Source organism: Ammospiza nelsoni, chromosome 4 (genome assembly GCF_027579445.1).
Source record: "Ammospiza nelsoni isolate bAmmNel1 chromosome 4, bAmmNel1.pri, whole genome shotgun sequence".
NCBI classification, from domain to species: domain Eukaryota; kingdom Metazoa; phylum Chordata; class Aves; order Passeriformes; family Passerellidae; genus Ammospiza; species Ammospiza nelsoni.
In genome coordinates, this window is record NC_080636.1 from 45,171,186 (window position 1) to 45,459,543 (window position 288,358).

A 288,358-nucleotide genomic window follows, 5' to 3' on the forward strand; every position below is an offset into this window, starting at 1 on the left:
CCTTTTAAATCCACCATTAGCTTTGTCTATTGAAATTATTAATCGGCATTCCTGTTTGATTCCAAATGTGACAAATAATTATGGTTTTTCCATGCCTGCTAACTGAATTCTGAATCCAGCTCTGGTAAGTCTCCTCAGCTTTTTGGTTACTATTAACAAACACAAGTATTCATATTAGAATTTTTATCTAAGGAATGGCATAATTGAAACAAGACATATAACTTAAGTGTGAACTAAAAAAAAAACCCTTTAATTTATTTGAACTATGTAGAAACTGACAAAACAGAATTTGTTTATAAATGCAGTGTAAGAATGAACAAATAAATGAGAGAAAATTAAACTAAAATATAGTACTATACTTTCAAAAACTTTCATAATAATGCTTATCATCCTTTAAAATCTCAAGCTCTAAATTTCTGCTCTTCAATACCATTTTTTATTTCATTATTTTGGTTGAAGAGCTGCTCAAAGCACTGGATCTCAATTCATAAACCTCATGCTATGAAGAAATTAATGACCAATTATTTTCTTAATCTCCCCTTTGAAGAACTGCCAGCCAGCAGTAGTTAGATTAAGCATTTATCTATTGAGTTATTGGAGCTTTAGGTTTGAATCTGTACTATTGATGATACCTAATGTATCTTTTTGGTATTTTCCTAAAGAGAAAGCCTCTTCTTCTTCACAACACATGTGGAATAGCAAAACACCTGTTCTGCATGAAAGAAGACCTGCTTTTTTCTGCCTCATAATGGCAAATCAATTAAACCTTGATTAATGTTTGGCTCAGTGTCACACAAATTTGTCTAAGAGCTGATGCTACACAAGTTAGGATGGCTGGATGCCAACTCTCTTAAAACACTGCACTCAGTGCATCCCTTTTGAAACACAGGTTTGCTTCCTCTAGCTGACAAAAATTGCTAACTTGAAGAATGAAGTCCTAGAAATACCCAACCTGTGTCTTTTATTTGCTATCAAACATAGCTAAAAATCCAACCAGAAATGTGATCACAGCACAAATTGCAAGCTTCAATAATATACTTTAGAGTCTACATTCTATTTGCTATTCCTTTTGTTTGTGTGATAGCACAAAGAACACTAAACAAACTGGAAGATTGATAAAGCTGTCAGATTATTTCAAAATAAGAATTCTTGGTACATCTCAAATACTTTGATTAAAAATTCCATAAGTTTGAGTCATTCAGATCGATTGTCTGACTTAAGTCATCTCCACAAGCAATCTGTCTTCATACTCAGGCAAACAATGGCTAATGCTGTGCTGAGCTTCCTTTCAAGAAAGGAATAAACTGACTTTTGATTATTTGGCAATGCCAACCAGAAAGGGTGTAATCATATAAAAATGTGGTTCTAAATAATTTGCATGAGTCCCAGACACACAGGGGCAGACAGTGTGCAAGAAATGCAGAAAAAAGACAATAAAGTACAGTACACAACAAATTACATGCCAAGAATTCAAATGTCCTCTTGATAATACTGTGATAAATAATCCTTCTTAACATGGACTAAGTATGTACAATATCTTTAAATGTACACCTTCCATATTCTGATCACAAGAAATGTGGAGAAGCATCTCATATTCAACTGACCATGGCTCCAGCAATATGTCCAAAAGTTCACTGATGTAGAAAAAGCATTTCTATAATTATGAAGTCATTAAAAAGCAGTTAAAAATAGCAAGAAATTAATACACAGGCAATTTGTGATGAAAAAAGCAACCCAAACTAATTGACAAGGAGTCATTAGTATCACTTTTGATGTGTTAAATCAATCTTGATTGTACAGTTTAACAATACCCATTGTGGCCAATAGCTCCACCCTGTGCTCTATGGAAACATGAAGCTCAGTATTTAAAGCATTTAATTTTGTGTATTATTCAGTATTTATGGTAAAGCCATCTGTGTCACCTCTATCATTTAGCACTGGGCAAGATCAACCTGCAGACAAATGCAGACTGTAATTAAAATGACAAGTCAAGCTTACACTTGCACAATGGCAGGTATCTGCAAAGTGACCAGATTTCTCAATTATTTCAGATTACTTTTGTCAAAATGTCCAAGAATTTTCATCAGTGTCCACATTTCGATTCTAATTAGATATGCAGCAGGCAATTAGACATTTATTTCAAATGCTGTTAGAATTGTTTGCTGGCTCTCTCTTCTCAAGAAGCCAAAGTAGCTGACAATGGCTAATGACTACATATTTCATGTGAAAAAGGATATGCAGACATAATTACTGCTGCAATCTCATCAGAGCAGCCAAGTCTAATTAAGTGTCAAACCAGAGTCACAGAAGGGTTGTGAAACTCCCTCAAAAATGACAACTCAGCTGTGGTGGCACATAGACAAGAAAACAACCTCAAGAGCAAGAGAAACGTGAATTTTATGTAGGTTTGTGAGTAATGTTATGGAAAAGACCCTGTTCTTTCACATTATTCATAATATATTATTGACATTACAACAAAATTGCAATATTCAACCTGTAGCCAAGAAAGAAAATGCATTGTAATACTTCCCTTTCATCAAGTCCTTAAAGAGGTTAATAAATTTTTAAATTGTTCCTCTCTCCAAATCAAACATTTGGAAGCTCTCATAATCTTATCTCTCTTCCACTTCTAATTATTTACATTTTTAATTACTAGTATATCCTAATAATGAGCATGCTAATTATTATTAAACTGATCCTTAAAACACGAATATTCTGCATTCTGTTTGTAGGCACCACCAAACCATGTAAAAGACAGTAGTGTGTCAGATGTTCAGAAACAAAGATTGGAAAGAAATAATATTATTGACCTATCAACCTGCAAGTTTTCAAACAGCTTTCCTCATTCTATGTTGCTCTCAGACAGAGCTCTAAATTTCACACTGAAATCTCAACAGAGTTAAAAGACTTGTTTTTACCTAGCCTTAGTGTGTACTATGTAAAGTCTGGTTCTCAAGAAGAGAAGATGTAAAGATGACATATTTTACATTCTGTTTATCATCCTGCACATATACAGAGACATTCCTCATAATTTCTTCTTTAATGCAGCAAAGACTTTACCTCATTTGAAAAACGTCCCCTAGAAATAAAAGAAAATCACTGTGGTTCCATCACATCCCGTTATTTCTGGAAGTGGCTGCCCATCTCAAGTTGATGGATTAGATGGATTCTTCTTTTACTTCTTCCACAGAGCTGTCCTTTTCACGATATTTGTATTGAATAATACTGATCCTTTTTAAATTTAAAAATTTAATTGTGTTTCAAGTCAATTCCTGCTATACTACTTATCATGTAGAGCAACCCAGCTATGCTAATTCTTGCTATGGTAACAATACGGAATTTGCTCAGATTTTACTATTAGGAGACACTAAACTCTTCGTGTGTGGCATGCTAATCTTGTTCTAATTCTTCATCCATCTCTTTTGAACCTTCCTCCCTTCCTCACCCTCAATAAGCTGACAATCTCATACCATTGAATATCATTACAGATCCCAGCACTGTTCAGTGTGTATTTTATCTTGCTCAAGGAATCCTCCTAATAATATGAATATGTACATGGAATATCTTAAACTGATTGGCAGCCAGTCACCTTTTTCTCAGTCAAGACAGCTATTTAGTATTTTAATATCCTCTCTTAAAAATGCAAGAAAGAACACAGAATTTTAATGCTGCCTCTAGCCCAATCACGGCTCTGACTTTCCTTCCTATTCACAAGCAATGGTGTCTATGCTGTGCTCTAATAAAACACCATTCAGCCAAGGGGATGAAATATCAGGTATTATTTATTATTTTATAGAATAATACATATTTTATTATTTATTTATAAATCTTTAAGTAAGCCTGACATTTGATCCCCTAAGCTGAAATGGTGTCGATTTTACTAGTGGTGCCATTCATTTAATTTTGGGATATCACTCACATGAGTAGACTAAATTCCAGGAGCTCTGAAGAAAATGAGAACATATACTCACATATGAGAACAGAACTTGTCTGTAAAAATTGCAGAACTGCAGCAAAGAAATTACTGTCTAAATGTTTATTTTTTTATTTTGAGACTTTTTTCTCAATGGACCTTTGTCCATTCAAGCAAGCCTAAAATGCTGGCCACAGTAATACTGTTAAATACCACTGTGAAATAAAAATAAATTGGAAAGAAAATAAGCTGTTGAAGTGACATTCATATTTCAAAGGCATTGTCTTTGAGGATGAGAAATAAATTTTGAGAATTTTCCAGTAGTTTTAAAAACTCTGGTGATCTAAAAAAATAAAATATCCCAAGTAGCTATATGTCTCTATTATCATAAAATAAACCTATAAATTTTCTATAATGTTTATGTAATATCATTTTCAGAGTCACACAGGTAAGGGATGAAATTCACTTGCAGAAGGGGCTTCTAAAAGGACCTTAAAAAAACCAGAGGATTAATGTTCCTCATTGACTCTGTATATGACAAATTGCTTAAAATATATTGCAGTAAAAGTCTTGCTAGAGTGAAATTTCAATACTGTCAAATATTTATAACTGTTCCTTATATTTGGTGCAACATTCAGCACTCTTAAATATCAGGGATATTTAGGAAGAATAAAATCCAAAACCATTAAGACCTTTGTCCCCATTATAGAGGGTACCATTAGAGGTGAATCTCCAGTTATAAATTCATATTTTGGAGGTTTTAAGTAAAAAAAAAAAAAAAAAAAACACAACAAAACTCAGATATAGCTGCTATTGCAAATACCAAAAGTCATCTCTATAAGGATCCTATTTTGAGCAATGCACATTGGAATTAAGTTAAATATTAACACACTGCTAATCTCCCAGAGTCAAAATTATTGTCTACAATACTTTCTAAGCAATGCAGAATTGTTAAGCATAAGACTTAACTAAACTGCAGCCAGAAGATGGCCCTTTCAAATAATGTTAAAGTATGAAAGTCTATAAGAAAAAATAGGAAAGATATACTGAATGTAAACACTTTGTCCCACATGGTCAGCAAAAATTCATTACATCTGTAAAAAACAATAAAGTTTAATATGAGAAGCAGACAGCCTCAAAGAGACTGCCTTCCTCTTATGTTTCCATCACTGGTTTTCTATCCACATTTTTTAACATCTAGGAACCCCTTATTTAAAAAATCCATTCACTCTTTTTAAAAACAATGTACTTTTTAAAAACAAATTTAGGTTCTTATTATGGCTGTCAAATACTGTCAGACAAATTTCCCTCACAAAGCACCAGAGAGGCCTGGGCTGTACAAATTCTAATCACAAATTTAAAATCCACCTTGTCCTTATTATCTACTTACAGCAGACAAATATCCCAATACAAAAGAGAATAAGAAATCTGGGGGCTTGTGAGGGCATCAATAATACAATGTGCATTTTAGAAAATTCAACAACTATTCAGGGCCTTTGCAAATGTATTAAAAGTTTTGTCCCACTAATATGCTACATTAAATGATAAAAGTTTTCATCTTACTTCATACACAGTCTTTCACCTGTAGAGAAACTTCTCCAAGTCCATAATCAATAAACAAAAATTTACTTTAATAAATTTATTCTTAAGGGTTCTGAGATAGAATTCCATTTGGAGTCTCTTTCACAGAGAGGAGTGCTTCATTTTTATCCCACCTGAATACAGAGCAAGGCAACTATTCATGAAGGAAGGAATACCAGTGTCACTGATTTTATTACAAAAAGAATTAAAATAGATCAAAGCCTATCCTACTAATAAAAACCAGGTTTGCTGGATGTATTTTATCATCTTGAAAAGGCTGGGGTTTGCCAATTTCATCAAGTTATGGCCAGGTGCAAGAAACTATATAAATCCAAAATATCTTGATTTTAAAAAAATAGAAAACAGCAAAAAAAAAAAAATCTGAAGTATCTGCTTGTCTGGTGGCATACTAACTGAAATGTATACACCTGAGAGGTCTGGGATGAGAAGAATGAAGGGGCTTTAAAGGGAATTATTAAAATTTGCAACATTTATATTACTGTGAGGAAACATAGCTCAAAACTTTGAAAGCATTTCAGGATTTGGTGAAAACCAAAGCCTGAAATAGAGCAATACATTCTCTTCTGTCACTCGGTGCCTCTCCAATTACCAAGCTTCAATCCACTCCTCAGAGGAGTAAGAGACATGAAAGACAGCTTTGTGAATGACTGATTAACATGGAAAAGATCATTTCTCCAACATTATATTGTATTCCTAACAAGACCAAAAGTGTGCACTAAATTATTATTATGATAATTAACTTTGGCAGACTTTGTCTTATTGTTAAAAAGCAGTAATAAGGGACCTTAAGAGGCAGAATAATTACACTTAACTGCTGTAATTAGTAAGTTAATTCTCAGGTAAAAATGATTCATAACATAGGAATTATGCAACTGCTGCCATTTAAATTCTTACTGCAATGCCTTCATATAATGTAAATCAAGCACTGTTTGTATTTCTGAATTTTTTCTCTTACTTCAATAAGGTAAGAGAAAAAAATTGGTTCAGGAAGGAGAAAATTTGATTTCTACATCAATGGACTGGAATGTTGAAACTGAATATCCAAATATGCATATATAATCTAAATGAGGAAAAAGAAGGGAGAAGAGAGCAGAGTTTAATATTTGTACACACAACATTTGTGATATTAGTTTGTTCTTTTTCCACTAGGTACAATTCCAAAATCTTTCTTTACTTGCATTAGTTTTTGGATTTCACAGCAGGATAAAAAAAAAAAAAAACAAAATTTCACAGAGATTTAATCTTCTGTTCTGTTCGTAGAGAACTTGTGCCAAAATTTGTGATTTCATATAATTTAAAGTGAATTTCTTTAATTGCCTTTCAGATCTATTTTTCTGGTGACCTACGCTGCTGTTTCTGGGTCATCATCAGAAAACAACAAAAAAAATTAGTGATTTCAGTCCTGTTTTATAATAAATGGTTCATCACAATAATAAAAATATATTTAGTGTAAAACAATTCCCAGACTACTTGCATTTTACTACCAATACTCCTAAATGACTCCTAAATGAAAGGACATAGAGCTCAGAGCCCCATCCAACCTGGCCTTGAACACTTCCAGTGATACTCTGATTTAGTTTAGGTACAGAATTTAATTCATGGAGAAAAAAAAAAACAAAAAATAAAAGATGGTGCATTACTTTCCTGGAACATTTTGTGTGTGTGTAAACCATAAGACAATATTCATCTGTATTCACTCAGGCATTCTTAGCTTACTGTTCTCATTATAACACCAGCACTTAATTAAAACATGTTTCATCTCAGACTACATATGCACAGGTTTGCTAAAAACTTGCATTACTGGGCACCAGCCATACAGAGAAGAAAAAGACAATATTGTGCAGATATAGGACAAAAAAAGCTTGATTATCAAAGAAGGATTTGAGTTGTGTCTTCTGCTCCTCTGCCTCATCTGAAAGGCCAATTTTGTCAATGGCCGGATGTTTCCTTTTTCTATTATTTGTAGTCGATTTTTTCAATGGCCTGATGTTCCCTTTTCTAATATTTATCATCGGTCTCTGGTATTCTACAATCCATTTGTGTTATCTTTATAACTGAACTCCCCAGTTAAGCCTCTGACTTAAGAAGAACAAAATCTCAACATATACACCAGGAGATGAATACTTCATTCACTTTTTATTTACAGACCAGACAAGGAGATCCCATATTAATGTCTCACGACTCCCTTTGTCTTTAAAAGGAACTGCTAAATTCTGTGTTCAACCCTACAAAAAGCCAGCTTCCAGATCTTGGTGGTCCTACCTGAACCTATCACTGATAAGCAGCATTACTGATATGATAATTCCTTTTATTTAAACTGATTTTTTTACCTCATTAAACATCCTTAAGAATCAATAAATACTTTGAGAGATAAAATAACCCAACTGCTGCATGATAAATGAAGCAGGTTCTTATAAAGGTGATAAAAGTTTAAAAGCCATAAAGGGTTCTCTACAGGTGCTAATTTTACTACTTGAATGAAATTAATAAGACTCTCCATAAAACAGCAGGAGATCCTTAGATTACATGAGTAATCAGCAAGAAAATTTATTGTGGATTCATGAAGCACTAAGTGTTTGTGTAATGTATGCAAAAGTGGTACTCTATTCTCTGCAGTGAACAATTCTGAGTCCTTATAATAGAAAAATATTTAATAGCTTGAAAACTCTTGAGGCATAGTTTTAAAAAGTTGTTCAACTGTGATTAATTCAACTCATGACAAACTAGTAATGAAAGGTCTGCCTTATTTTATTATTCAGTAGGAGCCACTATTAAAAGAACTACTTAAGGTTAAACAATGGATACAGAGACAGCTGAAAATCCAGCCTGATATCTAGGAATGAAAGAGTTGGGAGAGTGAGACTCACAAAGTGGGGAGTGCATTAATCTGAACAGCTAAACTAACTCTTCACCTTGCCTGCTGTATGGATAATGTATTTGTTTGCATGACTACTTGTTCCTGCAAACTTCATGTTCTGTGAACAATTTCAGATGAAGTTCCAGAAGTAGCCCCACAGAGGAAATTCTGTCACATTTGTGCTATCAAATTGTCAGCAAATTATGCCCTCCAAGGAAGCATATAGCCAAGCTTTAATAATTTTTTCCAAAAATCTTTTATTACAATGTACCACGGAATCATGAGTTAATGTTCAATACTTTACATTTAATATTTATTGATTGCTGCAATTAATTGCTTTTGGTTTGCAGCTTGGGGCTTAATTAAGTGAACCAAAAGTGTCAATACACTGAGGCTGCTCAACTGACTGACAAATGAAACTAAATAATGCTTCACCATGACCAGTTATTAATGTTCTACCAATGGAACAAGCAAGGGGAATACATGGGTCAGGGAAGTAGTAATAATAATAAAATCCAGAGCCTTTAATGTTTAGATTAGCTGCTCAGCACAGATTAACAGCAGCTCAAATGACTGCATTTGAGGACCTCAAATTAATTCTTGTTGCATTATGTATTATGTGAAATGAGATTACTGATAACAAGTACATCTTAAAGACACCCCATGGCCTGAACAGAGGTGAGCAACCTCTGCCCAGCTTTAGAGCTGGTTGAAAGGCACATGGCTGGGTCAGTACACTGATAAAACAAAATAAACACAATGGTATAGACAATGCTGGAGTGTTTAATAAATAATCTGTGCCATATTCCAGAGGTTTATAGTTTAGGCAATGGAAACATAGGGTGTGGATACATCCATTGACTGCCCAGGAGAGGGGTTTTGTATCAGGTAATTTGGGGACTGATCTACACTGTGACCTTTGTAACTACTCACCCCTTTACAGAACTTAACACAATAACCTAAACAGGTTTCTCTCTGCACTTAACAAGTAGAAAACATAAAAAAATAGGAAAAATATGCATTTTTAGAGCTGTTTCCTCAGGAATATTATGTTAAAGCTTATGCAAAGAAAGATGCTGTGTTTGTTGAGGTCAATTAGTACATCTTCTTTGATAACAACATAGCTTTGGGGAAGTGAGAAAACCTAGTCCAGAATAAGAATTAAAATCCAGTTTCCCTGCTTAAAATACAAGTTGCACATTAACAGATGTTATCAATTCTGATTCAGTAACATCTTATATCTGTTCTATGCAGGTTTTTCTGGCCATCATTTAAAAGTCTGGACACATATTGTTTCTAAGATCTAATTGATTAACTTATTCTAAACCACAGATGTTCACAAATTGTTCATCATCAACTAAAATCCTTAAAGTGAAACTTAATTTATCAGTATTGCAGGGAACTCAGAACTTTCCAAATCCAAGGACTACTGGTTTTGGTGACTCTTCTTTCCAAATCCATGCTCCTCTCCAAATTCCATGCTAAATATCTGCTTTTAAAATTGCTTTGGGCTTTTCTGCCCTCCCTCTACGCACCCACACACATGCATGTATATGTGTGTTTATACATGTAATAATATGTATACTTGTGTATTATGTATATTATGTGTATAAATTACAATATATTATATTAGTATAATATATAATTATATTATATATTATTATATATTATGTATTTATAAATATGTGTATATTACAAATATGTATTTACAAATATGTGTATATTTATAGATTTATATGTGTGTTTACACATGTATAGGTTTTTATGGGTCTTATCTGATGCAGATCTCCTGCAATGCCTTCAGCTATTTTCTCCCTGTGGGGGCAAATCAGCCTCACTAACACTTCAGTTTACTGTTTAAGGACAAATAATAATCTTGTGTTCATGGCAAATAAGAGCAGACCATCTTCAATAATAAAGCACCAGGCTTGCATTGTATAACATTGATAACAAAATGGGTTACAGAGAAAGATAAGGTTTAATAATTTGTGAAGCACTTGTATTTTGGAGGAATATTTATGGTTTTCATATTCTCTGCAAATACAAATACAAGACATGAATCATGCCCTTTAACATATTTCTCTGAGTTTTCTGGAACTAGATCAGGTGGAACATTTCATCAGAATCCTTGAAATCATGCAAACAAACATGAGCATCTGCATTTTAAATGTTAACTGCAAAAGCACCATGAAAACCTCAGTGCTGGCATATTTGCTCTGGCTCCTCTGGCAAAGCATGGGCTCATACTCTTTACCTTAAAGGCATTCTGCACAAGAGATGAATGTGAAATTTAGCTTCCATAGCTGACACACATATAGCAAAAAGCCTTTAAATTAAATCATTAAATTCAATCCTGATAAAGAATGCAGTAATTCCTATGCCACATTATTTATATAGGATCTAAAGAGACTATTCAGTAGATCCAAATTCAAATAATTGATATCTACCCTTCATCTTTGAATCCTAATAATGTTATTTCAGCATCTCTGGAAGTGACTTTACCTAAAAACACGTGCAGGAAATTTTCATACTGATAGACTGGTTCCATCCTTTAGTGACCTGTCTTTATAATTTAGCTTATTTGGGGATGGATGGAAGGAAGGAAGGAAGTGGCGGGAGGGAGGAAGGAAGTGTGGGAAGGGAGGGAGGGAGGGAGGGAGGGAGGGAAGGAAGGAAGGAAGGAAGGAAGGAAGGAAGGAAGGAAGGAAGGAAGGAAGGAAGGAAGGAAGGAAGGAAAGAAGGAAGGAAGGAAGGAAGGAAGGAAGGAAGGAAGGAAGGAAGGAAGGAAGGAAGGAAGGAAGGAAGGAAGGAAGGAAGGAAGGAAGGAAGGAAGGAAGGAAGGAAGGAAGGAAGGAAGTGGCGGAAGGAAGTGGCGGAAGGAAGTGGCGGAAGGAAGTGGCGGAAGGAAGTGGCGGAAGGAAGTGGCGGAAGGAAGTGGCGGAAGGAAGTGGCGGAAGGAAGTGGCGGAAGGAAGTGGCGGAAGGAAGGAAGGAAGGAAGGAAGGAAGGAAGGAAGGAAGGAAGGAAGGAAGGAAGGAAGGAAGGAAGGAAGGAAGGAAGGAAGGAAGGAAGGAAGGAAGGAAGGAAGTGGCGGAAGGAAGTGGCGGAAGGAAGTGGCGGAAGGAAGTGGCGGAAGGAAGTGGCGGAAGGAAGTGGCGGAAGGAAGTGGCGGAAGGAAGTGGCGGAAGGAAGTGGCGGAAGGAAGTGGCGGAAGGAAGTGGCGGAAGGAAGTGGCGGAAGGAAGTGGCGGAAGGAAGTGGCGGAAGGAAGTGGCGGAAGGAAGTGGCGGAAGGAAGTGGCGGAAGGAAGTGGCGGAAGGAAGTGGCGGAAGGAAGTGGCGGAAGGAAGTGGCGGAAGGAAGTGGCGGAAGGAAGTGGCGGAAGGAAGTGGCGGAAGGAAGTGGCGGAAGGAAGTGGCGGAAGGAAGTGGCGGAAGGAAGTGGCGGAAGGAAGTGGCGGAAGGAAGTGGCGGAAGGAAGGAAGGAAGGAAGGAAGGAAGGAAGGAAGGAAGGAAGGAAGGAAGGAAGGAAGGAAGGAAGGAAGGACGGACCGACCACAGGCCTTTCCATAATAAATTATCCCATTTAATGCCAAATTCTAAAATATTTATGTTAAAAGGAAGGCATGGCCACCTGTCTGCATTTTTCAGCTTTGTTGGCTACTCTCCAGTTTTCAGCAATTCCTACACTGGGCAATGTGGAACCAGTGCAAGGATCCCAGTGCTTGAGTTCAGTCAGACTGGTAAATCTGGAAATGATATGCATACAGTGGTCTATCCAAAGCACTCACTCTGAAAAAATGCCTGGGATGATGACAGAAAGAGACTGCCAAATAGTATGCACAGTGCCTCTGAGGAAGATAAAGACTTTAAAAGAAACAATAACCCCAAAAGTATGCAGACAAAATCTGGATGGTCACATAAAGTAAGATCTGGAACAGAATTTATAGCTTGGCAGAGTTGCAACTTTAGTTTCCTCCTTTCTGCAGATAACAATGTATTCCTTCTATATCTCATTCCCTGCACTTTTCTAAGTGATGTGGTCAAATTAAAAACAGCACAAGCCCTGAAGAAAAGAAAACAGGCCTAAGGACTGAGGATTTTATAAGCAGCCCAAGATTCCAGCCTCCAAAATCCCCAAGGCGGCTTAGAAAATCTCACCCTAAATGTTTAGCTGAGTTCCTATCTGCTTTCCTTTCAAACTGCAAATCCCAGTTGTTCTCACCATTTCCTCGTGCTTATCCATGAAACATAAACTGGGGTTAGGATGAAACCTTTGCCCTGCATTTTCTCCATGGATATAAACTGGCTGTCAATACACCTCAGCACTGCTCCCCTTACCCTCACATTGCATTTACCAGCATGTCCACTTCAGGATTTAGGAGGCTTCAGAAATCATTTTTCTTAAGGATTTCCAGCGATGTAAAAAAGCGTTGTTGGTCGATTGGAAGTTTTTAATATGATGCGAAAGGATGTGAGGCGGTTGCAAACACCAAGAGCTGTGGGAAGGGAAGTAGGCTTTCTAGATAAAAGTACTTAAGATTAATTTAACATGCAGAGGATTTCCCAATTAAAACTTTCACATTAGCATTGCATTTTAAACAGTTAATCTCCTAACAAGACATCCCCAACAATAAGAAGTGAATTGCAGGACCGAGTAAGGCCCTGAGGCCTGCATCTGGAAAAGGCTGTGCTTTGTAAATGTTGGATTTATGCTGCTGCCACAAATTCTGCAACCAAAGAGCTCCACTGCCACCTACTGCCAAGATGCCCTCTCCCACCAGAAATCACCACTAAAAGTGAGAAATCCTCTCTGCTTCTGCACAACGTGCTAACCAAAGAAAATCAGGCAACTCAATTATTCACGCGCACAAATTTTACACTTTTTGTAAAGCTCAAATTTTACACTTTTTGTAAAGCTCCAGGAAAGGCAGATTGTTTATTTTTCTGTGCCTTTTCTTCATAATATGGTAAAAGCTGAACAATGTGGGAGAATCTATGCCAAAGACTGGTTTTCCCTCTCTTTTTTCCCAGATGTCAGCTTTGAATCCTGGCTGACCTGCAGGTCACCCCTCATTTTCTACCAGATGCTTTATTTTGCACATTCAGATTTTTGATAAGAATCCTCAAAGAAAAAGAAGAATAAAAAATATATGCATACAACTTTCATTATCAGCTTAAAAATGCAATTCTGCATCTTAAAGGTTTTACAACCGGGCTTCTTTGGTTTTTATTCTCAGTGATGGTTAGGAAAGAAACAAACACATTCAAGAGCTGGAAAATATTCCTGGTATGTAATCTATAGACAATTATAGACAATCTATAGACAATCTGTAATGATAGCCCCACTGACTCATCCAGAAGAGTTACACTGAGGTTGGCTTCTTCCCTTCCCTGAGGGGCCCAAGACAAAACCTCTGTGATGTGCCTGGATGTGAAGGAGCTCTGCACAGCATCTCACAGCACCAGTGTGGAGACACTGCCTTAATTGAGAATGAAGTTTTACTGTGCTTGCCTTTTGGGGTCTTTTTTGACAGCTAAAATGCAAATCAATTAACATTTCTAGAAGAGCTACTCTCATGCATTGCAGACAAAGTCACTAACGATTGCTCGTGAAATAAATTTTTTTGAAGTAGCAGAAAACAAAGGGAATTATTATTTCACAGCACAGTGAAAGATGCTTAACAAATAGTGAAGCAGGGAAGAGAGAACATCAGGATCAATGAATGTCAGTTGCATTCTCTGTAAATTCAAGCCAAATTGAACAGCCAAGGATCTAGGATTTGAGATACAGTACTCTATAACCAGGTGTTTTTTCTGCTCTTTGCCTTACTAGTATATGCAAATAACATTATAGGTGCATAGGTGAGAGAATCCCTATCCTTGTGTTTATAGTTGTTTGGAAACATCGAAGCACAGCTTGACTGGAGCTGCTGCTAGGAAAATCACAGCATTACATATCATCTGCAAGCACCCTGGGGGGAAAAATATATTCAATTCACTGTGCCATTGGTGTCTCAGACTGAAGCTGTATGCACACACTCAAGAAATATCTGCTCTTCCTACATTACCATCAAAATAAGTACTAAACAAGCTAGATAGCTTAATTACAATTTTTAAGACAAGACATTTTTTTATTCTTTTTTTCTATAGACAGGAGCTCCTGCAAGTACAGATGGGGTGAGATTCACTTGTTTAATATCTAGGGAATAAAACCCCAGACATCCTGACACTATCTCCTCCTCTGCCTTCAGGCTTAGCAGTTTCACTCCACATGTCAAGTACAAACTCAACTAAAAAATTTGTCTATCTCCATTCTGTATCTTTTTAGATACATAATATCTCACAGCACCAAAGGATTTCTATGTTTGCGTCCTAGAAGAGAGCTGTTTTTTGTTTGAAAAGCATGAATGCAGCACAATAATCCTTGAGAAAGCATAAATTTTCACACATTTGCACTTGACAAGTGTCCTTTCACTTCTCATTTATCAAGAGAGTAGTTCTGAAGAAAGAATTCTGTTAGAAATTATATTTTATCTGTTGTCCTGAAATTAAAATCTCGTATTTATCTGTTCATAGTCTTAGTGCTTTAGGATTTTTATTGCAAATACATTCAGAAGTTTTGTCTCCTTTACAGAACAGTGGCAAGAGGTAACAAAAAGCAAACAGATTTTGTTCTGCCTTTATGGAAATTCTGCCTTTTCTTCCCACTGGAAATCCTTAAAACATCTTCCTTCCAGCAATAAGCCCACATGACAAGTTTTGTAGGGCATACTATGTAATGCTAACAAAAGAAAGTTTTACTTTATCTATTCCTTCTATCCATTGTGTTTAGTTGCATCTAATGGAGTAGTTTCCATCAGGAATAACAGACTTTGCAGTCATCTCTACAAAAGCCCTGGAGCCAGCAAAGTCAGTCTAAATAATTATATGTTTTCATCCTGTGTTTTTACACTAAATCATAAGACAAGAGGAATACATGACAAGAGAAGTCCAGAAACAACTTTGGGAAGATTAATCTGCCCCTCCACCCTTTCAGTATCTGCTGTCTTGGGCTCATCCCTAGCTGGCCAGGCCATCACATACTTGGCCCAAGTCATTTGTCATTTTTACCTATTTTAGCAAGATGAGTCCATGAAACACTTCTGAGCAAAAGTGTAAAAGGCTTATATCCTATAACGCAACAGCCAGTCCTTAATCCAAAAGCATTTTGCAAATGCAAAGCAAAAAACTATTGAATTCCTCATTGTATTTAGTTTCATAGAACTAGGTGTTTTTACTCAGCTCTTTTCTACTTCCTCTGCCCCAAACTGACTCTCTTGGTAAACTTTGTCTTTACACAAAGAAACATCCAACAGTATTTGACCTGAACTTTCTACAATGTTCAGCTGTGTTCACAGTAGGAAAAATAGGCTATTCATTTTCAAAAGAAAATAGAGTAAATACGAGAATCGATGGAGAACTGAAAATAGAAATCTATAGGAAAATTATGAAGATGGTTTTGGCACGCAATCAATTTCTAACAAACTATACATATTCTTTTTCATTATTATTGTTTGTGAAGAACCAATCCTGCAATGCATTTCCTTTTCTAGGTAACCTTTTTCAGTACTGGAAAGGCAAGGACAAAAGGCCAGACCCTCAGGCCCTGTAAATTATGTGGCTTGATGGGCCATAATAACACTGTTCTAAAAGGAAGCACAAAAAAAAAATCAAAACCCTGATGTGCTACAATGTAAACCCAGGATTTCTACTGTTTGCAGTGAACTTGAGAATTCACTTAATGAGAAGCTTCATTAACGCTCAGCAGATATTTTATTATACAGGTTAAGAGAACAAAAACCCCAGGTCTCACACAGAGAACGAACCTTTGAGGGCCCCAGCAGCACTTTGTGACCAGAGGCTGAGTGCCCGGCTCCCTGCTGCCGAGTGACAGGATGTACCAAATGACACCGCTGCAACCTCGCTGGGCAAAACAAAGGCACAACTCTCCACATGACAGAGGTTAACCACGTACAGAGACGTGTCCAGGCTGACAAGAATGCCAGGTTACAAACGCTTTAGCCGTGATTTCTCCTCAGTTTTGGTTCACTGTTAATAACATGACCCCTGCCACAATAGTCATCACCATTGTCAGCTGTCACAGCTCAATGTTCTGGCTGGCCAGCACAGCTCTGTCACATCTTTCCGTGCTCACAAAATTATACTTTCAGGCAAAAGTTAATTAATAATCTGCAAGATCTGCATACACAGTGACATCTCTTCTAACAAAGAATCCAAAGTTCTCTTTTATAAATCTCAGTGGCAAGCCCAGGTCATTTTAGGGCATATCTTCCTGGAAAAAGTAGCATATCCTGCAAAAGTATAGAAAGAAAGAATTCTTTCTATAACAGAATGAATTACACAGCATCTCTGTTTACTTGGAGATTCAGGTTTGTTCAGGCTCCTACAGATCCACCAGTTCTGCCCACCTCAAAGGCAATTATCCCACCTCATGCTGGGTCCTTGAGTATTGCAGCAGGATTTCTTACTCAGGAGCTGATACTTCTTGAGATATTTAATTTTAATATTCCTTGTTTTTTATGCTTCAGCTGATTAAGTAAATTAAATAGCCAAAATTGTTACTAACCAGTTTAGTACAGAGTACCAGTTTAGTACAGAGTACCATCCCTCACTTTCTACTAGATGCTCTGTTTTGCCCATTCAGATTTTTCACAAGGATCCTCAAGGAATAAGAAGAATAAAAAAATATACATTCAACTTTCATTATCAGCTTAAAAATTCAGTTCTGCCTCTTAAAGGCTTTACAACCAGGCTTCTTTGGTTTGTATTCTCTGTGATGGCTAGGAAAGAAATAAACACATTCAAGAGCTGGAAATTATTCCTGGTATACAATCTATTTACAAAAGGAAGAACACAGCTCAATAGTTTTGCAAAAGTAGTGTCTTTAAGTAAAAGTGGTTAAGCTTAAACCACCACAGTTTAAGGAAAAGCACTTTTCTTTGGGTTTTTTTTCCCAGTGTATTATGCACAGGGAGTTGCAATTAATTGCTCTCGACATTAAAGAGAAGATGATCAGTAAAATATTGTGCACATCTTCCAGATGCTGGCAATATAACAGCACAAAGCAATAAATACACTCTACTCACTGACGTGGTCTTTGTGAATACCTGTCAAGAGTGGAACATACCCGAGATGAAGTCTCAGCTCCACAGTTCTTCTAACCATTAAAAAACAAAACAAAACAAAACAAAAAAAAACAAAACAAAACAAAACAAAACAAAAAAAAAAAACCAAAAAAAAAGCAGAGGTTGAGATAAAGAAGCAGAAATTCAAATGGTAATTCTGCAGCTCAGAGAGATAGGATGCTGCTGAGCTGAGTGATTCCTGGGAGCTGAGACAAAGTAAAACTCAAAAAAAAAGTCAAACTCAAAATGAAGTTTAACTCAATAAACTCAAAAATAAGTTTAACTCAAAGTTAAACTTAAGTATTACTTAGCCACTGCAATGATTTTTATACACTGATTGTGCCTTCAAAGGTGGTTCTTACACTGCCATCTATGGAGCACCACTGCTGAATGTGACACTCAGAGATCCATCTAATCCTCAACTACATGAAAGAACAAGTCAGATTTTACTTTAATCCTCATTATTGTACATTATCAGCTGCCTGAATTTATTTTAAGATTTGCAACTATATTAATATATAATAAAGTTTATGTGCCTCTCGCTTGGGCTACCAAATTCATCGTAGCAGGAGCATTTTAAGATAAGTCAGGTATACTTAGGTGCTAAGAAATACTTAAGAGAAAATCCATCCCAAAAGTGCAGCTTCAATGAAGTTCATTAAGAATATGGACATCTGAATACAATGGTAAACGTTGTGTTATATTTCTTAATTAATAATATTCTGTATGGATTTGTTATTAATGTGGTAATCCTGTATCATAGACCAGAAAGGGCACCACAGCCCCTGAATTCCATCTGAGGCCTCCTCTGCACCAGAAGGGTCAGGGGGAAGGAGCTGACCAGCTGAAACTGATATCTTGTCCCACTGTATCATCCACAGCGCAAATTGTCCTCATATTCTGATCTTTTGGAAGGGGCAAAATCTCCTCTCACAACCCTGTATGCACACAGCAATGTGAGGAAAGAAAACCATGCTGCTCTGCATCAAACATAATTAATGCACATTTAATATGGAAGTTACTATGTAGCAACAATCAATTACTAAAAACACACATTAATTTCTGTCCCTTTCCACGCGTTAATTAAATAACATCCTTTCAGAATTTGTGTTTCTATTAATGCTTCCCAGTTTGTAAAATCTTGGGAGCACGGTGACCTCTGTAATGGTTTTCAGGTGGTGGGAGGTTCCTGACAGGTGCTGCTGCTGCTCAGAGCTTCTCTATTGTCTCTGAACTTACTCACCTGCATGAATTTTTGTGTCCTGAATCATCAAGCAGTGGCATTACAATTATGGAGAACTAAAATTCCACTCTACTTAGGCTGCCATTAATTAGTTCCCTTGTTTATATGATTTCCTTGTTAACTTTGCAGAAGGCTCTGGAATACCACTGCTAGGCAATACTAAAAATGTGCACAGAAGCCACCTCTTAATATCACATCACAAATTAAATCAGCAGCACCACTAAGCAGTTGCAAATATGCATTCAGTTATGGAGGCATCATGATGCATTTCTGGCTTATTTCAGTCACTTTCCATAAACATTCCAATGAACACATTTATTTTGACACAAATAGGCACTGCAAAATACCAAAAGTGATGTGAGTAATGATGTGGCCATGCAGCTGCATAAGTGCTTATGTTAGATGTCTTTGTGTGTATACTGAAAGCTTTTTGTGGAATTATGGCTCATCAGAGCATAGTACAGAAAAAAAAAAATTTATTCAATATACTATTGCAATTCAGACATATTCAATATATTATTGAAATTCAGAATTCCAGAAATAATTATTTGTATTAAAGGCAAAAAACCCACAAAAGCATAGATTGAAAGTGGCATTAGAGAGGTCCTTTATGACTCTAACTCCATTTTAGTGGAAACTTTAGATAGGTAAACTATAATTTGCTAAGTGAATTTGCACTGTGATCAGGATACTAGGGCATGGCAGCTAGTAATAATTCCAAACAATTCTATCAATAATGCCTGGTTTTATTTAATATACAAGCTTGTCTTTTTATGTCATACTATCTTCACCTTTCCGATATGACCATTCTGTTTAAAACAGTTTAATAAATATATTTATAGAAATGACAGACAAGTGTTAGCTGTTACCATTCCTTTAAAATGTGCAAACTTATTTTTAGGCTGATAAATTTAAATTTGAAAAGACATGCATTTCCCATCAAAACATTTTACAACAATTTTATGAGATGTTTAGATTAATTAATCCTGTAAATCTTTCTTTGATAGTTTAGTAAATGTGCGCTGCATAGTAGGTGCATTTAATTTAACTCCATTTTGTCCTGTTTCCTCAAACTAATCCAGTATCCCCTAACATGAAACTGATAATATTTTTGTCCAGTTATTACTATCAAATAAGATGCAAACTCAGATCTTTGTGCAGCAAAATATGCCAACATTCATTTGAATTTGAGCACAGAGTGTTTTTTTCCTGTTAAAATCATTATGGATGTCCACATGATTAAATCTAAGCAGGCCACCAAGTGGTAAACTGGATCAGGGCCCAAACATTTAAAGGAAAAATCAATCCTTTGAAAGCCACCAAGAAATCCAAGTAGAGAAAGCCAGAGTTCTCACTAACCATGATTTAGGAGAAGAGTCAAAAATGACTAACTGGAATCAATTTGCACATATTGTATGCACTGTATTTAGATCACACAAATTACTTCATATTAGCAAATCAATACTTCCATTCATTGCAAGCTCTAAGACTGATTATCCCTTGCAACTCTGAAAAGACCATAGAGCATTTCCATCCATTAATAATTCACACAAGGATAAAGGCATTCTCTAGGCATATAGATTAAAACAGATACTTATAAATAAATACTTATAAACTTGTACCTTTGATTAATATAAAAGCTAAACTAAAGAGCATTCAGGAACTTGTTTTGGAAACAACCAAAGAAAAATTGCAGTGGTGTATTTGTAGATTCCTATTCTGTTGCTGAACTATTCAGAATCTTCCCTCATAGCAATCCCATCCCTTTGTAAGCAGTGACTATTATAAATACATTAGGTGAGTAAAATTTGCTTATTTGGAAATAACCACATGAGCTACATAAAAAAAAAAAGATAATTAAATAAACAGAAATGCCTGGGTTTTAGGCAAATAATCCAGATGGAATAAGATAGCAACAATTCCTGACACAAAAAACCATCCAAATGGGGCTTGTAGAAGAACGATGTGTTGGCTGGGATGAAAACAGGAAAACACAGGTTTTAAGCAGAATGACCTCAGTGAGAATATGGCCCTCAGTACCAATACAGGTGGGGGCAAGCTCATTCTGTTTGCTGGCAGAATGGCTCTCAGCTGAAAGCTGTGAGATTGCATTACCTGGGAGCCGAGCTAACAAGCCCACCGAGAGCTGAAGCCAATGCCTGTACGTCCAGGGCGCTGCCTGCGTGGCTGTTCAGCTTCCAGACCAGACCCCTCTCATCTCTCACCTCCTGAGCAAATTGCTTCTCATTCTAGGCCAAGTCTCTTCATCATTTTGCTTACCCTCCCACTTGCACATCTTTCCCACTCGGTGTAAAAGCTCTGCAGAGCAACGCAGGCACGATTTCAGCTGGGACTTCTGGATGCTTCTGTAATGTGAGCAGCAGCAATAAATCGGGGGAGGATAATAGAAGTGTCAAGCGAGTCCTAAGTGCAGCAGCAGAGCTGTAATGTACTGTAAGACACCCTACATCTCACACCATCCTTCAAGGACTTTGCACACTGTGGTTTATTCCACTGCAATAATAAATGTAGCCATGATGCATCTCCAAGTATTAGCCAGCGTTGAAAATGAATCACAGTAATGTTACCTTCGCTTCTCTCCAGCAAGAAGATAATACTTTTGTGGATGTGATACCACTCTGTATAGTTTTTGACAAACTGGAAATATTTTAGTGAAATAAGGCTGCACGGGGAGCACAGGATTCATTCTGAGGCAGCAGCATATAAGAAGACAGTGCTGAAATCACTGTGGCAATTCAATTCATATCTGTTTAGTTATGCTCGCTTATTTTTCTATTCCTAGCAGTTCTAGATTCCCACAGAAAGTTCCTTTGCAGCCCCTCCCATTCCCCATGATCAGTACTTCCTGGGAGGTGCTGCAAGCTACGTAGGAAATACCAGCAGGTGTGTGTATCACTGGCTCATAGGAAGATTGGAGAGTAATCAATGTATAATTTTTAATTCTCCATTAAGTCAATGGTGCCATTTCAAAATCTGAGGTATTCTCTTATTTCTCTCACAAATCAGCAAACCTGGTTGCTGGTAATCCCATGAATGTTACTGTGAAGAGAATAAGGGAATCAGTACCATTTTCTATTCATGCTTTTGCTTTTTTTCTGGATGTTTGCTCAGGCCACATTACTCTTCATTCTATTTCAGCAGCTTGGGCTGATATAATGTTTCATGATTTTGTAAATCCATCTAAGTATCAATTGTTCTCCTAAAACCTCAGTAAATTCTGCCGTGTGGCTGTTTCAATGTTATCTACTAGTTTAGCAATGTTCAAAAACCACACATTTATCAGTCGCAGCGTCCTCTTTATAAATCAGTGCCAACAGACATTGCAGTGAACAGCATGTTTTGAGTCTGAATACCCTGTAGTTTAACCAGTATTATCTATATCATCCCAAGAAAATTTAGTGTGTTCCCTGAGTTCCTACTCTACAAAAACACCTTTCTCTTTCATACTACTGATCACATCTATTAATCCTCTTGGCAGAAGACTTTCTTTTTTTGTATTGCTAATAATTTTGGAAGGCTAATTTGTGATTTTTCTGAGTGTTATTATTCGTCAGCTTTTGATCATTCTAATTGCCTTATTATTATCTGCTCTCCTACCGTGATAGAGGCTTTTAAAGTTTCATGTGCTAGGAAAGAAAGGCAAAAAAACGTGAGCAAGAATCTCTTTTTGTTCCTGAAATATTACCACCTCCACAGTTCATAACTATTAGGGGGAAGAATTCATTTTGGCCCTCTGTTGTGTCAAAGTTTCATCCTTTCAGTGGCCTCACTGTCTCTTTGTGATTTTGTTCACTTCAGCAGCAAAATGGATTGATCATTGCAGCTCCTTTTGCCACCTATTTCACATGCTACTTTAATATCCCAGAATAATGATTTGGACTCACTTCTTTAATTTCTCTATGAACTGTACATGCCTTTTTTCAATATAGTTTCTTGTATAATGACAAAAGCGTATCATCATGTTTGCCCAGGACCTGAATTTTATAATCTCAGTTTTAACATCCTTTACTTCATTACAAGGACACGATTAAAAAGTGGAGAGTTAAAAACATGACTGAACTTGTGTAGATTTATCCACCATTTTGAGTTCTGTCCTTTGAGAAGTTAGAAATGGCTCCAAATAATACAGTCTCTACCACCCTCCACGTTATTCTGCCTTTCAATTTCAGACTTCAGAAGCGTACACCAGAACCTTACAAGAAGTGCCACCAAATTCCTCATTAAAATCTTTCCAGATTATTCTTCTAATCATTTTATAGTCCATTTAATTCAAAAGCATATAAACTTAAACTTGGGATTTTTTCATCTTTTTTTCCTTTGTCAGTCAACCAAAACTGCTCATGGAAACATGCTGGCTTCAATAAATATTTTCTCCAGAAGGAATCCTCAGGTTCATAGTGGATTTAGTACTCAAAACAAAAGATAAAGTAAAAAAAGAAAAAAGAGGAAAAAAAACAAAAAAAAAAACAGTTCTGCCCAGATATAGTCCCAACCCATTAATTCCTAGGAGATTATCCTAATTTAAATTACAGAAATAGTCTGCCAATGGTCTGTGAATATTTTTTTTAACAGCTAACTCCAACAGTAGGAGGAAGAACAAGATAACAGCACTGGCTTTACAGTGCTGCAGCACAAGTGTTCAGTGCTTGGCAGGAAACCTAGGCCCCAGTTATCCTTTTTGTTTGCAGCCTAGAGCCTCTTTTAGAAGGTATTTGGGACAGCTCTTCCCCACTGACAGTTACTGAAGTTTTGCAAGTCTGAAGAAGGGACATTACTCCAGATCTTTCGAATCCCAGGATATGGAAGATATCTTCTAGATATTAGCCTTCCTCTGTCACCGCTTTTTAAAGCTCCTATTTTGGCAAATTGTTCTTCTGTATGCAAGTAAATGTTTTGTTTGGACAAGAGACACAAATGCTACATGGTCTGGTGGCTGCAACATCTGCCCAGGAGACTGGTATTCAATTATCAGTCTCAGAAAAAAGAGCAAGAAGAAATTATTTAAACCCTTTCTTCAACATTTCCTGTGGAGCAATTGCCTTAGAGAATTAGCAAGCTACTGAGCACAGTGTCATAACAAGGCTGTGCTCTACTGGGGAAAAGGAAGGTCCACTAACAAGGTCTACTTCCAAAAATGGTTACCTCACATCTTTTCTTGTAGGACAAAACCAGTGAACAAACTTAGAAGGTTTCTATTTTTTAATTTGTGTAACTTTTTCAGTCACATAACTATGCTCAAACTAAAAATTCCAGTGCATTTTGAAATTTTGTTGTCATAGTAGTCCTATTTTAATTCTTCCTGTTTCATCATGTGAAAGAAACAGCTTTTTTTACATTTGATTGTATAACAATGAATTACTGTTGTTATTATTATTATGAGCCAAAGGAAAGTAAATGCACATTGAACTTGGCATTCCAAACACAAAAATCACATTGTTCTCACTACAATTATTTTTCAGGTCTACTTAATTAAACAGCACAGACCTGTATGAACACTTTTAAACTCATCTGCAACAAGTTTCTTGTGATGTAGCTTAAGTAGAAATCTACTTAAGGTAAATCAATATAAGCCTTTTGTAAAACCATTTAGGTTTATATCAGGGCTTCAGGACTGTTACTAAATTGATTAATTTAAATGAGAGTTCAGTTAAACAGATTCTGCTTTTGTGTGGAGAGAAGGCCTAAAGGTGTGACAAAGCGTCTTATCTGCACTGACTCCATACCTATTCTTAATGTTTACTAGATTTTTAATCTTGTTAATGTTGTGGCCTTCTGAAAGGGCAAAACACCAACCTTGTTTATATACTCTGTGATCTATCCCTTGCTGAAGAACAACTGCCTGTTGCTAATCCCTTAACTATCTGTGATCAAATCCCAAAATAAACTTTACTGATTAAGGTGGCATCCTGCTTATTCACCTTACCCCTTAGGATAATGAGCAGCTCATTGCTCAAATAATGGTTTCCTTCCAGGCTACAACTGGAAAACAAATACCCTATTAATGGTAGGCCTAGTGACAGCTGTAAGTACCACTGGTCTCTGTCACCATGATATTTTCTGGAAAATTCCCCTTGCCCAGGATTCTTCTCCTGGGAAGCTGGGAAGACTCAGAGAAAAAGGAAAACAATATTTATCTCATTTGCTTCTCCTGTGTTTTGCTGCTTTGAAATGTGGTTTGGACATTGTTTACCAACTGGTCATTGTTTCATTGGTTTCATATGAATTGTTTACCTAATGACCAATCATCATCCAGCTGTGTCAGACTCTGGAGAGAGAGTCACAAGTTTTCATTATTATCTTTTAGCCTTCTGTCTGTATCCTTTCTCTATTCTTTAGCATAGTTTAGTATAGTATTCTTTAAAATAATATAGTATCAAAATAATAAATTAGTCTTCTGAGAACACGGAGTCAGATTCATCATTCTTCCCTACGACAGGGGCCTCAAAAATACCACAGCTCTCAATTAGGGGTTCTCTGAGGTATCCCAGCAAAGCTGGGAAAAGATTGCAAACCATAAGTTGTTCATGCTTAGAGAAAATCCTCACCTGTTGGATTCTGCAGGACACAGCATGAAAATGACCAGTTAAATGAGATACTCTTAAAATATTCTGGTATAATCAGAATGGTGATGCATGTCAGGTAGTCCAGGCAGCCCACAGACTGTTTAATAAATTATTTCACTTTTAGTGTTCAGTGCCCCCAAAACAGAGAAGAGTGTGTTATGACCACCCTACTAATTAATATAAGAGTGGGGTTCTTCTGGTGCCAAAGACTCTGGATTCTGGCCCAGACATACAGTTATTTATCATTATTTTTACTGGGTTGTTCCCTAGCTTGACATTTTACCCAACACAGAGGAGAATCTCTCTTTCGTAATTTTACAAAATGAGAGGTATGACTTTAAAAGCTTAAAAAATAAAAACCTCAGCAAAGACTAGCTACTACTGCATTTCTGGGAAGTTTCCTTCCCCAACTTCTCATGAGTATGTGGAGGGGTTTAGGATTTTCAATGAAAGTAACACAGCATCAGAATTACTTGGAAACAGTTCTGTTTTGATTTTTCCCTTTAGAAAAGCCAGTGATCATGAAACCATGACCTTCAAAACCCTGGGACCTCAAATCTGTGGAACAAACTTCAACCACAATGAACTGACTGCCTCCAGGCACATTTCCCTGAAATTAAATTACTTTGTGGTGACACATAAGCAGATTTATTGAAAGGCTGCTGTGATATTTTCAGGTACGTCGTCATTATCATCACATTTTTCTGTGCAACAGCATGGAATAATGCACGGGAGTAAACATTCTTCTAACACTAAGTTGAATTCAGAGAATAAATATAAGGATATATTTCTACAATGGCAGCTGTGGTTCTGTGAGAAAACTAAAATGTTTCCCTCTTACATCTTTAATAATAGATAGCCATGGAGCCAGCTACACAGAGAGGGGGGGAAAAAGAAGAAAAAAATAGGAAAAAAAATAAAAAGGACAATAATAATTGATCCATGGCTATGCCATATATGGTGCATTAACAAATACCTTCATATTTTAAGGCATGTATTCTAAGTAATAGCCATTTATACACAACTTTAAATGTATGCAATGCATTACAAAAGCCTAAAGACATGTTCTTTTGTCTGGATTGCTTACCAGCTACCAGTTATAAATATTCTAATGAGGCTCTTATTCCTCTAATGTCAGTGTGGTACCAGAGTGCCTCTCTATTAGTGCATTAAGCTACATGACTAGCATTTTTCTGTCTTTCTGTCCCCCAGGTGGAAAATTACATGTATTTAAAAATAATTAATATTTTATTTTTTATCTATGATGTGCATGCACTCTCACAATTTACTGTATGGAACTTAAAGTACTAGACAAGCCTGCTGTACTAAAATAAGTATACTTATACTTATATGCTGAACATTTATATTACTTCCCACTAAGGTTACACCAGAACCTCTGTGAGCTGCCCAAAGAAATTCTGTGGCTGTGTTTTATTGTGCTATTTTGTGTACTACACTCACGATACATGATGATACTTTCCTATTAAAATCTCTTACTCCCCCTTTTATTTCCAAGGAATGACTATCCAATGATTTCAAATCTCAAATACATATTTTAGTCAGGTGTAATAGGAAAATGTTGATAACTCCAAAATGCTTTTTCTGCTGGGGACATGACATAAACAGGATTTTACTAAAGATGCTTTTAACTTAAATTTGGATTCGATCTGTACAACTTTTTTTGACATTGCAAGGAAATCAAGGAAATAGACATTTGAAAGATCAGTGCAGTTTGGAAAATCTGTGCAGATATCAAAACCATGAGTCCTTCCAGTGGGCTTCTAGCATTTGCTTGGGACCTGGAGTCCCAACAGGCTGAACAACTCAGAGGCCACGGAAATATTACACTGTTACATATGAAACTTCTCTATTACTCATCTAACCTACCCTAGATTCCTATAAATGGGAAATACAACATTTCTTCCTGCTTAATTTTTTATGCAGATATCTCCCTTTTTCTCTTAAAAAAAAAAAAAACAGAAAAAAAGTGCTTTTTATAGCAAAGTATCACAAACCCAGCAGCAAGAAGATGTGAAGAGCTCTATTAACAAGAAGGAGTTTTGAAAAGAGTGGTCTGGATCATGCAGCAGCCTGATATTCAGAGTGCACTGCACTACTGCAGCACACATTCTCACAGCCCCAGACCCAAAACTCAGCATCCATCTCAAACTGATCTCTCTAGAACCTAACTTCACTAATTCATCTTTCTATGGTCTAGAATGGCATAAGTTCTGACCTGCATTTCCACTTCACACACCATGTCTTGTTCACTGAACTATATTTTGCATTTTTAATATCAAGAAGTTTGTTTTTATCATTGGAATAGCTTTGTGGTTACAATACTACCATGATTAGCCCTTTCAGAGAATTTCTGAGCTCAGAAAGACTGATGAGGCAGGTTTCTTATGGATGTTTATCTTCACCTCCCCTTATATCTGTACTGCCATAAAATCACCTACTCTCTCATGGCTTGCTTTTTAGCCCCTGTGCTCCACACCACCTTCGCATCCCTGTGGTTTTTCCACCAACCAACAGACAGCACAAGCAGTCACCAGACAATTATTTTCATGCTGACTGACCTGCTGTCTGCAACCACCCAGAGTGTAAAACAGCTGAGTTGTTCCTGGATTTTCCTTAGAGCACGGAGAGGACATGTGGCTTTTTGCTATTTTGTTAGCACTCCGGGCTTTCATGAAAATTGTGGTTTCAGAATTCCTACCCTTGTTCCAAACTGGCTGAACAGCTGGTTCAAAAGCTACTGGGGAGAGATTAGCAGATGAGCAATCAGACAGCTTTCACCTCTGCCCTCAAACAGAGAAGAAATATCAGGATCGTTCAGTGGCTCAGCAGCAAGGAAAGGCAGCAATCACACAGCACCTTTCTAGCAGGGGAAACCAGAAGAATCTCACAGTTACTCATAATGAGGTCAGAATTTTGTCAGACTGACGTGAATATGTCCAGAATTATCTCTGTTTCAAAGATCAGAGATCACCAGCCCGGTCATTTTCCCAGTGCCTAACAGTGCAGATATGTAATAGCAGAGAACCAGGATGGCAAAGCCCTCAGTGTTAAACTCTTATCTTTTTGAGTCAGCTATACTTGTGAGATTTAAATTCTGTTAGGACATTTATTCTTGATTAGCAGGTAATCAAGAAGGGATAGCCAAACACAGTCTTATGTTTTATTTCTCATCTCAGAAATGGATCTAAGTCCAAACATGTATTATTTATTTACTGAACTGCTCCAGCTAGCCTATGAAATTAATCACATATTTGATATCAAAGTTAGGTCCAGCACAAAAGTGGGAACGGCACAATGGTTAAAGGGGGCTGACTTAGGATGCAGGATCAGCCAGGTTCATCTGCTAGATTTGATTAATTTCTCTTATGTGCCCAAAAGTAAATCACTGTGGAGCAGGCACACCAAGACATTTCCATCTCTAAACTCTGTCCACTCAAGAAAGATGGAGAGACTGACAAAGAGAATAAAGGTACACTCCAAGTGTCATTGTTCACCCAGCTTTTGAAATGTTTATGCCTCCCTAAAATGTGGAACGTGTTGTTTGCCTGACATATAGAGGTTTTGAGAAGAAAAATAGACTCAGATAGTCTAGGTATGTAAAGTGCAATGCAGAATCATCAACAAGTAAGAACAAAAGTAAACTCCTCAAGACTGTGTTTTAGGCTGCTTGTAGGGTACAAAGACCTTCCAACAGTGTGAACATCACTCGACCTGATCCAAATCCTGATGAAGAAAAAGGACATTTTTAACTGAAATTAAATGAATTTGTACATGGTCAAACCTCAGTTAACAATGTATATCGGTGCCCATCACTCTCTTTTAACAGGGGTGTACAGATCACCTCTGTTCTGCAAGACCACATCAAAAAGAACACACCCTAATGATGTTTAATCACTTCACAGCCAACTTAAATATTAATTTCTCTCATATATTGACGATCCTTAATTAAAAGACAAATCTCTGCAAATACTTCAACCATGCAACATCAGCGAATTTAACTGACAATCGGTTAAAGATATGTTTGAATTCCAAAGTTTTTTAAATCTGGTGGGAAATAAGGATGATATTCTAGAAATGTCATAAAAATGAATGAAGGCAATAGATTTGATTCTACGTCAGGGAAAATACTTAATCTTCGTTCTTAGGTTTGTTACTTACATTCACTAAGCCAAAAATTCCAAGACAATAAAAGTAGTAAGGAGGGGAAAAACCAAGATTGCTTGTATGGCTATAATGCAATCCTTTGGTGATCAGTTTGGTGACCAAATAGCTAAAACCAATTTTATTCTTTTGCCAATATGATAAAAAACAAATGCAAAGATACATAAATTTTAAAATCCATATTTTTTATCAATAAGAAATCTCAAAACCTCTTATTCAATTAAAAATTCCTATTACAATTTTTAAACACAACAGATTACTTAAACCCTTAAACAATCTTTGGACCAGAATGCTTCTACTTTCAAAATAAAGCAGATGGTTCAACCTTGGTTTCATTCCTTTGTCTATTTTTTTTTAACTTTAGTGCAATTTTTTTGAATCAGACTCCAAAAGCTACAATAATTAAAACCATATGTAGAGCAGGAAGGTACCATTTTTCATGTTATATTATTTCTTCAACATTAAGTTCAGCCTGCCTAATGTGAATCTAATTCTTTACTCAATCTTGGGCTACATCCCACAATCCCATTGTGATTATTAAAAAAAAAAAATAGGAGAGAAAGAAGATGCTAAAGGCCCCCGGCTAATGAGTAGAAGAGAAAGAAATGTGCCAATCTACAGTTTAGTGTGTCTAAATTGAGCTACCAAGCTATAAACCACAATTCTTCATCACAGAGAAATTTTTTGATGTTTATACATAATAGGTAAAGAATGAACAAAAATACTGATAGGAGAAAATGAAAAAATAATAATAATATAAAATAATAATAATATACAATTTGGAATTTATAATGTTTGACTACTTCTCCTCAAGCCTTTAACTGAAAAAAAATGTAATTTAGACCTATGGTGCACTCACTAAATATATGAAAAGACAGATTAATAATGAAGGTCCAGTAAGATATTGATAATCTTACTGGATTATCAGTAAGATAATAAGTAGCTATTAATTTTATACCTACTTATCTTAGCTGATGAAAATAACAACATAATTTAGCTTCAGTAAGAAGGAAGGCTGTTATGCTGTAGAGTAGGAGCCAAAAATAAATATTGAACTGATAAAAAAAATAGCTAGTGTGCAGACAAAATATTTAGAAAATACAGTTTTCAAAAGTTGTTTGGGGTACTTGGTGTTTTTAAACTCCAGGAACTCTCATTTACACCACCTGTACTCCCAGAACCTTAATTCCATGCAAGTTAGAAAAAGCACAATGATGATGAAGGAAAATGTCTTTGAAGACTGTCTACAATCCAAATTTTCTAAAGACTGATGCTACAGAACCAGGTAAAATATTTCTGCTTGCAATGTTAATGAACAGACACCATCTTATCAGCAGATCTCAACACATTCTACCAAGGAGGAGAAATTTTAGATGGAGGAAGTCATGGAGGAAAAGAAAAATTGAATGCCATTAATAAACTAGTATATTCATATGGCAGAGGTAATGGTGGTAAAAAATCCACAGTTTTGGAAATTTTTCTTTTTCTAAATTGCCAAGAATAAATTTGTGCTACTTGACAGAATTACCACAAGGACTGTTGGGACTTTAGACATACTTGTATTTATTAGATGGCTGCAAAACCTGCCTAAAGTACTTGAGAACCTGGGGAAAGAAAATAAGAGCATTTTACCTTGCTTCACACAAATACAGGCAGACTCACTGGTGATTCAAGGGAGGTCTCTCTGTCTTTGGATCATCTTCACATTGGTGATATTTATTCCAGACCTGGAATGCTGTCTGGCCACCCCTGACTGAGGGCATGAGACCTGTGGCTGCTTGGTGATCACTCATCACTCGTTTAGCCACTCTTCACCCACACAGTGTGTACTGAGACAAGTTTGTACTCGTCCAGCTGCTTAATCAAAATTCTTTGCCCTCCCAAGCCCCCTCTTGCCATCAAAAAAGGCTCCCTTGCTTCAACTGCTCTCTCAGACCTATCAACCCAAACTGCAATCTCATCAAAAAGGTGTCACATCAGCTTTAGAGTATCTGTCTTCCACAGGTCTCACAGTTATTATTGCCCTTATTTCACTCCTCATAATTGAGCCCTACATCAGCCATGCCATTATTTTGCCTAAGATGCATGTCAGTCTGACAGGCCTGTAATTACCATTGTACCCTCTTTCACCCTTTCAAAATATTGGCTCAACAATAGATTTCCTCTCATCTTCTGGATTTTCCCAGTGCCAGTTTCATTGAAAAGCAAAGGCAGCGATCCTCTGGGACACTTTTTCTGTAACATTTGGACATATTATAAAGAAATGCTGATTTTAAGAGATCCATTTTCATCCTCATTAATTGAGACAAGGTATTTCAGCATCATCATATGGCTATCACCCTGTTCCTTTTCCACAGAGAGCCAAGAGGAACATTTGGGATCAGCACTAACTTTGAACTTTACTCATTAAGCTGCAGCAAGCTCCACTTGGGAAAGGTTGGACAATAAGGGAGCAATGGATGAGATGCCTGCCTGGGGAGTAAAAAGGGTTGCAAGAAGAGAATGTCAGTCTTCTTGAACACAGAAAAAGCAAAGTTGTTTTCTTCCCAGAGTGAAGACTGCTAAGGAACCCAAGGGATGTGAAGAGACACACAGTTTGGCAGATTAAGGAGAAAAGGATCAAGGTACAAATGAAAACCTGTTCCAAAATGAAACCTTGAAAATCACAGATCTTTTCTTAGAGTAATTTTGCCTCCCTTCATTTCCAATTATTTACCACTCTACAACTCCCCTGCTACTGCTGACCTCTCCCTACTTCTGCTTAATCACCAATTTCTCTGGCAGCACTTTCCTGTGCCTCCTAAATCCACTCAAAGGAGATCACTGAACACACTTGAGCTGGGAAACTCGGTATCTTAGCAAAAAAACACTTGGAGAGGTTAACACAGAATTCAGAAAAGTAATTTGTTAGCCAAGTAACAAAAATATTTGTTGACTACCTCTGTTTTTTCCTGCATTATTACATACATCTCTGCCTTTTCCATATAGTAACAAGCCAGCAGCAGCATTATTGCTTTATTTTTCCACTTAAAAATCTAATCAAAGTCCTTAATTAAATGGCAATTTCTTCATGTATCCTTCTGCTTCCTTTACAAATGTCTTCAATTCCTAACTTCCCATTTATATTCATTTATTCTTTGTGATCTACCTTTTTTTTTTCCCATTTGTTTCCTTATATATTACAGCTGCTTTCTCTTCCCCTGTAAGCCAGGCTAGTTTTCAGCTGCTGAAAAATTTTCATTAAAAAATGCCAATGAACTGACCCTGAAACATTTCACTCCAGACATCCCTGGTTTGATAAAACTTTTGTCAAAACCAGCAGAGGATTGAGGAAATAAACTCAGATGGGATTCCTTGGGACTGCCACAGGGCCATGCACTCACTGTCTGTTCCTAGCTCTGGGGAAGATCCAACAGTAAAAAAAATCAAAACAATAAGCAAGACCAGAAACCCACACACACAACAAGCAAACAAAACTCAAACCATACCACATTTTAAATTCTCAGTGCTTAACAACAAAGGAATGCATTTCTCAAACACTTTCGAAATAGAGACAGCTGAATACTGCAAAAATACAAAATCACAAACCAGAGTCTAGGGCTCGGTGTATGCTCGTCTATATTACCAGAGCTTTATTAGTCACCCGCAGCTGCCTCAATTGCAACATCCAGTATTTTTTAATTTGTTCAGCTAACTCCTGGAAGGTCTCGGGAAGCGATGGCTGTCTCTTTGGCTGAGGGTGACTGACAGCTGCTGTGCAGGCACACGTGTAATGAGTGTCACAGATAACACAGCAGCCCGCTCGGAGAGTGCCACTGGGAGAGACAGCTTGTCTTCTGGCAGTTTGTAAACAGCAATCCGCTGGGAGTTACAGGGCTTGCAGGTACAAGTCACTTGGCTCCTGCCTGCTCTCTGGGGGAGTCGGGAGAATAAACAAGCGCTTTTCATCATGGCACTTCCCATCCGGGGGAAGACAGTGCCTGTTCAGAGCACAGCCTTTCAAGGGACAAGCTGTGTTTTGCTTTATCAACACCCCAATCTTGTAGTTGAGACTGCAGTTGTAGCGAAATAGTCACCACAGAGCTGGATTTCCACAAGATGGGTTTTTCTGCCACGTTACTCTGGTCTTTTAAACACACAACACACGCCATGCACAAACGGTGGGTGGGATTCTGAAGGTAAAAGTCCTTTAGAGACTTATTACCATGAGCATGACTTATTACTGCCCATTTTACCTAGTTATGCCTGGACACAAGAACAGGCAGCTTAACAAGAATTCCCTCACACATCAATGCAGGCAGCATGTTTACAAGACAAACTTTTCCTATTCACAATAATAAGTATTTCCCCATTTCCCCCTTGTCGCAGACATCTTCTCATTAAAAATCCTTTCTTAGGATTTTTCCTCCTGAGAAGCTGGGAGGCCTCAGGAACAAAATGCAAACATTGATTATCTGCTGCTGTGGAATGCAACAGCTGCATCTGTGACTGGCCCATGTTGGATGTTTGTAATTAATGGCCAATCACAGCCCAGTTAGCTTGGACTCTCTGTCTGACACACAGACTTTTATTATGCATTCCTTTCTATTCTTAGCTTAGCTAGCCTTCTGAGATGAAACTTTTTCTTCTGTTCTTTTTAATATAGCTTCAATGTAATTTGTACCATAAAATAATAAATCAAGCCTTCTGAACATGGAGTCAACATTCTCATCTCTTCCCTCACCTTAAAACCGCTGTGAACACCGTCACATCCCCTTTATTTTTTTCTCCTGTTTTGTTTCTCTTACTGCCCTTGTCATGAGAAGAGCAAAGCAAGCATGAGCAGCAATATCTGGAGTTTTTTTACCCAGCAAAACACAGACACTAGGACAGCTTTGGAATGCATACACAGTCGCTGTCCTTTGGCCTGGATGTCCCTAAGACAGCTGACAGGCAGGACAGAATTGTAGTCTATAAAGATGTACTCAGGAATTGTCACTGAACAGGCACTTTGAGAGAATCCCCTGCGTCCTGAGGTTGTGTGAGAGGCCAAAGCCAGCAGGTGGCACTCGGAAACACGTGCCAGAGCCTGGATGAGAGCAGGATTTTTGGCACTGCACAACTACTATTTCTCAGCAGTACCTTGTCTACATAACCAGACACACACAAACAAACATGGAAAATAAAATTGTTCTGCAGAGAGTCTTATTTTTAATCCAATATCATAGAAGCATCTATGAACTCTTAGTCCCAAGTGAATAACTGTGTCAATGGGATCTCTGAAGTCACACTCACAAAACCCAACCAGGAAAATTCATGTACTCTTGTTCCATTTCCTTCTTCTCTTTATGCCAGTGTGATTTGCCTGCACAAAGAGCATTCCCATGCTTGATTACATTTCCTCAGTCTCAAGAGAGGGAAGAAATTTTATCAGGCTTCTGTAACAGGTATGGGATTGGATTCCTTTTTTCCACTGCCTTCAGTGCTCAGCAGTGAAATATCTGAACACCTGCAGGCAATTGTACCTTTTCACTGAAGATTATGATTCGTTTTTTCCCAACATTTTTGCTGTGTGCCCCTGCAGCTTCTTTCAACACATAGCCATTTGCTCAAATTAGCAGGTGTCCAAGCCCAAAACTAAAGCTTGTTTAAAAGTTTGTCTGTGTTGGCAGGAATTTATCACTGTTTTATTAATGATTAAACCAAGATTGCTTTGGTTTTGTGATAAGGCATCACCAGTCTTGTCTGTCATTGAATAACAAGAAGTCAGTGCTGCCTGTCATTCCTAGAAAGACACTGAATCTAAGGCTGTCACTTTAAGCACAGCTCTCATTATTTATTCTCTTTATTCTACACAGCCTGTTATCAAAATAGACTTCCTTTCATATTTCAGTTTCCTTTTTTTCCAAATTTTAAAACTCGACACAGGTTGGGTTTTTTGCTCGCATGATTAAACTTTCTGCAGGGAAAAAAAAAGCAAACGTAAAAAAATTTGCAAGGTTGGATCATAGTGCAAAAATATTGTTCCTAAACTTTTATGATTTCTAAGGTTGTGTCCTGCAATTCATAGAGGATTTAATATGTGAGTCTTTAAGAACAAAGCCCATACTTTTTCTCAAAGTCTGGCTGTAAGACTGATTCGAGCAGACTCTCTAAAGTAGCAAGACAACCAAGCCAACCAGAAAAGTCATAACAGAAAAAAGTAAAAAAAATATTTACACCGCTTTTATCCTTTTGTTTTTCCTTTTTAAATGTGACCCTTTTTGTTCATCCAGTAGCAGGGCAGAATCAGCACAAAAAGCCAAAATTATCTTATTCCTTCCCACCACCGAGAAATCCAATAAAACAAATCTCTTCATTCAGATTTATACCGTAAATAGCTTGTGAGATAAAACTGTAAGTTCACTGTAAGGACTTCAAGACATAATAGTTTATGCAGTGCTTCATGACCTCTCATACTCCCAACCACAATGTTGTTGAATGCGTCACCTGATAAGAGGACAAAATGCTCCATGCTCAGATTTAATTTTTAAGGATGTACAAACCTGTATTTTCTTCCTTCTAAATGACCAGACAGGATATTTCAGAGATGTTTCTTCTTTTCCTGCCAACAAGAGGGATAAATAATGTGAATATTGTTAAATTTACTCTGTCTCTTGTTTTTTACTCAAACAATTAGAGTGTGCGTTTATCCAGAGAAGCCTAGGGGATTATTTTCTCCTTTTTATTTTTTTTTTAAATTTTTATTATTAATTCCAGTTCAGCACTCAAATGAATAAGCAAATAAATCTAATTCTAGTTAAGGAATTTGTTAGCTCGCCTTACAAAGTGCAGCCTATTTTTGGGTGAGCTAGACCCAAATTTTACAGCCCTGATTAAATTAGTCTCAAAAGTGAAGAGATCATTTTCTTCACCATTGAGTCAGAGATCTGGCACAACAGAGTTGGATTTCAAAGGCAATACTCAAAAATTGTCATCTTGCAAGGAATTGTCACATACTTCAGACTTCATGTTTTGCAAGTTTCATCTTAAAAAAAAATATTACTGCCTCAATTACTCCGCTGCTCTTGTCTCACATAAAATTTTAGTTTAAAGATGAAACAAAGAAGGTTTTGAAATATTTATTTTTATTGTAAAAGAGAACAAAACTACCTTTGTGTTTCCTCTAGCTCATATTTTTAAGGTGACATATTCTTTCATGCAGATATTATTCATGTTACCGTTAGATTACATACTTTGCTTATAGCTATGAATTAAATATTAAGTAAAAGTGAACTGCGTTTAAAACATTAATCAGAAATTACATACCTGCTGTACAGTGGATGGCAGGAAGGACTGCACATTGATCTATTTTAATTCATTCCAGCTGACTTAATTACACAACTTGATGGTCTTTTCCTTCTTTTTTTTGCAGTGGATGATAAACTTCAAAAATTCTGCCTGTCTCCTAAGACTGGAAAAAAACCACCACTATACATTAGGGAATGCAGAATGACACATTATTAGTGATTTACAGAGAACACATTGTAGCTAGTAAGGAATTTTTCCATTGGTGATCAGGCCATTTCTGTGCAAAAAAACCCCACCAACTCTCAGAATCAATTTTATTGTCCTCTTCTGTGTTCCTGCATTTAAAGCAAATTCAAATTTCAAAAATCTTGATATTTGACACCCTTTAAAACACAAACTCTACTAATATATCTATCTACATTAAACATACTTGCACATGAAAAAAACCTTTTTGCATGCATCTATTCTTGTTCTTAACAACTGATAGGAATCCATCCTGCTCCTAACTGTCCTGCAGAGTTAAGTGTCCAGAATCCATCCATGCATCCACAAAAATATATTGATTAAGGCACATGGATGACTTCAAACCTTGCTAAGCAGCAAGTTTTCAGTGATAGCAGCTGGAAGTCTGGCTTCATCATTTTTAAAATAACTGCCTTGAATAGAGAAGTAGAAAACCAACATAATCACAATATTAGCATAGTATCTTTAACTAGAAGGTTGGGATCCATAATGAGGGAGAATTTTTTTTTTCCTCCGTTGGAAATAGTTGCAAGTGCTTATAAAACCCTAAATGGAAAGCATTTTTTAGAGTTATAGAAGGTTTTAGTCAATTTGTCTTTCTTAAGTTGTATTTTTGGAGTTTCTTTAGCAGAAAGTTTTACAAGCCTTAGACAGAGTCAGTAAATGACATGGGTGTCAGAATATATCTGCACAGGCTCCAGCTGTACAGAACATGTCAACATTTGGAAAATTATTGTTTCTTTTAATCAGATTTTTATCAAAGGAGTGGAGTCCTTCATTCTGAGATGAGTGACTATAATTAGATGGTTCTCCAACCAAATCCTCCTACTCTCCCAGTTTTTGATACAACAGTAAGTTACCTACTCATAGAATAAGCCCTGCACCGAGCTAATGAGATGCACAATAAATGCATCATTAATTTATGCTAGATGCTATTCTGCTCCTTTCATATCTATTGTCATTATCCTCCCACAGCACTCAAGCTAATTCTAATTGATGGTTTCCATCAGCAAATTAAAAAACAATATACTCCAGACTGTAGTGACGAAAAATATAGAAAGTAGAACAATATGTTCTAAAAGAACACTACACTTTGTTATCTTTATGGTGCAGAATGAAAGACAAATTAGCTAAAGAATGCTGTGCAAGTCTTTTATTGCTTTTATGATAATGAGAAGATACTCTTTATTTGTTTTGATTGGATGGTACAAATTCGTTGTCCTGTTACAAATTATTGATATGGTTGAAAGTCAGCACTGCGTGATTTAATGTGTACAGGTGTTTCCTTCTGATAGTTTACATTTACAATTTAAATTGCATTTGGAAAGCTTAAATGACTAATCCTCAACTTGTAGGCACACTTCTCTATGGAAAATTAAAATCCAGTGTCAAACACCTTTTTTTTTTATTAAGTACACTATTGGTAAAGAATTTTTTACTTGTATTGTGGAGAGAGAATTACAAAGTTTTGGGGGAAGCTGAGGCAGAGCCAGCCCAAGGGCCGTGCTGGGGCTGTAACAGCATCTATATAAAAAGTATAGATGTAAAGTATAGACTCCTCTTCACAGAAAACTAAAGCTTCAGAGAAGATGTAGAAAATCTTTCACATGAGCCACTCCACCATCCCCATCCCTCTGAAACTGGACTACAGCAGCAACTCAAACTCATTTTAAACACAACTTTTCACAGCTTTTCAGATGCTTTCTTCAAACAACTGTCCTCCCTTTCTTTGACCTGGTCATGTCTCCTCCTAAACTCCATGCCAGGGAGCCTGGACCTCTGGCACTGCCCAGGTCTGAACTCAGCACATGCTGTGGTACATTTGACATCTCTAGCTCATCTCAAGCTGTAACCATGGCAGTAATATTTCTGTACAGAGCTTTCATGGCTAATGTTAAAAAACCAACATGGAGCCCAAGCAATCATCACTGTTTTCAACTGGTTGACAAAAAGATGAACTGTGCTGATGTTTGGGTTATGGCTTCACGTCTCTGTCATAATTTCTGGAAAAACCCCTTCACTGGGATTTTTTCTCCTGGGAAGCTGAGAAGCCTCAGAGAAAAATGACAACAATAATTATCTCGTTTGCTTCTCCTGTGTTTTGCTGCTTTGGAATGTGGTTGGAGATTGTTTATCCAACATTTGAATTGTTTTGACTTAATGATCAATCATCATCCAGCTGTGTCAAGACTCTGGAAGGAGTCACAAGTTTTTCATTAATATCTTGTTAAGCCGTCTGTCTGTATCCTTTCTCTATTCTTTAGTATACTTTCAGTATAGCATTCTTTAATATAATATAATACCATAAAATAATAAATGAGCCTTCTAAGAACATGGAGTCAGATTCATCATTTCCTTCCTGCTACAGGAAGTTAATTGCCTCCTACAGGACATACCCTTAAAAGACAATTTTAATGTTTTTTCTCCTTTCCTCTCATGCCATGTAATAACCCTCTTACTTAGGTTTCCATTCCTCATCTATATTTGTGAAAATTCCCCTTCCTTGGGCACACGTCAAAGATCAACAACGTAGTTTTATAATTTTTTCTAATGTATTCCATAAATAACCAATGTAAATATGGTTTCACAGTTGATATTTGACATATATTTAATATATATTTCTCTGATATTTTCATAAAATGCTGTTCATTTGCTACCATGATTAACACTGCCTCTGACCAACCAGAGAAGTTTTACTGACACATGAACTCATACAACTCCAGCAGATTTAACTACACAACACCAGCAGGATGCCACTCAGAGGAAAAATGCCGTGTCTCAAAAAATAGATCATAAACTGATGAGGAGCCCACAGCTCCCAACACACACTTGAAGCAGCCACAGGCCTTGGTTCTTCTGTCAAAATTTATCAGAGGAATGGAGCTGCAAAGGGGAAGAGCTCTCTGAAGGCTTGCAGAGGCAGCAGGTGGCCATTTCAGGTTAGTGCTGCTAAAAGGAAGCATTGCACATGTGCATTCACTTTTAGCACCCAATTAATATTTTACAGAGATTCTTGAGCACTTCTTATCATTTCATTATTTTTTCACTTTTATTATTTGAATGCCCTCTGAGAACCTTGAAAATCCAATGTCTTTTCCTATTTTTTCTATAGGAAAAAATATATATATTTTAAAAAATATATATTTTTTCTTTTCCTATAGTTTTGTCCTTTTCTATTTGACACGCTTGTTTACCTGAGTTTCTTAGAAAGCCTCAAATTAACATTTTTTTCTTTCCCCATCCCTTCCTTATCAGGAAAATCCATCTTGCTGGAAGATATAATATCTAACAGCACACAGCACAGAACATCACAAAACCCAAAAACCTTCATCCTGACTTCCCAGAGCAAGACAAGGGGTTGAAGAATCACATGAAAATATTGACAGCAGCAATGAAACAGCAGCCAGGCAGTAAAATGTAAAGGAATAAATACTGATTTCAGAGATCTTGGATTAAAATATACCTGGTTTAAATTACCAGATAGCTTGGTATTTTAAAACATCCCAGGTTGGATGCTTGTTGAGAGAAGGCAGGCACCTACTGTGGCAAATATGTCACGTGTCCCATTCTAGCATTAAAATTTAGATTGCTAACTTAAAACATCACAATCAGTAGAGGCAACCTTGGACTCTAACTACACAATTAAGGTAGATACCAAATTCAGAGCTACAGTCCTGAAATACCTAACTCAGCACCTGCTGGACTTGAGGGCCACTAAAGCCATAGTATGTGACATGTAGGATTTCCAAGCTATATTCTTTTACAAGTTACTCCTCTTTCCTAATTTGACAGAAGCTTTCCATGCCCTCAGAACTGCCTCACTTAAAAGGAATTGACACTTCTAAGGCAAACCAGCAGGCAAGCAGTCCCACCTTTGCCTACAAGGGGGCAAAATCCAATAGTCATTCACTGTGCAGGTAAAATATACCAGGTGAGAGGGTCTGCAGGTACCTGCTTGTCATGTGGCAAACTTCCACAACAGTCAGTGAAAAAAGCAATTCAAAGCAAAGAGGCTCTGAACTGTAATCAGGACAACACTGTCTCTGCTGTCTCTTCTGCTACAGAAGTTTAGCTGGGTGATTTTCCTGGCTAAATTAAATGTTTACAGCAAAGAGCTAATGTCAAATGCTGCAAACTGGTGTTCTTTGTCCTAAAATGTAAAGAGAGGGTGAAAATAGCATTCATCAGCCTTTCATTCAATTCAGGTCCTGTTCTCTGGCCTGATTGCTGAATGTAGATTGCACAAATGCTGATGCATGCAGAGAGTAGAAGCCAGCAGTCCTTCTGCAGGTGTGCCTGAGCATGGTGCAAGCCATCATGTCACTTGTGCTGTCTCTTTTCCTGTGACTATTGCAGCCTTTTCTACATGGTGGACCAGCTTCAAGGGCAAAGTTAGGATGGCTGCTGAGATTGCTGCCCCAGCCAGATTACTTCATGTTTCACATCACTCTCCTGGTGCTAAAGAAAATAGATATGGAGCAGAGCAAACAGCTCTATGACCATCAGTCCTGTCCAGCTCTGCTTCAGGAATAAACAGGACAAATGTTCACTGCTTAGAAAAGCCAGTTAGAAACACTTACCATGAGGAAATAGCTCTTTAGAGTGGAGGTGGTAGAAATGGAGATGCCCACTAAGAGGTCTGAGTAGCATGGTAAAGGGTAAGAGGTAAGATTTCAGACACAGGATTTATTTGCTATTTTTTACTTACTAGTTAAGGCAGTTTGCCATTCTCATTTCATCATTTCAAATGACTTTTAATCAATTAACTCTCCACACACACAATGTGCAGGAATTACCCACAGTGGAAGCACTCCCTGCAAGCAACCATGGTCTCAATAGCTCATGACTCTAAGAGAGGTGTAAGTGTGAGAAAGCAAGTTTGGCCAAAAAATGAAAGTGAGAAAGGGGGATGTTAAAAATTACTTTGTGCCTCAAAGCAGATATTTTCTTCTGAAGAGAGTGTGGATTTGTTAATCCCAGGTGGCCCAGAGAAATCAGATCCATTTTTTTGTTCACTTAATGCAGCAGCAGTATCAACCTTTGTCTTGTCCAGTAGGTGATGAAGTAACCAAGCATCAACAGAAAGACCCACAAAAGGATTAAATTTAGAATCATGGAATCATTAGGTTAAAAAAAGACCTCTGAAGTCATCAAGTCCAACCATTAACCCAGCACTGCCACCATGTTCAGCACGTGTCCCTAAGTGCCACCTCCACGTGATTTTTGAACACTTCCAAGGATAGTGATCCCACAAATTCCCTGCACACTGATTACAATGCCTAATTACTCAGTGAAGAAATTTTCCCTAATATCCAATCTAAACCTCCGCTGGTGCAGCCTGGGGCCATTTCCTCCCATCCTGTCACAGTTTTTACCTGGGAGAGGACACCAAGATTGTTTATGCTTATTAATGCTTCCCTTGGAATGTGAGGTCTAAATAAATTATAAAACTTCAAATCCCATGAACACTTAGAAAAGCATGTGCCTTCAGAAAAGGTCATCTTCCTCATAACCTTCTATCTCCTCTAGATGCTGAGATTCAAGAGAAATTGTCCTGGTGTCATATAAACAGACTTTTTCTAAGATTTTACTTACCTCAAGGAAGAGGCAGATTTATAGCTTATCTTCCAGTGAAGGGAAGAAAAGAATCCTTCACACCTTTAGTTTAACTTTCCTATTTTAATGGAAAAGAACCACTGTGCTTATCTTTGTTTAATATGCAACTAAGAGAATATCATCCACTCTTAGCATAGTAAAGCTGCTTCATTATATTTCAAAAGTCAAACTCACAAATAAAGTAATAGTTCCACTTTAGTCTACCTATTTAATAAATAAAGAAGGTGTCTATACAATTATCTAACAATCTTTTCCCTAATGCCTGCCTCAGAGAATGATTTGAAAAAATATCATCACTTTAGATGTAAACCAACAATTATGATTTTTAATATATTTCCTATAGTAGACTTTGGTAGTGAAAATCTCTTTAAAATAAAACTGCTACAGCCCTGCTATCACTTTCTTTCCCCTAAGATATTTCTGAGTAGTTAACAGTTTTCTAGCTCCCTTATCTATACCCCACTATTAAAAGCCATTATAAACTATAAAATGTTTTTTCAAATAATTTCTTTAATTTTCCATTAGTTTTCCTAATGCAAATGTGTTCTTCTTGTATGCAGAAAATGCACTAGCTGCTGGTTTTGGAAAATATCTGTATGCAGCATATTGTACAGAATTTTATTTTTACCCTTCTACTTATAAAAAAGAAATCAATGCTGCAGAAATGTGTTGGCCTTTAGGAATAACGCACCCTTCCAAAAAGTGAAGACTGGACTGACAATTTCATACAAAATTAAGATAGCAGAATTCAGATAGAAATGCGTGAGGAAAGAGGCCAGGAGTTGATGGCATTACTCAATAACAGAAACTGAATTTCAGCCCACGGCCCTCACTCTCCACTGCTCCCTTTCTTTGCTCATATTTTCCATCTGATTGTTATCCAATCCAAAATGGATTACTTCAAAAATTCTGCTTACAATGACAGTTTGTATTATGTGATAAATGCCCAGGTTAGTTTCTATCTTTCTTTTCATTTCCTGAATAGAACTGAAAAATCATTTTCCCGGTCTCATTAACACTCTGCCTGTCCTACAAGAGGGTTCAGAAACCCCTTGGAAATATCCCATATTAAAGGATCATGTGAGAAGCACAGTAGTAAAGGACAGGCATCAGCAGGGAGGATGTACCACACATCTGAGCACTGAATCTCGGGTGTCCAGTGTTTCCCTTGGCCTCTGGGGTCACATTAGCCAACATCCAAACCTCCCCCCCACCTTGAAATCACAACTGTCAGAGCGGTGATACCAGCAGGAATTTGTTTCTACCATGAAACATGCAATAAAACAAGATTTTTTGTGTCGAGAATAGTGATTTCACTTAAAAATGAAACAACAGCTTCATCAATGGAGGAGTTAATGAAGCCAAGTCTGATACAGCCCAGTGCTCAGCCTGCTCAGAACATCACAATAAATTTTGATTCTTACATTTATCACAAAAAACACCACAAAGGCTGTACAACATGACAGTCTTATCAGGCTTTCCTTCATTGGAGATAGTAATCCTTTTTGTTTTTCTTTTTGCATTCCATTTACCTTTTTTTTTCTGATCTGACTGAAATTGGCTAGTTAAGGTCAAAAGCTTTTGGACAAAGTGATGGACAGAAGCAGAGAGGTCTTAAATCATCCTTTCCTTAAGAAACAAACTGAAAAAAAACTTCTATAGATATGAAGAAAATAGTTTGAAATAGGACTACATGTACACTCAACTTAAAAGAGAGCAACAACTCAGGTCTTTTGAAGCTGTTAGATGCTTGAATTCTGTATTTAGGCAAGAGAAGGCTTATTAAATAGATTTTGGAAAGCACAATATGAAATAGAAAACAAGAACTCTGTGAAATCTGACTGACCATTTTGCCTCACAAGCAGCTTTACCATGCTCAGAGAAGGATTCCAAAGCAGCTGCTGCTCCCAGGGGTTAGGAAGTGAGAAGGTTTCTCATAAACCTAACTCAGGCCTTTTTGCCCAGAAAAGAGCTCATATTTCTACTGCAGGTAGCATTCTGCTATATATGATGCCTCTCAATAGAAAAAGAGCACAAAAACCAGGCTGTAAAGGCTGTAAGATCCACAAAACTTGCTTTCCTTCTTAACAAATACCCTGTTTACAAAGATCTAATTACTCCAGTCATCTTTTTTGCAGACATTAAGTCAACAAATAGCGGGGTGGATAAACTTTCTTGTGACTTGGGTAACCACTATGAATAACTCATCCTGAAAATTATACTCAGAGGAGCACTTGCAAAACTTCACAAGCCTAATGTGCTTGTAAGATTATTTGATGAACTACATAAAACACACACAGTCATATAAAAAAATCATCAGCAGGTCATGGATAATTCACAGATAGAAAAAGTTATTAAATCCCAAAGTGTTTATCTACAATGAATATCTATGACCCACTCTACTCAGTACATGTGTATTGCAAAAGCCAAGTATATTGGTTCTTTTCTGACATCACACAGATATTTACAATAACCATTCCAACTAGACTGGAGTAAGAAATTACAGATTACAGTAAGAATAAAATGTCAGGTTAACAAGCTGCTTCTGTAAAATCCAGCAATCACAGTGATCCATAAACCAAAACCTGGAAAATCCCACAGATGTACTTTAAATATTTTCTTGAGTAAGCTATGGAATACAAAACCTGTGTGTTCTGTATTTATATTGGGAAAATGCCTTCAGTGTTTCAGAATAGCAGTTTGCAGGAGCTCATTAAATTATTATAGGGTTGTTTGGAATTCTGTTCCATTAGTTACTCCATGTGCAAATGCCTATTGATAGCAGTGGAACTCCAATTGCACTATCTGCTGTGAAGTCTTATTTATTTCTCATTTAAAAACCCCACCACTGTGTTTGCTCATTTCATTTTATTATTGATTCAAATCATGGTGATATTAGAGCTAACATATCCAGGCCAAATCTGTGAAATGAGAGAACCTGCAAATCAGAATGCTAATGATAAAAATGCTCATTCACAAAGAGAAGACTTAACTAATTTTTTTTTTAAGACTGCTAGGTATAAAGAAATCTAATCAATAAATGACACTTATTCTTTCTTAGCTCTAACATACCATATATAATCTTATTTGTCTTCACTATTTTTACAGAAACCTCCTTGCAATGTAAGATTAATTCTATTCAATAATTAAAATTACTTAGAAGCAAAATTGACTGCTTACAGGTACAAGCACTGATTATGTTAATTTAAATTATAAATGCTTTTTCTTCAGTGCAATCATGTATTTTTAAGTCTTTTAGACATCATGCTTCAAGCACATTTTCTATATGAATGGATAACTTTTCTATAGCACTAAGTTTCTAATTTAATCTAAACCCTTTTATTCCTTTCTTTTTTTAACTGAAAGCACTGATCTTGTTTTCATTACCTAATCCTCTTTGCATACAATAGCTATAAAAATATCAGTAATTACCTGTTTTATCCTTTTGATTGTTTAACATTTCACACAGAACAATTTTTTTTTTTTTTAATTTTAGCACAGCTTTCCATATTTTGCTTGGTTCCTGTGTTGCTGACACATAAATCAGCAACCTCTGATGTAAATACATGCAGGGTGGATTCTGTAAAAATACTTAAAGCACCTGCAAGATGGCTGTGGCATAAAAGTACCTACTTGAGTGTCTAAATCTAGGCAAGGGCTTTTATATATATATATAAAAAAGACAGTTGATTATTGATTATTTGTGCTTTGTAGTTACTTGAAAATTAAATGTATATATGTATGACTACAGTGAGATGAGTTAAATCCAACTTGATATATTTTCCTATATATATAAAATATATATAAGATATATGTAAGATATATAACATATATATGATATATATATGACTGTCATATATATATATGATATATATATAACTGTCATATATATATATATATATACACACATATATATATAAAAAAGACAGTTGATTGTTGACTATTTGTGATTTGTAGTTACTTGAAAATTAAAAAGAGGGTTGTATTTGGGAACAGGACAGAGCAAATACACTGCTGACTTGCCTTAAAAGAGCCAGTGCATTAAAGATAAAAAAGAATGCTGATTTACAAGTCAAAAAACAACCAAAACACAAACAAACAAAAACCAACCAACAAACAAAACAAAAAATCAAGCAAACAGAACCAACAACCAAAACACCCCCCCCAAAAAATCCCAAATTCTTTTGGCCAAGTATTGCTGGAGAGAAAAACAGGTGAAAAGGCAAAAAATCCAAATAAATAAGCCCAAGAACTCTACTAGACTACAGAGATGTGCAGTGCTAATTCAGAAAGTTGCCCTTCCAGGGAAGTGTTCATTAGTCCACAAGTTTATGAGAGTTCTTGAATGTTTCCAAACTTCTAGTGCCAAGGGAAAAAGCATCATCTATAGTGCATATTAAGGACAGAAATAATATCATTAGTCCAGCTGTTGTAACCCTATCTAGTTCATCACCCAGAAGCAGTAACAGTTCTTCACAAAAGATTCCAAATAGCATCTTTAAACTTTTCACTGAAAAGCATAATTGTGCTGTGTACAAAGCAGGTTTTTTTTTTTCTGGAATGAGCTGGGGGTGCAAGCACACCAAATGTTTCCTAATTGTTTTCCAGGTGGATTTTAATTTGTCTGACAGTCACTTCTAAAGGAAAGTTTTTGCACTTTCCATTTGCAGGCAGAAATAGTTCACAAAGGTCACCCCCCCAAAATGGAAATGTCAGGCAAATTACCATCCAGGCTGCAAGCTCTGCCTCTAAAGGATGCTCAGTGGGATCTGCAGCTTCAGAGTTTTGGGTTTTTCATTGTTCATTCTCCTGAGAAAAACCACTGTGGAGCTCATTTGCTCCAGAGCCTGCAGAGGCAGAACTGCAGCGCAAGGAACTCGCAGAAGGCACGGCCACCAAACCTGGTGCTCTTTTGTTCACAGAACAGCATCTCCCAGAGGTTAAAGGAAAATAACTGATAGGCTGGTGCCAAGTCATTTCTTCGCTGCAGAAATGGCTGACTGAAGGTGGCAAAATCAAAGTTCTGTTTCAAACTGGGATCATCCAATACATCCTCCACAGCCAATTTCTCAGGAATGATAGAGAAAATGAAAAAAAAAAAAAAAAATCACAGCACCTGCAAACAGCTTAGGAAGCTGAAAAGAAGTCTGTGGCTGTGTGTTTAAAATAAGAATGCTTAGGTGAAGATTCAGTTAGTAGTTTACACATGTTTTGTTATAAAAAAAAAATTAAATAAATATATTGTATAATATATATCATAAATATATAAAAAGAATACATACTAAATATTTATATATTTTATATAAATATATAAAATATATAAAAATACATACATATATACACACATATACATATAAAATATAAAAAATAAATATAAAATTATGTTCATATATAAATATATACAAATATAGAAATATTTATAAATATTTATATATAAATATATAAAGATATAAATATATATAAATATATATAAATATATATAATTATATATAAATATATATAAAGATATAAAATATATAAATATATAAATATACACATGTGTGTGATTGTGTATAATATATATTTTAAATATAACAATATTTTTACCAACCCAATTTAATTAGCACATCTGTTGAAATTAAAATTATTACCAACATGGATATATTTTACTAAAGAGACCATTATGCATCTTCCATCACATACTAAAAATTTGTATAAAACTAGGGTAAAATCTACATTTTTATAGGAACTTAGGTGAAACTTTACCAGTTTTCCTATTTTTTATATCTCTTTAACCCTTAGAAATGAGACTTAGGTTAGGGACTTCTGCAAAGTTATCATTACATAACTTATGTACATGTGGATACAGAGACTTGAAAACCTGCTCTGCCTCATTTTGCATGTCATAAGGGGTTCAGCCACCAGCATCACCTGCATTAGGGGAGATGAGCAGATAAATACATAAACAGAGTGCAAACTTCAAAATACTCCTGGTGCAGGATTTTCTCTTCAAGTGAACAATAACAAAAATCTACTTTGAAATAAGGAGGAGGCATATTTGCTCAAAATTCTGGGTTGGAGGCTTTTATAAGAAGTGGACTCTAGACAGGTCATTAGCAACTAAAAATTATCACTATTTCTACCCTTTAGGAGCATGCCCACAGGCAGAACTGCAGGGCTCTGTAGCTGCACTTTCAGGAGCTCAGAGGCTGCCAGCAGTGCCTATTTCATGTTCCCAAATGCATTTATGGTTGGTATTTATGACTAAAGAATAAATAAAATAAAATACAACTACTCTTTTCTTTGCTGGCATTTAGAAATGTTATAGAAAAAACCTACAGTAGAAAATATTTCTTAGCTGAATCTGGCCTAATTCTGTCTGTTCCCCAGACAGATAAAAAAAGGCTATTTGTATATTTAAATGTGGTACTGATGCTACCAGGTAGTGTTCACCTAATTAGGCTGCACACAGCTGTACTGAGTGACAAAGAAAATTTGCTTATACACAGATTATTCTGATTTCCCCCTCTTGTACTTGAAGAGGATATTTTGGTAAAGATCTTTATTGCACAATTTCCAGGTGCACCACTACCTCCTTTAGATGGTGTGGCTCATGTTGTCTGGTGGGTTCTTTCTCAAATCACATGAATCTAATATCTGTCTCTGTAGGCAGATATTTGATATTCCACCACACTGTCCACATCTGTCAAACCTATGAGCAGTTCTTTAGATTTACAAAACTCCGGGAGGGAAACAAAATTTTTACATCAGAGATGGAGAGCAAGGGCAGAGGCAAACGGAGATGACCAACCCCATCCCACAAAGGATGTCTGTGCCCTGACTGAAAACTGACCCTGGATTTTTTTACCTTCAAGACAAGCACCTCAGCCTCCAGATGATCCTCCCAAGTGCAAAGATAATTGCAGATTAATTAACAACTATTACACATGCAAGACTTCCATATGCACTCATCACTGAGATTAGTAAGTTTAGAATGTTGTGCGTCACTCTTATCTTCCAAGAAAAGGGATTTAGATTTATTACCTCATCCCATCTACAGACAACTTTTCCATTATCATTTTAGTGACCTTTAACAAGTGGAGGATAGATGGGAGAAAGAGTGTGTTAACATTAAAAAAGGGTTTTTGAGGCTCTAGAAAAACATTGACCAAGTACTCATGTTCTGTTGAAAAGGTTTCTTCCCTTTCTTTTGTACTTTGGCACTTCAGCAGTTAATAAATTAGCACTTTTCAATTGCAATAAATTTATGCCACATGGTCTGAATAATTTAATTATTTCCAGTGTAAGTTAAATAGTCACATTTAAATGTAGCTCTTGCCAAAAGGAATGGATATTTTCAGTTCAATTCTACTCCAGCAAAATCAAGCGGAAGCCTCTTGAATCTGAATAAGAATCTGAAGCCACATAAACTATTAAAATACAAAAAAGTCCAAAATAAATCTTGCAAAGTAAATGCTAAGATAAATCTCAAAAATTCAGATCATGTCTATATTTCACTGATATAAAATGAACCATGCAGCCTCAGAGCACCACTGATTAAAAAGCACGTAAGATAGATGTTCTTAAAGATGAAAAAAATTTGAAAATGTCTCCTAAAACTTTGGTCTTGAATGTGTAGATTGTGTGAAAGATATTCAAGCATGACAATGGTCAAGTAGCAAACTAAAATTATAAATCAATAAGGACTCCAGTCAAAGATATTTCACCATGAAAAAAATGTTTCATAAGGTGTCTTAACACTTCCTTTGTAGTCTCTTGACCACCCAGTTCCCAGCATAGTAATTTAGAGGTGTCAATCAACAGATTAATCCCCAACCACAGTTTTAACATTTGGGGGAAGCAATTCAGATTATTAGAGATGTTCACTTGTAGTTTTTAAGTCCTGATGTTTTTCTTTAGGAGTTAGCACAGTCTACAAGCAATTACTGAATGTGTTTAAATACTGTCCATGTTTTACAAAAATATTTTCTACCTTAAAAAACAAGAACTGCAAGAAAATGTCAAATTACAGAAGGAATCCTACTTCACTGTTAGCTATGGAAAAAGTGGTTTTTGCTCTTGTTGCAGTCTGGTTTTAATGTGCCTGTAAGAAAGTATAATGTAATTGAATAGAAAACAAAAGTCATGGTGCAACCAAAAAGAACCTTACGTAGAATGACTTGAAATTTCCATCCAGTCTCATTAATGACTATCCTCAGCAAAACTTACGAACATTTCATTTAAAAATATTTATTGAATTATTTATTATTTATTGAAATTGTTTAAATGTTTATTTAATTATTTATTAATTTGAAAATAAATAATTTTTAAAGGTGGATTTTTAAAGATCTCTTCAGCTCTCCACATTCCTTCTCTAATGCTCATGCTTTAATTGGGTCCATCAATGTCATAACACTGTTTGGAGAATGGATGCAGGGCTGGGACTGTTAGCACTGCATATGGAAAGGACTTTGATTTAATTAACAATAATATCTCCATGGAGAAATTTTAAAGGCTATAATCATTCTATTCTAATAAATTGGATTTGGGTTTTTTCTTTGAACAGAGTGGCGAATGATGTTCAGGTTTAATTCTTAGAAGTGGCAGGACATGAAACAGAGGTAGGTTGAAGAATGTCAGTAAGTTCAAAACACTTAAAAAATAAATTATTACTTCATTTTAATGGAAATTAACCAGGAGCACTGGCCTGAAAACTAGTCCATGAAACTCTACTGCTTCCTATTCTTTGTTGTTTTTTCACCTCCTGGAATGAAAATTCAGTTTCAACAGCAATTCTAAAAACAACCAGGTCTGTACTTCCATCTTGAGTGCACAAGACATTCTTTGTTTATTTTGCCTTGGCAGTTAACTCAAAGAAAAGGCTGAGTTAAGGTAATTTACTCACATGAAGCAATGTTCAAAAGAGACCAAGACACACTGAATATGTGTTGACACTGGCAAGTGAATCTTATTCAGCTTCATTGGTTTCCATACATCTCAATTTGTTTTTCATTTTGAGCACTCCACTAAGCATCTTTAAAATAATAGCTAAATATATATTTGTTTTTAAAAAAATCATTCTGGCTAGTGCATGAAGCATGGAGTTGAGCTTGGACCGTGAAATAGAGAGAAGATAATGCTCACTTCAATCCTCCCTAAATGCAGTTAAATACCAGCTCTGGCAGAACTGCTTTCCAATATTTCATTAAGGTACAGAACGTAGCATTAAACAGGCCCATGATGGAATTTATCCCCTGCTTTTTATAGCACCTTCTACCTTGCTGTGTCAGAGGCAGTAACAACACGTGAGAGAAGCAGAGGTGACAGTGCTTGTTCTTATTTTAATCCAGAAATCTTGTATTTCAATGTCCAACCACCAGGAGTGGTTTTTTTCATACCAAAAAAAAAGTTGCAGAAAAATAAGTTTCTGAAGTAGAAATACACCAATCAGCGCCAAAAAGGGAGGGCTGATGATGCTAAACAGAACAGGGGACCTGAGAAAAAGGCAAGAACTACTCCTAAATTCTTTAGCAACAGCTGATAGGAGACTCCAAAGTATTGATTTTATCTTTTATTTATTTCCTAGGCTGTGTGAGCAAGTAAATAAACAGCAGGACCACATCAAAACCAAGACTATTCAAACAGAGAAGAGAAAGATCAAAGTAATCATGAATGTGTTTTATCTTTGTTTCCTGCTGGTAAATATTGTTAAGTGAAGACATAATAGGAATCCATGAAAGCAGAACAAGAGTTATGCAGTTTGTCCTAGAAGCCAATACATAAACAATAATTAGAACATCAACACACCAGCTTAAGTTTAAAGAAAAAAAACCCTGCTATTATTACACACAGAAAATGAGTACATAAATAAGCTACTCTAGAGTATTTTAGAACACTTCAGGTTGCACCTTCTGTGTGTGGCTTGTCTAGCTTTACTGTGGTTTATTTTCTTGCTGGTTGAAAGAAAAAGCTGTCACCACCAATAAGCAAGGATGATTAGATGTATTTTGTTAAAGATAACAACATTTCCTCTTGCATAAAAACATTCTTTGAATCGAGTAGTCCCATGAATAATTGCAAAATCGTGCTGAGGCAGTCCTTGATTCAATAAGACTTGGGGATATGTAACCTGTGATTCAGTGCAAGTAAATTTTGAACAATTCTCCCCATGGTGACCACTGTCCAGTTGTGTATAAGTGTGTATATGAACTACATATATACACACAGTGTAAAGGGCAGGGGTCCTGTGGAGGGGAGAAACTATGTCAAGTGCCAATTAAAACCTTTCCAGCTATAGATTCATTGAGGACTTGAATAAAATTTCCACAGACTTCCAATATTCTGACATTTGAAAACAGGATTTTTTATTTTTCTTAATATGTGTCTCTGGGGTGCAAAATTCATACATCTATATTTACACATCTATATTCACACAAAGCCTATTAAATGACAGAATTGCTTTTCAATGTTCTTTTATATGCAGGAACTGCTTTCCCTTTGGTTATGCTGTTCTTTAAAGATGTGCATGGAACATACACGCGCTTGAATTTTGTTACATTATTTTAAATAATCACAATAACGCAGCTTGATTTGTATCTTTTCAGTTCTTTTTTTCCCTGCATAGTGAAGTTGACTTTGTTAACAAGTCAGATGATATCTGCTTCCCACAAGAAAAAAAAGGACACACAAGTCACAAAATCTACAAATTATCTGCACAAAACCCCAAGTGATGTGCAAAGATCTGCCCTGGATTTTGGTACTGAGATGAATTTCACTCTGAGAGGAAACATTGCTGTGAGCAGTGACAATACGACAGATAACCATCAAAACAATTTCATATAAAGGATATTAAATCCTTATTTTATTTACAGTCCTTCTGAAATTTCTACATTTGGACTCGCTTGTATGTATACACTTCCCCTTAAATCATTGCAGAGTTTTTTCACAGGTTTTGCTTGACAAATTTACCTCCCCTGAAGCCTTGCTTCATCCCTCAGGAGTACAGCAGGAGCTCATAAAAGCATATTGCAAACTTTTAAAACTATTATTTAAATTCTTTGTAAGGAAAGCCTGGGTTATAGGACACCTGGTGATTAGGAAGCCTTTGGGGGCATTCTGATTCTAGACTGGGTCCTGTAAAGATTGTGTTTCACTCCCAGGGAATGCAATAAGCCAGAAACATCAGAGTATACAAGGAAGCAGCATCTTGCCAACCAGCATCAACACAAAAAACAAAATTAAAAGTAGCTTTCAATACACAAAGGAGATAAGAAGAGCTGTCTGGGTCTCACACTCTCATACTTCCAACATTCATAAATATTTGAATTTACTTTTACTTCCGTGCTGTGGTCAAGAAAAAACTCAGGTTGCTACAGAAATGTCACTAAGAAGCACATCTAAGGATACACGTTTGAAATCTATATACAAAGGTACAATTGATTCAGCTGACCTTTCCATGTTACTGTAAACACAGATAATCTAATGCTAATGCAGGAAGATACTGCATGTGTCACACCATACTTCCACTTGCTTCAGCCCTCCACTGTACTTTGTTTACAAGTACAGTAAACACCCAAATGTCAACACAAAAAAAAAAAAAAAAAAGAAAACACTCAGAAACTTTGATTATAAATGAAACCTATGAAATTTTTCATTTGCTTTCATCTGAAGAGCAAGATTAAACTGAAACTCTTCAGTAAGACATCTTTTGACATCTTTTTATGAAAATCATTTTCTTGGGATTTTTTTCCTCCTGAGAAGCTGGGCGGCCTCAGGGACAAAATGCAAACATTGATTATCTGCTGCTGTGGAATGCAACAGGTGCATCTGTGATTGGCCCATGTTGGATGTTTGTAATTAATGGCCAATCACAGCCCAGCTGGCTTGGACAGAGAGCCGAGCCACAAACCTTTGTTATCATTCCTTCTTATTCTATTCTTAGCTAGCCTTCTGATGAGAACTTTTTCTTCTATTCTTTTAGTATAGTTTTAATGTAATATATATGATAATAAATCAAGCCTTCTGAAATATGGAGTCAACATTCTCGCCTCTTCCCTCATTTGAAAACCCCTGTGAACACCGTCACAAATAAGAGTCACGGGCCTGTAATCTGCTTGTAATGGGCCAAGAAAGACCTTAGAAAATAACTAAATCTGCACTCCTAGCAGATGTCTACACCAAAGAATGCAGAAGAACTTACAGACAGCAGCTGCCCTGTTGGGAAATTCAGGTGACTAGAGAATGGAATTGTACAAAGCCGCGGCTAATTCCAAGTTCTGCACCTGCTGATAGCGTGTCCTTGGGCCTAGCTGTAGTATGATAACAAATAGTGAAAAAGACATGAGAAAAGAGAGATGTAACCCCTAAGGAATGAGGAAGAGTTTATGGTATAGTTTAACCAATAGATTGCTTGGCTTACAGAATATTCATAAGCTTATTATTTGCTGTATAAATGTTTGATGCTTTCTTCAATAAACTGGACCTGTGATGAAGCAGCTGGTGTCCTGGTCCCCTTCCTACGACACTGCCCCAACTCTAAAGGAGCTGGTGGTGCAGGGTTCCATGTCTCAGCAGCACAAAGCTCCCACAGATATATGAATCCTTAAGTGTAATTTACCTTGTCCCGGTGTACTCCTAATGAACAAATGGTGAACCCTGTTAAGGAAAATGGTGTTCAGTGTGCCAGGGGCACGTACTTTCCTTGTGTTTGTGAATTTCCGCAAATGTGTTTCCACCAAGACATCACCTGTCCATTAGCTGCCCTATTTGATGTCAAAATTCACCCCGACTACGGTGTGCAGAAAGCAAGACATTATTGAGACATTACTGAGAAATAAATTCCAGTCCCCTACTAGCCATAAAATGCCTTTTGTTTCACTTAGGAATCAGTGCTCAAGAGCACATACATTTCAGAGGCACTGACACTGAAACATTATTGATCCACCAACACACTTCTGTCTATGGCTGTGGGCATGTTCTGGGGGGCTTGTGGGGAAGCGTTTTCTGTGTAAATGAATTGCTGCTTCTTCAGCTGTCAAATGTATAAAGCACACAAAACAGCTAGAAACCATCCAATAATAGCATATCATCTCATAAACCTGACCTTTATTAGAAATTACTCAGGAAAGCATTACAGTGGGTGTAGAGCAATTTAAATTGTGACTTTTTTTGGATAGAAAAATAGAGATTTGCCACCTTTAGAACACGTAGATAATAAAAAAGCTTTCAGTCCTAAAATGTGCCTTAGATAATTCAAATGCATATAAATTTCACAATAACAAACTAAAGCTCAAACACTTGGGGAACAAGTTTTATAGTTTGTGTAGATGGAGAGGTGTTATGTGCAAGGTGGGAAAGAAGAGGTTGGCAGCTTTAACCCACCTTCAAATTCTCAGAGTTTTAAGGCTGCTCTTGATCCAATACAGGATCTGCTTTATGCTATCATGTGTTCCCTTTGTGTTATTGTGAAGAATATCTGGAAAGCAGCAGGCAAACCAATAAAAGGCAACAAGACAATGGTCAGATCAACCTTTCCCAAGAGAACTATCTGATGGAATATCCAGTTCTCAAAGAGATTTCTGTTTTCTTTCCTGCACTGAAGAAGCAGGGAAAATGCAGGTCAAGCGTGAAATCCAGCACCTGCTGCTGCACTCACACTTGGGAGATCAGAATAAGGCTCTTCAGTTTTGGCCACAGCTTTTCCAGTGGGTCATACAATTATTTCAGTAAAATAATGCAAGTTCTCATCCTCCTTTCAAATAACTCAGCAGCAATGTCATTGTTTTACCATATGGAGCAACCAATCAAAGTTTTAGGTATTATTTCTCTCCATTTATGCACCTCCAGGGCAATGTTCATCAAGGAAGGGCTCCCATGGGGTTCTTCATGAATACTTCAGTGACTCACATAAGATTTTTTCCATAATCTTAGTTTTGTAACTTCAAAATCCTTCAATGGTACTTTTTCTACCTGCATCCATCCCGAGTGCCCACACAATTGGGAGGCACATAAGAAATTTAGTGTTTGCCATGTACTGTTCACTCTGTGGTGTCAAGGACATCAACAGAGCACATTATCATCTATTTAGGGCTGGTTCGTAGTTACTGCTTCACTGGAAGATGCAAAATTCTGCTCATTGAAATAACTGCAGCAATCTCAGAGTGGAAAGTGAACAACCTGAGAAGGGAAGCACGTCAAAATGTGTTAGAGAGGCAAGGCAGAAGTGAAATTACAGACTCAAAATTACACCAGATTATTCTTCCCTGTGTATAAGGTATGGTCAGTTAGGTTTTAGACACTACAGCTTGAAACATAAGAAATTCATCTTTTTAGTAAAGAGCAAGAGTGAGAAATGTTCCAAGATCAAGGAAAACCAGACTGCTGCCTAAAAGTGTCTGCAGTTTCTGTGGACCTGCCCCAGCCCAGTGTCCAAGGGATCCTCATGGAGCTGCAGTTTATAAAATAAATTATTTTATACAGCACAAGGTTAAAACCATGCCAGAGCTCATGCTGTATAAGCCATGTTCTCTTTCAAGCATAGTTGGCACCAAATACCAGATCTTATTAACTGTTATATTGTCATTTGTAGAAAAGTTTTGTTAAGATTGTTTCAAAGGTTCTCTTGAAATTAGTGAATTAAAATTGTTTTCACCCTCTGAGACTAGAATGAATAGATTCATGTTACTAAGGAGATCCATCTACCAGCAATTTCCTAGATAGCAAAATAGCAACAACAACAACAATCTCTAAATCCATTGTTAATAAGGTTCTTTTCTCTAATAATATTTATGGGACATGCTAAAAACATGACTATATTGTTACTTAGATGATCTACATAACTCATTCATGTCCTTGCTGCTTATCAATCTTTGATATATCTATCTAAAAGAATTGCCAGGAAATATTTACACCACACCTTTTTATCCCATGTTCTGTTTTTTATGATTAATGCAAGTTGTACCTTAAAGCAGTTGGAATTTCAGTACATGAGCTTTTTAATACTGAATTAAACTTCTGCTGCTATCTTCTTGTAAAAGCAAACTGCAAGACCCTAAAACAGTGGCAGACCATAAAAAACCCTCAAACATTCCTTAGGCAAATGTATAAGTATGTAATGGAGATCAAAGCTGAATATATAAATCCAGGATGGGAATAGAACAAAATACTCTCAAAGTGTCTAAAACCACTGACAGACAATCCATCTGCCTAATGTTAAACTATCAACTAAAAGATAAGGAAAGCAGAGAAAGGGGAAAATAATCCTCTCATACTATAGGGGAGAAAAAAATTAAGCCAAAATTCCCCTGGACAAAACCCCTCATGTGCAACACCTAATGTGGCCAAGCTTATTTGAGCATCCCTCAATCAATGTATGTGTAAGTAGGAACCAAGAACAAACATAAAAAGATAAAATATCATAGAATCATAAAATATTGGAAGTTGGAAGGGACCCATCAGTTTCTGGGAATTCTTTCGAACAGACACATCTGCCTACAAGTCTGCCTTTTAAATTGTATCTTAAAAGTCAATAAAAGCAGTTGTTCTACAAATTAAAGACATAGAAAGTGAATCCATGTTTATCATGCAAAATATTTTTAGGTAATTTGATAAAGAGAAGCAGTGAAAAGCAATTCCATTTCAAATGAGAGTAAATAATAGAACAGAGAAGCTATGGAACAAGAAGGAATATAAATTTAAAAAAATTTACTGGATCTAATTTGAAATTATTGGTAATTAAAAATGTTTTTTAGAATATTAAGCAGATGTTTAACCATCAGTTGAAAAAATTAAATATCAGATCATAAAATTTCAGTTATTGGCAAAATATTGCAAATTCAAGGTAAAATAAAGGGGCTCAGTTGCCTGAATTTTGGTGGAAAATGTCTTGTACAAATTTTGTTATATAAAACCAGTTCAGGCATCGACCCTGCAAAAAGTCACTTGTAATTTTGTGAGCTTTGGGTGGTTGACTTTCACCTCTGGATCATTTTGGCTCCATCGAAAGACTCCATGCTGCCCAAAAGCTTGGCATTAAGAGTGCTATGTTTTCTGGCTAAGTCCTAAAATAATCAGCATTTAATTAACATTTAAATTTAATTAAAATTTGAACAGTTACAAAATAAAGCTATAGGGCACTTGGAGAATTAAAATGTTCCAAACTGGAACATATTAATTCTATTAATAGAATTAATATTACTATTTCCGTTATTACGTTATATTATATCATTATTACATTAGTACTATATTATATTATTAATAATATATATTAACAAATAATATAATAATATAATAAAATAATATTGTGCTACATTATATATAATTATATTATAATCAATATAATATAATACAATATAATATAATATTACATTTACATTACATTATATTACATTATAAATATTTAAATAATATCCACTGGATATTATTTTAATATTTGTAATATATGTAATATAATATATCATAACATAACATAATATATTAGATAAATATTATATATATCATATTTACATATAATAGATATATATTTTAATATATATATTAATAGAGAGAGCTTTGTGAAAACAGAGATTTCATGACATTTCAGAGACACTTGTTAGTGAAACATAAATTAAGAGGCAGCTGTTACCACTAGGTTTTGGACTGTTGCACCAAAGAGAGAAAGGGTGAAGAGACAAAAAGAAGAAAAGCTGCTCATTCCTTGGATAAAAAAATGGGGGAAGAAGTGAGCAGACAGCATAAAAGAGGAAGGAGGCATGCCAGGAAGATACAAACACATACATGTCTGCATTTTGAAGAGCGTGAATTGTACAAAATGTGGCTGGCAAGAAGGTATTTACAGGTTGGAACTTGAGTCCAGCCCAAGCTGAGCTGGGGGATGAGGAATAGAAAGCCATGAAGCAGAAAAATCTTTGGCAGAATTTAGCACTAGCAGAACTGAAGACAAAGAAAAAGCTCTCTGCTGAGATGCCTGGTACTATCATGAAGGACAATATATATATATATATTTCAGCTTGTCTTTCTTATTTGACAGTAAGCTACTCAAATCCAAGAGTAAAGACAGGCAAAGCAGGCTGTTCTGTGCTATATGCAAGACTGTATAACGTATCCATAAACCTGTAAGTAAACCTGATGCAGCAAACTGTTTGCAATACTCACTAGAATTAAATTCTATTCAGCCTCCCAAGATAGGATTAATAATGGCAAATTAATTTATGGTCCCTCTAAACCAGTAGGCAGAGACATGCACCCAGTATGGTCATGATAATGTCTGCCTCACTTGTCTCCAGAGCAATAAATTTAGATGAGGTATTCTCCATGCAAATTGAAAAGAAATATCTGATCCAAGAGAAAGTGATGCTGTGTGAAACAATTTGCAGGGCTGTGTCAGGCTATCCTGAGTAATGCTCCTATAAATTAGGGGGATATCAAATCCACCTGAGCCAAAAGCAACGTCTCTTTTTGATCTACACCATAAAATACAAGATTATGTAAGGGGCAGGATGGGTAATGAGTGCTGTAATTGTCCACACTTATTTTTTATTGAAAATACAGTGAGGGGTAAGATTAGAATAGTGCAGTCACTTCAGAATTTGTGGGTTTTTGGTTTCGTTTTTTTTTTTTTTTCATACAGGAATGAATCATTATAAATAAAGTAACAACAGATGAGTTCTAGAAAACTCAAAGGATGAGGATTGTAGATCATGCAAAGCCTCAGCTTCTTGTCTGAATTTGCTGGTTACTCCAACCAGAGTAAAAGCATTGCTGGCCAAAGCACTTCAGACAGTTCTACTTTCAATGCAACACAAAAAATCCTACAAGAGGGACACTCATCACCTTTCTGTCCATCTTTAATATGTTAGGCAAGCTTCCCAGATCTTCAAAACCAAAAAAAAACCTTAAATTTGCTGTTTCAGCCCTGCAGAGTTACTCTTGGCCCACTAATGACTGAGAGGAAAGTTACCAAAAGAAAGTCTCTGTACCATTCTGTACCCTGAAGTGATTTAGATGAGGCTGAAGGACACTAACAGGAACCAGCTGGCTACAGCCCCTAGAGGAGTATATCAAATAAGCACAGCCAAAATGCTCTGTCACACCCCTCTTACACTCCTGCCTGAGGGGTGAGGACAGAGAGCTGCTCACACCCTGAGAGGTCACCTTTGCTGCATTTTCTTAAATTCTAGGCATGATCCACACATTTATTAAAGTCCTGTTGTATTGTCTGAGTGTTTTTCTTTCCTAGATTAAATCTGAATTAACATGAAATGATAGAAAACCAGCATGTAGCCCAGTAAGTTTCAATACATGCAAATGCATAGAAATCAGCTGTGTCCACCTGAACAAGGAGCACAGTGGAGAACTTAACTTTACACATGCAAAACTCTCCCAACAATAAACAAACAACACAAAAATGTGAAGTTTACAATTGTAAACTTCATTGTATGTGAAATTCATTGGCTAATTTACATCATTTTCATAAAATACCTTTATACCTTCTGTGGATCTCCCAGGTTACCCCCACCTACCATTATGAGCACAGCCCCCTGATCCAAGGTGGAAGAATTAGGCTGTAATTTTCCAGAAATGCAAATTTGAGCAAGTGCACATGAAGCTTCCAGTCATAAAAGCCAGCTTTCAAAGAAGCACTGAGAAGCAGCCACGGATTCAGAGACTGAGAAGGCTCTCCAGAAGGAGTTGCACAGATAAAGCCACTTCAGAGCAAAACAGTGCATTTCCTCTTTAAGACCAAGCTTATCAGCATTACAAATGTGGGGAACAGGTATCAGTTATACTTGGGCAGCAAGACAAAATTATTTGAGTTATCCCAAAACATTATATTTGATTTGGAATCTCTTGGATTCCAACAAGAACTGAAAAAAAAAAAAAACCAAAAAACCAAAAAACACCCCAGATTTTTTAATGTCAAATATGCCAACTGTTGCCTGCAATAATAAAAACATGTAGTCCTTATATTTTTGAGTTGATTGTAAGCCCACTGGCATACTGTCTGCCTTGTTTTCTATGTTCTCAAGCTCAAGACTAAAGGCATTACACTTTAAATGTCACCAAAAGTAACTAAATAAATGTAATTCCAAACTATTTCATATGCTACTGCTTCACATGTCATTATGTAAGTGCATTTCAGTAAGGTCAGAATACAAAAATCCCATAACATTGAGAATATGAGCAACATTTCAAATGTACAAATGATTGTAGAGAGTCAGCCCAAAGCTCCTCAGACCCTTCACCAATGGCAGAGGCAAAAAGAACACAACAAAAATAAAGAAAATACATTTGCTGTTTCCTTCAGTGCTTGAACACCTCCAAACAGGTGAGGCAGATTCCTCAAATGAAATGTTTCAATGGATTTTGTAATGCTGAAAGGATTTACCTTCCTGAAAGGTTTTTCTCGTTGAATCAGCATAGTTTTAACACACACCCTTGTCTATGGCAACTTCTTGCACAGCCTATTGTTCTTTCACAACTTTACATTGTCTATCCATATTATTTTAGTACACTTTGGACAGATAGCTAGACTCAAAAGGGGTTCTAATCAATCACAAAAAGGTAAATCAGCAAGGCATTTCAGTTTAGAAGTAAGGAAACATTTCCAACTCAATCATGTGCCTGTTCTGTCAATTTTATGCTCAATAATTTTGCTAGAGTAAAACTGAAATTGTTGATTTATATGCATAGCACCAGAACAGTTTGTACCTCTGGACATACATCCTTCAAAATATACACTAAAAAAAAAAACATTAGTCTTAAAAAAAATCTCAAATCAAATGCAACACTGGACATTCAATTAGTAAATTATCATTATATCTTTATATTTTTTAGCCCAAAGTAAATAAGCATCTGCAGTTTTGCAGCTGGAATGCTGTAACATCCTAGAGCACTACAAGTCAGAAACTGAAGCAGTCATTAGCTTGCCTTAAATGAAAAGGTCTGCCTTTGCCCCAGCTGAAAGAGGAGCAAAAAAGGAAAAAAAATCTGATAGAGCACACAATGAATGGGGGTTTCATCAAATCCCTGTGTTTGACCCTTTTTTCATCTATAAAGGTCCCTTAGGATGTCATATAAAATATAAAAGGCTTTAATAAAAGAGTGCAGCCTTTAGCTATAAGCTGAATGACAGTAAAATGTACACGGGTTTTAATGCAAAGGTATTAATATACATTTTTATTCTTTTAAACTCACAGATTTTAAGATCCGGAACATGCAAAGTGCAAATAAGTTCATGGTCTATGCTATTACTATCATACATGTCTATTATTAAAGGGATCACAGTGTTCCTGTGTATAAAAAAATTAAATGCCATCAATGCAAGCTGCAGCAAATTAAAGCCATTTAGAAAAATAGAAATATGACATTTAACACGTGTTGGAAAGGGACCCCACTAATTTCATTGTACACAAGCAGGTCTTGTGAGCCAGTGGCTCAGAAAATCTAAAAAATATTCTTGTGGGATTGATCCTTTTTTATATTTTTTTTTTAACCTGGGAAAACACCAGAAGAAGAAATACAGCAGAGCTGGTATTCAAAAGTCACCAGCATTTTACATTTAATAACAGATGCCCAATTACAGCCAAATCAATTACTCTAGCTCAGCATTAGGCTTTAACATATTCAGGTCTAACTTACATTAGGCTGTCAAGCATATCTCTGAAGTGTTTTGCAGCTGCATGGCACTAATATTGTACCAAGATGTTTACAAGCACTGAGGAAATTCATATTCATAGCACTGGAATTCTGGATTTAGGTTGGTGTCATGTACAATTTAGCTGAAGGAAATGTGCACTGTTTGCCCGGATAGGATGTGGATGTGCAATCCTCTCTTTTTTTCCACCACTGGTGATATCATGTGCCTCTTTATGCTGACAAGGAGGTTACTCTGCTGCCTCTTTTCAGGACATTCCAAACCCTTACAGATTGTTTTGTTTGCATTTAGCATTTCCTGAAAGTAGGCACTTTCTAAAAAGAAAAATCCGCCTTGGTCTGCTTTGGAAATCAACAAAAATCCAATTACAGCATTAAAATAAAGAGCTGCAGGTATTAAATTTGCCCCAAGAAAATGTGAAAATGGTGGTTTTTGCTGGCACCTAATGCATTACCCCAGTCACACAAATGCAGCACCACTACAAGGGCTCCTATCAAGTAATTAGTTACCATTATCCACCTTCTTGTTAAAAAATACCTCATCTCTTTCAGAGCTTTGCACATCTGACTTTGTCATAGCGCTTGTCCCAAAATGATTGAAATTGAAATATATATACACACATATAGGAGAAATCAGAAATGTTACAGATACACTGCAAGCCTAGAACTGTCAGCTCAGAATTTGAATTTTTTCCTTATTTGAGGCAAGATGAAAGCAGTGTCTTTCATTCTGTCTCCACAACATCAGAAGCAACAGCATGTCCCTGAAGACAGTGACAGCACAGGGCATCATCCCTGAGAATTCAACAGATTGGTTGCAGTTCTTACACTGGGAACATTTAATATAAAAGTAAATTTATAAAAATAACCACATTTGTAATCTGAACAAAGATCTAGAGGGTTTTTATAATGTGTTTTTGTCTTTTTAATGTGTTTTTTGTGTTTTTAATAGTCTTGAGTCCTAGGAAAAACAAACTGGCATCATCCCATTGATGAAATTATCAACATAACTTATATTTTTACCTGAAGTTCAGAAGTTATTTTGTTCCAAGCTGACATTCCAGTATGTCCTATGAGACCTCTTCATGAACCTAAATTTCCAGAAAACAAAGAAAAGCATGTTACTGGCATAGCCAAATTACCCTGTAGGTATCCAGAAAAAAAAATATAAAAGGCTTTAGGGAAGTCTCAGCTATTCTTTAGTATTTTCTACATTAACTTTCACAATTAGTTGTTATTTTGTGCAGTATTTTCCCATCTCTCACTGTGTTTGAAAATGTTTTAGATAGCTCTGATCTCAAGCATATAACAGGATCCAAAAGTCAAAGCACAGTATCAAGAAGTATGAGTAACACCCTCATCCACATGTTCTCATTGGAAGGAAATTCCATTGCCAAAACTGGACTCTCTGATAAAATGTGGGCATGCCTTGTGTGATTAACTCCATAAATGGCAATTTTTGCTCCTTCCAGGGAACAAAAATCAGCAAAATAACGACAAAAATAGGATTTTCATTGACATAATTTGCACAAAACTTTGCCTGTACACCAAAAAGAGTCTCCCACTGTAAATTTTATATTGATGCTCCTTTGAGAGTTGCCAGGTATAACTCTACACTCAGGATGAACAAATCTAAGCATCTATTTTCCACCTTGCTGCCCTAATTAATTTTTCAGTCTCTATAAATACCATTCACATCTCATCTGTAACTCAAACCACAGACCCAGGTACTGCCTTCAATGCAAACCTTTCCCAAGCCCTCAAAACGCTAAGATATTCTTATCTCACTTCATTTTCCTACAAATATTTTCCAAAGGGAAGATTTTCTATTGTTTCTGAACAGATGAAATTAGCACGTGGTTGGTCTGGTTTCCAGCAGACTTCCATCTTCTCATCAGCCTTGACCTCCTCCACTCTACACCATGGAAATCCACTCAAAACTCTGCACAAAATTCAATTTTTTCCTAAATCCCACATACCCTGTCAAGTCTGTTTTCCTTCAGTGCCTCTCTTTTCTCTCTGAACTAAATGTGAAATTATCTTCCTGTATCACTGGTTTCCTAAAATTTCATCCTCTTATTTTCCCAATGTGTTCTCCATATGTTGAATTTTCAAAGATCTTCCTATAGTCTCCTTCTGAGGCCATCTTTAGTAGTTGGAAACACTTGCAAATTTCCAAAAAAATAGAGCAATATCTTAATCTTCTCCAAATTTTAATAGAATGGTGCTGGAACATGAACCTTCTAAAACTCCTCCAAGCAAGGAGCAGAGATGATGCAAATACAACTGACCATGGCAAATGATCCTTCTGCTTCATTATATGGACTCTATTTTTTGTTCTAGGTAACACCAATCCTAACACAAATTTTGCCTCAATTTTTTGTTCTAGGTAACACCAATCCTAACACAACTTCTGTCTCAATTTTTTGTTCTAGGTAACACCAATCCTAACAAAAATGTTGCCTTCTTGCTTTCTGAAGGACTTTTTTTGCACATGTAATATTATTCCTGACAGTGGACAAGTGGACAAGAAGACATATGTTAGAACAAAAATCATCAAGCTGTGATCTTCAGTTCCCTGTTCCACACTGTGGATTTGCTTTTTTTTCATAATTTGACCCTTCAACCATCATTTTAAAATCCTAAAGTCAAACCAGTCCATTTTTTCTCAACTCTTTTCCCCAACTTATTTTTTGTTTGAAACAAAAATAAATCCCAGCCATTTTCAGCTGAAAACATCTAGAAACAAGCATGAATTTTCAATTCTTAGGTGATTCAAAAAAGGCAACACATCACAAGCATTTCTGACAACTTTCAGTGAACCACTGACATTGGTTATCATCCAAACCTCTTTCAGAGAGATTTGTAGCTCATTTCCATGAGATCTTTGATGAGGTTACCTCAAAATGTTTAAATGACAAATATACTGAAACCCTGGGCTTTTCGTCTTCAGTAGTTGCTATTTATCTTTATTATTCACAGACAACTTTGCTACAGTTTTCATCCTGCACATCAAAAACCAGTTTAATTTTTTTCTACCATTGATTTCATAGTGACCAGCAGACTTAAAAGAGTTCTTGGGAAAATTCTCACCTCATTTGGAAAACCACCAAAAATCCCACTTCTTTCCTGCCTACAACAACTTCTTGTGACACTAAATCTTTTCAAAAATACAATATATTTACTTTCAATAGCTCTATGTTCTCCTCGTAGTTAATCTTAATTTTGCTTACTCTTTCTTTATTGCTGCAATGTCACCACTATTTACCATTATTCTCCTTTTGCAGCTCCTCAAGGACTGCTTCTTAGAAAACCATAAAATGTCAGAACATTGCAATTTCACACGCATGTTGGAGAAATTTGAATATGCAAATAAATTTATGGTATGCAGTGCTGAAATATCTGTATCAGAAAGCTGATTGCTTCATCACTAATGAGATGCAGCTTGACATTTAGCTGACCATAAGTCATTGCTCAAATTGTACTTTGCAGTGGGAAGTTCAAACTGAGAAACTATCCCAAGTAAAAATGTTGATGTACTGATAATTAACAATTTAGTAGGGTTTTTTGAAAATGCCCTATGACTCTTTTCTGCAGACTAGGAGCTATATATATCCTCACTTAAGGGAAAATATAATTAGGCAGGATTTAAGAGGTCCCACTGGCTACTTCAAGCTCTATCTTCACTTCAAAAGGAAACAGAAGCCCTTTACACTCTATTGTTTAGTTTTGTACCAAGATTTCCTAATATTTAAGGGAGGTGCTGGAAATCCAAAGCAGCTTTAAACAACAAGGGAACAATGTAAAGCCAGAAGAGAAAATATTTTGAAGAAAAGAGGATTTCAAATCCATTTTATACAGCTGCCTCTGCTGTGACAGTTTATGAAGCTTCAAGGCAAGGGATTTGGATATTTTTTCCTTTCTGAAATATTTACCATAAGCTAAATAGAATTGTCACAGTGTCTCAAGCCACTGCTGTTGGAAAACTGAGCATTGGCATTCTCACACGAGAACATAATTGGTTGATCCACAGAGCTAAAGGGTGAGCAAAATCAGATCCAAAAGGGATCCCAACCTGCAGCAGTCAGATCTGTGGAAGGAACTGAAAATGGGAGAAAAACTGGAGAGAGGAAGTAACTTCATGCATTCATGGACAGAAAGCAGCAGAGAATTTGCCATTTATTAAGAGTTTCCAACCTTTGATGATGTGCTAAGCAGAAAACACCAACATTTGAACATTTTCAGGAGAAACTGAATAAGTTCATGAGGGTTTTCTCTTTGAGAAAGTGACCCCCTTGTCTGAGGAAAGTAATGTGTAAAATAATGGCCTGAAGGGATTTTTTCAGCTCTGAAAATATTAATGTAAGGTATGATCATTTAAATTGCATCGTTCACAAGTGCTGTATTAATGGATTTGATAGAAAAGTAGAAACACAAATCCCTTCTCCTCCCAGCTGGCCTGTCACTGGAAATATCACTCCCAAAACCAAATACCAACCACCAAGCCTTGAAGAGACCTCATTTTTCTAAACTAAAGACTTCTGAGGTCAAACTTTGCAGTGTGTGATAACAAAATAAAGGTTTGGACCTCAGAACTGGTCATTTACTTGAGTGGGTCAATTCTGACAATAAAGTAACCATTACATTTTTATTTCCTACAAGTGACCAGGGCAGCTGTATGGAGCACAGGAGAGAAGAGAATGAGGGGAAAACCCCCATCAGCAAGAGGCAAATCCCACCAGCCTGATTCCTGCAAACTCCTGCAGAAGTTAACAAAGCAGCTTGGTGAATCAGACATCACCCCCCTCACATTTCCCCTTGGTGGAGTCATTGTGTGTGCCACACCGTCAGGCCCTGGAATAAAGATATTGACCTTGAAAAGCTTGTTCCTAATTAAAGTTACCCCTTTGGAAGCACACAAGTAGTTCTGGCACCTTTGGCCACTCCTGGCTATTAGCTGTTACCTGAAAAAGCACTGAAGAGTCTGCAATTAAATGTTCTGTAAAGTTCTGTTCCTTTTAAATGAGCAAGAAATTGTGCACAATATTTATTGCATTCTTTTGAGCCCTCTGGAAATATTTTCAACCCTTAATTAGGCTTAAGAGAGAATAAATCCCTATGATGCTGATAGAAAAATTTGACATTAATTACTGCATAGAAAGTCAAAGGTTTCATCATAGTATGTCACATCTCTAAGAAGCCATTACATGGGGTTTAAGAAACTGAAATATAACCTATGTCATGACTTACTGGTAGCACTAGTTTTCCTATTAAATATTCTATTTCCATAAATTAATTTGAGCTGGAACGTAATCAAGCATAAATTGCTGTGTTCTCTCCTTACAAAAACATGTGCATGTTCCTCTGATATTTTCATGGTCATCACAAAACCTTCAGTTTCTTACCAAAGGCTGAACAGAGCTCTAATCCTCTTTTTTTTATTTTAGTACAGCTTTTTCTTTTGGGGAGAGATTGTGAGGTTGAAGAATAGGGAGGATGAACAGGAGTTTTCCTTTCCAACCGGTTATGGCCTTGATGAAAATCATGGATTTAATATATTTTGTAAAATGTTGCATCAGCAGGAAAGGGGCATCATCATCATCATCATCATCTATTTGGTGTATCAGGCTCCAGAATTAAGAATATATTTAAAAATCAAAGCTAAATTAATAAAATAAAATAAGGACAATACCTTTGGAAAGGAAGAATGAAGGCATTGATTTAAGGCTGGGAAGAAACAAACAGTATCAGAAAATGAATTTTTAAATGGGAAAGTCTTTCCCTTCTGAAAACAAACCGCTGGGGGCAGGGAAGAACTTAGGGAGTGCCCTTAGGATACTACACCCATTCAATAAAACCTTCATTTTCATTTCCAGCACTTAAAATCTCTCATGTGACCCATTGCCACCAAAAACCTCATTGAGATTTGTTTTTCTGTTTGTTGGTTTGGTTTTTTTTATATTGGCTTAGTGATGATGAGGATATTCACTGGTCATAAGAGGGTGGAATAATTACCTAATTAAATCAGCACTGCAGGAAATTAGGCAAATACATGAAATATGCATGGGAAATGGGTCAGTTTGTTTTCCTGGATTCCACTCTGCTGTTTTTATCTGCAGCTCACATGCTAAAGGGGAGGAGAGAGGCAGGAGGAGAAAAAGGAGTGGGAAAGCAAGAGCAAGGAAGGCTGGTGTGCTTTGCAACCTAAAATAAAAGATGAAATAAGTAATGAAAACCAATTTCAGTTTCAACTGGTTCATGTTTCATGAGGGATATATTCATTGTGTACTTCAAATATTTAAAACTATTATTTTTTTAATATGTAAACAATTTTCTACTTATGTATGTTATAAAAGTGCAGATGATCAGATGCAGCTTTATAAAAAATAAAAATACTTCAAATTGAGGTACACCAGTGCCATATTTAACCCATTCACTGAGTTCTATACACTTAGGAATCCTGACTTCCTGACATTATTCCATACCTGTTTTTCAGATTTCTAAATAGAGGCCTCTTATGCATGGGAAATTCTTTTCCTTGTTTTCCTCTGTCTACATTTGTGACCCTACATTGGTAACTTTCTAATTACTCTAGATTATTCTCTACTTTTCATAATGCTCCCTGGAGTTCTAGCAAGCATGTAATTCACTTTTACTGAGCAGAAAATGAAGAAAAGGACAAACAAATGGCTGAATGCCTACTTTTAACCAGTTGGAGTTGTTTTTCATTAAAACTTCCCTTATTGAACTCCTTTGTTTAGTCAAGAAATGCAGGAGAAATGAAAATTTAAAAAATAGTTGCAAAACAAAGATTATGAGTACCCTATACTGAAAGGCAAAGTGGTGGGAAAGTCATGACAGAAACTTCTGAATAGGAAAGGGTGAGGAGTGAGGTGCCAAGAGTGATCTCTTTATATACAAAGATGTTTATTTTGCATGCAATACACTGCCCTGAACACAAATTGATGAGTTAACAAGAACAAGGAGCACTAACATCAGCATTCAAGAGAATGTCCCTGAGAAATTCTGCACTCCTTTTCACACCTCATACAGAAGTGATGTACACAGAGTCAATCTTCATATATTTACCCTCAGCAATACCATGGGACATCAGAAATTGAACTGACCTCAAAATAAACAGAATATTTACTTTGAATGAAGGAAAGGAAGTATCCTAACAACAGGTTTCTAAGCAGCTTTTCACCTCTATAGTACATCTTGGTTTCATTTTCTCTGTTTTTGTAAGTTATCAAATGAGCTAAACTTAAAACCATTCTATCAGTGAAAATATTGGGTCAACTCAAAGCATGATTAACTCAGATACTAATTTTATCAGAGTGGGTTCAGTAAATCAACAGTTGGCAGTGATCTTTTTGGTAGCCCTCACTCAGCCCACGCAGAGTGGGGATATTTACAAATATTTGTCTTGAATTTTCTGCACACTCATCCAGCCCAGAACAACTCCAGACAGTGAAGAACAGTGCTAACAAAGACCTTTTCCAGTGATGCATCCTTTCTTTGACAATATTGACACTACAAGGACCGCAGAGGTGCCTCACAACAGCAGGCTTCAGAGCGATCCTCCAGCATCTTCTCCTCATGCTCTGCTTCAAGACTTCAACCAACTTCAGTTCCCCTTTTGTGCCACAGTCCCTGAGCTGCAATTCAAGCAAAGGACACAACAATCATGGGCAAAGTCCCTGTGTTCCATGTGCTGCTCGATTCCACTCTGATGGGTTTGTTTTACAGGTGTACAGGCAATGAAGCTCTCATTAAACCTTTCCCTTTGCTGTCTGAGCTTATGCATGAAGCCACCATCAAAAAATAATTTCAGCCTTGGATTTTTTTCCCCCCCTCTCTCTGTTAATTATCAAGTGTCTGACTGATTGCTGATGATTGATGACTGCTGGGGAGAAGATTGAGCCGGTGTTAATGGGATGGGTGATGTGAGTGACACAGAGGAGAGAAGTGGCCCAGAATTGCATCAAAATATGATTGCTGATGTTGCCTGTGAAGGCTTTTCCTCATGGTGGAGTGTGCATGAACCTATTTTATCCATTGAAAGTGGAAATTTCTGTAATGCATTACTATAGAGATCAAAAAGAAGTTTTAAATATTTCCATAAAGATTCACTGGAACTACAATCAAAATATATATTTATGTATAAGTAGGTAAATACAAGTCTATGCACATTACGCCAAAATATTAAAGAATTTAGAAAATCAAGCTAGTTTTGTGCTAAAACGTGTATTCATTTCAAAATAGTATTTATAATTATTTACTTGTTAGCACATATCTGTACTTGTAAAACAAGATAAGTTTGATGCAACCATCTCCTATGAATTAGCAATTTCTGAATCTCTTGTCAACTTTTAATTCTTATAATTGTAACTGACATTTGTAAAATCCTATTTTGGAACATCTTGAAATTTCTACCAGTTATCTGTTCAAAGGTTGATACAATAAATGAATTCCAAACTCAAAGTTTGAATCATTTTAATCTAACTGTAGGAAAAAGAGAGTTTCCCAAATCAGGTATAACCCAAAATCTGTTGCATTTTCAAAGTTACAGTAATTGTTAACTGTTTGTAATGTAATTACTTTAAGGTTTTATAAATGGAAATTTCAGCTTGCAGAAGCATGAAACACCATATGCTGCTCACATCAAGAACTGCTTAGAAAAGAGTTTTATTAAAAGTAGCTCTTCTGTTTTAAGAGCAATTAGTAATAGTAGGTATAAAAGTCAAACTTCCTTTCAAGTTCCGATAGGATTTCCACTTCTAAATCCATTAAGAGCTTTTTTAAAACCCCATCCTCTCCTCCCTACCACTTTGGAAATTCTTTTGTGAAAACCTCTTTCTGCAATGGATTATTTTTGCACTGGAGTCAAAACAATGAACTCCTTAAGGACAAGGAGTTTGTACTAGGTTCTGAACTCTGCTGTGGGAACAAAATTATTTTAGTGTAATACAATTAGTGAAAGCTTTTACTTTAAATAGGAACAGCAAGGCATCTGTCCTTTACCAGACTTCAGTATGTTCAAGCTGAAAATCCATTTCAGTGACTTCAAGAAAACTGGTAGCCAAAAGAGAGATTTTTACAGGGAAAGGAAAAGGGAATGGGATTTGTCCTCATAGCTGCAAGAATAAGAAACTTGGGACAGATGAATAGGAGTTTTTGATCAAGTTAGAAGTTCCAAAAAATTAATTTCCTTCCTCTCTTACTCATCCAAACAAGTATACCAAAACAAATATTGTTACTGGTTTCAGTAGTGACTGGGTACAGCTTCAATATTTGCAACAAAACCTAACAATGAATGCTAAAGAAATAGGGAAACTAGTGAAAAACAAGGCATATCAATGATCCTGGCAATAAAGTTGCTGAGGTCAAGAATTAATAAACACAGGAATGCACAGTAGGAGCATGGCATTTTGTGCTGTATCCCAAACAGCCCAAAGCACACTATGCTGGATTACATTTCTCTCTAAAGAGGAATTTTACAACCTCTTGCTCAAGTGGCAGTCAGAAATCCCAATTTCCTGACAGTGATGTGTGACCAGCACAAACCAACCTTTCTGAAGGCAGCAGTTCCAGTTGCTAGGTACCCTATGAAGAATGGCAGATTTACAGAGGAAAACACTGGGAACTACCACACTTAAATATTGTGATACAGAGCACAGATTGCTATTGTTCAGGTCTGAACAGGTGGGTTTGGTTTTTTTTTTTGTAGGTACTGCAAAGAAAAAGGATCTGCAATGGACATGCATGGCTGAGAAATACAAACGCACACAAAGATCTGGCATGCATGCATTTGTTGTGTCCATCACACCAACAGAATTTTACTTCCCTAACTTAACAGTCTGAGTCACAACCATTTCCCTACTTCACTAATACAAAATTTAAAAAATATTGCTGCTAGTATTGTTGCACACTTGTAAGAGGCTGATTACAAAGATAGAACATCTCTATAACCTTTGACAAATAACCTTTGACAAATAACCTTTTGAGTAAGGATATTCCAAATACTACTTTCCATCCTTCTTTACTACTTTTTTCCTTTTTTTTTTTTTTGGCAAAATATCAGTTATATTCCAGTTTGGAGACTTAAATCTTTGGGGAATTTGTCTTCATGACAGCAGTTTCTAATAAACACTGTGGTCTCCTGGTTCTTACTAATGAAAGAAGACATTTTTATGGAATGAAAAAGTACAAATACAAAGGGGAAAACAAAGTTTCTATTTCTGAGCTCTAAGGCTAGAGCATTTAAAGCATTTAATGGTACTTATTGAAAAATGCTTATGTGTATTCTTTTGAAAAACAAATATTTTTTGTAAGGGAAAATTAAAATATTTTATTATTATTATTATTATTACTGCAGACAATCCATTTACTGAATGCTTCTGTCAACCACACACCCAATCCAACATCCAATGCACCATTTAGCAAGCCAGGAGTACATTGCCTTTTCAAGAATGTGTTAGAAACCACAATAAACAAGAGTCAAGAGGAGGAATGTTACTGCAGGAGGTAAATGAGTTATATTTGCACAGCCTGAAAGAACAAAGCAGAATTTTTGGTAGAAAGCTTTGGAGTACTGTCAGCTGAAAGAAGCAAAACCATTAAGTTTAATGGCAGAGATAGATGGAGAATAAATTATGAGTGAACTGGACTAAGATTCTTAAAACTGTCTGAACAGTTTAATTGACCAAATGACCCTGTGTTTCCAATGTTATTAGCATAGTCACAATATGCCTAGATCCATCAAAATCATGTTTATTTTCCGTAGTCATTCTTCAAAATCAGTTCTATTAAACTATGTGAGTCCAAAGTAATGTTTTCCAGTCTCCTATTCTTAAGGGTTTTGTTCTTGAAATCAAGTCTATAAATAACATTTATTGCTTTTCGATACCTTGAAGAACTGTTAGATCAACCAGAAAAGTGAAAAATTGATTAGCAATGCAGAGTTATCAACTTCAGGCCATCATCATTACCCCTTCTGATAACCTCCATGAGTCTGACATTAGATGTGATCATTAGACCATCTATCTGGTCTGCCTAGAATTTAGGATTTACATTAATCCAGGAGCAGGCTAGACTTCAAAATTCAGAATTTTCAAAACTCCAAAATAATCTCTAGGCGTCTTTCCTTTCCTTAGCCCTTACCATTACTTTTTGCTTCATTCCTCCAGATATGAGGAGCTTTAAGGCTAATTAATTTTATCCCATCTAATGTAACTAACTGCCTGTGCTCTCATTACCTGTGCAGGCACCTAATCCCACTAAGCTCTTTACTTTCCTGGTATTTCATGGCAATAATTTCCATAAGCTAATTACATGTAGGGTAGAAAAATGCCTGCTTTAAATCTCTGTCATGTCTCTCAGCACAAGCATCCCTTAATCTCCCACAGCTCCATTGCCAATTTCGTACCCCTCAGAAATCCCCTGCTTGGTGTTCAGACCCCCAGAAATTTCTCTGATAAGCCTCACAGTGTCTGGCCACTGCTTCTTCTCTCTCTTTTTCACCTGTCCTTGTCAGCACTCCAGACCAAAATGACTTTGTGGCTTCACCCTTATCCAATGTTTCTTCAACTCCTTCTCCAGAAACTCATCTCCCCTTACCAGGGTTGTTTATTTACCCCATAATCTCCTGTCCTTACTGTCTTTTGTTATCTTCATGTCATGATTTTTCAGACAAACTTTCACAAATGTTTCAATAAGATTTTATATTTGAATAGCAGGTTCTGACAGAACTATGAACCCCAAAGGAGGAAAGCAAAGGAAATGCCAAGCTTATACAATACAGAGCCTCTACTGCTCTAAGATAACCAAAATTTTGGAAAATAGAAGCTGGAAGAACTTTCTGAGTGCACAACAGGGTTTATATTAAGGCTTAACGGTGAATAAATCTGCTGTAATTCTCTAGCATTCATTTCTTCAATATATTTTGGGGAGAAACCAACCATCAAAGTCTTTATACATCATTCATACACATCTCATTTCTTCTCTACTTCATTAGGAAATAGTTGTAGATGTTATCTATGGCATGTGAGAATTCTTTTTTAAAAAATGTTTTGATTATACTTCTTAAAAATTGACATAGTCTCTGAAGGCAAGATGCTAATTTAGAAACAAGATCCACTGTTTCTTTTAGTATATCTAATTTGTCAGAATGACACATCGAATTAGCAATTTTTAAATGGCACTTGATTGAAATATAGGCAGATTTTAATTAAATATTTTATGTACAATTGGGGCCTGTAAAAGTAGACCAAAAGCTATGACTATATTCAAAACTAAGTTTTCTTGATCTAGACACATTTTGTGTTTGCATACACATGCCTGAAATGCTAATTTATATTTTTTTCCTTTTTTCCTCTAGTAGAGGAAGCACTTTTTGTCAACAAATCTGCTGTTAAAATGAAGAAAACACTGTAACATCATTCCTTTTTCAATTGCAAAAATTGTATTGCCTTTGGGACACATGAGCTAATAAGAACCATATTTAATAAATAAAGCATAGAGCATAATTTACTTTGAGTAATTAAACAGAATCCTGAAGGGCCATGATGTTCTGTATTACCAACAGGTAAATCTTCTGAGAGACACAGTAAAATATTTTGCATCAACAAAGCTGGACCCCACAATCAAATAATGGATTAAGTGGGTGTTTTGGTTTCATGTTAGCCACTGTGAAGAAAATTAATGCTACTCCAGACAAAGCAGCACAGTAAATAAAATAGATAAAAAATATATATTTCTATTTATTCATATAAATATATGTATTTATATAAATATATTTTTATATATTGTAGAGTAAATATATATGTTTATTTGTATATATATACAAATAAATATATATATATTTACTCTATAAAATAGAGTAAAACTCAGTGTGGAGAGTATCATTAGCTGTAGATGGCAATGATTGTTCCTCTGTACTTGGCACTGGTTCTGGCCACACATTTTCTTTCCTTCCTTGGATTCTGCACTATATTAAGGTCATTTCAGAGATATCTCATTAATTTAACTAATTAATTTAATTTTTCCAACCTGAAAGCCTAAAATCCTCTATCTCTCATGGCATCAGTTTTTCAGGTTTGCCACTTCTGCAGTTGCAAATGTATTTGCTGAGGAGAAAGGTCCAGCCCCTCTCCAGGGCATGGATTTCTCTTTGAGAGGATTAGCCTCTTATGACAGAGAAAATTCCTTGTGTCTGAAGAGAAAGCAAAACACAGCAGCTTACAAAATGAGATTTTAGCATAATTTCGTCCATCTAAGTAGCCAAAACCATTAACAAATCAGGTCATTAAGCTTTGATGAAAGAAGCTCTCTGCACTGTATTATTACCTCTGAAAGCGCAGTTTATTGCCCTAGTTTACAGAATCTAAAGAAAAATTCTTCAGCAAACAGAGATGGGAAATGTATTATGCAATCCAAACTCAAAAGCAGCCTGAAATTCATTAGTGCTCCCCAAAATTTACATAGATACTGTGTCTGGCCAGCCTGATGCTGAAAATCAATAGATCCAAATCTCTTCTGTCAATCATTTTTATTTATAACCTCTTTATGGGATCTGAAATAAAACTATCCAATGTTTGCATTGCAGAGGTTAGAATAAATAGATAGCAGCTACTAGGATTCTTGTTCTTCCATGTCACAAGTAAAAAACATCTCAAAAATAATTTGGGTATCTAGAAGACCACAAGAAACAAGAAATAAGAAATAGAGACTAGCAAGCATCTCCCCTCAAAGGCCAACACATTTCTGCACAATTACTTTAGTGTTGAATTTAGTTTAGTTTCATCCAAGAAAAGGTTAAAATACTTTGAAGTGGGACCATCTATTGAAGCCCAGAACACAAAATCTGCAGTTTTAGTTTTTCTGTGGAGGCCCATCCACCTCTAATGGCAATACCATAGAGAGCAGTACTACTAAATTAGGTGGTGGCCAAAGCAGGTTAGTTTTCATGAATCACTTCAAAAATGTTTGATGGACTGTGCTGATTTTATCTCAAATAATTGATAACCAAACGTTAGGTTATCGATTGAATACCTAATGTGTATTTTAAGGGGTTGTCAGTCATTTGATATAAACCTAAATGCTGCTACTGAAACAGGCCAACAAGAACTACAGTCGTGTCCCTAAAAAATCACCAGTTTTAAGCATGAGTTAAAACATGGCAGTCTGTAGTGTGGTTTATTTCAAAACAATAAACCATCTGCCCCATTAAATCATCAAGACCACTCATCCTTCACTTCCTCTTGGCTGAATCTGCTCTTCCCAAAACTGTTGAGCTGCAGCCAGGCCTAATTCTCAATCCTTTCAAGAGCTGCTCCTCCTCTGAATGAAAAACTGAGCCCCATCAGCTGCTCTCTCACTCAGTTACTGATGCCCGCCCTCGCAGCTGGAATGCAGAATTCCATTACTCCTTTCACACTCAGGAAGGTGAGTATCACAGGCAGAGACTAGCAGGGGAAAGTGGTGGCTATTCTAGTAGGCCCTGACAGAAAATATGTATTTTCACAAGAAATAAGAAATATTATAAGTGATTCTTTGTCCTAATATAAAGAATAGCAAGCATCTTTCCCCTCCAAAAAATCTTTCCAGCTAGTTCAATCAAAACACTGCTAATATTTCTTTATGAAAGCTCCATCAAACAAATATCTTATAGAAAGCACTCTGGATTTTTCTTAGCCAGAAACTGACCTGTTACATGATGATGATTTTTTGTTGCAGAATGGATGAGACAAATATTGATAGAAAAAGTAAAAAATACGTCAAAAGACGTTCAGAATTCAAAATACATTTCTTTTTCCCTGGAATAGAATGAGCTGATTAATCTCCAATGTGTGGCCTAAAGTGGGAGTCAAACAAGCGCAGAGTGGTAAATCTTATCCAGAATAACAACTAGCTCAGAGGTTTTATATCAACACTATCAAAATAACAGAAAACATCAGAATAATTACGAGTGACACGAGGATAAAAGCCCAACCATTATCAGAGGCAGCCAGAAATGTTTAGGACAGAGTTCTTCAGGGGGAAAACAATCTGCAGAGAGTCCTTGTATTTTGTGGAGGAAACCTAACTTCATAAAATTCCCAGAGAATTTTTGTTGCATATTTGTGACAAATATTTGACAAATATAAGCTTAAGAAACCGAAAAACTCAGTGACTCCTTTATCTCAGTGGACAACCTACAGCAGTGTATACTGTGCTTACCTGCAGAAAGTTTAGATTTGCATTTAGAAGTGTCCCTGCATGCTCAAAATGGGCAAAACATTTAATGGGACCACCTCCTCAGCACTGAGGGAAAACAGCAGCTTAATCAAAGTGGTTTTGTTTAGATATGTAAATATGATGTTTTCATGAAACTGAATGTTTTCAGTTCCTTCAATAACACTGGTGATGTAGGCTCAGTTTGTAATTCACTCTAAACTCTATATTCTGAGGAATTATTGCTGGGTTATTACCCTCTAAGCATAGCATTTGTCAGAGGATGTAATTCAAAAGGGGGAAAACTATAAGAAAAAAAAAAAAACAGCTAACAAGCAAGAACCTATTGAGTCAAATTTTTTGGTTTAACATACAAAATATAAAACAATACACAAAATTTCTTGTTCTCTCAGAGATAACTGGAGCCCTACAAGGTTTGACACCATAAATCAGCAGGGTAAAAGTGCTTTAAATGCTAACACTGGACTCTATTAATAAAGTATTGAGGGGAATTGGATCAGGAGAGATCCTGCCCTGAGCAATGAACAGCCCTAATCTGGCAATACACCACCCATCAAACAACTTTAAAAGTTTTATCTTGTTCAATGAGCAAAATTCTGATTATCTCCCCTTGTTCATATAATTAAGGGAGCTTTGAGGAATTTATCAAAATCAGTTCCTCCTTGATCCTTCATGCTGTGGAAAAAGTAAAGTCTTGCACTTCCACAAAGACCATGCCACTGCTATTGACTTGGAGTTCTGTGAATCCTTTTTATTTTAAATGTTTTATTCCAAATACTGCTGGTTTAATCAGAAAATTTACTGAGCTATTTTATTCCATAGGACTTCATCTACCTTTGGACACTCCCTTCCCTCCCTCCCTGTATTTACAATTGCCATGGTGCCATTTTGTTTCACAGCAGCTATTCACTCCTGAAAATTCCAGTTCCTTTTCTCATAGCAATGATAGATGCATCCAATAAACCGCAGGAAACTAAACTTGACAACATTTTCTTCTTCCAACTCAATTTCTGATCTGTTTCTACATTGACTCTTTTTCTCCAGCTAACAAAAAATGCTGTCTCTGAGCTCATATCAATTTTACTATTTACAACCTGCCAAAATGATTCACATTCCTTACTGAAGCCTTAGCTCATGTGTTTAATTGATCAGGCCCCAAATCCCTTTCTTTAATATGAGCATTAAATCAATCTCTTAGAGCTGGCAACATCCCTCACAGTAGGTAAAAAGACATTTTTACACTACAGATAAAAGAAAAATACCTAATTCCTATTTAGTTAAGCTTTGATCAATTATATCAACTTCACTTCTGAAGTTTCAAGAGACCTTATACGAACAATTAGCTGGAAGGAAGAGGCAATAAGTGTGACAAGAAGCTGTTTGTTGTTCAGCATCAGTGCTGCACAGAATTACACAGCCTCCCTATCCTCCTCCACCTCTGTGCTCCCAATTTGCTGACGGAACAGACAAAAAGGTGAGGGCAAGTCTAAATTTCACTCCATGAGAAAAACTTAAGTGGGGATGAATGGGGCTTCTCGTGTTCTGAAAGGTTATCCAAAAATCAAATAAAAATTGTTTGTGAAAACAGAAATTTTCAGACAATTTTTTTAGGTAAATAAATACCGCTTTCAGAAAGCCCAAGGACTTTAGCAGTGCATTGTCTCCTAACAGCTTTTTACTCCATTTCCAAGAGTGAAAGATCCAAGCTGAAGACAGAGGACTCAAGATTCTCCAGCCTTGAGTGATCCTGCAAGCCATGAGACATGTGCTCAATGTCCTGTTTACTGTTAACTGAATGTCAATGAAAAATACCAGAAAAATCTGGGATTTTCTGTTTTCATTAATCACCTTGCTCCTTCCTATCAGCCTTATCTATTTAACATAACCTCATAAACACATGGACTTAACTACAGGAGGAAAGCCAGCCAACAAATTCTTGCAATTCTTTGGGCAAGATATTCCAACTGAAGTGACCACAAAGATTTTATAGCACCTTGAGCAGCTATAAATATCCTCACACCTGATCCTTCAGACAGGATAGTTAGGCCAATTTCACATTTAATTTCTCACTTTTATAAGGCTTGACTCTTCCACCTCAGCATATTTTAAAACATTGGAGATGTTCCTTGCAATAATAAAATAACTACTTTCAAGGATATAAGAGATAATTTGATGATCATTCTTTAAAAGAGGAAGTTAAACCTTTTACTGTGGAGTTGATGACATAAATTTATATCAATATATAAATGCTCTACTGGCACCTTTACTATCATTTTGAAATACTTTCTTCTCACAGTTGGTCTGAAACTATGAGGGAAATCTTGAGGTCAAAATTTGATAGGAGCATCTGCCTTTTCTGCCAATCATTACCAAAAAGGAACATGTAGATTGATTTTAACACTAGCAATTTAAGGGTTAGGCTTAGTTTGAGATCAGACCCAGTAATTTTTGGCTGATTTTAGTAGAATGGACTTTTATGATGTTAAGAGTAGTTCCAGGCCTTGATGGACAAGGATTCATTTGAGTCTCATATTTAAAGGTAATGTTATATGTGCTTGCACTCATACATTTATTTCTTCTTCTATTTTGTTTGGTTTTTAGCGAAACACAAATATCTTCTTGTTTACTGAATAAAAACCAAGAGCAGGATAACATCTCTTTGCAAGCACATCTGGGTGAGCAGGCTTTGCTCCTCTGGGTAATTCTTTCAATAGAGCTACTCACTTGAAAAAGCAGCTCATGTGGGTGTGCAGTGAGTTACTGCACAGTGAGGATTGTTATCCAGTAACACAGATTTTTACCATTTCCCAGAAGTCTTACTAAAAGAAGATCATGAAATAATTGCTCTATAAACTCTTGCTGTCACTCTTTTTCCATTTCCCTCATCCCCTTCCTTCCGAACCCTGAGCTGTTCACTACTACAAAAGAAATAGTTACAAATTCCAGAATTCTATAAAAGTGGCTGAAAGTTGAAAACTTCTCTCCTTCCCTCTCTTTAATTGAAAAAAATGCCTGAGGTTTGTGTTTCTAAACCTAAAATCCAAACTGCTTCTTTGATGTGTCTTTTATGACATGCGTCACCCTAGAGCAAATGCTTACACGGCTAGGGGCAGGGAATTGTGGTGGAAACAGGAACAAAACTGTCTCAGCTGCAGCAGTTCTGGCTGCCATGAGCATAACTGGTTTAGGTCTGAGCTGGGAGCTCACATCCTCAATCTCTCTATGAACTTAAAGGCAGTGTCATGTTCACAAAGGTGGTGAGAAGGTAAATTCAAGCTGCAGTGCAGAATAACAGGCAACGATGTGGGTGTGCTCTGAAAATGACAGGAGAGAAGACCATCAACACCTGAGGTGAAAAAGCACCTGTGGTAATTGCAATGAAGCAGCTTTTCTAGAGCCAGCTTACTAAAGGAAAAAAGAAAGAAAAAGAAAACAGAAAGAAAGAAAGAGGGAAAGAAAGAGAGAAAAAGGGGAAAGAAGGGAAGGAAGGGAAGGAAGGGAAGGAAGGGAGGAAGGAAGGGAGGAAGGAAGGGAGGAAGGGAGGAAGGGAGGAAGGGAGGAAGGAAGGAAGGAAGGAAGGAAGGAAGGAAGGAAGGAAGGAAGGAAGGAAGGAAGGAAGGAAGGAAGGAAGGAAGGAAGGAAGGAAGGAAGGAAGGAAGGAAGGAAGGAAGGAAGGAAGGAAGGAAGGAAGGAAGGAAGGAAGGAAGGAAGGAAGGAAGGAAGGAAGGAAGGAAGGAAGGAAGGAAGGAAGGAAGGAAGGAAGGAAGGAAGGAAAAGAACACCTCATTTGGTCATGAGATAATAAGAAAGTCAAAAGGAAAGAAAAAATATAAGATGGGAAGGTTTGTCTTTTGGTGTCACAAGTCATCAAATTTTTTCAGTACTTTTAAGTCCTCATTGTAACCATGAATAAGGTTTGAACAAAAATAAATTGGGTCAGCATTCTAGCACAAGACTGGAATATGTATTCTAGAACCCTTGAACACTAAAGCAGTTTTAGTGGGAAAACCTAATTCATGCCTTATGACAATATTAAAAAAATTTGCACTAAGTTATGAAAGAAGGACTATATATGCATTTATCACTACCACACTTAAACTGTGCATAATGAAACCAAAACTTTGCTTTAATGCCCCAACGTTTACACCAGTTTAATCCACATGGCAGAGTACTGGCAGCTATACAAGTTCAGTGAGGGAAGAAAAGCAAACAAAACCAAACATGGACCTTTTTTTTTCCTAAACAGGTAAAAATACATTATATTAAATGCTGACCCTCAAAATGAGACTTCACCACTTCACCACAGGCTTCACTAAAGCAGGAACTCCATCCCATCCCAAGCACTTTGGGGTATAATTAAGAAGGGTTTTTATCTTTTTTAATGTTGTATTTTTCCTACAGAAGCACTTCATTCAGTGACTTAACATGTAAATAAAGCTCTTAGAATAACTAAAATTAATTTTCAGCAATAAAGTATTAAAGTGTATAACAGTATTTCTTGCAGTCAGCTTTTACTGAAAGTTCACTGGCTAAAAGCAGACTTAACAGTGAAATGCAATCCTCTCTTCACTCAAAATGCCATTGAAATTCACCTCTTCTGTAGAGCTCATGGCTGCTCACTCACTGGTAGGAATTCACAGCATATTCATTGTAATAATTCACAGGAAAATGGGGGATAGATGACTCAAAAGCTCTGCTCTAAGCGCTCTTTTTCAGCATTTTCTTAGCAACTTTTGTTGTGTATTCAGAAGCTTCAATTCCTGACTGATTCAGTCTATGTGTATGGGAGAGGAAAAGCAAGAAAAAAGGTCACTAATAGGCAGCAGGATAAAATCTAAATTAAAACTCCCTTCATGTGCATTTAATTTAGGTCTCAGAGGAAACCATTGCTATTTTCATGGCCCTCACATATTGCTGCCATAGAGTCAATCACACAAATAACTAATCTTGTTGCACCTGCCTGCTGCTATAAACTATGTCATTAGCAACAACAAAATATTCTGCACTGTTTTATTAAGATCAGAAAATTATTTATAGAAAAAGAGAAGGTATGCACAGCTTTGCACATACTAAGTTTACATGTATATACATATGACATTCATAACACTAACTGCTTGATCCTTTTTCCTTTAATCCCATAGCACTACTGACATTCATCACTGGCTGTAGTCAAATCCAAATCCCAAGTACCTTTACAAGAATAACCTATAGTTTCAAGTTCACTTTAAAATCATCTGGTGAATAATATTTACTGTTCTGGTTACCAAAAAGTGAAAAACAGATTTTGGTTACAGCTTGAAACTGGGAAAATATTACAATTTTCTGTTAACAAAGCATCTTACATTAGAGTTTTTATAACAGAACTTTCATTTGTTTCTGCCATAAAATGGAATGTTGAACTTTTTTTTAAGCACTACATTAAAGGATATTTCGACATAATAAATGAATTATATACCTGCATAGAGCACAACATGCATCAGCTGTGATGTAAAATTTCTGTCACTCAATGAGAGATCTCTCAGTAACCATTGGAAATGTCACTTTACCATCTCCTCCAGGGTTGGTGGGAAACTTACAGAACTATTTATGAAGACCAAATACTTTTGTTTGAGCATACACATGCTGGCACCAAACAGCAAGTCTCTCAGGTTTGGGGATTTTTGAGGGAAAGATATCTTCAGGATATTTTGAAAAAATCTTTGCATTTCTAAGAGACAGCTCCAATGATCTAGATTAGTTCCTGTTGCATTACATACCTGCCAATAGTACAGTCTTTAGTAATGACAACTACAAATAGCTGATACTATTTAGAGAAGTTTGAATATTTAGTACATATTTGACATACATCACTGTGTTCCTCCTTGGATTTGAGAGTCTTCGTTCTGATTACAAAATCCCAAATAAGTGGACTTCCTGAAAACATTTCCTGCTTTTCTCTGAAGTGGAGGTTTGTTTTGACAAGTCCTGTACTACTGACAAGTACATGTACTACTGCACATACCACAGGGAACTTCTTACAGATGCTCTCAAACCCAGAGTGATCCTCTACCCCTATTCTCAGGAGGAGCCATCATCATCATCATGTTTAATAGCCAGAACACAAATCAGAAGAGATGAAAGTGGTGAGAAATCCATGAAGGGTCTGTTGGGACCTCCCATCTCTTAAGCATCTCTCCCAGCCAAAAATATAAACAAATTCTTGCTTATTTTTAGTGGATCCCACTCCACAGCACAGGATCCTGAGCTTTACTTTTAATAAAATTTACTTTAATAAGGTCTCGACCATCCCACCATAACAGCAAGGCAATCCCTGATGCAACCACTCAAGTTTAGACCTCAAAAATAATCTTCATTAAATATTTTTGCCGGTTTACCATGCTGATTCATGGTGTGCTGCCTCTAGTAATTAAATTAATAGCTACACTTGCTTCCTAAAGAGATTAAGAGCTGCATTGCCCTCACTTGGTGGGTTAGTTGCTAGGCAGCCCTCGCTGGGGATTTGGCACTGCGCTCTTATCTCCAAAGACAAAGGATCTTTCAGGAGGAGAATGAATGCTACACTGCTCTCACCAAGAGCATTCATCTCCATTTTTATATCTCAATAGCTCCCCGTTAATTATTTCCATCATTTGGTGCATTCTAGTGTTGCAAGGCTGTTTAATCTGGAGTATATTTCCACTTCTATGCTATGGATTGCTTCCATTTTTCCCTCCCTTGCCAGTTTACAACCTCAAGATTTATTTCAAGTCACACATGAAGGTCTTGCACTCCAGAGCTACTGCAGTAATATTCAATCTGATGTTTAAGCCCTTCTCAATATTTTTCTATCCATTGAACTGTTCATTTTCAATTTTTGGGGTTTTTTTTTCAACTTATTCACTTTGTCCCACACTTGAGTTCATACCTGGGAAGCTTTACCTTTGATCAGCAGCCTCAGTGTGCCAAAGGCTCTGTCAGGGCAAGCAGCACAGGCACTGGGACATGGCCAAGGATGGGATTTATGGCACCAACAGCCTGGCCCCAGTTTCTGCTGAGCAGCTGGACTGTGGGAACTACAACAAGAAATAATTTATCTAAAACAGAATGGGACGTTCTTTACCGGTTTGAGAAAATTTTACAAGATAAAGGACGTTCAGATATCTCAAAAAATCAACTGAAAGACTTATTAATCTGAGTAAAAGCGAGTACTCAAAATATAGGCTCGCAGTCTGTTTTTACCTTTGATTTTTGAGATGAAATAAACTTGAAAATTTATAATCTATTTTCTCTCAAAAAAGAAGAGACTGTAAGCAAACTAATGCCTGTCTCCCGAGCTTTATTAAAGAGTTTTAAACAAAATAATTGTAAGAAAAACCTTTTTGAACAACAAAAGAGAACATCTTATTCTAAGATTTTAAATCCAAGTGATGCTAAGCCATCGTCCTTTTCTAAAGAGATTTTGAGTTCTGTTCAAAGTTCCTTCACACTGGACCTCCAGGTACCCGGAGATGGCTGCACTGACCCCTCTGCCGCTTCCAGATGACTTCCAAAGAATAAAAGACAATTTTTTTTAATCTTTTCTCATGGGCAGCCTGACCTATTTTTCCCAGTGAACAGATCCACATCAACAGCTGGGAAAACACAGCTCAGCTCCTCAGATCTCAGCAAAACTGGAGACACAATTCTTGTTCCCCAAAACACACCCATCCAGACCCAAGGATTCAGTGAAATTTTCAGGTCTAAGCTGGAAACAGAATTTCTTCCTGGACTCCGTCACATAATTCTTAAAAGAAATCAGTACAGATCTTAAAAGTGATATGTGTATCAGTGTTTTTCAGAATGTGCTTCCAGGGGCTCTACTTGTAAAAGAATGTCATGATTACTGAGTGGGAGAAAACAAATTGCAGCAGAAAAATGCAAAAATTTTTTCTCACTTCTTTTCTACATTACCTAGAATATAGATAAATGAAGATTTACTTAATAATTAATTTAATAAATAAAAATAAAGAAAATTATTTATTTGCAATTTTATATAACCATACCATGCAAATTTACACCACATAGTGTTCTGCTATTTTTGGTTTTTTTGTCATGCATCCATTTCTGACTCCTCACTACCCTGTAGAGATTACTCAGGTAACATTATTATTCCAGAAAGCTCCATTTGACTGGATGGCCCAAATCTTAGAGAGTTTGAGACAAAAAAAACTTGAATAATTAATAAAATATCCATACAAATTCAAATTCCCTTGTTGAATAGAATAATTCATATTTTTTAATTAATTTATGAGCACAGTAAAGTTGAATCATTTTTATAAATAAGGGGTCTACCCTTTTGTCCGGTTGTGAGAACTGGCAGTCATGTAAAGCCAAAACCTCTCAGCAACACTGCATTTTTTTCCCAAAACTAATGGTTAATTGAAGGAAAAAGAAAGCACAAGTCAGTCAGTTCTGCTTCTGTAAAGGTCAAAATATGGACATTTTAAGGTTCAGTTGAAACAAAGGAGAGTGATTGTATCTTTACAAATTGTCAGGAAAAAAACTAGAAAGGAAGGACATGGTAATGTTGAATTCATAAGAACTGTATGTCATTCTTTTGTTTCTAAACTAAGGTTAAATCATGGTATTAGATGCAACAAATATTTTGATCTTTTCCAGCATTCAAGGACTTGGGATGCTACAACAACAAAATAAAAATCAAACTGTTAAATTTTTTTTTCTGTAAATATCAAACTGATGACTGCTTAGAGAAAAACACAAGGTAAACCTGCTGGCACTTTTATTTCCTCTAATATGTCAGTTCTTTTGACATTTCATGGAGAAATATTAAAAATATTCAAAAATTTGCCTGAAAATTTACCTCTTCTGGGATATCAGTTTGAAGGATAAGCTGCTAATGATGCATTACTTACAGGGAAATACTTGAAACTGACATCCATAATTTATACTGTAAAGTCACACATAAAACTGGTTTTTAACTCTTTTATTAGCATATTAAAAAGTGCTTTAGAAAGATGAGTATATAGAGCAGAGCCTACAGTTTTAAGAGTCAAGGAAAAACACTGCACCTGAATCTCATGCAACCAGGACAAAAAGTCTGGGAATAATGAATATGTGGTTTGTGACTTAAAATAATTAAATATCAGCAAAATTTCTGATCTATATGCGATAAAATCTTACTATTGTAATGATGGTAATTATAAAATAATCCAGCAACACACTGGTTCTGGATAGATTGGTGTGGTCTTGAAATCCTCTCCCTTTTGACCAATCTGACTGTTTTTTTACAGGAAAGCACATCCATGTCCTCAGGCTTTGCTACTCGAGATCTGCAGCTATCACCAAGCAAAAATAAAAGGAAACCAAACCAGACAGCTGAGCAAACCAGGATTCTTAACTTTCACCTTGGTTATACAGCCAAACAATTGTGAAGCATCCAGATGCTTGAAAATCTACAGAAAGCTGTACAGGAGGTGATACATAATGAAGGTCTTAGAAGTCAATATGATCTAAGTCAAAATATTTTTAAAAGAGACAGACACTACAGGTTTTCTTGTTGGCTTTTCACAAATTGTTGATTGGGTAATGGAGGGGGGGTTTTTTGTTATTTTGGTTGATTATTTTTTTCCAGAAGACTCTTGACATGAGGTGAAAGTGAGCAGAGGATAAAAGCTTGGAAGCCAGGGGAGCTGGAGCAGAAGTGACCCAAAGATCTGATGATCTCTGATCAGGGGTATTGACTTCATGACTGGCTCACTGCTTACTGAGAGATCATAAACTGTTTTATGATGCAGTAAGAATGAAACATCCTTCTTCAAAGTACATAAGAAAAGAAAACCATTCAAAGAAATGCTGTGTGGTATTGGGAAATTGCTGTTTGTGCTATCCCCTTTCACTTTAACACTGAGAATATGATAACTTTCAATATCTTTTTTTAATTTCTTTTTAAAATGTCTCTCAGAAGGTGAGGAAAACCTACATATTTAAAATCTGAGACTGGTGCACAGGAAGCATGATTCTGATTTATACATACACAGATTTAATGATCACCCAAGCAGGCACAAGGAGAGCACATATGCTCCTATCAGAAATCAAAGCCCCTCCCAGCACTGCCATCCTCAAAATACCTGCAAAATCAGGAAAATACATTCTAGCATGTTTTCTGTAGCTGTAAAGGAGGCATCCAGATAAAAATCATAGAAAGGTGCAGAGGAGGTGCATCCTAGGCAGGGAGAGAGAGAGAGAGAGAGAGAGAAATTTAACCTCTAGCAGAACATTTAGGTCAATAGAAACAAGATCCAAAAATACCCTCCATGTATGAACTGACAAAAGAAAAGTTGTACAATTTCATACTATCTTCAGCAGAAAATTCGCAGCTTATGGTGGCAGGTTATGAGTCTATGCTAGGACATGATTTGAGGTTGAGTTTTTAAACTATTTCTACACAGACAGGGCTGCTATTGCAGTGCTGTGAGGGTCCCCAGGACGAGGTGAGAGATGAGAATTGACTCCAAGTTCTCAGAAAGCTGATTTATTATTTTATGATATATATAATATTAAAAGCAAATTATATACTAAAACTATACTAAAGAATGAGAAAGGAGACATCAGAACGCTAGAAAGAAATGAATAATAACAACTTGTGAATGACCAGAAAGTCCGACACAGCTGGACTGGGATTGATCATAAGGAAAAACAACTCACATGGAAGATGCACCTGTTGGTAAGCAACCTCCAGACCACATTGCAAGCAATCAGATAATTATTGTTTACATTTCTTTTCTGAGGCTTTCCAGTTTCCCAGGAGAAAAATCCCGGAGAAGGGATTTTTCATAAAATATCATGGTGACAGGCTGCTTCTGCGTTCATGTCTTGATCTAAAATCTCTGAGCTTGAGAAGAGTTCAAGCCAGTGCAATTAGATAGCCAGTGCAATTTTCTCTCTGCCCTCACTTCAAATCACTGCTGACATCATCCAAGTATTTTAACTGGAAAGTATGGAAGAGATGCATCCAACCTCAGTGTGCATCAGGCAGGACAAGTCTGCTACATCCAACATCTCAGAGCTGGGGTTCTGGCATTGAAAGACTGGGCTTGATAAGGTCATGAGCTTCATAAATCAAAGGTATGAGTGAAACTTTGTTTGCCCTATACATGCACATATTTTTTCTAAGGATACTTTACCAGATGCATCTGGAACATTCTGCTGATGCAGGTTTTCGAGCAAGTTCAGCGAGGTAAATGATGTGACAGCAAAAAGAATGTAGAATATATATCAGAGCAAATGACTGATGCAGCAGCTAATAAAATCTCATTGAAATGTAGCTTTTACCAGGGCAAAGTGGCACTGGAGTGCTAGTGTCTCAAAATTAGTGTGATTCTAAAAGTATATCCAGTCACTGCACTGTGCCATTCACGGCATGTAATGAGCCATGATGATGCACTGTGCTAGATGAAGACATTTAGAAGGTTCATAAGGGTTGTTTGGAATAAGAATAGCTTTAATAAACTAGTTTATATTATCAGCTGAAATGCTTCTGAGCATGAAACTTTTGCAGTATTATTATACTTGCAAGATTGTTGGAAGAGAAGAAAATATCCTCATCAGTTGTTCTTGTTTAAAACTTAACCATGCAAGATTACAGGGAGAGAGCTTTTGTTATAGGCAGTCCAGATATAATTCTGATAGAATACAATTTTTGAAAAAGCTTTCTCTGTTTTCATTACTGGTGTTCAGAGTGAGAGTCATATTGGGACCCATTTTTTTCTCTTTTTTTGATCACATTGATTAATCACACGAGACTTGTCTCCAACTCATGCACTGAAACTCTCAAAGCCTTTCCAGAATTATGATAAAAAGAACAACACTTGAGAAAAAATACACAAGATGTGATTTTTGCCCATTTTTCCCCACTTTTGCCAATACAGAGGCTACCAATAGCACTGAGCCACTGACCCCAGTCTCTTTCAGGATCATCAGTGCAGCTGATATAATCACATATTATGTAGTCACCAATTATTATAATAGTCACCAATATTATTAGTCACCACTATTATAATCACATTATAATATGAACAAGATAAATCTCCAGAAAGCCTTAGAACATTGTAAATAAACACATGCAATCTGGATTCATTAAACTTCAAATTCTGAGTTTAGTAGTTTGACCACAACTGAAAGCACAATTTTTAGTATTTATTTTGTACAACCTTAGACAATATTTTAAAATACCTCATATAATAAATAAAGGGAAATACTTGAGAACTCTGGGGCAATCTTCCTTTTAACTGGGGTGAATCAAGGGGGTGTTGCAAAAGAAGCAAATACTTCTCAAAGACCTACCTCCACTGAATAAACAAGAAAATTCATACTCTCAACAGCAAGGACCTGAATGATCACTGTCTACACAGGAAAAAAATATATTTTTAAAATATATATATATATATATATATAAAATTTTATCTGTAATGACAACAGCTGGATGCATCCTGGAGTTTCCTGGATCTTCCTTCCAGCCACTCCTGTGGATGGGTGTCACACGCTTCCAGTCATCTGGGACTGTCACCATGATATTTTCTCAAAAATCCCTTTGCCAGGATTTCTTCTCCTGGGAAGATGAGAAGCCTCAGGTTCTCTGTGTTTTGCAGCTCTGTAATGTGGTGTGGAGATTGTATATCAAACATGTGAATTGTTTTTTTTATTAATGACCAATCACAGTCCAGCTGCATCAGACTCTGAGCCGTCAGATTTTTATTATCATTCTTGTTAAGCCTTCTGTCTGTATCCTTCTCTTTCTTTAGTGTAGTTTTATTATGGCATTCTTTAATATAATATAATATCATAAAATCATAAATCAGCCTTCTGAGAACGTGAGTCAGGTTCTCATCTCTCACCTCATCCTGGGGACCTCACAAACACCACACGGGAGCTAGGAGTGATGGCAAATGATGGAGAGCAGCTTGGGGAGCTCTTGTGTCAGCTCCCTCAGCACCCTGGGAAGGATCCATAGATTAATGAACATCCAAGAGGCTCAGCAGTTCTCCCACTGCTTCCTCCTGGATAATTCTGCTCCCTGACCCCATCGACAAGCCCAGGAGGACAGCTGTCCTGAGGACAGCCTGTCTTTCTGCTGAAAACTGAGGCAAAGAAGGTCTTAAATACCTCAGACCTTTCCTGATCTTTGGTGACTATATTCCCCCCACCACTAATAATAAAGAATGGAGATTCTTCTCGCCCCTCCTTTTGCCATTACTGCATTTATAAAAATATTTTCCTTACTATCCTTCAGACAAGTGCCCACATTAAGTTCTAATTGGGCTTTGGCCTCTCTAATTTTCTTCCTACATGAACCTAGCAACATGCTAAATACTTCCTGAATTTCCTGCCCCTCATTCTAGAGGTGATACACCCTCTTTTTTTTTCCTTAATTCCTTCAAAACTCCCTGCCCATGCAGTCCAGTTATCTTCCCTGCTGGCTCATCTTTCAGCACATAGGGGCAAGTCAGCTCCTGCACCTTCAAGATTTCACTCTTGAAGGACATCCATTCTTCCTGGACCCCTTTGTTTTTAAAATCTGACTCCCTGAATCAGTGTCTTGAGCAGGCCAAAATCTGCCCTCCAGAAACCCAGTGTGTAGATCTCAGGCAAAACATCATATTTGGTCTCTACCTCCCATTTTCAGAGCAAGGCTTTAAAACTGGAGCTAAAAATCTCCAGCTGTTTCTCAAGATGCCTGGGTCTGAAAGAATACAGCCAGTACATGATTTTTTTTCACCCACTGAAAAAAAAAAAAAAAAAAATTCTAAAATTTTTGCATGAGAAGCATAAGCTCCATTATTCATAGAGCTCCAAGCAAAACCCTGCTTAGAAGAATCTCCCACTGTCAGTCAATGGGAATTCCGCAAGATTAAAGCCAGCAGGATTTAGCACCGAACCTCACTGCCAATGTATTGTTTTCCCCTCCCTGACTCCTAGAAATGGTCATGCTACCAAAATTCTTATTTTATTTCATTTTTGACAAAATTTTTGAGCATACCACTTTAGTAACTTAGTTGCAGGTAAATATGAAAATCCAGTTAAACAAGTACATTTTAGATGCCTAACTTCATAAAAATAGCAACAGAAAGGAATTTCTCCCTCTCCCTTTAATGTTGCAGCTATCTGTGAGTCTCCCTTTCCTGGGGAACAGGTGATCTATACCTAAAGCAAAATATGAGCTTAAATATCCTTCCCTTTCTCATTTTGTTTTCTGTTGAGATTTCTGAATCCCACGTTATTTCTCACTACTTGAATGAATAAGAAGTTCATTTTAAAAATAAATAAGGTTGAAAAGTCCAACCTAACACAATTATAAATGTTGAATAATTTTATTTCAATGCATATCTACTTTTTTATCCTCAGAAATGAAAAGGAAAATAAAAACCCTCTAGATTTTCTTACAGATGAACAGGTATCATGGCTGCTTAGGAACAGTTAGTCACATCTTTGAAAATAGTATTTTCCATGCACTTTGTGGACCATTAAAATGATCTAATTTATGAACTGAAAGGATTGCTACTCAGAGAGCTCAGTCCCTGTGCTCTTTGCAGTGCCACAACACTCAAAATTACCCGGTGATTCAAGTCTCACAGCAACAACTGATATTTCATTTAACTTTTTTCACTAAAATAGCTAACTCTGCAATCACCCATGCCATGCTGAAGTAACATTTTTTCCCCAATACCAAAAACAGAGCCTCCAAAACGACATTTCTGGCACTTTAGGAATGATACCTTGAAGTTGTACAATCTATAGGGAGTATCGAGAGCGTGGCAATGAGTTTGAACAACCTGGAAGTAGAGGCAGTTAACACCCACTGTTTCCTTTTATAGTAGCATAGGTGAAAACAAGAAAAATAACGCAGAAAAAAAAACATCTTTATTTAAAGCTCTAGGCAAAACCTGCTGATACTAGAAACAGTTTGAGTTTTTTTCCATCCATAAATCTGAGACCAGAATCTGCTTTAATCTTCCTCAGCCATCCCTGTTTGAAGGCAGCATCAAATACTAAGTGTGTTTATGAGAGCAGAACAAGGTAGGACTCCCTGCTTGGGGAGCACACTTGCTTCATTTTAATTAAGGAATACCTTGCCCAGGTTCCCCAGGCTAATACAAGTCTAATTGAAGTCAATACTTAGTCCAATACCTTGCCATATGTGCAGTCTAAATTCACATCCTAAGCTCACCTCAGGCAGATGAGAGTACTGCACACAGGCCTGACAGAGCTTGCAGAGGGACAGAAGCAGTTCACATCCCCTGAGATGACCAGAGCCAGCACCAGCAGGTGCTGGAAACTGAAAATAGAAAGGGAAGATACAAAGTCAGGTGCAGTCAGTGAGCTCAATCTGCATTCTTTTGAAAGAGATGTGTGTCGCAGACAACTTTTATGAAAAATATTTTCTTTAGGATCTTTTCCTCCTGAGAAGCTGAAAGGCCTCAGGAACAAAATGTAAACATTGATTATGTGCTGCTGTGGAATGCAACAAGTAGATTTTTGATTGGCCCATGCTCGATGTTTCTAATTAATGGCCAATCACAGTCAGCTGGCTCAGACTCTCTGTCTGAGACACAAACCTTTGTTATCATTCTTTGCTATTCTATTCTTAGCTTAGCCAGCCTTCTGATGAAACCTTTTCTTCTATTCTTTTACTATAGTTTTAATGTAATATCTATCATAAAATAATAAATCAAGCCTTCTGAAACATGGAGTCAGATCCTCAGCTCTTCCCCAACCCAAGAACCCCTGTGAACACCATCACAGATGGGTAATTCAAATTATTCACCTGGGGGTACAGTGATGCCAGTGTTCAGCCTTCACTGCTCTTTCTCCAACACCTATTTCACAAAAATCCCAAGTGCCAAAGCCACCCACTGCTGCATCTTGGCTTCTGGACAGGGAGAGGTTCATTCCCACAAAAAACAACCAAACCCAAACAGTATATCAGTAATTACCAAAATCCTCCCTTTTAAAGCAAAAAGGCACAAGGGAGAGGAGGAATCACAGATTATGAATGAAAAGCACCAAAAGCTAAAGGTTTAACCCCTTTGTGAAGACAACTGCTAACTCAAGGAGCTCCTTACAGTGCTCCAGGAAGACAGCTGGGAGATAAAGTGATGCAGGTCCAAATCCCATGGGTTAAAAATTGTCAACCCTGGAATCTAATTCCAATTTAACAGTAGTTTTAACATTACATGAGATTGTCATCATCATCACTCCTCAACAGCTTTAACCTCTGGAGCTTTCAAAAAATTAGACAGTGAGCTGAATTCATTATTGGCCTTCCACCTTGGAGACCTTAGTACAAAGGTAAGAACCAACAGCTCAAGAGGTTCCTGCTGAGACTGCTAGACTACTTTTGGTCCCTAGTGTGTTCTAATGCCCCTCACACACTCTCAGGCTGCTTTACTCTTATTTTGTTAGATTTTCCTCGCCCTCCATCCAATTTAAAGTGAAAATTCAAGCAGTCAGGAACATCTGACATCTAATCCTCCTTGCGCTGGATGCTCATGTACATCAGCAATGCTGGAGCAATGTCAGCTGCAGAAAACAGCACTAGCAGTTAAAGATGACCACAAGCCCATGCCAGACTTGAGCAGTGATGACCACAGGGGTTGGAATCTGAAAAGTGAACCAGAATCTTGCAGTAAAGATTATTTTACTGGCAGCCTGCATCAAACACCTCAAGATTTCTTAAGCAGATGACAAAGCAGAGAAAGATGGGTTTCTATCTATGAGATTTTCTTGTTCTGTCTCACACTTGGCTTCCACAGCAGCTGTCACCAGGATGCTGGTCAAAGGCCAGATGAAGGAGCAGAGATAATTATCAGCCCTTGGTGTAGCAGCAAAGGCTCCCAGCTGGGTGCAGACATGCCTTAATTACGTCTGTGGCAATTATGCCAGGAAAACTGGCTGAGCTGCTCAAAGGGTTACGGCACACATGCCCTGCACAAGTCTCAGAAATGGTTCTGAATGTGGAGTTACAGAGGAGCACTTTTAATACCCCAAGACTTTTGTAGGGGCTGATAACTCTTGCCCTTCACAATTCACACCTCAAAACTTCTCCAGACCTCTGTAGTCTATTCCTAAGCTAAATGCACCCAGGGAACAAACACATAAAATATCAATCTCTCTTCAGAGATAACAGCCTGGACTTCTTTGGTATGAACAGCACAGAGATCAGTTGTGAAGAATATAAAAGAACTGAATTCAATAAGAGCACTCTCTATAGAATGTATTTATTACTCCTTCCTTTAGTCAATGTATCATCAACAAGTCAAAAAGAGAAACAGCAACAGAAAAGAACCATTCAAAATGGAACCAAACTCTGTGTACTGCATATATATATATATCTCTATATGGATATTTGATATTAATATAGACCTATCAAACTTGTTTAAAACCTAAACACTGTGTACTGCATATCTATATATATATGGATATTGATATTAATATAGACCTATCAAACTTGTATTAACCAGAGGTCATCAGGCATCACTTCAACAGACAATTTGAATAAATATAATGACTATTATTACAGACCCTTGCTAACACTAATAAGGAAATTTTGCACCATCAAAACTCAGATTCAATATGTAGGCATCTAGTAAAGAGCAAAAAAACTCCAGGAGTTTCATGCTGACTTACTGTAAAAACAATCAACCATTCCAAAATCCACAGATTGCTTTTTCCATGTGCAGCTTGCTTCACCCTTGCTTACTGCAAATAATTATGTACCAATGCATACAGCTGCACTCTTAACAGAGGTTCCAAAAGCAAAAGAAAATAGGAACAGAAAAAAGAATCATGTTTCTCATAAACTTCTCTGTTTTCCTAAAGCCATATTTCAGACACACATGTAAAACTAGATTTAATTATCAACTCTTATAAAAAGCTGGAAGCAAGGCTCACTCAAATCCACCTAACATATTGACAACAGCTGCTGCTGGATAGGTCACTCAATTCACAGGACTTTTGAACCCCATTTAAAATTTCAGAGGGCAAGACAACAAAAAACATCAAAGCCTCCTGTATTTAGCATACAGACCTTTCTGCCATTTCAAGCTAAAGACCTTTTCAAAAATGCACTGTCAGCAGCACAGCTTTTAAGGGTAAAATGAGGACTTTAAAGTCGGTATCCCACTGTGTATTCTGCCACTGCGCTGCCTGTGGAGTGTGAAATAAAGGGCAAGGATGGTTCCTAAAGTCTCAAACACTCTCTTGCAGTGACTTTTATCCCTTTGAAGACTGAAGGAAATGCAGCTAATGTGTTTACAAATAGGCTGGAACCTGCTACTTCTTAAGGGAAAAGCTCACAAAGGACAAAAATGCCTCCTAGAATCTCATTATGTTATTTAAAGGGACATTTTTGAGGCCAGCAGTCCCCTCAGCTTCACCTCTCTCTTTAATTTCACCTCTTTAAAAAGTTAATGCCGTTTCTCAGATTCTTGTAATGATTCATGACTTCTGTCTCAAAATTAAAACAATTTAAAGTGTCACTGATCTATGATAATAACAGAGGGAATCCTGTATGTGACAAGTTACAAATCCATCCTTACCCTTCATCTTTAGGGGGGAAAATGTTGATAATTCAGCTGACAATATATTCATCACTTTGCACCCTCATCAATGGAGTCATTCATAAAAGCCAATTAAGCAACATGGCAATAAAACCCAGCAGTCCCAAATGAGAGGCTCTGAAAGAGGCCAATATGCACAAGTAACAGAAGACAAAATACCCTGTGAAGACAATGACTGTAAATGTAATCCTTCAGCACACCCTAAAAAATTAACATTAGAGTGTGAAAGGCTGCAAATAGGTGCCACAGAGGAGCCCAGCAGGCTTCTTTAAGAAACACTGCAGAAATAAAGAGGAGCAGTACAGAAACAGAACCTCAGAAACAAACATAATTTCATATTTTCATGTACCCCGCTGAGTGGGGTGTACAATCACTACTTAAATAAAAGGCCATAAAATTATTTGACTATCTGCTTTTTAATTCCTGGTTTTCTATTTGAGGGCATAAAATCTATACAGTAACTCTTTTTTCCCAATCTTCTCTGATTTATTCATTGCTTATTTTTCAACATAAGTGTTTACTTAATTCTGGATTCTTCATTTGCTTTATAGACTCTCAATAGGACCATTCCAATCAGTGAGACAAAGAAGTTTTTCCAATAACTCTACTTTTTAAGACTCATATTCTGGCAATAATAAAACCCACAACTAAATTACTACATTTGAAATGGTATATCAGACTCCTAAGCATAATTTTTTCCTTTTATCTAATCTAGTAGCATAATGATTAGTGGTGAGGTACCTGAGTTACTTAAAACATCTCTGTGGGAACCTGATATATCCTTCAATTCACACTTTATGCAATGCAGTTCCTCATAAAGTCAAATTCTTGCCAAAAATATCAGTTTTCTTCACTTCATTTTACCTATGACCATTCCAGCAATAAATAATGTCTATACAAGAAATAATATCAGAATGTTTCAGTGTAACACATCCAAATCTGGTTTCCCCAGCAATATACAAAGGTACCTCAATATGACATTTGAGGCTGAAATTAAAGATCACAGAACATGCAATGTGCTTTTGGGCAATAGAGCTGGAGGCACGTGGTACCAACAAATAAAATTTATGAGAAATGATACCTTTCCATCATTCTAGTTGTTATTAAGTCCCCACTCATCCCCCTAATTGAGATATGAAATTTCTAATCCTACGTTGTCTGTAACAAACGCAGCTAAATCTGAAGCCACCTGTACATATGAATCAAGTATACTCCTGAACTCAATGATTTTAGTAGAATTTGAGCACTTCCATCTCATTAATGCACAGAAGTGACAGCACAAAGGGGAAAAGCAGGTAAAAAACCCCATATCTCACCTGTAGTGCAATTTTGTTGGGAAAAGAATGACAACCAAGGGCAACACTGCCTTGGCCTGGAATATTTATAGGGCAATTAACTAATTCTGAAATTCATAAACATTGCTATATCCGTGCTTAAGATATTAACAAAAATGTCATGCAGCCACACAAGCTCCAAATGAAATATTCTCTCAATAAACAAAAAAAAAAAAGGTTTTTTTTTGAAATCCCCATATTATTCAGATCTAAATTGTATATTGGAATGCAAGCTCAAGGAATAGTTTCATGCCAACACAATTTGAACCACGTGAAATCTCACATCAAAGCAGAAAGGTGACAAGATCCAGATTTGTCCTTATTCTGAGAAGCAATGCCAGCACTCAGAATTCCTAACTTTTAGCACTGACTTTACTCCAGTTATTTATCTCAGATTTTTTCTGCACTAAAGCTATTTTTTGACAGTTTCAAACAGATTGTAGGAGTAGTTCAATATACTCCCAAAGGTGAATTTAGTAGTGTGGTCCAGTTGTAAATTCATCTGCCTTTACTTCCTGCATGATCTGTTGGCCAATCTGAGGCCAAAACCTGATACAACATGATTTGAGAAGACAAATCTCTGTTACCATTAAGAGCATTGTGAAGATATCTATTTATGGTGTGTTTTATACAAACAGCTCTTCTGGCCTTTCAACATTTACTGCTCAGGGTGGACCAAAAAAATGTTATTCCTTAAACCACAGAAAGCACACCAATTAAAAAAAAAAAGTTGATCCATTGAGGACATTCCAAACAAGAAATTCCAAACAAAATAAGCTTCAGGATCTAATTTGCATCCATAATGCAGTGGTTTTGTCATTCATCTTTGCTGGAGGAGACACAAATTTGGGTGATTTTCAATCTTGCAACAGGGTCAGTCACTCCTGACTAACACTGGGGCAGGTAGATCTCCCTTAAGTTTGTTCTAATTAAGGAGTTGTTATATAAGGTGTAAAAACCTACAGTTCCCCCAAAAATATACACATCTCAGAGGGAAGATCCATAAGATGATGAGCTCACTTCCTCCTGGATGAAGTTCAATTCACCACACCCCTCTCACTCTTGTCCCTCCAAGCATCATCCTACTGACTGAAATTAGCTCTGACACAGCCCACAATATTTATGGAGTCAGTTCAACTCACTAAATCAGCAGAAAACTATTCACAGGGTTTTTTTTTTTCCTTTAGGAGAGTATTTGGCATTTTTATTAGAGTCGGTACAAGCCAAAGATAATTTCTTGCACTGTCTTTCATTACGTTTAGAGTTGCTTCAATCTCTGAAGAATAACTTAGCAAAGAAAATTTAATTATATATTTTGAACATTATTTTCAGCAAAGGATCTATTGTATTTTTTGCCTCAGTTCTGTTAACTTCTGCATATGACAAATCTGTATTGCACTTTAAATACAAACCTTGATCTTGTAACACTGCTGTGTATGAACATTTCATACATTGATACCAAAAGAATAAGGGAAATCAGAAGTAATCATCATAAAATTAAGATGGCATAGTCAGATGAGATGAGCCCCTCTCCTGTTGAGAAAGGGTCAGAGGAGCAAAAGACACAAAAAAGGCATGAAGAAAGCTGGGACTTGCTTCATCAATGAGTCCTTGGGACTGGCCACCTTGAGCATTCAAGGGCCAGAATCATCAGTCTTAATCAACACCAGTTCAGTGGTACTGCATATCACAGCTAAATTGGGATAAGTTTTGTAAAGGATTGATTGTTATTTGTGTGTGCAGTGATCATTTCTGTCAGGGGAAGCACTGGTCTTTGGCCATGTGCGCTGTCACCCAGTAAAGAGCCGAGCGTGAAGTCTAAAACTCCCCTGATCTCTCTTTCAAATGCTCCTGTCACAGCAATTCCTAATTCCCAGCTGACACACAGACTTACACACATTCAGGTGTGACAGAAGAGACTCCAGCAGTCAAATTCTGCCTGCTTTTCCTTAGAAAAACCTTTCCTTTCCAAGTGCTCAGTGATGTGTGCAGCAGCACCACAGCATCCCTCCAGCTCCTGCTCTGCCTGCACAAAGCTCAGATGAAAGCTCAGAAGCAGCTACAAGCCAGGGCAATAACTCTGCAGCTGGAAAGAAGGCAGCAAGCAAAGTATAAAGCTGACAGAGTGAGACTTGACAAGTCTGCATTTGTCTGTTCCAAGCAACAATTTTTGCAATTTTAAGAGAACGCTCAAGCAACCTCCAGTACGACAACTAGTGCTTCACCTGTAACACTCTCATCAAGAGTGGCAGTCATGTACAGTGTTTGTGTTTCTTTATCCCTGAGGATGTGTAACAATTACTTTATTTATATATATATACACACATCTCTATATATAGGTATTTTAACTACCCATTAAACAAGATAGTTCTCTATAGCAATAATTTCTTGCTATACAAAACTATAGGTATTGAAAGTGATGCAACCTTCAAAATTCCTACCAAGTTCATAAGGCCATGAGCTCAACACTGAAGCTCCCTAAAATTCATTCTGCTCTTATTAGATGCCATTAAATCTGCTGCCCACTTAAGTACATTGTCTCATTATTCAGTATTCTGATGTGTCTTATAAACCCTGCAGTACCCCTCAGTAATGGTTGCAGAGCAACTATGGTAACACACAAATAAAATATGAAAGGAGAAATATTTTTATTTTCATCCTCACATTAAAGTCAAATTAACCTGAATATCATTCTGGTTTATAGGTTAATAAAATACAAGAGAAGTTAATTATTAGCAAAAATAAATATTTATGATGCAGGCACAATGATAACAACAACAAATGATAAAGCCTCTTTAGTGGAAGTACTTGCCCTAAAGGGTAAGAGACATGGCAACCTAATAACTTCACCAGGGGTTATGAAAAATTTTCACATTGCCTGACAGCCTAAGGTAAAGTCTTATGGTAGCTCTTCAAGTGGATAAAAGGCAAAATGGAATGCAATGCAAAGTGGTACCATTTATCTAAATCAATGGAGACATTTCTTACTGCACTGACCTTCACTGCATCTTTAGAAACATAAAAAGCATTAAGAAACATTTTAAAAACACCCAAGGGTTTTCCTTATCTAGGTTTTCTCTCTGATCAAATAAACTGGAACTCTTATATTACAGATATTCCCCATATTTCAAGTTAATGTACATTTCTTTGCAGCATAGCCACCTAAATAACCTTAACGCTTTGTGAGGGCCCTGGAAGTCTCTCAGAAATGTCATTTTCCTCCCATGACACACATCCCTCAGAGCAATAGCTGTGCAAGGCCCCTTGCACTGACACTGAGTAAAATTATCATCCTTAGGATGACCAGGGAATGGACTGAAAGGACCAATGTTTAACATCAGTGCAAGCACTAGAGGCTGGAAAACCATAAGTGTGTGTGAAGTGATGTTGAACAGGTGATAAAGCTCACCTGCATCTGTTCTCTTACTCAAGTGCTCATGAGAAATCACACTGCTGACAGGAGGGCATCTCTCTTACCAAAAGCAGCAGAGTCAACTCTTTGCTCCCGGCTCTTTCCTCATGAAAACTCAGATTTAAATCAGGCAGCAGTAGCACTGTTCCCTAAACAGACCTCAGTAAGCCATACTGGGCCACTTTTGGAACATATTTGTCACCTCAGCACTATGAACCAGCCTCTGTTCAATCAATTTCCAAAGGTGTCCAGCATCAGAACACATGCAGACATGAAATATAAACATATATTGCATTTAGAATATTTAGTCTTACAGAGTATTTATTTTTCGTCGCCCTACTCTTTGATGGTGATCCATGTGATCTAGCTTTTCACACCAGGAGAAAATGGTAAAAGCAAACTCTGCACACAGAGTGCAAAAGTATTTCACCCATAATGCTCTTTATATCTGTAGGACTTAAAGAGCACTAATACATTAGCAAGGCTTACGTAAATAAGACAATGATAAACCCACTTCTCCTTACTCCTGCTTATGGTAACACAGAAAATGCAATAAACTGTGGCTCCTGACTATATGAGGTATATTCGTTTCTAAAAATTATCTTCAGTCTCTGTATTCTTTCCTACAATGCAAAGCAGTCTCATTGGGCAATATCTCTAAGAAAGTTGAAACACAGAATAAACAAAAGCTTGGATTTATGTGATTTTTTTTTTATCCATGTTCTCCCTTTTTAATTACACCTCACTGTTGCCATTAAAACATTCTGTTTGCATCTGAATTTGAGTCTTTTCATACTTCCTTTTGCTTTTTTCATATGTTCTCATGTTTACCTAGCTACACATGGAGCTCCATTTTACATGTCCTTTCCCAAATTTCTCAACAAATATGTACTTGGTTTTAAGCAGGAATCTGGTCCAAAATCTAAAGTAAATAGCATCTTTCATATGAAAAATTCAGTGAGGTGTGCAAAGCCTTTCATTTAATACCACAGGAGCAATAGTATATCACAAGTAAATTTTATCAAGTATGGGCTAGTGAATTTCAAGCTTTTTACATCCTTTTCATGCATAAATTACCAAACTTACGTACATAGTTTATAATTTTGAGTTCAAGTCACTTGAATTTATGAGTTTCTGCATAGGATTAGTAGTTCCTGCACTACTGCTCTGTGTAATACTGGTTTTAGTTCTCTGCATTTTTCTTTGCTATTCAGACATTTTTCCTTATTACACTTCCAAAACATCAGATTTATTTCTGAAAAGTTTAAGAGACGCATGTTTTTCTGCTTAAAAAGCTAACCTCAGACAGCAATTATAGGCATCACTCAGATCCTAAGTTTATTCCATAAAACCTGACAACAGTATAGAACAGTGACAGAATAAATGTGATGATATATCGATGACATTTATTAAAAACCATTGATCAGAGTATTGGAAATACACTGCCTTAGGACTTGTCATGGGGATTCATGTTTTATGTCCAAATCCAACAGCTGCTTTTAAAATTCAGGGTTAAGATCTGTGTATCTCACCTGTCTGTTTCTTTTGAGTCTCTAAATCCAACCCACAGAGGAGTTCTTGAGTTTTATCCTCTCTTCTCCTCAAAATTAATGCGAGTCGTATAAAGCACCTGACACTTGTAATCATTCCTTTATATTTAAAATATATGTAAGCCAGAACAAATGTGAGAGTGGCTTGGCCTGGTTCCATGGCTGTGCAGGAGCAGCTCTCCTCCTCTCTCTCTCACACATATTGCATGTTCTAAAGCTGGCTGGTGGAACAGATAAATCTGGGCAATCGCCCGGGCTGTAATGATTTCTCCTGACATTCTCAATTACGTTTTGGAGAGCCTTGAGTACAACATTTCCAGCAGTTCCCTCAACTGAGAGCATAAATTTTCTTAAACTGCAACAGACTGCTGGGCAAGATTTATTGGCTGAGCAGTTAACTCTGGTTGCACCAGCAAAAGCGGGAAGTGAAATGGTATCAAACTTCGGCGGTAATTAATTTCATATTTTATTTTATTGTAAGACTTGTGCTACAAACAAAGAATAAATTCATATGATCACAGCACAGAGGCATTTCTTTAAATTTCCTACAAATCAGCATGGAGTGCTGATGCAAGAAGGTCACCATAAATGCTATTAGGGACCTTGAGAGCATTTTTGGCAAGGGGCTAGAAGATGAAGGTGTGAAAACTGTGCTCTGGAAGAACCATCTAACAACAGGTAAATTTCTATCAACATACATACTTTTGACATTAATTGGAAACCTGGTTGACTAGGGTGATAGGAACTTAGTGGACTTTAACCCTTGCATGTAAAATCTGACATATTTGAAAACTCAAACTGCCCAATTTTTTGGGGAGGTGTGGAGAGGCATGTTTTTTTGGCAGTGGGGTCTTTCATTTTTAAACCATTTCAATTTAAAAGCAGCTCTTAAAAAATGAAACACAAATGCACAAATACTGTTGCTTTGGTTTGGTTTTTTTTTATTCAACTAGAAAAATACCCCAAACCACTACTCTTTAGAATGGTTCTGTGTGTTAACTTGTAAAATTACATTTCTTGAATTCTATCCTAGTACTATCTATTTCTTGAATTACATTTCTTGAATTCTATCCTAGTATCTCTGAAGATACAGAGTTGTCACCTGTATTTCTGCAAAAGATGTACCTGTCCAATTCTTTTCATACAAGAGAATGGGAGCATAAGCAAGAAAAGGAGCATTATAGGTTTTTTTTTAAAGGATCAAAGTACAAAATTAACTACAGACAAACAAGAAACTCCATTGAACAGATAATGTTATAGTTTACTCAAAAAGGCTGGTGAGAAAGAGCATGTACATTAACTGGCTTTTACAGAGAAAAGAGTAAACAAACACATTATATTAAGCTCAAAATATAACCCACAAAATATAAGTGGAACAAGAGAAGAAGTAACATTTCAGCCAGAAAATTCCTACCGTAAACTCATTATTTCCATGAAGGGCCTTGAAAGGAAAAAAACAACAAACCCACAATGAAAACAACAAAAAAGACTTTTTAATAGCTGATTTAGTAAGATATTCTAAGACATTTTCTACAATCTTGATCTTTTGTTAAATTCCAAACTTATGAGAGGTCTCCTTTTGAAAAGCATTTCCAGTTCCATGAAAAAGCAGCCTGAACTAGAAAGCCAGAGCGAGAAAAAAGAAAATATGAACAACAAAACACATAAGGAAACTATACATCCAAATTAAGGACGTCCTAGTGCCAACATCTCCAATTTAAGTCAGTCTCTGAGCACTTGGGGCGTATTAGAAACAGGGCATAGTGCTACAGAAAGATCAAAGGCTTGGTTTTGAAAGTTCAACCTGAAATATTTCTGCTTTGGTGTTCCCAGCTATAAAGAAAGATAACAGCATCTCCCTCCCCCAGATAGGCTCCAGGATGATACAAGCATCTATCAAGAAGTCCTTGCATATCACAGTGACAAGTACTCCAGTTTTTATCACAGAAATAAAACACACTTTGCTACACAAGATAAGCTGATTGAGCTCTCTATTTGTACTGAAGGTATTTTTGGACCACCACGGGCCCAGTTTAACTTAAAGCAGTGTCTGTAGCCTTGACTGCAAAGGCAGACAGCCCATCCATGGCCCCAAAACAGTGACTTTCTCAAGGAAACAATTTATAAGTGCACAGGTTCCCCAGACATGAGTGTAGAGTGAGAAAGGTTACTAAATATCAGCTGGTAGAGTTTATTTTAGCAGATGGATGTCAATAAGCACAGCACACAGGACAGAAGTTCGTACAGCCTATAGAATATTGACTATACAAATCTCCAAAGTGGTGCTCACCAGCAGATTTCCCTGACTCTTTTTGAAATCTTACATTGTTTTACCTTTCCTGTACTTAATTGCTTTTAATTTCTCATTTTACACAACTCATCCCAATTTCTCCCTTATAAAAACCACTTTATATTCTGTGTCCTCACTCCTGCTTAGCAGCTGCCAGAAACCCTAAATTACTCACAGTTTTACCCACCACCTTTCCCTCAGACTCTTCTCATCTTCCTTGAGAACTGCAACCCATATTTAAATTCACTTCCAGGGTGCCAGCAGCTCCTCAAAGCTGCCAGTAATTTGTTTTTCTCAGGGACTACATTCCAGAAAATGCAATATTTTATCCAACATACAAGACAGACAACATCTGCAGGAGAGGAGATTTTGTCCTCAATGAAAACAGCTTGGGCCTTTTAAGACTAAACCAATAGAAGTCATCCAGCAATCTTATATAGATTTTTATTGAATATTGTGACCAAGTGTCCTGAGCTGCAGGAACAGAGCATTCTCTACATTTTCTGCTGACTTGCTCCCTCCAGAAGCAGCAACTGATGCCAGTGATTAACAAGGACCTGGTGGAAACTCAGCACAGTTGCAGTGGCAACTGCAATAAATGAATTTAAAATTAGAGACTAAAAATATTAAACAAACAGAAGATGAGGGGAAAGAAAAAAGTTCGAATGCACTGTAATGGATTTTAAAAAATGTTGTGAAACATTTCTATGCCTGCAGTTATGGAAATTTCTCTGTCAACTTCTACTAATCTATGTTAACAACCACAATCTCTGTCTTCAGTTGCAGCAAATTTTATTTTTCTTTTAATTTGCTCTTTATAAACACTTACAAAAAATAATTGCAGCACTCCCCCCTGAAAGTTTTGGGCATAGAGGCTAATTGATAGATTTTTCTCAGAAATAAATGCATCACTATTATTAAATATTATTATATAAAAATATATATTTTTTCTATATATAATATATATGTAATATACTAGATATTATAGAAAATATCCATTATAGAAAATATCCATTATATAGAATATATAAATATTATTAAATATTGTTTTAACTGTTTAACTTTTTGAACACAGTTACATATTGCTCCATTATTCTTCAGCTTTAAAGAAAAAGAAAAGGCCATTGAAAGAAAAAAAACAATTTCAGCACAATTATTTTAAGGTTCATTAGCTTAAATTACACAATTATAATCCTCACATTGTATTTCATTTCAGTATATTGTCATTGACAACGTGGCCATCAAATTTGGCATTTAGCTGTTTCTGTTGTCCCACACACAAATAACATTTGTGTGTTACTTATATGTTTTTTACAAGAAAAGGTAATTTATTAAAGACTACTCCATAACAATTCCCCCAGCGTTGCCCAGATTTCATTCTGGAAGGATGACATCCTCTGAGATCTTCCAGGAATCAGTGCTAAAATGGTGATAATTTAATTAACACATGGAATATTCATCAAGATAATTAGACATAATATGGTAGCCAAAAGAGATTCTTTGAATAAGGGACCCCTGGAACAGAGCAGGGGTAGCATTGCCTCCATGGATGGCATACACAGGTAATATCAAGGCAATGCCTTATATTTTGGCTCACTTTGAGGACTTATGATTCAAAAAAAATGACAAATATTCAGATGGAAGGCAGATGGAGAACTTAAGATCCATCCACCAGGGCAGAAGATCCATAGTCACTTCTTATGATAAAGGATTATAGCATAACTTTGTCACAAGAAATCTGGACAGAAAATCTAGCAGAGATTTCTGACAGCAGAAAGCACTTTAAGGTAGTTTTAAAAAACCCCAATAGACACAAAGTGAAAGCTAGTTAAGCTCAGAAAAAGAGGTGAATGCTTTCAATAGTGAGAGGGAGTACCCAAGCTACTTCTCCAGGAATGCACCTAATTCTTTGCATTTCATAGACCCTGAAATGGTTTTTTGAATGCTGCACGTTTGTACCATGAGATAGAAATCTGATACAGAAACAACTATTTAAATTGCAAGAGAACATAATTATGCAAAGATTGTACTATGAGAAAGGTCAGATAATGCAGAAGGTCTTCTTAATGTATTCCTAGAAGTTAGTCCTACGTATCTCTGTGAAATGGAAATATTATTCTTTGTTTTGGAAAAATGTAATATCTGCTTGGAACAGGCTGTGGATGGTCCCATCCCTGAAAGTGCTCAAGGCCAGCTTGAGTAGAAAACCTGCTCTAGAGGGAGGGTGTCCCACTAGAGGGAATGGAACCAGGCGATCTTCAAGGTCCCCTCTCACCCAACCACTCTGAGACTCTGTGACAGCACAACCAGCAAGCTGCACAACATCCCTCACTCAGCTGGAGTGCTATAAGGTTCAATAAATACAGTGACTACAACAATTCCTTCTGAACTTCAAACTGGGAGCTGCTGTGAAGCATGCCCTGTGCTGTTTTCAGCTGTCTTTGCACATTGATTATGGCTGTCCCAATTAAATTGCTCCACACCCATGGCAACCTCTGAGATTTCTTTAGGCAGAGGGATTGCCAGTGTGTGACAATATCTTAAATGTTGTGTCCATTTCCTTAGGGCAATCTTCCCCTGACAGAAAAAATACCATCTACTCCTTTCAAATCAATTGGCCTAATTTTAATTTCAGAACCTGTAATGTTTAACTGTGTCTGTATCGAAGCTCATGTAGTCAGAAATTATTATCTACTGTGTATTTGTATATCACTCAGCAGAGGAAGACTCTCACCTAAGTAGATATCACTGCAAAAACACACATGAGAAGACAGTGGCTAAAATGAAAATATCAAAGCCAGGCTCTTCCAATCTATTTTAAACTGCTGATCTGAATTTTGTAAACTACTTCATACTTGCTAATATTCTCACAAGAGACCAAATTCAAACACTACAGTTCTTAAGTACCCCAAATGTCACTGCTCAGTTAGCTGCATTAAAATACTGTAAACTTCACTGATGTAAACATAACCTTGAATCCTAATTTTCAATTCAACACAAAACAAAAATCTAACTGATTTTTATTCTGAAATACCAGAGAGCCAGATTTGTTTGTTTGCCAGGAGGACGCTGGGATTTTGCATTTACAAAAACTGAAAATCCTTCAAAATAAAGGACCACATGAAAAAGAAGACAAAAATGGAACTCTGGAGCCCTGAAAATGTTGCTTTGTACAAAAGATTGCCTTTTCCATCTTTCAAAAATGCAGAAGGAACAAGAGATTCCACCCAGCTAAACATCCATGACCTAATATCCTCAGCCATGCTGGAGGATCTCCAGAAATAGAGGCATCTATCTCAGAAGCACAGCAGTCATCTTTTACAGCTTGGGCTTCTTCACACACATAATGAATCCAGCTAAAACAGAGCCCAAGATAAGCCACATTAAGGAATTTTCATTGAACTAATATAATCCACACCATGGCCAATGAGTGTGGAAGGCTATTTAAGCATTAAGTCCATGAGTGCCTTGCTAAGAGCCTGCAAGCTCTCAGATGAATAGAAGCAGAGTTCAATTTTTCTGTGAGATTTTAACATCAAATTGCCTGCTATTGGATTTTGAATGCTTCAGACTCTTTATGTTTATGAATTTTTTATAAATGTTACTTAATATGCGAGTGCTATGAGATTGTACATTAGCTGGAGAAACAGCGTGATTTCTGACAGATATGAGCAATTTTCCTGTACTCAGATAAACTGAAATAGAGAGCCAGTCTCCTACCATATGGCTGAATCTCAGCCCTCATGTAACACAGAGCTCTTTGCCCAGCAAAACTACATGGTTTTACCACCAGCATCCCATCCATCCTGACACTTTTGGAATCACAGATCCAGGGTAGAGTTGGAAGAGACCGCTGAAGGTCATTGGGTTCAAACCCCTGCAATAACCTGGGACATCTTCACCTAAATCAGGTGCCTCAGAGCAAATGATGCTGTCCAGCAACAAGTGTTGATGTCCTGCTTTGATGTCTCCAGGGATAGGAACCTTCTGCATCTTCTCTATTCCCCTTGTGCCCTGCTTTGTTCTTGCTGCTCTCACCACCACACAGCACAGTTGTCTGTTCTTTGTGTTTATCAGACTTAAATTTCACTGTCACAAATATAATGCTCCTTGTTTTGAACCTATCCTGCCTCCAAATAACGGAGAATGAAGATGCAGGACAAGAAAAAAAATACAATGTCTTAAGAACATAAAAAAAAGCAAACACCGAGCCTAAGGACGAACTTGCACAAAGAAATAACAGAAAAGAAAGGATATGCACCCAAATTTCAACCTCCTGATACAGCTTTCCCAAAAGGAATAAAAAAAGTAAATGCCCTGACTGGAAATTTTCCATTCTGTTTTGTGTTCTGGATAACCCAGATATCTTCCAAGGAGCAGAGGAAAACACAGTGGAGAGAATTTAGCATGAGTTTCAGCAGAAGGTTAAAGGTCTTTGGCCTCTGTAGCAGAACATGCTGCAAAGCAGCCAGGATAATTATGGAGGAGGGAAAGGAGTAAAGATTCCTCCTTTCTAGGTCACTGAAGGATGCAGCATCCCCAGGGCACAGACAGATTTTGCAGGTGTATGAGTATAAAAGAACAGTGTTTGCAAAGAGGTAGATCCTGCAATGCACCTAACCTATGTTTTCAAAATTCCTTTGAACACAAACACAAAAGGGTGGCTGCCCTGAGGGTGATACACACAGTGACATATGCAGGAAATGCTGATTTTGGTGCCAAGAAGGTTCTGCAACATCAGGTAATGACAGCTGAATTTAAGCACCACTTTTTTGGTGTGTGTGGTGCTCACCAAAAATGCCCACTGAAATTCAGTGCTAGCAAAAAGTCAAAATAAATGAATGAAATTAAATAAATTGGCAGGCAGAGCCATAACTGGTATGCACTGGACAAACATTGCTATTTTAAAATTATTGTTATTATTGAGCAAGCATATATAAAATAATTTTTAAAAGTCACTCCTTGCAAGATTCTTTACAATCATCATGTTCTCTCTAGAGAGTGATAAGCCTTCTGCAAAATAAGCATATCTACACTTTGATATCTTCTCTGTCTCTATGCCTTTCCATAAAGCCATGCTGTTTTCTAAGAAAGGTTGGTTTTGGATAGCACCTCCTAACATCTCAAAGAATCCTTCTCCTATGAAGCTTTACCATGAGTTGCTGTACTTAATCCTTTTTTTCCCTTCTCATGCTTTTCCATATCCATAATAAGCACTTAAAACAATGAACTTATAATCAACAGCTCCAGGGCATTGCTGTACTTTGCTCTTAGACTGGAAATAAAATTATGCAGCCGAGGAATAAAATAAATATTACCCAACAGTTACAATTTTTAGGCATTTTTATGTGGAATTGCTCTTTTGGATAGAAGAACAAACACCTACTTCCTTCTCCTTAAGCTGCCTCCTCTAAGAACTTATCGTCTTTAAGATATCTCAATACCAAGATCAAAGAAAGTGGCTACTCTGCCTCATCAGATGGCATTTCCATTCTTGCCCAAATGAATCCTTTATTTCCTTCAAGACCATAGAAATCTAAAGATTTGGGGGAGTGTTCAGGGAAATTGCCTCAAAACATCATGGAATGTCAAAAATAGTCTGAATCATGATCTCTGAAGGTCCCACCATCCTCTTAAGCAGCCATGATCCACCAGATGCTGCTGTGTTATCTGTGCTGATAAGAAATAGCAGCTTTGTTATGTCTGACACATGCCAGAATGAGAGTATCATTCCAAGAAAATCAGACACTTGGTGTTCAAAGCAACACCAAAATTAAAACAAGCTACATCAAGAACATCCATCTCCTTCAGTGGGCTGCAGCAGCTCCCATTGAGAGCAATTTCTGCAGTCCTTGCTGTAGTGAATATGGTTCCTCCAAAAGTCAAGCCAGGCAGTTTACGCTTTGTCTCTGTTGCCTTTGTGTCTTTGAAATTGCAGGAATGGCATGTTATGATTGATCTGTCTCTTGGTACTACTGCTCTGAACCAAACCATCCTTGTTTCCAAGATCTAGGAGTATTAACTGACCTTTCTAAAAATTCATTTTTTAAAATTACAAGCTTTATGCTGGGCTTTTCATTAGTAACATGGATGCAAGCAGCCTTACAAAGGCAAGAAAATTTGTGTTGCGATCCATTTCTCACATAGGTTGCTCTCATGGATCCCCACTGAAAAATACTATTACCAGAATTACATAGCAAATAAGACACTGATTTTACCGGCAGAGTCAAAAAAACTCGTGGCACAGCAGAATTAAAGATTAAAAATTAAAAATATATGCATATGTATTTGAAAGCAACAAAAATCCAGTGCTGGCTGTAAGGTCAACTTTTGCTCTTACATACTTGCTACCTGTCATTGAATAAAGACCAAGACCTTTAGGATGGTTTGTTTTCTAAAAAAGGTAAAAGGCACAAAAAAATAAATCAAAATCTTTGTAACATTAGGAAAGTTAGAGAAGCTAGACAAGCTTGAGAAGTTTTGCTATTACTAAACGGGACCACAGGATTAAAAACTAGATTTTCCCTGATAACAGAAAAGAAGGGATATGCACCTGAATTTCAACCTCCTGATACAGCCTTTCCAAAGAGAATAAAAAAGTAAATCTCCTGACTGGAAACTTTTCATTCTGCTCTGTGCTCTGGATAACCCACATATCTTCCAAGGAGCAGAGGAAAACACAGTGAAGAAAATTTAGAAATTCTTTAAGTTTGATTTTAAAGAAATTGAAGCTCACAAACATTGTTAAATACTGAGTGTCCACCAATATACATATGAAAGTGAATCGAGGAGAATTGTATTAGGCTCTTGGTATGAAAACTAGTAAGAGGAAATACATCAGGTGATGCCACTCATCCAGGAAATTTTAAGTGAGCTGCTGTCTTTCTTCTGATGGATGAAGCTTCCAAACAACAATTCTTCTTCACAAACTTACTCACCAAACGTGACTATGAGTATAAAAATTGCTTATGTTTGGGATAATATGTGGCCAAAGTATGATTTTATCTTTGAAATTTTTTTCTTAGTTCTGAAACGAGTCCATGATAATCTCAACTAACTCCAATGACTGGATCATCTTTCCTCTGTTCCTCAGGTATCTGCCAAAAATCGTTTCATGGTGCTCACACACTTGATGGCAGCAATTGGATCTCTCTCTAGCTGATCTGTCAATAGCTATGGAACTCCCTTTGAGTTCTTGCACTATTCTTGCAGGATTGCTGCTTCTCTGGTTTTCCCCCCTTAAAAGCTCCAGTTGTATTCTCCAGCACAACCCTTAATATTTTCATCTCTACAATTAAAATGGCCAGCAAAATAGGTCAGCCATTCACATAATCATGGCTATTTAAAGATTGTCAATCTCTCTCATATAAACCTGCCTCATTTTCCTGCAGGCAGCTCACTTTAAAGCAATATTACCTGTCAAACCATATATTACAGTATTTTTTTTAATTCCCTTTGTTAAAGGAACTTGGGAATTCAACTTTTTGTTTTCTTTTAATTACATCTAAAATTTTCATCCATCATCACCTGAGTCTGTTTTTCTTTTATGAAAAGTGATTGCATAAAAGAATTGCAACAATACAACCCCGCAGGCTTGAATTTTACTTGCGTAGAATTATTGATAAGAACAGTGTAACATGTCCTTCTGATAAAATATGGGTTTTTTTTTTTCAGAATGTGTGCTTATTCATTTATTAGTAATGATAAAAACAGCCAGGAGCTGTATTTTTTATGCCTCTGTGTTAAGAACGAACTGCCTCGAGGCTAAACAACTCCTACAAAATGTCTTCCCCCCTGGAAAGTGGCAACATCTTCATGCTAATGATTAAAAAATATTCCCTGGGTCTATTTTTGAATTTATTTGAAGAAAAACCTTTTTGTCCCCCACTTTTTTTTTTTATTTGCACATTATCACACTTCATTCATAACGAAAATCCCTGCAATGAATCAAGTGTGTTATAAAACTCATCAGGGTGAAGCATTTCAGAACTAACTCCTACAATGTTTCAGGAATTTGCCATTATTCGAGGTAAAAAGTGTCAAAGTGTTGTATATAATGGCAGGATGGAACATGGATCCAAAGAATTACAGGCTTTTAGCCATTCTTTGAATTGTTGCCTTTCACTAATCCAAACAGAGGAGGAAAATCAATCTTCTGTAAAACATATAATGTGAATTCCTACCTAATCTCTCCAATTTGTAAACCCAGCAGCTTAGTGAAGTTCGCCCCCATCAAGAAAAGATGATACTGGCTCACATGTTCATCAGAAAATGTCTGGAAACATGAAGTGTTACCTTGAGCTTTTTACAGCTAGCTGACCTTATGCATCTTCTATTTGGAAATCATATTTTAGGTTATTATTCCTAGTTTAATATTTCTCCTGGATTTCTAATTAATACATTCACAAAGTTTATATGGGCTGCTGTTATATTGCAACAGATGTCTCCCTAGGACTCTACAGATTCCCATTTGTCACCATGTTTTTATCATCTGCAGTTGACAGCAGAAGAGTAAAATATAAATTTCACCCCTATACTGAGATCAAATCTAATAGCCTGCTTTGCTCAAATTTCAGTATTGCCTCATTTTCTTTTTAAATAGTGGTTCTTATACAATTCTAAGAAATCCACCTCATAAAATATCTGCTTAGAGAGGAAAACATCAACTACCAGAGGCAATTTGCCTTCTGATAACTCTAAACCTTCCTGCACCGTGCTGGGTGCTGAATGAGTGCCATGGCTAACTGTTGAAACCAAGGATTATATAATACATTCCTCAAAATATTAATTAATTCTTGATAAGGTTGTTGGCCAGTTCCCAAACACAGGCTCAACCTCAGCACAATAAGGGCTTCTCCAAGCCATCACGTAAAACAACAGAAAGATATTTCCTTGCAGGAATAACTCATTTATAGAACCACTGTGTCGGCATTTAGGGTAAATTTGGGAGAGAACCATTGAAGGGATTTTTTAGAAAGTAGATTTTGTAAATGTTACATATTACAGAATATAAACATGTGTTCTGCTCTTACCAAAACTTGTTAGTTTTGATGAAAGGCTGGAGCCAGAGCAGTCAGTCCTGTTGCATCAGCATTCTCTATCCTGCCTGGAAGTTTCTGTTCGTGTCTAATTATTCTTACGAGCTTTGCAAAGGCCCTTTGTGAGTCACAGAAAAAGAGCACAACACTAGAACTGTTATTGTTAGTCAACCCTATCAACCTTTTCTCTGAAAAAAGAAGAAAGAAGGATATTTTACCTGTTAACACTATAGATTCAGGCACCTAGGCAAGAACTGAATTTAACTGGCCTCACATACTGCAACAACCATCCAAATTTGAGCAGGTGGAGAAGAAGAGGATGCAACGATCGATTTGCCAATAAGCTGAAAGTTTGAAGACTTCCCTCTGCACGCTGGGGTTTGTGCATGACTTCATCCAGAGCAGTCCCACAGCAAGGAGAGCCGTGAAGTCTGGAAGCTGGGTGGCTCTTACAGATGTGGTGCCAGACCCTTACAGATGTGGAGCCCAACCCTCACAGATGTGGTGCCTCATGGCCCGAGCAGCTCAGCCAGCTGTGCTGCACCACCAGCAGCAGAACTGACTCTGCTTTTCAGCACCCACAGCATGAGCAGGGTGGTGAACAGACTCCTAGTCTGTTCCTCACCACCACCAGCACCTATTTATAGCTAATATTTACATTAGAAGAGCTCTATATTGAAATTATGCTCTATTCTCACTTTTTATAGTAGGAGAGCACAAAAATTTTCTCATCATTTGTTGATACACATTTCAAACCTGTCCTGTTTCTTAGCTCATCATCTTGAATGTCACAAGAGTTATGCTTCTGCCACCATTACGATCTGTTAATAAAAGGTTACTACAGGGAAGATGAAGTTTTCCTAACTTAAAATATCTGTCACTTTGAAGAGTGTCAAGGGCAAAAATACTGTTAGCACATTTATTCTTGCAAACATTTGTACAAGAGACTCTAAAGCACAGTAGCCTTTAAAAACAAAAATAATTTTAAGCACCTACTTATTCCCTAGGATGTATATTCTACACTCTTTGTTGTGTGCAATCAAATAAATCTATCTTATTATTTACCTATTTAATAGGCCAAATATTATAATTTCAAACAGATCAGAACAATAAATTCACTGCTTATTTACAAAATTTCTGTTCTATGCAACAAACCTGGCTGCATTTTGGTATCTAAATATACATACTAAGAATACTGCATTATTTATGGCCAAAAGAGAAAGAAATTCAGGTAATGGTATTAATTTTTAACAGACAGGTTTTATTTACTGCTGTTTTATACATTTTGTATACCCTAGCACTATCTAACATCTTCCAAGAACATATTTTTCTTAGGCGTGATGGAATTATATTCTCTTAGTGGTTCTTTTCCCCTGGGACACTGAACATAAGCCAACAACTCACCCTGAACTGCTGAAGTTGAATATTGCCTGAAGTGCTGCCCAAAGCCTGGCGGAAGAAGCCATTTACAAGTTTCTGTGCCTGATGTGTTGGCCAAAAGCCAACAAGGTCAGTAATCACTTGGCCTTCAAAAAACTGCTTGTAATGATACAGAAACAAGGTAGATTCATGAATGTTTCAGAGAATTTGGGCTTAGCTCATGACCAGACTCCAGCTTCAGAGTGTGTGGGAGTTCTCCACTAATACCACCAGGGCTTGCCTTTGAGACATGTTGGTCCTGTACCATGAGCATGAAGAAAGCACGTCAGATGTCTTCAACATGCTTTAATCTTGGCCAAAGCTGGGTTTCCCAGCTCCCTCTGGCACTGGCTGCTTTCCAGCTACCTGCTGCAAAACCAGAGCCCCTGGGGATGTTAAAAGAAGAATGATAAATGAAGACACATTTCATTATGGGGCAATTCAAAACTGAAGTACTCACTTTGCAATGTGAAGTCTATGAGACTGCAGTCTTAAATATTGATTTTGTATTCCTTGCCATTGAAAGAAGCAATTCTATTTTTGCTGAATGTAATAAATATGACTTTAAACAGAATAAGGCCCTTTCAGCAAGAAATTTTCCTTATATCTGTTTATAAGCCTAAAATTAAAGCTGCTAAAACTGAAAGGAGAAAAAAATAACCAAGGGGGTTTTCAAAAATTTAAAACTCTATCATGCATAAATGGAGCTCATCAGCAAAAGTAATTTCCCTGCAGAAAACACTCCATCTTTTGTTTTATGTAAGTTAGCAACATGAATATTTCATTCCTAGTGAAACTGCCATTACCCTTTTGCATTTCATAGCTATGCTTGATGTCTCAGATACATCAGATTTTTTTTTTATTTTTCACTCTGCTGTTCAAGTCTACTGCAATTACAGGTTTTGCTGTATCTCAGTAGATAACAGAGTTTGGAATCTGATGTTAGCCGCAACTACATCCTTTGTCCCTAACATCCCCACTAGAAAGTAGATGGGAAGAAAGGAACATAAAGGACAAATGACTGCACAGAGGATAGCTATTCTCAAGATACCAATCGTGATTTGGAAGGCATGACAGGTATTATTGTCCTCAAGTAGTTTAGGTTTTTCTCAAAGCCACTGTCAACTTTGGCAAAATACTACAATTAAACAAAATTTTACAATTAAACTGCATATCTACGTTAAAACAATGGCCAAAATAAATACATAACCTAATTTAGCTGTGAAATTTATTTCAACTCCAGGACACAAACAATAAAAAGAATCAGTACTCTTTCACAAAACTGTGACCAAAACAGGTTGCAAAAAAATACAGACCCTATACAAGCTTGCATTTTAAATTAGTTTAACCTCAAGAAGTTTAAAAGTAAGATTTTCGATCAAGATGAAGATAGACTATTTGACCTAGATGTAGATCCATTACCATTGCAAATTCTCTTCTTTGAGGGCAATTATATTCTTAATTTTGTTGCTTGACAGGTCATAGTCTGAGTGCCTGATTTTCTCATTTAAGGTTGTTGAGGTTTTTCAGTCATTTTACAGGAATTTTTTTACAAGACTGCACATATCTGGAAAAGAGTTATATTATTTATCCTGTAAACAGGAATATGCTTTCTTCTCTAAATGCAGCAGGTTTTTTGAACTGTGGGGAGTGAGCAGGCCTGGCTACTGAGGCAAAATGGCCAAGGGTGACCTAATTTGAATCACACTGCAAGGCAGACCAGCACTCAGAAACCACACAGGAGGAGTCTACAGGATAAAAATCACTTTTTAACTGTAATGCCATAAGCCAGCAATGAAAAGATTTTGCCACTGGAGCTGAAAGATCAGCAGGGGGAGACTGATGCTCCAGAACACCTGTGTCTAATCATGCACAGAGAAAATAAACAGCCACTGTCCAACAAAAATCATCTGGTAACAAGCAGCTTTGCATGTGTAGCATGGCTCTGAGGTCACTGGTTGCTGGATTTCTGAAGACTTTGAGAGGCAAGATACACTCCAAATTACTTTTCATGTTATTTCAGTCATGTCCTTTTTCCTCTATATAAAGTTTTCAAGATTGTTTATTCTGAGCATGAAAGCATTTGCATAGGCAAGGACTCGCAATGAAGACATCAGGACAAGAGCACCCTGTGCTTGGAAAGCTTGAAAATTGTCTCAAAGACATGAATCAGTATTTGTGCCTTGTTCCACAGTGTAAGATCTACAAAGGTAACAAATCTGTCATTTGTGATTTCTGGCAAAAAAAAAAAAAGGAACAGCAAAAAATCAACTTTTAACTAAAGTCACCAGTGTTAAAAGGGAGAGTTAATCAATTTATAAGGTGGAAATTTTAAAACTGAGTGGGGTGGGAGAATGCATGACACATACTAGAGAATTTACTTTGGTATTCAAAGTTTAACTACTGCAGAACCATAAACTGAGTTAATACAACTGCTCAGTTTTAGAGTGGTTTACATAAAAATTATTGCCCATCCCTGTGAATCCTGCCCAGGATTAGAAAGTTGCTGATCTTCTGATGTAGCCCCATCTTTGGTGTGGTGATCAACATGTTTGACCTACTTCATAAATCACTGCTACATTTTTACTTTAATTTGTTAAAGAAATTTATTGCTTGCTTGCTTTATTTTACCTTATGAGGTTCTGAATCATTATGGATAAAAATATGCTGAGTTATATCTCAAATGAAATTCCATATGGACCTGAAATCATTACAGATACTGAGGATAGCACCTAGTCTGCCTCATGTCTCTTTAGCTTTCCCTCTCTTCATCTACTCCAATTTGTCTTTAATTCTTTTGGTGTTCTTAACCTCACTAGTGGTCATTGGGATTGAGAAATTTACTTTATTAGAAAGGATAGCAGTGCCATATAAATACCTAATCACCTGTCATTGGAAATTTCCAAAATGCAATTGGGCAAAAAGGGACAAAATAAAACATTTGCCTCATCCTCTGCAAAAAGCCTTTATAAAATTTCTTGTTACTGGGGGAGGTCCCTTCCATGAAAGATGCTGAAGATATTCCAGAATATAAATACTGAATGATGATCACAAAAGTTAGTTGATGACATTTATAAATTAATTAACAAGTGTCATGTAGAACAAGATGTTGGAATTCCTACAGATAGCCCAAACTTCATAGAGGTCTGCTGGGTCCCCTGTATTTCAAAAATCACCAAGACTTTTTAGGTCAACTGTCTTCCACTCTGCAGCAGAAGCTGAATTGGGACTACAAATCTAATTTTCTAATTGCAGATGAAACAAAAAAAAGAAATGTTTCCCTTTTTTGTTTTTTTTTTTTTATTTTGGGGTTTGTGTTTTTTTAATATTAGAAGCTATCTCTTTTCAACATAAAACCCTAGACAAATAAACAATAAACATCCACAACTCATTCCTGCCTGAAGGTGCTGTATTACCTTGCTTTTAAAGACAACCCTGTGTATAGGACAAACGTATGCTCTTGCACAATAGTGCTTCTGGAGAGAGGTGATTTTCTGGTTCCCTCCTGCTCTGATTTCTGTCTTTGATTGTCATTTAAGAGTACAGCCCTAAATCAGTCCTATTTCCTGTATTTTAATGTAGAACATAAGAAAAAAGAATTCATAACTCATAAACAGTCTTGTGCTAATACTCAAATTTGTCAGTGAAAGCAACAGAGTCTAACTCTGTTTCAAAGTGGTTAGTCAACTTTTTCATTACACTATATTTCAAAAAACAGCACCATTTTATCATCAGGCTCATATTGCTTTATCCTCTTTACTTTTCATGGCATCACATTTAACAACAAATATTTTGCACAATCATTTAACTGCATTTTTCAGAATGTAGACTCAGATAGAAACTAATGCAAGGAAATTATTTTCCTAGGGAGTTGGATTGCTTCCTAATTGTTTATTATATACGTATTCTCTTGCCAGAAATCAAGATTTAAAATTCCATCTTCTTCAACACTTTAATGTTGTTTGGATCTCTGAAGCATTTATATTTAATTTCACAGCAGTGTTACAATACAAGTGCTATATTTTAATGTCTGCAGCAGCCAATTGTTGATTTATTTTCTTTCAGGCTAAATGCAAATAAACTCTTAAGAGGTTTGCTCACAACCCTTGTGTTTGCATTAATACGTTTGCAGTGAATAAATTAAAAGCAGTCCAGATATGACTTTTTAGGGCTGTCTTGAATTTAAAAACTCCATCTAATAAAAAATAAATTTAAAAAACACATTAGCCAGAATTTTTCTACAAGTATCTAAAAACAGACTCAGATGAACTTGGGTCATCTCCAGTATAGGTTTACACCAAGCACAAACTCCAAGGGTGTGGAAATGAGTAACTCTAGTGACCCAGCACCCTTTTGAGCTCTCCCCTAGAAATCCATCCGTGGCTGAAGGCACGGAATGAAGACATTCCTGCAAACAATATTTTCAAATTACCTCAGAGCTACCTGCCCCATGGAGCAGGCCAGAAAAGCAGCATCTGCTTGTCCTTTGTCAGAGCATTCACATTCCTGCTTAAAACCTCTGAAAACCCGTTCCTTTCTTTCTCCATTTGCTGTGGTCAGATCCTACAGTGACTGAAGCACAAGAGTTTGCAATGGTGGACTTGAGACCAAAAGAGAGGGAATAACCCAAACTCCCAAAGGGAGGGAGTAACCACACCAGGTCCTCCTGAGCCAAGGAGAACGCTCTTGCTCACTGGAGACTCCACATTCATGGCTCCCTAGACATCTAAAGATTGACCTACACTGGAAGAAATCCCCAAAAAAGGCCAAAAAAGAAGAAAACTCTACATTTTAAGGAGTCACCAAGCAGGTCAGCTTCAGGATTAGGCTACAGATTGTAAAGATAGTCAAGAGGGTAACAGGCCAGGTTTAACAAGTTTGAACAATCTACTGGGGATAATTTCCATCAGAGAAAACAACAGCCAAGGAGGATGTAAACATTTTTTTAAAAAGCATAGATCTATGCAAAAATTAATCTTGGAAGGGTGCAAGAGTCTAAATCAGGTTTTTCAAATGCCATGTTTGCAATAATACTTATTTTCCAATCAACAATGCTTTGCCAAATCATCAGGATTTATTAGGATGAGCTTGGTCTTTCAAATAAAGAGATTGGAAGTTGGAAAGTTTGCGTTTTCTGACATCTGTCTCTCTTTCAATTAGAGCAAGAAAATTTATCTCGCCCTTAAGAACATCAGCTCCTTTTTTCAATGGTGTCTTCTAAGACAATTTAATTTTTATAAGCTTCACTAACACCCAAGAGCATCATGTGTCACAGAAAGATATTTTTAAAACCTAGCCAAAACATCTGAAAACTACCTTCATCAGAAACATTTCAAGTATTTCTCTTTTTTTTCCTGCACTATCTTGCAGCTCTAACACAACAGCAACAAACCCACAAGAACACTTGAAGAACAACTCTGGTCTGATTGGAATCAATTGAAAGAAATGGGATGAAGTCTTAACAACACTGTAATGAACACCAGGGGCTGCAGGGACAAGAACTTTTCAGATTTAAAATCTTCTTGAATCAAATTGATCCCTTTTCTTTCTAGCTTAAAAAACCTGTTAACTCTGCCTAGATGGCCTAAACTGGTCTTCAGATTTGTATTTACTCAATTATGTTTTCATTTTATTTTAAGACTCAGTTAATTTAAGAAAAATTGCTAGATTTTTTTCCACACATTTTTCATCCAGAAAAACGCCTTTTTAAACAAATTGTTTTCTATTTGCAAATTTACCCATCTTCATAAAAAAAATATAGATTAATGTTTGAGGCATAGCCTGAAAAATTGTTACTTCTTAGAGGAAGGAGCAAAGATTATTACAGAATCTATGCAAATTAGTCAGATTTTTTTTAAAGTGAAAGGCATTATTATTTTGAATAGCAGATTTTACAATGAGGTCAAGAATTAAATCCTCTGAAATTTATGCCAGATGGTTATTAATGTCATAACTGCAACTCTCTATTTTTGTGAATACTGAAATGTACTCTGAAAATCAAATTATACTTTGGAGTTTACTGACTGAGAGGATTGTATCAAAAAAATACAGATTCTCATATCCTGGCTAGAATAGACTAAATAAAAGTTTAAATAAGAGTACCTGGGCAAAGCTAATTCATTTACAAGTGAATAATCACAAATCATGGATGAATGCTTCCATATTTTCTGCTTAACTCCTCCTTTGATCTTTGTTATAAATGAGAAAATATCTTAATTCTTTAACTATGTTCATTTGACAAAGGAATATATATTGACAAATGACATTTCAGTAACTTAATATTTCTAGATCCTCCCTTTTCACTTTGTGCATCTCAATATGCAGTATGAAAGCTGTGAATTTTAAGACAGGCAAAATTCAAAGCAGAAAAATTTCACATTTAAACGAGTTCCACCCCAAAAAAAAAGTGACAGGAGAGATATCAAGAACTGAGGAAAGGATTTTACTTTTTTTTTATATTCCTTTTATCTATAAGCTATTGATAGTTGAGTGTAATATAAAACATCAGTACTATTAAATACCTATCTACTGTAGTACCTTGTGCAGTGACCTGCAATATTTCTGGATCAAGTCCCTTGGCAGCCCAGGGCATCTCATTACAATATTTTTTAAATTTCATCTCCAGCCAACCAAGATCAGATACAGGGGAACATCTCCCTTCTGAAACCAAATACCAGCATTCAAAAGACACTAGACCTGACATTAAATGAACAAACAGCAGCTTTGCTTCAAGTAATTTGTCATCTTTCTGTATTCACATTACAATGCTGTAAGTAAAACTTCTGGGTAGAAAAATGGTCGCAGCAAAGCCAGCCTGCAAAAACTGGATTGATCACAAATTAAGAAGAAATTTAGTAAAGGCTGGGAACTAACGAGAAAAACACTCACATTCTGCAAACTTTCATGTGGGTTCAAAAGCAATCACGTACCTGCATCATCAGAATGATCTCAAATGTCAACAGCAGCCTTTTCCTTTCATCTGCCTAACTTGCAGGAGAAACGTCTCAGTTAATTTGTACTTTGATACACTGAGGCTCAGAAGCCACTGAGAGCTGAGCACACATTTAGTTCTAACAAGGTAAAGCTAACTCTCCCATCTCCATCCATACTCTCCTTTTTCTCCTTTTCACAGAAGAGTTGTTGACAAGGATTACCTCTTCCTTAGTGTATATTGCAGTAATCATACTAAGGATTCAATCCTAACTGTGAAACTCTCAGCTTCCAAAATTCCAGCCAAAACTTCCTTCTATCCTTGTCAGTCAAATGATATCCCACTGTCCCCCAGGTGCTACCAGAATCCTAGACAAGTGACAGAGGTGACATTTTAATGGCATGGGCATCTTTACTTTGTTATGAGCTAATATGAGGAAGATTTAACTGTTGTTCAGAAGACAGAACATCTGGTAACACGGGCCAAGTTACAGCTTTTGTCTTTCATAATCACCTTCATCATCAGGAGGCTCCAATTTTGCAATTGCTTTGACATGCTTTTGTTTCAATTCTCTATCATGAAATGCACTCCAAAGATTCCCAGAGACATTGCTCACCAATGCCTTGACATGATGTAACCGTGATGGGTTTGCATCACTGACATCTCTGAAGATTTGGAGGAGCATTTCATCTGACATTGTAATATCATGTCTGTGCATTCACAGAGACATGCAGAAGAGATGGTTGTGATAAAGACAAAAAATTTTTTTAAAAAATCCCACAAAAACAACAACAAAAAGCCCAGACTGCTGGGACAATTGGGAAATTTTCAGCACTATAAAATGGAATAAAGAAAAATAACAGATTTTTTTTTGAAACCTCAACTATTTCCAAGTCTTTTAATTAACACAGCAAAACCTTATCTATGTTCAGAGACTAGACAAATGGACTACACCCAAAGTATGCAAAACTACAACTTCACTACATGTGGATCTCGTATCAATTTGAATTATGCTTGAAGATTTCCAACACTGTGGAGCTTGGTCATCTCAGAATGGGAATTCTAAAAAGCACCAGCCACAAAAAAAATGTTGCAGATACGTGAACAGAAGTGCCAGAGACAAACACACTTGAAAGTTTCACTGCTTGCTTTTATTTAGACTGGAATGCCTTCCTCTTTTAATGACCTACATTATGATAGATATAAATATTATATTTAATGCAACTATTAATATAATAGATTGCATAATATTTTCTATTATTATATAATATTTAAATATATTATATAATATTATTATATATAATATAATAATTAATCATAATAGTTATGATATATTACAATATATTTTCTACTATATATAGATTATTATAACTATGTAGATTATAACTATTATGATAGTTATTATAGCTATTATGAATAACTACTATTAAATCCCTGGCCTGCATATTCCAGTCAAACACATATATATGGGCTTGGAGTTTGTTTTTCTTTTTAAACTAAACAAGGGTGACACTCGTCCTCTAAGAATGATAAAGGGAAAAGCCCAAATTTTTGACTATGACTTCACTTCAAAAATTCAGCCAGGACACAGGAAAACCCTGCTAAAGCTTCCTTCTCTCTCTGAAACACGTTCAGGGGCATTTTTCAGGCAAAATCAAGAAAGTTAGAGCAGTTAACCCCACATCCTGGTGTGTGCACAGCACCCCAGTCTTCTGGAGAACTTTCAGTCCAAAACTCTCAGCATGAAACATCATCTGAGCAAGAGCTCTCACTTCCTCCAGAGAGTCATAATTTCAGATGTAAGACACTAAGGCAAGACTTAAACCCTTCAGCATTTTTTGTGGCACAAGCTCTAATTGCCTGTAAATCATGCTGTGCTACCTGCTTGACGCGTAAAGCTTGTCTATAAATAAAAAACTGCTTTTAAAACCCATATTCTGCATAGCACTGAATTGGAAACATGGCAGAGCTTTTTGTCTTAAAGCTTCATAAGAAAACACTTTGAAATGGGGCATCTTTCTTGCTTGTTGGGGTTTTCCGGTGGGGCATCAGGAGTTTCCAACCTTCTCTCCTCTCCTTCCTTGGAATTTCTAGACCACAGCAATAATTTATTGCTCCTTGACCATCATGAAGATCATCTCTTTTGTGATTTGAAACCACCTACATAAATGCTATTTCTGAGATTCTTAGAGCTGCCTTAGTGGGTGTGAAGCATGGAGACAGTGAAATTTTTATGAAGTTTCACTGTCCTTAACTTTTTTAATCTTTCTTCCAAATATCTGGAACAGGACTGTGGGTCTTCTGGAGGTACACAGAGAGGAGCACATCTGGAGCAATGCTGTTCTCAGGTGGAACAGCACCATGGCATCCTCATGGAGTATGTCATGAACAAGATTGACCCACAGAGCTTACAGAGAATATAAAGAAAATATAGGGGATTTTAAACACATTAATAGGCCACAGAGCACAAAAAAAACCTGACAGCAGCCAGTATCTGACATAATTTGCTGGTCCTGTATAATAAAAAGCCCAAAATGCAGAGATTTTACTGTTTTAAAACAATGTATATGACTACTGACTAGTCTGTGCTTAGCAGCACTCATGCAGTCAAGATTAGGCACAGGGAGACACCACCTACAAAATGCCTCATGAAATTGTGCTTGTACCTGTCTAGGCACAGGGAAAGGCAAGTGGAGCAGAAACCATGTTTTCCTCCATAAAAGGCTCTACATTTATGCAGGAGAAGTTAAAATGAACATACCACTGTAGCAGATTCTGCTGTTCTGGTGTCCAGGGCAGCAAGAAATTTTAAAAAACCAAGACAAATGTACATGTTTCAGTCGTGTGAGCCCCTCAGAGCTGTCAGTGTCAAAGATGAGCCCTTCTGCCTTGCCAGGCAAGAGATAAACAAGGCATAAGAGGACTCTGTATCTGAACTTTACTAAATCTTTTGGCTGAAAACTTTTATTAGAAGGGTGAGGAAAAAACGTTTTGAATTTTAGAGCCACAGGCCTGTGCCAACATGGAAAAAAGGTACAGGAAAAGCCAACTACATTTTAAAGAAGGTTATGCAGGGCAAAGAAATACTTAATTACTTTACCAAACTAAAATTTTCCATTGCCTCCTCCCTTGTCTGCTTCTGTCACATAAAAAACATTTAGAAGAGGATAGAAAGCAAATTTGGACAGAGAAACCTCAGAGAACAGCATTAGCTAGCATGGAGGCTGTCAGAAACCCACTCCTTGATCTGGACAAAAGGAAAATGTCCACAATCAGCTTTCAAAGTTGTATTTAGCAGCCATAATTTTAACTATTTCTTTTGCACTGAGAAAAAAGGCCATCCACACCTTTGTTATTATTAACAAAAAAAAAAAAAAGGGAATGGCTTGAAGTTATTCAATGCTAAACATTCTTTTTTAATCCTAAATAATTTTTGTTTTTTCATAAGAGAATGGCATTCATGCAATGCAGATGAAGGTTCAAACTACCACACTGTAGTATAAAGATGCTGTGCAACTGCACTGGCTGCAACCAAAAAGTGATAAGTAGGGTTCTAGATCCTGCAAGGCTGTTGGAATCAATTTCTCTTGATTCCAATGGTAGAATTCTAAAAGCACTGTTTAGTGATTTTCATTTTTCTCAGCTGAGGCATTCTACATCTCAGAATTCAGAGAATACTGGAACTTAAAGTTCCAGAATTCAGTCTAATAAAAATGACCACCATCAATTAGATCCATCACCCCAAATTGGGAATTCTCATTCTAGGCTCCTTGGAAAAGCAAAGGACAAAATCTGAACCATACAGGGACACCCAGTAACACTGGCTGCTTCCACGGAATACTAATAGAAAGCATTTTGCAATCACCTCAACAGCTGAAACTCCCTCATGAAAATTTAAGGGGCAGTTTAAGATAGCAATAAAAACCACAAACAGAAATCACACATTGTGGGTTATTCACAAACAGCAAAGAATCCTCCATTAGTCAGATTAATTGTTGTTTCAAACTGCTCACACAGCTCTCTGATATTGTTTTCTGCCATTAGTCACTCAGAGTGCACCTGTGGACAGCCATCCTGACAGGGCTGCTCTTGCTGCTCTGATGTGGAGATTATTGCCCTTCTGGTAATCATACCCAGTAACTCAAAAAATAAAAGTAAACTCACCTTGTAATCAATCATTGTTTTAAATTTCCTTATCTTTATTATAGATTAATACCACTGTGACCTGCCAGCACTGCTCCAAGTGAAATACAAGAAAGCAGCCTGCAGCATGAACACAGTTTGACTTGCATGCTTGTAACTTATTTAACAATCTGGACAGAATATTAATGTGACAAGGTAAGAAGCAGCTGAGCATGTTAAAGCCTTAATGCACCTGCCTTACTTCATAGAAATAAAGTGACACTTTTGGATGGTTCAAGTGGATGAATAACCCACTGTGAAAGCAAAACCTTTGCTCTGCTCATTTGTGGCACAGGAGTCATAGCAGGTATTAATAACTGAAGAACCACATTTGTACAATTGCCTGATTTTTCTGTGTCAAATTTTCAGAATATTAAACAATTTAAGTAATGGAGAGTTAAAAAAAAAAAAAAAACACTCATCTAGTTGACTGAGTATAAATCACAAAATGGTTTGGCTTGGTAGGGGACCCTGAAGACTTTCTGGTTCCAACCCCTTGTCATAGGTAGGGACATTTTCCACCAGGCCAGACTGCAGCTTAGACAACAGCCTTGAAGTCTCATAAATGCCTCACTATCTCATGATGAGGTTCCAAATGTGCCTCATCTAAAAGTAAATTATTGCAAGGAGGGTGCATGCTAAATTCCAGCATAGCAGGAGGTTATCCAAAATGCTGGAGTTAAGATATATAACAGCACAGTATATTCTGATGGAAAACTGAAATGTTGAAACAATTTTTTGAAGCCTTCCCTTAAAGTAAAGCTCCTTTCCTGGCTCCAGAAAACTGAGTAATATTTCATGTCTAGGGTTATTTGTGATGATGAAAAGGAGTTTGTCTGCTGACAAGCTGTCCATTACACAAGCATTTCTCTAGGAGTGTGAGGGAAGGAAGACAGTTAAGTATGATTTAAGTGAAAAGAATCAGGTCTCTGTACATTCTAAAAGAAGGGTTGATTACAGAGAGCATGCATGTGTCCTCATAAATTCGTCTACTGTAACTAAAAGTTGCCCAAAAATGAGCTTTACTCATCCCATCCCACAAAAATTTCACTGTTACAACACATCAAAATAACAGACAAAAATCCCCAAGACAGGTCATAAATTCAGCCTCCTGAGAGGTAGAATTCAATTACATTTGCTTCTGAGAATCATTTTCTTTAGTAGAATACAACATTTGTGAACCAGCACAGCAGCATTTTCAAATCAAAGGTTTCCAGCTTTCTGCTGAAAGCTGAAAGTTTCTGTTTTCAGGTGTTTCATTTTTTTCACTCAGAAGTCAAAACTGTCTGTAAAAAGCACACATTCCTCACACAGAAAATAATTTTAATAAAGAAAATAGCTTCAACAGATTTCTTTGGGCCATTTCTACAATGACCTCATGCTGGTTTCCCTTTTTCAAAGCAACAGCATGAAACTTCAAGTTCAGATCTAATGCTGCAGAGCAGCCTCAGCCCCACTGATTTTTTAATCACAAAATGCACCTAACACAGCCACAATGGCCAGCCTCTCATTAATCATTTAAATCAAAAGTCAAAATATGAAAAAAAAAAAAGCAAGGAAAAAAATAAAAAAGAGAGGGTTTTCTTTTTTTCCCTCTTGGTGGAGCCTTCTTACATTTGGATGCATTTGAATTAGTGTTTTATCTCCAGTGACAAATCTGCTCTACCTTGGCTGCAGCAGCATCTCAAGCACATGCTATTTCTTTCATTCATTTCCCTGGTGCTTTTACCTCGGTTCCTAATGTGCTGTCAGAATCACAGAACCCATCCATAAGTATTATGTGAGGAGCAGCTGCTGGATGTGCAGGCACACAGGAGAAATGAGCTTTCCATTCTTCCCTTGCAATCATTTACATAGAGAATATGATCCCATTTAAATTACTGCTTGTCATCTTGTTACACTTGATCAGCTGAAGGATCATTTTCATTGAAACTGGGAGAAAGAAAGGAAAAAGGAAAAAGGAAAACTACCAGCAATTTGACACTCCTTTATACTTAAGAGTTTGAAGGTTTGTATAGTTTTATATTCAAACTGCAAGACTTTGTGATGGTTTCTCCTCTTAGAAGAGTATTCCTTTGATAGTCAGACAACTTCTATCTTATCCCTCCAGGCTAAAAATCTCTATTTTCATGACTTCCCCGAGAAAATTAGAAATTCTGTATACCACAATATTAAGTGAAGAGGTGTTTCTTAAGCAGTTACAACCTGACAAATGCTTTAGCTGTGGGAGAACTGACAAAAGAAAAGAAAAAATTGCTTCTAGAGGCTGGAAGAATACACAAAGCCTGCATTACTGACATACAGCTTCCTACCATAAATATTTTTCACATCAATATTGATCTTCAGATGAATTCTGCAAGAATTTAACACAGAGTTACAGTTCGACAGCATTCATCTTAAATCACTTCTTTGTCTGCATTTCTTAGCACAATGGAAATCCACTTTGCATTAAAGTGGCAAAAGGGTATGATTTAAATTCTTAACACAAGGCAATTCACAGATGAATAACTGAGCAGCATATCTTTTTCTGTAAAGGTTTTACAAGGCACTTGCCATTGGTGACTAATACTGCACCCACACTCTCATTGAAAGAATAAATCATATTTCTAATTAATACTTTCCAGTGTCTTTAAGGTGGAAATGTTGGCAGTCAGGTGGAGTTATATTTTCAGTGCCATTTCCATCTGTCAAACCTGTCAGAGACAGACCACTGTCCTGTGATAGAAATAACAGAACAGGTTTTGCCTTTGCCTGACGGAAATTCGAGTCTCCCAAATAACAGCAAAGAGAAATGGGCCAAATTCTGTTAACTCTGCTCAGCACATGCAGTAGCAGAACTCAGAGGATGAGAACAGCCACAGGATATGGCTCACAGCATTTTTCATTTTCATCTGTGGGACCATGATGAGCAGCATCAGAAAAACCCTAAAAAACCCAAAAATGACACTTTTTGGGGTTTTTTCTACATCAAGAAATGCTCTTCAGCTATGACCTGCTACTTCTCTGTCCAAGAAAACTAGACAGAATGCAACTCCAGCAGGTTAAAATTTGCATGTAACTGCCTGAGAAATTTTGATGAAAACTGACACTTCTTTGGGTTTTTTTCTAGTTGAAGAAATGTACATTCTAAAAGAAGGGTTGATTACAGACAGCATGCATGTGACTTCATAAATCCGTCTACCATAACTAGACGTTGCCCAAAAATGAGATTCATTCATCCCACCCCACAAAAAAATTTCACTGTTACAACACATCAAAGTAGCAGACAAAAATCCCCAAGACAGGTCATCAATTCAGCCTCCTGAGAGCAAGAATTCAACTACATTTGCTTCTGAGAATAATTTTCTTTAGTAGAATACAACACTCAAGCCTCAAACTGACACTTTTTGGGGTATTTTTTCTACATGAAGAAATAGCTCTTCAACTATGACCTGCTACTTTTCTGTCCAAGAAAACTAGACAGACTACAACTCCAACAAGTTAACATCTGCATGTAACTGCCTGAGAAATTTTGATGAGCCTACAAATAAATTGTTAGGTTTGGTTGGATTAGTACTCAGAAGGCAGGACAATACTTATTAGTTCTGAAAATGTTCACATTTTTAAAAAATATTTCACAAATGCTGCAGTATTTAATGCAATCTTTTTCATCATCCAAAATTGAGCATCAGTTATTGGTTGCTGATTATTTTCTGATTTAAAGAAAAAAGTCCCAATTTTTTTATCAGGGAATCTTTGCAATGGTATGTGATCCAGCTGTCCCATCACAATACAACCAATAAGAAAAGAAAGCCCAATTAAATGAAAAGTTTGAAAGTCTAATATAAGGATTATTCATTCAAATTACCCAACAAAATGCTTTAAAAATGGAAAGCCTTCAAGGAACATCACTATTGACAACCTGGTAAATTTTCTGACCACTAAACTCTATATTTAGAAAAGAGACCAAAAAAAATAAGGTAATGTTCTTTAGAAGAATATCATAACCTAAAAAGTCATTTGCCTGCAGGAGCCTAAGCAAAAGGGCAAAATAATTTTTATATTTTGCTAATTACCCTTGTATCTGCTTTTTCCATTGTGATGGTAAGAGGATTTCATATTACACTGCATTTTATTTATGCAGTTCGTAACACCTTCCTTATATTTTTTTCAAGCATTGTAGCCTTACTTAAACTTTTTATTTCAAAAGCACTGTTATGTTGAAAAAGGTAGGACAAAAGTCCTACACTGTCTTCACAAAAATGACTCCTGTGATCATCATTGAAATAAAGTAGGATCAGAAGAGAGATCTATTTCTTCGTAATTTTGGAAGATAGATGGCCTTCATACAGAGCAAAATCTCTAAAAGCCTGTGGCCATTAAACATTTACATTACCCCTTCAAATCAATATTAGTCACAGATTAAACCCTTAGAGCTCAGGCATCAAGGCTTCTTTACAGAATTATGAAATGCACTCTTACAGGGATGCTGAAACATGAGTTCCCCAAGGAGCAAACCTGTATATTCCTTTACAAGGCACTAGAGAAATCATTGGGTCATAATCTGTCACAATATGCATAGCAGAGAGCTCCACAGATATATTTTATGAAAACAAAGGTTTTTTTTTCTCAGCTCTGCCCAAATGATATAATCTGTCTTGACAGGCAAACTATTACAGTCAACTTTAGAACAGGCTTCTCTCTATAATTGTCATCTATTACAAACAGAAACTTACTGATATTTCATTTTCTAACACTGCTACTGTATTTGTTTCACTGGTTTTGTTATCCTCCTGGTCATCTAAAACATTTTACATTAAAATTCATGTCTTTCCTGCATTATCTTGCATCTCATCTGAGCAGCAAGTAGGCTGCCACGACAATCACAGTTGTTTTCAACAGCAAGAGCATTTCTTTGGGCAGAAAAGCCTGTGAAGGAAAGCACACACCAGCAGCACAGCAGAAAACCAGCTCACACACCAAATTAATTTGTGAGGAATATCATGCATGGGCCTGAGCAGGCAGCCATGCATCCACCACACCCTGCTCTCTGCTTCCCACAGCTCCCACCATGGGGGAACTCTCTCATTCCAGAGAGACATCTTCAATGATGATAAAGGGTCTGCATAATACTTGTTTCAAAATATCTCTTCCTTTCTTCAAAACGGTGAGTAAATTGGTGCAGAGCTTCCTGACTGACCAGGAAACACAGGAGGGGGATGACCAATGTGCTTCAAACCTGCATTCTCCACAGTTTTTCAGGTTCTGAGGTCACTAGGAGGTTCTAATAGAACTACCACTCTCCCCGAGGTCCCATTTACCGGCTCCTCCTGATCCTGGCCAGATTTCCTGTGCCAGTGCAGGACCTGACCCATCACCTTTTGCCTTATCAGACATTCCCTGAGCCGTGGATGCCACCTAGCTAGGTCACCATAGGACTAATGGCAACAGTTCTGCTGGTGCTGGAGTCACCCCCAGAGCCACCTTGCCCTCCTTCAGGGGCAGCACTGATGTGTCTTTCTGTGCTGTAACACTTGAGAGCACTGAGAAAGTTTTTAAGAGACTTTTTTCCTGGTAAGAGAGAGGCAAAAAAGCCAACTCAATGTATTGCTCTTGCTACAGAAGAGCTACACCACTGATAACAGATCCAAGGTGAAGCTCTTGGTCAAAATATCCAAACCAGCTGCTACACTGCTGTAATCCTGAATTAAGCACAAGCATTTCAACCCCAAGATTTCTTTATGTCTCTAAGCCAGCAATGTTTTATATGCACATGCATCCCTGTGCACTAACACACACAGATTTTCCTGTTCAGGAGTTTAATTTTAAGCTAAAATTGGAAAGCTGGTTGCATACCAGAGAAAATTTTGGTGCTGGCTGAGGCTTTTTGTGCTTTGGGTTGGATCTGATTCTGAGAAAAAAGCTGGAAACTTCAAAGTTCTCAAAGAAGGAATTGAATAAAAGGCCTTATATCACAGGGGTTAACCCACAAGGAGATTCTGCTGCCTGACTCCAATTTACCAATCTCTACCTACTCAATGGACTAACAATAACTCCAAAGGAAACCTCAGCAGGAAATCACTCATATTTTCAAAACAAGCAATTTCAAGTCAAGCCATCCATGATGAATATATGAGATTAGCTCAGTTGGTTAGAGATTGGTGCTAATAAGGACAAGTCTGTGGGTCATTCACTTTGGAGAAGGTCTTGACAATCCTTGTGGGTCCCTTCCAACTCAGAATACCCAGTGATTTCTGTGACTTTTATTGAAATCCAGTCAATTTTCCTTCACATGTTACAATTTTGAAAGTTTGGCAAATCTCAGGCAAGACATCTTTCATTAAAAGCGGTGAACACGATCCTTGGAGACTTACTAACACTTTAAGAGAATTGACCTTTTTATTCTCTGCCTCATCTTTCATTTCTAGTGCTTGCCATCAAATATCTATATAAGTCTGCAAATGTTGTTTCTAGGGACAGCACTGTGGGGACAACTTTTCAGCTGCATGCCATGCTGCAAAATGGATGAAAGAACATCCAGGGCAGTACCAAGTGGATCCTGGCTGAATGAGTGATCCCCACACTGCACCTTATTATTTATCATTTTTTATCATCAAGAATTATCATTTAAGAGTACATCCCAGGCGCATCCCTGGAAATCACAGCACTATGGTATTCTCCAGGCTCCTCCAAGGCTACCAAAGTAACAAGAGGTCTATATGATCTATTTACTCTTTCATCTGATTTACGGGAATGGCTCTTGACAGGAGGCAAGTTGATAATAAAAAGCTCTCCTTTCAAGCACATCTTTAGAAGCTGTCTCTCTCTTCTTCCCTCCATTAAGTCACAGATCTAAGGACTAAAAAGGAGCTGCAGAAGTGGCAAGATCTAACGCCTGTTGGACTAAATACGTAAATTATGAAATCAAGTCTCAGAACTGGGAGATCTTAACTCAGACTACTGGTAAATCAAGAAAGTGATGAAAGCAGCATCCCCCTCCAGGAAGGGTGCTGATTTTAGCTGTGACATTTCCAGCCCTCAGAAGTCTACAGTATTTTTCATATAAGATCAAAGAAAATGCATTAATATTTGCATATGGTTTGCTGTATATTTCCCCCTTCTATTAGCAGCTCCCTTACTCCCCAACTTCAAACACTGGATAATACTGAAATCTTTAGTGTAAAGGAAACAAAAAACCTTCCAGTTCAGATACCTAAAATGCATATTGAAATTAATGGGAATCATTTGATTGCTTCCTGTGACAAAAAAAAATCAGACATTTTCTGGAGAAGAAGCATCTTTAATCTCCCAGGTGAAACATGAGAGCAGAGAAGTGTGATTCCATAATGAAAGCCTTTTTTGTTATTCTCATATTTTTCCACATGCAATTTTTGCAATATTTGTTTGTTTAACTCTGATTTCATTTATGTCATTTGAATTTCTTCACCAAGTCCTGGCTTTTATTGTAACACAGTTTTATTATAATTAAAGAGAAATTGTCATATTTAAACATTTTCTGCATGATTGGCATTAGAGCATTCAGCGCAAGGAATTAATGAGAGTATTGAATTAAATGTGTCAAATCATCCAATTTTTAAAAGCTCAACACAACAAACCAAAAGCACAGAAGTTATTTTGTCTGCATAAATGATGTTCAAAAGATTGAAGCAATTTCATTATATAGTGCTTTCTAAAATCTGGTATGGTGCTACTCTTTTCTGTATCTCAGAGCTGTAATGAGGGATTTTATTGGAGGTTTATATTTTCCTATTGGTTCACAGTGAAACAAAGCTGAGATGCGCCTTGCAATGATTTATGAATGCAAGAGGCTGTGTCTAGGTGACTTGAGTTGTCTACCTCTACATTACAAAATGAAAATAGTCTAGTACACAATCAAGCTCCCAGTGAGGCTGCACTAACACATGAGGGCAACCTCACTTCTCTGCCCAGTCTGTTTCTTATGCAGTCAAAAAAACCCTCACAGCTCCATCAGCAAAACCAGAGCTTTTGTCTGTCTAACCATCAACCACCAGACCAACATTTCAACTCATGAAGAAGTGCTGAAAAAAAAGCAGGAAAACCAGCCTGATCTCTCAAAGGATCCAGTACTGCAGAAATATTCCTTTTTGGTCAACAAAGGTTATTAACATCTGAGTTTAACATTGAAAACCTTCCAAAAGGTGAGTTGCAGGATTAAAACAAACTGCTGTGAATTTAAATCAAACTCTTGGAGAAAAGTCAAGCTTTTTACTTTCTCAGTTACTTTCTGCCTGTCAGAATGATGATTAACATTGTTGATGTCTGTTTCTCTGAACTGATGACCCAGCAAGACCATCCACAACACAGTATTTAGTTGCTTCTGGAAAAAGGTAAACCAGCTCAAACAGAAAGCGAAAATCTCCTGACAGAAAATACAGCAGCTTAATTCATTTTTTATTGCAATATTGCACATCTTTTTTACTGAGAATACACCTAACATAAAGGGTTAATATTCACACAAGTCTTCTGAGAAAGTTTAAGCATCAGTATTTGTCAGTTCACAACCAAAAACCAAAGGGCTAATTAGGAAATTTCCTACATTTTGAATTTTTGTTTAGCATACCTCAGCCATCAATGTTATTAATTCATTAGCAAGCGATTAACAGAAGCAAAATTTCTGAGACTAAATTTATTGATGGAATTTCTATGCAAATAAGAAAAAAACCATTATATTTGCCCATCATCAATGGCAGATCAGGGAAAGTTCAAGCAAAAGCTTGTCATTAGAAACAGTGTAATTTTTTTTTATCTCAATGCCTTTCCAAAAGTATGGATAATAATTAAAGCTATATGACATTAAGCACACTGGTTAAATCAAAAATCCTATTACATACTTAGGAAAAATTAGCTGTGGAATAACGTGAGACACAGCTTTCAGCTCTTAACAACCTAGGAGGAGTTTTTGTTCAACCATTCAGAAATTCCAAATTATATATAATACTGCTAAACTTCATCCTTCTCATTAATCTTTCAAGGATTGCTCTCAGGAGACTGGTAAGGAAGCAGGGTATTGTGTTTTTTTTTTTAATGTTACAGTAGGGGCATCCATAGCAAAATAAAATAGGTGGCATGGTTGAATGTGAAGAAACATAACTGGAACTAATGAAGCACCACATTTTAATGTCCTTGTTTCAAATTTGTTAAGAGCAGCAAAAAAAGGGGGGACTGTATTTCTTCTCTGTAAGAATGTATGCAAGGTATTTGAATATTTCCTGTGATTAGTCAGAAAGTAATATTTGTCTTCTAAATGCTGATAATCTGTCATTCTTTCCAAACTCTGCATTTAAGACTAACCAGGAACCTGTCATTTTGGAGGACATCATTTCTCATCCTAAATGACTTTGGCCAACAGCTACTCTGGATGCACAGATTTAAAGGGGCACAGTCTTCTATATAAATATAAGCAAGTCACATATAAACACAAGAAAATAGATTTTACATGCTCAAACCTATTTATAGAAAGCCATAGGAAGAAAAACATCTTTCCATCTATGTTATAGGGATTTGGGCAAAGTGAAGATTTTTAAATTTAACTTCAAGGCAACGTGAGTCCAAATACGTGAATAAATAAACTTTTAAAGTCTCAAAGGTCCTTTAAGGCTGCCTTCCCACTGCACAGCCATCAGAAGAGGGAGAGGCTGGGCAGGCATCCTGGCAGATGGTTTCCCTGCAGAAGGGCTCCAACATGGGAGCTGTGGGTTTCCATGCCCCACGCTGCTGCAGAGCGTCGTTTCCCTGGAAGGTGTTAATGGCTGCCAGCAAGGATGCCTCTGGTACACGGGAAATCATGGCCCCTGCAACCAGATGTGCATGCTAGCAGCTCTTTTTTTTGGAGGAATTAAGATCTTTAATGGAGTAAAACAGCTCAAACAACGGAAAGGCATGTGGGGAGGCCCAGGGGATTGATTGGAAACATCGAGTCCTGTATTGACAGGAGGTAGATGTGTTGGTACATGTAGGCAGAAAACCACCAGGAAGCCAGAAAAACAGATGTAGCCTTGGCCTTGAGAATAGAAATAGACCTCCCTGGGTGCAGGAGTGAAGGGGAAAAATAGGTTTAAAAGCCTGCATTTAAAAAATCCTGTGCATAATTATCCATTTCTGCTCTGCTTAGGGATAGAGGATACGGGCAATCTAGATAACTAGGGATGTGCCCAAAAAATGCTTCATCAGTATAAGCAGGAAAAAAAAATCCAAAACACTAAAGCCCAGATGACAGTTGCAAGGAGCTGGAAACAACAGTTTACAGCATCCAGCCCACAATTAAAGAAATTATTTCTTCAAAAGTTCAAAGATGGGGTCAACTTCCCATTGCGAACACCACTGATAACCTCTTGCTTCAAAAGCCTACACCACTTCCCTCTCTGTGGCTGCTTCTGTCTGGAGCTGCCTCTTTGTTTCCAGAGCCACAAGGGCCACACAGTGAGCCCCATGGGCTTGTTGTGCACCCACAGGGATGAGCACAGCAGCCCTTTTCACCTGCAAATGTCTCTAAGAAGCACTTTGGGATGGGTGGCTGCACCCACTCCACCACAAGCCACATCTCCAGTACCAGGAACTTGGAGGGACGTTCACCAGAGCCACTATGACAGCAACCCACTCCAACAGGGAGGGTGCAGGAGGTGCAGCCAGCTCTGCATCCCTCCAAAACACAAAATCCAGGAATGGCCTTAAAGATCACTGCATGAGCAAGGCCTGCCTTGGTCATGGACACTCCCAGGAGTAGGGTATCCACAACTTCTGTGCAAGAGAAATCTGCATGGTTAAGGATGCTGATACACAGCAGTAAATCCCACTGCAGACCAATGAAATTCTACGAGCAGCCTCTGCACTCAGGTGTGTGGATGCACACACAGGCTGCTGCCTCACACCACAGGATGATTTACAAATGAGACCATTGTAATGAAGGTGGACTGCTCCTAAATCCTGCTGAGGGCAGCGGCTACTTATCATTTAAGAATTTGCAGGCAGATTTATAAAAAGAAAAACTTCATAAGAAAGTGGACATCAAATACGTGAGGCACTTTTATAAATGCAAGCATGGGCTGAGCACTTCAGAGCACAAATAAGCTGTGGCAAAGCAGGTCCTTCAAATCCATGCTGCTATTGAAAACCAATGGGGCCTAATAAGGAATACATTACTCAATTTTTCCAAGTTGTTTGCTGTGCCTCTAACATTTTATGTCCCTCTGTGCTGCTGTCCCATGAAATATTAACAACAGCAACTACCAGTTAAGCACTGAACATATACATTTGCGCTGCACTTGTTCACACTTGACGCGACCACAATATCCAATATGATGCCAGATGATGAGCTTGATGTTCCAAAGCTTGATTTCTCCCTGGCTAAATTCTCTAGGAAGAGGGACTAGAGGAAAGAAAAAACACTGATAAGCTTTTCCACTGGATGTACTGTTGACAGAACAGGAACATGTTTATTTTTGTTATTCCATCTGGTGCTCATTATAAGCGCCACAGTTTTGGATGAGCTATGGCCAAACTATCTAGTTATCAATAAAACATGGGCTCACTGAATCTGCAGCAACATGAGACATAAGTGCAATAATCTCCTGTTTACTGATGGTGTGTTATGCAACATTATTTTCACTCAACCCCAACTATTGGAAAATTAAAACAACTTTGATCACTTTTGGAGGTTCTGGGCTAAGATTTCCATTTGTAACTATCAATTATTTAAAGAACAGTTTTAAAACATTCTTAGAGGTTTAAAAAAACCCCAGTAATTTAAGCAGCAATGGCAGATGATTATAAGACTTAAGCCTCATATTGAATAAAAAGCCTGTATAAAACAGTCACATTGCCATCTACTGACAGCTCTTTATGAAAAAAAGCTTAGAGTTTTTATTAGCTGCCTGACTATATACTTGATACTCTTTCTCTTGACATAACAGAAGTACAAAAATTAGGGATGTACAATGTATGTTTGTACATCCCACTGCAATAATCCTGCTTCTGTTCAAATCCATCCAAATCAATTCAGGCTTTCACAGTTCCATACTGCAATTAGACACGTTTATTAATGGCATTATGCCTCAGTATTTCATAGGAAGTCAAACTGTTTTCAAGAAAGTAACTAGAGAAGGGTATGTTAATAAATCTGGACTATGCGCACGCTACGTAGGGACCTGCTAATAGGATTTCCTTAATAACAGCATTTATTTCACTGCCTATAATACTAATCATAAAATACCAATCACTGGAAACCACAGTTCTTATTATGTTAAGTGAAAAATGGATTTCATCTTAGGGACACCTTATATCAGACTACATTGTCACTGGTGCACCTACATATTAAAAATCTTTTATCTTTATACATTTTGGTCCAAGACTTAATGCCCTATTTATTCAACCACCAACATGTAATTGCACTTTAAAGCTGAATTTAGGTCTCATAGCTGTTCTACCTTCCTGCAACCTGGGCCAATGTATGCTAAAAATGACCCGTAAATGAGGTGATGCAGTGCTCTTCCATGGAAGCAAATATACCAAACTGGGATTTCCTCACTGTAACCCAACCAGCACACCAATACCCTGCACAAACTCAAGGCCTTCCTTAGATTCCCTGTGCTTTATTTCCTGCTAAGAATTTCTGCATGCTCTCTGATCCAAGGCATCAAGCGATTTTTCTTCACCCTTGCCTTTTCATTGTAACATTCAAGTTTGAAAGAAGAAAATGCAACAACAAAGTAATTTATAAGGTCTTGTCTATAGTACTTGTGCTCAGTTTTTCATGTCTCCAAACCTACCATTCACAAAAGAATTTCTAAAGTTCTGCATTGTGTTTGAGACCTCATTTTTTATAATTTCTTACACTCATTTGAACACATTCCAGTGTCTCGTCTTTTCTGAGAAATTCTCTTGGCATAAAGAGCTCAGAGAAGGCAGCGCCCCACAGAACACAGGAATGCCTTGCTGACAAACTTTACATCACAGAATTTCGAGTGCCTTCCACAGGCTTGCTCCTCCTTGGCCAAAGCAAGGTGCTAGAGAAATCTATCCAACAGGTCCTGACCATTAATTCCTTCTGCACTCAGACTCTGAAAATGAAATCATCGAAGAACATTTGCAAACGTACATGCCTATGTCCTGTTTCACCACTGTTAAGCAACCCAGAGTATCTGGAAATTTTTCTGCATGACATTTCATAGGACTAGCATGAGTCTATGCCACAAATCAGTGTTTTGTCTCCTGTTCCAAACTTACACAATCCCTTAAATCTTTTTAGAGCTACTGAGCCATATCTGATTACCTCTCACTCACTGTTATGTCTGTAATAAGTAAAATTCAGGATAGACTGACTGGCATGCACACAGCATGAAGGCCCAGGCAGGCTGTTGCAAGGTAATACCATGTTGGGCTGAAATTCATTTGGTTTACAGACAAACAACCCAACTGCAAGATTTACCACTCTGCAACTCTCCATTTTGTCTTCTCATCCAGTGGTTGCTGACAGCAGCATCACCCTGAAATGAAGGTCTTGCAATTCAGTGAGTGCAGGAGAAACCACGAAAGTTAATCTTGTCTCCTGCTGTAAATGATGCTGTTTTTCTAAAAATGTCCTGCACACACTGAATTGAAATATGCTGCACAAAATTTATCAAATTCCCAATTGCTATCATTTAAGGGCAGCTTGAATGGAGATAATTCTCTAAGGAACAAAATTTCCTTAAACAACAAAACAAAAATCAAAGCTGGCATATGTTTCCAGAATAAGATACCTGCTACCCTAAAATTCAAGGTCTTTTATTCTTATTATTATAACTTTTATTCTTAAATAATGAGGATAAGCACTTTTACTATTGAGGCAACAACAACCACCTTCCAAATTCAAATGCAAATATATTTTTGAGCAAAAACATATAATCCTACTGGGAAAACTGCAACAGTTTATTTCACAGGAAAAGTGACTTAGAAGAACAGGGAGATAAACTATAAAAACTTTGGGCAAGTGTAATATTTCTTATCATAAACAGCTCAAACATGGATTTTGCAGCTGGTGTCGAAGAGGTTTTGGTGTGGTTTGGTTGGTTGGATTTTAAACTGTGTATTGATACAGCTATTGCAAAAATAAAACAGTGCAAAGAGGGAAAAGTGTTGAGATAAAAATAAACACTATTCATTGTGTTTGAACACATTTCCTCAAGCAGAGGCACCTCAGACTTCAGCACTCCCCATGTTCAGGCTCTGCTCTCCATGGGAGAGGCTGAGGAGCTGAAGTGGCCAAGCAGCGCACAAGGAACACAACCAACCCATTAACTCTGCTCAGAAGTGGAATTACTTTTTGTTTGCGATGCAGAGAACACACAGCAGTGATGAATTATTGCTTTAACATCGTAACAGCATCTGCTGCACACAGCCTGAGGGGCTGAGATCCGGCCTTTGATCTGCACATCGCTCACGTTGAGCAGAACAAGGTAATCCAGATACCTGGAGGACCTGCATGGCTTTGGAGAAGCCAGAAAAATAATCCTCTCCAAGAATCACTCCTTTTGTCTTCTTTTTTTTTACTTGCTTTGACAAGTAAGAAGGAGGAAAGAATAAGGAGGACAATGCCCATTGTAGGAGGAACCACTCTTCGCCATGGATAAAAGCATAAAAATACACTGACATGCAAGTCATGGCTAACTGAGAAAAGGAAACAGTTAATGATAGAAAGCAACTTCTGTGACTTATATGAGAGAGTCTCTCTGAGCTGTTTAATTTTAGAATAATTTCTGTATGGTTAAAAAAAGCCAGCAAATTCTGGTGGTGTCAGAAGTGTCACTTGTGCAGTGCAGGAGGTCATGTCATTCAGTATAGTATCCTGGGAGAGACTCTGAATTAAGAGTTTGGTCTTTTAGTACCTGCAACTCATTAAAAACTAATTTAAAAGTCTCAAGGTTTCAAAGCCACCAACAGCAGAAAATAGAAGTTTGGAGAGTGGGCAGGAATGGTGCAGCCCTGAGGGGCTTGTGTTCCTGCTTCTGAAAAATTGTTTGATCATTGTCCATGCTTAAAATAAAAACCATGAGAGAGCTCTGCAAAATTAAGCCTTAAAGAATATTCCTCCAAAGATATTATGTAAAGTTTCAAAATGAAAGAAAACATTTAATTGTGTGCCTTTAACACCTGAATCTGCATATTCAAAAGAAACAATACAAAAGAGAGGAAAATTATTTTTTTAAGATACTCACAATACACACACACAAAAAAGTTCCTTGGCTTTCAGACTCTTCCATCCTACATTATGAAATGCCTTTGGCAGTGATCTGAAGGCACAAGAGACAATACAGGGTGTAACTGTCATCATGAATGTCTTATAACACCAGTGGCCAGAACAAAATGCCTTTGAAGGCTGCCATGAGTGACAGGACACTTTAAGAAAAGACAGGAAAATCAAAGGGCATTGTCATTGAGTAAATCAAACTTTGTTTTGATTGTTTGCAAGGTCAAGATATTTGCATTGTATTAAGGGTTCATTAGCACAGACTAGTATTAGCTGTTATAGGCTTATTTTTTTGCTTTGGAGGTCTAAAATTATAAAGTTCCACAGAAAAGCAAAACACCTGCCTGCCAAGGGTTCTCAGCACAATCTATGCCCTGATCTCTTTGTTACAGTGGAAACATTGCATATTGAGCAGCTGAAGTAATAAAACAAAGTTTATTTATAGAAACATTTCTACACAAATTTTAAAGCCCGAATATTTTATTAATTTTAACATATTGCATATAATACTTATAATTATTTCAGCACTAATTACTTAGCAGGAAAATCAGCCTTACTTTTTAAAGGTAGAAATTGAACCAGCAAATATTTAAATGTTTTTGCTTAACTGCTTAGAAAGCAGTTCCATGCTGAAAAGCTTAGTCCTAACACATTTTTATAACCATTTTATGCAAAGTTTAGAGAAAGAAATGTGATTGTATTCCTCTAAAAGAAATTACTGCTCTTGCTGGCTCTAACACAGTGCAGAGCAAACATTCACAAAGGCATGAGCTTTAAATGACAAGTGGGACAAAATTCACAGCCATGGGTTTACTGAATAAGCTACAACACCTTAGTCATAAAGCGGGGGGGAAATTGTGAACTGATTTAATTCATCATCTCATGTTCACTCTGGTACCCAAGTGGTATCAATTACAATTTATTAAAAATCAGGAAAATCCATGGCATTATGGATATGTCCTTCAGCAGGGTAGGTAACATGATTGCAAATGACTTGTGTACAAATCTAAGCCCTAGCTTGAGAACATTGAACACCTAGCACATCTAATTATTAGACAAAAGTCTAATTTTGCATTCCTGCACCTTCTCAGCTGCACTGTACACCCAGAGAGCAAATCTGTAACACATTTGCCAACACAGAAATCATGAATCTTACTGCTCGAGTGCTCAGGAGAACTCCGAGTCCTTATGACAAGTTTTTAATGAAATAATGCTACGCCTGTCAGTGGAAAGGAGAAGGAGAATGCATTGGACTGACACATAAAGAATCATCCTGCCAAACACTGCATCCCAGAACCGGAGGTGGGAAGATGTAAAAGGCAGACAGCATAATGTGCTCATTTGCGGCCTCTGAGAGTAAATGTAACCAGCACCAATTTTCTGCCCAAGGAATTAAATACACTGGGGTGTGAACGAGTTCAGTGTCAAAATATCAAATGATTGCCCACAAATACATACTCTGAAAAGAAAGTGTTTTCTCCCCATTTATTTCTACAAAACCACCACCAGCTTTGATTTGCACTCCATTTCAAGCCATGCCAAGAAAGATGATCCACAGCAAATATGAACTACAGGCATGTTTACCCTCTTATGCTTCCAGATGTCTCAGCTTTATGTGCCAAATCTGCTCTTTCAAAATACTACCTCGAACTTTTCAAAAGTCCACTTCTTTTCCATGCTGTGCTTTGTGGTGGAGAAAAAGCACTACATTTGGAAGGCATGTTACAGAATAAATTTGGGCTATTTCCAATCAAAAATTCGATCAAAATTCAATGTTTGTAAGGGTTCAGCAGCAAAAAGAAATCAAGTGACAACAGTGGCTTGTTAAAATATGGTAGAAATATTATGATTAATTGCAACTCAGAAAAGACAGGAGTGCCCAAGAAATATTTCTGCTGTATACTTCAGAGACAAAGGTGTATGCCTCAGGATTGATGAAACACTTTCCTGTACTGAGTCAGGAATATGTTACCTAGCAGCTTTTGAAGTCTGACATTTTAAAAATCAGATCCAGATAACTGAAGGGTTTTAAAAGAACCAGCCAGGCATCTTTCTAGGCTGTCAGTGAGTTCTGTCACACTGACAGGCTCAGAAGAATGAGGAGTTGCACCAATATGACAAGACAGATCTTTACAGAGTCTCACAGTAATTATCAGAGTAAAACATCGAGAAAAACAAAGAATTAGCTTCTAGAAGTTCATCATATGCACAGTGGTAACTCCCATATCCTCAAATCCAAAACTCAGGATTTTGTGATCAGTTATCAGTCAGAAGCTGAGGTTTGATTCAGAATTCTGGTGCAAAACACTTGTTTACAAGAATGTATCAAGTTCTTCTTTGCAGTGGAAGTGAACTGAAACAATTACAGCATCAGAACCCTTTCATTCATCCCATTCCAAAGATTTGTCTTGCAAGAAAGCTGCTTGCATCTGCTCAGGTTAAATGAAACATTTAACCATTTTCAAGGATTGTCTCTGCTTCCTGGGCCAGGTAGTTCAGCCACACAAACATACTCCTTTGTGTACCAATAATCAGCCAAACTTTCTTCTCACAAAACATCTGAATTTCTAACTAGCTGCCTTTATTTTGGATGCAAGTGCTGTCTTCTCATAGCTACCATAAAATATAGGATTACAATTAACTCCAACAGTGCCTACTAGATTAATCCAATTTACACTAATTTATTCAATTCAACTCAAAGCGGGACTTTGTGCATAGTGGTAAAAACAATGCTCATTGTTTTCAGCACATTTTATATTACTCTAATAGGCAAATGTTCCCATACATGCAATTAAAATAAATACATAAAGTAACTTTATAAGCAGTGAAGAAGCATGTAAAATTTTATTTCTTTAAATAACTTTGCTGTGCGTATTTTAAAAGTGATGTGTAATTAACCAACAGGGCCAAAAAACTGAAAAATTATTTAAATTGAACATGATGGGTCATGCCTAAACACCATGGGCTCAACTGATTCTTTCCAAAAGAAGCCAAGTTAAGGGAGCTAAAGGTTCTCTCCTCTATTAATTTTGGATGGTTTAACCCTGTACCACTGAAAACAGGAAAGTCTTGGCTTGGTTTTTTGGTTTGCTTGTTGCTTTTTTTTTCTTTAGAACTAGATTCTCTTGTACTATAGAGTTCATTGCTTCCTGCACTCCTCTTGGAAAAAAACCCTATTTTGAACATTATGAGACATTTGCCTTTCTGTCCTATTCTTCATTCTGAGTAAATCTGAAAATGCTCCATTAAAAAAAAAAAAATAAAAAGACATCTAATCCTATGTTTATATCCTGTAAACTCTCTGGAATGTTTAATATTCAAATTATTCATTAAAAAACACCAAATTTCTCTAGGAGATCACCATGAAAGGCTAAAAAAAAGTTCTGACACTCAGTCAAGAACATCCCAGACAAATCCTGAAAGCCTGTCTTTTTCAGGTCAGTATAAATTTAGGCACTTACCAATAATAGAAAATTTCCCACATCTAGCCTAATACAGATGCAGCTCACATAAATAGGAAATGCTAAATGGAACAGATTGAGTATGAGGACAACACGATCACAAAGTTTTTCACAGACTGATGGTTTTCTATTTTTAAGCACATTTATTTTAAATCAGGTTAAATCACATACAACTCTGATACCTTCTGAGGTAGGGCTGGAAGCTAAGAACAGGACTAGAGTGCAGAGTTCATATAAGGATTTTCAAGCAAAAATTGCATCATTGGGTCAAAAGAGCAAAGTTCAAATACGATATGTTTGAAAGTGGGAATAAAAGACAACACTAGGGAATTTTTAAACAAATCCTAAATTGAAAAAAAATTTCAAAAAAGTTCTCTTTCCTCTAAGTGCTCGGCATTAAAAAAATCTGTCTTTAAAGCAATTAGATTTTACTGTCTTGGAAACCATAATGGGAAGAGCAGTTGCTGCAACTTTCAAGTTCAGCCACAGCATCAATGACACTACAGACTGTGCTGCTCTTCTTCTGAGAATCTCTTGTTTCTGCCACATCCTGAAACTTATTAGGTTCTCCAACATTAAGTGCTCTAAGTGCTGTAAAAATGGCACCCTTCTGAGTGTATCTTCAGCTGCCTTTACAAGTTTCTTTTGAATGAAAAGGATGGTAATCTGCAAGCATTTACTGAGAGGCTGAGTTCAAACACGCAGTAGAAAAAAATAAGGAAATGCAAAATAAAATTCCTAAAACCAAAGATTACAGTTTTCCCCTTCTGACAGCAGCTCCCAATGAGAGAGAATTTTCACTGCCAGGTTAGAGCTGTACAGTGGGGAGAGAGATGCACATCAGAGCTAATGGTGAGCAGGGTCTCTGCATTCCCTTCCAAGCCCTTCCCCATCACTCTTGCCCAGTCACCCATGGGGGCAAACAAAAACAGGACCATGAGTGTGGCATCAGCACTTGCAGGTTATCAGTTTCAACTTGATATTCTCCTAAATTAACATTTTACATTTAAGGTGCTTGATCCATGCATCTCTTTCTCACATCGCTTCAAGATTTCTATGCTTAGTGAGTTAAAGTTTCTCTTCTATTAAAACACATCTGTCAGCTTAAAAGCCCACTTATATTCTTTGGGGTGCTCACTACTCAGAAATGAAATAAGCAGGTAAAACCCAAATTTCTGGCTGCTCTGCATGCTGTTAAAAACACACATAGTTTATTTAGTTAAATTGCTCCTCTGTTTTTTACTACACATAAAAGCATAGACAGGTAAAAGCACTGCATGCCAACTCTCCCTTCCCTAAAAGGAAAAAAACATTTTCAAAAAGTAAATTCCTTCACACATGCATTCAATACTCACACTTCAAACACTGTTCTTAAGTTTCTCCATTGAGATGTGAGAGCAGAGAGAAAAAATAACTCAAGTAGACACTACTGATACACTGAAAAAGAAACTCGTCATAGCAAGGGAATTTTAGATGTCAAAGGAGTACCAGCAAAAAAAAAAAAAAATTAAAATGTGTTGGGAGAAAACATCAGCTTGTAGGCCATCTTTTGGAAGCTATTGAAACACAAACCATGCTGAGCTCAATGTTTCAATGAACCTGCATGAAACAGTCTGACAGTTTTCTGGTTTTAGTGCAATTATAAACAAGCACATTCCTGCATACTCCTTGGCTGGGCAAATGATAACAAAACAACTGAATGTCCCTGGATACAAACACTCAGTGGGTGTTAAAACACAGAAAAGAATTCATACCATAGAATAATACAACCAAATATTTTAGCTACCCAAATCTACAAGCAGATGGCAAAATGCAGAAGTAACAGGTATTAGATGAGAAGATCTACTTTAGAGCCAGCCCTCAGCTTCTGGATATCAGGGTTCAGGTAAAGAAAAGAAGCACACAGGAATAATGCTCAGGCAAAGCACAGTTCACTACAAAGATGTTGAACTTCTCTGATGTTTTTTCCCTACCCCAAGTTATCTTGCTGGTCTTCTACATCTGGCTGTGAAGGGACACCCTTTCCTTTTTGATTAGTTTTCTTTCAGATAGTAACATTTTAAAGAGAAGCCCAGCTTACTGGTGCGTTATTGAGCTTCCCAGCTGTCAGAGGAGATCTACTCTAAACCCAGAAAACTTGTTATTGTAACACTCTGTCAAGAAACATTCATGTTTTAAAGGCAGAGTCGATACATATCAGGGAAATATCCGTAAGTTGCTGACTGATGTTGCTCTACAAATATCATCAAGCAGCAAGGCACAGCGTCCACCCAGCAGAACTACACCAAAGCTCACCAAAGCTGCCTGTTTCACAGACATGTTTTCTTGATAGGAAGAGCCATCAGGCTGATCTGAGAGTGCCCAGCAAATGACACTTTCCGCTAGTGAGCACACTTGACTTGTGCAGCAGAGAGCAGGAGCCATGAGAGCCCATCCTGCTGCCACTCGCAGTGAGAGGAACAGGCAGAGTTTGACCCAAATGCTGCACAGCACAGGGCTGAGTGCCACCTCTGCACACCCTGAGCAGGGGAACACAGACACATTCCCAGAAAAGGCTGCTGCCACATTTCCAGCAGCATTTCCCCCTGAATACATTGCATTGATGGACTTGGAGATGAGTCACAACAAGAGGCACCTCACACCAGTGGAGGGCTGTTTAGAGCTCTCTAGAACAAACAGAAAGTGGCACAACCCAACACGAGAAAGCAATTTTAGAGAGAATGAAATAAATACCAAAAAAATCATTTAAACCATAGGAAAAAATATAAATCAATAGTTCTGAAATACTCAATAAATCCCTAGTTTAGATTTTGCTCTCTAGAGTTTGGATACTCAGGGAGAGTTCATGGTCTGCTGTCAGATAATAATGCAACAGCTCTTGGTTTTTGTCCCAACAACCTACAACCCTCTTTCCAAAAACAACTATTCTGTAATATAAGCAGTGACCTCAAATGGCAACAGACTCATTTATTCCAGCTGAGTATCAGATCCTAAGTGCTAGAAATGTCTGAAGAGCCCTTTGAATGAGCAATGACTAAGAGACATTCACAAATTTGAATTAATAGTGAGTGTCAGACAGAGTGACAAGGATAGGTTCAGGATTAACACTGGAGTGAGTTTGTTTTGGTTGTGTTTCGTTTCTTTTTCTGGAGTGGGAAAAGGGGGAGGTGTTGGATGCTTTTATTTGTTTGCTTTATAATTTCAAGATCCAGATTGGAGCGTCTCTGTGCATAATTTAATGTCAGTGACCCATAAATATACATGCATGCATAGTCTACCCTTCAGAGCAGAGAAGAAAAAATATTCTGAACTTATTACTTCAAAAATAATTAAATTTCTAATAATCATATAGATAAAACTAATCTGTTACCCCTATCATTTCTTCCTTGCACTTCATCAGTGTAACCGAAGTTGCTTTCTGAAAACCAAATGAGTCCCACTCTCCTCAGAACTTACTGTTGGCAAGGGGGAGACTGTGGTGGTGCTCACAGGGGTCTCAGGATGAGGGAAGAGATGAGAATCTTGACTCCGTGTTTCAGGAGGTTGATTTATTATTTCATGATATGTATTACATTAAAAGAAAATGCTATATTAAAACTACACTAAAAGGAAGAGAAAGGATTTCATCAGCAGGCTAGCAAAGGACGGAATGGAATGGAATGATAAAATCTTGTGGCTACTCACAGCCTTGACACAAGTGGTTGTCATTGGTCATAAAGTAAAAACAATTTCACATGCTGGGTAAACAATTCTCCAAATCACATTCCAAAGCAGCAAAACATGGAGAAGCTGAAGCTTCCCAGCTTCTCAGGAGCAAAGATCCAAATGAAAGGATTTTTCATAAAATATGTCTGTGACAGGAGACTGCTGGTGTGCTGAGAGCAGAGCAGCATTGTCTCAGTCACCTTGCACTTCCTTGTCTGCACAAATCTCATCCCTCATGTAAAGTAGAAACAGGCAATCCCCCAGCCAGGGAATAATGTGCTCTACTATTCAGGAGGCTGAACAATTGCTTTATTAAGCTATAGTATATTACACTAATACTATACTAAATTGGATACTAAAGAAAAACCTGTGACTGTCTGAGACAGGACACAGCTTGGACCCAATTGGCCAAGACATCTTTTTCTAAAAATGCTTTTCTTAGGATTTTTCCTCCTGAGACGCTGGGAGGCCTCAGGAACAAAATGCAAACATTGATTATCTGCTGCTGTGGAATGCAACAGGTGCATCTGTGATTGGCCCATGTTGGATGTTTGTAATTAATGGCCAATCCCAGCCCAGTTAGCTTGGACACTCTGTCCAAGCCACAGACCTTTGTTTTCATTCCTTTCTATTCTTAGCTTAGCTAGCCTTCTGAGATGAAACCTTTCCTTCTATTCTTTTAGTATAGTTTTAATGTAATGTATATGATAAAATAATAAATCAAGCCTTCTGAAATATGGAGTCAAATCCTCATCTCTTCCCTCATCCAAAGACCCCTGTGAACACCGTCACAGCCAAGGAATCAGAACAACCTTCACTGGTGTCCAATTAATAAATCACTTTAGGTAAACAATCTCCATAACATGTTCCACATATGCAAAAACATCAGGAGCAGGAAGTAGAGATAAGAATTGTTTTCTTTTCTGAGCTTCTCACTGCATTTCCCAGGAAAAATCCTTGGGAAAGAGTTGTGCCTGCTGCTCTCTGTGAAGGGAGCTGTGGCCACACTCATGCAGCACTTAGACTGCTGGATATTTTGGCTGCAGCTGCCTTCCTTTTCCTGTTTGACATTTAACATCATCTAAACTCCTGAGCAAACATTCAGGCTGCGTTTATTAGGAGAGGAGCGAGCCAGCTGAGTGGCTACTGGGAAGAATCTTGCTCCTACACCCTTCAGTCGTCTTCTTCCTTGAATTAAAAAGTTTTAACATTACATTCTCTTCAAGGAGCCAAAAACACTTGAGGAGCACAACCAAAAAGCTCAGCAAAGCAAACTGCAAATGGATACAGCTCAGCAAGGACCAAAGTGGTACCAATGCTGGCACAAGTCATCAACAAATTTATTTAGAGGACTGGGAAGGGTGATTGTTATTTCCTTGAACACACAATGTCAGTGACTTGATTTTGGGCATGGCTATGCAAAAAGCTGCACTAGGAATGAAGAGCTAAAACTTTGTCTGCTGTATAGAATGTTTATGCCTCTCCTCAAGAGAAAAACTTGCCTGGATCACTACAGAACCTATAATTGACTTCTGTCCTTTATCTTATGTTACCTACTTAAAAATTTTGGAGGTAGGTGTCACCACTTTCTATGACCTGCATGGAAAGTTTTACTCACCCAAATCATGCCAATCTGATTTCCTCAAGCCTTAGTTAACAACAGCTTTTTATTATTTCCACACCAACAGCTGCACATCAACATTTAATGGCTTACTTAATCATCACTCTACCTCCTAAAAATGTTTTGAGGGATTGTTCTAAGTCAGATTTATAAACACACTCTTCATTGCAGGAAAGTTTGAAAAGCTGTAGAAGAAACTCATCATATCACACTTTCTTGCTGGTCAACATTCCCCAAATCCCTGGTCATTTTATAGAAAAATAAACAGAATAGTTCCTCTCTGTAAATTAAGAACATAATGAAAACTATTCCCATTGCAACTATGTTGAAATTTAGAGTGGATTTGATATGCTGGTACATTAAACACAGCAACTAATGAAATAAATATGAACAAATGTCAGGTTAAAACAGCCACAAAAATAGCTAGAATTAAAATCTTGAAAATCATTAGTAGAAAAATAAGTAATACAAATGCATGCTGTTATTAACCATTTTTTGTAATGAATCTATCAATATTATTAAGGGATTTTGTTCCAGTAATAACATTTCATAAAATTGGAAAGCAAAAGTTGATGAGGACATTAGTTTTCTAATTTATGATTTTTTTACTTGAATAAACACTGGTTTTAATTTTATCCTTTTAGTTAGAACAAAAGCATAGAAGAAAATGCATGATTTTTACAGCAAAGCAGAACTTTTGTGAATTTGCTAAAAGTTGTCTGTGATTAATTTGGTACACAAACTTGGAGGGAAACACAGCTAGCTAGAAAAATAAGAATGCTTTTTCAAGTACTGAGAGCAAAGCAGAGGCATGTTCCATTAAAATACTGAAATGGTAAAAGCTTTCTGATATATCTGATTGAGGCATTCACCACAGAAGGAGGTGAAGTCTCCAAGCACTTGAACATAATCAAGTAAAGAAGCAAGCGACCAGGAGAATTTGATATTTACAGCTTCTCACACACCCTCACTTCCTACTAGAAGAATATTTGAAGAGTCCTGTTTTATAAATGCACACTTCAGAAAACTACTGCAACCATAGAAACTGAGCCCCTCTGTGCAAGCTATTTGATCTTCAACATTACAGTTTACAGAGAAAAACAATTAGTACCAGCACAGAAAACTTATTTGCAAAAAGTATTATTTGAATCAACAGATTTGGTAATGATTGTATATTAAGAGTAGAAGCTTTTCCCATGGGAGTTGTCTTAATATTTTCAGCATTTTAGGGAGATGGAGGTTACTATTCTAACAAAATTTGAAGCATCTTTCTTTCTTCCTCTCAACTGTCCTCATCATGATGAAACTTGAACACTGATTTAGAAGGTTTACTTTGCCACTAATGAAATCAAGAAGATAGTGTTTATAATCTTCCTTTGAACTCTTGATTAAAATACATACATAAATAGATAGATATTTATATTTGTGAGCATGTGATGGTTTTGATCTATACTCCTGACACTTTGATCCCACTTTGCTTTGAAGATGATTTTAAAAAGAAATTTATAACATATGCTCCAGTACCATTATTTGCATAGGACATCCAGAATTACTACCAAAATAGAAAACATTCTACCACAAAGGCAGACAATTGTTTTAAATCAATTCACAGTTTAAGACAAAATTATAGCAATTGGTGTTTGTGGAGTCCCTTAGACTGCATTGTTGGGGTTTTTTTTTTAATATGGAATCTATCACATCTGACAAGTCATTGCTTTCCAAAATTATTTTAAGAGGTAAGCCAAGCAGCAATGGTGATACAGGAGCAAATTGTTTAAGTCTTCCCAAATATTTACTCAACATTGAGACATCTTCCTGTACCAAACATACACATCTATGTTTCTGTTAGATCTTCTCCAGTGCCCAACTCCAAAGGAAATATTACTTACATATTCTTGTTTGCTCTTTCAGGAGGTGCAGTGCTCAATAAGCTGCATCCCTAAGAATTGCAACAACTGTTTCTGAAAAGCCAACAAGAAAGCACGGCCTCCAACTACTGCAGCAAGCCTTCAAAAATGTGATGCACACATTAAATAGCTGCTTTCTGATTAAATGGACCTTGCTTGCCACTGCTGAGTGCTAAAACTAGATTTGCTATGTGAGCAGCATAAAGTTATGATTTTGTATTCATGAAAACAATTCTGCTTCAAAAAACAGAGTTATGTCCTTTGCCTCTAAATATTTATTCCCTACAATAAGAATAAGTACACAACAAGAAGGAAAAAGAACCTAAATACCTGGTAATTGTATGAAAACATAAACCTGAACTCAGATCACTGAGATTGGGTCTCAGATTCCCCCAGAGGACAGGAACCTGTTGGCAGGGTGGGGGAAAACTTGATTGCAAAGATAAGGAAGAAAACAGCTTTACATGAGAGTCAACTTTACCTCAAGGCGTCCAAGACTTTACTGTGTGTTCCTGAAACAGCCTCAAACAAGGACAAACACTGACTAATTATTGCTTTCTATAAAGTTTCACTTCTGTGAAACTCTATTTTGCACAGAGACTTTGCCAGGAAAATTATATTTTTTACTATATTATCTTTGATATATTATATCATTTGATATTACATATTAATATATTTACTTAGACTATTTCTGTCTTTTTTACATCCCTATTTCCCTTCCATTTTTCCCAACTACAAAAAGTTCCTAATTTACACACACGCACAGACTGTTTATTTCAGACACAGAATTGGGTTTTTTTGTTCTACTCAAAAATTAAATGTGGAAAATCTTCCACTGCATTTCCTGCTGTACTAACAGCAAAGAAGTAAAGGCAAACATGCAGCAAGGCTGTTTTCTCAGAGTGCGTGTGTGAGCAGCATCAGATCCTTTGCAGCCACTGAGAAGCACAAGGCAGTCAGGACTCTGTACAGCATCCCTGAGCACAGATCAGCCCAATCTTTTTTCATTTCATGCTATCCTATGCTAGGAAACGTGTAATTGGTGATGCCTTCTGCATTATTTCTGATCAGGCTCACATTTGCATTGTAAACAAATCCATTTGCCACTTAGTTGTTCAGCTCTGAGTCCATGTACAGGGCTGAGAGGGCAGAAAAAATATAATAAATGGTGTCATGTCCAGATTTTATCACAAGGAGCTGAACTAAATAACTTATGAGTCCAGTCAGTTCTATTGAGTTATGAACTAGCTCTTCCTCCTAGAGTAAATTAAAATTCTTAATGCATACAAAAAGCCCAGTGAACACAAGTTATTACTGTTGCAGGCAAGTGCAGAAGTAATGAAGGTAGAGCTAAGGTAAATATATAACCCAATGCCTCTCTGGTGGATTGTTTGCTAAACCTTGTAATTTTATTCACTGGTATTTGAATGTTGCATTTTCTGCCTGTGCATTCAGAGGGCTCAGTAGAAAACCAGAAGTTGCTGGGACATGGCAAAATAAGAGCTGTGTGATGACAGAAAAATCTACTGTCAGCAAGGAAAATGTCCTAAAAGCAATGACAATTTTCTGCTACGTTTTCCAATAAGCAATCTCATCCCAATTCAGGCACAAGTATTTTAGCTAGCATCTGGGAAAAGGGCAGAGAGCATAAGGTAAGAAAAATAATGTAAATAGGAAAATTATAAAGTTTAAATAAAATGGAAACTGGCATTTATTGTGTAATAGATATTCATGATTTCACAAATATACACTCAACTACAATAACATATATTTACAATAAACAGAGGAACACTTGAAATTATTATCAAAGAGCAAGGCCAAAATCCCTAAATGGGATAAGCACGATGGTGTGAGATAGGATTGTGAACTGAGAAAGGTGGCTGCATTATTCTCAAGTTCTAAGAAGGTAACAGGCTAAACTTCACCTTTCTGGTTGCAAAATTCTCAGTAATTTCAGCAGGTCTAGGATTCTGTATGAAGAAGACAACTCTTGCCATAACTGAAATACATGGACTCACTGATAGAGAGACAGAATAAGCATAAACCTTATTACTTGTCAACTGTAAAAACCCTGGCCCTTGAACAAAAACAAAACCCCAATGCTTTTTTTTTCCTGCAATGAATGACTAGATGAATCTACCACGATGTCATGCATGAATACAAAATACATTCAAGTGACTAATTAATAAATGTAAAAGTGAAAAAAAGAATTGCTGGTTTGGACCCACAGAGGGGCAAGGCTAGAAGTAATCCCATAAATTAAATAATCAACACAGGAAGATCCTGGAGCTCACTGGGCAGGATTTCTAGCCCAGCTTTTGAGGAGAGCTCTTGAGTAAAACATGATAGTGTAACTAATGGGACTCAAATACAGAAAGATCATGATGCCAATTCAAACACAAAACAAGTTAATCTGCAGATGACTTCAAAAACAACTGATCAAGAATGCATATTAACTAAAAATATAAAGTAGCAGGAAAAAACAACCTCTATTATGTAACTGCAAAGCATGCTTAAAAGGGTTTTTGCAATTGGAATAAATAAAAAATAAATAAGTCCTGCATAGAGAATAAAACCCAAGCAAGCCTCAGTAGGAAATAATGTTACAAGTGCCATCTTACAGAAAGTGTTGGAATTTAAGGAATTGAAAGCTTTCTGGATTAAGGTAAATGTGAATACCTGTACAAGATACCTAAAATGAAAATTAAGAGAACTAAAGAAATTTGGAGGAGTTCCTCATGAAAAGCTTTCAATCAGAGTAAAATATTTGAAAACATACCAGAGGAAGCCAAGAAGGGACGCAGAGGATAAACAAAGGTGTCCAAGGTAAACTTTAGATGGCAAACACAAGCAAGCAGGCAAAAAGTTGGGAACCAGTTCATTCATCATAGAGGAATGTGTTCAGGGAAAATAGTCCAAGCTATACTTACACAGGCTCACCTCAGAAATGGGAGTCAAAGCTGAGGAGGGGGATCTAGAAGTCACCCTTCCTAAATTATTCTCTCCAGATAAACCAGCCCAACGTGCAGAAAGGGCCAAAACCAAGAGAGACTTTGAAAATTATCAGAAATTCTGTAAAGAACAAGGCAAAGGGATCCATGTCTCCACACATTTTATAGATATATCTACACTGGTCAAAGGCAGCTCAGAAGGATGTAGCAGAGCTAGGAAAAGTAAGGAGAAAAGAGGAGGTAATTATAATATTCAAAGGGTTGGAGCAGCTTCCTTAAGAGAGTGAAAAGGCTGGAGAGAAGTCCCAAAGGAAAGACAAAGATTCACCAAATCATGCAAGAAATTTGCAGAACTACATTTCAGAACAGCATTTCCTCATCTCCTTGCAACCCCACCAATTGGGAGGTACTTGGTGAAACTAAAAGGGAATTCATTTTTAAAAGATAAAGAAAGTCTTTCTTCTTAGTGGGTCCTAAAGTTCTGGGATTTGTTGTTATATGAAGTTGTAGAGAAAGACACTATCAGACAGTTTGAAAAGGAATTAGACAAATTCATAGACACCCAAGCTTAAATCATGGCTCAAAGGACCAGAAGGATATAAATGAATAATAAAAAGCAGCTTCAAGCACTGAGGAATAAACTGCAGTCTGTAGTCTTTCATGCTTCATCCAAAGTAGCTTCTCTTTCTGTCATTGGGAAACAGGCAAAAAAAAATCTCTGCCACAGAAGTAAATGTGTTTAGAGAAGCATACTTTATAAACAAATTTAACTTTAATTCTCCCTGCATTTTAATGAAAAGGAGAGAAGATTCTGCAAACCAATTAAGGAACTGGAGCACATACTCTGCCACAAAGTCTCATTTTACTCTTGGCATTTTTGGTACCATCAACACAGCTGCATCAGCTGTGACAGCAGACAGAATGGAGTTTGGGATTTGTGGTGGATGTTTCAGAGCAAGGCTTTGACACCTCCCTCTTCAGTGGTGGGCTGAGAAAGGGCAGCCTTAGAGGGATCCAGCACTGCTCTGCTGCATGCTTGCACAGGTCCCATCAAACCAAAAGTGAGAAGGCATTTCTTCACAGAGAGGGAACAATCCACCAATTATCAGAATAGCTATATATGAAAGACTTCATTTAAAAAACTTCAAACCCACACACACACACACCAAAAACACATACCAAGCCATGGACAAGTACTTTTTGGTCAGCTCTTACTCTCTACAGATTGCAAGATTCCATGAGGCTCAGTGTTTGACTCAGCATACAGAGGTTCAGCACGATCTCACAAAGGGATTCAGGCAGAAATTCAGGTGCCCTGACAGTCACACACTTCTCACAAATGGAACAGCACAGGTAAGGTCTCAATTTTGGCAAGAGGCAAGCACTGCCTTGAACTTGCTCTTACAACTGGTCTGAGGATGGAAATCTGTAAATGAAGTCTAAGAATAAGCCCCTACTACAAACATACCTCAGATTTTTCATCAGTCTCAAGTCTTGCTTATTTCACATATTGAGAAAAAGGATTCCTGCCCAAAACCAGCTAGCTAGCTTGAGAAGTAGCCCAAACTCATGTTGTCTGCTCTCTGAAGAAAAAATACAGCTATTCTTTCAATAATCTAGGAGTGCAGAGCCAACTCTCTATCCATTACTTAGGTCACTCCTTTTTTGCTTTGGAATTTTTCACGCACCTACTCATGGAGAGCCTTTTCCTCACTCCTGTGAGCTCACACACATTTATGTTAAACATGCCTACATCAATCACTTCAGGCTTTCCTAAGAGCTGGACTAAAGGAAGCTGAGATATTTCTCCAAAAGAACCAGATGCAGCATCCACAAGAAAAAGAAATAATTACCACAGTAAGGAAGAATGTCAATTCAATCAGTTTCTATTCAGGCATTGCTCAGGAAAAATATCAGTCTTAGCAAGTCAACTCCAGGAAATGCTGAGGAATAAGAGATTACAGTCTCATAAGACACTTTTCTGTTCTCAGGTGACCCATTAGTAATTCCTCCCAAGTGAAGATTTCTTATTTAATGTTTTGAAAAGATCCAAGCAGGAATTTCTTCATTGCTCTCATCTTGATAGCTTTTTGTGTACGCTAGCACCACAAATTCAGACCCAGCCAAAAATGGATGTTACTTCATTTCCTCTCACCAATTCCCAGTTGACATTGGATTTTTTTTTTCCTTATAGCCGCAATTAGGGCAAAGGATCAAAAATGTCCCAAGGAGCTGTTCTTCAAGCACTACACAGCTATTACCACCATATATTGCATTATCAATAAAAAGAGGCCAGCGATAACTGCTATTTCTAAAGGAGAACCAAACAAGCTCTCTTTATAGGACAGCCAGCAGCAAGATGACTTTTCTAATAGGTACCAAATTGCTACTCTGATTGGAGCCAGCTGCCTAGCAAAAAACTAGAATCATGCACTGATATTTTGGAGCACTTGCTTTTGTAAAACATTGTCTGGGTGCAGCACTATTTATATGCAGCCCTTCTGCATGCTGTATTCCAGATGAAATGACAGCCACCATCTTCAGGCAGCTGCAAATTCATCTCTGCCACTGAATCATATAAATCAGGGGTTTTTTTTTTCCTCAATTCACTTTGGTTTAATTAGGACAGAGAAAAAGCACAGTCCAGAATAAACAGGTATACCCAACACACCTGGACCCAACTGGACAATGAATCAAAACACCACCACTGGAGTCTAATCAAGCAATCACCTTGGGTAAACAATCTCTAGAACACACTCCACATGGGCACAAACACAGGAGCAGCAAATGAAATAAGAATTGTTTTGATCATTCTTTTCTCTGCTTCTCTCACAGCTTCTATCTATTCAGAGGGCATGTGAAACTGCAGAGGGGCCACTGTCCAGCAAGCTGGAAGGCTCCTTTCCCAGGTTTGCTATTCCTTACCCCTTCCCCTGCAGATGCATAAAGAGTTTTCAAGCCTGAAAGAACAGGAGCAAAATGTGCCTGGTTTGACTGACTCCCCTCATGCCCCTAAACAAATGCAGACTCTTGGCTCCATTATCAGCACTAGACTGGAAGGGGCACAGCTCCCTTCCCGCCTGGAGCTCCTCCATCCTTTCCTGCCACCAGGAGATAATGGGTTTGCTCCATGCCCACACAGTCTGATAGGGACACCCCATCCTGCAGCAGCCTCTCATCCAGCAGGCAAGAGAAAACATCTCCATCTGGCAGCAACTGCAGCTTCTACTTCTCACAAGGGAGGCCAAAACCAAAAGCAATGCCCAGAGATGCCTTTTCTCTCAAACACTTTCTTGTCACAGCACATGTCACAGTACAGACAGCCACGAGACACACAGTGCCATCATACAATTCTAGAAGGCTTCAACTCATACAGAGTAAGATCATATCACTTCAGAAAGCTGCAGGCATCTGCCCTTCCTGTCCCTCAGCCCAGCCTTTTATCCCTTCCTGTTGATGCCCTGCACCTGTGTGCCCTCTGCTCCCTTTGGTGGTTGGGCAGTGCCCTGGGCTCTCGTTACCTTCAATAGCATTCACCTGCTGCCCACACCTGTGGCCCATCAGCCACTCCCCATCACCACAAATTCTGTTCCCACACCAAGGTTCAGTCAGAGACATAACTGAGCAATATCTATATCTTAATACAGCTGACAGAAATAAAACAGCAAGTAATTGTGACACACAGCTGACAAAGTCCAACAGATGTCTTCAACACCAGATAAAACCATCTAGTTTACAATCCACATGAAAACTACTGTGTCTCTTACTAAACCATAAAATGGATCCATCTACCTGGGAAAAAAAGCCAAAATCTAACGTGCAGTTATAACATTCCTTCCTTCTGTCTTATTTACTTAATCTGAAAGGGAGAAAAAAACCCCAAGAACTCTATTTTACAACTGAGACTGTAATGTGGACATGGCAGAGAAAGCCACTTGTGCACTTAGGGTAGAACAATCAGAACAGAAACACAAACTTGGTGAAAGGCCCTTGTCACAAAATGCAGAACATTAATTACTTTCACAGAAATACACAGCAATTAAAAAAAAATCCAATAGTCAGGATACACATGCATGCCTAAAAGACAAGTCCCAAAGCAGCTTGAATTATATATTACTTTATCTATTATAAACTAACAGTTTTAGAAACACCAGCCTTTCTGCATTCCTCTTCCCCACAAATAACCCCAGAAACAAATCAAGTCACTTCTCACTTACCTGTCTGGTAACCACAGCAGCCAAGGGTGGAGGGGGTGATTTGGCTTCCCAGTATTCCCAGCTGGTCAGTGCTGGCACATGGCACAGTTGAGGTGGCCATGAGACACAGAGTTCCAGAGAATTCCAGAAGGCTTCAGCCCACACAGAGTAACACCACGCCACTCCAGAAGGCTGCAGGCATCTGCCCTTCCTGTCCCTCAGCCCAGCCTTTTATCCCCTTCTGTTGATGCCCTGCACCTGTGTGCCCTCTGCTCCCTTTGGTGGTTGGGCAGTGCCCTGGGCTCTCGTTACCTTCAATGCTGCTCACCTGCTGCTACAGCTGTGGCCAATTCAGGATGAGGCTCTGCTGCAGCTTCACTCCCAATCACCACAAACTCTCTGCCTACACTTTCTGGTACTGGATTTTTTTTTTTTTGGCCCCCTATAAACACATATTGAAGTTTGGTTTGTGATGTAGGTGCTTTTCATCACTTTCTAAATAAATAAAATGAAAACAAAATGAAAAACAAAAATATTCAAAGCTTTGGAGGTGCTCATAGTAAGAATTTCTAGCTTCAGCAGACTTGTATCTGAGGACAAAACCAAGGATATCATTAGGGCTCCAGTCAAGTGCAAGAGTTAAGGCCACAAGACTAAGGATGAACAAACTCTCCTCTGAAATATGAGCATTGTCTCCCAACCACAGCAAAATATCTTTTCTCCTGAAATTGCTTTCTTTCAAACAGCATGATATGTAGACATATGTCAGTGACATTACCGGCTTAAATCAAATTGAAAGCATAAGATAGCCTGGAGAAGTCACACTGGTTTAGTAACTGGTGAGGGTCAAAGGAGTTACAGATATGCTGCTGGCTTCCTGTGCTCATGGCTCTTGTTTGCCAGGAGAAGACAACTTCTGGCAAACCACTCACTTTTAATAAACTTCATTTAACAGAACAACTGTTCTCCAAAAACCTAGCCAAAAAGTGGCTTGTCGGCTTACATTACCATTTTAGCATTCACAAGTCAGTTGCATGAACTTACAGATTTGCAGAAGGAAAATATTTCTTGAGTTAGAAAACAGCCATGATGTTCTGGAGTTTTGGACCAGATCCTGAGCCATTGCGTATCTGAATATCCATTATTGTTCCACAGACCTAATTTTAACCTTTATTTTTTGCAAAAATTCAGGGTAAAAGGAATAGATTTTTGAGTAGTAGTAGCCCATATCCGTACTTCTTCTCACCCTCACTGTTATCACCTCAATATGACTATCTTCAGCAAACCAGTTCTAAAGGTTTGCTAAAGGTGGTGATATTTAGAGGCCTGGACTTTGAGGACATTCATTTTTCTCTTTTCATAGGGAAAAAAAAAAAAAAAGGTGAAGCATAAAAAAAAACTAAGTCTGGCCCAAGGTGAGCTAACAAAAAAGGCCCCACAAGAGGCAACAGTTGAGCACAAATGTTTCACCTAAACGTAGGAGCAGGGAAAGCATCTCCTAGCAGAATCATCTTTTTGTTGAAGGTATCTCAAGGATGGTGACATTGGTGATGTGCAGTACAACAGGATTCAGGCTGACTCAACTTATTCATCACCAACACTTAAAAATGCCACCAGATTTTGCTCTAGACCATTTTTCTTACACTCTCACTAATAAGTTCCTGAAATAACTCAAATTTGGCTCTGTGAAGGGACTTCCTCACAGTACTAAAATTCAGTACTTGCAAAAGGAAATGCTACATTGTTAAAATATGTCCTAAAAATGCTATTAAAATATAATGACCTCTGCATTTTTGTAACTCAGGGAAGAGCTCGATGGTTTAAAACTAATAAAATCATATAACATACCAAGGAAATAACTTCCTGAAGGTTAGTTGTTAGTTTACATAAAAGTCTTAAAGAAGAGGTGAAATTTTAACCACAATTTGAAAGAAAATGACTTGAAAATGTCACCACTCTCCTTAGCTTTTTGGGGAGCTAAACACATACAAAAGCAACTGGGAAATATTACATTTTCCTTGTGCACAATGATGCGAAAATAGGCTTTTGCAACAAAAAAGTTAATAAAAGGGAGGGAGGAAGGGATTCTGGCCCTCTGCTCTGCTGAGACCCCACCCACATCCAGCTCTAGGCTCCCAGCACAGGAAGGATGCTGGAGCAAGTCCAGAGGAGGTCACTGCAAGAATTGGGTTTATTCCATCTGGAAAATAGAAGGTGACCTAATTGTGACCACCCAGCACCTGAAGGGAACCTTTAAAAAAGGCAGAGAGGACTTTTTGCAAGAGCACAGACAAGGATGCAGGAGAGTAGCTTAAAATTGAAAGAGTGAGTTTAGACTGGATATTAAGGAAAAAAAAAATACTGCGAATGTGGCACAGGAACAGGTTGCCCAGAGAAGTTGCGGATGCCCTATCTCGGGAAGTTTTCAATGCCTGGTGTCCCTGCCCATGACAGGTGCTTGGAACAAGGTGATCTTTAAAGTCCAGTCCAATCCAAACCATTCTACATCACAGACATCTTTTATGGAAAATCCTTTCCTTAGGATTTTTCCTCCTGAGAATCTGAGAGGCCTCAGGAACAAAATGCAAACATTGATTATCTGCTGCTGTGGAATGCAACAGGTGCATCTGTGATTGGCCCTCAACTTCTTCTGGAGGACGTAACCACTGGTCAGACTTTAGCAAAAGGATGATATTTTACATACCTGTCACTGTCGTATTTTCTGAAAAATCCCTTCACCAGGATTTCTTCTCCTGGAAAGGAGAGAAGCCTCAGAGAAAAATGAAAACAATAATTATCTGATTGCTTCTCCTGTGTTTGCTGCTTTGAAAAGAGGTCTGGAGATTATTTACCAACTGGTCATTGTTTGATTGGTTTCATGTGAATTGTTTTTACTTAATGACCAATCACCATCAGCTGTGTCAGACTGTGTCTTTCACAAGTTTTTCATTATCATTCTTGTTAAACCTGTCTGTATCCTTTCTCTATTCTTCAGTGTAGTTTTAGTACAGCATTCTATAATACATAACATAATATAATATAACATATAATATATAATGTAATATATAATATATTATATATAATATAGTATAAAATACATAATATATAATACAATATAATAATAAATTAGCCTTCTAGGAACATGGAGTCAGATTCACTCATTTCTTACCTCATCCTGGGGACTCCTGTAAATACCACACATACTAAAGCAAATTACTACACAGCTTTAGAAAAAAAAAACAAAAAAAAAAAACACATACTCAATGTAGTGATTGTTCTCTGTGTTGCTGGAGCCAGTTACTTCATTCATTTGCTACCATATAAAAATAATTCCACAGCATTTCTACATTAAAAAATGCATATAATAACACTGACAAACATAATCTCAATGCACAAGTAATGCAAAGAAACAACTGCATGTTTTTCTGCCTCCTAGGTGGTTAACACTGCTTTTAATTTCATCTCTGTCCTTTCACATTACCATCTGCAGAAGCTCATGGCCAGGAGTTTGCCCCAGTAATAGCTGACTGTTCTCTTTGATATCACTCCCTGCTCTTTGTGGACAGCCCAATATCCATTGTGATTAGCAGGGGACAGCCCTGTCTCTCCAGATCAGTCATCAGTGCTGAGCAGTTCTCTCCATGCATCACCACTAATTGCTGTAAGAGAAATTTCCTGCATTTCACTTTTAAACAAACAAATGAAGAAGAAAAAAACAATAATTATCTCTCCAGGGAAGACAACAATGCTGCACTACAGTTGGGAAGAATTTGTTCCCATTTTTAATTCCAGGAAGTAACACCTTATTTATCAACTTTTTTATACTTTGTCTGAGATTTAATGTTCCATGAACCTGTACTAAAATATTACTGCCTAAAAAAGTCTCAGAAAGGTATTATCAAGTGGCTCATAGTAAATTCAATCCTAGAGCTGCACAACCATGCATTTCTAGAAGATAATCCTAAAGAGAATGGAGCAACAAGCCCTAGCACAGGAATAAGCAAGGGTCAGTGTGCCTGACTACTACTACAAAGATAGTTTGCCTATTCTCAGTTTAGCTAATGTTCCTAAAAGAAAAAGTAAGTATTTAAGTACCTATGGTTTTAACCTCCTCCATATTTGTGGAAGGCCCCAAAAAAACTCAAACTTCTTTTAAAAGAAGGGCATTACAGTTGATCATGTTCTCTGAGTTAGACACACAGAGAAATAGCAACAAAATTTTCTCAGTAGGTCAAAAGAAAAAACTTGTCTGGTAACCCCAGAAAAACAGAGAACTTTGTCAAAAGGTTTAGAGCAGCATTCAACCAACATGAAATACCTCATGAAGCATTTAATTTAACCCATTCAACTCCACACACTCCAAGTCAGGTCCATTTTAAGTGACTCAAAAGTTCCAAGAGGGAATTAGTAGGAGAAAAACACAGAAGAGAGATACAAAAGAAGAAACATAACTACCAGCCCTGGTTTCCAGCAGTGTTCAGCTGATGGAAAATCCAAGAGGGGGTAGAGTCAAAACACGTGCCTGCCCCACGTTCTGCTTTAAAAATCCTTTGGCTTTCCTGTGCCCCTCCTCCAGGTGGGATTTCTGGTCATTTGGGCACTCAGGAGCTGGGTTGGGGCCTCCAGAGGTGTGTGTGGAGCATTGCTGTGCCAGGGATGGGCAGGGATACAGGCTGGGATACAGGCTCTGGGGGCAGCAGGGCATGGATGGAACAGAGCATCGCCTCACCAGAGCAAAACCCAGCACACACGACATGCTTTGAGCCATCCATCATCCCAGTCACTCACAAATTGGACAGACTCTCTGTGAAATTTGTTTTCTCCTCAAAAGTTACATTTATCAAATTTTACACTTTGAAGTGACATTTTTAAAACAAGTGGGAGATGTGGATTTGTTTTGTTGACTTTTCTTCTTTGAGTTTTAAGTGATGTGCTCTCGAAATGCGTCCATGGCAATCTTCCTGGTTTTGTTTCTGATGGTGACTGACACGCTTAAGGGAAAACATGGCCTATATACACTGAGAAAACTAATACTGAGCTGATAGCAAGAGTGTTTTAAAATATTCTTTCATAAATATGACATTTTACATCACCATTTGTTAAAGTAAAAACAAAATGATGCTATGTGCAATCATTGCATAAATCATGTACACCCCATTTTGCCATAGAATAATTATGTTGTCTCAGTAAACACGTTTTTCCATTGGATATTTTTCTTGCAATGAAAGAAAATTTGGGTCAAACTGGTTTAGAAAGTTTTATCTGTGAGAAAATTGCTGTTGACTGATACAATCTCCTTCACCAAGAGCAATCCTTCTTCTCTAGGACAGCACTTTAAATTACATTTCTCAGTTGAAGGAATTGTAAATGGGGCAAAGTATATCAGGTGAACAAATATTTTTCAAAAGCCATTGTAGAACCATCAAGGGCTTTACAGACATTTTCACAGAGCTGAAGGCAAGGAAATAGAAAGCTTAATGCTAGTTTCACACACATGCCTTCCTTTGCCACAGCTGCCAAATATCATGACCACACCAGCTCCAGACAGAAAGCAGACAGAAAAGCCAGTTCACGCTAAATCTCTATTTTGGTGGTTTTGGCATGGAAATAAACTGGTCACAGAGCTGCCATATGCAGTAAATCCTTTCAGTCATCAATAACTCTCACCATAAAAGCAAACAGTAAATTCCAGAAAAGCAATTTCTGAAGGGAACATCAATAAGTACTAAAGAACACTCCTTTTATTTTGTTTTGTGGTTTTTTGGGGGGCAGGGTTTTTTTTATTTGCCTTTTTTTTTCCCCCTTCAGACTTGCTCTAACTTGATTCCATGGACTCAATGCCACTTAGTGGTTGTGACATGCTAGGTGCCCTCCTGGACTGCGTCTTCCCATCCAGGTTCATCCCAAAGGAATCCAGTTCTCACAGCAAAGATCACCACATGACCCAAAGCAGAATGAGTGGGGACTACTGCAGGTTTCCTTTCTTTATCTAACCTAAAGATGCACTCAGGATGACTTGAAAAAAAAAAAAAAAAAGACAAAAATAAGAAAGACCACTTTTGTTTCCATTAAAGTAGATTTATGCACAAAGTAAATCAGATGAAGAAAGTTTTTTGCTGGGTAAGAACATGACTTTAAGAACCTCCCTCAGTGAGTTAGTGAGGAGTTAAGACAATTTCTGGCAAGACCTTTTTTAGCTCAGCTTTTCATTGAACACAGCAAAGGGACACTTCTGAAAATGACTCAGTCAATCAATATATGAACATCCAAAGAGAATATGTAAGGAGGATTTCTGTGTCCCAAATCAAGTTTTGACATGGAGTCACCATTCAACATAAACTATTTTGATCACTACTGTCAGACTCCACATGGAAGATCCAAGCCATGCAAGTGGAATATTTAAGATCTTTCTGCTGCTCTTTCTGTGCAAACCTGATAATGAATTCAACCTGTAAATTAACTAACTAACTCCTAATTAATTCCTGTGCAGCCATTAGTGTGTTGTCATTCTAGCACCTACATATTACATTAGTTTTCTTGGATTGTTACTTTGCTCCTCATTTTTCTAGGAGGAGCATATTGTGAATTTTATTTCATATTGGAAAGCCTTCATGGCAGTATCTTCATGTACAATTCTGTCACTGAAAATACACATTGCCTAAGATAATAATTTATAAAGTAGCTGGAAAAACTGACCAGAAATTCAAGTTATTATTTTTTTTTGCAATTGCTTTCATATTGATTTTTATTGCATTGTCCTGTTCTCTTTCAGAAATGTTTATTATTTACGAGAAATTTTGCATAACTACTGCTAACTCTAAGTGGACACTAAAGTCCATGGACCTGTTTGAAGAATTAGGGCCTTAGAATTCTTAAGTACAGTAGTTTTCATTTTGAATTTAATAATTAAGATGGTAATTTTTCTAATTGATAGCAGTGCCTGTAGCCCCTTAAAACCATAATTTTTTCCCCTAAGTAAATTAGATTAATTAGAAAATTAAACTATGGTTTGCCTTTCATTCTAAAACTTCTGTTCATCTGGAAATCATTAAGGACATGTGTGTTCAAGCTTTCCTGCTGTTTCGGGCTTTTTTTGTGACTGCACTGTAAGATCTATTTTAAGACATTTTCATTGTGAGCATTCTGATCATCAGCATGACAAATTCAGTGAGCAGAGGTCATCTCTGCATTGTTAACTGTAAGCTCACACTGCTAAAGAAGAGAGATGGAGTACAGGTGAGATTTATGCACACTTCTGCTCATGTGCCACCAACCATCAGGGTCTAGAAACAAAAAATAACTGGTCCAGCCTTCAGCTGATGATGACACCCTTGGTGTGGCCGAGACCCGCTAATAAACACAGATAGAACAGCCCAAACAAAGTCAATATGTGAGCAGTCCAGGTGATTTTTACTCCTATTTTCATCCATTTGTAGAGGGAAGAAGCTCAGTAAAAACAAATATCTATTTCATCTGGAGGAGTTAAGCTGCATCTAAACTATTGACTGCACAGGCAACCAAATTCCCAGTGGATCTGTGTTGAGACTATTCCTAGCTCCAAAGCAAAATTCTTAAGGTGTTGTTTGAGATGCAAGCCTACTTAAAACAAACATTAGTTTCCTCTCTTATCTTCTACTAATCAGAGTGCAATTTTGGTGGGTTTGGAGCTATAGGGTCGCAGAAATCTCTTGGCTACAAATACCTAAGGGAATGCTCAGTATGATAAACTTTACTGCACAGCTAGTAATTCTTCCTGTCTGTTCTCTAATTCCTGATTTTTGGAATTTTAATCCAGATCCTTTGTTAGATCTGTAGATGGGGTTTTGGCCTTCACACCCATCAAAAACTTCTTAATAAACCAAGAACCATTACAGCATCCTTGATGCAATACTGCCAGGTAATTTGGAAAGTATATTGGAATCAAATAAAATAAATAGGCATAAATGTAGTTGCAGCTTCCCTATGTGGCTCTTACTACCTATTTCACAGTATGGACTGGTACAAGCAAAGAAAACCTCTCCATGTTTCTATAGTTAAAGGTCCTAAACGTGAAAACAGATTTTTTTATACATGTTTTTGAGACCTTTTCACATAAATTGAGTGACACCAAAATAAGTTTAAATAAATATATAAAAATAATCTTCCCAACTGACTCCAGTTTCTCTCAGAGACTTTTAATCACTCATCTCCAGTGCCAAAGAAATGTTACCTGCCCCATTATGAAATCCCAAGGGAGGCACAATGCTCTAGATTTCCACAAGAAAGACTAAACAAGGTCACAGATATGGAGGGAATGAGGGCTGGAAGGAGTGAAATATATGGCTATGACAGCCTAAGAAATAATGGAAGAAACTACTTACTTTTACCTATGCAGTGATTTTTGCAGTGTTGGCATATATCACTTATCTTGCTATAAAAGATGAAAAATAAATCTTCCTAATGATGAAGACAGTCTAAATTCACTGGGAGTGAGGCACTGTACAGCAATTTGCACTGCTAGCAATAGTTTTAAATATCTTCCTCCAGGTTAGGCTTTCATAGCACACAGCAAATTCACATCCATTCACAAGTGAATGTGTGACTCCAACCAAGTCTGATTTCAGGGAATTCATTTCTGAGACAAATGACCCAATTGAGTCTAATGGCTCTGAAGCTGCCCAGAGTAAAACACAGGAGTGAGAGATTGCATGTTTGAGGCCTCAGACATTAAGAAACAAACTGCTGCTACCCAGTGATAGCATCATTAATGCAGCCATTTATTGGTTTATTTTTACTTAGAACAGGAGAAAATGCATGGCCTTTCTGAGGCCATGAGAAATCAATATACTTTCAGGTTTTAATAACATGATCTAAAACACTTTCTATAGTCTGCAGTGAAATCTGCTGTGGGTATATAATGTCTTTCATTCTCACAATATTACTTCAATTTTAACAGACCAAAGACTTCACTATAACCATAATTAAGGCTATGCTACACTACCTAAAATGAAAATGATATACATTAAAAAGCCCACAAAGTTCTTTAAACATATTTTTTTTGTAATAAAGAAAAAAATAAAGTCGCCAAAATCTGTATAAAATATTTTTCAATCACCAACTTGCCACAGCAACAAAGTTTGCATAATAGGATATAATTGACTACACATTCTGTTAAAATAACAAATGACACATTCCAGAGAAGCTTATTGGACCCATTGATACTCTATTTTGAGAAGATCCACTGCTCCATACTAACATTTTTCCATGTGATTTTCCCCTGGGTATTAAACTCAGCAGGATGAGCCCTTTCAGGAGCATTATGCCTCCAGGAGAGAGAGAGCAGCACTCCTTAAAAACAGGGAATGTTGGGCCAACACACATCACCATTCCTGAACCAGCAATGCCAAAACCCTGCATAAGCAATTTATGTTTGGCTTTATTTCAAATTCTCCTTATTCACTATTAATCTCACAAGAGTTGGGCTGGAACTCAAAGAATCATCATTGGTTAATCCTGCAGAGCTCACGTGTGAAACTGTGGCTTTGGGGGTATTCCATTTTAAAAGCTAAAAACTAAAATACATCTGCAGTAAATACATCAGTATTAACTGGTAGTGGCTCATCTGTCTTTAAAAAAAGGGTTAATTTGCAGAATAATGAATTGTTTGAAGAGCAATCATTATTTCACTCAGTACAACATAACTGCCTTCACCTGCTACAAACACTCACTGTTGAAAGGGCTTTATCTTACTGCCATCATTTATTTTTGATTTCTAGAACAAGAAAGTATCTCTTTTCTTCCATAAGGTTTGTCCTTCAAGTACACCAAATCAAGCGCACAGGTGTTTTACTTGCTTGTACCAAATGTTTCACCCCCATTTTTAGGGCTTTTGTAGTGTCACCAGGGTCCAAGAGAACTAAGCTCTCAGAATCCTCATCTGACAAGGTTATTCTAAAGCTCCTAATATTCTAAAATACTAATTCAATTTCTCTTTGTGCTTATCATTTAACACCTGACAGCCAGGATAATGCAATTGGGCCTGTTCATTTTGGCCACTGCATCAAATGATGATACAAGTGCTGCAAGCATTACCAATGAGCATGTGGGACTCCACATAGGCAGACATCATGCTGTATGAATATAATTCCAAAACTGAGCCAAAAGGTGTTAGGAAAAGCTTGATTCAACCTAAGCACAATGAGCAAGTATCTGTAATATTTATTTTTCCTCCAGGCAAGTGAATGATGAATTGACATCACAACTGACCATCACTTAATCCAAGAGATTCAGATTCAGCAGCCATGCTCAGCATCTCAGCTTGTGCAAGCCCTAAACCTTGGTGCCAACCAGTGATATAAAGGGCATTGCAGCTGACATAAACACTGAGATATTTGCAAATTTAAGACACTGATAGGCTGAAGAAAACCAGGAGAATACAGCCATCTTCTGCCTCTCATTTGCTGGCTAGGCAGGGCTCTGTGAAGATATTTTGTTTTATTTGCCTTCAGAGCTTGACAGAGGTTCTCCAACGTGGTACTGAATTAGGAGACACTCTGTTTGTATTGTTAGAACCTTAATTGAAACAGTCAGAGAGAAATGTTTTATTACAGAGAGAGAAAGGGTTTTTTTTAATAAGACTCTAAGGAGACTCAGCTTTAATGATGCTTAACACCATGTTTTAAAATCTACAGGCTATTTCTTGTTAAATGTTGGTTGTTTAACAGCAGGCTGGCATCAGATTGCCTGCTGTGGATAGTTAGGGCTGGCTTGTGCAGCTTCTGATAGTCTCAACATTGATGAAAGACAGCACCAATTTTCATTCTTACAGTGTTTCCCTTCCTGACACTTCCTTTCTCAGGCTGCTTTTTAGAACAGATGTTCCTCGCATGGCACAAGCACAAATATAATCAAATGTTTCACTTGAAACACCAGGTAAGAGACCAGGAAGATAAAAAGTAGATTCATCTGTTCCTCACCAGTGTTTAACACAAACTTTTGATATGGATATGAAAATACAGAAGTAATGATATCAACACTCTCACCATTAAAACCTTTTAATCACAAGTCAGCAATTGAAAAGAGAAACCACAATGCAGAAAACCAATTTAAGAAGTATATTAGTAAATCAGCTTTTATTTATAAGGATGTTAAGACTAACAGACATCAAATAAGCAGGTTTTTAGAAAAACCTACCAAAATATGAGTTTTCAGTTAAGTTGCTTAGCCACAGTTCAGTTATATCTCAAATCAGTTGACTACCTTTATTTATCCAAGGGGGTTTTTTTGTCCCTTATCCCACTTGGGGAATTTGCACACTCTCCATTTGGAGAAGGGGGACAGGGATGTTGGTTGTTGTGGGGTGGCATTTAGTTGTTGGAATTTTTTTCCTTTCTGTTGCAAAAGAAAACTTCAAATGCTGTCACAGATGAAAAGATAAAAATTTTGTCTGTAGAAGACTGAAATATAAACAACATAAGATGCAACCCATTACAAAATTCCACAGCCTTAAAATTTGAATCCTTGCCCTTCATACATAGAGCAGCAGCAAGCAAATTTTAAAGCATGATGATTTTGAAAATCAAATTTGCCTCTTTGCGAAAATATACATATCTTTTGTTTAAATGTGGCAACATGTATGCAACTGAGAAAGCTGTTTGATACAAAGAAAATATGACAGTTTAAAGGGTAATTTCATGGACTGAAAATGGTTTTTCCACCCAGCTTTGAACAGGAAAAAGCACTAGTTCTGCACCAGTTCTGATTTTTTCCCTATAGCCCCTTTCTAAAAGGCAGGAACACCCTAAAGGAAGTGGGAAAAAGCCAAACCAGAAAGGCTGATAAAGTGATTCAATCAGTCATGGGGCTGATATTAGCAGTGGTAAACAAGGTTGTCTCACCCAACCTCAACCTTCAGCAAAGAGGTAGAAGAAATGAATTCATCTAAAGCCCTAAAAACACATGAGCTGGTATGCAAATCTAATAACCAGACACTGTATTATTGATGCTGACTTTCTTGTTGTTGGTTCAAGAGGGAAATCTGCATTTTCTGGTAGAAAGAACTATCTACAAGCAGTATATAAAATGAAATAAAACATCTCCAAAATCCTAGCACTATCAAAGACTTACATGATAGAGTAAATACAACATAAAGAAGTAAAAGCAAACAGCTCACACAACCAAGGTCTCAGAAAGTATTTTCAGAAACGTTTTTTGGGGAGTAAAGACTAAAAATTCAATAACACATCGAAAACAAACATTTTCAGGTTACTAGAAAACAAAACCAACCAAGCAACAACACCACCCAACTGAACCAGCCAAACTAAAAACAATAAAGGAAAAATAATAGCCAAACTTCAAATATTTCAAGCCTGTAATATTTGTAATTCTACCTATGGAAGAACAATTTAGCAGTGAAAGCCCAGAGTTGCCTGGCTGGAAAATGGAATGATTTCTTACTGAAAAGCCTCCTGAAAGTGAGCTGAAATGCATGGAGTACCTGGCAATATGAATGAAATACAGAGCACCAGAAGCAGGATGAGGGCAAAACCTTGCATTTCCACCTTGTAGGCATTCTTAAGTCAAATATCTAAACTAGCAGACAGCAACCCCACACACAGGATCTATCATTTTCAATATTACTGCACTCATTCTTGCATAAATGCACACACAGGCCAGAGCTAAAAACACCTATGATGCACTACACAATTCTTTCAAAATGCCTGTCCTTTCTAGCTTTCACATTTTTTATGCTTAGAAAGCATTCCATTTTAAATTCTCCCACTAGTAGATTCTCCGTAGCATTTCTGGGGTGGCCATTCCACATCCTAAACTATTTTAGTTTCATTTACCATTTTTTGTTCTCCTTTTATCGCTATTCACCATTTTTTTTGAAGTTACTTTTCTGTAATTGATTTACCCCTTTTTTTTTTTTTTTGGCTCTGAGCTCCCTTTAAATTTTTTTCTCTATTCAAGCATTTGAGATGGTTATAGTATCCCTTCAGCTACTGTCTCTCTGATTATGCCTCCCTTTTCTGGTGGGGCTCCTCCCTCCCTCCAAAACCAAATACATCATCTTCCATTGAATTTTGCCTGCATGAAAAGGGTACAATGAAACCATTTAATCTTCTCCCACTAATTGGTCTCTTCAAATCTCCAATTTCTTTTAATAGGTTTTTTTTTTCCCCTGAGTTCCTTTCAGCAAATTCACATTTTGTTGTGCCAGCTCCAGCAGCACGAGCGCGCATCCGGCTAATGCGAGACCCTTTACATATTAAAAACGTGCATGCAAATGTTGAGCACAAAATAGAATGACTTCAAAACAGATTTTAGACAAAATCACACACCAGTGCAAATCCTTTGGAGAACACCCAAGTGTCCTGGAATTAAACTTTTACCCCAGGAAACAGCTAGAAGCATGTGGTAATATAGAACACTAGGATGATTTGGATTGAAAGGGACCTGAAAGATTGGCCAAGTGCAGGGACATCTTCCACCAGATCAGGTCGCCCAAAGTCCCAGTCAACCTGGCCTTGAAAACTTCCAGGGATGGGAGTACATGCCTAGCTTGAGCAAGAGAGGCAGCAGAACAATGCCTGTCCATGTCCTACCAAGATCCAAGCTGAATGTTTCCATTATTTTACAGTTATGATATAGATATACACATCATTCATTTAAGACATTCCTGTCTTAGACATAGGAATCATAGAAGCCACAGTATTTAGATTTGTAAATTAGTCAATTAATACATATGCTGCAAAATGCTGTTGTACCAACATGTGCTGAATTTGAAATTGGCTGAATGACTCCAGTTTGAAGGGTTAAAACATCTTACACTACGGGGTAAGGAAAGAAAAAGGGAACAGCCTTCTTCAGAATCTATTCAACACATCTGTTCAAACTAGTCCAAAATACATTTGGATGAAAATGAGCTTAAAATATCACTGATTGCTAAGGGTACATCCATCCAGAGAGGACAGTAACCCTGTAATTTCTCTAACCCTACACTTAGGTATTTTTAGTTTGGACATATCAAAAGCACTAAAATATTCCAGCTTGGTGCTTGCCAGGTGAAACCTGGAGCCTAAAACCACCTCTGCTCACCATGGACTTGTGCACATCTGCATTTCTGCCTGTTTGAGCTTCTCATCCAGAAAAATTAATTCTGCTAGGAATAAACAAACTTTCTATGATACATGTATGCTCCACCTTAACCTTGTGCCACCCCCAGGTATTTCTCCATGCTCATTTTTTTCTAGTCTAGACATCTCTGCGTGTTAGGATTTAGGTTAACCTCTTGCATTTCCCTAACAGATGCTCCATACCCTCCAGTCAGGGATTTTGTTAATTTCTCCCCTAATGGTGAGGACATCTCCACTTCAAGGGATTAGGAAAGAACGAGGAAACCAACAACAGGTGAATTAGAAGCGGATCAGACACTTCCCCATTGGAAAAAAAAATGTAAATGATAAAAGCTAAGTTTGATCCTCATGTTCATGCATGCTTTCAAAATAGGATTTGTCAATTGCAGATGCAAAGCAATCTCAATTTTATATTAGTCACTTTGTCTAGTTTATATTCTGAAACATTAAAGCTGCATAAATGACCTGCCAAGTATTGATGTAAGCTTATTGACAAAACAGAATGCTTTACAGTAAGGGCATAATCTCACAAGGCTCCACACAGTGACTCTGTAATTACTGTTTCAGCCTCTGCACAGCAGATTTCTAATATACTATGCAAGATTCACCAAAACTTAAAAACAAATAGCTAATTTGTGTGGAAATAAATTATCTGAAGGAAATACTCATTGAGAACAAAACCAGAATTACTCTAAAATGATCAATTATACTTCTTTCGCTAACGTTTAGAAATAGAGAGTAAACGCAGCAATTTCTTTATAAATTCATGAAATCCTTGTGCAGTAGCACAGGGATCCCTCCCACATCCTCTAGCAAGCTACAGTAGTACAACAAAACCTAAAAAAGAAGCACAAGAGAATAGCTGCCTTCCTGGCATTCCATGTAAAATGAATAAACAAAACTCTGTATGACAGGGGATCAAATCCAGCCAGAGCTCCCATTTTGGATGGGCAGGAACAGAACCATCAGTTATTTCACAAGGACAGGGAAAGAAAAAATGTAACAGCAATCAATACCAGGTTCTATTAGACTTGTCTATTTTAAGTCCATAAATTACATCTGTATTTAGTTTTCTTCTCTTGACTTTCACTGCCATCTTGTATGTGCTCTCTGCATTCCCACTTCCACTGTTCTTGCCTAGCATGTTGCATATTTATTTTATCAGGAATATTTCCATTTTCTTGATAAGAAAATGAAGTGGAAATAAAATGTACAATCTTAAATGTTTTTAAATCATCTGTGAAACGCAAACTAGTTTATGGAAGCTTTTGGGACTGGATAGTGCACTTACCTCTTATCAGAGAAAACACCCCTAACAACTGGTTTGTCAAACATGCATATTTTTGCCTGGTTCTGGTTGCTTGTTGGCCAACCACTGCATAAACCTGCCCCAAACACAGAGCACAAATTAAAGACCCAAAGGTTTAATTCATGCTGCTTGCATAAGAATGACCACTTTGAATTTTGAAGACTGGTTTAGCAGTGAAGGAGTTGTTCCATGAGGATTCACTCCTCTACACAAAGAACAGGCAAAAAATGGATCCATACTTATAGATGCATTGCTCAATAATCCATCATTTCTGTATCAATGCACAAATCAAAAAAATTATGCAAATCTTTCTTCAAATTGCTGTATTTCAGAAAGTTTTTATTCAGAATTCCTTCAGGTTTTTGCCCCTATTAATATTCATCTACAAGAATGATGCTTTTAAATACTAATAACTGTCACTCTTCGTCAATAATTTATGAACTTCTTAACACAAAATCCATAGGTTTGACTTTTTGTCCCTTGACTCCAAAAAATAAAGCCCGAAAAAGCTATAGGGAACATCATAGGAATGTAACTATCATTATCTACAATTTCAAAGACATCTGCTGTTTATATATAGTCCATATTTTTTTCACATCTGGGCCAGAATGCTATTAAAGGCACCCTGTGGTTTCAGATCAATTTATTTTATTTTATTTACATTTCAATAATGTTTGACAAGATAAACCTCTCAAGAAATATTGTATCATTTATGAGAAAGGGCACTGAACCTTAAGAAAGCAGATAAACTGAACCCTTATAAAGGCTTCCCTCAAAGGGATGTCTTCATTTAAGCCACTGTTTTCCATCAAAAACATGTCTTTGTTCTTTATTATGTGGAGACTAAACTTCAAAAGAAACAGTAACATGGAAATATGAAAAAAAAAAAATTAAATAAGGATTTGTTTAAATAAATAAAAATAAGGATTAACAGAAGACTGGATAATCAAACATTTCAGAGAGAAGGCAGAAGTCAAGTCTGTAAATCAAGGTGAGAAACTTTTTAGAAGCATTTCTTCATATGGACACAAATTTATTTATAAATTAAAAGATATCATTCCTTTTGGTCTTCCAAATCTAAAAAGCACTTAGAGCAGGTTATATGATGTGGAAGACAATGTTAACACTAATTTTGAAAGATAAGGAAGGACATTAGGTATGAGCCTTTACAATTGTGTCCTGTATATACAAGATTGCATGTATATACAAGATTGCATGTATATACAAGATTGCATGTATATACAAGATTGCATGTATATACAAGATTGCATGTATATACAAGATTGCATGTATATACAAGATTGCATGTATATACAAGATTGCATGTATATACAATCCTATGTGTAAAATACTAGCACAAAAAACATACATACCCCTGCCTGAGATTGCATTTTTACAAATGCAGATGGTCATGAAGGACTGGACTGTAAAAAAATTATTTTATTTCCCAAGAAAAGACACATTATGTCATACCTACAGCAGAACAAAGGCATGCAGCACAGAGATCCCCAAACAAATCAGCCTACACTTGGAAGCCCAAAAAACACCAAAACCAGCCCTGTAAAACCCTGTTTCATGGCCCTGTGCTGACACACACACATCCCAACCCAAACTGGCATTACTAACCCCAGCAAAGCTTCCCTATCTACAAACCATCAATATTTATCAATACCAACACACAACTACTGCTGTCATAGCAAAGCAGAAAAAACAACAGTTCAATACTAAGCTGTCAATTTCAACATCCCTCATTTTCTTACCATTTTATAGTATTTACTATCAGGACTTCAGGATGTCATGTTTTTCTATAATTCTATCTTACTAACATAAAATCACGACAATTGATTGAAGTCCTGCATCCTTGGTTTTCAGGCTGGATCTCACAGCAGGAAAGCTGAACTCAGAAATCAGAATAAATTGATTTATATATAAATTTAGAATTTGTGCTGGTTTTAAATAAATTCAAACAAAATAGGCTCTCATGCTCAGCAACAAAGACACAGCAAGAGAAGGGCAAAAATCCAGGCAGAGCAGATATTTTACTAACATAATCAATCTTCTAAACTTCTCATTTTTCAGTGACAGGCTAAACTGTTCATTTTCCTGACCATGCTTTACAAATATGGATAAAGACAGTGCATACAGACCAAGCACCTCTTTCCAATGCAAACTGTGCTTAATATAGGGACTCTCAGCACAGCAAAACTTGGTAATTCTGAACAACAAAGCACTGATCAAGAAAACACCACTCAGTAATCCTATGACTTAGGTTTTGATGGTATAGGGGATGGGTATTATCACCAGGCTTGGATTTGGTAAAAAGGCAGAAATACTACAGGCTTTAATTTGCAATAAAAAGGGGTTGAAAGGATCTGTGGCTATACAATTCTTTTTCAAACACTCATTTAAAATGCTATTTCTTGGGTAGATCAAGTAGCTGTAAAGTGTTACTTTCACAATTTCAAGTGGTGTTTTTTTACTGCTGGTGGATTCAGGCTATCAAATTTAAATAACATTATGTTACTCTGAAGCTTGCCCAGTGTTTCCTCAAAGGGATTGCACAAGGACTTCTTATTGAAAATATTAAGTATCACATTTTTCAATCTCTCTCATGACAATTTCTCTTTGAATTCAGAGATGACCAAGCTGTCAAAAAGGCATATTCTGCAGTTCATGCTGAACATGCACAGATCACAACCTGGAAGGCTATCTGTGCAGACACACACACATGCACACAAAAATCAGCCCAATTGTTCCAACAAGGCTTGCATGAAGCCAATTTGTGTGATGTGCACTGATAATACACCCTATTAAATGATTTGTGTTGATCTGATGGATTTCTTTAAAAAGAAAAAGCCTCTCAGGGAAAAGACAATAAAATTTTATATTTAACTATCCTGGACAATCTGTGTTGGTCTGTTATAAAATCTTCATATTTCACCATTTAATGTGGGAATAAGGCCCGCGATAAGGATTTCTTACAAGGTTATAATCCAGATATAATGAAGCATTGCTCAGAGAACACACATGTAGAAATACATAACCAACTGAAATACAACTGGATGACAAGCAGGCAGAGTTGCTTTTCATGCTGTTCATCAATTTCGGGGGTCTCTTCAGCACACTTTCCCACACATACAAAATTAATTCCATTGTGGTAGAGGTATGCTCAGTTACTATTTCAGATGTAAGTAATACCTTTTTCCTCATATTGTAACAGAAGGGAGAATTTACCTGGGTGCAGTAGAGACTTTCCTGATTTCATGACTTCTCTGAAATTCTGGTGTGAAGGATTATCATTATCAGCAGCTGTCATTGACTGTAACTGGTTTACCAGATCTTTAGCAGTGGTTAAGGGTCGACCTGCTCTGCTTGCATTAATGTCAATATAACACGAATTTGAATTTCAATGTAACATTGAATTTTGAATGTCAATATAACAGAGCCCAAAAGCAAGCCTACAATTCTCATGGCTGCATGTGAGCAAGGTCTGATTATCTGGGTTGTGGACCAAATTCAGCTTCCATTTATTTGAACTGGAAGTGTATAACCTACAGCTGAGGGTCTCACTGCTGCAATTGCCCTCATTTCTGCACTGGCCAAGCAGTGGTAATGCACCTAGAAATGCTGAAATGGCAGCTCTGCCTTGCAGCCAGGCTGAGCCCTTTGGATCCCTGACTCTGGTGGCACTAACCTCCCACCAGCTGCCACCATGGGAGCCACTAGCACAGGTCACACTCCCGGTGGCTTCTATCACTTCAGGGCACCACTTAGCACAGTGACCCAAAATCTCAGGAAAAAGACCCCATTTCAAGCTAAGTGATGCCTTGCCTGTTGTTTTAAGCTGACATCAGAAAATCCAGACACCAAAGCACTCCTGGCTGTAAAATGGAATTTAGCAGCCTGCAAAGCCATCAGATTAATTTAGGAGGAAAAAGCAAAGCAAACCATTGAGTGGCTGTTTTGCACTACAAAGCCTGAAAGACAAGCACCAACAATGAAAATAACTGAGGGGGAGGGGAAAAAAAATAAAAAGCTGGCTTCCTCTACAGTTGTAGAGTAAGCCTTAATGCAGTCAGTAGTAAGTGCTATCTCTATAACTGTTTGTTTCCACTCTGTTTCACAGTTTAGAACACACTTAAGTTTCCTTCTGCTCTGGTAAATTGATTTTTGTGCAGCATGAGGGGATGTGATCTGCTTCCAACCATACATTTAAGGAAATAGTACACATCTCTTTACACTAAGTAAAAATCAATTTTCTACCTGTAGGTGATGAAACTATTTCTCACACCTGCTGAGCAGACATATATCTCATAAGGCTTTAAAGTCATAAACTGGGGCAATTCAGCAAGAGCAAAAATAAAATGTAATCACTTTAAAGCTATTATTTTACATGTGACTCAGGTGCTCCTTTCCAAAGGTTATCTCTAGTTTTATTTACTGTTTTAACATTAAGCTTTCTCCTCTTCACTCTTGCATGCTCTGCTGTCATCAAGAGACTGGAGTCTTGGTAAAACCCCAAACCACATCACATCTGAAAAATGCAAAGCAGCTGTCTCTCCCCTTCCCCTGATAATAAAGGGCATTCTAGAAGAGCTGCATTAAAAGCTCAGATCTGAATCTGAGCACAACAGAAAGACAGCTGTTAATATTTGGCTGTAGACTGCTACAAAATTACCTTATTTGCAAAGCTTGCTATGTGGTGAGCACATAAATGATAACAGCATGACAAAAGCAGAAAGGTTTATTCTACACATATCTGGGTCTGCCTTCAAATGTGATATTCAAGATGCAGCTCTGAACATCTATTCATAATCATTCACTCCAAGCAGTTCTGCACAGGCAGCATTTTAATATGGGGAAAGCAGCACTAAACTGTTTCCATGTATAACAGTACAGAAACAAGTATTTTAACATTCAAGTGGAATAAAGTGCTCAGAAAAGAAATGGCTGGCAAAAAACTGGCTTATTTCTGGCAAATGCATTTCCAGTCAAGTGAGAAAAACTTCTGTCTGCCCGTCAATCAATCATCACATCCTTTATATTAAGGTGGTGATAATATGGCTTTCAACATTAGGAAATTCGTGAACTACAAAGATTATATTCATTTTCCCTAAAACATAAAAACCCTCCAACAAACAAGCACAAAACTTAACCATCTCTATCAGGTTCAAAATGGAAAAACCATTCAGAAATGGTATCTGATGTGAATTTGGTCAGTATAATGAAGCAGAAATAAATAAAGCCAGATGAGAAGCGGGAATTAGGTACCACATGTCTGAGTTGGAGTAGTTCATTATCATGGTTTCTTTTGTTAATTCCCTAATTCACACAACCATGCAAATGCAAAATGAAGAAAGGGAAAATTTACTGTATAGACAGCCTCAACCAGAATTTTCCGATTTTAATACTAAGTAATTGATTGTAAAGAGGCATATTTAGCACATTAACCATATCAGCTTCATTTTAAAGTCACTGTCCTGCTTTTGGACAAGATAACACCATGCCAGCTACCAGAAAGAAAATTAACTCTGTGCTGGATTTAGAAGACCGATAACACACTGGTGTTTCAGCTTACCTCAAAATCAAGGACTCTTTATTTTCCCTTGCCCTGACAGTGAGGAAACACACAAGAAGCTGGGAGGGAACAGAAAAGCTGACCTCAACTGGCCAGAGGGCTGCTCTGTGAGTAGAATGTTACCACAAAAATCAGGTAAGCATCTTCAAAAGGACAGCTCCAGAAAACAAAGCAATTTTTGATTTAAATTCCTAAATTTATGTTTGATGTCAGGCATCCACGTTTGATTAATTTGGCCTACCATATTCATCTTCTTCAGCACAAAAAGCACAGGAGACGTGCTGTCCCAGAGGAGACAGAAATTTTCTCTGCCATGCTCTGGGCAGAAGTTGCACACCATGAAGATGATTTAGGAGCAGAGCTGGTGCAGACATTTTCTGAAAAATCCTTTGCTAGGATTTTTTTCTCCTGAGAAGCTGAGAATCCTCAGAGGAAAAGAAAAACAGTGATTACCTGCTGCTGTGGAATGCAACAGGTACATCTTTGATTGGTTTCATGTGGTTGTTTTTAATTAATGGCCAATCACACTCCAGCTGGCTCAGACTCTCTGGTCAGTCAGTAGATTTTATTATCATTCCATTCTTTTTCCTTTCTAGCCCTCTGATGAAATCCTTTCTTCTATCCTTTTAGTATAGTTTTAATATATCATTTTCTTTTAATATAATACATATCATAAAATAATAAGCCAGCCTTCTGAAACATGGAGTCAGGATTCTCATCTCCCTTGTCCTGGGACCCCTGTGAGCACCACCACACAGAGCTGCTCCCCAAGCACTGCCAGAACCTCACAGGTAAAGACAAGGCACTTGGCCCTAAAAAATAAATTACTTCAGTAAGATCTTTGCCACACCTGCTGCTCCTTGTTCTGTGTTATTATATTTAAAAATAGTTAATCCAAATCCCCAGTGACAGCTCCTTTCAGTTTTGCAAGAAGAAACATTGCTGTATTTTTGATCAGCTATAGCTTCATCAATACACCTTAAACCACACTCCCCCTTGAGTCCCCAAGAGAGGATCACAGCTCAAATGAGACAAAGATTGCTCTAAGTGGTGGCACAGACCCCAAAAGAAAACATGCCTCACCAATGAGTGCAGCAGCTTTTAATTGCTGCATTGTGCAGTCAAGCATACACATTCTTGTCTGACGAAGAAGAATATAATCACCTAGGGGCATGTCAAAAACAACTGTTGCTTCTCCCTTCCTATCCTTTCTTGGGAGAGCAGAGTTTGGTGAGGCAATCAAGAAATTAAAAGTGACATTTCACAAACTGATTGTCATGTTTTGGATTTTGTTTTGTTTTTTGGTTTTTTTTTTTCTTTTGTTTGCCTATTTAGAGTATGTATGGCTATCAGGCATGTACACTGAGAATCTGACACAGCCTACATGGCAGTATCTGAATTAATCCTGAAGAAAATTAATTCCCTGAAAACATAAACCAAGACATCTCAGGATGTTCATTGCGACATCTTAGATCTTTTAGTGTGAACTGAATGCTTTAAACTCTGATATAAACCATTTCAGCTGCCTACACTTCATTTTAAAAATATACATTCATCAGTTAAAAAATTTCAAGTTCATCCTATTTCAAAATACAGTCTAATGAAGGGAGAGCAATAGAGGTTTGTTGAGGTTTTTTTTGTTTGTTTTGGTGCATGGGTTTAGTTTTCCTTTCTTAACTTGCACCCATTATCAAAAAAATTATTTTGCAACCATTCCTTAACGTAGAACAGGATTTTAGCACCCTCCTTAAACAAAGCAGTCCTAAACTGAAGGGTAGTTTTACTTTAACAGAGAAACAAGACAATTTGGATATTTTAAATATTCATTTCCAAAGCGAATTGTATGGTTTGTTGCCTTAGTTGTGCAACAGCTTTGTTTAGAGATACCCAAATTTGGCATCAGCTCCAGGATTCCTGACACCTGCTTCAGATTTAAATAAATTAATTCAGGTTACACTATTGCAACAGCTGAAAATCTGGTTATTTCTTAAGTTAGTTTAATTTCCAGAACAGTTCATTTCAAGAACAAATCTGTGTAAGCAAACCAGCCTTGTCCTACAAATCCCTGAAACATGAGGAAGGAAGAGTTTGTACAACTGAATTTTAATCCCTGACACTAAGCCTTAGCATACATGCATTAATGCTTGCATTATAAAGACTAACTGTTAAGATGACATGGGTCTGAGATAAATGTTACTGTTTTCTCCATCACAAATTATATATTCCCCAATGATGCTGACAGACTTTCAAAAAATTATGAAGAGCATTTCCAATACTTGGTTATTAGCATCCGCACTTGAATTTTTGCTGGAAGGGACAATTTCCTAGGTTTTGCACTCCTGCATTCATTCCACTGCATAGGAAAAAACACAAAACAGACCAGAAGATCCTGAATATTCAAAAAATTCCTCCCAGATATTCATGTTGATTAAAGTCCATGGAATCCTAGAACATCTCTCATTGGAGGGGACCCATATTACCAAGTCTGACTTCATTTAAAGTATAAAGTAAATTTCTTTTAAAACTACAATGAATGAAAGACCATTAAGGAGAAATTTAAAAATCTGAAAATTAAATTGTATCTTGGTAGCTGACAGTAGTTCATATACCATTAAATACTTGGTTAAATTAGTAACTCCATGTGATACCAGCAAATTTCCTGTGTTGTGCAGAAGCGATACTGCTAAAATCAAATGAAAGAACACAGAATGGTGATGTTTGGAAGGGACCACATTGGGTGGATCATCTGATCCAACCCTCTTCTCAAGAAGGAATCCTTCCCAGAGGCCAGGATTGTGTCCAGATGGTTCTGGGATACCTCCAGTGAGGGACGCTCCACAGCCTCTCTGGGCAATGTGCTCCAGCCCAGTCAAGTTCTTCCTCAAAGAAATCAGAATTTATTTAGGTGCATAAGACTTGGAGAATCAGCTGTTCATTCCTCTCCTGTTACAGAAATATCCCCATGATATTCCAATCCAGTGTAGAAATATTTAAACGTGCATTTCTTGCCTTGCAAAAATTACATGAAGTGCACGTGTTTGTGCTGGTAGAAATGCAAATAGCTTGCATCACTATTGTGTAAAGCCACAAGTCACATAAGATTTCCATCATCTTCCTTCTGACACAAACCCTAAATTCTCATGTAACTCAACAGTTAATATTTGCTTTGTGTTTCAAAAACCTGATTCACTGAGATGGTTTCTAAACACAGTAAATAATTTAAGATACTGCAAAGTCTGCATGTGGAAAGGTTCACATGAACCTTGAAAATTCTTTTGTTGCATTATTTAGTATAGTCATAAATGTCAGACTACTGTTCATAAAGGTATGTCTATTTAGAATGGTATTTTCAGAATAATGTTTGCAAAAGTTCATATTAGTAGTCCTCTCAGTGCTGCTAAACCCAGTGTTGGTTCCTTTATTTCTCTTTTTTTTTTTTTTATTTTTCAACATGGCAGGTACCTTTAAAAGAGATGCAGAGCTAAAAAGAGAACAAAAGATGAAGCATGTTCCATGTCAGGTGAAAAATGTTCCAGAACTGCACAATTGTTATTGACATTTTCTGTCTTAGTTGTATATTTATATTTATTTGCTGCAACACATGGAAGGTCTGATCAAATAACAGCGTTCTCCACTGAGCTCTACGCAGTACAGTTGCAATTAAAACACAGAAACAACCAACCTCACCCCATTAAAAAACAAGCAAAAAAAAAAAGCTGTCTGTTCTAATGAGTTTTTCCTCAAAATGCAAGAAAAAGAACATGAAGACAGGGGAATTTAAGAAAAGCAAGAAAACCAACCAAACAATAAATATATTTGCCAGGATACATCCAAGTGCCTAGAGGAAGATTTTAATTAATGACAATGAAGATATGGAGTAAAAATAAGTCAGAACCAATCACTTGGTATTAGTTTCAAAAGTACTTGCCTTGTGTTTTCACACTGATATCTTTTTCCAGAGCTGGAATTAATTACCACATAGATCATTTGCAACTTCTGATCCTACAAGAAAACCTGATTCATTCAAAATGCCAGCTCAGCTGCCACTTATGACATTGAAGTTTGGGTTAAAAAGTGGCAGAGGAGGTGAAGAGCTAACAAAAGCTCTATCTGTTCTTTAGGGCTCCTCTACACATCCAAAACATTTGAGCTCTTATGACATGTATTTATTTTTGTTCAAGGGCAATTAGACACTATGTACTGAAACATGCTTTTATACAGCAACAGATCAGAATAAATTAGTCAAAACAAAAATTCACTCCCAAGCTGATCTCATATCAGGCAAACTCATTAAGGAACAAGCCATCAAAAACAACCAGCTCTATCATCTTATTGACCACTTGCCCATGTTTTTCAGCACCAAAACTCGGATGTACCAACATGATAATGCATGAAGCACCAAGAGATAGAAGATCTACTTTGTGAAAGGTAAAACATTGCAATGTGCAAGGTTTCATAAAGATCTTTCCTCAATTTGCACTCAGTTGTCCATGACACAGATTTAAATATTTCCTAAGATACATGCTTAATTGGCATACAGAACTGAGACCAGGAAATATCACAGAAGCATAAAAAATTATCCAGATATCCAACACTAGCAATGTCACAAGTTTTAGAGAAGCCTTATAATACAATTTCCTTCTCTTCCAAGAAAAAAGTCTTTTCCTTATAGAAAACACAGAATGACTTCATACAAATAAGAAAAAAAAAACTTATCATAATTCCTTTTATTTTTTTTTAACAAAGTAATTTGGAATCATTGCAAGCAGTATTACTACAGCTTAGGATTTCAGACTGAATTTAGTTGCTATGCTATTTAAAATACAATTGGTTCATGTTCTTCATAGAAGAAGAACACTGTCATATATTAGTCACTATAAGCATTTTTTGTTTTCAACATTTTTCTTTCAAAAGCAAACAGAATAGATATTTTGAAACCTTACATTTTTTCACTACAGATACTTATGAAATCTAATGTCAGGCTTCAATTTGAAATTTTACCTGCTTTATTTTTCCTGACAATTATATTTCTTCACGACATCTCATTAGAGGATGGTAATTTAAGACATGGCTTTTCTTTAATTTAATTTCTGCTGTTTCAATAAGTAACAGCTGTTCCCAAATAAAACTGCAGGAATTTCTTTTGTCAAAGTATTTTCTATTTATATTTATTTGCTGCAACAAATAAACATTTTTAAAAACAAACAAATATTTTCCTCATATGACCTAGTAAAGTATTTTTTATCAAAATACCTTCTCTTGATGACAGTTTTTCAAGGGAAGAGTTCTTAGCTATATAACTCAGAATTCACACATATAATACAAGGCACAAATGTATTTCAAAAAACTTTCGGGTTCTGTTGGCTTTAATAAACGCAACAAAACTTTATCTAAACAACAAAAGGCAAAACTAGAAAGTTTTAAAAAGGTTAACCATCCTTTAGCCTGGCTCAATCAGCAATTGGAGGGGCAATGAAGTTGATATGTGATTTATCCCCATGATGTAGTTTGCAATATAAACCATGAAGTGTTATCTGCAGGAGAAGCAGTGAAGCTCCTAAAAGCAAAATTATTGAAAGTAATAAATATGATACATGCAGTAAGACAAATAAAATGAGATAAGCCAAGTTCCAAAACACCAACACTAGATGTATTCTTTACACATTTATAAATTTCAGCAAATGCAGTCCGACACCAATTCTACTCCAGAAGTCTGGGCAAGGCTTCAGCACTTAATAAAAAAATATTAAATAGTTTGTGCATAATGTGAATGAAAGCCTTTATTCCAACCAGACTCTCAGGGAGCTCCCAAATATCACAGTCAAATCCTTTGTCAGAATTTATAACAAATATTTATTGCTTGCTCTCATCTCCACTTCAAACAACAGAGAACACATAGATGTATTTGCCAAGTGATGGATTTCAAGTGTCCACTGGCCAGAATTTGATCTATAACACTTTAAGGACATTTCAGCCTCAAATCCTATTGGTTTATCTCAAACTTCGCCAGAATAAGCAGAATTCCCCACAAAGCCCAAAGCATGATGCTCCTTGAAGGTACTGCCATGAGACTGAGAAAATTCACTGCTAAGTGAATTTATGAATGCTTTGCAAAACTCTTGTTTTGGCATTTAAAAAGCCCTCACCTCCTCTTTGTCTACCACTTTTTAACCCAACATTATCATCACATTTAACACTTGGATGTTGTTTGTTACGGAGAAGAAGTCAGCAAAAGCAATTTTTTGTTTTGGAAGAGACACTTTCAAAAGAAGGCCCCAAAACCAGCTGGTTTGTGTTTGGGCTTTTTTTTTTTTTTAAATTCTCCTAAAATCAGAAATTATAAAACCCCCCCAAAAAACCAAAACAAACAAACAAAAAAAACCCAACAAAATAACTACAAATCACACATTAAAAAATCCCACCCAACAACAAAAAACTATTCTGGCTGACAAATTTACCCTCTATTCTGACAGCTTCTCTCTACAGAAGAATTGAATATCATCTCCTGGTTCAGAAAATGTACTTATCAGAAATATTGTTCATTTTCTCACAAAAGATGATCAAGGAAAGAAAATATGAACAGGTAGACTAGATTAGAGTCCTTTAAGTGAAGTCTCTGAAGGAGGGTGAAAAATTAAGAGATTATTTATAGAAGTAATTCTCTAAAGTCCAAATATTAAAGTATTCCTGACACTTAGGAGTATGAAATATACAGAAAAGCATTACCTGCTTCTAATCTGTGTACTATTTTCTGTCTTGTGTGAGAAAACACAAATATAGTACTTGGAAAATCAGAAGTTTACTTGCCTTCACCTGCTAGTCCCAGAAAATACTGAAGACTCAAAACAGTAAAAGAAAAGCTAATAAATAGCTTTGAACTGCTGATCCTGGCTTTTAAATATGTGAAATAACTTCTTCAGTCTTTCAGAAATCAAATTTGAAGAGCAAATGGAATACTAAAACAATTAAGTACCTCATTCTATAGACATACAGTAAAATCTCTTCCAAAACAAAAAATTGCTTTTGCTGAATTCTTCTCTGTAACAAGCAACATCACTTTCAAAAGAGGTGCTGGTTTCTGTTTGTTTGGGTTTTTTTTTAATTTATTCTCCCATAAAAACTTAAACATCAAGCAAGAAAAATTCAGCTTTCTCTTAAAGATTTGTTACACTCCACAACAGCATTTTAAAACTCTATCATGCAGATTTTTTCATTCAACCCCTGGTTTCCAACAGGACACTCATTTACATTTTCATTTTTATCTGTCTTCTTAAAAGATAAAAAAATTCTTTAATTTTTTTTCCTTTTAGGTGAAAACAGTTTCATCTACCTCAATCAACTTGAACAACAAAACAAGGAACTTCCCACAAAACTCATTAGTAGTCTAAAACTCCTGGCAACATAGAACCAAAGTACCTATAACAAATCTATGTTTATCACATTTTTCCATCTTCATACTTCTGTGTCTAAATTATTCATTGCTAAAACTGGAAATGAGAGACCCAGTCTCAGCAGAGCTCCAAAAGGCCTGAGAAATGGAATTTCAATTGAATTGATCATTTTAAGGTATTTTTCTATGAATTAAAAAGGAACTGGTTTGAGATTTTTTTCCCCCTTCTATTTCTCTATTTCTTTAACCCCCAGTGCTTTGGAATCTAGAGTGGAGAGAAGAGAAAAATCTTTAGTGTCCTCATTTCTCCCATCCTCTTTGACTTCATCTGTGACTTTAATTATATTTCCTCTCATAAGCTTGGCTTGACTTTATTTTATTTTTAAAAAGATAAGAGGTTGCAGCAGGGCTCCCTAAAAACTCTTTCAGCTCTATTTTTAATGCACACAGTGAAGTCAGAAGCATATATTTAAAAATACAAAGAGTAGCTGATTATTAATTCCAGTTTTAAACTGAAAGAGAATCACTGATCTGGATTATATTAATTAATTTTATATAATCAGTGCTTTTCTACAAGGGCAGCTTTGTGAGAACTTACAGTCTGTGGGACTTTGCTTAATGTTAAATCCTCACCTTTTGTACTTGCACACTTTACAGAATTGTTGGGAAAATTCAGACAAAAGTAACAATTAAACCTTGGATATATGCACGAGCTAAAAATGGAATTGCTTCCTTTTGATATTACTGCTCCAGATTTCTTAAGTAAGAAAAATGTTTATTAATCTATGTGCAAAATTCTCTTTAAGGGTAATCATTTTATCACTGTACAGCATGATTCCAAACCACAATTCAGCACTTGACAGCTTTTGTTCAGCTTGGTTTTGATAATTGGATACAAAAGCGGCTTTTGGCCATTTGGATGAAACTCTTCAAGTTTCACGGAGCTTCTGAAAGCAATCAAATTCAAACACATCACTCATTCTGCTGAGCCAGCCTGACTGATTTGATAGTCCATTACAGTAGTTTATATTTCATTTTTGAAATATTTCAGTGGACATCTCAGAATTAAACTAGCTTGGAATCTTGAGCTCCGAAGGGCTCTGAATTTCATCTCAGGTCATCATTTCTTAATGCAAGTAACCCATAGAGTGTTTTCATATTAACTGTGAACATCTGTAGTACCAAATCCTCACACCCTTCTCACAATTATGTAAATAACTTCATTGGACAGCTCAAGAGGCAGTTTTGTGAATTAACAGGAACATTTTGTTTGAATAAAAGCAAATCACCAATAGCCTCATGGAAAATGAAGTTGTGTGCATTTTATTACAGAGAAAGTGAAACACAAATGCATGTTGGAAATTCTCTCTGTTCTTTTCTCATTTGAACTGGTTATAGTGATGCACTACTGCCAAGCACAAAGAGAGAAAGTGTCTAATAAATGTAATCAGCAACGAGTTCTCCACTAGCGTACATAGAACCCAAAAGTGTTCACTAACTACTCAACTGTCTCTTGAACCATTAGCAAACAAAAGCCCCATACTTTAAAACGTGCTACTCAATAAAATTTCCATCAAATATGGTCAAGGTTATTTTTTCAGGCACCCCAGAGACATGGCCCACTGCCCTCTCTGTTGTTTTTGGTTTCTTCAGGGTTTTGGGGTTGGTTGGGAAAGGATGAGTAGGGTGGGTTGTTTTTTTTTTTTTTTCAAGTCTTGATCTTCCCCCATCCTCTCCACCAATATTTTCATTAAGTGTAAGCAGGCACTAACTTAACCCTTGCATCCAGAGGTAAAAGTGGCAATTCAATGATCCTTTCCCTCTCCTCAGCATAAGAGCAAAATCAATCTTATTTTGGGATAATCTCAGAAGGATTCTAAAAGGGCATATTCTAAAAGGACCATCCTGTCCCATCTTTTCCTCTTTTCAATTAAAATAAGTAGGAATGCTGCAGAAATTTTTAACCAGATGAGAATCTATTATTTCCTACTTCAGGCCTTCCTCTACCAGGAGAAACACAGGTTGATTAAAAGATCTTGAAACTTCTGCCTGAAGTTTAATTTATCATACCAATAAATACATAGCCATGGGCTGATGAGGGCAGTGTGTTACCAAATAATGCCCTCCACATATTAATGCAAATATTAGTGTCCTCCAAATACTATAATTACCAGCAGATGATTACATGATTCTACCAGTAGCAAATCCTACTTCTCTTCAGCCTCTTACAGAAACAGCATTACGTGGGTTTTTCCTTCTCTATTATAAATATAATGTTCCTTGATACAAGCACTAGGGAATAAAGCTTAATCATGCTCATAAGAAAATACAGTTGCTTTTCTCATTGATATATGGCAATAAATAAAGCTGAGGCTGAAATTGATTCATCTTTACCATGAAAAATGTCTTGGCAGAACATGCTAATTACGGGGAAGAAGTAATGAAATGACAGTCCCAAACAATTAGACAGTATCTATACCAAGAACAGACTAGGAGAAGGTCTGTCAGCATCCTTGGCAGATATCTGGTGGGAATTACACCAATGATTCTATTTTCCCCAGAAAAAAAAATAGTAGTTCAAAGTAGAGGTAAAAGGCATTTTCTGGTCTAAGGGGCTACAGTCTGGGTGAATTTGAGAATGTGAGCAAGTGTGCATGTGACTTGTATTTCAATTTTATTAACAATTCAATAGACATCAGTACTGTGTCCCTGTTGCAATGCATCTACAGCATGAAAGACACAAGTAAGCAAAGATGTTACAAATACTTGTGTTTGTGAAACAGAGAACTCAGTGTTTTTTAAGTAAAATGCAGCTTTAGAATGGTCAGAGACATTCAGGTAAATTCATTTTAGGTGTGCATAAAATTTCTAACATTGGATTTTGCAGCAGTTTATCACCAGCAATAGAAACTGCAGCTCACAGAACTACAGAGGCCAACGTTGGGAGGCACCTCTCAGGATCACCTCATCCAACCACCCTGCTCCAGCAGTCACCTAGACCTGGTTACTCAGGAACACATCCAGACTGAGTTTTAAATAAATAACCTCTAAGGATAGAGACTCCACAAACTCTCTGGCCAAGCTGCTGCAGTCCTTGACCAGAAAGAGGAAAAAAAGGGTGGTTTTTTTTGCATGTGTATGGATTTCCCATTTCTCAGTTTGTGCCCATTGTCTCTTGCATGTCACAAGATACACTGAGAATCTGGCTCAGTATTCTTCACTCCCCCTGATCTAATTATAGATATTGACAAGATCCCTGCAAACCTTTTCTTCTCCAGGCTGAGAAGCTGCAGCTCCCAGCCTCTATCCAATAGCTCTGATTCTCTTATCCCTCCAAATTTGCCTTACACTGGACTCACTCCAGTACCTCCACATTTCTTCTGTAGGGCCCAACCCACTGCCATCACTCCAGTTTAATTTCATTTCATTTCACCAGTTCTTTCTGGAAAAGAGGGATCAACTTCCTCCACCTGCTGGCAACACTTCATGATCCAGCCCAGCAGGCTGCTGAACCTTCTGTTTCACAGGCACATCGCTGGCTCATGGACACATGGGTGTCCACCAGAGTCTTTTCTGCAAAGCCACTTTTCATCCAGATGCCATTGCAGGAGGTTATTCCTCCTCAGCTACAGGGCTCTGCATTTTCCTTTGTTTTATTTCACCAAATTTCTGCCAGATCCCTTCTCCAGTCAGCCAAAATCCCTGCATTGAATTCCACACAGCTTTGATAGGCCTTCTTCACATTTCCCCCAGTCATTTCACCAGATCTGATAATGAAGTAACAGCACACATTACAATATGCACAGAAGAATTCATTATAATTTTACCTTCTATTTTAAGTGCCCAAATCACCTGGTATGTAAAAATTTCTTCACCCTAGCTATAGATCAGCAAACTGCTCACCATCTTTTCAAGACCTTTCAAAAACCCACAAAACTGCAAAAAAGAGTGAAATGTCCTAATTCTCCCTCTTAAGAAATTCTCTCACCCTTGCACAGAGAATTATTGTTACAGTTCCTCTCTACCAAACCCTTCTTAACTAAAACCAGATACGCATCTCAATACATGCAGTAAAAACCTAACAAACCACTCCAGTTTTAAACTTTGATTAGGTATTTTAAAGCTTTGGATGAATCACTGGGAAACAGCATCAGTTGGGGGCAATGATTTTGAAAATAATGAGGTTAAATGCTGCATTTTAAAATAACCTTGTTGTATTTTTTAGTTCAATCCATTTCTAATTTTATGGCATTTATAACATAATAGAGATTAGTTATCTAGTCTTATTAGCATAATAAGGAACTATAACCTGTAGCAGTCAGGAAACTAAATTACTGCTTTTACATTTAAGTATTACTTTGACAAACACATTGACCTTTACATTAGAGGTTAGAAAAATGCATTATTTTTCATTTTATTTTCTTTTTGGACAAAGTTTTCTCCAAAAGGACTGTTGAAGGATAAAAGAGTGATGTAAATGGGGAGGAGGGCATAAAATATTAATATTGCAAGATAATTTGCACAGCAAGTCTTCCACAAGGGCTAAACATAAATTCCCATGGGAACAAACCAAGACTAAGTGGGGAGAAAAGAAAACTCCTTTGACTTTCTGGCAACATTCCTCTGAAAATTTCATATTGCTTACTGTTATTTTTTAAGCTTGATGTTGTACTGACCAACATAATTAATTTCTTTTGGTTTTTAGATACGCATTTGTTCATTACATTCATAAAAATTACATATAAATTTCCCACAGCTGGTTTTCAGAGAGTATAAAATGGAAACTGGAAGACCAACCAACTTTGCATGGCATTTCAGAGATGCTCTAAACCAGGGTTTATTGCCTTGCTCCTTCTGAAATTAATATATTAGAACAGAACAGCTCTGTTGGAAGAGACCTACAACAATCACCTTGTCTGGGGCAGTTCAGGGAGTAACATTATCCATAATAATAATTACAAATCTTTACCAAAATAATATTTAAATTCATTCCAATACCTCATAAGGCACGTTTGAAAATGCTAATTATTCACCAAATCCAACCACAGTCTTGGTAGCTCACTCTCAGGTATGGAAGTTATCAGGATGAATTTTTCATTGGAGAAAATAAAACACCAACAAAAGTGGTTTAGTCTTTAAGGTGGAGGGAAAAAAAAATCAGTCTTCCTTCTGGTTCAGTTTAGGTACTTCTCTCATTTTTCTCTATATATTAGAGAATCCCACTCAAAAGCACAAAGCCAAACGAAGAAACTTAAGGTTGGGTCAGTTTTGGGGTTTTGTTTTAGGGGGGTTGCAACTCTTCTTCAAAAACAGATGAGCTGCGCATACTACAAAAAAAAATCATTCCTTTTCTACTTTGTTTCAACACACTTGTGCAAGTGGCACATAAAAACACAAGGGCAAATCTGATGGGTTTCCATTTTTTGGGGAGATGGGGGAAAGGGAGTGTTCAGCTGGCAATGGCTCTTTCCTTTGGCTTGCAAGCAGAACGCCACCCTAGCTGGTAGCACTTGCTGATTGATCTGTTAGGATGATGTTAAACCCACTGTGCATTTTTCACTGGCTGTCTACAGTGTGGCATATTGATTTTGCCCTTCCCTGGCTCGCTTCTAAAACCTACACAGTGAAAACTGTTACTTACTTGAAGCTTTCTGCTTTTCCAGCCCTGCTCTGACAGATATCTCTGTTATGGCACCATCTGCCAGCCTCATATTCCATGGTTGAGCCACAGGCTAGCGCTTGTGCTGTGACAGTTTTTGAGGTGTAAAACACACTTCTCCTGACATCTGCCTCAGCTCATCCATCCTCCAATTAGAAAGCCCTGAGAAGACAGGATTGAGATGCTTTACATTTTAATTTCTCTACAGGATCCCTGCTTCACTACAAGGAGGCCGAGTCTCTGAAGATTGTATTTCAATTTTAAAGAGATAATAGGTTTTGTACACAAAATAGTATAGTAGGCAGGCAGGGAAGACCTTATACACCAAATTAACATTATTTATTCCTGTCCAGTGTCTGTAAAAGCACACAGGAACAGGCACAAGAGGGCCAGATATTCCAAATCTTGTGTGCAATGACAGACTCCAGTTACAGAAAACACCTGCTCTTCCAGAATGAAAAGGAAAACACAAAGCAAGCTGATTAGAGGAGTTTTGGTCTACTGAACTAGGAGATGGCAGCTGCTCCCATCTAAGGCTTCATCTCTGCACAAACTGAGTTCAGAATAAATAAATTCTTGACAGGTAACATTCTGATGGCCTTCACCTGATTTCCTCACTTAGCTAGTACAAGTTTGTTAGTGCTGCAAAATTACTTTAATAATTCAAGACCTAATATGGAACTTAGTCTCCAACCTTTATCAACCATGATGCAACAAAGCCATTTAAGAGTAAGGTATATTTTTAAAATATTATCTTACCAGAAAGACAAGCACATGTCTAATCAAAGGAAGAATGAGGGTTGTGTCTATTTCTTTTCAAATTATATCTGACCACTTAAAATTCAGCATAATCAAATAAACGTGGAACATGTCAGAATTCAGTGGAGGAAGTCATGGGAAGTAACAAAATAAAAGGTAACTCATGAAGGATGAAAAAATCTGTTATGAAAAATGTAGTAAAATAAAAAAAACACAATCTAAAGAGCATGGAATTGGTGACCTTTCACCTTTGTTAAACACATAAAGAGAATCCATGCTACTGAACAGAAGAGTGATGTTACTTTTTAAATTTGAGTAATGCAGCACAACGCAGAGGAGCACTCTTAAAATTTTCCAATAAACAAAACTACAAATCAGATGGGTTATTGCCATTCAGTTCAAGCGTTGTTATGATTCATTTCTTACAGACTTCTTAAAAGCATTCAAACACATTTCAACCATAAATAAGATATCTTACAGTACATGTTCACACCTTACCAGATACAGTCCTAACCAGCAATGTAGTTTGTACATTTTGTACTAATGAGTGTACAGATTTTCACCCCTCTCTCTGTTGTTCCAGCTTCTCTCTTGCTTCCTTGTCTTTCATGGTTCATTTTCCTGAGCCAGCCCTTTCAGCAATAACTTTCACATAAGGAGAAAATCCTTTTTCTCCTAAATTCCACATTTATACTTGTATCAGTTTCTGTTTTTAAGGGAAGTTTCCAGCCTGATTATTGTGGGAGTCACACTACCACTGCCGGAGACTGTCAGTGCTGGGACCAAGGCCTCTTCATTGCAGACAGCTTCAGCAGCACAACTGGTGCCCATTTCACTCCTGCACACCTGACCCACAGCCAGACATGGTTTCCATATTACAGCCTCAGGTACCTCATTCTGTAAAGCAGTTTATTCACAAAATGGTTGAGCTGGTGCCTCTAAAGAAGGACCCCCAGCAGAGGAACCCCTGGGCTTTTAAATCTCCTCAGTCTCCCCATGCACAGGTCTCACCCTTACTTCTCAGACCTCAACTTCTGCCCTCATCTCTGTGTTCATTCACCTTGCTGGAGTCACCAATATTCATTTCCTTTTATTATCCAGAATGTCAGGAATTCTTGACTCCTGCCATGTCTCAGTCTCCATTCCCTTGGCTGGTGCTACCCATCTTTCCTGCCCTTTGTTATCCCAAAGGTTGGCAGTTTGCTGCCTCTTGTCAGGGGCTCCCACCCAGAGCTCCATCTCATTCTGCAGCTCACAAACCCAGCCCTTGGACCAGATCTATTCCTCATCACTGTCAGAGCTATTTCCAAACTGGTGCCTGCCCAATATGCTTTACATACATTGTCCTTGTGTCCAAATAAACATCTGTTCTGCATCAACTAACTCACTAAATGCTTTACACAAGGTCCAGGTCTTTCATAACACTATTTACAAACAGTTTGCCTAGAATAATTCCCAGCTGATCTAAGTGTATACATCCATCCACATGCCTTCCTAGTTCATCTGACTCCAGAGTGCCAAAATCGCTCTGTCAGCACTCATTCCTGACACAGACCTCAGCCACACCCAGTTAGTCAAGCTCTCTCACTTTTGGCTATTATGAAAATCCTCACTCCCTCCCAGGAGAGGGGGGCTCATTCATGAATGATGACAACAAATAAATCTATCAAGGCAGCAGTTCAGATTTCTTTCAGTGTCCTGTACAATGAGGATCCAGGGACATTTACGTCTGTTACTATATTTATTTCATCCTTTCACAAGCATTCACATAGTTTATGATGCAGCTAAGAAATTTTTTCCTTCATAATTCCTGGATATTTTACTTGCTCTTCTGCTTTATTTCTCTGTGTCATATAATTCTGAATAAAAATTGTACAAAATTATCTGTTACCTCTCACAAAGTGATTTATACTTCACAGATAGTACCACAGAAAAGATCTGTGATTTGGCCTCTCAGTGAATAAAACACAGCAAGTTTTACCAGACTTGTGAAACAACTATTCTCATAATGACAAATTAAAACCTAATTTTCATTTTGACCCTGCATTTAGTTTAGAACAGAATTTTAATTGCTGTAGCAGACCTGGGACTATTTGGAACAACATCTTTTTAAATGAAAGACTAGAAGAAAATCACAGACCATTCACCTCTAATTATAAGCACACATAAAACTATATTTTCACTACTGTCCTGAGTGACAGATGTGCTTTCCTGAATGCCACCCAGGTACAAAACCATGCAGTTCTTGCAGGCAGCACTCTACTGGTGCATGTGGCAGATCAGCAAATCACTGGCTGATGTCAAACCAGCGCAGCTCCATTCTGGTCCCTTTCAGTATCACCAGGCCTGGCACAGCTCCTCTTTTACACCTCTCACTGAAAGATTGCATGGATCTAAGTGAGCAGAGCAAGAAAGAGTGCCACAAAAACACTGTTCCTTAAAGAGTCAACTCCTATCCAGCACAAGGACTGAAAAGGAACTACAAGCAGATCCTGATGAGGGATACTCTGGGATGAAAATAGCTCAGCTGGGGCAATAGGAGTCAAGTGATGATGCCTGAAAAACTGGGGGCAAAAATATTCTCCCTGGGCTTCTCCTTCTGTAACAGATTTTATCCCTTTTCCTTCAGTTCCACATTTTCCCCCCATCAAAGTCCTTCAAGTATAAAGAGTAAAAAGAGTTCTGTCCCCTTCCAAATTCTCATGCACACCAACCTTGTCACTGTTAAGGCAGTCTGAGGAGCAGAAAAAGCCTTGACCCTGTGTCAATGCTCAGCAACAGCAGAAACATCCCTAAATTATCAACACCCTTTACAGCACAAACACAAGACACAGTCCCGTACCAGACTCTGCAAAGAAAATTAACTCTACTGCAGCCAAAACCAACACAAATACATTTGCAAGCCCTGGCAACAGAACAGTGCATTTCTACCCTTAAAACAGGCAGAATTTTAGTGACGTGTAGTGTCACCAAAATCAAAACTAATTGCTCAACCATTGGCTTTAAATTAAGTATGTTAATTTTGCCAAGGGCAACATTTACTTGAAATTGTAAATAGCAAGCTAGCCAGAAATCATGTAAATCATAATCCCCGCTATTAAATTCTCCATTTAATGGGCTAATATTTATTGACAGCTCACTAAAAATTAATTAATACAGTAACTGCGTGTGTTGAAAACAACAGTGTTATTAGGGGGGTTTTTCTGGTGTGTCAACTGCTTGAACTTTGGTTTGGTTGGGGTTTTTTTGTAATCATTTAGAAGACTACTACAAAATTGCCCCAGGCCATACTGTTAACATACAAAAGCCAACTACTATTCTCTAATCAAACAACTAATTCCAAGTTATTGGAAAATAAATTACTGGGGCTGCTCTCACCAATTTTTTATTCCTGCTTAAGAGATTGGACACTTACTAAATATTGAAACCCAGGAAGGCAACAGAGAGATGTTAGTGAAGCACATGTGCCAGTTTACAGTCTGTTAACTTGTTTGGTCACTTTAGTGTTTCTGCCCTCTACTTTGGAATTAATTACTGTGAACATCTTTTTATTAAACTCAACCTTCAAGGCATTTTCAGACTTTGCACTGAGATTTGGCATGTGGGTGGCAGATGATACTTTATCTTTACTTGCAATGTACACTGACTTTTAACCTACCCATCCATCCACTGGATTAAGTTTTAGGCCTAGAAACAGAAGCCAGAAAATTCTGGCAACAACAAAACAAATATGGACCCAAAAGGGAGCGGCACATTAATTAAATAAAAGGAAGAACATTCACCGTTCTGTGCTAAAGGGTGACAACATGGGCACAGATGAAACAGCAAATGAAAGTTAAATAAAAAGAGGTCTGATGGGAGAAAGAGGTGCAGCTGACTCAACAGAGCAATGTGTTCTTGAAAGCTGTTCTAGGACCAAAAAAAAGTATTTTATGGCGCATGCAAAAAGGGTATTATTAAAATAGCTAGGATGCTAAATGCAGGATCTGTAAATAACCATCTCCAGAAGCAGAGTGTCAATGTGTAACAATGGAGAGTACAAAAAAGGGGGAAAAAAATCAGTAGAAAAGTCCCAAAAAACATGCTTCTGAGGTTAACAATAAGCAAAGAAAAAGGAGATATACCACTAGCATCTGTGCTAATGAGTAACTTCCAGGATTTCTTTGGGAGTCTGAGATGGCGACCTAAACTGCAAAGGCGCAGAAAACCAGCAGCCGGTTATCTGAAGAGACTTTTATATCAGCAGTGATGGTCAGGACAGAAATTTTGCTCAGACTAGAGAAGATGCCACGTTTTTTTTTTATCAACTGTCACAGGTAAGGATCCTCTGTGTCCACCTGTGGATACCAGGCAAGGCACTGCTGCCTCGTGTTCTTTATCCCCACGCAGCAGCAGGACCACGAGGCACCCGGCAAACCCCAAGAGGAGGAGCAGGGGGCAAAGGGCTGTGAAATCTGATGGGAATTAGGTCATGCAGGTATTAACAGCTGCAGCCGACCAAAAAAATTTGAAACCACTTCTAAATACTTTACTATTCATAGTCTGGAAATATCCATACCCAGCACCAAGAAAAACCTGAGGAACAAATGTTCACATTCATACACACTCACAGTAAATGTGATGATATTTAAACACAAAAATTTTTACTTCCAAACCCAAGACCACAGTAGAATTACAGAGCTTGGGGTCATTTTCAGCTTCCCCAACATCTCCAGAAGCAGAAAGTCAATTTCAAGAGGAACAGGTAGAAATTGGAGAACATACAGTACTTGCTGGTGCTACAGTAGGCAGATATAAGCCACACATAGCCAAATAGATCAGCTTAAAATTCTACATCTTTCAAAATCCTCAGCCCAGAGAAGACTTCTCTTGGAGAAAAATCCCAAGAAAGAAATCAGATTAAGTTATCAAATTCTTAAAACACACAAACTTCCTTTGACCTACTTAACTTAACAAAAGCCCTGGCACTTTGTAAAACCCCTTAGGCAAGATCTATGCATTTTCTTCTTTCAAAATTGAAAATACAACATTTTTCTCTTATTAGTTATTAGAATAAATGTGTCATATCTTACTAAGATAATCAGTGTGAACAGAAAGCATACTTAAACTAAGCAGCTGCTACCCCATGATTCTCAAAAGCATACACAAAGGTTGCAAAGTTCAAAGGATACTAAAGTAGTAAGATGCTCAAATCTCTGAATTAAACTAGAATCTGACATGCGATTCCTGTGGATTGCTTTCAAAAGTCTATGTTGAAAAATCAGCAATAATAAATAGAAAATTGACTTTAAAAGGAACCAAGCTATCGAGCAGTAGTTTACAAAGAGAAAGGAATTAAATTTAGCCTGGTTCATCTCAATTCCAAATCTGCACACCCTATAAATAAAATTCCAGATGACATTTTTTAATTGTCTTCATATCTGATGTACCTTTCCATGACATATCAGAGAGATCTGTTTCTCTAAGCCCTTGTATCTCTGCTGTACAGCACAGGCCTCTGTGTTACAGAAACTTCTTTCAATAAGTTCTTTATTATTTACAAATTGTTCTAGATACAAATTGTGCTAGCTTTCACAGTTGCCAAAAAAAATTACTATAATTGAAATTTATGTTTGCAAATTATAAAAAAGCATAAAGGCAATACATATAAAAGTTAGATGAATTTTGTCTCTGAAAAGCAGTTATGTAAATTAATTCCAAGAGCTTCACAGTATTTCCAGCCCCCAAATAAAAAGATTTTTAATGCAGTTTTCAATTCACTCTGCATTCAAAAAGATTTAATTTTATTATCAAAATATAACATTTCAAGGCATTAACAAATAACAATGTGGCATGATTGTTGTTTTTTATTTAAAGTTTTTTCACACAGCACCATGCAAAACAAATTACACTTATGGGACTTGCCACCTAAATTGACATTAGCAAACATTAATGATGATAAAAGTATCATTCACATTTCTGTTAGAGATAAAAGGATCTCTGTTCTTTGGCTTATTAAGCTAAAGATCAGACTAGGGTGGACTCTTGAGCACTCACACTGCAATAGCATGTAAAAAACCCACCCTGCTACTGCACCCAAACCCCCAAGGCAGTCCAGCCACATGTGTTGGCAACTCAAACATGAATTTCAAAAAAACTGGGCCAGCACAGCCCACTATGAACATGGGGCACCAGCAGTAAGTTGTCTAGAAGTAGCTACCCAGCTGATGAAACTCCCAAAGCTAGGATAATCCTTGCCTTTATTTTATGGGTATCGCATACTTGCCACCACAATCTAGAACACCAATCTCTACTCTTCTATTTCCCTCTACCTTGCCTCACTCATTTACACTTGGAGCAGTCTGGGAGCAGAGACCAAATCGTCACCAAAAACACCCAAGCAGCATCACAGAGCCTGATCAGCCCCTTCAAACTCCAATTTCACGTTGAGATGTTGTGGCAGCCACATTGTCAGTATTAGCAATTTCACTGAAGTGCTAGAACACACAATGCCTTTTCAAGTGAAAAGACAGCACTCCATGTTTGATATTTTACAGGAAAGTCCCAAAATAACTCTTGCCATCATTTGTTATTCTGTCAGAGATACAGTTTTTTTAAATTTGTAATTGATACCAGAGAACCACCTTAAAGTCATCTTTTTGTACTTTAAGAAAGAGAAGAAACAGTAACAGAGAAAAATAGCTACATTTAGCTGGAAGTCAAATATTCCAAGTTACATCAAATTAATATCAGGTCTATCCATGCCAGCAGAATAATTTGCCTTAGGTGATACCAGGTAAAATTCTGGACTGTGGATTCCAGGCCTTATTTGAATTTTGAGCTCCACAGTCTCTAGTAGCTCAAGAAAAACAGCTGAAGGAAAAGAACCATTTTGTCACAGCATATTACACATTTGAGATAGCCACAATGCACAGAGTATGACCAGACAATTTCAGAAGGCTTCAAGCATTCTCCCATACACAGTAACACCTCACCTCATCAGAGGGCTTCTGGTGTCTGCCCATACACAGTAAGACCACAGCACTTCAGAAGGCTGCAGGCATCTGCCCTTCTTGTTCCTCAGCCCAGCCTTTTATCCCCTCCTGTTGATGTCCTGCACCTGTGTGCCCTCTGCTCCCTTTGGTGGTTGGGCAGTGCCCTGGGCTCTCGTTACCTTCAATGCTGCTCACCTGCTGCTACAGCTGTGGCCCATTGGGGATGAGGCTTGGCCACAGCCCCACCCCAATCACCACAAACTGCATGCCTACACCATTCCTATCCCACATCAAACATTTTGAGAGGAAAAAACTCAAATAAATTTTAATTTGCCCTCTTCAAAACACAGATACGCAGAGTAGCAGGAGTCATCAGTTATTGCAAAGTTAGAGGATGAGGTAGAAAGTGACACACAGATTTCTGAGAACGACTGAAATTCTGCTCAATGAATTTGAACAGGCTTGCTTTGAGAACACTGACAGTCTGGAAACATCTAAAACAGTGTCAGTTTGCACAAGACCACGTTCTCTAGGGCCAGGTTTCAGATTCTTGCCGTTGCATTTTTGTGTGCAAAGACTGTGATGTCAAAGTTATTAAGTACATCTTTCAGTACTCATTTCCTAAATGCAGAAAATACTCCCCTTGGAATAAGAACCCTGAGTGGTCAATACCTGAAGTGATCAGCATCTTTCTTCCTTCTTCTTGTTCTTTCTAGGAAGAAAAAACAGGAGCACAGTTCAGACTTTGAAAAGATAGGAACAGCTGTTCCCATCTGAACAGCCACGGTGCCTTTGTTATCCAAGATCAGAGGAAAAAACATTACTTTAAACTTTCAACCACTAGTTCTCTGGAGAGAACAAACTGCTTTCTGAAGAATAAATTAAGCATTCAATTAAACTCTACAACAGGTAACTACTGCTCTTACACGCTTTGGGGAAACCTCATTCAATGGTATTATTACAGTCCTGTGCAAATAACTCCAATAAATCACATCAAATTGAGAAATTCTCTTCTCAGATCCAGAAAAATGTTCAATATAAAGAACATGCAGACTTAAAGAGGGAGAAAAATATTAAAATACCTAGAATACTGGCATTATATCAGTCCCTGAGTCCCTAATTGCAGCATTAGGTTAGAGACACATCCATTTCTGTAAAGATCTTTATGTTATAAAGATCTGATTCTGATTCTCTACTTCCCAGAATTACAAATGCATATAGAAGAATTCTGAGGTATTTCCAAATACCAAATAATGTGGCTTTAAAGAATTCGTTTGTCTCCATTGATGAAGCATTTAATTCAGGTTAAATTACAATGTTTATGAAATAGCTTCAGGATTTATTGTATTTCCATGATAACTCATCAACTGCACTTTAGCTTGAAGGAATATAAGAAGAGAACTTAATTAACACTAATTTCCAAACTGCCAAGAGCTGCTGTAGGTTCAAGAATTGTATCTACATAGGAGCATGACCCAAATAAACAAACAAAAAGGTACTGCTTCCAGACCACTGAGCCTATTACTAAAATTAATTGAGCAATATTGACTTGGATATTCTAATCATCAGGAAAAGTTAAAGGCAACAGCAGCCTCTGAAGATACAAATTCTTTTAACTTTCTATTAAAACACTGACCATGGTGAGTTAATAATTCAGTGTATTTATCTCTAGGTTTGATGTAATTTAAGTAAATATTATGTTGGACACTAGCTGCCATTTTGAAAGGAGTTCTTCAAGCTCAAGAAGGCAAAATATATAGAGAAAAACAAAACGGTGTAACAATTTTTAAGTCTTTTCCCTGTTTTAATAAACCTGTTTGGGAACAAACTATTAAGGATAAAATAAAAAAAGAAAACCACAAAATTTTCACATGAGCATAAACCTGAAAAATATTTAAGATACTATGAGGAAATAAAATGTTAAAACACAATACCATGATATAAACTTTCAACTTTTAAACAGCATGGGTGTAAATTTGAATTGAACATCTTTTTATGGCTATGTATCAGACTGTTTTTCTTTGTTTCTAAACCAAAGATGCTGTGCCCTTTAACATCATTAAATAGCTTATTGGGTCAAAGCCCTCTTGAACTGTAATGTTTTTTTAGTAATATGTTTGAAGTGTTTTCATGCAAGAAAATCATTATTACAGGCAAAATCCTTTTTCAAAATAAGACCCTTTTAACTGCTTAAACAAAGATTTGCAATAAGGAATGGCTTCAAGTATAAAAACACATAATTTATAGTAAGTTTTTCTGAAAAGAAGGAAATATAATTTCAGAACACTGAGGAAGAGTGCAGCCACTTGGGTAAGATGATTAGAATGACTAAACACTCCTGTGTAAGTGCTCCAAGACTGTGTCCACAATCAGTCTAAATTTAACGTACATATCTATAATGTACATGTAATGGATATGCACACATCTTTTTCTCTCCACAGAACCCCTGCCAGTGTGCTCTGATCAATATTACAGGAGAGAGCATTGCTTAAGCAGTGTCTCAATCAAAACCACAGCACTGCATTCCTAGCTGCAGCTAACAGCATCTCTAAAATGTGTAAAACACTGAAAAGCAAAGCCATGAGGTAGCAGGTGAGGATGGCTTCCAGCTTAGAAGAGCTCCTGAAGCTGTTACCACATTTGGTATGGGATTTTGGTAATTGATTCTGCAGGAACCCCTGTAAGTTGCTCTCTGTTGGAAATCACTTACATCCTGTACCATTTGTTGTGTCTGTTCAGAGAATCTGCACTGCAGTTGGCAGCCAAAGTAACTGGCAACAGGATCATCCTTGGCTTCAACACTTCCTAAGTTTTCCACCCAGAAAATATTAAAAGAGGAGTGAACCTAAGCATCACTTCAGGTTTATCAGAACACACACTTTACTTTTTCTGCCACTACGGAAGATTTCATGCCAATTTTGTCATTCCAGAAACCATTTGGCATTACCAGAGTTTCTTGTGATTTCTTCCAGCGTAAATATAGCACTCAGAAACCTTTTCTGCAAATAATTCTGCAAGCCATCAGTCTGACCCCAGCCCATACATTGATCCTCAACACAGAACCCACTCCCCTGGAGAAAACTCTGTCCCTGGACCACAGCATCTTGATTAGGAACAGCAACCAAACCACAAAAACTGCATCTCTGATGTCAAGAGTGAGGAGATTTCCGTGGGAGTCTTCTCAAATCCTGAATTTAATCACAGCTATTAAGTGAGTACAATTACATGTCAGTAGGTGTGATAATTGTCAGATGGAGCAGGGGGAAAGCAAAGAGCATTCAAAGATAAAAATTGCAGCTTGGGTGTTCTGCTAGATTGATAAAAATGTGCAGGATTTGATGCAGAAATGTGTTCCAAAGATGACCTAGGCAAAGACAAATACATGCCTTGAAGGCTTGTCAGCTAATATTCAGGAGTGGATAAACTGTCTCTGAGCAGCAATTATTTATTTTTTAAATGCTCATTAAGAAGTGATTTATCGTGGCAGAGATTAGTAACTCATAAAATCATTATATATTTGCATGGAGAGGTTGCAAATATTTTACTTCAGCCTTTCAGTTTAAAACCCTTCAGTAAGATATGTACACTCAGATAAAGAGTTCTCCTTGCAGATCATTTATGTGATGCTACAGCACATATTGGTTTAGAAAGTGTCCTTCAACTGACAATATACAATGTAAATGCAAGAGGAAGTCTGCAAATTTTGAAAGAAAGCTTTTTGAAAGGCCTTTTAGGCATTCACACAAGTTTAGATGGGGATAAATTGTTTAAAATGTATAAATTCACATAACAGAGTCACAGAAAGAAGAGCCAATTTGAAGGGGAAAAAAAAGTCACTCAGAAAAAAAATCAGCATCAGTAATGGAATTGCAGCTCCTTTTATGTGGTGCAAGCCTTCAAAGTTCCTGTACATCCACATCTTCAGAAAATCTCTGGATGTTGGAGCAGAAACCTGTGTATGTGTGTGAAATTACTTTCAGATGATAAAAAATCAGGTAGAGGAAAAGAGGATTGGCATGATGAAAAGCAGGCATAAAAAATAAAAAGATCATCCACTGGATGTTTGGTGTTTACCAAATTCATGAATTTCAAGCCAGTCCAAAAAAATTATGAAATATATAATTGCCTAGTCCAAGAGTTAAGAGTTGCTTTTTTTCTTTTCTTTTCTAATAAACCTTTTAGTTAATCTATTTACACACATGACCTGTTAGGACAAACAAAATTGCTGGAAATTGAAAATTTAAGTCCTGTGAAAATAAGAAAAATCAGATGCCCATTTCCTATTTCTTTGGTTTGAGAATTCTAAATCTGGTGAGCTGAGGGGTTTTGCCTCTTCTCAACAGTTATTTGGAGGCACTTTCTTTTAATTTGTTTGGGTTTTTCTATGTTTGTTTTTTATCTCTCAGCTTCAGAGGCAAATGTCTTGCTCCATTCTGCTTGCTCCATTCTGACCCTGTGATCCCTGCATTTGTTTTGCTATAAGAAGACACTCACAGAGTCCTGGAGGCAGAAATCAATTAAAACATCATAATCAAAAGTGTAAACTTTCCAAGCACTCTCACTGCTGGCTTCTTTATGAAAGAATACTAGAGGTACAATCAGTGTTACATTCTTTAAAATGAAAAAATAAGTTAATAGGCTCAAAGCCTACTCATGAGAAGAACAATTTCAATATCTACCAGAGAACAAAGGGTTTAAAATCTCACTCTTGCATCTCACATTTAGGAAATTTATAATTTAGTGCAGATCTTTTGGATTAGCACACATTTGCACCCAAAGAACAATTCACCTGGAAACACCAACAAATCCAAAACACTTCAGAAATTTAGCCTAGGCAAGTAAAAATTGGCACCATACTTCATGTCAGGAAAAAATTACAAAATCCAGAGATTTCTAGAACAGGTAAGAGCTGCTATATCACAGGAAAAAAGAGATAACAATAATCTTTTACTTCATGTGGCCATTATCTAATCTTTTTTTGCTTGTTGAGATGATAAAATTTGAAAAATATTTTTTCAGTTTATGCTTGAACCTCTAGTTGAAATTTCTTTTGATGCCTGAACCTCTAGTTCAAATTTCTGCCCTGGCAGGTGGTTGAAGACCTCCAAGGAAATGGAAAGAGAGTTTCCAATGAAAAGGAAAGAGAGTTGCCCTGTTAGATATCTCACTAGGCTCTGAGCTGATCAATCTCTGCTCTCTCCTGCTACAAGGGATAACAAGTTCACCAAAAGAACTCCAGCTCTTATTCTTCCCAGCTGAAACACAAAGATTCCAACTCTTTTCCCCCCTTACAGACAAGAGCCAGAAGAGCTCAAAACTCTCTTCAACTTTTATCACAAGTTCATATCAGACAGGCCATCAAGAGGATTTGTTCAAACAACAGAAAATTTCTGAAAACTCCAATATTTTAAACTTTTTTTTTCCACATTTCAACTATAACTGCTCAAAATATAAATCGCAATTTGATGTGTCCACAGCTGCTCTTGAATGCCATGATCAGGCAAATGGTCCATAAAAATAACACCTACTAACCTTAAACAGTCTAGGAAAAAAAAAGAAGCAGTTAAAATTATGTATTTACCCAATGTCACTATGGAGATACTTAGTTCCTCACAGCATTAAATTGAATTAATAAGCCTATTTCTTGTTAAAGACACTTTATATAGTTTAAAGACAAATATATTGATACATTCTGAAAAAAGGAAAGGGAAAAGGGAAAGGAAAAGGAAAAGGAAAAGGAAAAGGAAAAGGAAAAATTCATAATAATGCTGATAAATTTCTTTGAATTTGATAGAGAATTATGGTGGCTAAAGGTGTATCAAGAACTGTTAAGAGAAATAAAAAGCAAGAGGCTGTGGAAGATGGGGTCAGAGGGGGAAAGGTGGACAAAAATGGGATCCAGTTGAAAGAACGCAAAATAATTAGGAAAATATAGAAAAAGAAAAGCTCTCATGAGGAAGCATTTCTAGAGGAGAGCAGATGGGAAGGATACAGATGTGGCAAGAGGTCTGCAATGCACATGCTGTTTTGTGCCAGCTGCAATAGCATCCCAGGGTAGTGACATCCAAAATTACTTGGGTTTAGCAAAAGTGAATTAAAACCATCATGCTTGCATTATTTAGGACCTGCTTTCAGCTCCTTTTTGCCCAGCTCCCAAAAGCCCCAACGTGGGATCAATTAAATCTTCTGAGGAGCATTTCTGTTCTGAAGGATGCTGTCATCTGCTCCTCAGTGGAAATTAGGCTTCATTAGCAGAGCTGCAGGGCATGCTGCAGGGCACTTGTACAGGGCTGGGATTTGATCAAGGTGGGATCAGTACCTGGGAAAACAGCTGCTCATTGGCTGTGTTCTGTTTCTGTAATTTGTTTCAGGCATAATGAAGACCTGGAGAACAGTTTTGTGCAAGGGAATCAGAGGTTCTCATCCTGCTGAATTCTCATCCTGATTTTCTTTAAGCTTCAGGCTTCATTGCTGCAATGCTCAAGCCATTTGTAAGGCTTTATATGAAAGTACAGAACTACAGCAAACTAAAATGTGAAGATGTAGAGTCCATCAAATCACCAAATTGTTTTATTTATTTTTTACCAATGAAATCATCTCCAAGAGATTGAGTCAAGTCTTTGGTGTGATTTATGAAGATAACAATAGCTATTAACATGAAAAATTTGCTAGTTTTAGTAAACCATCGATATTCAGCAAATCTTGATCTGTCATGCTTAGAACAGCAGATATTACTACTCTAGTAAAGGACCCTCAAAACAGGGATTTAAAAGTAGGAGAGCTACTGGTACCACATGCTGTGCATTGATCACTAGCATCCACTACACTTCCCTAAAATTTACTGAAAGAAGAAGAGTTCCCAAGGAGAACATCCAGTTTATCACACCAGCATACAGAAACAAGCAAAGAAAGATAAAGTACTAGTGTGAGAATGAACAATTAAGGTGTGCCTTGGAAAAGGAAGGCAACAGCCTTCATCCACAGAAAGGTTTTTAAACACATTTGCCCCATTTGTTATTTTTTTAATGTTTTATTCATTTATACAAGACCTCTGCACCCCAGGCTTAAGAATCTGTAAATTACGTATATGCACTCTTATAAAAATAGCAAAATTTGGAAAAATTTTTCATTCTTTTTTCCTTACACACCTTTATAAACACAAGTATTTGAACAACTCCCATTTAAAATTTGTATTACATAGAGAACTATGTCTAGCATAGTCTAACCTTTGGTTAGTTTGAAACCTCAAAGAAACTTACTTATGTGCTTATTCATACCAGCAACAAGACTGGACGACTGCCTGCTAGTTACTTGTCTTACAGAATTTTACTCAGTTTTTATTTAATTTATACTTGTTTTGGAGATTTTTTTGGATGGTGGATTTTAATTAAGCAAAATGAAAAATTAGGGCTCCTGTTTAAACTTCAGTTTCTGGAGATAAAAAAATTACCTTTTCAACAGTTTCCGGCCTTTACAGAGAAAATTGTGCAACCAGCTTAGATTAGGGGAAAAAAAAAAAAAAAAAAAAAAAAAAAAAAAAAAAAGGCAAAGCACTAGCCCAGAAAAAAAGCAGGAGGCTTAAGTGAAAAATAGTAATACCACATTTTAAAATTCTGGTTTTGTGCTGAAAAATAATAAAACAACGCTCTGGTACATAATTTACTATGTTTAATAAGGCAGTCAGAAGTTTAAGAACACCACAACCTGTCAGTCCCACAAAACATCCCTGGATTATTCGAGTCAAAAAGCTTTGATCTAGTTCATATTTCATCATCACCAATGAGCAGGACACAGTCCACTCTCATGGCTCCCTTGTCCCTTTGGGTTTTATGTTGTTTATTAAAACTGAATGTCTTATTAAGACAGCAGAGAGTAAGCAATTAGCTAGAGAAAATATTGAAAAAAAAGGACAAAGACACTCTTTAATTTATATGTCAAAGCTTTACATAGACGTGTTGTAGCTCTTGGGACGGTGGTTTTAAAATTTACTTACCATTCCTAAGTCTGTGTTCACATATTCCTTGTAAAACCATCTTGGAGAATATATCTCATTACAGCTTGTGACACAAGTTATGTTCTCCCAGTAAACCTGGGGAAAAGAAAATATACCCCAGAGAACAGCAAAGTAATAAAATCTGACATAAAGAAACAAATTATCATTTTTAAAAAGATCTAATAATGGCTCCTAGCACTTTTTAATAAAAGATACTCAACTGCAGCATCTTGAGGAACATGACTTGTTTTAATTATTTATTGAGAGTTGATGGTTTATTTGAAAGAAAATGCAATTATATCCTGACACTTTAATCACTATCAGTTTGTTTTGTTCACCTGATACTGCTAAGAGGAAGGTTACTTTCCTGTGGAAATTCTGACATTTCTGTAATTGGTTTTGCAATCATTTCAAGAGACTGAATATATTCCTTTTATTAAAATTGTGCAAAAATTGGAGTTATGGTATTATTAAGATTGATGGCAAACATCACCAATAACCCAAATCTCAAATAAAGTTGTTTTTTTTTTTCTTGTTAGACACAAGCCATATATTGGCTTTGGGCATCAAAATTTCTACTGAGACAAAAAACACAAATCAAACACAGCCCCTTAACAAACCCATTTGAATCAATCCATTAACCAGAGGAAAAGAAATTAAGGAAAAAATAATCAAAGACTAACAAATCAAAGGCTAATAGGACAGAAAAAAACTCTGCTCCACTGTAACAAAATGGAATTTTGCTAAATTTAGCCACTAGGTTAGAGGTTTGTTTGCCAATTGGTCAAAATCAAGAAAAATAAATGACACTTTCACAAACACTGTGCCAAACTTTGGCTAGTTTCAGTATTTAAAGCATTTCAGAATAAAATGAATTAAATTTCAGCTGAATTAAATATCTAACTTCAAAATAAAGTTAACTCATTCAATAGAGATTCTAACCTTGTTTATCCGTAATTGTTGGATAAACCTGTTCACCACCCTTCAAGGAGCACTACACACACACAGCTGTAAGAGAGGAAGAGGAGAGGAAAGGAAAACATGGTAAGCAACAGAACCACATCATTGCATTTTTTAGGCTGTTTCAGTACCCATACAACTGCACTTTCATCTTTTTTTTGGCCTGTCCAGGGACTTTAAACACATTAAATTATTCTGCAAGTGAGAGATGGTTACCAGGTCACTTAGCAGTGACCTGAACGTGTCTTGGCCGTGGTTCACAGCACAATGGGACTTGTGGGACTGATGCCCTGACTCATCTAAGGAGGGTTACCCAGCTCCTGGCCAGCATGGAGGAAGCTCAAGAGAGGATCCTTTCCATGCTTTTTGAAGAGGAAAAACCAAAAATCCTGCAGGGTCAAGGGAAGCAGATGAAGTGCTGTGACACTGAAGAACAGGCACACTTAATTTCCCCCTCAGAGTTCCACCACACCTTTGCTCACTTCAACCAAACACTAAAACACCAAACCCTTATCTGTGCCAGAGCCATTTTGTGTAGCCTCAAAGGCTTACCCAGAGAAAAAAGCAATCAGGAGCTGCAGGAAATTGGATGGACCACGTGTTCAAACAAAGCCTAGCTTCCAAAAATCATGCAGAGTGCGAAGAGTCAACAGGTATGTCAAATATAGCTAAATGGAGAGTTATTTTAAGTTCTCTTTGTGGGATTTGGAGATAAGCAAGGAAAATATAAATTCGTGAATCTGTCAATGGCAGAGCCTCTCTAAACAATCCAAACTGTATGAACCTTCAAAGTGATTTAAAAATCATTTAGCTAATATTAAAGTAGCAATAGGTATTTTGAAGAGCAAGATATATTTATTTAAATTATCCCCCATGGTGCATCAGTACCTCACATTGTGCCCTCACAGCTTTCCAAATGTCACAGGTGGTAAATGACGCTGAGAACCCTGGCCTCTACTTCCTACAAGGGGAAAAAACCTAATAAAGAGCTGAGCATGTGCAAGATAAAAATTCAGTCATGAAATAAGTCAACACCCTACAAGAACCCATCAAAACTTATTGAAACAGGATCTTACAAAATAAGATAAATACAAATCTACTGCCCCTTGTTTTGGAAGAAAGATTCTCCTCAGATTGCCATGTAAACTTCTCAAACTACTTTTTTCTCTGGGTCACATACGAGACCTGAATCAGAGGAATCTTTGCTTGCAGTCCCTACGCTGTGTCAGTCTTCTGGAAGGAAAAAAAGTCAAATTAAAACAAAGCAAAGAAATAAAAATAACAATTAAAAAAAAAAAAACCACTAGAAAACTTGTACAAAAACCAAAAAACCAAGAAAAATAAAACAAAAATCACTATGCAGCAAGAGAAGTAACGCCTTTAAACACGAACTGGCACCTTTTTCAATATTAAATGTCCTGTATGCCTAATTTTGGAAGTTAATCCCCCTTAATAGTCAAGAGAGTGTGTGTGATTCCCCATAAAGACAAAATGCACCAATATATCCTTCTATGTCCACCATCCTACACCACATCAGCTTGCAAACAACTTGCTCAGCTAAATTACAGCATTCCACTCATTTCCTAGTCCTCGTGCTGTGAGAGATGAAGGAACATTTTGCTGCAGCCAAAAAAAGGATTACTGAGTAAAAGAATGAAAGCTGTTGGTTCCCTATCTGTGGTTATCTGTGATTTGGATTTGTTCTGGTTGATCTGTTGGGTGTTGCTGTGAGCTGGGAGAGGGACAGGGTTGAACACAGGACCAAAAAAGAAGGAGGATGAGAGGGGAGGGGACAGAAGAGTAGGTGGTTGGGAGAGAATGTAAATTCCTGAATATCCAACCAATGGGAAAGGGTATAAAAAGTTGTCATTTTGTTGTGGAGTGTCTTTGTTCAGCTCATGGAGGAGAGGCAGGCACCAGGCTCTGCTGACTCCTCATAAGGAAACAATTTTCTTTTGCTTCAAAGACTTTGTCCCCACTGAATTGTATCAAAAGCTGAGTTTATTTCTAACAGTGCAAATGAGATTTTTCTCAGCACCTGCATACATACATTCTAAACATGCACAGCTGATAAAGTTCATCAATTGTAAAGTTATTCTTAAAGATAACTTAGCCTAGGGGTACACAGCTTTCCACTGAAGTTTCACCATTCCTCCTTGAGAAAAAAGGCAGAAATCCTCCTTAGCAGAAATCACAGCCATGCCTTGCACTGAAAAACATTATTTGAAATATTCTGCATGGAAATCACAGGGAAGGGAGAGCAGGAAATCAAAATGTGATATTTTTATCCTACTTACTTATTCACACAAACCTTATGCCATCAGGTTTATCTAAATATGTTAGCAAGTTTGATATAGCTTCATTTTTCATTCACCTTTTCATTTTTAAAGAAAACTTTATCATGTAATTTATTGGTGCTCTTCTTAGATGATTGTTTTCCAGTTGCAGGTCATGTATTGCCTTTGCTTTCAGGATTTCCAGGCCACCAGTTCCTGATGGGAGACAGTGATCTCAGAAGATGACACACAGAGCAGAAAAACAGAATACTCTGACAATGCAAAGACAGGCTTGTTCTAAATTAAATATTGTTATGGCACTCTTTCCAGTGTTCAGCACCACGTCCTATTGCAATAAATATTGATATGTATCCGTTCACCTGATTTAGATGAAAGATTCTCATGAGAGCTTATTTCCTCTGTTTGTTAATGCACCACAACATGAGAACCATTTGTTTATTCCCAGCTGCATGGTGTGAAATATCTAGGTCATTCACCTGCATGCTGTTCCTTAATTCCATAGCTCTGGATACTCCCATGGAAAGAATAGATTCCAGTATAATCTAAAAAAGTACAGTGCATAAATAATATGCACTGATGAACGGCAGTGGAAAGGTTATCCAATCTGATAGAAATTTTAATTTAAAACAGAGATCAGAGTAATAGGCAGACACATGGATGTCTACTAAAGGAGGAAAAGCCACACAGCTCTCTGCTTACATGTGTATTTTTCATCTCAAAACAGATCATAATATGAAGTATGACATTAATTTATGAGTTTCACCAATGACTTTTTATATTCATTATCTTCTAATACCTAAATAACACAGACCAACATAATGACAACATTAAATGATCGAGTGGTCACTGAATGCAAAGTACAGGAACTGTACAAAATGGGCAGTGTACAGAAAATGTACAAAACGTTCAAGAGTTGGACTCGATGATCCTTGTGGGTGCCTTCCAACTTAGAATATTCTGTGTGAAAAAGCAAACTGACAAGTATTTATTTGTACAGCTATCAATCTGTTAAATGTCTATTATACCATCACAAATTTCTATGCAGTGCTCTGTTCTAAAGGCAAAAAATAAAACTCAGAGCAGAAAAATTCCCCACTCAACTCTTCTGCATAACTGTGACTTTTTAAAATGTCAGCACTCACATAGGGAAGCTATGATATCATAAGTAGAGAAATAATCAAGATACTGACCACTGCCAGAAATGGAACACAGTCAGAGTGAGTCTTACTTCCCACCATAAATCTCTTTAAATTTAAGTTTGTTCCTCACCTATATGATCCAAAGATGTTTCTGTATCACTTCTGGTTCAGTTCAAAGTCAAAGAAGGATAAGGTCTATTTTCTAGATATACTTCAAAGTTAGCCCAAGCTGACGGAAGCCTTGAGAGATCAGTACTTCTTTTCCTTTTTTCTTTCTTAATCAGTACGATGATAATTTCAGTCTGTCATGTTGAACAGATTATTCTACCGCACTTATTGAACATTTTTTTAATATATATTCTGCTAAATGAAGAATTTTTTTTGCCTTCCCCAAATTCAACTTATCCTGAAATCAAAAGAGCATGCGTGTTTTCACATTGAATTTGCCTTTCATGATGCAATTGTATTTTTCTGTAAGAAGCATTGGGGACAACTTTAGGCAATCTTACAAAACAATGGCATTCCTTATGATGAGAAAATTCCAGAAAAAAAAAATCAATTATCCTGCTATGATCATTTAGTTTTGCTTGTATTTAAATGAGAAAATAATCAACAGTATTTCTGTAGCCAGCAGCCTGATTTGCTGGCACTGTGTGCCTCCAAGCCAAAAGCCACAACAGCCCTTTTCTGGGCTTAATCACCTTATGTTGATAAAGACCTACAAAGTATTGTTCTCTTAAAAGATATTGTGCACAACAAAGCCTGGGAATTGCTACTACAAGCCTTAGTCTTTAAGAATATCCTAAACTCCATGATATACTGAATAAAGCACAACTACCATTATGCTTTTAATACACAAAGAAAAGAACATGCAGGTTTGGAATGCAACATGGGTATTTTACAGTGAACACACGTTATCCGGAGCTCAGAAAAAGGAACCTGCAGGTTTGGAAGGCAACATAGATATTTTACAGTGAACACTTGTTATCCAGAGCTCAGAAAATCTGGGAAGCAGGACATGAGCCCAGGTCTCCCTACTTGCAAATAAGCATCCTCACACCTAGTCAAGTCTTCTCCTATCTTGGGGCATTCTTTACTAAAAACAGTCAATTCTGCCCTTGTATTACATTTTTGCTGAAAGTCTTACCCACAGTATACAAAAATCATGTTTTCATTGCTAGACTGAAGACAACCAAGGTATTAATAATCCCTATCATAATTTCCTTAACTCTGTTAAATAATGTCACATTAAAAGAATCTAACACATAAACTTGCTTTTTCTTTTTGAATTAATAATGATCCTGCTGCCTTACATTTAAATTGACTTTGCACTAAATCAGTTCAAAACTTAAAGTTAGGTGTGCATATTTATTATTACGGTGACACTCTACAGACAGACCCAAGAGAAATATTTCACTGAGAGTGATAATCCCAAGAAGGGCAAGCAATTCACAGGCACTGGATTTCTCAGCTGTGAGAATTATTATGTAGAAGTTATAGCTGTGACAGATAGAGCTACATTCTGTGGCCAAGGAGACATGATGAAATCATGCCAGCCAGTCCTGAATGAGGAGCCAATCTGGGCACACCATTGTGGCAAATCCTGTGCTTAGAAACATCCTCAAGGGATAATTTTACCTTTAGGAAAGAGACACTAGGAAGAAGCTGCTTGTAGGTTAAAGACTACTGGTTTTTCTGAGATAGTTTCCCACTGGTGTTTGGGAGAGGGAGGGAAGAGGGAAAAAAAGAGGGGGAACTGCATTAGAAGATGGAAGTTTGCACAGCCCACAAAACCCCCAAAATAGTGAATATACAGGATTCACCTGTATTCTAAGGAGTTCTCTGTCAGCCCTGAAAAGACAGGAAATGGTGGAGGTTCCCCTGATACAATCATGCCAACCAGATTCCCATTTTGCTTTAAAGCAGCAAGAATTTATTTCTCTCTATTGACTTTTGTCAAGACCTCAATAGGCAGTGAAATTTCACCCCCCTCCCCCAAGTTTCACACTTACTTGCTTTAAATGCTTTCCTACATCAAAAAACTAGTAAAATAATATAATGCTAGTCAGCTATGTTTTTCAAAGTATGCTTCTAACAGTTACTGAAGTAGTATTTATGCCATTGGCATAGCTGTGTCCTTTACTAGAGGCAGATGCATATATTACCATCTTTTAATGCAAGAAGTTTCCATGTTTATGATATTTTATGCAAGACATTTCATAGTTATGGAATGCAATCAGTAGACTTCTTTCCTTAAAAGGCTTTTTAAAAACTGTATATGCCTCAGAAGAAATTATGCTGTATCTTGTCACAGATTTATGCAACATTATGGTAGCAACCACTTAATAACCATAAAGATACACCTCCCTTAATATCCATGAGCAAAATATAAAAGTTAAAAATTCCAGTACCAAGGAAAAAGAAAGTTTAGTACTTGAACTATGGAGATAAAAAAAAACTTTCATCAGATTCATTTTGAACTCGATAAAAGTGTAAAATCTTGAATGGATTACTTCTATCACTGCTTCCCCTATTCTCAATGGATTTACTAAAGGGCTTTTCTTTTCAGGCTTCAACTACATCCTTAATGTGGAGTCACATTAATTGGAATTCTGGGGTGGAACCTTCAGCTATCCAGTCATACCAATTCATTTATCAGTCTTGCCCTCCTGCTGAACCCAGGCAAGCCCACCTGTTCAGAACTACCTTTACGGCACAGGAAATCAAACATCAGGTCATGAGTGAATCCTCTTTCTTTGGAAAAATCTCAGAGGGAAAATATTCCCTGTGTTGCCTTGCTGGGCTTGAGAAGGGCGGCGGCTGGTCTGGAGAATGTTTCCTTCAGCACCAGGTACAAATCAGCTCCCTGCCGCATTTTACTTTCCCCTCTTCAAAATTCTCTCCTCCACGTGTCAGATCACTCACAGACCTCCCAAGGCATGGCTGACCAAGCTCACCCCTCCCATCAATCCCATTAGAGATCTACAAATAACAGGCCAAGGTTGATCTGCCCAAAATAGGAAGAGAACTGAAAGGGATTTCAGAACCTGAAACAGCTAAAAGGTCTTGCACCATGACAGAGGGCTGCCTCAGGATGCCATCCATGAGCAGCCCAGAGCCCAGAGCATTATTTAGAAGGCAGGGGGAGCCAGCTGGAAATAAACTCTCAAATACAGGTCATCCTCATGCAACCAACTTGAGAGTCATGGTAAGCACCTAATCAAGCCAGAAATTGCTTCCCTGGTGTGAGCTCTGATGGAAAAACATCATTGCCCCAAATAACTAGGTGGAGGTGTGTTTCTGCACAATGACAACTTTAAAGCAGCACACATATAGGACGGCATGAGTCCAAAAATTCTGCCCTGTGGGATTTCCCAGAGGACCCTGACTAGACTAGGAAAAAAATCCTATCCATAAAATTATGTTTGCCACATGAAATGAGGTGCGTATGAGATACTTGCTACGTCCTCGAGATACTGAGAAGACTATTAGAAACATCATGGAAGAAATAAAAGAAAACCAGTTGCAGAGAAAGAGCATTTTCACATGAAACATTAACACATTAAAGACACTTGGAGCTTTGGAAATGTCTGAATCCCAAATGAAACACTTCTGAAAGAACAGTAATACTGTTCAGTGTATACTGTAACAGTTAAAAAAGCAATACATTGCTAATCTACATAAGAAAGGGAGTAGAATAAAATGAAAGATTGCATGAAGTCATCATAGAAATCAAATTTGTATTCAAGTGGTATATTGTGTTCACTTCAAGGGTCTTCATTTCAAAAGGAACAGATGATTCCTGATTATTTCAGAGACAAGCAAAAGATGTGATCAGATGTGCTCAGTCTCTATATCCAAGGCAAGGACTATATATGGCAAGGAATAACTTCTTTAAAAATTATAATAAAATTACATAAAAATATAAATTGTTTAATTCCTACAAAACTTGTCTTGAAAAAGAGGCCCAGTCAGACAATTTTTTTTAAAAAATAAGATTCAAACCTCCTCTTTATCTTCCCTTCTTCCCTTGCATAGAGCAGTTAGTCTGTGAAAGTCATTGCTACAAGGTTATGACCTAAATAGCAACTGCAGAACACATAAATGCATAAATGCTTAAAGCTAATTTTTGCAATCAGTTGGCAGTAATGACAAACAGGAGCCAAGCAGTAACTTGTGAAGTTGCCCTTGCCAGCTCATGAATCTAGGAAAGAGAGCTTCTTCTTTCTGTCCTTTGGAAGATGTTTTCAGATGCTTCTGAAACCTTCTTTTCCTCTTTCATTTTAGCTTTTCTCTCTTGTTGCCTTTTTAAGCCAAAAGTGGAGAGAACCATTTGTTCTTAATATGCAAGTTTCAGTTAAGAAGCCCAAACTTGACAAAGAGTTTTTCCAGGCTTACTGTTGTCCCAAACATCTTTAATATCTATACACACACATTGGATTTATTGATTGCAGACTTAGCTTCATTATTAAATTTTCTGGGGTGGAAGCAGGATGTCTTCTGTCAAGAAAGCCTTTTTTTTTTTTTTCCACACAATTATAATTTTGTAGTGGGCACTGCTAGGAAATGCTTTTATAAAGGAGATGATTTTATATAACATTCATACCAGAAACACACTCTTCTCTGCACATATTTCTTTTCCCCCAGGGATAATGTCTTTAAGCCTCTCTAAACTTACTTAACTATCCCTGGATAGGAGCCATTCTGTTACAAAATTGAATCCAGAAAACACAGCAACAAAGCTGAATTTTTAAAATGAGAGACTGGATTGTACTTTCACTAAAGAAAAATCTTCATTTACACCTGTTCCAGTGTTTAATTTTGAATCCATCTTCCCTCTTCTCTTCAAAGGAGCATGCTTCACTCATCTCATTACAATGTATTGCCAAATTATCCAACTTTATTTTTTTCGGTTCAACAGGTTTTTCAGTTGAAAGTGATTATCTGCTTTTTTTCTTTTCCTGGATGGATAATTTTTCCCCTGACTGAAAGTCCCAAGTTTTGTCTCTGTATAAAATAAAAAAGAAAGCAAAGGGGAGGAGAAGAGTTCTGAAGGTTTATTCTTGGAGGTTTTTTCTTATTGTTTTTTCCTGTTAATAAATTTTTCTTTCTACCCTTTAAAGTGTGCCTGTTTTACCTCCCTTCTCCTGGTGCTTACTCAGAGCAGAAAAATAAGTAAATATATTCCAGTGAGTGCACTGGCATTTAGGCAACACTTTACCCACTACATAATTGGTGCATTAGCCAGGAAATAGAAAAATTAACCAACCAAAACCTCTGCACAAGGCAGTAAAAAACTTTAGGTGTTTTTCACAATTAAAAAATTACTTTTACTGTCAAATGCATCAAATTGATGAACCTGAAAATGAAGGCCAGTATGTATTTGAACACAATTTCATATTTACCTAGAGTAGACAATTCTGCACTTTGCAACACAAGCCTGAGATCTCTGTTTGATGGCACTGGGTCTTACTCACTTTCACTGCATTTTATTTAATATGACAGAGTTCACTTGTTAAGGAGACAGTTCATATTTCCTCAATTTTTTTCTACATCCTTCTCAAAGATTGACTTAGACACAGACTATTGTCTAAAAATAACTCTTCTCAAAATCCCAAAAGCCCAGGCTTTTCACTGCAAAATCCTGTTTACAAAATAATTCTGGCACTCTGAAAGAATTAGAGATTCTAATTTAAATTTTATGACACAGAAGCCAGAGGCAACATTAAATTTTTTAGGTCTAGAAGGGACATCCAAATGCCATCACAAATTCTAATCATATGCTGCTGGGACATCGAAATCTTCTATATGTAAGTATCTTTTGGCAAGGAGAAAATCCTTTGAGTAAACATCACAACCTTCTTTTCACTTCTGGCATTTCCAAACGGAGGGTCACTTTTCAGTTCATCTCACTTTCTGTCTTACTTTTACCTAAGATGGAAAATGTAGATGCATCTTAGTGTCCTGAATGGCCAAGAGAAGACAGAGAACAAAAAACTGCCAGACACAAAGATCTCCTATCACTGATCAACCAAATTTTTAACTGGACAGGAAAATTTCAAGACCTGCTGTATCTTAAGAGTTGCCTCTATGTCTTGGTTCAGAGAAGCATTTCAGCAAGTGCTTAACACCAGCCTTGTCTCTGAACAGCTGTATTTCTGCATTTTTGTTAAATGTTCAGATTTAAAAAGCAGCACACTCTTCCACACACACATCATTGCCTAGTCACCTAGCAAAACAAATTTTGATTTCAACACACAGGTTAATGCTTTCAATTAGATTAGGAATATGCATATACCCAAGAAATCAGTATCATCTTTACCTGTGAGTTCAGATACATTTTTTGGCTGGGGAGTTTCCCTTGCTGATCATAGGTAAAATAGCAAAAGCAACAAGAGGACCACAACCCATCAGTCAGATCAAGGACCAGCTCTTCAGCACAACTCTTAATGAGGCACTTCTGGATTTCCTCCCTTTTGTAGTGATTCTGCACTGCCCTTCAGCTTTTATCACCTTAATACAAGAGTTCGCTTTCTCTCTGCCTGCTGGTTTAAACTGAAAGAGATCAAATTTACCCTCACTTTTATTTTTTCAACTCATCTACACCACAGACAAATGTTTCATCCTGCAACATCAAAGATAATACTGACCACAGCATTTCCTTCACTGTCCTGAAGTAAATTCTTCTTAAAAGCCAAGACTTACAGATTTGCCTAGATGTAAGCCAGCATAGCAACCAGCCCCTAGTTTGGTTTTGTCTAGGCAAGAAGAGTAAATATTCACACAGTCATTCAGGATTTGAGAGAAATAGACAACTGAGAGCCTTGTAAACAGTGAACAAAAATATTTGAGTTTGGATGTTTGAAACAGGTTGTTCTCCAATCACACAGGATGCAGATGAGAAGTTATTACATAGCTACAGAAATGTGTTGTGGACAACTTTCCTAGCACTGTGGCAATTAGAAAAGATTTCCCCTTTCCTTAACACTGTGGAAGTTAAAAGGATTTTCCCTTTCCTCACCACTTTTAGGATTTTTGGACAATAAAGAAAGAAAGGATTATTATGTCCTTCTTTCAGGAATAATACAAGACAAAAATTGCCTGCATTTAAATTCTATAAAAATTATTATATACTAAGACTCTTAGGAAGGACTAGAGTCCTTCCTATGGAAAAAATTACTCAGCATGTTTGTTTTTTTTTTTGTGGTTGGCCTCAGATTTACTTCAGAATAGTTCCTTTTACATTCCAGCAATTAAAGCTAGAGTCACAAAGTGCTTCTTTGACATCATTACAGCCAAATGCCTCAGGGTTTTGTTCTGCACCAGTAATACCAGACCTGCTGGGTGCTTCATGGCCAAAAACATTTTCCAGGGTAGTCCAGGGACTTCATATCCAAACTCTTGTTTGATTTCTACCATTACCTGTTTAGGTGTGCCAGGAATTTCATGGTCTCAAAAGGAAAAATGGATCCATATCTGAGCCAGACAACTTTGCCAGAGGTCTCCACATGTACAACAGTGCCCAGGTTGCCAGGCCAGCTTTTTCTGCCAAAACAGTGAAGCCACTCACCTTGTGTCCTCCTGCAGACTGTGTCATGTCTCAGCCCAAAGTAGGATCTTTCCTCATCTGGATGCTGCTGGAAATCCCTGTTCCCTTAAATGTCCTCAGTATCCAAAGTGTTCCCCCAATTCAGACCTCTAAAAAACATTTAAATTAAATATTGAAATGTGGGAATCACAGAGATTGCATATTCGGTCCTACTGAAGAATGAACCACTTCTGAAATCTGTCACTGAGTCATTTAGGCACAAAATTAATTAATGTAATGCGACACGTAATATTGATCTACATGGTTCATAAGTGACCTATAATTTATGCTCACTATGAATCAATAATTTTTATCCTTTCACTTTCTATTTTTGAAGGGTTTGAGCAGTTCCAACAGTTTTTGCTCACATCAAATGTCAAAGCAAATAGTGATTTATCAAACTCTGAGCTCATTTTTTTCTCTTTGTGTCTTCTGTTCTTTTTGTTCTCCTTACATAAAAACAACATCAGTAATTTCTATATAGTACAGATAAACCATCTCTTATTTTCTTCCTTAGTATTATCCTTCTCTCTATATAAAAAACTCTTAATTTTTACTTGTCTTTCTAGCATATTTACATACATATATATGGATGACATTTTAAACATTAGTTTGAAGTTATATACAGTAGCTAATATTAATGTATGTAGTACCTTTAACTGTGTATTTAAAACATTCTATACCTATACTATATTCCATCCATAAATTTAGACCCCAATTTATTACAACCGCCCTTCAATACCTAGTGCTCTGAATTTACAGCAGTTCTATAATTTTGCCAGCCCCCAAAACATCTTTGTCTTTCCTTTGGTACCTAACTCTATTCAAGGAGCATGTGCAACTTAAAACATGTAGGTTTTCTGAGTTACCAGTCAGTGTATGTATTGGAGCATCTTAAAAAAACAAAATGACAACAACAACAACAAATAAACACAAAAAAAAAAAAACAGCCCACAACTATGTGCCTGCATCAGCTGGTTTTGTCCTCAGAATGATGAATTACAGTCTTCAAATTTCATGCTGAGTCAGAGAATATATTTTGATCTACTACAGTATTGTGTTTTTATGCCCTAGAACACTGAATTTCGTCAGCATTACTCTGCCAGGCAGATGGCTGTGTTTGTGTTTAAAGTGCAGGGGAAGTTGCATGTAAATAAATTATTGATTCATTTTGATTCAGTGGGCTCAAGAGGGGCACGAAAAGCTGCTGGAGAGTTGTGGCTCCCAGAAAGCAGCTCAGGGTTTGCATGCAGGGACAGGTTCTCCAAGCACTGAAGGACCTCAGAACTTCCCTTCACAACACAGTACAAAAACAAATTGGAGGTACCAAAACAAGAAGGATGCAAACAAAAAGCTGAGCTCCACTTTGACTGAGAGTGTCAAAAGCATCAGACTTTGCCACCAAATTCTCCCCCCAGAATGACATCATTATCTCTAATAATGCTATAGTATCTACAACAGCTGAAAACCGTATTTGCTTTCAAACACATTCCTTATTCACGTTTCCACAGGTGTTGGGAAAGAGAGTTAAAGTTTCTAAGGCCAGGTTTAATAGGCAAAGTACATTAATCACAACTTACACAGCTCCAGCTCTCAAACAGTCCAAGATGTAATTGCAAACTGAAGGCCTGAAACCAAAAACTGGGTCCTTCAACTAAAGTAATGAGGGGAGGAGAAAAGAAATCAATGCACCAAAAGAACCTATTGAAGCACTGGAACAAATGTTTTCTATCACATGAAAAGCTATTTAAATAAGAATAAAAATATAAGGTACAAACAAGATTTAAAAATATTCCCAGAAATGCTAATCAACTCTAGCTTTTGCTTCTTCATTATTAGGGATACCAATCTCTTTTGTAAGTTCATTATTTTGAAGCAAATAGCAAGACACCACTGCTTTTAGGGTAAGAATTAATCTTATCTCCAAGATAAGAAAAAGAGCAAACTTCTAAACTCTCCATGGGTCTGCAAAGATTTGGCAGTCATACCCATAAGATCAACGAGTGGCATGTTTCAAGGTAAGAATTCTTTAGTGGTACTTTTTTTAGCAAAAATATTATAACAAGGAAGTTTACAAATACAATATGGACAGAAACTTGTCCTGAAGCAAAACATCCTTTTCCCCAACTAAAACTACATTATTAGGGTAAATCCAGTCCCTTGCCAATGAAGGACTCTGGTAACACAATTGGTAAAACCCAGGCTGACAGCACATGCAGATATAACCTTGTGAATCTAAGCAAAAAACCCACAATTTTTCAAATCCTCCATTTAATATATAATGCTAATGTGACTGGTTTGCTAATGATAAATCCAAGTGCCAAAGGACAGTGGGTTTGAAAAGGTGTTAAGATCATTGTAGATCACTATTGGCAAATCATTCTGTTTTCTTCTGTTCAGGTTAGGATTCATTGGATATTACTTGCAGGATGAAGTTCTCACATCAGAGACTCACATTTTAGTTACTCAGCTGCTGGGATTTACCACTTGAAAATAGAGAACTTTTTGGTGTACACTGGCAAAGCTTACCAATTTTGACCATAATAATTATGTGCTGGCTATACAATAATAAATAAACTATACTTGGTATCATACTATCAAAATCATTAAGAAAGCCCAATTAATTTTAAATGGTTCTTCCTGTCAGAAATCCAAGCTCTCTGATGAAGGCCAAGAATTCATGCAAATTAAACTAGTCCACATAAAGAATTGACATCAGGCAACAACATGCAATTAATGAATGCATTGCTGGATTACTGTTTATTGGTGATAATTATTCATCCCTAAAGGAATTAACAATAACTCTGCACCAAATACCAGAGAAACCCCACACTTTGGGAACATAAAAAGATAGACATCATCTTTTTTAGTTTCTTTTTGGTTTGGGAATTTCCTGTTTGTTTATTTATTCTTAACTGATGCCCATCTTTCCTTCAGATTCTTCTGTGAGACCCTGCAAGTGATAGGCAGCACATCTTCCTTTCTTATTAACAAATAAATTTTCTGAAAAGTGACCAAATTACATGAACCCTCAATTTGCTTTCCAATGCCATGCAATTGCCCCACTATTCAAATATACCCAGTCTATAACACAATGGAACACAAAAGGTTTGTTGTTTGGTGGTTTTTTTGAACATTACTTTAGTGTGTGACATTAACATCAAAATCTGCTAGTAGAATGAGCAGGAGGACTGGTGCAATTACAAATAAATCAGTAGTAACAGTGACCAGTATTGCTGCAACCCCACAGTGAGAGAAAAGAGAGACCAAGCTTTTCAAAATTATTAACATTAAACTTGGGCAATCAGAGCTCCAGGCAGCTTTGCAAAGTGAAGCCTAAAAATTCATTTCATCTTAATCTTTCCTTAAAATTCTAACCAGAGGAAGAAATTCAGGGGTATCTTTTCTGAAAAATAGCACTATCATTTATCATTCAGGCTGAGATGCAAAGAAATTGGAAATCCCTTTGAAACATATGGAATAAAATCTTACACTCCTTGCAGTTTCTAACAAAATCTGCATGACAATTCATTGGACCAAGTTGCAATCAGTGGTCCTTTATCCCAAACACTATGATTACAAACCTTCAATTTACAGTGAAGTCTCCTAAAATATCAGTCTGTAATTCTTGCAGCTATTTTTACATGTATTCTAAGACTCATTTTCTACAGCACAGATTTTTATTATTACTATTTTTCCCCTCAAAATGAAATATTCAAAATGCTTCATGTTTTTCAATGCACAGCATCTAATGTTAAAGGCTGACACACTTGGTAATTATAAAGTTTGATCAGGTGAAAATGAAATAAGTGGCAATGCTTTAAAAATTATAATGACAATTATAATGACAATTACAATGACAATTACAATGACAACTATGAACTGAACAGATCTTTGATCCAAGTCCAAAAGCTAATGAGATGTGCAGGCAAGACACAGGACAGATATGTACAGAAAACAACTTGGGAGGAGGACAAGGAATTTTTACCAAAATTCTCAAAATGAAAAATAAAATAAAAAAACAGACCCAAAAGAGGGTAGATGAGTGGCTTTGTCAAAAGGGAATGAGAAAAAGAAAATGAGAGGTTAATTATTCCTCATGCAAGGTGCGTAGAGGTAAGATGGATGATAAGAGAGATTAAAATCTGGAATGTTAGAGGCACAGCTGAGACTTTGAGACCATGAATTAATAAGTGGCTGTAGGAAGCTGGCCAGGGATGAGTAAGAAGTACAGAGGGCTAAAGCTGGCAGGGCTGTGCACTGCTTGCTTTGTGAAGAATGATCTACAGGCAATACCACCTTCTGCCAGGCAAAGTCAGAGATCAGAAAAGGAAAGCTTCATAATGTTTTTACATCGTTATTCTTCAAGAATCAGACGCTATAAAATTGGTTAGAGTATGATAAAATATTTCCCTGGAAATACAAGAGAGGATTCTGTTAGATGGCAATGGAGGAAATCTCGGTCACAGTGTACTGCTGAGCTGTGACCACTGCATGGTTAGCAGGTTGAGAAATGGGAATTTGGGCAACCTATAAGTCTTCATAAAAACATTAACTGTGTACATGCTACAGTGTGATCTGAGTTAATCTCATTATTTGAGTTAAATTCCCTGAAGAATGAGGCTATTCCAGGCATGCTCCAGGAGCTGCAGGATCTAAGCAGGGTTTCCATGTGTTTTGCATCCTCTGGACCACAAGGTTTCTTTGGAATGGCTTTTCTCGTGTGGAAATCCACAGAACAGAGGAATTAGTAAGATTTAGAAGGCAGATGAGACAAGACTTTAGCATTAACCACATGAATGTGTGAATGAAATGAAATAAAATGCAGGAAATTTAATAAATGGAATTTGTTTTTTTTAAAAAGGACTAATTAGCAAAGAGACTAAAGGCCAAAGCAGTTGGCAGAAGGCACAGGAAACAGGGACCAGCCTGTCAAGAAGATTAAGTCAGTATCAGAAAGGGAGATGAGATGGGACACTACTTTCTAAATAATGAAAAAACTAACAAACCTAAATTTGGATAGCATAGACACCTCATGTGAGACGTGACAGGTTTTTCTTACTACTAGAAGTGTAAATGCTGATGAGAATGTTAAAAAATAATGATTACATGCTGATTAGTTTGGAGAACAGGAAAATTAGGGGAAATAACACTTAAACTGCAAATAATTCTGCACACACACATGGACACAGACACACAGATATTCCTGTAAAATATACATAGTGTTAAAATCAACAGGGCTATTGTGAAGAAAGACTTTGGGAAGAAGAAAAAAACACCATGCCAAGCAGATAAATCCATATGAACATTTACAACAGATTTTCAGCCCAATTCAGCATTTAGACAGCAATAAAAGCAGCTAAGATTGCTTGAGATCATGTCAGAAAATGCTAGGATCTCCTAGCTGAAAATAATAATACAAATTCTTTCCCTCTTTCATACTTCTCTTTAGCCATGTGGCACTCATGAAACTGCTATTTCCCACCTCAAAGTAAGCTAATAGCATTTTCAAAATGCAATTAGAACCTTTCAGGAGAAAGCTCAAGTTGTGTTTGTATAATATGAAGTTAACTCTCTACTACATTTCCCAGACAGGCACACCAAAGCTAATAAATTCTTCTCATGTCTTCAGATTATTAACACACCTACTGGCAATGTCAAGACGTTAGTTTAAAGAATTTCAAATATGAAACAGTTCAATAATCTGGTTTAGGACAGCTGACTGACAAAGCTAATTAACTGCCTGGAGAAATTCTTTATAAATGAAGCAACTTCTGTCTGAACAGATTTTCAAGAACAACAAAATATTTGCTTTGTCTTTGTCTCTTCTCTCCTATTTTCTCCCTTCCAGCCTTCCCCATCTCATGTAATCTTTGCTAAAAGTTTCCTTGGTGGTATTTATATCTTGCCCTTCCTCTGACTTGGTGGTTTCTTATTCTCTGTGTCCTCTTATCTTCCTGCTGGAAATTTCTTCTCCTCTCCTCCAGACCTTTTCAGGCCCTCTCCACAGAGCACTCTCAGCTTTTGTGCCTTGCATCTCTGTGCTCTCCCCAGGTGTTTCAGCACCTCCATCTGCTTCAGACATTTTTCACATTGAGAGGCTTTCCACCATGCATCATTTCCAAAAAGAAAGGAGCCTGTTTCCCTCCAGCTTTAGTTGCAGAGAAGGAAAACAGTGCTTCAGGACTTTTTTCTCCCCACTTGACTCATTGAATATTAGAGTTTGGGGCAATTTTTTGTGCAGAGGAAGCTGGCACTGGTAGCACTGGTTTCTAATAGCCTTGATTGTCAGAAGGCACTATGATGCATCTCAGTGAAAAGATCATTTGGCCCATTAGATGATCTCTCCTTAGTGAGAAAAACTTATTTATTATACCAGATAATATACCAGTTTAATGAAATGAACAGAGCTAGTGAAATTCCCTATTGCATAATATCCATTACAAATTAAGGGCGCTGAGAGTACTGAGATTAGAAAATACCTGCAAAATTCAAAATAAAACAACAGCAACAAGAGGAGGAGCTATTTTATGAAGATGAACATTAGCAGACTTTTATTCCCATCAGAACCCAACTCTGAATGTAAATATTGCTGCATTAGAGGCAGAATAACAGCAGGACTGGAAATACTTCTTTTTAGGTTCTACCTACATGATGCCTGTGTCACAGACTATCAGCATTAATTTCTTCTAGAATGTTTATCCAGAATGTTCATCCAGAATAATTTTATCCAGAATGTTTCTTTTATACCATAAATTCATTTTTAAAATGTAGACATTCTTCTTATGAAGCAACATATTCCTCAGATTTTTTTTTTTACACCAAAAAACAGACTGGAAAAAAAAAACAGTGCATCTCTGAGTAAATATCAAAACACTGGGGGATCAGATTTCCAGCTGGACTTGCAGAAGCATTTGCAAAACTTCTGTTTACAAGTCTGGTTTTGTCTGATCCTGCTCAATGCTCTCAGAATGAGGGGCACCCACTGGAGAGAAGTTTATCCTGTGTGTTTCACCCCCTGCCCTTTCACTTGTTGACAGCCTATGCAGAAAAGAAATCAGGATTTCACAATGAATCATCACTTTAGCAAATGACCAGCATCATCAACGAAGGGAGATGGGTAAAAACAACTAGAGTATTACTGAGTGTCCTCCCACATAATTTCTCTTCAAGAGGAGCAATTTTGTTGATCTTGCCGCATTCCCCCTCTTTGCTTTTTTGTGGAACAAATACTCACTGTCTTCAAAAGATCTACATCTCCCATCATTCAAAATACAGAGGGACAAATGTTTGTTAGTTATTTATAGGAGGCTAAATGAAACATGGAAACCCAGTTGCAATGCTGCAAAATGGAGAGCTGTGTTATTGGCACTGTCCTTCCCCGCTCTGCCCTCTCCAGAAGCCAGATGTATTCACACTCGAAGCCCTGCTTAGATTCTACACTTAAATAAATTCATAGAATGTATCACTTTAGAATCAGATGTTTTGCACCATTTCAATCAAAAATTAGGCTGCCCTTTCTGCTGTCAGATAACACAGATGAGACAACAGTTTTTAACAGATCATATAGGTGCTAGATTTTGGGGAAATAAAAGCACATGAATGTGTGGTTAAGGATACATATATTATCAGAGTATAATCGGTAAATAATTTTCATTAATGAGCTTATCAGACTCAAGCCTGAGAGTCCATCCATAGATGAGTCATTCCTCCCCATCCTTCTTTAAAACTCACTGATTGTGCTTTGCTTTTATAGGGCTTTGCTAGCTAATTAGGGAATTTCAGTAATCTATTTTTAATATGTACCATCTTGTGTTCTGTTTAGTGCAGCCTTAAGATAGACTTTTATCTTTACTGCTGTGAACAGATCATCCAAAAATATAAGTTCTCTGCTACATGACAACTTATAATGAGCCTTAATGAAGCTTGGAAACAGCTGTTAAAAACTCCAGTTGAATAGGTTTGCCCAAGCAGCAGTAGCTTGTAGTGCTTTTTCCTCTTACAGCACTGTTGAGTCATCTCCTACTGTACACAGAATGAGCAAAATCATAAATGAAACACCAAAGCTGGTTAATCCTTTTTTTCCCAGACATTTTATTTTAATCAGAGTTTTAATAGGTACATTATGAACCATCATCTGTTAAGCCTTTCACCTTTTTAATTATATTACTGCTATGAAGATCGACAAAAGCAAATGTTATTATGCAAATTTTACTCCAAATTCATATCCTTACCGAGAGCATGAGAGTTCAAACACAATCTTTAATTATACTATAGCTAAATGAGCTGCAAATCATTAAAAATTACAATAAACTCACATGATTTTACATGTTCCCTAAGCTAGAAAACAAAATATTATATATTTTGAGTAAGATAAAGGATTTAGAGAGCTCTGACCATCAAACATGATTGAAACAAACAAGTTCCCTTTCTTCGTAGCATTTGTCTTACCTTTTTGACCTTTAAATGCTTCGACACTAAACTATCTAGCATAAAGAACACTCAGTGCTTTTGTATTGCTTTTCTCCTTACCAGGGTGTGTAGATTTCCTGTAGATTTCAATTTACTTTGTAAATACCATTTGCCAGTCATTCATTTAGACCATATGGGAGCAGTTCACTTTCATGTGTCAAATCCAAAGCATACTGCATGAAATATGAAGGTCTTTTTTTTTCCCCCTCCAGTATCCTTGTTAGCTGGTTTTTTGTTTCTGTAACACCTATGGGCTTGATTCCCACTCTACATGGCATGGAACAGCTGCAACAAAAAGCAGAGATCAAAAGCACATAGTTTACCCTAGAGCCTGGCTAAGAACTAAGAACTCAGATGACAGGAATGCAGGAGAAAAAGGAAATAGATGATTGCACTGGACCTGATAAGCAGAATCCACAAAACACCTAGACTTTTTCTCTTCTATTTCCCTCAGTCAATATTTTCAAATAGAAATTTCAAAAAGCCAGGACTTGATGTTGCCAACATTTTGAATGATTCATACCAACCCAACAGGGCCAATAAACTAAACATATGCATTGGGCTTCACCTCATTAGTTAATGTTTCTGAGCATGGAATATTTCATTATGAAATTTAGAGACAGAGGATTCTTACTCGTTCTGTAAATGTTGAGTTTTGTATTTGCTGGGTGCCCCATGGCAGGAAGGAATGATGAATCTGACTCCATGTTCTTAGATGGATAATTTATTATTTTATGATATTATGTTTTATTAAAGAATACTAAACTATACTAAAGAATACAGAAAGGATACTTGTAGAAAGCAAAAAAGATAATAATGAAAACTTGTGACTCCAGAGTCTCGACACAGCTTGGCCCTGATTGGCCAATGAGTGAAAATAACCCACAGCAGAATCCAATGAAACAATCACCTGTGGGTAAACAATGTCCAAACACATTCCACATGTGAGCACAACACAGGAGAAGCAAATGAGATAATCATTGTTTTCCTTTTTCTCTGAGGCTTCTCAGCTTCCCAGGACTAAAAATCCTGGGCGTAGGGATTTTTCAGAAAATGTGAATGTGGCAGTTGAGCAAGTCTGTAGGCACCCTGGCCCAGAGAAATTTCACTTTCAATTGCAATGGCATTGAAATTTTGTCTTTTCTTCACCAGTTCTGAACTTCAGCGCAATTTGACTGGCTTGCACAAAGACTAGGTATTGTTAGATTGTGGAAAGAGCATTAGTTGCTGAGTTTGAAAAAGTTCCAGTCTCATGAACTTTCATGCCAGTTACACCAATGTTTTATTTGCATGATGGTTTGGAGGCCACTACACAATTATCACAACCCCATGGACAAATACCAAAGACATAACTGGAAAGAAATGGATCTGTACAATCTAGACCTGAGCTTATATGCTTTCCAAATTGTGACTGTCCTAGGAACACTGCTCTTCTAAGCTCTCAGCAAAAAAATGTAAAACACACTACATCTGATAACTCTGCCAAAGAAAAATAAACATTAAGACCCTGACTCTTAGTTATAAGGAGCTTATCTGAAGCAGTTGCACTGAAAAGAGTGTAAAGCATCATTATCATAATACATGATAAGAAGCGCAGTAACAGTGAAATTTTAGAACAGCACAGAAAAGGGACATATTTTAATTCAAAAGTCATTCACAAGGAAGCTCCTCGTGCATGAGAAATGCCTACAGAAATACTTCTCACAGTTTGGAGAAGACAAAAATCTTTACACACAATAACAGGGCAAGAGTATAAGTCAGTCCCCAAAAAATGGCATGGAAAACACTGTTTTCCCACACCGATCCTAGTTCAATTTTAGGGACTGTACCAAAGTCATCTCCTGAAACTAAAGAAATATTGATAAAACACAATCTGAACACTATTGGGATGCCCAGGATTTTCAAATAAAAAAATTTGGGCTTTAAAGCTCCAACACAGTTAGCAAATATTCCCTAAGGGAAGAATTATGAAAAGAAAAAAACTAAAAATTCTTGGCAAGTGAACCTGATTCTACAGCATTCATTAACTGTGATACAGTGGTTACATGCCCCCAAACCCTACCCATGTTCTCTATACAAATAACACAGGTTTAGCTTAAAATAATGAGCCAACTTAAACTTAAATGCACTTCCAGGGAATCAATTAGAGCTAAGCCATTGCTAAATGTGACCCATTGAACACCACTGGCTTAAAATGGGCTGGTTTATATGCCTAAACTTCTGATTTTGTGCTGACATTTTGCCAAGCAACCAACTCGGCAAAAATTGAAATAGTCTTTAATGAAAGTTTCAGTCAAACTATACTCCTCACCAAAACATGTTCGTGCCAAACAATAAACAGAGAGGCACCAGCCTCACAAATTCAAGGTACAGCTACTCAGAGCTATTGCCAAACAACCAAAGTAATGTGAATTTAAAACCATGGCCTCATAAGGAGCCTTTTTCTTGAGAGAAGGCATGCTGCCATATGCAGACATAAGACACAAAATGAAGGTCTGTTTTCTAGAGCAGACCTTTCCTTCCAACCATAAATGTCAAAAATTTGTGTTCAACAGAATGCATTTTCATAGCTAAGCTTCATAAATTTGCAATGTGATAGAGAGCATTCTGTCAAAAAACTCCCAAACAGTTCTCTTGGCTGTGAAGTCTTAATGTACTATTAAAAGGAAGAGTGTGTGAGGAAGGAGGGATCAAAACAGTGATAAAGAGCAAAAACTTAGGGCTGAATCACTAAAGGATACTAGAAAGCATTTGTTTCACTGTATCATTTAGCAGAGATAGATATGCTAAGCATTGAAAATAAAAGAAAATAAAATTTTGGTACTTCTCTAACTGTTAAAAACTTTGCAAAAGTGTAAACTTTTCATTTAACTTGCACCTTTGAAACAGCAGATAAAAGGTCAGAAGTGTGAATACAGCTTAATTTCTCTGGCTAGTGCACACCTGACAAGAAGATATCTCGTCAAAGGAATCCTATTTAAGGGAAACAGAACTAATTCTTTGAGCAGGAACACAGAAAGACCTTTTTTAAATAAAAAAAAAGATAAATTCTTGCAACTGGACACTTTCCTTTGTCAGCTGTCATTTCTCTAGTTACAGTTTGCAGCTATCCCTTGGTTTCTCAAATGCTTAAGGCTCCATGGGCTAAATTTCCCAAAGTCAAGGCTGCAGGGAAATGCTTTAAACTCCGGTAGCAGTAAAGGGAAAAAGGCAAGGCATTCCCTATTGTACTGCTGTGAAAACATGCTTCAATAAATAGCTGCATGCTGTTATTTTAGCACTCTTAATAAAATGTCATCAGTAGAGATAAAAAAAGATTGTTATTTGATTTCAAATTGTATTTTAGGTCATTTATTTTATTTGCTGATACTGACTTTTATCTGCAACAGTGGCATACAAAACAGTCATTTCTATGATTTAGACACCTAGCCATCTCATTTACACTCTTCATACTCCAAGAAAAAGCAAAAACACTTGCACTTGCAATACTGACAGTTTAAATTCAGCAGAGCTGCAACATGACATCTCAATCTGTTGAGATATATCATGCAATTACCACTGTAGGCCACTTCAAAATTATCCTCCTTTCTTTCATAATGCCATGTGGGGAGGGAGACGCACTGGCTCCTTAAGTTCTTGCACTTCCTCACTCTAAAGATCTCCACTGAGTCAAAATATCTGTCAGTCTGCAGATTACATTGTCATACTGATTTCCACTGAGACAAAAATCAGGGGTTTTTTTATTTTTTAAGCTGCCTTATACTTCAACAGAGATGCCAAAGTAGCAGCAAAACAAGACGTGATCCTCTCTACACGGCTAGGTTTTCTTTATGCTAAATAAATCAGTTTCACTCTCTTCCAAAAGGGTCCTGCCACATTAGATTACATGTTTCCTCTACCCTTTCTTCTGCATGTATTATAATAAATCAATGAAAACCAAAAAGTGACCTTAGAGAAGCAGATCTGTTAACTAGACTTGATGAATTTTCCTCTTCACATGCATTTTGTCAAAATTTTTTGTCCTTCTAATACACAAAAGCACCTAGGCAAGAACAAGACAACGACTGAAGTATATGGTATCCACTCAAAAATTAACAGATATCTTTCATTCCACCCTGCTGAATCCACGTCCTCTCAGCACACCTAAAGTCAAGGTGAGACCTAAACATCGAGTTTTTAAAGAGCAAAAATAAAAGGTAGCTTTACAAAATACCATAGATCAATATATTGATCTGTCTCAAGTGGACATTGGGGAGCTATGGAGCTTCATGAACAGATACAAATTAAAGAGCAGAACTATAAAGGGAAGCAAGGAAATGGGAAAAAAAAGCAGGTATTTATTTTTAGCTTCTTTCCAGCCTCTGTTAGGAAATGTAAATAGAAGGTGAATTTATATATTCATAGAAAGGGCATAGATATATTTATAGATATTTATAGATGTATTTATTCTGAGTAAAGCTGGACAGCAAAAACCACCTTGACAGACCAACACATTGCTAGACCAGCATATTTTCTCTGTTGGATGAATTCGTTTCTGACTATCACCAGAAATGCTTGAAAGATCATATTACTGATGATATAGCAAGACATGTATGCTAACCAAGCTCTGGACAATGATTTTGCTCATAGGAGTTCTGAAAATGCTCTTAAGCAGTACAAAAATTAAATTAAAACAAAAATCCTAACATTAAATAAATAGTTGACAACAACACCATGGGCATGTTAAACAACCATATTGTAAGCATTCAAAACTTGGCTGATATGAAATGTTTCTGTAGTGCACAGAGGACCTCAGTACTGCTTAAGGAGACAAGAATTAAAGAGCTGTCAGGCTGCCAAAACAATGTCATTTTAGGCAGCAGATGTGTACCCTGTCAACAGCTACTTTCACACAACACAGTAAACCAATGGCAGGCCTGCTTTTTGGTTTTGTTATTAACAGATTACTGCAGGGGATGTAAAAAGAGAAACACATTCTTCTGTGACAACTGGAAAGAATAGCATGAGCATAAAATTAAAAAAAAAAAAAAGAAAATAAAGCAAAGCTAGGTAACCACTTGCTGATGTTGCAAAGGCACAGTGCTGCAAAACAGATATTCAAAATCTGCTTTCTGTAGTGCAGACAGAAAATAAACTATTAACAGCTTTGCTACGTGGGCTTCTAAGAGATTAATATGCAAAGGAAAATTTTCTATCAGCACAGGTGTTTATCTTTGACATCTGCTGTTAGGTATCAGTAAATCAAATTGGTAATTTACAATTCAGGAGACATCTACAGCAATGTAAGTCCAGAGCAACAGTAAGTCCAGCCCAATATACTGCCAAGAAATCACCAACAAATACCAACACTTCATCATTTGCTGTGTTCATGATCTGGAATTCACAAAGCCTTGGAGACTTTTAGCTAATGATCACAGTCTTTGATCTCCAGAAAATTATTATGGCATGTGTGAAAATGAGATTCGTAAGAATTCTCTTAAAAGGGAAATTAATTTAGTGATTATATCACATATTTTTTAAAAAATAGAAAAAAAGAAAACAAAAGCACAGTTTAAATTTTAACAAAATAAATTGATTTAAGTACTCATCATCCATATTCAGAACACCATGAAAGACATTCCTGAAGATAAAAGATAGTTCCATGAGTGCACTTGCAGCCTGACACACATATTCACTTCAGCATATTGCACCATTAATTATTCCTTTATAAACTCTACTAAGATCATTTGTCACTCATTTACGTTTCAAGCCTTCTGAAAGTGACAAATCTCCTACATTTCTAAGTACTATTGAAGGTACTTAAGAAAAAAGCAGCATTAATTTTTCAAGTTCTTTTACACACATACCACAAAGCAAGAAGAGTTTGTCACTGAGTAGCTTGGTAAATTTGTGTTCAGATATTCCCAGTCTTGGTTGAAAGGCTCTGTCTTCATTCAAGCATCACTAACAATAAACATCATGATTTAATTCCAGTCTTTCTAAAATGTCACCTCTGGTGGGTTGAACACAGACTATCAGACCTCAAAATTGCATCAAGTGGTGGGATCCAACAGGTGGTGACCAAATCCCTCTGTACTCTTATTCCCTGCTTCTATCTCTATTTATCCACAATTTTCTGTTAAATAAAAATCTGCACTCCTGACTTTGCCATTTTATCTCACTTGCACCTTAATTTGGTCAGAGACATCACTGTGAGAATTTTAATAACTGGATCATAACACTATTAAAACTTTTGTTATCTATGAAATTCAAATTCCCAGGGAGTTTCCCCCCCACACTTATTTTTCTCTGTATCAGCCAATCATACAATTCTCAGACAATATCTAATTGTAAATATTCTATAATATGCCCCAGAAAAACAAAAGCTGAGCCATTTCCACGCCATTTCATCTGAAAGAAACATTTTTGGGAAATTTTGTAAGATTTAAATTGAAGCATATCTATGGGGTTCATTCAGAACTCTAGGTAAGGATTAGGAACATGACTTGACATTCCTGCTCTCAAAAATACCATCCCCCTGAGAGCCTGAGAAACCTGCTGAGAGGAATTTGCTTGTATCTGTATCCTGGTTCTGGCCAGGATGGTTTGGAGGGTTTCAGTGGGAACACTAAACTGGGGAAAACCATTCCCAGACCATGATAATCTAATCTCAATAACACAGTTGTTCCATGGGGAAAGAGGTCACTGAGAAGGATTGCAATTAATCATTCTCTCCCTAAAGATCTTTCCAGCATCACTAATTCTGTTCATGTTCCCACTGATTTCACACCCATTATAAAAATTCTTGATTTTTAATTTTCAGTATAACTAGGAAAGAGATTGCCAGAGATCAGTGTCTTTAGAAAGAGCCTGCTGGGTTTGGTATCCTTTTCTTTCCTGCTAAATCACAGTCAGCAGCTTCAAGCTGAACAAACATGACTTGGTATTTTGATATCAGCAAAACCCCACCTGTCAAAAAGTTTGTTAGAGCTCCTACAACTGGGCACTTGAAATACAATAGTTGAGGTAGATTTCTGTAGATTTTAGTACCAGTTTTTTCCTTGGCATGCCCATGTTTTTGTAAATGGAATTTTGCAGCACACCTTCCCTAGCCCTGCACTCTGGGTGCACTGATCTTCCAGGCTCCTCAGCAAGGACCTCCTCTTCTGGTGCTATCAATTAATCATTCAGAGGCCTATAACACCTCAACCAAACATTACACAAACCATGAAAATGTTTCCAAAAAGCACACTGTGCTTTAAATAGTACAAGAGATAATACAATAGTAATGAGAGATAATGCAAGCAAAGAAAGCAATAAAACTCTTCCACACATCCCTTATTTAATAATGTGCTGGCACCTAACATCAAAAATCTAAAAGTAACCACATCCAGAAGTCATTTATCTGCCCAGTTTGCAGTAAAATCAACAGGATTTAGGTACCTTTGTGATTTTGAGAAGTTTATTTTTGTCTTTTCATTCAAGCTGTCTTTAAATCACTCGTAAAAACAGGACTTAGGTAAACAGTAAGTCCTGAATTCTGTGCGTAGTGAAATCTGTAAAAGTCAAACCTCCCAAAGGATTTTAGGCAACAAGGGTTAGAAGCTTGTATGACACAGAGCATGGGAACCTAGCTCCATTTAAGTACACAGTTTGTAGAACTCAATAAATAAGAATTTGCCATTTTAGAGGCTAAGAGAGATTGCATAAGAATAAATTATATCTGAGAGCCCTGAACAGGAGATGCCTCTTTTTTCTTTTTTTTTTTTTTAAACAGCATTGCAGACCTACTATTGGTTGTTACTAAAGGACAAAAGCAAGACTGTGATGCATCTTATTTAATATCTTACACCATGCACTTTGTCTGAAGCTTTTGCATTTCCACAGTATTTTATACATAGCCTTTATGTGTAAAACAGACCTTTTTGGATTTATGTCCAAGAAAACTGTCTCAGAAGCTTAAAATTCACCTTGACCATTAAATAAAAACTCAAAGTCACAAGATTATCTGTGCTCTAGAAATTATTTCAGTAATATTTAAGGTTATTGAAAATGAGAATTTGAATGGTATAAGAGTTTTGCAGCAGTGTGAAGAATATATGAAGATGAAAATTTTTGCAACACAGGATAGCATTTTCATCAGAAAGTTGTATTTAATGGACTCAAGTCTGAAATACTGAAATCACATGAGATATCCTATTTTCATATTATTTGACATCAGACCTAATCACTTTGCTTGACTTGAAAAATCTTATAGAATTACTGTCAAGCTATATTTGGCTGTGAGATCTGTTTATATGAATATGATTCGTAGTTTTGCTGCTAAGCAAAAAGATAAATCCATCTGCTCTCTTTCATCTCACCTTTATATGAAAGCTTGCAAGATGAAGCCTGTAGCTTTTTTTTTTTTTAATCTTTCTTTGGCTGTTCCATTTTCAAATATCAAAAGAGGGTTTTTCAACAGCCTACTGAAGCCTCTTTCCACTGAGGTTATAAAACACCATTAATTCTTTGCTCTAAAACTTACATATCCAAGATGGTCACATATTCAAATGCTCAGCAGCCTTCTGCTTCAAACAAAGTGCAAAGAAATGCCATGAGCCAGATTTACTCTATTGAGTAACTTCATTGAAAAGGCCCTAATACTGAGAGCCCAAAAAGAAAGGCAGGAGATTTCACTTCCTTACATCTTAATATTTTCAGTCTCCTAAATATTTGAGGTTCTGTCTTCCCCTGTTGATATACTCTGTAAATTTTAGATCAACAAAGACTTCAACATAAGGTTAAACACGTTCTGTGGTAAGCAGCACCTGTGCTGTTTTCCTAGAGCACAGAGCCATTCACAGGAAAAAGATATATTAATGAGATTCCCACCTCACCTGCAGCAGGGCATGGCTTCCCAGAAACCAGATTAAGGACAGAAATAAAAGTAAACCAGAAATGTTCATGGGATTAGAGGCAAAGATCTCTGCAAGCACAGGAGCAGGCACACAGAAGCTGCTCAGGACAGCAAGCAGAGGAGCTGCTCAGTAGCTACAGGAGATTTACTAATGTTTACAGATCACAAAACAACATTATTGGTCATGCATGCTCCATCTTCCCCTGTCAGTCATCTGGTTCCAGCTGGGCAGACAGTGCTAACTGGAAATTCCACCTTTGCTGCTCACTCAGGAGATCGCTGACGCAGTGACAGATTTCTTCTTGTGAAATTCGGTTACACACCGCAGGTTAAAATTTATAATAATGCCTGGCAGTAAGCTGCAGTTTATATATTATATTTTTTCAGAGAAGTACCCCTGAATGGACAGAGGCTGATGTAGCAGTTCCTTCACTGTATATATCTAGTGCATTTATTTTCCTGTTTATTATCCATAAAATATTCAGCAGGAGCACAGGGCCACCTGCAGAGAAGGAAACCAGGCCAGTTCTCATGGATCTCCCTCCTAGAAAATTTAGGCAGAAGTTATTTTTAAATAGAGGGTTGGAGCTACAGAGAAAATCTTTTATGACAACAATAAAATCTTACAGAGACCTCTTTTAGAGAGAACTGGGAGGTCATGCATTCACCCCAGCTCTTCCTGTGATGTTCCTACATTCATGGTTTCTAGATTCACCTATGGGGTGTACAACACTTGGGATTAAAATGGGAAGACATTTATTCTGTTTCAAATACTTCAAAATGCAGCACTCAGGCTGTGGACATGGGAGGGTGCTAAGCTATCACATTGGTGGTTTTGTTGGTAAGCAGATTTCAAGGCCTGCTTAAACCTCTACCTAAAATCTAGGTTGTTGAGCTTCATAATTTTCCAGGAGTGAGATCTCTCATAATTTTCAAGCTGCTTCCTCTAAGATTGTTGGAATTTATAAGAACAAGACTCTCACTGGACAAATTCACATTACTAGTCTAGAAATTGCTGGTCCATCAGTTTAGAAAGTAAGTTTTTCCTCATAACGCAAAGATATTTCCAAACTTGCCATATATCAGGGGAAAAATTATTGAAATCTTTCATTCATCTGCCTTTCGCCAGAGCTTTCACAAAGCAAAGTTTATAAACAGAACAAAAAATTATATTTAGTTCTTCTGGATGATAACAAAAATATAGTACAGACAGATAGCGCTTATGACCAAAAAAAAGAAAGTAATTAGAACAGAGCTGGCTCTTCTCTTGACCTCTGCAAACCTGAGCAGGCTCTCAGCTGGACACAGTAACTCCAAGAAATTTGCTCCCATTACTCTCCATCTTGTATTTCCATTAGTAGCTGAAAGAATGTATTCCTGACAAGGATCACTTGAAATACAGATTATGGTGCTCAGAAGAGCCATGGTGGGTAGCCTGAGGTAACATCAGCTGTGATGTACTAGAACTGTACAGCCACACATCTATTTATCCATGGGCTGTTAACTACCTGTTAGCCTTCAGGATGGTAAAAATTGTATTTGCATTTCTTCCTAAAACAAAACAGAAATCCTGCTGCTCTGTTATGCAACATCCAGTTGGGATTTTTCCACTCACTAGCTAAGGAGATTGGTCTTTGTATGTGACACCTCCTTGTCTGTGTGCCATGGCTCATACAGAAGATAAATTAGGAGCCACATTTACTCATGTTCATTACTTTACCAAGTGACAGGTCTATTGGCCATATTAGTGATGTCACAGATATTCTTTTTATTTCAGTCATCTAGAGTGGCATTTGGAAAAAGGTATTTTCTGCTTAAAATCAATATCTTCTCTAGCTGCTATAATATTTCTTCTTACTTAAAAATGTTACTCAGAATATAAAAGTCATTGATTACAAGCAGAAAATATACTTACCAATTACCAAAGGAGAGTGGAAAAATAAAAAGTGCTCTCTAGTTCAAGTAGTTCCAGCTGGTGACACACCACTACTAATCAGCACATGTTTCAAAAGCACCAGGACCTTCTCAAGAAAATGCTTGGGTTTTCTTCTCACAAGGCTGAAGCACAAAGTGTGGTTTATTCCAGTGAAAACATGAACCCAGATTTCTAATTCTGCGTTTCTCAGAGATATGCTTTCACAGCAACTGACTCAGAATATACTGTTCTTGAATTATGGTAGCGAAAAAGCAACTTGGCTCTTTTTTCTGCAAGTTTTCCAGACTATTTAACAGAATCTGAACAGGTGAAGAGAGCAGTAAAACAGATTTAAAAGATTAGAAATTTGTCCTTTCTTCTTTGGGCTGAAGATAAAGTAATAAATTGTGTACTTGACAGGTTGTGATTACCTAAGAATGGTGGTACTAATTACTACGCAGAAAAATATCAAAATTTGGAAACAGCATTATTCTTTTTTTGTCCTCTTACCTCCAAACCTGCTGCAACCACTTCAGCAGTTGTTTATTTTCTCCATTGTGGATGGCTGCAATGAAGTGTCATGGATTTGTGCAGTTCTTCCTGTCATGTACTTCTATTTTCACATTCCCCAAGCCATGAATAGGATGTATTTCATATAATATGATGGGAGAAGAAAAGTCAAAAAATGAGTTACATAGATTAAATAAGCTTGACATAAGAAACAGCCAAATGGCCATATTCTTAAAGAGCTTGGTTTAAGAAATAATTTTCACTGACATTATGCTATCTAAAATAAAAGTTAAATCACCTAATAATATATACAGTAATTTCTTAAATTACATCACTCTATACACAGTTTAGTTATTTAAGTAAAATAAACCCTTTCATAAATTTGTGTCCTCTTTGATAGCCTTGATATATGAGAAACAAATTCTGTCTTCTGAATGTTCCTTTCCTTTTGAGTGTCTATATAGTATAATTTAAGGTACATCCCAGACAGTTACTCAAGTTGTTTTGCAAGAAATGCATTTGTGTAGTTTTGGTATTAGTAAAAATATTCTGAAAAAATATTTCGGTACTTATTTACTTGGCAAACCAGAGATAAAATTTGGCATGGATTTTTTAATGTGATCCCTAAAGCAAATAAATGCTTTGGCCATCTTCTCTTCCCAACAAATTCCTTCTTCCTTACCCTGACATTACACAGTCACTAAAGCAGGCAGAGCCTGTAGGTAGCACTGTTAGTGAGTTATTTACATTCTAAAAGGATGTTTTGGAACAATTCCAAATTCCAAGCAATACTTACATAAAACTGAGTGTCATGCCTTGGTGAATACTGAACTCCATTTGACAAAGAATACCTTGACCAGTATGACAACAAAGATTGTTAATGAAGAACTTACAGGTTCCTCCTTACAAAACATTTTCTTCTGTCCATTATGAATTTTTTCACCACCTGTATGAGCTGCTCAGGTGACAAAGAAATACAGAAAATCAAAACTGCTACAAGAAAGAGAAAAAAATTCCAAATATATAAAGTGACCAAAATAAATTTCATCTTCCCTTACTGAACTTTGAAAGCATGCATAAATGAAAAAAAAAAATTTTTTTTTTTCAAGAGATGGAATGCATTTTGCTATGTTTTGATTTGTTTTACAGTATGGAGACCAGTTACATTCATTATTTCCTCTGTGAGAGACTGTCAGACTGTCTATTTGCATCTGAATTCTTATTTTTTAATATAACATTTTAATGCTGCTAGCAAGTGCCTTTTCTAATAGCATTTCATTTGAGAGGGGTGCTTGAACTTACAGTAACTTCTTGCAGCATGAAACAATATAATACAGCCACATAATCTTTATATGCATATTGAACAACTTAGGAATTTTTTTTAAAACTCACAATATTATTGCACTGAATTTTTATTTGGTTTAATAACAGTAATAGATGTGTACACCACAGATGTCTGCTGCCCTGACAAAGCAAGGGGTGCTGCTACAGAATTTTTTTTTTAATTTTCTTCATCATTTGTAGATAAATGAAATATTTCAGTGGAGTTCAGTCTATAATAATATTAAGGTGTGTTTAACCTAAGGGTTACTCATACTTGAGGCTCAGCAAACTGAGAAATCACAGGATTACACACAGGGTATAGTGAAAACTAGGTAAAGAAGACAAAAATGTGATCTTCATAAAACTACAACAAGGTTCTTTGAGCCTTTTTAGTCCCTAGGATTTAACAAGATCCATGGACAGCTCAGTCACTGAAACCCTTCTTGGTGCCCCCCACAACTGAACAGCCACCCAGAGAATATGTCTGCTTCTGCCACTTCATAAATGCAAATTTACTTCAAGCAGGGCACAAATAACCCACTCATTCACCCTTGGCTACAATCAGAAGAAAATTCATGTGCTGAGCAACCAGCCATGCATTACTTTTTGTTGCAGGTCTGCTCTATCTGCACATATTTCTCTCCCTGTCCAAAAGAGGGAAAAGACAAGGTGATTAAACTTTTAATATAAATCTCAGGATTACAGTCAGGAAAAAAAAAATTATTATTATTTTTTTATTTTTTTTATTACAAAAAATCCTCTAGAAAATCCTGTAAACTGTTATCATCCCATGGTCTCTAAAACACATTATTGTTGTTTATTTCTCAAAACTGCCACTGGAAAATCTGGGTTACCTTGCAATTTCTGGCTGATCTCCTGCTTTTCTCAAACAAACAAAAACCTGAGTGTGTGACCTAGAACAGAAAGGAATTCTTGCATCTCCAGCCCCCAGGCTAGGAGAGACTATGCTTCTCTTAACATGAGCATTCACCTCTCTTGGAAAAGCTTCTGTAATTTGCTTATATATAAAGCAGTAGCAAAATCATACCAAAGGATAGTTCTGCAATAAAAACAAATATATAATAAAGTAATAAAAACAAGTAAGGTATTCTTTCATGTGGATCTAAAGGCAAAGACAAAAATTTTGACTCTCTTCAAAACCAGCTTGAGGAAAGACAACTCAGCATTGGCTTGTCCATTTCTAAAGGACAATATCCCAGGCCTAACAGCACCCTGTTTTCAGAATTCACACTATCTTTTTTATCATGCCTTAACTTTTATTGACAAAGTGTTCATCCCCTAGAATTATATAATCTTTTATTACCTAGCAATGATTTCCTTGAAAAAAATATAAGTGATCCTGCCAGATGTAGAAGCAATCTATTCTGCTCCTCAAATAAAAGCCCAGCTTTATGTACAAATTTGAGAAAGGAAAACATACAGGGTCCTTGAAAAGAGACAAAAGCAGAAAATTAGTTGCATTAATCACTAGTAGATACTGTATTTCAGTAAATATGAATAATAAACATTATTATATGGTCTCAAAAAATTATATGATTCCCAAATTATATCTGTACAGGATGAAGCTCTACTAAATGCATGCAAAACTGCTAATCTAATGAGCAAAAACTTTTAAATAATAAAATCAATCAGACATCTTATGTCTTCCCTAGAATGAATTTTATTCATTAAAAAGAAAACCTCATGAATATCATCACTCCCAAATCCTCCTTTGTACTTGTTATAATCTTAGAAAATAAGAGGTTTTTCTCTGGGAAATCAGAGTCTTTCTGCATGGCCTGTTTGTGTTCAATACCTCTTACCACCACTGTGTAACTGGCACCTTTAATCTGCTGTAGAAGTAACCTTATCATCCCACTGGCATTCCTAGGAACAGAAGCAACATCACAGCATGAGTTTGTTAATCACTTCCAAGGCAAACAAAAGCCCATTTTGCTGTCTTTGTATTCTGGTGAAGTTTGTCAATGTCAAGTCAAGCCTCTGAGGCAACACATCTTCAATTAGAGATGTAAAATCCAGTTTTGCATGCAATTTAAATCCTGCAAACTAGCAATCCTCTCATGGAAATCACAATTATTTCCATTCTTATGCATCACTATTTCTGATCTACCATCATTTTTCTCTTACATGAAGTGATGCTTAATTTCCAAGACTGGGATTTCTGATTTGCCTTTTAGTTTCCACATTACAGTCAGGCTTACACTGATAGATCTTTAAGCTAGAGGAACAAATTATATTCTTCTCTGCCACACTCTTTACATACCTCACAGATTCCCACTCCACCCTCACCAAGAAAAGTTAGACTTTTCCCACCCTCTCCACTAAAACAATATAGAACGGGTTTATGACCAATTTAAGTTTGAAGAATTTTTTATGCTGAACACCGAGAAAAATGTAACCATGGCTGGAGATGTATCTCTAAAACCACCAGAATTCCACAAGGCACACTGAATTTTGATTTAACTGGGCATGGTTGTGCGCATGTGAGGCCAGATCTTTGGTTGGTTAAATCAATGTGTTCTCTTTGCTTTCAGGGAAATTGTGATTTAGATCCCAAACCAGCACAGCACTGCAATGCCACTGCGGTCTGTAAGTGAAGTTCAACAGCAGCATTATATTGTTAATATAGTGCTAAAAACAATGGATTCCTAAATCACACATGTGCTGTGATCTAGAATATGAAACTTTTCTTTTATTTTTCTGAAACAGAGCTCGGACACACACCCAGCCTACAATGAATGAGGAAATGTCACAATTCAGAAAAACCTGACACCTGTTCACATTCTTTAAAGCAGAAATGTTCTGTGTTGCAAAAATGCTAGAATTCTCTTGTGTTCTGATGAGTACGCATTCAAAATTAGTGCTCTATTCATTAAAGCTTCCCTTGGCTTTTTTTTCCCTTTTTTTTTTTGTGGCAGAAAATCAGGCCTTCTTTTCCATTTTAAAAAATATATCCAAAATAGTCCAAAAAAGGTAAAATTTTTAAATTTACTGCCTCTTTGTTTTCAATTATTAGACTGTTTAATTTCCCTTTCTCACTTTTTACCCTATTGAATTTATTTGAACTTGATTAATTTGATTCACCCACTTTTTAAAGGCCTCTTTTTATTAGAAATCCTTTTCATTTCTCTCTCTTCTTTTCCTGCAGAATTCTGTCATTCTTAAATCTCCAGAAGACGTGAAAGAGTGTCAAATTTGCTGGAGGACATTGAGGGTCATCTGTGATTTGCTTCAGAAAAAGCAGAGCTCTTCTTGGGAGATAATTCTGAAAGGAAAACTTTTGGAACATGATATACCTCCTTGTGCAGGGGGTAGAAAAATAAAGAAGCAAAGATGAGCTTGGGAGATGTGGTAGGACAGGTATTTTAGTAATATTTGTCTTTTTTTTCTGATTACTCTGTATAAATTAGTAAAAAAATTGAAATTTTAGTAATGCATCTGTTAAGGAGGGATATTTAAATAAAAAAGCACATGCTTCTATACGCAGAAAACCTGGCTGGAGCCAGGAGGCTCCACCTGCCTCAAAACACCTGGGATCAGGGATGAAAAAACAGTGGGATCAGGACCATTGAATCTGCAAAACAACTTGAAGCCAACAGATCTGTCAAAGGCATAGGAACCAAAGCAAAACAAAAAAAAAAAACCTCTTCACAATTAGCCCACAACCACTTAACTCTGTGGTCATCAAAACACTTGAGAGAAAACTTGTTGCCAATATAGTCAAGGGCTCTCTTAATTTCATGCACTGTGACTTCAACAATTTATTCATGTCTCATTTTATTTCTCTAAAATTGGCCTCTTTTAAAAGAAGGGAAACCACATTTCATGCTCTTCAGTTTCATTAAAGAGATACAAATCCCTTACCAAAAGAGGACTTCTCTAAATTAAACCATTGTAGCAGAAGAAAATATTGATATTTTGAATCTGAAAGGACTCTGACACAATCTGTATTCTCCTGCGTATCATTTTTATGGTATTTTTTTTTAAAGGAAGAAAAAAGCTCCTCCCTTTAAAAAAAATGTTTTCAAACACATGATGGAATATGTAACACTCAGCTAAGAGTAGCACAAATGAATTCTCTCACAGATTTTCTAAAGTTTATCAAGAAAGAAGGTTACTGATCTCTTCCTCAACAGTGTGGGAGTACAATATTTCACCCTCTGAAACTAACTTGTATCTGCTTGACAAGGAAGGTGTGGTTAACTCCCTTGATTGATACTCATTCCATAGGAAATGTGATATAAACTCTATATGAATTACATAAGATAAATCCGGCATCATTCCATATGTGGCTCAAAGTGAACTCAATTTTATGAGTAATTGACGAACAGCTCCAAATTCCAGTAGTTTTATATGTTTTCTTGGCTACAGGACATAAAAATACATCGAGTTTTTTCCCGCAAGGGTTAAAACCATTTATTTGGCTGACTTGAATGAAAGATGAAGCTCATGTTTTATTCAAATCTTACTTCATAGCAGATGAGGGTCTTCAGTTCCCCTTTACATTCACATTCATTACAGAAAAGAACAGTCAGCTGGTGATTGCATCATGTGAAAATGACAAAATATTTTCATAAAATTCCCCACTGAAATTTCTTCCCTTTTTCAGGTTTGTCTGCAAAACAACAATAGGGGAAAAAAGAAGTCTGTCCTTTCTGTCATTTAGGTGTATCTAAGGAAAAGAAACTTTTCTGAACTTACCAAAAGCCTTTTCCATAAACACATTTTCCATAGACACCTTCAGTCCTTGATGTTCTCCACCTCCATCCTCAAAGCTGAACTGCTTCAGTGTCCTGCAGGTACAGCTTCCTGAAGAATCACCCTTCAGGATCCTTCTAAATGGCAAAAACAAAGAATCTAAGTCCTTTGTGCTTTCTCAATTCCCTTTGACCTTACCACAGGAGCCCAAAATCCACCAAAACACACAAACAATAATTTCCAATAATCCATTGGTATCCTTTTCCAATAATCCTGTTTATAAGAGACAAGACACACCAGGGAGCATATTCCAAGGAACAAAAATGCTGTTTCTTTCACAACCTGAATAGAAATGGAAGAAATATTTTCCAACTGGAAGGGCAAATTAATTAGTGAGCCTTGTCAAACTCAAAACCCCCCCCCTCTATCAAATTAAGGGAAATAAAATATTAATTTTGTTATTTTAAACTCATTTTCCTTACAGTCCACTGTAAATACTAAAATATAAGAAACATCCCATGAACACACATTCATAGCTCAGGGCTACTTCCCTGTTTCCAGGGATCAAGGAGACAAGGAGTACAAATCCATTACTTACTGACTTGTTGCAGACTTCTTTTTTTTTTTTAATCATAAATAATTTTTCTACATTTACGTGACTCTTTGGATTCCAGAATAAAATGCACCTTTTCAGAAAGATTCTGATCTGAGTGGGTCAGGAAAAGGACCATGAAGAATCACAAATGGTCATGGCCATAAACCATCCTGGGTTTTATGCATCTGTTAAGGTAGATTGCCTGAAGTGAATCATGGCCTCAGCTCATAAAGATTTTGTGCTTTAATCTTTGCCATACATCAATAGCAATAATTTTAAAGTTTGTAGTTTATCTATTTCTCTATGTAAAACAGTGGATTTCCCCCTCAATGTGCTGGGTGGGAGAGTGAGTTCCCTAAAACATTACACACTGGGAAGCTGTGGTCTAGCATACCTTGCCAATTTTGCCTGAAGCTGTTTCTGTCTACAGTAGAGAAAAGGAACTATCATTTATTTCAATGGATGCTGGCTCAGATGGAAAGACATTATAGACAAAGCTTTAGGGACTGGTTTTGATACCCAGGGTTTGGGTTGTTTTTTTTGGTTTTTTGGCTTTTTTTGTGGGGGTTTTGTTGTTGTTGGTTTTTGTTTGTTTTTATTATTGCTCGTCTCTGTGTTTCCTGATTTTGCTGAAGTAAAGAGCAGCTGTTCTCACAAGCTTACCAATTCAAAGCTGCAAATGCAAAAGTTGCATCCAAATTGCCTTTTCCTTTAAGAGTGCAGGATAGATCATGCCTTGTTCAATGGAGAACAGAACTAAGTTCATAAAAGGGAGGAAGGGGAGTCAGCCTCACAATTCCATCAACTGTGGGAAAAAGTACTTCCCTGTAAGTATATCTGGAATTTCTTGCTCCCCACAATAGAACAGATACTGCATTAACATGGTTCACACATGGAAAGCTGCTCCCCAAAATTGTTCTAGGGTCATTGCAGTGACAACCCTGTTACAGTGACAACCCTGAGGCCACCTCAGCAAAGCTGGCTTTTTTCCAGGACAATAAGACAAATGTGATTTCTCCACAATGTGTGTCCTCTACACTGTGTTCTGTTGCATTTGCAGATCAGTTGCAGACACAGCACAACTGACCTGAATGTGCTCAGTGAACCTGCCCTGCTTTCCTGGGCGCTCAGCAGTCCAAAAATATCATGTTGTCTGCCCCAAATAAACCTCCTGCAAGATAAGTAGATATGACAAGAGAAACATGAACTCAGAGTAAGAGGTACCACAGAAGCATTTAGATTACATGTGCTGTGAAACCTGCCCAGAAATTTGTTCAGGTGTCTGCTGTGTGCAAACACATTGCCAAAACAGCCCTGCAGTTCCACAGATACAGCTCCTACCTGCCAGCTTTCCAGCAGTAGGTCTGTCCAGGGAAAACACTGCACCCAGGCAGCAGGATGCATGTTTGCCAGGAAACTGTCTGGCTTTGAGCTGGGCTGTGCAAGGCAAACCAAAGTGCAGAACTCTGTTCTCCAGTTAGCTCAGGCATCAACAAAACAGCAGCCACTGCCATGACAAAGCTTTATGTCCTTCAAGTGGGCTAGAGTTTGTAGCTGTAGGAAGAAGGGAGATCCCCATTTGATCCTCCCTTGGTAAACTCAGGGAGGGAAAATAAGTAAATCTCTGCAGCTGGAGAGCAGAGCTGCTGAGCTTTGGAAGCAAAAGGATTCAGCTTGGTGGGGAGGGCAGGCAGACAGTGCACTAGGCTTCACTGCTGAGGAGAGGTTTGCCTCTCTGACACACCAGAAAACAAGAGAGCACGACTTGTAGGTGCAAGCACTTTGTATTACTTCTCCTGCTGTCTCAGACACTGAAATGAGCACTGCTGTAAGTCACTAACCTGCATGCAAGTCAAGTGCAACACACAGTGTATTTTCCCACACAAGTTAAAGGCCCATTCAGAATCCCAAATAATCATTTACCCTCAGAAGAATTTGCTCATTATGTGCTCAAAGACCTGGCCCTCATGGTCTTGCAAAACCCTCTGAATAGTCAGGCCTGAAATAATCTCCTGCTGCCTGTAACACTGGCCTTTCTTTCTTTTCATGTCACTGCAAACAGAAACTCCTTATTCACAAAGGAAGAGGTTATTAAACTCAGCAGAGTTGTTCTAAAAAAGATAGAAATGAACTTTGACTGCAATCTTAAGTGTGAGTCTTGCCTGGAAAGCTGTTTGCCACACAAAAGGCAAGCAGGGAGCACAGATTCAAGGCTGGCCATTTTCATCTGTAGTCACCATTAAGCTGACAAGAGAGTAATCTGCTACCTCACTTTGTTATGAATGGTGCTTTAAATTTGTTACTTTTATGGAGGGATCCTTTAAGCTGCATGTTCTCTTGACACAAACCTCCCTGTTTTAAACAAGGCATACATCTCAAAATGATTTAGGTGTTTGTGGTTGACACTACTCAGTTGCATCACTTACGCCAGAGTGACTCGGGTGAGCAACACGAAGACAGATAAATCTAAGCAGCTGGAACCCTGTCTGATTAAATCTTTAAATCCACAGTGGTTCACCTGTAAAACAACATCACAGTCATGACATGAAAACTAAGCTGGTGGTTAGCCAATAAAAGTACACCACAGACCTCCAAAGGCCAAGTTGTAACTCACCTGCTTGTTTTAAACAGGATGATGAATGACAGTGGAAAAGGCACTCAGTCTCCCTTCCTTTAATACCCTTCTTTGTTTCATAGCTGGACTGGCCAGCTACAGTATTTCTTTTACACACAAAGCTTACTAACTCCACTCCAAACCTGAAGTATTGAAGCTGTTCTCTCTGCTAACCTTTGCCTGCTGCACAAATTGCCACAACAACCTCGCAGCTACTGTGATGGAGGTACAATGCCTTGGAAAAAAACCATGGTCTGGAGCTGGTGAGAATGATTATTAGCACCAGCCACACTTGATAATAATAACAGAGATAATCTGTATTTAACTGTCTTGTTGGTAACCATCAAGAAATCAAATGAGCTAATTACTTTTTCCTTTTTTTCCCCACTGATCTGCAATCCCTGGATGAAGGCTGTGTAAACCAGAAAAATTTTTGTGGCCATCCTTTAGTAATTGACCTTTAGCTCTCCCCATTTCATTTGCCCTAAGTGTTAATTGACTTTGAAAAAGCAGTATATTATCCTTTTAGAAAAGAAAGTCTGATTTGTGCCCACCAACATCTCACAGCATCAAAGCCCTGTTAAATCATAGAGCTATACAGCTGAAAATGAGTCTCCAGAAGAAAGGGAAAGAGGGTGGGGGAAGGAAGCACAATTGTTATTGACAGAGCTCCACTGCCATCTAGAGAGAATCTGCACAGCCAGTTTTCTGAAGGAGAGGTTGTTAGTCAAAATATTTCCATTCTGATGTTGGGGGAGGTAGGAACTCCACTCAGATTCACGGTATCTATTAATTTTTTTAACCAATTTTTAGTAATCAGCACAAAAAGCAGATCATATCCTGGAATGTGATCTACCATGAATTCTATGGAAATCATGGGAGCAAGCTTTAAAGGCTCACTTATAAGCTCCCCTGAAATGATGTACAGTATCTTCAGAGTTTTGTTTCAAAGAAGTTTCTTTGAAGAAGTGACTATCTTTGTAGAAAGGTGTTTCATTCCTAAACAATTTACATTCTAAAGGACATGTTATGTCCTTGGCAGCTGCCTTTATGATGTTGCCTGTCACTATGAGAGAAAGAAACAATGTGCTATACAGGATAAGATTTTTGGTTTTTTTACTCCTTCAAGTATATAAAATTTTATTTTCTTCACGTTTTATATCATGAAGGCACCCACAGAACACGTTACTAGTAAGAGTCTACCTTTAATCTGACTGATTTAATTTTCTCTGACCAAAAAGCCACAGAACTCCATTCAGTGTATGAGACAGGTCAGCTGCTATAAAAACTGGAGGAGTGTCCCTCACTGGGAGCAGCCAAGCCAATTACAATCCCAAAGCAGCTGACATGACCTGGCTGAGTGCATCTGGGACAAAAGGAATTATTTTAAGGTACAGCCAGCAACTAATTCAACTGTGTCACTAATGAACCTCAAAATGGAGGGTTCATTACTGCTGAGTCACAAAAACACTCAAGAGTGACTTGTGGTGCTCTTGGTCTCCGTCACTTATGGATTTACCTTCTGATTAAAGAGCAGTGTGGAGCTTTTAACAGCCATCATCTGTCTACTGACTCTGAAAATTTCAAAACCAAAACCTGTTTGAGGACTGCTAGTTAAAAAGGCAGCCAGGATATTTTTTATAGTGCAGCATAGTCTGTGATTGCTTCCTTTGTGAAATCCTATTGGACTGAAATAACTTAAGATATACAAAGTAGTAAGTTAGTTTGTGCTTATTTCCTTTAGCTAGCTGGTTAGGTGCTTTGTGGTTGCCTACTTTGGCAGTAGTAATGACTTAATTGTCACTACTATTAGTGACTATTAAATTATAATGGTAGAAAATGGCACAGAAAGTTATATTGGTAGCTAAACTTCGGTTAAATATCTGTTAAACATGATACATTATGCAATTATGAGATTATCTGAATTATTTTTAATCTTATTTCCTGACTAAATACAACACCTCAAAACAGGTTTATCGGGGAAATTAGATTCATTTTCACTGAAATACACTGAATACAGTTAGGCTTGCTAAGCCAAGAAGTGCTTTCAGTGAGGTGACTGTCAGTCTTTCTTGTCCCTATCAATGCTGACACTGATGATTCCTGGATGGAAGAGCACAGCAGTTGTGAATGATGGGTTTATGAAGAGAGAGAATCCAACACTTCAATCAAATATTAGGAAACAGAGCACAGAATACTGAATCAGATGCCTGACTGGATGGATCTCCCAGTCCAAATGTGATGCAAAATGCAGGAGGTGTTTCTGCCAATGAGCATAGCCAAGAGGCTTGTCCTGAGAAAAAACCCAAATGCACCTTGAAAAAACAATTTTTCTTTTTTGCTAACAAATGCAATTAAGCTGTGCAGTTGAGGGGCAGAACAACAGCCATAAGAATAGTAACTGTGAAAGTGCACACACTTACACAAGGCTAGACTGAGCTTTTTGCTGTTTCCCTGTTTCTTATCTTGTCCAGAGACCTTGAAGACAGTCCTGAAAGAAAGACAAAGAGTAACAGCTCACCCTATAGTAATAATGTATTCAAACTGGATCAGATAAATGTCAAAAATAAGAGAGTTTTAGACAGAGAACTGCTTCTGGTGAAGGATAAGTACAGGGTTTCTTTGCTTTCTTCTTTTATTAGAGACAAATAAATTCAGCCCATAATGCTTGCAACATGAAAACCAGCGCCTCATCTGGTGTATTTTACACTAGAAGTTGTCTTAGGCATTATTTCCAATAGACAGGCTTGTTGCTATCAGAAAAAAGTACATCAGCTTGTTATAGATGGGAAGAAAACATCCATATTGTGAAAATTAAAAGATAGCATCTCTTCTGTGTCTAGAATTTATTGTGGAGTTCAAAGGGCATTGTTGAAATTCTGTTTGATTTGTACTTGCAACTGGATATAATAGGATAGGCTTCATGAAGATATGGATCTCTCAGCCTTTTCTGAAGGCTGTCTTAAAATATTGTATTTCAAGGGACATAAATAAAACTGCTTTACAGTGTGACTATAATCAGCTTATGTCACATCTTGATGCTTCCTTCCCCTGGCTTCCAGACTTTCCCTTCTTTTTTTACTGAAACTCTATTTCTAAGAGTAGACTCTGCCACACTATTTTTTTCCTTTTTTTGTAAAATGACTGGTACAATAAGACCAAGCACCCTCCTTAAAGGAAACTGTTATGTCAGCATCCAGTCCTTGCTCAAAATGAAATTCCTAGAACATATTCATTCATGCCAGATATTTTCATTCATTTTAGCAAAAAGAAAAGCATACATAAATCTTTCTCCTTCTTTCACAAGCTCTTTTCTCATAGATTCATTCACTGAGAATTCTTATTTGAGCTGGAGCCTGAATTAAGTAGGTTTCATATTAAATGCCAGGTAAAACATTATTACATTGCTGCAACATAACATTTTATGATTTGTAAGACATGTATTTCTGTACTGAATTTAAATATCTTGAAAAATAGGCTGGGTCTGCTCTGTAGAAAGCAAAAGCAGCAGTTTGATGTTGTTTGCCTGATTTCTTCAGTGATCAATGCAAGGACTAACCACAAGTCTAGCACTTAGCTGAAGTTAAAAGTTGCCATTCTTGCATGAATGTCAGGAACCTGCCTTCTTGGTATAGACATCTTGAGCTAGATCTTGACAGAATATCATCATGTAACCATGAAAATTGATATTAAAATCAAAGCATCATACTCAGAAATAGCCAATATCATCATGCCCTATCATATATATATATTTGTATGTGTATATATATAGGCTATACAGAAGAGCCTCGTAATATAAAGACAGGAATAAACAAACAGGGAACAGGTATGCTCTTCTGTTCTTTACAGGTAAACTCTAGAGATAACCCTTCTAAATTTCTCTGCTTTTTAAAGGGCTGCCACAACCTTTCATTCAGCCTTTTGGAGACCTGACTCTAAGCAGCATCCAGCTTCTCATGATTGCTGCAAATTACTGCCCTGTACTCACTTTAATGTGTGAGACATAAGAGATGAGGTGCTTGGGAGCATAAAAACCAGCGAGCACAAGAGAGCCAGAATGTGCTCATTGACTAGAGGCAGGCCCAAGTGGAAGAAGCTGACTTGTGGAGTACTTGAATATTGGTATTGATTTTGTTTTCTTTATCAACACGAGGTGGGGGGAAACGCAGCAAAGCAATGAAGTGTGCTGATGGCACGGAACGGGTGAGTCAACAAACGCACAACGCGGAAGCAATGAAATTCTCATGGATTTGGCTGAGGTAAAATCATGGGCAGATAAGTGGCTTACAAAATTCAGTTTGAAAAAAGGTAAGATACTGAATCTGTGGATGAAATAACAGCAGAAGGGAACTCTATTTTCAATGGACAGGGAAGTGACTGCTGAAAAGCTGGGCTTTTTAGCATTTCAATGGACACAACTGTGTGTAGTAAATTCAGGTTTCTCTAAAAAAGCTGCCCTCTCTGCTAGCACTTCTTTTTCAGACAGTAGCCAGAAGAGAGAACTAAAAAGAATATGTGAATTTCTTCGACTTTTATCCAATTGGGTCTTTTTCATATTAAAAAGTAGGGAAGAAAAAATATTTAACATAAAAATTAAAGGAGATTATGCTAATACCACACTGGATTAGGTACTATAAAAGTGACATTCAGAATACATGTGTCACTGTGATTACAAAAATGAGAGTTGGGAAAGTAGGATGCAAAGCAGACAACAAGGAGATGTATATTGGTTAATACTAAATACTTACTTAGGCAGTCTGAGGAACAGAGTGTACGTTTGGAACACAGTGGAGAAGATTAACCACATCACTCTTACTGGCTTTACAAGAAGAACAAATCCCAAGATATTGTTGTGAATCCTGTAAACATACTGTAAAGAAGGAAAGGGAAAAATAAAATCCAAACCCTGACATCTGAGACAGGATTTACTAAGGAATGCAAAATCCCAGAGCTGTCAGGATTATATCAGCAACTTTTGTACTACTGAGAGCTTCCAAGCACTGGTAACAGCTCTTTGACCCCAAACTCTCTGTGCCATGCCAGTAATAGTGAGAATCTGTTATTTCTGAATATTTTACTCATCAATAGTACAGTAATAACTGTCACAAGATTGATTTCTGATTAGCTTTCCATTGCAGCCTGTCTGCCTCCCCAGTTTTCCCCTCCCTCACCCAATTCAGAAAGGTTAAAAAGGAAAAATAGGAAAAAATACCTTCCAGAATTCACTAAGAAAAGGAGGACCAACATTTCTCTGGCTTGTCAAACCAATAGCAGTAATCAGAGTAACCGCAGAACACATGACACAGACAAGAACACATCCTGGAATCTCAACAGTGCAACTAAACTGACTTTTAATAGAAATCAAAAAAATTATTAACAAATAAAAGGCCCCAGTAAAGTACCAAAACCAGAAATATTTAGGGAATAAAGAGCTAATAAAGGCTTTGCTCTGCTCTTCAGTTATTTTGGGGAAAAGCAGAGCATTTTTTTTTTCTCTAATGATTTCTAGGGCTCATGCACACACTTTTCATGCAAAGGCAGGTTCTATTTTTACTTCAAACAATGTAAAGCTTGTTTGGATCAAAAATACTCTATGAGAGCTGTCCATTTATTTAATGGCTAAATATTAGTTGCAATGGTTTGTTGTGGTTTTGGGGGGTTTTTTTTACAGTCAAACTGATCCCAAAGTCTACAATGCATTTGTAATGTCTTCAGCATCACCTGACAGAAAGAGCCAGTGAAACCTGGCCCAAAAGTTTGCTCATTTCTTCCACACAGCCAGAAGATCTGGGCAGCACAAACACACACATGGAGTATGGCAAATTTCTTTAAAATTTTGTGGATAATAAGACTACTGCTAGAGGCTGAATACTAATTGCCTGAAATCAAAGTAAAATAAAAAACAACCCTCACACTGCTGTTAATTTGACAGCTGGCCATTTCCTCAAACCTAAGAGAGAATCCTTGGGCCGAGACAGCTTTTAGAAACATAAAAATGCACATTCCTGTAGGAAGCAACACAGCAGCAGGGCTTTGAGGATGGAACCTGGTCTTTATTTAATAGACTGGCAGCTTTAGGAGAGAAATCCAGCCCATGTGCACATGTGCCTGCAGCTAATGGGTGCATGTGCAGCTCAGAAGGGTCACAGATCTCCACACAGAACTCTGATCTAAAGCTAACCCTCGATTTAGAATCGAATGGAGAGGAGGAGTAACGATGTATAAATAATTCATAAAAACCTTAATTGGTATTTCTTTTTTGTGGCAAGAGCCCATTAGCATTATGGGTGGTCACCTGGTTTTTAATCACAAAAATGGCGATTATGGTTGTGCATTATGTCAGCTGCCCAGGCCTGACATGCCACAACGAATCCAGGGACTGATTCTGCAACAGCACTTGCAGATTTGTACAAATAGTACAAATATTTCCACCAGTTACACCAGTAAAGGCATCTCAAAGCAAGAATATGTTGCACAATACCTTAATTCTGAGATAAAATATGCCCACATTTTTTGCACTCTGAAGCCCATTTGGTTTCCAAACCACTAATTACAGGGTTAGATATGATATAATTATATATATCTTATAATATGATATAATTCAGTTGATCTTACTGCTTTTTCAGATTAAGATGCTTTCACAGCAACAGTAAAGGAATGGTATGACAGAGTACATCTATGCACGTTCTCATCCAGCCCAACTTTAAATAGAGAATTACTGGGGTTATGAAGTGAGAGAGGCCTCCAAGAAAAGGAAAACAATTCTTATTTCATTTGCTTCTCCTCTGTTGTGCTCTGTGGAATGTGTTTGGAGATTGTTTACCCACAGGTGATTGTTTCATTCTGTGGGTATATTGTAACCTATCAGTGTCTGCTTCAAGGCCATATTTAGCTTTTTCTTAGCCTTTCAGAAAACACAGAAGTGGTAGTTGAATGCCAACTAAAGTTACAATGTTAAAGCAGCTGAGAGAGAGAGGTAAAGCCAGAAAAGCAGGCAAACTTGGACCTTGATTATGTAAGTCTATTCACTGCTCTCTGGTGTTGACCATCTGGTTTCAGAAGGAGATTTTCCATGTAAATAAAATTTCACTCAGAGTGTATAATACATATCACCAGCTTTGCTTCCAGTCTAAAGTCACACCTAGACAGAATGAGAAGTGGCATTAGAAAAATATTTAAGATATCAATATATTCTTCCTCCAAATACAATCATTCGTGTTAATACAGCAACTCTGTGCATCCACAGTGATTGAAGTATGCTGAAGGGTGTGGTGTTCACATTCCCTGAACATGATTCTTTCACCCAGGGTTTTTCTCCTGGGAAGCTGAAAGGCAGCGAGAGAAAAAGAAAACAATGTTATCTCATTTGCTTCTCCTGTGCTGTGCTCACCTGGAATGTGTTTGGACATTGTTTACCCACAGGAGATTGTTTCATTGGATTCTGCTGTGGGTTATTTTCACTCATTGGCCAATCAGGGCCAAGCTGTGCTGGGACTCTGGAGAGAGTCTCGAGTTTTCATCATTATCATTTTAGAATTCTGTAAGTATTATTCCTGTATTCTTTAGTATAGCACAGTATAGCATTCTTTAATATAATATAGTACAATAAAGTAATAAATTACCCTTCTGATAAGATGGAGTCAGAGTCATCATTCCTGCCTTCATCAGGGCACCTTGTTTACAACAGAAGTGTCCTACAGATGAATTTACAAACAACGCCCCAGCCCTACTCAAAGACCCCATAAATCTACAGACAACTAAATCCATGAGTATCTCCAGCTCACTTGCCTGAAGTTGTGTGTGTGCCTAACAGCTTATAAGAGCTGGGCCTGAACAACAAATTACATTGCTTATGCTCCCGTGGTTGAGCATGGAACTGTTTCATCCCCAGCCATCCACACAACGCAGCCACTCAGGCAGGAGAGTGCCTGACCTCATGGTGCTACAGGGAGGATTGCAGCTAGGGTGATTAAAATTACTCAGACAGAATGAGTTTTAAAACATGAAGCTTATAAATTATCCAGTCTTTGCCAGTGCCAGGGGGACAGGCTGCACAGCAACTTTCATATACCTGCTCTCAGCTCCACGCAGAAGGTAAAAGTTGCAATCTTGGCATCAGGCAGAGGAGAAGGCAGAGGGGTGGACTTCCTGCCAGAAGGAAGCAAAACCGTGGAAATTATCAAGCTAAAAGAGCACTTCTTTTAGCTACTGTATTCACTGTATGCAAATTAAAAGGATAATTTTGTCAGCTGACTGCTGGTGGAAGCAAAGTACCCGACTGCCATCTACTGGCACCAGCACAGTGAGGAAACTGCAATTAAATAAATGAATTTTTTTGGTGGTTCCTGCAGCAATTGGCTCTTGGTGGTACCATGCCAAAAAAACCCACACTGGGCTGCATCACCAAGGCAAGTTCTGCCTACAGCAATATTAATTAAAAGGCATCCAGAAGTACAAAACTCTGACCCTTCCTGACATGTGCTGCAAACATAGCAGGGACAAGCTTAAGTTCTGACAGAAAAAACCAAAAGCAACAGCAAACTGTAGTCACCAAATGTCTGCTGGCATCTACAAAACTTGGGGCAGGTTCTACCCAGCTAGCACACAAATCCAGCAGAACAAAATTGTATTAATCAGCCTGAAGAGTATTTTTCTCTCAGGAAAAGCAGCACCTTTTAATATACACTCATGCTGTGTATTCTTACGGCATGCATCTCTAGAAAAGTTGGTGAACCCTTCAACTCACTGTTTTCTTCTGAAATTATTAATAAATTCTAAGGCATGTTAGCTTAATAAATACTATAAATTCACTGGCTATTTAGGCCCAAAAAAATTTCATGCCAAGAAAGTCAAGTGCATACATTTTCTTCTGTTAATATGCTTCTGGTATTCCCTAGATCTTCCTTAACTATAAAATCATTTATGGCTAAAATTGGGCTGTCCAATTGTTCTATTAATTCTTCATCCTCATTACATACTAAAACATCCATTCAGCATTTTTTTCCTCTATTAATGTAACAGAAAGTCATCTGCTCAATGAAATTTACTGCTTTTTTTTTTCCCTGTGTATACAAGAAATTGTTGTGCATTTTGTATTAGTTCTTTATTATCTGGTAATGATGGCTTGCTAATTAAATTGGGGTTTAATGGTATAGTTAAATTCTAATTTATGGTTTTCGGAGCTTTATTTAATTCCTTTAGTTAAAACGTAATCACTTTCTCACTATTATCTGATATTACATAGGAATAAAAAAAAAGAATACCAACTCCTCATATTCAGCTGATTTTCTTCTATTAAATCTTGTTACTTTTTTAACTGAAACACTTTTTTAACCACTCTAAGCTGATTTGAGGGCAGGTGGAAAAGCTCTGTCATTTCTGTGGATTCAGCTCCTTGCAGGACTCACCTTTCTGCAGCTCCCTGGGATCCCACTGCACACACAGATTTATTTATTTTTTTGCAGTAATTAGGCATGAAAACAGACAAGTAAAAAAACCAGAATAACTCTTTACACCCTTCCCTTCTTGGGCTGTGAAAAACTGCCCCTAAGCAAACCTGTTTCTAGAAACTTTCCTAAGGAGACACTTTGGGGGCTGAAATGAGACTTGAGCAGTGATTGCACCCCCAGCTCTGCCTCAGAGTGATGTTCCTCCCTGTATTCTCACCAGAGCACGTTCTGCTCTTAAATCTTGGCTTTTGGTGACAGCTTTTTACAGGCAATCCAGCAGGAGGTGAAAAGGAAAATATTTATCCCATGCATTGTGTAAGATACAGTACAACCATAAGGAGAAAACGGAGTTGTACAGAAGATTTCATCCAGTAATCCATACAGCATATCTTGAAAAAGAGGTTTAAGTGGGTTAGCCAGAAAAACACTGAGGTAAAAAAAAAAAAAAAAAAAAAACCTTTGAAAGCTATACATGAAATATAGATCCTACATTTCCAATATTTGAATTTTGAGTCAGTAAGGCTGTCTGTAGCCTGGTCACACCAACTTTTACTTTTTTGCTTTTTACTTATTTTTTTGCAAACCAATCATTAAGTACATGTAAGTCAAATGAAAAGGCACAGTTATTTAAACTACCACTACCACAAAGTGAGAACTATTGCATATAAATAATCCTGCTCCACTACAAAGAGTCAAAACTTTTTTGATTTACAAATTTTGATGTTGTTTCATTTCAGCTTCAAGTTCTTCATTTTTAGAAGCAATCTCAAACTGGATTAACCCTTTGCAATCTGCTGCTCCTCAGAAGTCAATAAAAGCTCTTTCTGTGTGCATGAGATATGAGAAAAGGCCCTGAAATTCATTACAGGCCTATATCCACTCTAAGAACATTGGCACTGTTTTCTCATTTTACAAGGGCAGCTTCTGTGGCTTCAGATTCATAAGTGTAAATTCAGTTTTGTACAACCCAAAAATAAAAAGCCAAATTATAATTTTTGTTGCAGACATGCAGTGCAGAAGACTTAAGGTTTTTATCCTACTCTTCAGTTATTATTAAAGCTGTTAACATGGGCAGAATTTGCATTTTTTAGAACTGCATGTCATTCATCTCTAAAATTATCCAAATCCCCATCTCAGTGACTGCCTTTAACAATACTATCAATAGATGAAAGCTTATCAATGATCCTTTGGTGGCATTATTTTAAAAGTTAAAATTCTCCCAGGAGCAAGAAAATTGGATCTAATTCTTTGAATATATTTTCAATGTTGGAGTAAAATACCCTTTCCTAATATATTTTTATGCATTTTTTAATTTTAAAACTAATTCAATTGAATATTTTTAGTGTTATATTTTTAATATATACCATATGCACTTTTAAGATGTAGGAGACAACATTAATTTCTTTGGTTTTGACATTTTTAGCTTTCATTTAATAGGCATTGTTATTTTCCAGTTGCACACTATGCAGAGAGCATGCAACACTACAAACTCTTCATTTACCTTTGTGAGAGATGCCAAAATGACTTGGGATTAAATAAACTGAAATTTCTTCTAGTGCATGAAGGGAAGTTAAGCCTAGAACCACAACTGAAGTCCATAAATGAAAGTTTTAGAGAAGAAAAGGGGAAAATACTTTCCGTACTTTAAATGGGTGGATTTATGTTAAATTTTCTAATAAGAATTTCTTCCCTCCAAAATTCTCATGGTCCAGTTATGTAACTGGGAGCAGCACAGTGTTAAGGTCTTGTGCTGCTGCATCCACACAGAAACGTTATTATTTTAATCTTAGTCACATCTACTCTGTACCTGAAGTGGTTTTCATATTCTGGACTTCAACTTATGCCCTTTAAATCTTTTGCTCAAAAAAAGTAGAAGCTAAATCTAAAAATGAAGATTTTCCAAATAAAATCTCCCAGATTACTGCAGTGATGTGGGCTGAAATTATCATACCATTAATATCTGAATACCTTCATTTTCTCAGCTCTTCCTGTAAATCATTCCTTTTGAGAGAAGAGATTTACCGTCATGTAATAAATGTGCACTACACAGAGTAAATGTGCACTACACACAATAAATGTGCACTACTTTTTGCACTACAAAGGCTGGATTTATGGAGAAAACTTGATTAAAAGGGGCAGATAACTTTTGTAAACTTCAGAAAAACATGTTTTAATGTCACATGTTATGGCTGATGTCCTGGATTCTATACTTTTGTAGTTCGGAACTGAAGTTTTCAGGGAGATTTCTCCATTGGGCAGTGCTGAAACTGAGCCATTACACGTTGCCTAACCCAATGTAGATATTCAGTGCACTGCAGCACAGATTTCTCCAGCTATGGAGTATATCTGGCAAAATAAGAAGCTCTGTGTCAGGGCTGAAGTGGAGCTCCACATGGGGAAAAAAGAGAACCACAAAAGAGAGTTTTTTCTAAACATTTTTTTTTTATATATATCATAGCAGTTATTCACAATGCTGCATGAAACTGAAAAGCCCCTGTAAATCCTGGAGAGAGAGATTAAAAGGCAAGTGAAGCAGTCAGGGGCACAAGATTCCAAATCCATTTCAGCTCCACATGCATGGAATGGAAACAGATATGGGCTTACATGGCATCTATGTTCACACAACAGCACTGAAAATGTAGGGGTTTATAAATTAAACTGTGATTTGAAGCCAGAGGAATCAGACACACCAACGTAATAAAATCCATCCAACTGAACCCAAATAAGCATACAAAGATGCTTATAAGTAATATAATAAGTAAGTAATTATAATATAATAAAAGTAATAAGACCAGAAGAAGAAGAATTAAATTAAGTGTCATTCAGGGCCATTACAAGATAGTTCTTTTCTACACTCACCTGTTCTTCTGAGGGAAAGCAAAATGCTGCATTTTCCAAATGTCTAATTGCAACTGTTCACAAAGCTGATTACAAATTAATAGCAGAAGCTCCAGTTTCCTGAAAAATAGGAAATTCATGGACAAAAATGTGATTATAACATGTGGTGCTCATGTGTTCTTGGCTGCACTACCAACAAATCACATCTTGCAGATATCCTACAGAAAATCAGACCTAGAGCCAAGCACCTGTAGGAAGGGACATAATTTTCACTACAAACTGAGTCTACAAGGGCCAAAAAGTACATGCTGGAGGAAACACAATATGTGAACATACAATCAGAACCAGGAAAAAGAATAATTTATAGTGAAATCAGTCCCAGGCTCTACTTGCAATTTCTTTTTCAACTCAAAAAGGGTACATACCTTGGATTCTATCAAAGAGTTGTAAATAGCATATGGGTTATCTCAAGCAAAAAAATCACACAAACATGACAACAGCAAATGCCATCATAAAATCCAATGCAAGGTTGGCCCCCTCATCATTTTCAGAAGAAGAAGAATCAGAATTTTTAGATCCAGATCTTACTGAAATCCCTCTCTCTCCATTTTCTTCTGTCAACAAAAGCCAGGGGAAATCTGCTCCTATACCAAGTTCTTTGATAGCACCAAACATTACAAGGACATTATTATATGGTTTTAAGTAATGTTGAGGATAGCTTCTAAGCCTCTGCATATAATATAATAATACATAACAAGTCACTGCCTTTTTTATTCATTCCATGCTCTGCTATAGAAACTAAAGCTCTTTCCACACACAAAAAGAGCTCAAAACATGCAATCACACATTCAAGGATTTTTCAAAAACTGAATTACCATAATAAAAAATAAAAAAAATTAGGAATTATTTTGAAAATGGATGGTACTACTCTTCTAAATCAGATTAACAACTAATAAGTGTCAAGGGCCTGCTATAACTTGGTACCAAAAAAGTGTTCTATACAATTGCCTTGGACTAATGGATATTTTATGCTAAAGGATAACTTCTAATTCTGCTGCAAGAAGCACATACTTGCCATGCACTGCAGACATTAGGAGTGTTGGTTATGATGTATGCATAGAAGCCATCCAGGGGGAAAAAAAATCATATAAACTTAAATGAATCCACACTGGACATTGGAAGCAAAACTGTGAAGTTTCAGGAGTAAGCAGTAGAACTCAGAGCTAAAGGAAAATAAATTTTGAGTATTTTGACCAGCTTTTTTTGTGTCTCAGTAAGAGACAGTATTTATAGGGACATGTCAATTCAATCTATCACTACATAAAACAAATCCTAGGAGGGAGTCAGAAAGAATTTTCTCAAAATAGCATCCTAGTTTGTTAAACACAGTATGGCATGACCCCATTCTCATGTAGCCCAGTGAAAAACAGATTCTAGTAGCAGTGGGAGGTATATGGAGTATGAGATTTCCATTTTTTCTGAGACTCAATATAAAAAAAATGGCATTGGATACACTTTAAAAGGGCAAAGCCCATCTTTCTTTATTTCCATGCTCCCCCAGCCTCTGCAGGTTTTCAAGTCTCACAAACAATATCTAAAAAGACAGTGAAATTTCCCTTGTGAGATATGGAAAACACAGAAGCTTTTTCTTCACCCCAAGCATGCTCACTGGGATTCAACAGGGCAAGTCCTGAAAACGTGGCTTTGAATAAAACATCACAAGTAAATAAGGGTGCAGTGCAGTCAGAGGCTGTGTCTGTTAAAATTATATATTTAATCTCCACACCAGGATAAAACATGTCTCTGCACCATCCCTTTGGTCAGGGCAAAAAAAGCAAGAAATCTCTGGGTAACTGATTCCAGTCATCCCTCTGAGCTCCCCTTAGGGATAGCATCTTTCTTTCCATCTCTTCACCCCAGGCTGCCTTCCAGTCTCTGCCCATAAATCCCCAACATTTTATCCTCTTTCAGTAACTTGTATTCTGCTTTATATTTATCAATAATCAAACCCTCAAGGAAGGAATATTACCATTTTTCCTCCTTTGTCTATAAGGGATAATGCAGTTCCTGGTGTTACAAAAGCAACAGTAATGTCCTGATTGCATTATTTTGCCACTATTTGCCTGGAATAGAATCAGCCCCTCAAAAAAATGTTATTTTTTGAGGATGGAAGGAACAAAGTGAGCTTTAACCATATTTGATATTGGCCTGCATTGCACATAACATGATTTCAGAAAGCTCTGGATTCAATCTGGGCTAAGGCAATGCTCCCACAGTTGAAGTTTCTCTTGCATAATTCAGAATTTCCTGGGTATAAGATTTACAGATAAAAACTTTCTTCCATGCATAAATACTACAGCAATCACTGCTCCCTCAACATCTATTTTTCCAATTTGTTTTTTTTTCCTCACTCAGGCCATATCTTGCCTGGATTATTGTCATCTCCATCAAAGATGCAAAAACATGCTACAAAGCTAAAATGCCTCAGCTCTCCTGTCTGCTGAGTTTCCCATTTGCTAATGAGTGATACAGAAGCAGGTGCTGCTGCAAAGCCACAGGAAAGCACTGAGTTTGCCATATGACAGCAATGCAAAGGCCATCATGCAAAGATGTTCGTGAGAGGGGAAGATGGGAAATTAAACACCTGTAATTAATTTCCTTCACAGAACATCCTCTGGCGACATCTGCACAAACCTCCCCGAGTCAGAAACCCATTTGTGATGTTTTGCAATTGGTGCAGAAGCCAGTTCTGCTCTGCAGACTGACACTGGCAACAGCAATTAAATGAAGATGGAATGCAAGGCCTTGCTGAGCATCCTCTGCTGGGGGGCAGCCCAGCCACTGTATTTGGGGACTTCATGGAGCTTTTGTGTTATGTTTTTTCTCGTTTTCCTTGGCAATTTGAAAATTGCTCTGTTTGACTTACTTCCCCTTTCTTTAAGACTGGTGCTATCAGTGTCAAAATAATAATAATATATTCATTTATTCACTTCTGAGTGCTTCTAGAGCCATATCCCAGAATTTCAAATAGTGTTGTAACAGAGACAAGGACAAAACAGGGATGTTTGACATCTGATATAGGAAGAGCTGCCAGCCTGAAATAAGTGCAGAAATGCACCAAGCATGTATTTTTCAAATATCTAATGTAACTGCATAACAGAGAATTAGAATGAGGTGTTTTTCTGTGTCTCTTATCTACTACACATTTACAGAGGAGGAATGCAGCTTGGAACATTCATTTCCTCTGCAGCTGTTATCCTGCAGAGATTTTCCAGAAGAGGAACTAAGCACAAGTGACCAGGTAGGACCAATTAACCTGACCCATTTATGGTAAAAATTACTGAAATCACACTTTCAGGATACACCTAATTTGGCATCCAGATTAAAATGCAGAGCAATTTAAGAATTAAAAATCAAAATCAACAACATCATTGAAATCCTTATTCATACAGCTATGGGTGGAAAACAGCAACAAGCCTCACATACTTTCCTGCAGCACAAATCACTGGAAGAACAAATCCCCAGCTTGGGTGACAAAATAAATTAAACTGACAGACTAACCAAAGGAGATTTGAACAACCTGTTTGGCCACTTTATTAAATATATTTCACATAATAAAACTGTTCAGCAAGATTGGTAGCTTGTATTACGTGGTCACAGTAACCTTCCTTGATCTTCTGCCTTCTCATTTTCCTAATACAACCTAATATACAATTTGCCTGTTTTAGTGAAACTGAGTTCAATGAGATCATGTTTTCAACATTTATTTTTCCAGAATAATCCCTAAGCCTTTTTCTTGATCAATGTGCTGAATGATTGTTTCACTTAGCAGGTATTCCCCAGATTATTTATTTGCTTCTACTTTTAATAAGCTTACATTTCTGTACATTGAACTCTATCTGGCTGCTATTGGCCTAGTCTCAAGAGAAACACTTGCCTCTAATATTGATTGTACTATGCATTATTTGCTTTGCCTTTAATCCTGGCGCATGGAATCCTGGAGATTTTGTTTTCAGTATTCTATTTCAAGTCAGCTTGAGTGATGTCAAGAGAACTGGCTCATCCAGTTCAGAAAAGAAATAAATGCTTTTGGAAAAAACAATAGTAGCTTCTATATGATTTTAAGTGTTCCTTAGTAACTAAAAAAATGAAATTCATGTTTCATGTAACATAAGAACTATAAATTATATATTGCCATAAATAATCTGCATAATTGTAATATCAACAGTCAGAAAAAAATTACCTTGAATTCAGCTCTTACTAAGGAAGGGAGTAACCTGCTTTGGACAGACTTGCTTTGAGGTCCTTTCCAATCTATGTTCTGAGATGCTAAAGCCTTGGAAGCATATGGACTTCCACAGGCCAGTAACCTCCTAAAGAAAAACGCAAAAAAATCCTGGAGGTGACTACCACATGAGATATTTTTAGGTCTGAAATCTAGGAGATTTATTTTCCATTAACATAACTTCACAAAGACACTTAGAGCACTTTAAAACACTATGAATTCCAAAGGTTTGTAAAGCATATATATTTTATATATATTTTTTTATGTATGTATATTATTGTGGTGGTGCATCCCAGGTACCTTGCAGTGACTCTTTGTGTGCACACACATGTGCATTTGCTATGGCAAACATGGGATAAATTCTGCTCTCTCAAATGTTTAAGTTCTTTAGACATCTAAGGAATTTAGGCCTGTAAGTAAGTTTAATTTGAGTCAGAAGCTGAACTAAATGTTAAGTGTTGTTCCTTTATTCAATTGTGAAGTTACAGCTGAAGTACTGGTGAGTGCTGTTAAGCCTGCTGTCAGGCCATATTCCTTTTTATCCTTGCCCTTTCTCTCCCTTTGTCACATGCACCTAAACACACACAGATAGTTTTCTGTTTATTGCTGCTTGGATTGACTACCTGAACTTTATTTCTTGATTCTTCCCCTCTGTGTGCCTTAACCCTGTAGTAAGTAGCAGAGAGAACATTTCCAACAAGACTTTCCATGCTGTTGCTTAATATTAAATCCCTTCCTTTGCTGAGACCCTTGCCAGTCATTCCTTAAGCAATCTCAAGCACTCCTTCTCAACAAGTATATTTAAGCAAAGGTTGTTAATTTAAACAGAGCAGTTAAAATCAAAAGCTCTTCTGAAAACAGAGCTTTCAAAATCAAGGTTTTTGACACACTCACAGTTGTGAGTGACACAGCTCCATCTGGATGGTTTGGTTTCGAATGCATCAATATCTGTGGCCTAATAGAACATTCTCTTTCAAATCACAGCCTCCTTTGCCCCTCATACTTCAGCAATATTTCCTGATATGATGAAGCAGTTGCTCATCTAATTTCTGAAGGGCTTTGTTTAGCTCAGTGACAGCACTGATTATGTGCAAAATTATCAGTTATCTGGTATTATTATCGAGCAGCACCATCTTCATACATATTTACAGAAAACTCTCTCTCCCTGGCTGTTCTCCTTGTTTCCACAGAATGAGTATGTTTACTTGAACACTGCCTTTTGAAAAACATCAGAGAAATAAATCAGCTCTATGCAAAATCATTGTGACCAGGCTCTGTGAAAGCTACAGAAGGGTTTATGCTCGAGCAGCCCCCTTAGCAGGGCTTGAATTATGAACAGGAACTCTGCCCTAGTGGCACAAAGGAGTTGGCACAGAGGCATTTCACTCTCCCACTGCTTTCTCTCATTCCTCAGCCCCACTGGCACGGTTTTCTGGGAAAGGAGGGCAAGTGAGGGCAGTCAGTGCTCTTCCAAAAGCAGATTTAGTTCTCCATTAGCTTCCTGCCAAGAAACCTGCAGGGTCAACAGGGAATGTTGTTAGGAAGGCACAATGCTTGGTGCTTGGGGTTTAAGCTTTACTGCAGTGTGAACTTTGTTAAACATTTAGAATACCTTAATATACTGTAAGCACAGAAAAGGGATATCCGCACTGAATATTCCTCTCATTCTTTTAATAATGGACCAAACTCTGTGTAACTTTATTTTCCTCCTCAATTCCCTATCTATTTCCACATTATTATCTGCTTCAATTGTGAAATTTTATTTCTGCATTACTCTCATTCTGGTACCAGCTCTCCACAAGCTGAGTCCTATTAGAGAAATTAGGGGATTCTTTCCCTTTCAGTGACCTGTACATCAGTTTACATTCATAGATGTCTAAATCAAAGAAGCAATGCCTCTATTACATTCTGAGACTCTAAGCAGCCAATTCCTTCAGTAGCTTCTTCAAGTAATGTACACTGTCCCAGCTGCAAGATCCATAATGGCTTCCTGAAAATGCTTCAGAGAATAGAGTCTTCACTAGATGAACTGCAAAATTAAGTCTCAAATTAAAGCTACTTTGCAAATTCTGCTAGCATCTTCATCAAGCTCTGGGAAATACTATGCATTTCCAGGGATTCTCATGTTACATTTAGGGAGAAGACTATCATTCTGTGCAAATCCAACAGTGTTGAGGTTGAGATTAATCATACTCAACCAAGAGATCACTGGCAGAAAGTAATTCAGGTTTTCAGAGGAATGAATGACTTTTGGAGTGTTATCACCTCCTCTGAGTGACTACAGAGAGATGCTGACAAAACAACATTCTCCTGTTGGGCATATCAGCACAGCACTGAAGCTTCAGTAGCAGGAAGGTCCAAGCTCTTCCCAACTATCAAATAGACTATCAAATTTTTATCCACTAGATAAAAATAACTTTTCCTCTCTCAGCATCAAACAGATCAGGGGATCAAATATAAGAACCTTACCCAGCTATATGTAAAAGAGCTATGATCTGTACAACAGCCAACAACTGTTTATCCTTACCTTATTTAGAGCTTCCGTTTCCTTTGCAGAGCTCATCATAACATTTTTATAAAATTATTATACAATTGTTCCTAACTTCATTTAAATACCTGCATCTGGATATAAAGGCCCAGAAGTATAAAGGCCCTCTAGGTCTCCCTTAAAACCTTTGCCTGAGGCACCTGCATGTAAAAGGAGGAGCCCAGTTGTTTATTCAGGAACATGCTGAAAAAGATCAAAAGTAGTGAACTGCAATTAAACTATTACAATCATCAATGCTACTTGATGTTCATAGCACAGTGGACTCATCAAGAAGAAAAAGTGGTGGTGTGTCCACACCCTTGTAAGGAAACAGAATGATTGTAAATCAAACAAGCTTCATTAGGAAAACATCAGCATTAGTGGCTCAGAGCAGCACACTAGCTTATTTGATCCTGTTTTAAATTCTTTCAAACTTCAACTACAATTTCCAGCAGTGCAAGGTTTAAACTTCTTTCTGTAACACAAAATCACCTTCCTGAATGTATAATTGAAGCATTCAATAAATGAGGCAAGTAATGGAAAAGCAGGCACTATATACAACAGTAAATATTTGACTGGTTCTTCAAAAGCAAATTGCAGCATTTCAATATTTACTTGCACTCAGAATTGCTGATGGTTTCCCTGCTGTGCAGTAAAAGAGAAAAATTAAGTGCATTCATAATCACTTGACCTTCCTTCTAAAAAATTATATTTGCCAAAATATTCTCTGTACTCCCATTGTTTGTGAAATAGAAAATGTAAATTGCAAACACATTTGGAAGAGCTACTGGTTTGAAACAGCGTCTCAAACTTTGATTTTCCTATCTGCCTTCTGCCCTAGAGCCAACAGCAATTCCTCACTGTGACAAGACAGATCTGGAGTACTCAAACTGCAGCAGCATGAACCATCATCAGCACTTGCTGAGCATCCATCTCATGTTAGACACAGTTCCTAGCATGTTTATGCTGCAATGGGATCCTAAGAGTAACAGGGGCTGCCTGCAGATGGCTCTTGGATTCCTAACAAAAATGAGTCCCCTTGTTCCTTATTTCACTGGTGTAAAACACATGGAAGACAGATAACAGGTATCTTACCTCTTTAACTGTGTGCTCTCTTTGGTGCCTTGTGAATTCTCACCTAGAAGAGAGACTAGATGGAGTTGAAGAATAAAGTAGGAATTTATTTGGAGGCCTCAGTGGATCCACCTTGGGCAGCACAAGAGCCCAGCCAGGGCTACACCCAAGATGAAGCAAAATGGGCACAAAATGGACAACACATCATGGGGTCTCACATTCATATAAGTTCTGGTCCATTTGCATATTGGAGTTTATTGTCCAATTACAGCTTTAGGTTATGAAGTCCCATCCTTCTTGTTTTTCTCTCTTCATTCTGCCATTGTTTGTGCTCTTGGGCCTGAGATCTGGATTGGCTGTCCTTGGTCCCCAGCTAGAGAAGGAATTGTTTTGTCTGCATACTCCATGAAGAGAGCTTGCCATCCCCTGATATGAAGCTCAGACCCACACACTAAAGCAGCACAGAATCTGAAAAATATAAAAGCTAAAACCTGAGGCATCATCTTGATAGCAACCCCTCACTGCATATAGTGATAAGGATACTGTAAAATATCACTCCATTTTTATCATTCAAAATGCTTGGAAGAAATCTCATCTAAAATAGTAATGATAGCCTGCAAGCCCAAACCTTTCTTCAGAATTAAGTATCTATTTAATTCAAGCAGCTGACACAAAAATTCACTTCATTTTTTGCCCCCCACCTGTCAGGCATGCAACTGGTACCAAATTATGAATTTCATCTTCATCTCCACCAGGGAAATACTGAACTAGACAATGTACTCTTCCTAGGATTGATAGTATGATATAGTTTGTTTTCTTTTAAAGGTTCAATCTGACTCTTATTCTAAAATACTTACTCTATAAATGAGGGAACAAATCCTTGGTATTGCTTGAAGGCATCTCTTCAGCATTATCTGTATTTTTCCCCATCAAACCTTGAGTTTTTCATGGTGAAAAGTGAAAAGAGAGGGGTGATTTTTTCTCACTTTTATGGCCAGAAGTTAAACCAAGTGGGTAAGCAAGACTTCTAGGCTGTCCTTGGAGCCACTATTGAGAAAAACTCACCAGTATTGAGTAAACAATCCATCTCCAGAGGGCACTCCATCCCATTCCACAAAAAATGTCATGATAGGGAATTGCAGTCACCTGTCTGCTCACCACTGAATAAATGAAACAGATGCTTTTTGTCAGATAACTGAAGATGAGCAAGTCATCTCATGGAGTGTCTCATGGAGTGTTAAAGCAAACCATGCAATATATCAAGAAAAGCAAACCTCAACCTCAAAAATAATATATTTTTGTTTTCAGTAAACATCTTGTTGTCCATTTTTCCTGTTTTTCCCATAATTTCATTTAGCTTTGTTTTTTTCCAATTCTCTTGAACATTTGTGGAATGGTGGCACCAGCAAAACAGTAATTCCTGCCCTGTTTGTACATCAACAGTTAGAGAGTTTTAGAGGAAAATAAAGAATATATCATGCTTAAGTATAACTATGCTACACATATCTATGTTCTGCTAAAGGTAAAATGCTATACAAATGTAACAGTATTTTTATATCTCTATGATCAAAACACTCTTTTAAAAGCTTTATGAGGGAAAATGTGTTCTTTTTCAAAAGCTTGGCTAAAACTCTTGGCTGAAAAAGCATTAGCCCATCACTTACCTGAGAGACTGGGTTTTATGGATGACTATGAAAAGAAAAAAAATTTGTCAAGCCTAATTTTATATTTTCTACCTTTGTCAGCTTGTGTGAGTAACTTCCATCCCCTTTTGCACAGCTTTCAATATATTAAAAATAATGAATAAAGGAGGCTCTAATGGGAGAGGTAAAATTTGGCAAAATAATTAAATTACTAAACATCAGAAACCTCTTGCTTTACAGATCTATGAGTTAAATATATGGCAATTCAATCTCCTTAAGGACTTGACAGGACCTATTTTGTATGAGATTTATTTGCTAACAGGCTTTCAGTCACATTAAATCCTCACCAAGTGCACAGAAGCTGTATTTTACTGCACAGCCCTAATTGAGCTGTCTGGGCTCAAGTAGCTGAATGTTACAGAAATGTTTATTATACAAATCCATTTACTCTCAAACTAGAAAAGGACATTCCTGTACATTTGAGTGCAATTTATCATAGAAAAAAGAAAGCAAAAGATCTTTTATCACCCTCTCAGATCAGTGGATTATTCTTATGCACTTCTTTTACGACTCAAAATCTGATTTAGCTCCAAACTGCAAAAGAGCAAAGTCTCAAATGCTTCTCAGTTATTTTTCAATTACATTTAATATCTCTTTCTCAACAAGAAATATAACTTAGTGAATTGCAGCATTCCAGCAGCACCCTCTGAATGGGGAAATAATACACTTTTGTTTTCAGTAAACATCTTGTTATTATCCATTTTTCTCGTTTTTCCTATAATTTCATTTACCATTTGTTTTTTCCAATTCTTTTGAGCATCTAACCATCCAATTTGAGTTAAATGTTTAGACACCCCAAAGTTACACAAAGCAAGAAGGAAAAAATCCTAAAACTTGTCAACAGAACTGTGGCTGAAATGGCACACACCCCTGGAATCCATATCTGTGCATCCCATAAGTTTTCCTCACGGCACCAAAGGAGGTAGGTGATGGAAATCAACTTCTCTCAAACAGGAGTTTAAAATCCAACTTTGTTACAGAGTAGGGATGTGTTGCAGGACCTAATTCAAGGGATAAAACATATAGCAAAGGTATTTTCAATGTAAAAACCTTAAATAAAAACTTGACCTGTTGTCCACATTTCCCAATTCTTCAGTAATTTCTTACTAAATAAATAAAGGGGCTGAGAGAGAAAAAAAAAAAAAAAAAACTCAAAGCAAAAGAAAACCACAACACAAAAAAAATTATATTATGGTTGAAACCCAGCTTTTGCCTCCATCTGGTCCTACTTAGGCAACCCGAGGTGCTTCAACCTGAAAAGACAGGAGGGCAAAGAACACTGATGAAAAGTAGAGTGCGAAAACTGTGTTCATTTGTAACCATAAGGATCCAAAATAAAATAATGTAAAATACATTTTTTAGTAGTTCTCCTTCCCAACACACCAACACTGTAATTACAGGCACAGATATTCCACACAAGGGGGAAAGGAGCTTGCACACAGGACCATAAAGTACAGGAGACCTCTGCTGTCCTCTCAAGTCCTCTTTCCCACCTCTGCTTTTCTAAATAACTAATTTTATTTTATTTCATTTACTTTTCTCAAGGGTCCTCTGATTACAGTTCAGTGTCTACACCAGAACTTGACTGATTTTTCCCCCTCTGTCCATGCTTGGCAAGCATTTAATAGTAATTAAAAATTCCTCTATTCAGATATTCCTCTATACAGATAATCAAGAGGCAGTGGCTTTGATTGATAGTCACTGTCTTGGAAACTGGAAGAGGAAATTTTTTGAGTTTCCTTGAAGGAAAGCTGGGTAGATAATATGTTCCAAACTATCATTGAGACATTTTTGCCACATGCCATGTTGTTTACAAAGATGGTACAAATAGCAGTGATTAGCACAATGAAAGAGAAATCTGAATTCCTTATGCAGCTCATTTGCCCTGGAACAAAGCATCTCCTCAATATTCCTTGACCCTCCTTGGTGGCATGACATATTCACAGAATAAAACTGCAGTGAAGCAATTCTCAGTGCAGAGAAATTAAGAGAGGAACTGAATCTGATGGAATTCAAAATAATGAGATGTGTCAGCAAGGAACAGTGTCACAGGGTCTTCACAGGATGCAGATGTATGTGAAACAGAAATTCATGGGCTGCATCTCAAATCCCAGCATGGAAAGTGTTAAGATAATTCTGACACACACTGGTGCCAGCAAAAGTTTCAAAAGGGAGAAAACATGAAAGATCTCTTCCTCAAATATTAAGAGCTGTGAGTTAACTCAGGGCATTTGAAAGCATTTGAAGTTGAAATCTATCATAAAGTGCACCTTTAAACAAAGGGGAAAAAACCCTGAATACAAGATTAGACTCTAGTAAAAAAGAGAAATCCTGCAGAAAGAAACTCTACTTTGTTGAACACATTTCTCAGTTCTGTTGATTAATAATGTTAAACAGCATGACTTTACATCTGAGACAAATTTGGTCATTCTGTCCTTCCCTCTCTTGAGTGAACCACTCAATATAAAAGCTAGCTAAAGATCTAGGTGATCTTCCATATAACACAAGCTAAACTAAAAGCTTATGAATAACTAAAATTATAAATAACACTTTTAAGGACTTCAGGACAGATCTCCCTGAGATGAACAACTTAGTTGAAGTACATATTTCAAGAAAAATTTTAGTGTTGGTTTGGTTTTTTTAAACACAGATTAAGAGTTTATTATGAAGAAAATTGCATAAATCAGGATGTATTCCATGAAACAGAGTGTGGTGAGATACATCAAAACCTCCACTCAGTGTTTCTTTTGCTAACTTTAATATATTCTTGCTTTAAGGTTATTGCTTTAATAAAGTGCCCTCTGCCATTTTATGTTATAGAGGGTTTAGCTTTTATGCTGTGTAGTAAGAAATTTTGATTAAGATCTTCTGTCTGTTCACTTGCCATAATAAGTAATTCATCTTTCATAAATATATCTGACTTGCCATCACTAAAACTTGAGGGACAAAGCTGAAAACTTAAACTTTAGGCAATCTTAAACCCCTCAAGCAAGGAGGACTTCTCAGCACCTCATGACTCAGCAGCAGGAAGGATTCTTTAATAAACTTTATCTGAAGCTACCACTCCACCCATGGCATCACCTAAAAAATAAAAATTAAAATCTTCTGAGGAGATCTAGAATAATTTTCTAATGGTTTTACCTTGGTATTTTAAAATACAAGGATTTCTTTCTGCTCATGCACACTAGCTACAATGTTTTCACATGTTATATCATGGTAGTAATTCTATTATTATTATTCCATTAAATGTAAAAACAGTGTTAATAAGGTTTGTGACTCCTCTGTTTCACAAAAAGCCATTTTTGGATGAAACAGTGAGTGGATAAAATAGGAAACAGTGCAAGAAGCTGTTTATGGGGAAAGAGTAGCAGAGAGATGCTACTTCAGTCACACCTGCCACCAAAGGGACAGTTTAGAACCACACTGTCACTGCTGCTGCCACACACACTGGGCAGGAACACAGAGCAGAGATAAAATCCAACTTTGCTGCACTTTAACTCAGCAAGAAAGAAACACTGCCTGGCAAAAAGCTCCACAACTGCTCAGCTTTTCCATTTCCCATTCCTACTAACCACAGAAAGCTGCCAGGCTTTCTGCTTCCTTCCTCTTCAAACAAGAGTTCGGAGTACCTTTGAATACCTGGGAACACCTAAAGGTATTCCTTTAGGACATTTTCCAATGACCTAAAATAGACATTGGGAAAGACCACTGAACCCCTACAGTGCAAGGAATAGGCTTTGCTTATTGATTGTCATGGAAGCTCCAGCACAGAGGTCACAGCTGTAGGGGACAGCTCTTTCCCTGTCACACACACCTGTGCTGGCTCTGATCCCATCAAGTTGTTATTCCAGCATTCCCATCACTAAATGAAAGGAGGGAAGCAAGACCTCAAAGCTGTTATTTTTTACTTGTTAGGCAGATCCCTCTTTCCCTCAATACTATGTTTTAGTGTGCTTATTGCTTCCCAAAGAACAAACATCAAATTTCTCCTGAATGTGACATCAGATCCCCTGAAGCCTTTCACACAAGCTGGAATTTAGACATACAGGAGACACACAGGTGAAGTGGGAACTGAGAAGTTGCTCCATCTCTGCCTATATTGTGTCTATGAATAAAATGAATGAATGGCTCCATACTGCCAGGCCTTTTTTTTAAACCCCCCCCAAAAAAAAAAACGAAACCAAAACTACAACAACAAACCAAACCCTGAGCTGTGCATTTGCAAAAAGTTACACCATTTTCTTTACCAAAAAAAAGCCCCTAAACATTTAGACAGGTCTAAAATGAACTTCCCTGCTTTGGGCTGCTACCCCTGTAGAACATTCTGACCATGGCTTTTATCAATTCCACAAACCAGTATTTTTGACAAACAAGTTGGACATTGAAACCAACAGCTGCAATTTGGCAGCCACGGGTTTTCTGCTTTTCATTTTAATAATGTTTCTGCCCAGCACTCCCAGCTCTTGTTATTCCAGCTGCAGCAGCCATAACTCATGTCTCTGGGGTGTTTTTGTGTGTATGCTTCGAAGTAAAGAGGCCTCACAGGATGTCTAATATGATGTCCTTTGCAATCCATTATTAGGTTATGAATCACCTTGCCAGTTAATCACACCATTATGAATGCTGAAGGCATAAAAAAACCAAGGGGGATTGAAATACTTATATTTCCAGATTAAGGAAAGCTCTTTTAAAAAAAAAAAACCTGCAGGCAGACTAGTGAATATAGGTTTTTGAACGGTGCCAGATTGGCAGACAGAAGTGAAAAATTTTAATCAAAAGGGCTTTTTGTCTTAGTTGCTTGAAATGATACTGGAAAAAAAAGGGGAAAATACGCAAACTTTCATCTTCTGCTAAAAATGGATGTGCTGAAGTGGGAATTCAGTGCACTTGGAGGAACCCAAGATGACTTCAAACAATAATAGATAAATACATCAAGCCTCTATTTACCTGCTCTGTCATTTGAAGCTAGCAGAGGCTGATGCAGTTACTCAAAGCCATCAGCAGCACTGCAGAGCAGCATACATCTCTCACTCCTTTCTGCATTCCTGGCCCCCTTCCTTCCCTTGCGCGTACTTTGCTGCCACCTCCAGGATACACCGGATTACAGCCTCGAAGTTTAAAAAACCTTTTCACCAGCCTGAAGTTATTTTGCTCTGAGGTCCAATATTTCAAATCGTAAGCATAGGTTTGGTTACATTTCAAAAGGAAACCCCCAAAACTGTTTGCAGACACCATTCACAAGCACAGGGGTGAGGAGAGCTTACAGGTGCTTCTTCCTTAGAAAAAAGCAAAACGGTGCTTTAAAATAATAGCCTGTTTAGCAAATTACATAGCAAAGTCTATTAAAAAAAAAAAAACTTATTACATACACTCATTGCAGAGTCTTTTGTGAGTATTATTGCCCCTAATTCCAGGACAAGAAAAAGTAAACAGGCAGCTCTTAGCTGGAAGTTTTTTATAAAATTAGGACTATTTTTTCTTTTTTAAAGCTCTGTTAGGTCATTCAAGACACACTCCTACCCTCAGAAGCAGGCAGTAATTGCAATTTTAAAAAGGTTCCAAATCCTCTACAATGAGAAGGTAGTAGCCCTGTCTTTCTCCTCTTTTATTCATGAGAGGATCAGGTTCAAGTGGATGGAGTATCAGGCATCATTAAGAAATTCACTCTTCCAAAAGCCATAGTGAGGTGTCACAGTGCAGAGCTGTACACTATGGAAAATTTGTCCTAAAATTAAGTCTAACATTACACTAGAGGAAATCCTTTTTAGATGCTGTACAATTAGTAATATCTGCTTGATATAAACAATGCAAAAGAAGTTGCTAAGGCTAATGGGATGGACTGGTTCCAAAAATAATATCTTTATTAGTTTATTATCTTTTGGGACCTTCAAAAACCTAAGATTTTTAAGTAATCATTTACCATCCTGAAGAAAGGCTCATTGAAGTGATTAATTAATTTCAATATAAAAATAAGATTCAGTGAAAGCTAGGTCATATCCTACTAGGGCTTTCATTTTCATTAAGAACCTTTCTGACTCAGAAGTACAGGGTTAATTCCACTGCCTAACAGATATATTCCAGGTTTTTCTGTGCCTGGTTAAAGACAGCAAGGGGGAAATGAACAAATCACACACCTTGGCAGAAGTGGGCTGTGCCACTCACTGGATCCTTTCTCTGCAGAGATCAGCACAGGTACTGTACATCATAGAAATTATTAGACAAATTTAGTGACACTTAAGCAGGGTCTGTAATTCACTCGACTTTTGCAGAATTTACAAGCACAAACCACATTTTGCCTGGCTTCTGCCAAAGCCTGTGGAGATGGAAGCTGGAACAGAAACACAAACATCTTTCCATAATGTAGCACTTTGCCAAGCATCATTAAAAATTATGTATTTAGGGTAAGCTGTCTCCATTTTTACTTTATTCTTACACTTAAAGACATCTGTTGCTCAAAATGAGGTGTGTGTTCACTGGGTTCTTCTAAAACTGCAATAATCCTGCCAGAAAAAAGTATTTAATATGATTTCCATCGATTTCTTGTACCAATCATTACAAATTCATCAAAGCATAAAAATGCAAAGAATAGGCTCTTACTGGCTTTACAACAATGCTGAGCTACACTTACCTTTTGGAAGTCAATTACTTTTCCTCAATTTTAGATAGAATTCACTGGCTCCCCAATGTGACCAGAATTTGAAGCAGCTATTAATTTGTACACAATAAATGTAATGTTCCTTTATAGCTGAGGAGAGCAGGGTGAGAGGAAAAAATGATAAAAAATTCAGTGGAATGTTTGTATATAACCTGATTAAATTTGAGCCTCAATCCAGAAAACAGTCCATTAGAAGCCAATATTTCAGAACTACTACAGATATTATAACAAAATAGAACAACTGCACTCAGAGTAAAGACTCAGTTGCCTGGAAAATCAATCCATATGGAAATACTGCTCTGGGACCTTGGAGTAACATGATTATTTCCTGAAAACCCCTTTAAAAAGACTAACACTTTGAAGATACTAAAATGCAACATTTATTTATTTTACTCAAAAGGAAAACCTGTGCTAATTCACAGCATATCATCAACGTGGCACATTGAGAAATGGGTGTGTCTGCTAAAGAAATTCAAACCATGAAGTAAAAAGGATTTTTGGGATCATTTTCCTATTGGTTGCCATTTTTTTTTGTTTGCTTTTTACATGCTGTGATGTAAATATTAGAACATTAGAATTTACACTGAAATATTAGAATTACACTGAAAAATATTAGAATATTAGAATTTACACTGAAAAAAACCCCTGTAAATCCAGAGAAGATAGAAATTAAAATAGTAAATAAACTGTGACTTCCCAAGAAAAGACAATTTTTTGTTATTGACATCAACTTCTTTTTTCTATATAGAACAGATAAGGATATCAAGATGCTTTTGCCATCCTGATTAAAGGCTAACAGGCTTTCTGGAATCCCTAACAGAATTTATACACTCTATTCCCATATAATATTATCAATTTCATCTTTTTCAGGTAAGCCTTATCTCATTTGTTAAAATACAAAAATGCAACTTTTTCTTTTTATAATTTACACCGCTGGTGTGACAGGACAGCTAATTACTCTGCTAATGTAGATAAGAGTTCCAGTCTCCTGTGTGGAGTATTAATCCAAATTTCTGACACATTTAAACCTTTTCCTCATGATATGGGGTTGAGTGGAAACAGTAATGCTTTGTGCTAAAAGGAGGAGTTAATCCTTCCTTAGTTTTGCTTTATAAATAATTTTCATAAGAGTACAGTAACCCCAAAAAACCCAAGGGAGTGTAATTTATAATTTCACACCACTGCAGCAAGAGGTGGTCAGAGTCTCTAAATTCTCTGAACACAGGCATAAAATTCATGATGTCAAAGAATATGGGAAAAAAGCCCACATCAAGATAAGCCACAAAGGAAAAAATTAAATTAGTGACCACTTCAGGCTAAACCTCATTGAGATGAGAGTCCCAAGACAGTCCTATTTAAACTAATTTAGCATAAAACACCACTCAATGCAGTGGTGGCAATATCTAGTCTCACCTGTTTCCTACAATTTACTTTTAATCTGTAACCTTCCCCACCTTCTGTTCAATTTCACAGCAGAAAAAATAATAGCTATAAAGGCTACTTTAAAATAGCATTTCCAGTTACAGACAATTAGTTCTAAAGACACTGAGGTACCCTAGTGCTTCTATTGAAATGTAAATATTTATGATTTTAACAGCCTACTATTCAAAGCAAGACAAGCTACTCATTTACCATTTTGTTCAGAACCCTTTGAACAATATTTGCAGTAGAACACTTTGAATAATATTTACAGTCAACTTTTTTTTTTTTTTTTTTTTTTTTTTTTGGGAAAGTAATTTTTTTTCCATTAGTTCCAAATTCAAATGTTCTTATCATTGTTGCTACTAAATATTATGGTATCTTTTTCAGAAATTATAACAATTGCAAGAAAAGGGGAAATATTTCAATATTTCAAAAAGCACATTGTAAACAATAAATTGCCCCATTCATAACTGCTGTGCCTGAAATAATTGTAAGAATTTCCTTGCTATATTTTTGCCTCAAGACCTTTATCAGTGACATGTTCTTCCCATTTGCCTCCCCTTACTCATGCCCACCCTAGCCAATATGATTTAGAAAGGCCAGGACACAAAAGCTAAATTTTAATGTTCATGTTCTATTAGAACAGTCCATTTTCTCCCCAGTATGCGCTTCCTTAGGAATATTTTTACTTGGAGCTGCTCTCCAAGTCTTGAATTTCATTTTTCACCAAGTGGATGTTCCACTTGTGTCTTGTTCCCCCTTAAAGATTGCACATAACCAAATAAGACTGGAATACTTCTCTATCAATAGTTTGCAGTTTAGCATACAAAACAGGCAAAACCATTTCAGATGGCCTCCAGGGCACTATCTAGCTGAATATAAGTAAACAAGTTTAGAGGTTCAAGATTATTCCAAGAGTATTCAAGATTATATCAGATTATTCCAACATATCCCAAACATTCCCAGTCATTTTTTAAACTATTGGCATTTTTTTTTCAAAAGTTCTTAGCAATTATCATCCCATGGTAGTCCAGAAATTCTAATGATTTGCCCAGAAATAATTGGTAATGGGGCAAATGTTTTACATCCAAGTATTGTTAATGCACTGACTGGAATAGCTCTTTTCTCACAGGTACTGGAAAGGCATTTTTACTACCTTAACCACAAATAAAGAATAATCTGATGTGTAATTGAAAAAAAATTCTAAATTTATTACAAAATAGAATTCAAGAACTGAACAGCTGTAATGGGAAGGGAGAGGAAGGGGAAGTAAAAATGTTCCCCAAAAGTCCCAGGTTTCATAGTTATTCTCATGCCTCTGCCTTCTAATTTTTTTCTCTTCTTTTCCTTCCTGCTTCAAGGGAAAACTACAGACTTTGGACAACTCCTTTTTCAGCCATTCAAGCCAGGTTGCTCCCAGAAATGGGAATGCACAATAAACAGCATTCTGGTTTCAAACTCACTGATTATTATTTAAAGATAAGAAGATGCTAGATAACACCAAAAAATTAAATAACCATCAAGCACAATTCTCTTTTCACTGAAAAAAAAAAAAAAAAAAAAAAACAAAACCAAAAACCACCACACCAGGTAATCCCTGGAAAGCTTCTAAATGCAAGTTTTGATATTTCAAAATATTTCAGCTCTTAAAGGCTGCTATTAAAGGAAACTGCCAAACCTGTCCTCCTGCTGGGAGTGGGAATATATGGACATCCATAAATATGTAACCTAACCAGAAAGAGTAAACACCTCAGAAAAGCTCTGTTTCCATTTTCTAATGTGTTCTACCTTTAAAACTAAAGGGATAATCATGGAATGACAAGTTTTCAAAAAAAATTTGATGGTATGGTCAAACTTATACATGAACTAGTTTTCAGGCCAGAAACTAGTTATGGGTGCATTTTCACTTAAAAACAATGAGTTTTGGGTAATCATTCTCACAAGTTTCACAAAACCACACAGTTTCAAACTCAGTGGGAAGGTAATAACATCTCCCTTCTGTTCTAATTTAACAGAAGGCAAAGAGATGAAATTAAGAGATGCATGATGATACCCAAAGTCTCCCTAAGGAAAAGCAAGTTATTTTGTTGCTGGGGCCACAGCAGCATGCCAAACAGCATTTGTGAACTTGGATACCCTTCCTAAAATTGCAGCAGTGCACTTAATGAGCCATACTTCAGAGGTGCATAAAATTAGGACTGAGGTAGACTGCAGAGGTGCATAAAATTAGGACTGAGGTACACCGCAGACCTAATAAATCTTTCATTAGAACTTGTTCAGGTATCACTTTTCCCAATGTCACAATGAAACCACAAGTGAGGGAAGGCCCATGGATTCCAAGGAAGAATTCCATTCCACAGTGATCCTACTGCTTGAGAGATGCTACCAAAGGCACAGATAAAGCTCTGCTTTTGAAAACAGCCTGCTCTATACAGGCTGAACCTCAAAACAGCCTGCTCTACACAGGCTGAACCTCAAAACAGCCTGCTCTACACAGGCTGAACCTGACACACAATCATTGCTTCACCCTCCCAGCCAGGGATACAGAATGCTCCTCAGGAACCCACAGGAATTAGCAATAAATATGCTTGCCAGGTGTTCCCAAGGGTATCATATGTTGAGCATTTTTCACGAGCACTCAATTCAGGGATATTTCAAAATATCACTATTTTACTAAAAGAATTGGCAATTATGAAATTCGCAGTGGGGTGTTGATAGTACCTGAGAGTTTTGCCTTCAAGCAGCAACAAAGGGCTTAACTAGAATCTAGCTTAGTGTGAACTTGCAAACAAAATTAATTTATTCATAATAGCATAAGCCCCAAGAGCACTCAAGACTCCTTCCCCCTGCTCTCCCATTGACCATTTTCACCAGTATAGGGAGGACTGGTAAATGGCAGAAACCTGCCAAGTAATATGGAGCTGGTCTAGGAGTTTGAGACATATCACCATATCTTATTTTCTCACTTGAGAATAACCAGCCATGAATCAAAGCTCCATAATTCCAAGTCATTAGAAAGACATTTCATTCCATCATCATTATTTACTGTGACTTGACAAATATGGTGAAGTGCTAAGAATAATAGCATCTATTTTCTTCTAATTTTTCTGGGGAAGAGGGAAGAAATGTATGTCCCTGCTAAAGGGCATGTGTCATATCAAGGCGTATGCTACACATGAAAACTCAGAAGACAAATAATTTCAAAGTGGGAGTTTGGGAAGACTTTAAAGGTCTTCCTGTAGTATCTTCTATGCCACTCAGGTTCAAGTAATTTAATAAATTCACCAGCTTAAAGCTTAAATGATTTAAGTAAGGACACACAGTAGGAAAAGACACATTAAAAGTAAAAGCCATATTCAGATGTAGCCATGTTAAAAAATAGAGAAATTGCAATGAGCCCTATGCTTAGGAGAGAGTATTGTGCAGTTAATGTAAGTAATGAACCTTTCATGTGAAATGATGTAGTGTCACAACTCATTTGCATCCCACTTAAAGTGTAATTAAGTTTCCCTGACAGCATGGCTTATGGCTGAAAGAACAGACCTGGCTGCTAAATTAATCCAGAATCCCTCTAGTTAAATAACACTCTGCAAAGAAAACTTCACACACTTTCATTTAAAGTTCCTCAATTTAAAGTGGCACTACAAAGAATTTCAGATGGCTTCAAAGGCTTCAAGAATGCCCTCAGCCACAAAGCTGACTTGAAAACAGGTGTGCTGAACCCACACCAAGGTTTGGCCCAAACCACAGGGCACAAGACAATCCTGAAACCTGTCTAAATGTTACCATTTTGGGGCTTTCTTGGAACTGACCTACAACATTGCAGGAACTCCATTACCAGGACAGGGTCCTCAAGTGCACAAAAATGTCAAAAACACATTGAAAAGGTGCTACTAAACTAACTACAGCAAAAGAGATAACCATCAGTTGGGTCATTACCTGTAATGATATCAATGTCTGATTTTTTGATAGAGCAACATCCAGCAATAATAAGCTCAATATTAGACAGGTTTTTTGGTTCTGATTGAAAGAAGCCAGACTATCAACCATTCTTTTCAGCTACCTACAGAAATCATTCCCTAAAACCATGTTACTAAAAACATGATAGGAGTGAGCAGTGAGTGGCTTGTGGTCTGGAGAGTCTCAGAGGGAACATAAATTGTGGAACAGTACTCCTAAACTAAAACAGGGAGTTGCATCTTATGGTTCATGACTCAGTTTATTCTCCACTGATTTTCCTCCTGAAGGTTCTATTTAGAGCAAAGAAAGTTGAAACACTCCAGTATATATAATCCTGTAAGATTACGTATGAAATAAATTACATATATTTCTAGATCCATATGGATCTAAGAAAAGTTAGCTTTTTACCATGAACCCTAAGTATGGACTGTCCAGAAGAAACAGTCATCCTATTTTCCTTTATACTTCTACCTGCATGTTACAAACAGTGAGGAATCTATGCAGTCTCTCCATGGTTCTGAAAAATATCCTTAGAGGGAATTCCATTTTGGCCACTGGAAATAATCCAATTTTAGCAGCATCACAAGATCACTCCCAAGAGCCACTCTGCAACATACAGCATGAAAATCTGCAAAGTCAAAATCTGTAACAGAAAGGAACAGATACATCATGGCTTTAATTAAACTGTAGCTCTTACAAAGCTCTGAGTCCTTTCCTATACGGGGAGAAGTTGCAGCAGGTTTTTGATGAATGAAAAACAAAAATTGTGTTTGGCAAAAAATGATCTGATGTTCTGGAAAATTATTTTATTCCATAAAATTATTGTACTCCATTTAAAGAAAGGGTAAGTTGGCAGCAGTTATTTTATACATAAAGACTGTTTGAAATAGACACAAAAATCATGGTTTTAGAAATTATAGTAACAGAACATGAACAACCACGTCTCTGAATTTGAGAGATTAAGCTATAGCTTTTTAATAGAAATATCATCACTACTTAGAAGATTGGGAAAAATAATTTCAAGTATTTTCCATTAAGGGATTGTTTCAGGAAAGTTTTTTGTGCCCAGAAGAGAAGTTCAAAGCCCCGCTTATCCCTCTGCAGTCAGAATTCATAACAATCAAGGCAAAACACAAAAAATATTCAAGTGTAGCCCCCTAGAACTTGAACATTTGCCTGACTGGGATTTACAGCATGAGACAACATGGTTTAACAAGCTGGATCAGATGGTTATTTTCATGTAGTTTCAGTCATTACTTGACAGTAGGAACCGATTTATCCACATCCACAACAGTAAGGCAGTCGGCTCCCAGATCCCTCCCACATTCCATTTTTGACTTAACATTTTCAAATACACCAAGTGGCAGCTAGTGATGACAACAAGGAACAGGAAAACGCTCCACAAGTAAATGCTATGAGCTCCACTAACCTTTTCCACTTAAATTCTCTTAGGTGTGGTGAAACCAGAATTTAGTCTCTGGCTCTCATATGAAGCCACTTGGAAGTCTACCACAGTACTCTAGGACGTACCTTGCCAAATACTGCTGTGTGTTGGACACACATTTCAGGGCAGCAAAATTCAATTTTGCTTCAAATGCAATGGGGTTTTAAATTAGTGTAGCAAGTCATTATAAGGAGTTAATTGGCATTAACCAAACCACAATTGTAGAATAACAATTGTAGAGTAATATTGTGTAACATTAAAAAAGTAAATGCTATTATATTCCAACAATCAGGTAGCTACACATCAAAATACTAATTTATTTTTTAAGCAGCATAAATGTTTTTTTTGACTAGGACTGAGCAGGAAGGGTGTTCTAATAGAGTTAACCACTTAGGGTCCTCAGGGAGCCAGAAAATTCTGAGGTTCTGTGGAACCACCAAGCCTAAAATGAAGGAAAAGCTCCCACAGTAGTTTTGTCTCCAACAGCATTCTGCTCAAATTCTGAAATTAAGGCCACTGCACACTAGAAATCAGCCCTGGACCTTTGAAATCAATGGGATCCTCCATGTAAGGAATACAGCTAAATATATTGTATTCTCTGCCAGTTGTTTGTGTATACCTTCTGTATTTCCCCTAAAACATTCATTCCTTGTAACTGTATGCAAATAGTCAACTTTACAAAGGATGCTGTGTATTCTCATTAGATGAAAGGCTCTATTTTGCAGATGGCATTCCATTCGGAATTTAACCCAAAACACATTAAAGTCAAAAGGAGAAAAAAACCCCTACATTTTCCTTAAAGCCCAGTCTTGATTTTTGACAAAAATAAACTGTTCCTACTTACAAATCAGGTCCCTGAATCAGTTTCATCTCCTCTTTAGGTATTGGATAAAATGGTTATATATTCTTCCACTCCTATTAAATAGTGTAGAATTCATTCTTCTTAAGTGGCAAAAGCTTTCAATGAATTAATGAAAAGAAAATCAGAGAATAATTTGTTTTATGAGGGATCTTAAAGACCTCATTCCAACACCTCTGCCACAGACAGGTTGCTCAAAGCCCAATCCCACACAGCCTTGAACACTTCCAGGCTGGAGCACCCAGAATTTCTCTGGGCAAACTATTCCAGTGCCTCATCACTTCCCAGTGAAGAATTTCTTCCTTCCATTTAATCTAAATCTGCCCTGTCTATATATAAACTGAGAAGTGCAAGCCTTCCATCAAAGCCCTAAGTTTTTCCATTTTAAATTTCCATTTGAACTTTTCACAGTGAAAACCACTGGTTTTTCAATCAAACACTGATGCAAGGGTACAAATTAGTTTCCATGTTTTAAACTTACAAAATAGAGTGTGTGTGGACATTTTGGGTCAAGGCAGCCATGTCTAAACCACTACCACCCTGAAAGATAACTGCTTTTCAATGTTTAATTCACTCTTACTGTGGACAGTGCTCATAAAGGTAACATAACAAAGGTTTTCTCTTCTACAACTCTCTCAAAGTCTCATTAAAAACAAAGGACAATCATGAAGTTGTCCAACCGTGTTCTCCAAGCAGAGACAAATATAAAACATTAAGATAAATCAGGAAAATTACTCTCTTCTTTAGCCTTGGTTACTGCATAGTTAGATATTACAATACCTGCAACAACCTGAGTGCTACCCATTAGGACAGAAAGTGGTGGATGATAAAGAATATTTATGTGCTTATAAGAGCAGTGGGCTCCACTTTTACTCACTTGATGTACTTGCAGAAACACAAAATGCTGCAGACATGCATAAAAGTACCTCCACAAAAATCTAGGATACAAAAAAAAAAAAAA

At 37.1% G+C, this 288,358-nt stretch overlaps 2 long non-coding RNA genes across 2 annotated transcripts; both read right to left on the bottom strand.

The window, feature by feature from the left end:
* Positions 1–35,356: 35,356 nt before the first annotated feature.
* Positions 35,357–36,965, bottom strand: LOC132072825 (uncharacterized). The gene is made up of 3 exons (XR_009418402.1): positions 36,853–36,965; positions 36,090–36,148; positions 35,357–35,503 (listed from the first exon to the last, which is right to left on the bottom strand). It is a non-coding gene; the product is annotated as an uncharacterized LOC132072825 (long non-coding RNA).
* Positions 36,966–55,805: 18,840 nt separating this feature from the next.
* Positions 55,806–202,219, bottom strand: LOC132072826 (uncharacterized). Its single transcript, XR_009418403.1, has 3 exons — positions 202,179–202,219; positions 64,348–64,415; positions 55,806–56,847 (listed from the first exon to the last, which is right to left on the bottom strand). It is a non-coding gene; the product is annotated as an uncharacterized LOC132072826 (long non-coding RNA).
* Between the last annotated feature and the right edge of the window lie 86,139 nt (positions 202,220–288,358).